Consider the following 261,017-nt stretch of genomic DNA (forward strand, 5'->3'; position numbering starts at 1 on the left):
CTCCAAATATGGCAAATTGCGAGTATGGAAATATTGTTACACCAGACCCACACAGCAGAGTTACAGCTGCCTGTGATTCTGAGTTACCAGATGTGAGAGAGAGGTGTGATATCCAATGGGCCAAGTGGAATTGGTTTATTATTGTCATATGTACCAAGATCAGTGAAAAAAAACTTAGTTTTGCAAGCCATCCATACAGACCATTTCAAAACATAAGTACTTTGAGGTAGTACAAAGGAAAAGCAATAGCAGAATACAGAATATAGTGTTTAACTGTAACTGTAACAGTGCAGGTAGACAATAAGGTGCAAGGACCATGATGAGGTAGATTGTGAGGCCAAGAATTCATCTTTAACGTACAAGAGGTCTGTTCAAGAGTTTTATAACAGTGGGATAAAAGTTGTCCTTGATCCCGGTGGTGTGGATTGTTTGCTCTAATGTGCGACTGCCATTCACCTTGTGCTTGTAAAGTTCAACACTCAGGAGATATTGGTGAACCTGTCAACCCTCCACCTGAGTTCAGCAGGCCGACTTTGCAGTATGTTCCACCTCATTGTCTGGGAAGGCCACGTAACTCAGTTTCACACTCACTAATGTCATGTTCTTTATTTCACAGATGATTGACATGGAAATTATTGTTAATATCTTTAGCCTGTGTCCTTTCTTGAGTGACCTCCACCATCCAATCCCTTTAAAAAAGACATGGCTGACCAATGTCACCATTTGGGAGGAAGCAGAACTTGGAAATAGTTAAACATATTTTGAAACGTATCAGCTATCTTCATGTAATTGCATACTCAGTACTTACTGGTTGGCATTTTGGTCTGACAATCATATGGGAAGATAATATAATGCACTTTCCAAACCCCAGTACCCATACCAAGTCCCAGACTGAGTCAGAGATCTCAGAAATGACCAGGGTTTCAATTAGATAGAGGTTTCTCATCATTCATTTCAATAGTACCAAAAAAACCTTGGTGGAGCTGGATCGCTGAATGGCAAAGGCCGCCAACAGATACCAAGGCTGAGAGCTTCTAGCCCCAGTGGCATGGCAAAGGATTGGCCTCACTGAAGAACAATGGTCGAAAGATGACCAGTTTAGCAATCAATGAACCACTTTGCCAGTCTGGCCACCTTCCAACTAGAAACAAAGGTAAGTAACTGCTGGTAGGCAGGTCAGGCCTTCTAGCCTAATGAGTTTGGGTGATGTGCCTTTCAGAGTTGAACAGACAAAAGTATGTGCAACCAGTGAGAGGAGGGTGTGAAACCAGCAGCAATGCCAAATGTGTGAGCATGCATCCTGTGTATCAGGAAGAGTTTGCCACTGGTTGTGTGAATGAGGGTGTAGTGCATTGAGCAGTATATGAGCCTGATGGTTTATTTGGTAGGAAATGACATTTGAAGATGTGGACACTGATCTTGGTCACATGTGAAGTCACTAAACTTCTTAATGCACTTTATCCAGGCCCTTGTCTCTTGACTACTGGCATTGACTTTCAAAGTAGTTTCTGCAATGCCTTTGCGGAGTCTTGCCAGAGATCATCTCTCTTTCCTCTCCACTCCCTGCACCTTGTTCTCCTGTGTTGTGTTGGAAAACTATGGAGCCTCCCTTCTCCCGTGTTATGCTATTTCTGAATGTGCCCCAGGTCAGACTGATTACCAGAATGCCTGACATCACCTACTCCAACCATAATGTGCATCTTTTTTAAGAGGGGCAGGTGGGCTTCAAAATAATGCAGGCTGGCTTTAAATGGTGCTTGCTACTCACAAAAAAGGGCAAGCTGCTGAGGTCATAAAGTAATGAGCAATGCACTTAGCTCCATTACACATAGCACTTAGTAGATTCTGTGCAATAACTAGTGGGTCAAGAACTGATTGCAGTTAAAACCTACCAACATGCAAAAGACCCATTTATTCCAATTCTTTGTTTTCTATGTTACAAATTTTTAATCCATACAAGCACACTTCTTCTAGTACCATGAGTTCTTAACTTGTGCATCAGCCATCAATGTGGTGCCTGGTCAAATGCTATTTGGAAGTCCAAATAAACTGCTTTGAGCAAATTTTTGTCCAATTTTGCTGATATTTTCAGGAGATCCAAATGAGCAATGGTGCTTTTGGCTGCAAATAATTAGTGCACAAAAAGAAAGTGGAATCTAGTCTCCAAGCATTCATTTGCAAATATGAGATGGATTTGGGGCTTAAGAAGAAGCCTAAAACAAAGAATTTGTCCCTGCAGGTCAGTTGTAATATCTCTTAATGCAGCACTAAGGTCAACTAACTTAGGCCAATTTATGGTTTAACCCACAACTTTATTGTTCAGAAATTACCCACAGCAAGTGTTTATTAATCCTTGAAGTTATCAAGTATGTGCGCACAATACATTAAAAGCATAAAACTCAAGTGTAAGATTCCCCGTGAACAAGGAAATGTAGCTTATAAACTCTAGTCAAGAAAAAAAAACTGAATTCCCTTGTGGTTGAAAAGTTTGTTTAGTCATCTGCACCAGCCAATAGTTCCCCTCAGCTAGAATATGCTCGTAAGTGAACATTTTGAGGTTGACAGAATCAGCACAAGCAAATTTAGGAGAGCTTCTGTTCCCTTCATTTAATCCAAAGGCAAGTGATTTTATATACTTGTTCATTTAAATGTCTTTCCTGTCACAGGGCTTTTCTTTCACGGAATCAGAAAGTCAGGAAATATACAGTACTTTCCTCTAAGATTTCCATCTTATGGTAATATTGAAAAATAGTTACATGATATTAATCTTCAGACTTTGAGAAGTCCTCTTGTAAGTATTGAGTATAAGTAGATTTAACCAGGGAAGGCACTTTTTGAAACTTGAAAATAAATCTGTTGTTAAATATTTAGAAAAGTCAATAGTCAAGTAAGTAATGAGCATTCAGAAGAAAAATTTGACAGCTTAACCTTGGGTAAGTATAAACAGCTTATAATAGCACTGTTCAATTATACACTGGAAGGCAAGATGGTTTACGGAGAGGTTGTATTTCCTTTACTACGAATGGCTAATGGCTAATGGAGTTTAATATAGATATATGTAGACGCAGACATATTTGTAGGTGAGTAGATCAGTAAGGCTTGAAGGTGAGCAAGTCCTCCTTGATTTTCTGGTAATTAATCTATTTAAGAGTTCCTTGAATTTGCATGGTATTTCAGATAATGCTGGAACTGTGGCGGAGAGTTAATGTTTCAAGTTGATGATCTTTCTTCAGATTTTCAGATTTCCAGCACCTACAGTCTTTTGCTTTTCAGCCAACATTTCTATGTGTCTGATCTCCGTGAATCTGCTTAAACCCTCTTTCAGGCAGACATTCTGTTTTCGGCCCCTTGCTTTTCTGATTCCTGTCTTTTTTTAATCCTTCTTCATCCACTCTAGGTGTTACAGATTTTGCAACTGTTAAATCCTCTGAACATGCTTCCTAAAAGTTTTCCACACTGCTCCACACTTTTTGAAAGCCACAAAAACCTTTTTTTTGACATGTCCTTTGGCTTTTCCATCTAAAACATCTCCCAGGCATTTGCTTGGTGTTCAAACCTTACTTAACTTGGTAAATGTAAATTGGTAAATTGATTTATTATTGTCACATGTACCAAGGTACAGTGAAAAACTTGTCTTGCATACTGTTGTTTATACAGATCAATTCATGACACAGTGCATTGAAGTAGTACAAGGTAAAACAATAACAGAATACAGAATAAAGTGTTACAGTTACAGAGAAAGTGCAGTGCGGGTAGACAATAAGGTGCAAGTTCGTAACACGGTAGATTGTGAGTCAAGAGTCCATCTTATCATACTAGGGAACCGTTCAATAGTCTTATAACAGCAGGATAGAAGCTGTCCTTGAGCCTGGTGGTACGTGCTTTCAGGCTTTTGTATCTTCTGCCTGATGGGAGGGGGGAGAAGAGAGAATGACCGGAGTGAGTGAGGTCTTTGATTATGCTGCCTGCTTTACTGAGACAGTGAGAAGTGTAGACAGAGTCCATGGAGGGCAGGCTGGTTTCCGTGATGTGCTGAGCTGTGTCCACAACCCTCTGCAGTTTCTTGCATTCATGGCATTGTCTTGACATTTTCCTCATAATCAGAATACCATACAGTTAAGTTGTTTTTCACTATGAATCTATGCTATAATGCGTAAAGTTAAAGAAGTTTATCTGATTCAAGCTTTCAAAATTTTAGCTGCTTAGTCAATGATGTTTTCAACAGAATCTCTTCAGCTATGTTTTCTTTTCCCCAGAATTTACTTACAATATTTATATTATGCCAACAGGACATCAATTTTTCATTCCCAAACTTTCTGACAGCAATGTGTTTGACAGGTTACTACACAAGGCCAAGCCCCTCAATGCCTACTGGCATGAGGACACTGTGATGTGGTTTTCACAAAGACCTTGCAGCAGTTGCACTGAGATTCAGTGTATCTCTTAGCATTTTCTCCTGCATCCCGGGATATGCCAGACAGCAGCATTCATTTCCAGTTGACTCCTTGCACTGCAAGACTAGCAAGTTTTGGACACATAGAGGCGTGGTAGTGTAGCGGTTAGCGTAACGCCATTTCAGTGCCAGTGGACTGGGTTCAATTCCAGTCACTGTCTGTAAGGAGTTTGTACGTTCTCCCGGTGTCTGCATGGGTTTCCTCTGGGTGGTCCAGTTTCCTCCCACGTTCCAAAAGACGTACAGGTTAGGAAGTTGTGAGCATGTTATGTTGGCGCCGGAAGCATGGTGACACTTGCGGGATGCACTCAGAACACTCAACACAAGAGATGCATTTCATTGTGTGTTTCGATGTACATGTGACTAATGAAGATATCCTATCTTATCTTATATTGACCACGCGCAGGCAGAAGGGATTAGTTTAATTAGGCGTCAGCTTCATTGGTTTGGCGCAACATTGTGGGCCAAAGGGCCTGTTCCTTTGCTGTACTGTTCTATGTTCTATGTTCTGCATCAAAATGCATCTTTCAGCGAATCAATGACCTTCCAGCAGCAGTCGATGTTTGTCAGTGAAAACATGCCTGAGAACAGCCCATGGAGCAGAGTGCTGTGTAAGACAGTTGCTTGGGTGAATCTTGACAAAGACTGCTGTATTCCTTTCCAGACCTCCTCCACAAACATGCACTCCAGAAGGAGATGGATGATGGTCTCAAGAACACAAAAAAAATAGAAGCGGGAGTGGGCCCTCAAACCTGCCCCATCATTCAATATGATCATGACTGATTTACCCCTGGCCTCAACTCCTCCTCTGTGCTCGTTACTCATAGCCCTCAAACCTCGGTCTTCCAAAAATTTATCTGACTCCACTTTAAATCCTTCTAGTGAGCGAGTCTCCACAACTGCTTGGGGCATAGAATTCTAGAGATTCATTGCTCTCAGCAAAGAGAAATGTCTTCGTTATCTCTGTTGTAAATGACCAGCCTCTTATCTTAAAGCTATGTCCCCTCATTTGAGATTCTCCCACTAGTGACAACATGTCAACATCAACCCTGTCATGCCTCCTTAGGATTTATAAGTTTCAATAAGCTCACCCTTATTCTTCTGAACTCCAAGGAATACAGACCCAACCTGTTTAACCTCCCTTGGTAGGACAATCCTCTCATCGAAGGAATTAGCCTGGTGAATCTCCTTTGGACTGCCTGTAATGATACTCTATCCTTTCTAAGCTAAAGGGACCAAAGCTGTGTGCTGTACTCCATGTGTGGCCTCACCAACACCCTGTACAATTGTTACAAAACTTCCCCATTTCTAAACTCCAATTCTTTGCAATAAAAGCCAACATGCTGTTTGTCTCTGAACTATTTGATACAGCTGTCCGCTAACATTTTGTGACTTATGCACTGGATCATCTAGATTGCTCTGCTCTTCATTCATTTGCAGTCTTTCCATTTAAATAACAATCTGCTTTTTGATTCCTCTTAGTGAGGTGCATGACCTTACACTTTTGCACATTAAATTCCATTTGCTAGTTTTTTTGCCCACTCAATCTATCTGTATCCGGTTGCAGACTCACAACATCCTCATCACAACATGCTCTTCAGCCTATTTTTGTGTCATTGGCAAACTTGGATACTTTACCGCGGAATAAAACAAGACTCTACTCGGAGGATTGCCAAACAGAACTGGTTTATTTTCCCGCCTTGTGCGGGCCCTTTTAAGGGAGAATATTCCCGCCCAAAACAACCGGCAATGACGTAAGTCCTACATCATCAGGACTTTCCCGCGCGCGGGTTCTCCCCGTCGCTCGGAAAGACGAGGCCCGCCGCCATCTTGGGCCTCATCGCTCCAACGCCGCGCGACCCGACTGCCGAGCCGGTTCGCCCGACTAGACGGTGAGTCGCCACACAACCCCCCCCCAGAACCGGCGAGACAGTCCCCAAGGTCCGTGGGCTGTGCCAGCTGCCGCTTAGGGGGGTGGCCTCTGCGTCGCAGCGTGGCAACCTCGACAGGCTGTTGCAGATCCAAATGGGCCGGTTTGAGGCGGTCTGCCGTGAAAACCTGTTCCCTGCCTCCAATGTCCAAAATAAAAGTGGACCCGTTATTCCGTATGACTCGGAACGGTCCCTCATATGGTCGTTGCAATGGTGCCCGAGGTGTGCCCCTGCGAACGAAAACAAACTTACAGTCCCGTAGTTCCTTGGGCTGGCAGGATGGGACTTGACCGTGCCGTGAGGTGGGAATTGGGGCCAAGGCGCCAAGCTTCTCGCGCAGTCTTTGTAGGACTGCTGGGGGTTGTTCCCCTTGGTCCCGAAGGGCAGGTATGAAATCCCCGGGGACAACTAGTGGCGCCCCGTATACAAGCTCAGCTGACGAAGTGCGGAGGTCTTCTTTGGGGGCAGTGCATATGCCGAGCAGGACCCAAGGCAGCTCGTCAACCCAGTTAGGACCCTTCAGGCGGGCCATCAAGGCCGATTTCAGATGGCGGTGAAAACGTTCCACCAACCCGTTTGATTGAGGATGGTAGGCCGTGGTGGTGTGCAGCTGCGTCCCTAGCAGGTTCGCTAATGCAGCCCAGAGACTGGAAGTGAATTGGGTGCCTCTGTCTGAAGTGATGTGGGCTGGAACACCAAAACGTGAGACCCAAGTTGTGAGCAGCGCCCGGGCGCAGGAATCAGTTGTGATGTCAGTCAGGGGGGTTGCCTCAGGCCACCTCGTGAACCGGTCCACGATGGTAAGGAGGTACCGGGCTCCTCTTGAAACCGGCAGAGGGCCCACGAGGTCGACGTGTATGTGGTCGAACCTCCTACGGGTAGGCTCGAACTGCTGTGGTGGGACCTTGGTGTGTCGCTGGATTTTTGACGTCTGGCAGTGCGGACAAGTCCTGGCCCACTCACTGACCTGTTTGCGCAGGCCATGCCAGACAAACTTGCTGGCGACCAGTCAGACAGTAGATCTGATGGACGGGTGCGCCAACCCATGTACCGAGTCAAAAACGCGTCTCTGCCAGGCTGTAGGGACTACAGGGCGGGGCTGACCAGTCGCAACGTCGCAAAGTAGGGTCCGCTGACCTGGACCAACCAAGAAATCTCGGAGCTGCAGACCTGAGACTGCGGTTCTGTAGCTGGGCAGTTCGTCGTCGGTTTGCTGTGCGTCAGCTAGGGCCGTGTAGTCGACACCCAAGGATAGGTTGTGGATGGTTGGTCTGCAAAGTGCATCAGCAACGACATTATCCTTTCCGGAGACATGTTGGATGTCAGTTGTGAACTCGGAAATGTAGGATAAATGTCTCTGCTGACGAGCTGACCAGGGATCGGGACTTTGGAGGGCAAAGGACAGAGGCTTATGATCGGTGAAAGTGGTGAAAGGCCTGCCTTCTAGAAAGTATCGGAAATGCCGGACCGCCAGATACAGCGCTAGAAGTTCCCAATCAAAAGCGCTGTACTTCAGTTCGGGCGGTCTAAGGTGCTTGCTGAAAAATGCCAAGGGTTGCCAGCAGCCTTCGAGTAGCTGTTCCAGTACCCCACCCACCGCGGTGTTGGACGCGTCTACCGTGAGGGCAGTCGGGACGTCAGTCCTGGGGTGTACCAGCATCGTGGCGTCTGCCAGGGCGTCTTTGGCCTTAACGAAAGCAGCCGCAGCCTCGTCAGTCCAGGTGATGTCCTTGCCCTTACCAGCCAGCAGCGAGAACAGAGGGCGCATGATACGGGCTGCTGCAGGGATGAAACGATGGTAAAAGTTGACCATCCCAAGGAATTCCTGTAGGCCTTTGACTGTGTCGGGGCAGGCAAAATGGCGGATAGCATCCACCTTGGCGGGTAGGGGTGTTGCCCCGTCGCTGGTGATTTTGTGGCCGAGGAAATCGATAGAGTCAAGTCCGAATTGGCACTTGGACGGGTTGATCGTGAGGCCGAAATCGCGGAGGCGGGAATACAGCTGGCGGAGGTGGGAAAGGTGTTCTTGGCTGTTACGGCTGGCAATCAGTATGTCGTCCAAGTAAATGAACACGAAGTCCAGGTCTCGGCCTACCGCGTCCATCAGCTGCTGGAAGGTCTGCGCGGCATTCTTAAGGCCGAACGGCATCCGAAGGAATTCGAACAGGCCGAATGGGGTGATAATCACAGTTTTGGGGACGTCATCCGGATGGACCGGGATTTGGTGGTATCCCCTAACGAGGTCCACTTTGGAAAAGATGCGGGCCCCGTGTACGTTCGCTGCGAGGTCCTAGATGTGAGGGATGGGATAGCAGTCCGGGGTGGTGGTGTCATTCAGCCTGCGGCAATCGCCACAGGGCCTCCACCCTCCGGTGGCTTTGGGGACCATGTGCAGGGGGGAGGCCCAGGGGCTGTCTGACCTGCGAACAATCCCCAGCTCCTCCATGTGACGGAACTCTTCCTTTGCCAGGCGGAGCTTGTCTGGAGGTAATCGTTGTGCTCGGGCATGAAGGGGTGGCCCTGTGGTAATGATGTGGTGTCGTACCCCATGTGTGGGCCTAGAATTTGTAAACGAAGGTGCCAAAATCGATGGGAATTCGGCTAGGAGCTTGGCAAAATCGTCGCCAGAAAGGGAAATGGAGTCCAGGCGCGGGGCTGGTGGGCTGATTTCTCCCAGGGGATAGGTCCGGAGAGTGCTAGAGTGGACTAACCACTTCCTTCGCAGGTCGACTAACAGGTTGTGGGCCCGAAGGAAATCGGCTCCTAGGAGTGGTCGGGCGACGGTGGCAAGGGTAAAGGTCCAGGTAAAACGGCTGCCACCAAAGTGTAATTGAAGCGTACGGGTGCCGAAAGACCATATCGTTGTACCGTTGGCGGCATTGAGTAGAGGACCTGGTGGCCTGTCATGAGTGTCACGGCCTGTCGGGGGCAAAATACTGACCTCCGCTCCAGTATCAACGAGGAAACGCCGTCCAGATTTCTTGTCCTGAACGAAGAGGAGGCTCTGTCGGCGGCCAGCCGCCGTAGCCATCAGCGGCGGCTGGCCCTGGCATTTCCCTGAAACTTGCAGGGTGGGCGGCATCGACGGGCCTCCGCACCCCACCTCTGATGGTAGGAGCATAGCTGGTCACCCGTGTTGTCGTCTGCGTTCCTGGGGCGTGGCTGCTTCGTTGCTGGGGCCGGGCGAGGCGGGCGTTGGGCTCGCGGCCTGGTGATTTGACTGACGGACGAACCGCTCTCGCGCTTGGCCCTCCACAGGACATCTGCCCGGGCGGCCACCTCACGGGGGTTGCTGAAGTCGGCGTCAGCTAACAACAAGTGGATGTCATCGGGGAGCTGTTCGAGGAAGGCCTGTTTGAACATCAGGCATGGCTTGTGTCCCTCAGCCAATGCCAGCATCTCATTCATTAGGGTGGATGGGGATCTGTCCCCCAGGCCATCCAGATGAAGCAGGCGGGCGGCGCGCTCACGACGGGAGAGGCCGAAGGTCCGGATCAAAAGGTCTTTGAAAGCCGGGTACTTATCTTCCTCCAGAGGTGACTGGATGAAGTCTCCAACCTGGGCGGCTGTCTCCTGGTCCAGAGAGCTAACCACATGGTAGTACTTCGTGGAGTCGGAGGTGATCTGCCGAAGGTGGAATTGCGCTTTGGCCTGGTCAAACCAGACGCTGGGCCGAAGTGTCCAAAAGGTGGGCAGCTTGAGGGCTACTGCGTTGGCTGCTGCGCTGTTGTCCATTTCGCGGGTCCAAAAGCCATTTGGACCGTCGGGGTCACCAATGTAGCGGTTGCTACCGCGGAATAAAACAAGACTCTACTCGGAGGATTGCCAAACAGAACTGGTTTATTTTCCCGCCTTGCGCGGGCCCTTTAGGGGAGAATGTTCCCGCCCAAAACAACCGGCAATGACGTAAGTCCTACATCATCAGGACTTTCCCGCGCGCGGGTTCTCCCCGTCGCTCGGAAAGACGAGGCCCGCCGCCATCTTGGGCCTCGTCGCTCCGACGCTGCGCGACCCGACTGCCGAGCCGGTTCACCCGACTAGACGGTGAGTCGCCACACTGGGATACTTGACCTGTTACATCTTTCCAACCTGTAAAAGAAATATTTATTCCAACTCTCTTTTTTCTATCGGATAGCCAGTTTTCAATTGATACTAAACACTTCTTCCAATATCAAGAGCTCTTGACTATGTATCAGCCTTTTATTCAGCACTTTGTTGAATGCCTTTTGGAAGTCCAAATACACCACACCTACGGTAATAAAAAAAGAAAATGCTGGAAATAGCAGACCAAACTGCATCTATGGGAAGAGAAACAGAGCTAATGTTTCAAATCAAAGACCCTTCATCCCACAGATGCAACCTGACCTGTTAAGCACTTCCAGCATTTACTGTTTTTATTTTAGATTTCCAGCATTTGCAGTTTTTTTGATTTTCACCACATCTGCAGCTTCCCCACTACCTAGTCTGCTTGTTACATCCTCAAAGAACTCAAGCAAATTTGCCAAATTGTGACTGCTTTTCATGAAACCATGTTGATTGGCTTGAGTAGATAAAGCTTTCCAAAATGATTACCTGTTTTTTTCTTTGATTATTAACTCTTGCATCATGTTAACAATTGATGTTAAACTAACTGGTCTGAATCTTCTTGCCTTTTGTCTTCCTCTCTTCTTGAACAAGGGAGTCTCATTTGCTGTCCTGTAACCCATGTACCATTTTGGAATTCAGTGAGATTCCTCACCCGCACCGCAGCCACCCCAAGGGTAGCAGGTAGTGGGATTGAAACTTGGTTGTGCGTGAAGGATCTGATGGTGATGTCTCCTCTCATCACAAGCCAAGTAAGGACTTGGTGCTTGTTTGAGAGTTGTGGAGATGAGGCAGTCTGCCAAATGACTTTGACACATTGCTCGGCAAACCATCCGACAGGATCCACTGGCATCTTCTCCCACAGAGCTTCCAGGGCATTTCATGCAGTCCACAGGCGGATTGACTTGTGGTCAAAGGTGTTTTTCTACACAAACTTTTCTACAAGGACCATTCCACAGCAACATGGCCAGACCTATCCTTTGCCACAGCAGAGAGAAGTAGAACCTTGGTCCGTTGTGGTACTTGCTCAGGATGACAGCCACAGTGGGTGCACTTTTTTCCCTTTGCTCTAGGGAGTTGGACATAGTATCTCTGTGGATATAATCCATTTTTCATCTTGAGTTAAAAAGGAAGATGGTTCAGCTGTCTGCTATAATACAACAGTGGGGCATGGGTCATACCTAGGCCACAAACAGCAACATCAGGATTACCTCATATCTGATGACCAGATTATTTTCCATGATCAAGAGGAATGCCATTCCCATATTCCCATTTTCTGTTTCAATAGACAATAATAGACAATAGACAATAGGAGCAGAAGTAGACCATTCGGCCCTTCGAGTCTGCACCGCTGTTTTGAGATCATGGCTGATCCTCAACAATCAATATCCTGTTCCTGCCTTGTGCTTCGCACTGTCCTTGCCCAGTGTCCTGGTTCCTCTGAACTACATTCCCAGTATCTTTGGCTAATTGGATCTGACAATGAAGGGAACAAGGGATCAGTTGGACCACCAGCCAAAGAATGTGGCCTTACTTTTACTGCGATTGACTTTGACTCCCAAGACCAGTTTAAATAGGTCACAGATGCTTATCAATTCATGGACCAACTGTTGGTCTGAGCAGAAACCAGCAGTCATCCATGTACAGGGAGGCTTTGACTTGAGTATGTTCACTCCCTGAGATTGTCACCCCTCCTAATCCTATGGTCTTTCCTGATGGATTTGGCAAAAGGGACAAATCAACACACAAACATTACAGAGGAGAAACAGTAGCCTTGCCAGACACCAGATGTGGTTGGGAAACTTCCCGTTTCCGATCTTCTATAACACCTTCATTCACTCTCAGCTTGACCACTCCCTCAATAGTTCCTTAATCCCCCCTCTCTTTACTCATGGATACAGACTTCAAAGGAAATTCCAGAAGGTTAGCCATTCATTGTCAGGTGTAGCTGGATCACAGAAAACACTACCAGGCTCAATTCTTGTCTGCATCATTGTCCAGGATTATATTGGACTATAACAATAGCTCCTAACTTTCTTCCACTACAGTAAACCATCTTTTTAACTTCCTCTTCCCTGTCTACTTCACCGTCACCACTTAACAAGGAGCTTATAGCTTCTTTATCACTAACTTCAAAAGCTTATGTTCATATGATCCATGAACACCATCTCATTATCCTTTTCTCTTGCACTATTTATTTTTGTAATTTATAGATTTTTATGTCATTACACTGTACTGCTGCCACAAAACAGCAAATTTCACATCCTATGTCAGTGATAATAAATCTGATTCTGATTCGCCTCCGTCACTTCCCTTCCTTTCCCCAACATAGCAGGTCAAACTTAAAAGGCTCTCCTGACTTTTCCACAAACTCACATCTTTCTCTAGTTTCTCTCCAATTTCCCTGTACATTTTCTCCAAGCTCGGTCTATCCTATCTTTTAAACTTTTGACCAACTAACTCTCCCTTTCTGGCCTCAGTCTTGGTTGTTATTGTTAATTGTTCTCTCTTCTCAGGTCCTATCCCTTATCTTTCATGAGAATCTGCCTTTATCAGCTACCTCATCAAAATACCTAATTCTTAACCCTTTGTCCTTGAAATTTACTGTCCCATGTACAAAGTCCTGAAGTTGTAGTTTTTCTCCTACCTTTCCCAGAACTCCATGTCTGAATTCTTTTGAACAAGTCTCTACCCCTGCCATTGTACCAAAATTGCTCTCATCAAGGTAACCAACAGCATCTCCTTTGAAGGTAATCTATCCCCTCATTCATTTTGACCTGCCTGAAACATTTTACACAGTTGCCTCGTTCATTGTCTTTCTACAGTTGTCTAGTGATTGGAAGGGCACTTGCCTGGGTTGATCCTTCTCTGTCCAGTCATTTTCAGAGAATCGTCTGTAATGGCTTTTCTTCCCACTCCCACTGGTGTCCGCGAAGGATCCACTCTTGGTCCCCTCTTATGTCGCATCTGCACATTGCCCCTCGCCAGTATCATCCAAGAAAACAGCTTCAAGTTTCCACATGTGTGCTGACAACATTCAGCTATCCCTTTTCCCCATCAGTCCTGGTGCCCCCGCTGCCTCTAAATTGGCAAGCTGCTTGCCTGAAATCCAATTCTGGATGAGCAGAAATGAACTCCAACAAAACAGAGGGAAGTCCACAGCAATTATCTTTAATCACTACCAGAAATTTTCCAGCCAGCAGCTCCAAGCCTCTCCTTGGAAGTAACTGACATTGAACTAAAACATTCATAACCTTGTTTTTATAATTGACCCTCCACCGAGTTCTCACCCTCATGGAGCACCTACTTCTAACTCCAAAACATCAGTAATGCTGCCCCAGCCTCACCTCATCAGCTACTGGCATCTTCATCCATACCTTTCCTGCCTCGAGACTTGGATACTCCGATCACTATTGACCCATGAGCCTCATTCTATCCTTCTTAAATCTAAGGTAATCTAAAATTCTGTGGCCTGTGTCCTACCTCAGTGTCCAGTTCATTCTCCTTCTCTATGTCAGCCACTCTACATTTGTTCCCAGTCAAACAGCACCACAATTATAAAATTCTCATCCTTGTTTCCAAAACCCTCTATTGCCTCATTCTTCCCTATCTCTGCAATATCCCTCAGCCCTACAACCCCTTAAAAATCTGCTCACATCCTGGCTTTTGTGATCATCTTGAGTTTTAATCACTCCATCATTGGGTGCCATGCATTTAGCTGCATCTACCTCTCTTTGCTTCTTAAATCCTAGCTCTTCAACAAATCTTTTGGTTTTGACACAATAATATCTAATATGACTTGGTGCCAAATATCATTTGATAGCATTCCTGTGAAGCAACATGGTGTGTTTTATTACATTAAAGGTGCTTCATAGCAATTTGTTGTTGTTGCTCAAAACATTGTTTCATAGAATCATAGAATATTTCATACAGCATTGAAGGAGACAATAATCAGAATCAGAGTCAGGTTTTTTGTTATATGTCATGAAATTTGTTGTTTTATGGCAGCAGTACAGTGCAAGACGTAAAAGTTACCCTAAGTTACAAAAATAAATAAATACTGCAAAAGAGAAATAACGAGGTGGTGTTCATGGGTTCACGGACCGTTCAGAAATCTGATGGCAGAGGGGAAGAAGTTGTTCTTGAAATATTGAGTGTGGGTCTTCAGGCTCCTGTACCTCCTCCCCAATGATTAATATGATCAATTGAGTCTGTGCTGTCTTTTTCAATGGATGATCCAGTTAGTCCCACTCCCTGGTTCTTTTGCCCATAATGACCTGGAGCATAGATTGAGGTAATTTCCTCAAAATGAACAAACTTCAACCAAGACTGGTGAAGAATCCAAATACCAGATCAAAAAAAATTCTGAAAAGGAACAAAATTAAGCTTTTCCTTTTCATGGGATTAGTGATAATGAGCTGGTGAAATGATGGAAAGTTTCATTGATCAATATGGTAGACATGGCCAAGAAAATCGTCAATATTTTCCTCAAGAGATGGAAAGGATTGGGCAGAATCTGTGGTAGATTTGGTGAGGCCTCTCAAGCAGAGGCAGCATTTGGCCAAAATTCAGTAACCACTTATTCCTAATTCACAACATGCCAAGTTTACCAACCCAAAATTGAGCAATGAAAACAGAAATCCTGATAAAATCTCAGAACTTCCCCATGGTATGAGTTTCTTCCAAAGCAAGGGATGCACTAGGCATATACTTGATCAATCAGACCTCTTTAAGTATACTACACATAGTTTTAATCATGTTATGCACCACTTTGATTTATGCATTAGTTGACGTTGCTAGTAAGGCCTCTTATTTTAGGCTCTCTTTATTGCTGCACTTCTTATAGACCACAGATTTTGATGTGAGAAATATTTATTGCAATTGTACTCAAAACGACTACATACTTGGAGGAAATTGTTCATAATCTTACTGTTCTTTATGGTCATGAGCCAAGCTTCTGAGTCTATATTTTCCCTGACACCAAGACAACATCTGCCTACTTCTGAAGTCTTGTGTGCCTCTCCATTTCTTCATTCATCTACTGCTGAAATCCTCAGCCATGCACTTGTTACCTCAAGATTAAATATTCCATTGTCCTTCTACCTTGTAACTCTAAGCCACTGCTACCTATTCTATAATTCCAATTCATCTATCATTTGCTGACCTACATTGCCTGACAATAATGCAATTTTTAAAATTCCCATCCTCCATTTCAAATTCTTCCACTGTTTTGTACTCCACACTTCTGTGACCTCCTCCAGCTCTGCAGACCTCAAAGTTCTCTGAGGTTCTCCAGTTCCAGCCTCTTGTGCATCCCTGATCTTAAACTGGAATTAGATACAAGAAGAATCTAAGGCTCCTGTACAAAAATCTTCGATGTGGCCAAGGCTAACTAATTAGGCTTGCGGCATCCTTTATTTAGAAGTTGTGATATAGAGTGTAAAAACAAGAATATAAGGGTAAACTCTAAGATCAGTAGTTAACCCTTAGCTAAATTCTCAGCACTTTACATCAAGACATTAAAGATTATTTTGAAGTTTGTTCATTTTGAGGAAATTACCTTGAAATGGTACCAAGGGCAAGGAAATTCAGTTATGTGGAGGGAGGGGGGGAGAAGCTGGAATTGTTCTGCTGAGAGGAAAGAAGGTTAAGAAGAGATTTCCTCGTTCTTTTTTGAGGAGGGTTGAGAGGTTAGATGAGAAGAAAGTGTTTCCAAAGGCAGGAAAGTTGGTAATCCGAGGACATAGATTTAAGATTTTAGGTAAAAGACAATCCAGAAGGGGACTGAGAATCTTTTAATTTACTGTATACAAAACTAAGTTTCTTAAGTATATGATAGCCATAAATATATCTAACAAAGCACTAAGAAGAAACCTCCTTACCAGAGGTTGGTGAGAGCATATGATTTGTTCTGCTGTGGTATTACTCAGAATAGCATTGTTGCTTTTATGGGGAAGTAAACAAGGGAGAGAGCAATAGAAGGCCAGGGTTAGATGATGAGTAATGGGAGAAAGTTCATGTATTAGGCTGGATGTTGAATCTATATAATTCTGGCTTTTTGTTTTTTATCTTGGTTGTATGGCCAGAAATAGTGACTCAGTGCTCCACCACTGGACTCAGCGCAGAATCCAAGGTGGACCACAAATGCACTGAGATGAAGGGCTGCATTTAATTTGCATTTGGCCTTTTAGCTTTACAATAGCTGTGGCTGACTTATCTAGCACAGCTCCTTTTACTTTTGAAAGCTTTTTAAGATTTTTTTTACTTTTTAATTGCTTAAGTATTTTGATTATTCAGAGACTTTTAAAAATATATCAAAGGCATTTGATGATAGTGCGCTGTCAATAGGCCATCATGGTGATCCAAGGCTGGGGCCCTATGATCCACCTCCTGAAGCTTGGTTACCACTGCCGTATGAGGAATAGCTGTGGTAATGAAGTCTTGAGTTCAATTGGGTCCAATAATTTCCAGAAGGTATTCACTTATTTACTCAGTAGGGGAAAGAAAGTTGAAGGAGATTGAGGAAATTGCAGGATATTGTGAATAATTGGTAGCTCTATCAGAGAGCTAGCCTGAATAACTTGGGGCAGATGACTTCCTTCTGAGTTGTATGGTTTTATGATCATAAATGTGGTGAACTCCTCACAAGAGAATAGTTCTTTCGCAAGCTAGAAGGAAACATGATTATTTCAAAATTACAAAAGATGAATCTGAGAAAGATAGATTGTCTTCCAAAGCAATTTCTTGCTTATTCGCTTAGACACTGACAGACTGTGGGTGTGAAAATATAAACAAATGCAAACATTTTATGGATACAAATTAAGTTTCTTGGTGTAGAATGTTTTCACGTGAGTGTGAGCAGTTCATACAACTTATACAATCCTTCAACATAAGTAGACCTTCAGAGTAAGAGAAAATCCAATTTCAAAGCAAGGCATAAGGCAATAATTAAAAGTGATCAAAGGCAGTGATATATATTTTCATACAGACATCTATTTTGAAGAGGATTTTGGAAAACTAAACAAGGCATGGGGTTCAGGGAAAAAATTTCAGAGTTCAAAGCTGAGATAACCAAACTCTGTCACCAATGATAGAGCCTGGGGAGGTCAATGCACAGTGGGTCAGAACTGCACAAAGTGTGAACTCAGCAGTGGAAAGGATGTGGAGGTAAAATGGAGTGAAATGTGAAATGGAGTGAGATTTACGTTGAAATGAAGGCACTCAGCGTTAGGAACCCAATAGAGCTTGACAGGTGAGGCCTAAAATGTGAGCAGGTGTTAATTTGTGTTACATTATTTTATTAAGCATAAAATGCAATCAACTTCCCAATCTATGACACTGATATGATAAATAAAATTAACTCATCCATCTCCTGTAAAGTTGAGCCTAGAAGTGACAAATATACTTGAAGACCAATTGATTTCTATCGTAAAATTACAGGAGTATAGCATGCTTAGTATGTAATAAAACTTAAGATTAGGTGTTTCTTTGTGTACGGCGCACCTATCCACAAAGCATGTACAACATACAGATGTAGTATTAATCCACATGTAACACCAAATTGGCATCTCCCTTGTGCAGTTGACACACCATGTATGTGTTACACACAAGATAGCAGATGTGAACGGTAGGCTTGTTAGAGATTGTCTTGAAGGGTTTGTTGCATTCAGCTGAGCTGAAGACTGCAATTAGAATCTCTGGGATGAGTCTGGATTAGAGCTGAGGTACTTTAATTGCTGTGTGTTATGGTGGTCTTAGTATCAACATTGTTGGGCATCCAGTATGGCGAAGAGCAGGAGAAGACTGGCTATGTGCAAAGTCAGATTGCCCGAGAAGGCAGATGAGCAAAGGGTCTCTGGCTTGGAGGACCTATCCTCCATGAGGCTGCCAAGAGCCATGTTCCTAGCCACACCTATCTGAAAGGCAATGAACCTGGAAGCTAAGGCTTTCTAAGACAGTGGTGACAGAGATGTGGTGGAGCTCTTGTGGCACCCTTGTGTGCACCCATGGCTGGTTTGCATCCATATCTGGCGTAAACTGCCTGTGGAGGTGATGGCCATTGTCATCCCAAACTTTTTAGCTTCTAGACTATTCCAGCTGGTGGCCGCTGTTTACAAGTTTACAATTCTTTATTGCTTTCTGGTGTTTCACTGGTGCTGTCTACTTAGTTTGAAGCACAAAAAGGGAAGTGGTCCCTGTCTGAATGATGCAAGAATTGACTCAGAATATTAAGAAGCGGATATCTTTGTGCCATATTAGTGGCTGGCAATGGCCATCTGCATAAAATGGAAGTCACACTGTTTCCCTTTCAAATGTAATAGTATCATTATTTTACATCTGCTATCAAGATATTCTGGGAATCACTAGGGATCAGAAAATGTCCAAAATCAGGCACTTAATTCTGCAGCTGCAGGATCTTAACAAAAGCTGTATTTGAGGCAGTGAAGAGCTCATCTTCTGACTACAAAGCTACTCAAACTCCTGCAATGCTCAAGCAAGGGCTGCAGGAGATATTCTGTGCAGGCCAAAGATTCTGGACCAGACCTCCCCGACCACAGATCCAGAGATTATGAGCAATGCTCTCTATTTGCCTGTGTGAGTGCAGCTTCAAAAACAATATCTGTCTCATTCAGCACAAAACTGTCCAATGCATTGCCAACTGCACGAGCTACCCTACCTTGTGCTACAGTCCACCACTGGCATTATTGTGTGACGTTTTCTACGTGGATGGTAGCACTCCGTGTCACAAGGAGAGACTGGGTGTCAATAAAACCAAGTCTCAGAAGCAGATTACAACACACATCATTGTGATATTGCATATTTTGTACAACAGAACAGGGACTAATTTCTACCCTGAAGTGTTCATTCAACAAAACAGTTCTTGATTGTTCATTGGTATTTCATCTGTATCAATTTTCAAAGGGCCTATATTTCCTTTATCACTTGCTTTTAAAGGCCCAGACTCAATTGGGTTTTGGATTTAATATAAGTGCTAGGAAGTTTCCCGACTTCTGCTTGAACTCTGAAGTACTAAACTTATTGGCAGGCTCTGGTAGCTATCTCTCGGCTGCCTGTCACTGGTGGACTCCACACCCAATGGCAGTGCTGGAGGTTATTGAGCTTCTCAGCACTTCCAGTGGGGAATCTGCTCTTGGATCTTGTGCATAGTTAGATTTGGTGCAGGATCCATGAGCCCATTCATTTGAATGGGGAATGGAGGGCTAAGGATAAGCAAGGTAAGTTACATTTGTTTTAAGTATGTTTGGTTTAATTTCTCCAACTATTGAAAATAATTTTAGTTCATTTTTTTAAATAATTGTAACCATGATCATTTATTATATTCAGAAGTATTGAGAAATTCTGGCAGCTTTGATAGGTGGTGAAACTGAGGATAGTGTTTCATCATCAGCCAGAGGTTTATCTTGGGAAAGGTTTGTTCATACCCCCTAATGTCACGCAAATACATTGCGTGAGGGGCTGCCCCAACTCAGGGGCTCACTGCTCAGGTACAGGAACACCTGAGCCACCAAGGATGTCTTTCCAGGTCCAGGGAAGGTAAATTCAGGGAACCTGGTCAGTGAATGTAGGTGGCAGGCCCCATCCTCAAAATTCCAGGCCATCATACTTACAAAAACTGTCATTCCTAGTTTTGATATCCTTTTGCAAGTTTATTCAGAACCTCTCATTCCTTTCGTACCGTTACTTCATTTCTAACTCCCTGAGCCTGCTGTACTGCCGCTTTCCATTCGATTCTTCCTTTGTTTTCAGCTTGGTACTTCTTATAACTTTATTTTGTTGACCAATTGGCATAAAATCCACTATTGGACGGTTCAGAAATCCCGATAGTTCGGCATCTGGCTCACCGGGTGATGTTTCCCGCATCCCATTAAACAAACCTGGGCCCTGGTTCCCGTACATCCTTTAAACTTATTGGGTTCACTGTAAAAATATAATAATAATAAAAGGTGCATTAAAAGTGTTTGGGGAAATTCTGCGTGTCCGAGCTAGATTAACGGAGTTTTACAGCATAGTGTGCTGAGTCTATCATTGAATAGTTCTATTTTCTCCAGAGGTCTGCCCTTAACCTCCTCGTCTAGTTTACCATGCCAATTTAGTTTCCATCTCTTAAAGGTTTGCCTCTCCCCCTCAAAACTAACAGTAAATAGAATCATGTACAGTCGTTCACTATTCCCAGATTCATAACAAAATGTTGATTTATTAGTCATGAATAAATATAGCAAGATTGATCCTCTTATCAGTTCTGAAGCACAGAGTTCCAGAAAACTGGGTTGAATAAATTAAGATAACTCTTTGTCTTTACAACTTGAACTGTTCTACTTCTCCCGGGACATGAACATTAAACTCCCCTTACAGCCATGTATTTTTCTGGGCTGGTGCTAATGGTTCCAATCATTGCTTGGAGCATCCACATTGAATCGCTTGCTTTCGGCCGCTGAAACTTCATTCAGTCTCGAACTTCCATCCGAAGCTGCCGAAAGCGGAAATCAGAGACTTACTGATGACAGTGGGCGTCGGATCTGTGCTCTATCTCGGGTCTCCAGCCTCCCGCTATTACTGAGTAACATCGGAGACTTCATTGAGTTCAAAGGCTTGAGAATTAGGTGTCAAAGGGAAAAGTTAGCAACTCTTTTAAATCATTTTACTTTAATGTTTTTAATTATTTCTGAGTAGCTTTGCGTGTTTTTGATCGTTTTTACCTTTTTAAAATGTTTGAATCATTTTTAAAGCATAATTAAACTTTTTAATTATGCCTGATCGTCAGAAACTTTAAAAAATGTGCTGGAATCCTTGACTGCATGAACAGAAGGTAAAGTTCTGCCCTATAACTCTGTCTCTCAGGGGCTGTACTGAGACAGGGATTCAACACAATGTCAGCTATGGCCAAGTTGCTGTTAGACTTCACTACCCAATGTGGGGGTATGGAAGGCCAGTGAAATTGGCACTCCACCTGTGGATGAGATGACTGCAGGTGGCCAAGGACTGTGGGAAGAGACTGCAGGCAGTGATTGTAGGGGCTGGCCAGATCTAGCAGAATCTAACATTTCACTTTTGACATTCCCACTTACTGTCAGGAAACTACTGGAAAAATCCATCTGAAGTCTTGTACCCTTTGTTGTTCTTCAGTTTTATTGATTGTGTTTGCGTTTCCAGAAAACTCTCTTTCTACTCCTTGTTCTCACAATATGGGTTTCACAAGAAATACAAATTGCTCTTGCTCATTGGCTGGGCCATTGAGTGCAAGAGTCAGGAAGTCATGTTGGAGCAGTACGAAACTTTGGTTAGGCTGCACTTGGAGTATTGTGGTCGCCTCATTACAGGAAGGATGTGGAGACTTACCGGGATGCTGCCTGGATTAGAGGGTATTAGCTAGAAGGAGAGGTTAGAAAAACTTGTTTTCTCTGGAGTGTCGGAAGCTGAGGAGAGACCTGACAGAAGTTTATAAAATTATGAGAGGCATAGATAGGGTAAATGGTGAGAATCTCCTTCCCAGGGTAGAAATGTCAAATACTAGAGGGCAGAGCTTTAAGGTGAGAGGGGGAGTGTTTAAAGGAGATATGCTGGGTATATTTTTTACACAGATACTGGTAGGTGCTTGGAGCATGCTGACAGGGGAAGTGGTGGAAGCAGTTACGATAGTGGAGTTTAAGAGGCTTGTAGGTAGGCAGGCACGGTAGCGTAGCGGTTAGCGTAATGTTATTACAGCGCCGGGTTCAATTCCAGCCACTGTCTGTAAGGAGTTTGTACGTTCTCCCCACGTCTGCGTGGGTTTCCTCCGGGTGCTCCGGTTTCCTCTCAAATTCCAAAGACATACGGGTTGGGAAGTTGTGGGCATGCTATGTTGGTGCCGGAAGAGTGGCGACACTTGTGGGCTGCCCCCAGAACACTCTATTCAAAGATACATTTCACTGTGTGTTTCGATGTACATGTGACTAATAAAGACATCTTATCTTATCTAATATGCAGAGAATGGAGGGATATGGATCATGAGCAGGCAAGAGCGATTAGTTTAATTTGCTATCATGTTCGGCACAGACCGTGGGCCAAGATGCCTTTTCCTGTGCTGTACTGTTCTATAACAAGTCAGCAGCCCCATTATCCATTGTTGCCTTTGTTGGAAGGGTGGGATGGCTAGTGGGGAGCTATTGTGTTGAATGACTACAACCCATGTGGTGCCTTACAGAGGGGTGAACTTATGGAGGTTTATAAAATCATGAGGAGCATAGATAAAGTGAATAGCCAAAGTCTTTTCCCCAGGGTAGGGGAGTCCAAAACTAGAGGGTATAGGTTTAAAGTGAGAGGGGAAAGATTTAAATGGGACCAGAGGGGTAACTTTTTCAAACAGAGGATGGTGCACATATGGAACAAGCTGTCAAAGGAAGTGTTAGAGATGAGTACCTCTTGCTGCCTTGGTGAAGCAGCCAGCATAATCAAAGACCTCACCCACCCAGGTCATTCCCTCTTCTCTCCTCTCCCATCAGGCAGAAGATACAGGAGCCTAAGGGCACATACCACCAGGCTCAAGGACAGCTTCTATCTCACTGTGATAATACTATTGAACGGTTCCCTTAGACATTGACATGGACCTTTGACCTCACAACGTTATTGTGACCTTGCACCTTATTGTCTACCTACAATGCACTTCCCTGTAGCTGTGACACTTTATTCTGTACTCTGTTATTGTTTTTTTTACCCTGTACTATGTCAAAGCACTCTGTACTAACTCAGTATGAACAGTATGCAAGATAAGTTTTTCACTGTACCTCAGTACAAGTGACAATAATAAATTTACCAACTTACCAATGCTTGCAATTACAACATTTAAAAGGCATAGGAAAGGTTTTGAGGGATATGGGCCAAATGCAGACATTTGGGACTAGCTCAGTTAATCAGCTTGATTGGTATGGACCAGTTGTGCTGAAGGGCTTGTTTCTGTGCTGTATAGATCCATGACTCTATGGTGAAGTTCCTCTTATGGTCCCATGAGATGTGGAGCTCCAGGACTTTTCCCAGCAATACTGAAGGAATGGCAATATGTAGTTTGAGACTCGGAGGTCTGTAGGTAAAGGCATTCCCATTATAGGTTGCAGCACTGCAGCCTATATGCAGTATGTAAAAACAGAAAATGCTGGAAACACTTAGCAAGTCAGGCAGCGTTTATGGCAAAAGCAACTGAGCTGAAGGGTGTTTAAGCTGAAGCATTAACTCTGTTTCTCTCTCCACCAATGCTGTCTGACCTGTTGAATGTTTCCAGCATTTTCTGTTTTCATTTCAAATTTTCACCATCGGCAGTATTTTGAATTTTGTAAAATATGTAAAATGACATCTACATTATAAAACATTTCTCTTCTTGTGTTTCAGGTATCTACCTCAAGAGGTTTAGTTTTCTTTATTTCCTTTGCAGAAAATACAAGTCCCAATCCTACTACTGAACCAGCTACACAACCCATTATGAACAGGACAACAGAAATTATTGTTCTATCAACAGTCATCCCCTTACTGGTGGTGCTTGGTTTAGCTGGATTACTGATCTGGCTTTATCTATGTACTCAATCAAAGCGTGTTAACTTCTCCAGAGCAAGTACCAGAAGGGTGAATACAACACCACCAGATATTCAAAACAAGTATAGTACTCACGTGGTGAATTGTTCTGCCGAGCAGTTTTCTAGTTCGGAAGCTCTGCCAACCTGCCATGTCAATAATGCACTATATGCTCAACAAAATTATGAAAATGTCATGATAGACCCCACTAACCAAGCTGTAGAATGTACAACAAAACCAGCTTGTGAACCATTTGCAGCTTCCGAGCAGAATGAGGTTTTACAGGCCATGGATTTTGATGATCACATTTATGAAAATAATCCATTAGCAAGTAACTCTGCTGTGTACTGTAATTATACAGACCTGGCCGGTTTTGAAGAAGATGATACTTACATTATACCAAGTGAATAGTCAGTTGAAAGTTTGAAGTTCCAGAATATTATTTAATGGAAGATCTTTGACTGTTTCTTTCAGATATTGAACAATTGTTAATGGGATGCTTAAGTAACATATGTTAATTTGCTAAAATTCACTCTCCATGCAGTGCCCAATGTAATCGAACAAGGAAGTGAAATACCTCCTTAAGGCTTCAAAGAAAAAATAAGGCAACGGCTTACCAAGGACAATATCCTGTTATGAGATCAAATGGATAACCGTGAAAAAGCATTGTGCCATGTCTCACTTATTTTCTTTCAAGGTCATCTTTCCAAGCAGAGAAACAGTTAAAATTGATTGGTTCCTCTTCAGAGACTTGGCATTATGGACCAACACTTGCTCCAATTTGGGAGCACAGAGCAAGTTGTGGGCTATTATGTTCTTCTTTTTCAACCAAGGAGAAAGAAGTCAACAAGAAGTTATGTGGACATCAGATAGCAGCTCATATGATCTTTTTTTTCGCTAGCATCCACATCAATAAAAAAGAAATCGCATTCAATATAATATCAAAATTCTGATTAACAAAATATCACCAAACTAGTGTGAATTTTGTCCAATAGCATCTTGACGCCAACAGATCAACAACAGAGCTATATCTTATGGTATGTCACTCCAGGGACCAGAGGAATAGAGAACGAACCCATGGAGTAGCTTTACCAGTCATTCTGCACCAGTTACCAGTAATTTTCGATGGTCCTGATGGTCAGAAATATGTTCCATTTGTGACTTTTTCAAACAATAACGCAATCCCATGCAAAACCATTCACCCGTGGCAAACTGTGCCCCAGGAATTGCCCACTGCTGGAATGGGCAGATGCCGTTATTCTGAATTGACAACAAACTACAGGACGTCACAGTATGATATGATTGGACATTGTCATTATTTTTTAATTATTCATGTGGCAATTTTTAAATATTAAAATTTACATTAATATCTTTTGACCAGAACGTTTCAATGAGAATGATAATGCTAATGACATTTTAATACCTTGAGAGCAACAGTTTGGCACATTGGTGGTTCCTGAGATTTCATGTGAAATTGAAATTCAAGTTCCTTGAATTCCTGGAAGGGAAGTGGTAGTGAATTCAACAGTAATAAACAAAAACAAAAAAAAAAATAAGTTGCAAATTCTGTAAGTACTTAGCAGGTGGGCAATGTCTGTGTCAGGACTGAACAGTTCTGAAGGAAGGTCAGCAACCTATAGCATTTACATAGTTTTTCTCTGCACAGATGTTGCCTGACAACTTTTCCAATGTTTTCTTTCACTTCAGATTGTGCCCTGTATCTCACAGTTCCAGCATTGTTTTATTCTTTTTCTTATTACTATCCTCAGCCATCTCCCTCTACTATCACTTTCTCCAGACAGATTGGTTGCTATTAACAAGCCTTCACCAGTCCCCCTCAGACAACACCAATCAGCTTTGCCCATTTTCTTTTGGTCTCCAGCCTATCAGACATAAAACTACTTTGTTTTCCTTGTCCATTTCCTTGGTCTGAAACCTAAAACATACAAGATTTGTAAACCTTCCAAGTTATGATGAAAGATCATCAACCTGAAATGTTGATTCTCTTTCTTTCTCTACAGATTCTGCTCGATCTGTTGATTCTTTCCAGCATTTTCTGTTTTTATTTCAGATTTACAACATCTGCAGTTTTATCTTCCTTTTCAATTACTTAGGTAGGCCTTTTGTTCTATCATTCCTGTCCTGGTTCTTTGAGAGACTCACCCAATTAATTACACTCCCCTGGCTTTTCCCTATAGCCTAATAAACTTCTTTCTTCCAAGTAGCTTACCAATTCCCTCTGGAAAGTTACTGCTGGATTTGCTTCCACCACATTTTCAAATGCTTAAAAGAAAGTCTCCTCATCTCCCCAATGGTCCATTTGTCAGTCATCTTAAATCTGTGTCCCCTAGCTAATGTGGAAATAAATTCCTATTATTAACAATTCAGAGATTGCATTTTACTCCTCTTATACTGTTCACTCCCAGTAGACATCACCTGCATAAAAAAAGCAATAAGTTTTTCTTAATAAAAACAGAACTATCTGGAAATCTCAGCAGGTCAGGTATCATCTGTAGAAAAACACACAATATTACATTTTTAGGTCAATGACTTATCATCAAATTTTTTGTGGTGGGAACAAGGCTGCTAAAACACTACAAGCAATTAAAAACAAGAAATACTAGAAAAAATCTCAGCTGGTCAGGCAGCATCTGTGGAAAGAGGAACAGTTAATGTTTCCACTATTGGGGAAATCTGGAAACGAATTAGTGAACATGGTATTGAGTATCTCTGAATCAATTTTTAAAATATGCAAGAAGAGGATTTTATGTAAAAAGTATGAAATATGTTATCTTTATTCAGCTAGTCATGCACGTCTTGCCAGTGAAATGCTGATCCCTGTTTTTGGTTTTGCAATCTGACTGCTCACTGCTTGGTGTCACTTTTCTTACCCAATGGTTGAGATGTACAAACCAGAAAGACAGCAGGTACATCTCACTAATTGAAGATGTTTCCCATTGCATGCTCCCATTCTCTTCCTAAAGCCATGAACAACATTTTGTTTGAACTGACAAAGGGTCTTCGACCTGAAGCGTTAACTGTTTCTCTTCCCACAGATGCCGCCTGACCTGCTGAGTGTTTTCCCAGCATTTTCTTCTTTTATTTCAGGTTCCAGCACCTGCAGTTTTTTTTTTGATTTTCATTTTGCTTGAACTCTCTGGTTCCCCACCCATACCCTCCCAATCCCCATGCTATTTGCACAACTGTATCTTCTCTTTGTAGTTCTCCAGCTTGCATTGTCCTGGAAGCCTCATTGCTGCGAACATCCTTGAAGGCAGAGCAGGCTGCAAGTAATGAGTAGGTGTCAGGTGATGGGTCTTGTGGCCCTGCCCTGGACTGCCATGATGGCCTTTTGACATCCCACTGCAGTCTTTAAACTGCTTTGGACCTTTGAGCTGTTTTTAAACATCTCTAAAGAAATCTTTTTAAAAAGTAATGAAAATACTTAAAATACATATATATGTGTGTAAAATACATTAAGATTGCTTAAAATAAAAAAATGAACATTTACATGCACTTGTCTTTTTAAGCAAGACCAGTGACCCTTTTCAAATATATGGGGCTGCACTTTATTTAGGCAACGCTCTATTAAGCTGAGAAGACAGATGTGAATTGCCCTGGCCCCCTTCAGCTCAGGACGTTTCTAGGTTGCTGCTGGCCTTGGGGCTGAGTCCAACAGCTGAGCTTGAGAGGAGATGCATTAGCATCTGCCTTATAATGTACAGGCGTGGAAATTGACTTATGAGAAGCACTTTACCGGTGGTCACTGCTGGAATCATTGGCATAAGGTAAATACATTTAAAGCCAATTTCTGACTGCCTGTAGTTTTCAATGTGGACTGTCCTGTCACCAGTTCTCTTTCTCCATGCACCAGTCTTTTCTTCAAAATACTTTGGTTCCCACCTCATTAAAATCTCATTCTAAAACCACCAACTCCTGCCACTATTCCAATTTACATTTTATTCCAAAATCTGTTACTAGACCACTCCTCCTGCTCCCAGTATATTTTATGGCTGGAACAAGCTGCCAACATCCTATCAACCAGCTGGTTTTGCAGCCTACTGTCCCAGCTTTAGTGTTGGGTGACTGTGCAATACCTTCTGGTCTGCTCACTACTCGAGGATAGTCAATGCAAGGTGCCAGATCTTACCAATGCCAACACATGAGTGATAAATCATTAGAAAGAAATACAAAATTGCACTTGTCAGTAAGTGGTGCTTGATAGTGATCCCACAATTAATTGGTTGTGGGATCTATTAGTTCTGTCTAGAGCCTGCTGTTTAGCTTGCATGTTATCCTGTGTTAGTTGTCATCAAGTTGGTTCCTCATTTTCAGTCTGGTGTGGTTTCTAGTACATGCACACACACACGCACACACACACACACACACACACACACACACACACACACACACACACACACACACACACACACACGTGCACCTACACATGCATACACCCACACACACACCCACACATGTGCGCATACCTGCACGCACACCCACACGCACCCACCCACACCTACACATACACACACACGTGCGCGGGCACACACCCCTGATGGAGCCAAGGCTGCTCTCCTGGCTTGATGGTAATGCCAGGGTGAGTGTTATGTTAGAATGTCAGGCCACATGCCTACTTGTTGTGGTGGAATATAGTTCTGCTGCTGCCACTGGCTTGCAGTGCTGAGTGATGCCCAGATTGCAGCTGATAGATCACTTCCGAATCTATGTCATTTAGCATGCTGATATCACCATACAACATGATGGAAGTTGCCATCTTCACCAATAAATTCAGCTCAACGACTGTTGCATTGTTATCCATCTAATTTTCAGAAATTAAGCCATATATCATACAAACCCTCTGCCAATTCTATGATGACAAACCGAAGCCCGCAGTTTAAGACTTCATCCCACTTGTGCACTCAGACTGAAATTTAAGTTGCCTATTTGATCTTAAACTGTTTGTAAATAGCAACACATGTTATTTCCACCCTTTTGCTAGCAGTTAACTTTGTTCCAATCTCCCTCCCATCATTGTAAAATTCTCTGTGAAATCAATGTGTAAACAATAAATAGAAGATTAAAAACTTGAGGCAAGAAAGGAAATGAGTTCTGCAGATAGATGACAAGGACTACACTGACCTGATGAAATTAAAAGATCCACCAAGATTATTGGTCTGGTAACATTGCCAATGAGTAAATCCAGAAAATTCTGCAAATATACACCAGTTCTGTTGAGATAAGATAAATTAGAATGGTATGTATTCATCAAAGCATTAAAATATCTGCTCTTTTCAGGCTCTAATTACCCTGATGTAAAAAAGAATGGTAGACAGATTTATTTCCTGTGTGTAGGAGGTTTACTACTACTACTACTCTTGTGGATCATTGTGATTGGGGAATATTTGAGATTGAGCCAGAACATCAAACATATCACATTGAAAACACAAATAGTTGTAGCATAATGTGGTTATTCCACAGAGCTTCCTGACATTTTGCAACTTGCATTTTGAATTTGAAATTTTGAATAAATTTGGAGCATTGTAGAGCTTATTCAATGGTAACCCTCAAACTAACACATCTGAGGCATAGAATGTTGCCACATTAATGTAACCTGAGAGCTCCACATGGATTGACAAAATTATGAACAGGCACTGATTTGTCACAGATAATGAGAGAGCCAAATTCAGAATATGAATAAGGCCCAAATGACATCCTGGATGCTCTCATAATTTTGAGAACACATCATACCTATATATTTCTTGAATCTAAAACTTGAATTAAGAAATTGTAAGGTTCACAAATGGCCCAACAAATACCTGGAAACTTGTTTGTTGAACACAGGCTTAGCCTATGTGGGGCAAGTGCTCACAATTCTTATGCATCCATTCCTTTTCCTGGAATAAGTGCCATCAAACTCAAGATTTCCATAATAAGGGCACAAACAGAGAAGTCTTTTATTGAATGTGTTCTGATGTTTAACCTTTCAAGATGTTAATTAAGCTAGAGAGACTCCTTCTTGAATCACCTCTTCTGGTGAGACCACTCCAAGAATGCTGTAGGGTAGGAATGAAGGAAAGGCCATATATTTCCAACTCAGGCCAGTTGCATGGAATAAAATTTGCAAGGGTAGGATTTCACTGCACCTGCTGCCCATTTTCTTCCAGGTGGTAGAAGTCATGGGTTTGGGAGGTGTGGTTGAAGAAACTTGCTGAGTTGCTGAAACACGTTTTGCACATGGTACACATTATGGCCACGTGTGCTGTTGATGGAGGAAACAAAGGCTTTGGTTGATGCTGGAATGCCCATTAAGCTGGACAGCTGACCAGCAGTCTCTGCCTGTACTCCTCATGGATTCTGGCACTAAAGCAATTCCTTACAGCTTGGGGTACTCTCCTGATCAACCTCTTCCATATTAGAGAAGAACCAAAGTAAGGGATTACAACAACTATCAATATTCCTAGATTGTTTTAGCTTGTTTGCAGGTTTTAAATATATTTACGTGCTTTACTTATTGTAAATCTGGCATATACTGTTTGAATACTTTAAATATTTATTTTTTTAAAGATTTGGAACACTTTTGAATGTTTCTGAATTAGAAATATTTAAGGTTTTTGACAGCTTTGACATCCAACTGAGGTGATAGGGTTTACAAGCAGAAGTCCCAAATGCATCACAGAAACTCACTGCAGTACAGCTGACTGACTTCATCCAGCAAGTTCCCTCCAGGAGATGGGAATAAGACAAGTTCAAACTCGATCCAGTCAGCAACAAATGCAGGAGCTCTGTGCTGCCTATTAAATCTAGAATCTTGTGGAAAAGAAAGAAATAAATAATCTCCTTCCTGTAAACAGTGTCTGAATGAGAACCTTCACTCCGTCCGTCTTAACAGCCAGGATCTCCCGATGGCCAGCCATTTTAATTCCAGCTCCCATTCCCACACTGACATGTCTGTCCACGGCCTCCTCTACTGCCATGTTGAGGCTAAACGCAGATTGGAGGAGTGACACCTTGTATTCCATCTTGGGAGTCTCCAACCTGACGGCATCAACATCGATTTTTCTAATTTCCGGTAACCACCCCCCTCTGGTTTCCCACCCCCCCCCCACACCTTTGTTTTATCCCTCTGGCCCATTTACTCATTCTCTTTCCCCTCCCCTGCCCCTCATGACCTGCCCATCACCCTCACCTTCCTCCCTCTGGTTCCCCACCTCCTTCCCTTTATTCCATGGTCAACTGTCCTCTCCTATCAGATTCCTTCTTCTTCAGCCCTTTGACTCTTCAACCTATCACCTCCCAGCTTCTCATATCATTCCCACTTTACCCCCTCCCCCAACTTCCTACCTTCCCCCTCTCACTTGGATCGACCTATCACGTGCTCCTTCCCCTCTCGCCACCCTTTTATTCTGACTTCTGACTTCTTTCTTTCCAGTCCTGATGAAGGGTCTTGGCCCGAAATGTTGACTGTTCATTTTGCTCTATAGATGTTGCCTGACCTGCTGAGTACCTCCAGCATCTTGTGTGTGTTGCTCCAGATTTCCAGCATCTGCAGTCTCTCTTGTGGCTGAATGATTATTGTACATTTTATACAAACAAAGAGTGGTGATTAATTGGAACTGTTGACACACTGTGCAGGATTTATGCTTAACAACAGACAATAAAGTCTGTTCTGTTTAAATAAGAAATTTCTGTTAGTTAATCAGTGTTCCACTTCTCTGTGTACTTTTTTTCTCAATGTCATTGGCAGCTCCAGAGCCAGAGCAGAGATGTAAGCAGTCAGTGCCAGCAATAGGAGCAGCAGCTGGTTTTTATTTCTTTGGCCATTAGATTTGTTTGCACAGGCTAGTAAAGAGGTTTTCATGCAGGAAACATATAATTATTTAGCTATTCTGCCTATGCTTTGCAACCCCCTGCAAGGCAAATGGGAGAGACTCTAGAACACCAGAGGCCAAGGCAAACAGTTCTTCTATTTCAAGTGATTCTGTATAATATGTAGGCACAATCAGACACCCATTCATGCTTGATTTTGGTTTTCAATTGCATAAAAGAGATTTTATTACCTCAGTTAATGTTTCTCTGTACTTCTATTAAAGTCGTTTGTGTCCCAGATAAAAATCACAATCCTTGAACTAGGCCACTGGAAAATGAGTAGCAGTTTTTTTTGATGACTTTGTTGCCTTCCTGACAAATATAAATAGGTAACATTGGACTTCGACTCACTGAAACAGTGAAAGGGAAGAATTATTGCAGTACCCACAGGACATAGATTTAGAATTAGGGGGAAGGGATCTAGAGGGGATGTTAGGGGGATCCCTTCCGCCCAGAGAGTGGCGAGTACCTGGAATGTACTGCCAGAGAGAGCAATGGAAGCAGAGTTGCTCACAGCACTTAAAAAGTGCTAAGACAAGAACTACAGGCCATAGAAGGCTGCGGGCCAAGTGCTGATAGATGGAATTCTTACAGATGGGCGTACACTGGACGTTGTGGGGCAAATGGCCTATTTCCATGTTGTATGACTCTATGACTGCATGAGGTATTATTTATGGAACTCTGGAACTAATTAGAAATCCTCATGCAGAACAATCAGATAGTGAGTGTTTATGTGGGAAATATGCACCAGATGAACTGATCCATTGACATAATCCACTTTATTTTATTCATAAACAGGACGTAGGTGCCTCCAGTGATGCCAGAGTACCCATCCCTTACTACATTTGAGAAGGTGACAGTGAGTCTCCTCCTTGAATTGCAGCTTGTTTCTCTTAAGAAAACTGTCACATAGCTCTTGGCTATAGATAAAGAACAGCAATATACTTCCAAGTCAGTATAGTGTATGACTTAAAGAGAAACTAGTGGGGATGGGATTCCACTGGATCTGATTGGTAGGTTTTGCCATTTCAGGAGGTGGAAGAAGGATTGCTGAATTACAGATGGCACCAGCTTCAGCCACGGTGGCAGAAAGAATTAACGTATAGGGTAGTGAATGGAACGTTAATTAAGGCAGAGGGAACGTGTTGGTAGCTGGCTCGCAGTGACTGTGTACATGCATTAAGACCAAGACAGGGTTTATGGTTGAGCTGATAAGAGACAGTAATGTTTCAGGCACAAATATCTTCAGCAAATTACCAACTTTAACAAGAAAGTTTCCAACCACCTCCTTTTGAAAATTAATGACATTAGCAACACCAAATATACCACCATCAATATCTTGGGCTCACCACTAACTAGAAACTGAAATGGAACAGCAACATCAATACTTTGGCTTCAGGAATAGGTTGAAGACTGGGTATTTTGCTCTAATTAATTCAACTCCTGACCATCCAAAGCCTTTCCATCATTTTCAAGGCAAATTAGAATTGTGATGGAATGTTATCCACTTGATGGTTATAGTCTTAGTGACACTCAGGAAACTCAATACCATCCAGGACAAAGCAGCTCACACAATTCAGAGCCATCAACCACCTTGGGCATTCAACATTCCATCACCAATAACCTGCATCTGCTGTGCAAACGTCCACAAGTTACTGCAATCTACCAGGCTTTCTTAAACAGTACATTCCAACCCTCCTATATCTGTTACTTGTCTATCATGGAGTCATAGAGCAATACAGCACAGTTACAGGCCCTTCAGCCCAATGAGTCCATGCCAACCATGTTGTCCACCCAGCTAGTCCCACTTTCCTGCATTGGGGTCATATCCCCTTAAGCCCCACCATCCATGTACCTATCCAGTTGCTTCTTACATGATACTATTGTAACTGCCTCAACCACTTCCTCTGGCAGCTCATTCCATATACTCACCACTTTCTGCATGAAAAGTTGCCCCTCAGGTCCCTTTTAAATCTTTCCCCTCTCACCCTAAATCTATGCCCCTAGATTTGGATTCCCATACCTTGAGGATAAGACTGCTACCATCCACCTTATCTCAGCCTCTCATAATTTTAAACACTTCTATAATCTCGCCCCTCATTCTCCTACGTTCCAAAGAATAAAGACCTAGCCTGGCCAACCTCTCCCTATAACTCAGGCCCTCTAGTCCTGGCAGCATCCTCATAAATCTTTTCTGCACTCTTTCCAGTTTAGCCATATCTTTCCTATAACAGAGTGACCAAAACTGTACACAGTACTCCAAGTGCAGCCTCACCAATGACTTGTACAACTGCAACATAATGTCCCAACTCCTATACTCAATGCCCTGACTGATGAAGGCCAGCACGCTAAATGCCTTTTTCACCTCCCTGTCTACATGTGCTGCCATTTTCAATGAACTATGCACTTGTACTCCTAGGTCTCTCTGTTATATTACACTCCCTAACACCCTACCTTTCATAATATAAGTCCTACTCTGGTTTGACTTTCCAATATGCATCACCTCACACTTATCTGTATTGAAATCCATCTGCCACTCTGTGATCCACTTCCCTAAATGATCAAGATCCCCCTGTAACCTGCAATAACCTTCTTCACTATCAACAACACCTCCTAATTTCATGTCATCTGCAAACTTACTGATCAAGCCTTGTACATTAAAATCCAAATCATTTATATAAATAACAAATATATATTGTGTTTTAAATTTATATTCGATTATAACCAATATATTCATTATAATCGAATATAAATTTAAAACACAATACAACTGCTGCCAATCCAAATCTGACCTAAACCCAAGTACTTATAATTTTTTTCCATGACCAAGTTGACCCTGGAATCTGTCTACTGCCTCTAAAAATAATGGCAGCAGGCAGATAGCAATCCCACAATCTATAAGTTTCTCTCCAAGACACATACCACCCCAATATGGAAATATATCACTGTTTCTGCATTGGTACTGAGCTAAAATCCCGGAACAGCCTATCTAACAGCAATGTTAGGGATCTTTCATCATATGGACTTTTGTAATTCAAGAAGGCAGCTGATCAGCACCCACACAAGAACGAGGATGAGCAACACTTGTGACACCCACATCTTACCCAAGGATAAATGTTGGCATTCTGAAATTAATCACAAACTGTTGAAACAGTTCAGCAGACCAATCAGTACCTGTAAAGATAAACATTTTTCAATTTTTCTGTTGGTGAACGTTCACCAGAATTGGAAGACGTCAGAGGTGAATCCTATTTAAACAAGTGAAATCTGGAAGAAAGGAGGAAGGAGCAGAGCAGGCCTAAATGTAACGAAAAGATGATCAGTCTGTGATCGAGTGGAGAGCTGCAGTGAATATTTGATTATGACTTCTCTGAGGGTCTTTCAGCCCTGGTATTTCTTCGTGTTATATTCAAAATAGGGAACTCCAGTAGAAAGCAGAGGTGGTTTCATGCATATCCAGAAATAAGAATAAGTTAACTTCAATTGATGATTTGTGTAGTGTGAAAAAATAAACATTTATAAGTACCTGCTTCTGGAATCTAAAATAAGACATCCTGGATAATGCAGCATATTATCTCAATGTATGTATTATATGTTGATTATCCAAAAAGCATGTACATTCCAACTCAATACAGCTCCATCTTCCAGGGAAGCATCATTTTCTCCCTCAGGGGAAAGTCCATGGTAGTTGACTAATATAGTTGAGTTCATATGCTTGTAATGTGTGTTCTTTGAAATGATGAGATTCAGCCAACCAAGCTGTGTTACATTTAAAATGGCATAAATGGTCAGTAAGAACAAAAGTAAACTGAGTGCATGCTTTATGTTTGAATCCCTTTCCTGAACTATTTTTCTGCTGCCTTCTCCACTTAAAAGACCTCCTCTCAGAGCACAACATGGCATGAGTATTTGATAACCTCACCCTGCCGTTTTTTCCCAGACCCACATTCAATCTTCGACAGTGAAGCATTTCGAGCTCCTTTTTACACCAATTGCTATATAAATAGAAGTTGTGGCAGCAGTGCTACTTTGTGTATCAACTTGTACTACTCAGTTTATCATTGTACGGACTGCCTTTATACCATTGTACCATATGTACACTGTTCTCTGAAAAATGCATCAGAAGAAGAGTTTGGAGGTTATTGGGAGGTAAGTGTAGAGAAAGTCTGAGGAACAATTTGAGAAGCTGTATATTTGTTGGATCATCTATTGTTTATCTGTACTGGCTGCTCTTTAAACCCTTGAACTACTTCTTGGCATACAACTCTTGGGTCCTTGAATGTCTGACAGCCTGGATACAGATTGCAGCATTTTGGCTGCTGAAGGGGAGTTTGGCACATTTAACTCTATTGATGGCATTAGTACAGAGGAACAGACATCATGTCCTGGGTAGGCAACATGTGTTGCACTTGTTATGTAGCTGCCAATACTGTCAGGTTGGGTTAAGTTTCTTCCACTTATCTGCTGACGCTGAGTGTTACTTTGAAAGACCCTGTTCACTTGCATCACCAAAGTGGATGTCAGATTCTACATGGGAAACATGTGCTGCCCAAAACAGAGCTCAAGCTTCAGTGCAGAACTTAGACAATAGCTGAACTAGGTCTCCATCAAAGCTGTAGATTCATGTAACACTGACTCCCTGTAAAGGGTCCAGCTGCCACATTCCTGGAGAAAACTATTAGGTATACTGTAGAATGTTAACACCTTGCAAAGTAACTGATGCAAACTCCTCTACACTTACAATCACAATGCTTAATCTCAACAGCAGGTCTTCTGATGCTCTTGGAGAACTGCTTGTGTAGGGCTGGCAAGTCTCTCTTCCTGGTTTGTTTCCTGCTGTCTGCAGCTCCATCCTCCTGAACTAGCTGTTTCCGGAGTGTTTCATTAGGTGCAAGCTCTCTGCATTCTAGGAGCCAGGATTATTATCTGGGTATAAAACTGTTGTTACAAATCAGACACTATTTTGGAATTACCTAATTTTTATTTCCATTGATTTCAATTTGAAAATCTATCCTGTTGTTTCAAAGCCACACAGGCACAGACTTGGAATGAGATAGAAGGCACATTGATGTCAGGCTTGTCAACAGTCACAGAGTATTTCTGTAAATGGAATCTGCAGTCAAACCAAGCCAAGTCCATCCTCAGAGTCTCACCTCAACAAGTACTAAACACATGTTCATCCCAATTTTACCTTTTGCATTGACAAAGTACAACACAGTCCAACACCTACCTACCTAAATGTGACATTTGGCCACAAACTGACTTTTCATAATTGCTTTTGATAAATAACAGCAAAGATCAGGAGTTGGATGAATCTAGTGTGAAAATTCACCAGAACAAGTTGGGAAGCACTCTGCACCTTGACTATGCTGCTGGTCTATTCAATATTATTTACTTAACAGTAGATATTGGATCAAAATGTCATCATTAACAATCTGCATTATTAACCCACAGTTTACCAATTATTCCAAAAGCAGAGAAAGCTATTTGTCTGAAGTTTCTTCCTGGGGTATTACTTTCATGCATTGAAAATCATCCTTTGAATTTTTCTTTCTGTAAGACGTTGTTGCTGGTAGTTGCTTAGGGCTTCTATGAACTGATAACTGCAACTCATAGCTCCCTTGATCTGTGCCAAAACACTGCTGCTGAATGTCAGGGTTTGGGGATATCTGCCACTGATGTGCAGGAATGGTCCCCTCCATGTTGAGGAGTTCTCCAAGATCTATCCAACTGTATTTCACCCCCATATTCCTCACTCCCATCCCTATGGAGAGTGGGTAGCACACAAATGATATTGCAGCAGTCTGTGTAGCAAGCAACAGTATGTGTGAAACATACCGGCCAAATTTGAACATCTGTTAAAATGTGTAAATCTCGATAATGCTTTCATATAGCAAGGGTGGAATTTTGCAATTTTGTACTGGTGACTTTCTATTTGATATTCACACAAACCTTTAGCACATACTTAGTGTATCAATCCACTCTCTGGGCACGGTTTTCTTCCCAGGATAAAGGTGGATGTATATAGACTTCCATTAAAGCATTACTTCGAAATATTGTGGTGTGGGGGTCAAACATAAAGCATGATACTGAAATGATAGCAGAAGTAAGAGGGGACTAGAACTGTTGTGATTGCTTTGATGGGAACCCACATGGACCTGACGAGCTGAGTGGCCTCTTTCTGTATTATATTAAGTAAGTTCATATGAATAGCTTGATGATATCTTGGAAAGATAACTTTAGGGTTGAAGGGAGTACTGACAAAACACTCTCCTTAATTACATAACTATGAACAGAGAAAGAAGGATTAATTCTCTTTTGATATCCAGTAGATTCCTAGAGGCCTTCTGCTCTGGAAGGAGGTTTATGAACATAGAACAAAGAACAATTACAACACAATTCAGGCCCTTGGGCCCACAAAGCTGTGCTGAAATTACTATGCTTTCACTGCAGTGGATTACAAACTGCTTATGGAGTCAAATCATTTTCATTCCATGGGAATCAAATGATCTGCACCAGAGGAACTGCAGAGATGAATTACAATTAGGCCTTCCTAAAATTCATTTAAAACTGAAGTTGCAACATAACAAGAATGCATATTTTTTACAGGAGCTACAAATCACATAAAATAAATGATCCTAGGATTTTTGTTTGCTAATTTTCTTTTCTGTCATCTTAAAGGCACTGATTCATTATTGACATATGGTCTCATATACACCTACTGGAAACACACACAAAGCTTTACAGCAGGATTAAAAGGGCATTTTGGCCATAACAGGTTAAATAGTCAAGCCAACTGTGTCTTCTACTGACAACCATTTCCACCATTTTCGATAGGGGACCTCAATTACTTTAACTTTTTTTCATCCCAAAATATTCAGACAAGCAGCAACATAATTACTAATTTCTTGTTATTTATTTATTGCCTGAACGTGGAGGTTGCTGGCCTAGCTGTTATTGATCATTCATCCTTAAATGCCCCTGAATTAATTTAATGTAGGTGAAAGACAAGCAAAGGATGGCAGATTTCTTCCCCTGAAGTGAACCAGATGGCCTTTTGTGACATTTGGGTAGCTTCATGGTGAGCATTGCTGATACCGACAGTTCATTGCAGATTTGCCTAAATTCCCCGGTTGCTGTAGTGGATCTGGTATACATGGTGCGGCTACTCACTAGATAAACTTACAAAGCTATTGGGGGAAACAGTGTAAATTCTCTAATGATATACTCACCAGATAAGGAACTGTGCAGTCAGTGAAGAGTTCTGAACTCATTTTTGCAGTTCTGGTATCTGGCTCTGAAACTACTTAAAAAAGCATTTTGGTTACATTTGGGCGGATTTAGGATCAAGCGGCCAGCATTTGTGAGATGCTTGCTAATTGTCTTGCGAAAAGCTGCACTGAATAAATGTGGTAAATACAGACTGAATGCCAGTCAGTATTGAATCATTTTCTCAAGTGATTAGTGCCAGTATTTCATTGAAGAATAGCAAGAGCCGTAGACGTGAAACATATGGTAAAGGATGCAATTCAACAAACCTTAGGATGTAGTGACTGATTAGACCTGCACTTACAGTGGTCTTATGATATTAGTTAAACCCATCCAAACAACAACAGAGCAAAGAGCTTAACTGATTTGGACTGGCTAGGTTTAAATTGAGCTAGGCAAATGTTAAGCTACTTTTATAACACAGCTATCAGTTTGACACAGGCAGCACTATCAGTTCCTGCCAAAGATTACAATTTATGTGTCAAACTGCTATTCTCCAGGACAGGAGGGAGCTGTATCTCCTGACATTCACAGAGTTCTTCACATAACAATTCAAACTTATATAGAAATATGTAGCTGTTACAACAAAGAAGCAGGCCTACCAACCCAAACATGTAAGCAAATGTTACAAATCACATTTGTTTATCCTATTTCCATATTCTTTCTTCTCTTTTCCGTTCATGCAGATTAAATGCCCTCGGCTTCTACCTCAGCCACTCTCTTTTATCTCATTTTTCACAATATAAAAGGAGGCTATTTGGCCCATCAAATGCAAGCTGGTTCTCAGAGCAATCCCATCTCCTGCAATCCATTTTCCTTCCTACCACTCTGATCCTCCTTCTGCCCATCTACACCAGGGTTAATTTACAATAGTCAATTAACCTATCGACCAGAAGGTCTTCAGGATGTGAGAGGAAACCAGAACACCCAGGGGAAATCCATTCAGTCGCAGGGAGAATGTTCAAACTCTACACAGAGGTCAGAATCAAACCCAGGTCCCTGGAGTTAAAAAGCAGCAGCTCTGCCTGCTGTGTCAATGTGCCACATTTTTTTATTGTTTCTTTTTTGTTACCCACCTGTTACAAAGCGGTTTCAATTCACTCTTGAAGTGAATTCCACAGTCTTCCTACTCTTTATGTGAACATGTTTCTCTTATTCTGTGCTCTAACAAATAATATGTTAGCAATGGCTTCTTGATGCTACTTCCTCAGGTACAGGTAAAGAACATGTGTCAGACAGCATGCATAGCCATTCTCTACAGATCTGAGTGAACCACCAGAAACCTAACCGGGTCCTGTTCTCATCTACCTAAATGCTCATTTCGGAATAAAAATATAATCTGGGCTTCTTTTCTCCATCGTGAGCTCTCTAAAAACCCTCTCCCCTCCATTGTCACCGCTTATAGACCATTTTGCCACTAATGTTGAGCTATCCATTCAGCTACCCCTGCTACCTTCCTCCCCAGGGCCACAGGGGTTACATCTCTCCAAAAACTCCTTTCTTGTAGAACTTCCTGTAGATTTTCTCCTACCTTCCATCTTGCACTCCTTTGAGTTCAACTTGCTCGTGAGACCCCATTGCTGCTTCCCTCGACATGAGATAATAGGAAACATTGTTTATATATGGTTAGGGTCCAGAATGGACTGCAGAGGGTAGTAGTGGATGCAGATGCAATTGTAATGTTCAAAGGGGAGCTGGATAAATAGCTAAAATAAAAGCAGCTGCAGGGCAATGGGGAGAGGGTGAGGAAGTGGAACTGTCTTGGTTGCTCTTGCATAAAATTGGTATGGTCCCAATAAAGTGAATGGCCTCTTCTGTGCCATCACCATTATGTGAATCTATGATTATTGCTACAATGTTGCTGACCACCAAATTTCCATCCATACCAGTTGATATTGTTAATGGTTCTCCCTTCTCAGATAGTATCCCCTCCCCTTCATCCCACAATCCCATCTTCAACCGTATGTTTCTCTCCTTGTACATTCTGCGACCTCTCAAATCTGTTCTCATCTTCAACATTCTACCTGTACTGCACTTTCTCTGTAACTGTAATGCTATGTTCTGCATTCTGTTTTTTTTTCCCTTCTGTACTCCCTTGAAGTACTTACGATCTGTCTGGATGCCAGGCAAACAAAAGGTTTTCACTGTATCTCAGTACGTGTGACAATAATAAACCAATTACTATTACTGCATGTTTAAATCCCTTCAATCAGATTTCTGACTCTTTCCCAGTTCTGAAGTGTCTTTAAGCAAAGTCATTAATGAAATCAAATGTCATTGAGTCATAGAGCTGTACGTCATAAAAACACGCACTCAGCCCACTGTGTCTATGCTGACCATCAGGTCCATCTATACAAATCCCATCCCTCTATGCCCTTCCCATTCAAGTACCTGTCATGATGCCTCTAAAGTGTTGTACTGTTCCTGCCTCCACCACCTCCTCTGGCAGCTCATCCCATATACCAACTACTCTTTGTGTGAAAACTTAGGACATGCAGGTGCCAGTACTCCCATGAGCCTGCTGCCTTTTCCTTCCTGGTGGTAGAGGCCACTCACATGCTGGCCCCTGCCATCGATCAAGATAAAGGTGTTCCTGGAGCCACTTGCTGACATTGTCCACTAATAGTTGTGACTACATGTGATAGGACTGTAGTCATTTGATCTGATTGTTGTTGTGGGACAGCTTAGCTCTGTTGATTGCATGCTATTTTGATATTTTGCATTTTATCCTGTTTGCAACTTTACCACTTTAGCACCCCATTTTCATGTATACCTGCTGCTTCTCTCTTATCCTGTTAAACCAGGGTTGGATCCTGTCTTGCAGGTACTGGTAGCGTGGGAGAATACATTGGAGCATGAGGTTACATTTATGGTGGAATACAATTCTGGTGTTGTTGATGGCCCACAACACATCAAGGATCTCCAGTTCTGAGTTGACAGATGTATTCTGCATCTTGTCAAAGCAGGCCTTGCCAATGGTCTTCTTGACGTACCTAGAAAACATCATAATAATCCCTATCAAAGAATTCTACGAAACTTGTGAAATACTTCTTGAAGTATGTAATCATTTTTTACTAATTTGCACCAATCATGATGTTAAAAATGGCCATTCTCAGTTGGGTCAATAGGTCTCAGTCATCAGTAAGAAAACTCTAAGATCTTGCTATTCCAGTTCCATTGTCTTATTTAGAGTTTCACATATTTGAAAATTCTGTTACATAATCTAACAATAAAAGGCACAATGGAGCATAAGGGAACTGCTCATTGTATCAATGGAAATAATCTGCAATGCTCATTGCCTGTTAAGTAAGTTAACGTATTAATTTATGTGGCTGAGCTACAATGACAAAAAATAGTACAGAAAAACATTGCCCAACTTGTTCTAATCGTGTCTTCCATTGCAGTACATAATGATCAATATCATGTAAGAAATTGACTTCTGTCTTGAGAAATGGCCAGATGTGAGTTAGTTATGGACTAATATGGCCCATGTTCATTGTTTTGGGATTTAGCAATAGAAACTGAGAAAAATCTTATTGCTAATTCATCAGCAACTCACACGTTCAAAACAAGGCAGCTGTATGAATTGAAATCTACTAGAACACACTTACATAAGATACATCACTAATATAAAGATGGAATCCAATGATTTGGTATGTTTAAAAGTAAACTGCATCTAAACAGTTTAAGGTAATACATTGATAATGAAATTGAACGGATGCGGACATGAAATGCTCGACATTACATCTGCTGCTCATTGTGAATACCTCTGTGACATTCGATTCTGTTGCTGATTTGATACTGTCAGCTTTGCATTGGGTCAAGTCAAATTTCACCCCCCTCATTGTATACCACCCATAGTTTTGGAAAATGTCCCTTGGTGCATTCTAGAGATGCAATCATTGAAGTTGCTGATATGAGAGAGCAAGGTTTTAAGGAAACTCTTGAAGGGCACAAGGGATGAAATTGTAAATGGCCTTAGGGTGAGAATTTCAGAGCAAGCCACTTAGACAGCAGACAGCGATCACTTATAGTACAGAAAGAGGAGGAAGAAAGAAACCAAAGAGTTGCAGAGAGTTGAAGATTGGTAGGAGGTTACAGAGATAGGGAGGGGCAAGGCCAAGCTGAGATTTAAACATTAGGATGTGAAATTTAAATCTTAGACTCTGCGTGTGCAGAAATCAGCATGCCTTGGAATGGGGTGTGTAGGGTAGAACATAAGATAATCTACTTTGGATGCAAGAAAGACAAATTGGGTTATTGTCTTGATGGTGTGAAAGAGCAAAGGGATTTTGATGTCTAGGTAAATAAACCATTAAAAGTTAATGCAAAGTTACAAATAAAGCAATGAATAAACCTAAAGGACAGTTAGCATATATTTCAAGGCAGCTTGGAATATAAAGGGGAGGTAGTTATGTTTTGGAAGTTAGAACGTTAACCAGCCCTATCTGGAGTATTACATACCGATCTGGGCCCAGCACCTTAGGTCATACAGAGCAAAGTTGGTCAAAGATAGGACTTAAATCAATAAATTGTTAGAACAGATTCATAAGCCTGGCTTGTATTTCCTTGGAGTGTTTAAATAAGTTCAATACCACAGGTACAATATTTCCACTACTGGAGACCCCAGAGAAAGAAACACACTCAGTTTGGAGTGAAGTCAGGGAAGGTACTGGGAAAAGAGAAATTGTTCCCCCATTGCGAATGTTGAACCAATCGTAACTTTCAGCAGATTTTTACAAGGGAAGGAAAAAACAGGTGTACGGAGGAACTGGATGGCATGCCACTGTTAACAGGTCAGTCACATTGCCCTCAATTTAATGCAGCCAGTGGAACGTTTTCACCTGACCCACTAGCATCTGAACTAGCCACCCTTTACTTACAAAAACATGAATTTGGGCAGGAAGGACTAACCAGTTGAATTTCAAAAAATGTTCAAAGGCTGGACATTTCAAATTACCTGCAATTTGTCAAGCACCAGGTGCTGAAATTTAAAATTCAGCAAGAAATGTTGACGGCCTAATGAGTTCGCCATTTCCATCAGTGCTCTAGCTCTTTGTCAAAGTGGATTGGAATACTCATAAGTGCTACAGAACATCATTGTACTTCGATGAGCATGGACCCTTTGGGGAAGATGCTTCCTGGGAACAGTCTGCTACTTGCAAATAATGTCCTTTTCATAAAAAGGGCTCTTCTCAAAGACTGGCTCTCCTCTTGCACTTCTTATCTATTTATAGACTGGGGTTTGCACATTCTGACCCAAGTATGCCTTATGAAAATAGGTTGAGGGAACTCGGCCTTTTCTCCTTGGAGAGACGGAGGATGAGGGGGGACCTGATTGAGGTGTATAAGATGATGAGAGGTATTGATAAGGTAGATAGTCAGAGGCTTTTTCCCAGGGCTGATTTGGTGGCCACAAGAGGACATAGATTTAAGGTGCTGGGGAGTAGATATAGAGGAGATGTCAGGGGTAAGTTTTTTACTCAGAGAGTGGTGAGTGCGTGGAATGGGCTGCCGGAAACAGTGGTGGAGGCGGATACGATAGGGTCTTTCAAGAAACTATTAGATAGGTACATGGAGCTGAGTAAAATAATGGGCCATGGGTATGCCTAGTAATTTCTAGGGTAGGGACATGTTTGGCACAGCTTTGTGGGCCGAAGGGCCTGAATTGTGCTGTGATTGTTCTATGTTCTCTGTTCTTGCCAACTATACTCATTTCATAAAATGACACTCACGAACAGTCATAGATTTTTCACAAACTGTTGGGCTTTCTTCATCTTAGAACTGATTACCCCTGTAAAAGAAAACATTACATAATTTAGTATTGTTGATCATTAATTAATAAACTGCTGCTGCACTTATTGAACATCATGGGAGTTTTTCCATTTTAATATTAATTTATTTTTACATTCAACTGTTCACAGCATTTGTCTCTTTTATGTTCCTTAGTCAGAACTTGTGATGTCTGCATCCAGTGAAGGAAAGAGTGGAAAAGAGAACTTTGTTCTGTTGTGGACTTGAATGGGAAGTCTAAGCAATTAACTTGTAGAATATTGATAGCTATGGAGAAAGAGAAAAACATTCAAAGGCAAATTGAAATGAATCTTAGTATGAAATATAATAAACAAACAGGAAATTTTTCAGAAGATTTTTCCCTTTTTTTGCATAAGTGCTACTGATGTGAAAACAAACTATTTGACTATCCATGAACTAATTGGGTTTGCAATAACTTTCTTTTAGGGAGACTATTTAAAGAACACTGTGAGAAATAGAATAATGGCAAATGGACTTCTTTGGCAACCTGGTGAGAGTTCTGGGTGAATTGAATGTGCCCTTGACAAGCACTGTGATGCTGATCATAAACAATACACCTCAGTTTACAGCAAGAAAGCAAGAGTTATGGTAAACCTGCTGGTCTAATCTCAAAATATCAATACAAACTAACTGTTTAATAAACTTCATCTCATTTTGAAAATATTCCATGCTGCCATACTTTGAAAATTAGTCATGTTATGGAAGTGGTTTTAAAATTATGAGAAATAATAGAGGTGTCCAACCATTGCCAATTTAGTTGGTTCTTGCCAGAATGTGAGATCCTCTATGATCCAAATTGCTGCTGTGGTGATATCATGGAATTACGGCAAAGAGAGTTTTTGTAATCCAGTGTCAGGTCCAGCTGTACTTGAACCAGAAGGAGAAATATACTGCCGACTTTTAGGAAAATTAAAGTCTTTTTAGATATTGTTGAGCAATTAAACTTGCTCAAAAGAACATGCCCTCAGTCCTCCAATCACCGACCAGCCCTTGTTTCAACCCTCCCCCTCTCCCTTTATACTGGCTACCTTCCCTCTCCATTCTTAGTCCTGATGCAGGGTCTCGGTCTGAAACATCAACAATTCCTTTCCCCCCACAGATGCTCCTCGATCTGCTGAGTTCCGCCAGCAGTTTGTTTTATGCTCAAAAGAAGAATGCAAGTGCACAGCCAAGATCTTGAGCCTTAAAAGAAAATAGCAAGGATTATTTGTGGACAAAAGGAGTACTCAAGAGAAAGAAGAGGGTATTGAATGTTTGTCATGGTGAATGCATAGGGTGAGGGAGAAACTGGGAGAGCCAGAGAATGATTGGTTTTAATAAAACTAATTGTTGCCTCCTCCAACTTTGCCAATGGTCAAGGCATCCATTGCACCCATTATAGCCCATTATAAAAAAAACCTGAGGTTATTCAATTGGATTTACACAAATTACATTTTAAAAGGTGAGAAACCAGTAAACATTGGTGTATAGAAGAATATTGCTTTGCTGGTTGCTCACCTTGCTGGTTCATTTTATTGCAGGGGAGTTGGCGTCCAAAAATAAGGAAGTCTTGCAGAGTTTGTCCAGGGCTTTGTTGAGAGTTCGTTTGGATGGCTGTGTGCAATTTTGGTCTTCATACGTAAAGAATGATGTACTTGGAGTCAGCCCAATGTAGATTCCCTAGATCCATTCCTGGTAGGGCTACAAAGCTGACTGGACCCCATTAATATTCTGCAGCAGTCTAAAGGGTGCAAGATGCTGAACAAAGCCTGGGCATGCAGAGTGGAGCCACTCTGAGGAAAAGGTACTTTGTGCAATGGTCATAATGTTTAAGCAAGGGGTCATCCATCAGGAAGTATGGTGGGTTTGGTATCAAGCCATTTTTGTATCGAGCATGGAAATCATTCATTAAAGAGTTATATAAGGTTCAGATGAACCTTTTGATGCATTGTTTGGCCCCTCCCAGCTGATTATTGGTGCTTTGTTACTTATAAGTGTGGAGAGGGCTATTAGGCTTGCCTTGTGAAATTCTTTGCAGCCATCTTATGAAATTTATCTCTCTTGAAGAACCTTGCATCAGGACTGAGAGCAGAGCGACGAGACGGCCGGTATAGTGAGAGAAGGGGCATGGTGAGAAAGGATTCTGAGGTGGACTGAGGAGGGGTGTAAGATGATAGGCAGGGAGTGCCACGTTGGGGAGGTGAGCGGAGGTGGAGTTGGGAGACTGTGGCAGGTGAATGATGGATGAAGGCAGACTAAGAGAGAGAGGAAAAGAAAAAATGGGCAGCACGGACTCGTTGGGCCGGAAGGGCCAGTTACCACGCTGTAAATAAAATAAATAAAAAAACAGATGGAGCAAGATGGGCGGAGGGGAGTGTGAAGATGGGAGACGGCTGCTGGAGGGAGATAAACAGAAATATAAAGCACTGCCAGTGCTGGATTCGGATAAGTAAAGGAGGTGAGAATGGGAACCATTAGGGGACAAGTGATTGGCAGATGTAACCAGATGGGGGGGGGGGTTGCGGGGAGAAACGTGTGTGTGATGTAGGTGGATAGAGCCAGGAGGGAGAAGGGGGCAAAGAAGGTTCAATTCCCGTCACTGTCTGTAAGGAGTTTGTATGTTCTCCCAGTGTCTGTGTGGGTTTCCTGTTTCCTCCAGGTGCTCCAGTTTCGTCCCACATTCCAAAGACGTATAGGTTAGGAGCTGTGGGCTGCCCCCAGCACATTCTCAGTAACACAAAAAGATGCATTTCACTGTGTGTTTTGATGTACATGTGACTAATAAATAAATATCTAAGAAAATATGGGTGAAGGGGGCTGGGCCGTGGGAAAGAGGACAAAAATAGGAGGACTGAAGGTTCAGAAGGGGAGGGGGAAGTGGGAGTGAGAGGGGGTAAAAGAAAAGAGTGTAACCTAAAATTGGAAAACTCAATATTCATGTCATCAGGTTGTAGACTACCCGGGCAGAATATAAGGTGCTGCTCCTCCAGTTCGTATTGGGCTTCATCCTAGCAGTAGAGAAGGCCAAGGATGGACAGGTCAGTGTGGGAATGGGAAGGGCAGTTGAAATGGTCTCCAACTGGGAGCTGGGGACAGCCATTGCCGACTGAGTGCAGGTGTTCTGTGAAACGGTCGCCGAGTCTGCGTTTGGTCTCACCGATGTACAGGAGGCCACATCGGGAGCACTGAACGCAGTAAGCAAGGTTGGAAGAGATGCATGTGAACCTTTGCCTCACCTGGAAGGACTGTTCAGGTCGAAACCAGCACTGGCAGTGCTTTGTATTTCTGTTTATCTCCCTCCAGCAGCCGTCTCCCATCATCACACTCCCCTCCCCCCATCTTGCTCCATCTGTTGTTTTTTTCTTTTCCCCTCTCTCTCTCTCTCTCTCTCTCTATCTGCCTCCATCATTGTTCACCTGCTACAGTCTCCCAACTCCACTCCCCAACCCCCTGCTCACCTCCCCAACCCGGCACTACTTGTCTGTCATCTTACACCCCTCCTCAGTCCACCAATCGCCTCAGAATCCTTTCTCACCACTCCCCTTCTCTCTCTGTACCAGTCATCTCACCTCTCCACTCTCAGTCCTGATCGGTATTGGTATTGGTATTGGTTTATTATTGTCACTTGTACCGAGGTACAGTGAAAAGCTTGTCTTACAAACCGATCGTACAGGTCAATTCATTACACAGTGCAGTTACATTGAGTTAGTACAAAGTGCATTGATGCAGTACAGGTAAAAACAGTGACAGTACAAAGTAAAGTGTCACAGCTACAGAGAAAGTGCAGTGCAATAAGGTGCAAGGTCACACACAAGGTAGTCCGTCTTATTGTACAAGGGAACCGTTCAATAGTCTTATCACAGTGGGGTAGAAGCTGTCCTTAAGCCTGGTGGTATGTGCCGTCAGTCTCCTGTATCTTCTACCTGATGGAAGAGGAGAGAAGAGAGAATATCCCGGGTGGGTGGGGTCTTTGTTTATGCTGGCTGCTACACCAAGACAACGAGAGGTAAAGACAGAGTCCAAGGAGGGGAGGCTGGTGTCCGTCACGCGCTGGGCTGTGTCCACAACTCTATGCAGCTTCTTGCGGTCCTGGGCAGAGCAGTTGCCGTACCAAGCCGTGATACATCCAGATAGAATGCTTTCTATGGTGCATCAGTAAAAGTTGGTGAGAGTCAAAGGGGACAAACCAAATTTCTTTAGCCTCCTGAGGAGTAGAGGCGCTGGTGAGTTTTCTTGGCCGTGGCGTCTACGTGATTTGACCAGGACAGGCTGTTGGTGATGTTCACACCCAGGAACTTGAAGCTCTCAACCCTCTCGACCATGCTGCTCAGCCTGCTGAGCTCCTCCAGCACAAAGATATATGCCTCCTATTTTTTCAATTTCCTTTCCCTTCTCTTGCTCCTGCTGTTTCCCTGCCTCCACCTCATTCCCACAGTCTCTAACTCTCCTTGCTCCTCTTCCCCCAGCACCAGCTGCCATCTTTGATCAGCAAGGTTGTGCAGTGTGCAGCAGGCAATGATGAAGCATCCACATCAGCTAGACAGGTATTGCGAGGTGCCCTCAGAATAATGCAAGTAACAAAATCTCCCCTTCAGGAAACCTATGGCATTTTTAATGACAGTCCTTGTACTTGTGGTTCTCATTTCTGAATATTGGTACTGGTTGGTATTGGTTTATTATTGTCACATGTAGGGTCGATATGTCTAATACAAGAGGACATGCATTTAAGGTGAGAGGGGGTAAGTTCAAAGGAGATGTGCGGGGCAAGTTTTTTACGCAGAGACTGGTGGTTGCTGGAATGCGCTGCCGGGGAGGTGGTGGAGGCAGATACGACAGAGGCATTTAAGAAGCTCTTAGTTAGGCACATGAATATGCAAATAATGGAGGGATATGGACCATGTACAGACAGAAGGGATTAGCATAATTAGGCATCATTAGCTTAATGAATTCGGCACAACATCATGGGCCAAAGGGCCTGTTCCTGTGCTGTACTGTTCTATGTTCTATGCAGTGTGATACAGCGAAAAGCTTTTTTTTGCATGCCATCCAGACAAATCATTTCATACATAAGTAATGTTCACCTTTGGAGAGAAGCCCACAGCATCATAACTCTATGTAAAGTTGTATGACAATCGAGGGTGTCCTCGGTAATTACACATCAGATGAAAATACTGCAGGATAGTTCTCCTGCACACTAACCGGTGATAGTTACTTCCTGTCAGGCAGTTAAAATTACAATTTGCTAGGGTTAACACATGTAACTGTGCTGCAGTTCCTGCCATAAATAAAATCATTTATGTTTTTATTTGTATACTCCAAATTACAAGAATTTAGTTTTGGTCATTCAGTAACTGTATTTAATTATTGACTTCCTGCTTGCCTTTATTCCAGCAAGGTGACATTTTTTTACTGCTTGCAGTGCTTGTGAATTTTGCAGCTTCACACATCACTGTGCTTTTTATCAGTTGTTAGCATCTCCAGCTGGTCAGCTTTTATTTTATTTCCACTAAGCCCAGAAAACCACAAGCTATAGCCTTTTGACAATATTTAGTCATTTGGTCAATTCACACTGCTGCTTAAGCAACGCATTCATTTCCAGCACAGGTTGTTTACTCAAGTAAGCTAATTTAGACAATCTGTAAGATATTTTATTGAAAAGTGTGTAATTGAAAATTATTCACAAAATTGCTCTGCATTATTTTCAAATGCTATTTGTTATTTGGTCTTTCTTGATGTAGTCTAATATTAATGCACACTTTACAACACCACTTGCTTCTTGACTTCCTTATTTTGTATATAGCACTGAGACACTGATAACTAACAACAGTAACCATGGCTTCACAGAGTCAGAGGATGTCTGCTATACTTGGGTTTACCCTACCACCTCCTGCAACCATTCAGCAGCACAGTCACGAAACTCCCCCCCAATGGAGAAAGGAGGTGTTGAGTCGTGACATGGAGGTAGTGGATATTAATGCAAAATTAGTTTGGGTTGAAAGCGTAAATAACAGGGGAAAGAAGACATGGATGGGAGTAGTCTATTGGCCCCCAAAATGTGACTTCTTGATAGGGAGAAATATAAAGTGGGAAATATCTAGAGCATGTCTGAATGGAATTGCAATTGCCATGAGAGATTTTAATCTACATATTGATTGGATGAATCAAACTGGCAAGCATGTCACAGAAGAAGAATTTATGTAGCGCATCTGGGATTGCTTCTTAGAACAGAATGTATTAGAACCCAACTGGGAATAGGACATTTTAGTTTTGGTCATGAGTAATGAGGAAGGATGAACAAGAGATCTTGCGGTTAAAGATCCCCAAGGAGGTAGTGACCACAAAATGTTGCCATTTGAGGGTGAACACCCAAGGACCAAAACCACTGTTTTCACCTGAAATAACAGCAATTATGATTGTATGAAAATGAAGTTGTATAAAATGGACTGGGAAAATAAGCTAAGCGACATACCAGTAGATTAACAGTGGCAGATATTGAAACAATTGATCCATAACATTTAGCAGGAATTTATCCTAATTTGAAAGAGGGATTCAATGAGAAAGAGGCACAATATGGGGTTAACAAAGGATAATGTTAAATTAAAAGTGGGGCATACAAATTGGACTGGGCTGGTGGTAGGCCAGACGACTGGATAGCTTTCATTAAATTTGAGAGAAAACTTGTGTGAATTATCAAAATAAGCGGTGAAAATTTTGATGGGTATATAAATAGGAAAAAGTGGCAAAGGCAGGTGTGGGACCTCTAGAGAATGAGGCTGGCGAATTAATAACAGGAAATAAAGAAATGGCAAATATGCTAAATCAATTTTTTGCATCAGTCTTCACATGGAGGACACAGCAAATAAAACCCAAGATAACAGAGAGGTAAATTTCAAATAACAGGAAGGAACTTGTAAAAAATCACAATCACAAGATATTAGAGAAACTTGAGGGAGTTGGGGGTGGGGGAAAACAAAGGCAGGCAAATTGCCAGGATCCAAAGGCCTGCACACAAGTGTCTTAAAGGAAGTCGCTGTAGAGATAGTGGACTCATTGGCTGAAATTTTTCAAAACTCACTCAATTCCAAGAGGATACCCAAAGATTGGCAAATAGCCAGTGTGACTCCCTTGTTCAAAAAAGAAAGGAAGACAGAAGTTTAACATCTAATGCTGGCAAGATTTGAGAGACAATAATCAAAAAGGAAATAACTAGTTTAGGAAAACCGAATATAATCAAACCTAGTTAACATTGTTTTTTGAAAGGTAAAACATGCTTGACAATTTTGCTCAAATTCTTCAAGAATGTGACTGGGAGAGTTGACAGAGGGGAACCTGTAGATGGAGTGTATTTAGATTTCCAAAGGACATTTTATGAAGTGCCAATAAGAAGCTGGTACATTAATTAAGAGCCCAGGATACTGGAAGAAGTGTGGTAGCATTGATTGAAAACTGGCTGTCACAGAAAAACAAAGAGTTGGAATAAATAGGTCATTTTTAGACTGGAGGAGATGTAATTAATGAAGTACCCAAGGGGTTGGTCCTTAGCCCTCCATTGTTAACTATTTATATAAATGACCTCGAGGAGGGAACAAAATGTATGGTTTCCAGGTTTGCCAGTGATACAAAAATAGGTGGAAGGGTATGTTTCAATGAGGACATTGTGATTCTGCAATAGGGTACAGATAGATTGAGTAATTGGGCAAAAACTTGTGAAATGGAGCCCAGTGTGGGAAAGTGTAAGGTCATACACTTTGGTAAGAAGAATCATATGGTGGATTATTATCTAAATGGAGAGAGTCTGCAAATGAGTGAAGTTCAGAGGGATCTAGGTTCTCTAGAGCATAAATCACAAAAAGTCAGTAGTAGTTAAGAAGGCAAACGGCACGTTGGCCTTTATTGTGAAGGGGTTGAAGTTTAAGAATAGGAAGGCTTTGCTACTGTTGTACTATGGTGTTGGTAAGGCCACACCTGGAATACTGTGTACAATTTTAGTCCCCTTACCTAAAAGGGGATATGCTAGCACTGGAGGCGGTCCAAAGGAGATTCACCAGGCTAATTCCTGGGATGACAGGGTTGTGTGATCAAGAGAGGCTAAGCAGTTTGGGTCTATATTCCTTGGATTTCAGGGGAAAGAGGGGTGACTTTAATCAAACATATAAGATCATAAGGGGGCTTGGCAGGGTAGGTGTTGTGATGTTTTAACTAGTGGTCGAGTCACGAACAAGGTTAGACAGCCTCAAAATAAGGGGCCAGTCATTTAAAGCTGAGGTGCATAGAAATTTCTTCTCTTATTGGGTAGTGAATGTCTGGAATTCTCTTATTGGGTAGTGAATGTCTGGAATTCTCTGCCCCCGAGGTTGGTGGAGGACTGACTATCAGATATGTTTAAGGTGGAGATAGAAAAATATTTGGAAGATTGAGGAATTGAGAATTATGGGGAACTGACACAGAAGAGGAGTTGAGGCCAGTGTAGATCAACTATGATCATATTGAATGGTGGGGCAGGTTTCAAGGACCTGCTGGCCTACTCATGCTCCTATTTTCTTGTGTTCTTGTGAGTCATCATGAATTGCATCAGTGTAGGGTTATAATATTAGAACAGAGGAAATGATTAACTCATTTCCTGATCTTGTAATACTTTCCCCATTTACAGCACTTGTGAGGAACATGATGAAAGGGTCTCCATTGTCCTGAATGGCTGCAGCTGCAATGCAAGAGGCTCAACAGCATCCAGGATGAAAAGTTGATTTGACAAGAATCCCAGCCCATAAACTTAGTAGCCTCATCTCCCAGTCTGTAACTGAAGTTCACATTTTCTATAGAAACTCACTGATCTTTCACCATCAACCTCCAATCTCACCTCCACCCCCCTCCCAGACTATTGCTGCTGACCAGCCCTGTGATCTTTACCATCAAGGAGGACAAGAACAGCAAAACTTGACCATCACCTCTTCAAGTTTCATTGCCCTCCATGCACCATGGGTAATTGGAAACACAATGCCATTTCTTTGGCATCCAGGTCAAAATCTTTGAATCCTTCTTATAACATCATGTAGGAGCATTACTATCTAAAGGACCATAGAGGGGCTGGAGAGATGCTTGGGTTGGGAAGTGAATATAGCCCTGTTACTATCACACATATCACAAGGAAGAATAAAACCATACAAACCATACGCACAATCCTAACTGGGATTCCCAAAGCAATAGCTTTGGGCAGGCTCTCCTGGAGTTTAGGGAAATCTAAGGTTTGATTGTGCAGGTCATCATCTCACCTGGCGAATGGTTACAGCAGATCAAAGGCTTATCAAATGATCTCTTGTTGGGGCATATAGGAGGGGTAAATGCTTAAGGTGGATAATAAAACTAAGTGTTCATGTACGTGGTGCTGGGGAAAGGGGAAGGGATGAGGAAAGTTGAAATGCAGTCAGCTGTTGCTTTGATGGACAGTCAAGGGGAATGATGCAAGTGATTATCGTATTATCTATGTTGTGCATACATCCTACAGTTTATTATTCTGAAGTATTACAACATTTTGGTTTAAAATGAAAGACTAGATAAGAAATTCATTTTTCACTGCACCTTATGCATTTATATATCTATGCTAAGCACTTTTAATGCTTTCCTTCTACATAATCCACAGAAGTCAATCATAAAGTAACACGATCCAATGCTTACAAAAGCACCTTCTTCAGAATTCAATGTAAGTTTTGGGTAAATTTGTGGCAAAGGATGCCACTGTCCACATTGATCATGCCCAGACTAGATATAGGTAAATTGATTTATTATTGTCACATGTACCAAGGTACAGTGAAAAACTATTTTTTTGTGTGCCATCCATACAGATCATTTCATCACATCAGTACATTGAGGTCGTAGAAGGGAAATGCAATAACAGAATGTAAAATATAGTGTTACAGTTACGGAGAAAGTGCAGTGCAGGCAGACAATAAGGTGCAAGGCCATGACAAGGTTGATTGTGAGATAAAGAGTCCATCTTATCGTACAAGAGGTCTGTTCAATAATCTAAAACAGTGCAATAGAAGCTGTCCTTGAGCCTGGTGGTACGTGCTTTCAGGCTTTTGTATCTTCTGCCTGATGGGAGGGGGGAGAAAAGAGAATGTCTGGGTTGGGAGAGGTCTTTGATTATGTTGGCTGCTTTACCGAGGCAGCGAGAAGTGTGGACCATGAAGGGGAGGCTAGGAGCACAGTTAGCCTCAGTGGAATGTCTCCTTCTTCCTGCTCCAACAATAAGCAACCTTAGAAACTCATTTCATATTGCGCACATCTGAGTTTTTCAATTCTCACAACCTATCATTATGAAAGATCTCTAAATCAAATCAGGATCATTGTTGAACAAAAAGTTTCACTTTGTGCTTTAAACTTGTATGTCACCAAAACAGAACAAAATTTACTTTGCTTGGAACTTTTAACCCATCAGTCTGAGTTGATTCAGAGGCAGACCTTGGAGGTACCAGCTTAGTCTCTGACTTTAGCAAAGATGTCCACTCTAGTTCTTCAATTGAAACCTTAGAGTCCTCTGGATCTTTTTTCACCTTCACTCTCCTCCAATCGTATCTCCCCCTCCAGTCCCATCCTTTGCTATGTTTTAATTATTCCTTCTGATCATTTCCTCACTGATCTTGAAAGATCAGTCAGCAGAGGGCTCAGCTTCATCCCCCATGTCCCATCTTCAGGAATTTTGAGCCCCACATCATGTTGAGCTCTTCTTCCATCCCTTTGCTTCTGTGCATCTTCAGCAGGAAATACTCACCCCAGAATATGAACCCTGTTAGGGATTCAGAGTTATGGAAGTATGTGAATATAGCAGACATTAATTCAAACAAGATCTAGTTTTCAGTTCTTAATATAAGTTGCAAGCAGCAATCAATTTGAAGTTAAAAGGACAGCTTTGTAAACAAACAGTACTGTCCACAGAGCACAGGCCACTGGCTGCTCAAGAGATATGGTTTGCAAAATGTTATGACCATGAGACGTTCTTGTATGCATCAGCTAAATGTAAGACAATAGGGTTATGTTAATTGGCCTACATCAAACCAGGCAACACCGGCTAAGTTATTTTGCACCATTGTAACTGAGTTCAAGGAAGCTTACAGACCAAACTGATATTGTCACTTAGCACATCAAACATGGTCAAGGCGTATTTGCTGTGTCAATAGTTGGGATATCTGTGTACTCAGAGAGTCAGCCCTCACAACATTAATTTTGGGTGTCTGTGTTCTCTGTCCTCAGAAGCTTTTAGACCATCTGTGTGAATTACTTTCTCCCAGCAAAGGTGTTTGCACATTTAGAGTTGTCCCCCATTGCAGATATGTAACTCAGTGGAAGCACTGTCAGACTCAAAATGTTGAAGTAAACGATGTCATTGGAGCTATTGAAATTGCATTGAATCACCATTGATCTTGAGGGTATAAAACTTTGATGTACTATTGAGTTTGGGAGACTCTACCGCGAGGGTTTCCAGAAGGATGTCTGCTTATCATGAAGAATAAACACTTTTATATCACCAGCTTGTGTCCCTCCAGTGACTCAGTTCACAGTCACAAAAGACCCCATCACATGTCTCCATAATCCCCAATCCAATAGGCCCCTCCTCCTGACCTCTTGTCTTCTGTTAACTTTGCTACCAATTTCCATTTGGCTCTCACTTTCACGTGGTTCATACCTGACATACTTTGCCTTACTTGACAGTTTTACCTCCATCTCAGGGGATAACTAAGTGCTCAATCTTCTTTATAAACCCACAGACTCCCACAGTTATCTTGAATACACCTCCTTCCATTCTGCTTCCTGTAAGGATTCCATTCCTTTCTCCCACTTTCTCTGGCTGTATTGTATCAATTCTGATGATGAGACTTCCCACACCTGGGCCTTTGAGATGTCTACCGTTTTTCTTAACTATGGTTTCTCATCTACTATAGTTCACAAGGCTCCCAACCTTTGGTATTTCCTGAACTTCTGTTCTCACCCCCTCTCCTCCCAGCCAGAACAAAGATATGGTTTTTCCTTTCTTTACCTTCCAGCCCACCAGCCTTTACATTCAATGGATCATCCTCCAGAATTTCTACCACATTCAATATGATTCCACCTCCAGATACATTTTCCTCTTCCCTCCCTATTCAGCACTTTAAAGGGCCTTTTCCCTTTGTCCATTCACCCATCTCTTCAATCACTCCCCTTCTCACAATACTTTCCCATACAACTCCAGGAGATGAAGCACTTGCTCTTTTACCTTTTCCCCTCCCACCTTTTGGGGAGTCAAACAGATGCTTCAGGTGTTTGTACTTTCTTTGATCAAGGGTACTGCATTTGATGTTCATTTTCTGGTCTCCTCCATACTGGAGAAACCAATTGTAAATTGGTTGACCATTTTACAGGTATTGCTATTCAGTTTGCAAGGGTGACAGCCACCTGTCAATCCCATTCTTTGACCTCTATGCCTTTGGCCTCCTTCATTGTTTCAATAGTGCTAAGTGCAAACATGAGGGCAGAACCTCATCTGCACCTGGACAACTTGCAGTCCTTGAGACTCAACGTAAAGGTTGACAACTTCAGATAACCAGCCTCTCTTTTGCTTGGTACTTCAGTTTCAGTTTGTTTTTTGGTTTCTTTTCTGTTCAGTCTTTATCTTGACAACTTTAGCCTTCACCCTATCTCAGACATTCTCTCAATTCTCTCCACTCATTCTCCTTTCTGTACCTTAAACACCATTGGGTTCTCACTTTTTCTGATGAAGGGTCCTTGATCTAAAATATTGACTCTGTTTCTCTCTCCACAGATATTGCCTGACTTGTGAAGGACTTCTGGCATTTTTGTTTCTGTTCCTGATTCAAAATCCAATTTAGTTAACAGCCACGCACCATTGGAGAAATGTTGTGAATTAGCACTGTAAGTGCAGAACTTTGAGTGGAGAGAGCATGTGCTTGAGAGCTGGCACCAGATTTTAACTTCCTGACCTGCAAGGAATGGTGTGGTGGGGGAGAGGACACCAGATCCAGAATTCTTGGCAGTCTATTTCTCAGAGATGTTTTAACATAATCATAGCAGTAATGTTTTATTTCCAGGATGAACAAGTGGAATACTGGAGTGCACAAGGCAATTTCACCTTCAGTATTTAAAAGCGCATTGTTGGATTGACATTTGTTGACCCGTGCTATTGGCTATACAGCTGAACCAATTGACAAAACGACCTGCAGACTGACAATGTCTGCCTCAATATTTATAGTCACCTCACCAGAGCTCCAGATGGGATTTATAAGGTCACCAGGAAATCAGCAACAACTCTCTCAAAGGAGTTCACTCTTTCTGAGAGTACGCCATCACAGACTCATGCTAGCCGCGCACCAGCTCAGATGCTCACACTTCAGGGGGTTCCAGAGCTGGTTTGTCAGTCGCTGAATCACATTTCAGAAGTGAGCTGAGCAGATACCGATCAGGATATAAAATGCAAGCTGTGGGCAATTGGTTGAGGTAAAGACAGAGGTAGTGCGTGGGAGAGGGGGGTTGTGAGGGGGAAAATAACCAAGGTTTTTCTGATTGGTAAGTTGTGCTGAATTCTCCCCGTGGGCTTGGAACTAAGTGCTCAGTTTTTAGGCCATTATAATAAAGATATGCAAGAAGGAATAAGAAAGCATGTGAGAAAATTTGCAACTAACAATAAACTTAAAGATATGGTCCTATAGATGGAAAAATGGTGGTGGAAAATCTGCACTAGAGTAGGGAAGATTGTCAAAGCTTTGCTCAGCTGGACTCAGACACTGCATATTGTTGACTGTTGACCAGCAGGATCATTTTGGAGCAATGAGGAATACTTAAAGCACTAACAAGTGTCCCAGCTGCCATGAAGAGATTGAAGAAGTCCATCTCCATCATGACTGGTGTGACGTCACAGATGTTTGCAAGAATATGCCAACCATGTAGCGAAAGGTCACCTGAATGAGGCATCAGACATAGGGGTGTGACCTGCTCACTGAGGCCATGAGTACAATGATTGTGACTGTCAGTAGGATTACAGTGACATTGGTCTTGGTCAGCACACCCACTAACTCCTGCAATGTGCTCCACAGCTTACTGTGAGCAGGGAAGCATGAAAGGACCAAGAGAAGGGTGATGGAAACAAGAGGACATGGCATTAGGGACTCTGATCAAAGTGTACCCTCTTCTCAACTGCAGTAGAAGTCCAATAATCCACTATCAGATTGTTTGGAAATCCTGATGGTTTGACATCTGGCTCACTGGGTCATGTATCCTGCATTCCTTTAAACTCACCAGGGCCCTGTTCCCAGCATTCCTGGGGCCCTGGTTCCAGCACTCCTTATAAACTCACCGGGGTCCTGTTCTCACTCACCTTATAAACTCACCAAAGCCCTGGTCCCATGCTCCCTTTAAACACTTTGGGGCCCCGTTTCCAGCACCTATTATAAACTCACCAGGACCCTGTTGCTACTCATCTTTTAAACTCATTAAGACTCTGATCCCATGCTCATTTTAAACACATTTGGACCCCATTTCCCACACTCTCTTTAAGTTCACCACAGTCCTGTTTCCCGTGCTCTCTTTAACCTCACCTGGCTCACTGATAAACTTTTGATATGTTACTGTGTAACATATTTTTTAAAAAGTGAGTTAAAAGTGGTTTGGGTATTCAGGGGGGTAAAACTCAATGGTCTGGAAAATCTGCCAGACCAGCAGCACCAAATTCCTGAGGGTGCCAGATAATAGGAATTTTAATGTATTGCCCTGGAAAGATCTTGAAATGCAGAAGTTAAGGGTATTTGTCACTTTCACCTCCACTGGGAGTTTGTATCCAACAAGAAATGGGCTTTGCTCAAAATGCTGCAAAGCTATGTCAGCACTTGCCGTGATACCCTGAGCCTCTTTGGACACTGCTGCTCAGACATATTCAGGAAACACAGCCTCTGTTTGTCAAGCATGAATCCTTTTACCTTGGGCTGCTTTCAGGCTAAATTCAATTCTGTTCTCCCCTCCCCTGGACAGCTGGAGGTGAGTGATGAATAGAATGCTATTGCTCCTGAGGTTCTTGTGGTTTCCCACTGCGGTCCTCCTTTAGTTCTCCCTGTGCGTATGTTGTGACAATGTGGCTGTGGAAAGAGCCACACAGTTCAATGGTCAACATGGGTAGGTCTGCAGTGTTGAAACTGAACAGCAATATTCAATATGACCTTGCTGTGGTTTTATAGTGAGTTCCTGGAAGCAAATGAACTGAGCTTGTTTGGGTTAAATTTTAGGATTGCTCTTTATGAGTGATTAACATATTGCTAACCTGCCCCTCATAAGTGGGTTTTTTGATTGCAACCTAATGTGCATGTGTTAAATCTTTCTTTCTTTCTTATTCAATCTTTTTATTAATTTTCAAATTTATACAGATTCATATATATAACATCAGTGATTATCCATGTGATACAAGGGGATCGGGAGGACAATCATGAGATATATAATCATGTGTTAACTCTAGAAGTTGCCTGGTTTGCACTGGGTCTCTGATGCAGTGCTTACATTTAACCCCTCAACTTCCTCCAAACAATTCTGTTCAAATGAGTTAAAATTTCCTGCCCATGGGTGGAAAGTCAGCACGAGCCACAAGGGCGGCTCATATTCTGCTGAGTGGGTTGAACTGTTCACACTCACACCTGAACTACACGAATATTGTGCACTTGCCATGTCCACCCATACTTGCCAGCCAATCCCGCTGACCAGAAGCCATTCCTGAGCCAAGCGGCAAGGCCCTGAATGCTATGCAATTAAAACACATGGATGGTCCACAACAAATTCCTCTGGACAACCATGCTAGCAGCAAAGTCCCACCCTGGCTTCTCTGTAACTGTCAGTTTCTTAATGATTCTAAATGTTCCTTTTAAATAATTAAAAACACAATTGTGAACACACAATTGTGAACACAATTAATCAAAAAGTTCGTATTTGTAACATGGCATGTAGCAGTAAGTGCATCTGCTGAAGAGCGATATTTACCAGTGAAAACTAAAGAGTTGGTTAGAAATATATCTGAACATGCTTCTTGCCTGTGAAGTACAATTAAATGGTAGAGGATAGACTGTGTTAATTCATAGTTGAAGAGCTAAGGAAGGAGATTGTCAAAGTAGAACATTGGACACATAGGAGGATCATCATCCTGCCAGTCCCTACAGATCCCTGCAGTGCACAGTATCAGTGTTCAGGATGGACAAGTATCTGGTACCCAGTGGACCTGCAGCCTACATCAACATTATCAATAGTACTACTGGTGGAAACTGATTTTGCACTTCCTAAACATCAAACAGGAGCAAATGTCATGGTTATCTGTAAGTTGGTAGACCTCCTGTCTTCTTTCCATCTACCATTTGTTCAAGCTCTCTGTTGGACCTTGGTCTTCTATTTCTTTTCCCTGAAGGCATGGAGGAGTTTCCAATCCTAGAATGGACCAATCCTAGAATAGAGTGGACCTGCAGCCTTCATCAACATTATCAATAGTTCGACTGGTGGAAACTGCTTCAGCATTTCCTGAACATCAAATAGGAGCTTGACTAGAATCACACCAGTTTAATAAAGTCAATGTGGACCACGACAATAAGCACAAACATTGCAAGTTGCCTTTTACCAAATGGTAATAAGCCCCTGTGAAGAGACACTTGGCTTCTCCTCCAGAAAACATTGGAGCTGGTATGCTGAGAATGATCCAAGAGATCCAAGAGCTAATTAACTGCTATGGAAGGCATTCTAGGATTGGAAACTCCTCCATGCCTCCAGGGAAAAGAAATAGAAGACCAAGGTTGAACAGAAAGCTTGAACAGATGGTAAATGGAAAGAACACAGGAGGTCTACCAACTTAGAGATAACCATGACATTTGCAAATTCTTCAATGCTGTCAAGACTACCTACAACCTAAACACCATGGGCCCCTCTGTGTGAGAGTGGAGAACAGAGGTGAAGTTATCAGGCATAGAAAGGCAGTCAGTGCCCTCTGGAAAGATGTGCTGATGTTGGAAAGGGTTCAGAGGAGATTTACGAGGATGATTCCCAGAATGAAAGGGCTTACATATGAAGACCGTTTGTCGGCTCTTGGACTGTACTCACTGGAGTACAGAAGAATGAGAGGGGACCTCATAGAGACATTCAAAATGTTGAAAGGAGTGGACAGAGTAGATGTGGTTAAGCTGTTTCCCCTGATGGGTGAGTCCAGGACCAGAAGGCACAATCTTAGAATTAGAGGGTACAGGTTTAAAACAGAGATGAGGAGAAATTTCTTTAGCCAGAGGGATAGTGAAATTATGGAATTCTTTGCCATGTACAGCAGCGGAGGCCCTATCATTGGAGGTGTTTAAGGAGGAGATAGATAGGTATCTAATTAGTCAAGGTATCAAGGGATTATGGGGATAAGGCCAGAAATTGGGGTTAGAATAGCTTTTTTTTATTTCTCATTTCTTTTTTTCTTTTTCTTTTTCCTTTTCTTTTCTTTTTTCTTTTTTTCTTTTCCTTAGCTCATGGAGCAGACTCGATGGGCCAAGTGGCCTACTTCTGCTTCCTTGTCTTGTGATCTTGTGATGTCCTTGACATGGGAACCCTTGACCTCATCTCATAGTGAACAATCAGGTCCAACTTACCTGCTACCCTAGGCTGACAGAAGTAGAAATGACCATTGAGCACTGTTACGACAAGGGATTACCAGCTGGACTACACCACACCAATACTGTGTACTTGCCTTGTCCATCCCCACTTGCCAGCCAATCCTGCAATGGCATGTGGAAATACCTGCCGCATGACCACTCAGAATGTAGAAGGGGCATTGAGGATCTCATCAAGAACCTTGAGGATATGTGTTGGGAGGCCACAGAAGTCCAGAGTAGATGATAGAAGGACCATACAAATTCTAAAAAATCACCCACCCATCCATCCTGTCAAGTACATCCTGCTCCAATCTATGGCAGAGTCTGTGTGTCCCACATTGGCCTGATCAGCTACCTCATACCACATCAACCCCTCTGCCCCAAGGGAATGCCTCAGAAGCAGAACAGGAAGACTAAATGACCCACTTTCCTGTAATGTAGGGTGCTATCAGCCACATTCACATTTCCATTCATTGCCTTCATATAAACAGAGGGCTTCCATTTTCCCAGAATAGTTTACAATTAGTTCAACATTAGGGCGGCACAGTAGCGTAGCAGTTAGCGCGACGCTATTACAGTGCCAGCAATCGGGGTTCGATTCCCGTCGCTGTCTGTAAGGAGTTTGTACGTTCTCCCGTGTCTGCGTGGGTTTCCTCCGGGTGCTCCAGTTTCCTCCCACATTGCAAAGATGTACGGGTAGGTTAATTTGGGTTTAAAACGGGCTGCGCGGACTCATTGGGCCGGAAGGGCCTGTTACAACGCTGCAAATAATAAATAAATAGATGATTTATTTACATTTTAACTCCAAGAGCTCAAGAACCAGGAATTTTCTGATGGTCAATGAGATCAGCGATAATCCGTCATACTCAAATGCAACAATGTTAAAATTCTATATTACATGTAAAACATTCATCAATGAAGTTTGGGATCAGGATGGAGTGCTGGCACAAAGCTTCTGTTGTACTGAAACCTCAGGTGGAACTGTGCAAAATCCCATGCTCATTGTGTTCAATGCGGGGTAGTAAGAATTGTCAAATCCATTGCAGCCTACTTTCAAACATTGACTATCAGAATGGATGAGATCACGTGAGGCTAGTGTATAAATAAAACACTCTATGGGAATTTTCATTACAACAGGCCAAAATAAGGGATTATTCGGGATCCCTAGGATGGGAGCAGAGACTACAATGAATGATGTATATGCATGAAATGTGGGGATATTGAAGATATTAATCTGCAGAAAAACAACCAAAAGTCTTTGCAGTTTGCTGTATCTTACTAATTTAAATTACTACTGACTTCCTCCTTATTAATGCAGCTAGAGTTGTTGTGAATTTGGGGAAAATACCAAGTCCCTTCTCCAGATAAATACCAACACACTAGTTCAGATTACAGTGACATCAGCTGCTTTATGGATGTGTTATATATATCTTGACTTTTCCTTTTGTTAAAGATAGTCACAGTGCCATCTACAAATGCAACACGTATTGCAAGCAAAAGAGAGCATTTTAAGTGTTTTAAGTAAAATAGATCCTTGTTTACCATAGAAAATTTCCATCTATCTTGTTATGTTTTGAATGAAGCCGGATTTTCTTTTATTAACATATATTAACCTGTAGCAACACACACAAAGTGTTGGAGGAACACAGCAGCTCAGCATCTATGGAGGGAAATAAACAGTTGATGTTTTGGGTCGACACCCTTCATCAGGACTGGAAAGGAAGAGGGCAGAAGTCAGAATAAAAGGTAGGAAGAGGGGGAGGAGCATAAATTGGCAGGTGATAGGTGAGTCCAGGTGAGAGGGGGAAGGTAGGTGGGTGCAGGAGGGGGGATGAAAGGGATTGATTTAAGAAGCTGAGAGGTGATAGGTGGTAGAGGTAAAGAACTGAAGAAGAAGGAATCCGGTAGGAGAGGACAGTAGACCATGGAATAAAGTGAAGGAGGTGGGAATAGGAGGGAGGTGATGGGCAGGTCATGAGTGCAGGGGAGGGGAAAGAGAAGAGGTGAGGGGGCCACAGGAATGAGAGAAAACAAAGGGGGGAAGGGGGAAAAAGGGGGAAAACAGAGGGGATGGTTTACCAGAAGTTAGAGAAATCGATGTTGATGTCGTCAGGTTGGAGACTACCAAGGCGGAATACGAGGTGTTGCTTCTCCAACCTGCATCTGACCTCAATGTGGCAGCAGAGGAGGCCGTGCATATTAACCTGTAACTAATTTCTCTGAATCAGCCATGAAAATCATGTACCAACAAAATCCTGGAAAGCTGGTCCTACTAGGCTCAAGGATCTTAAGCTCATCTTGCTTCTGTATTTTAATTATTTCCAGACGCTTTCTGTGGCTCTGTTGCTGTTCATAACCTTTTCATGTACACTGTCAATTGGTTCTGACAAGACTCATAAACCTGGAAAGTTAGTCATGTCCAGCTCTCCACAAGGACACTGCTGACCTACTGAGGCTTTCCTGTACTGTCTCCTTTCATTTTGGAATTCAGCATTTGCTGTATTTTTCTTTGTTTATTGCAGTGCTTTCCTAGATGTTGAGTGAAAGTCTGAGGAAAGGTCTGACAAAGACTTCAGGAGATGTGTTTGAACAAAAGGTTTTGACTTGAAACATTAGCTCTGTTTCTCTTTCAACAAATGCTGCCTGACCTGATGAGTGTTTCCAGCATTTCCTGTTTTTATTACTGAGGACACATCACAAACTTCACCAGATGGTGTGCACTGCTCTCTCCTTTCAGGTGGAAAGCTTACTTGAAATCCAGCAAATGGTCATAATCTGCAACTCTCATCCAGAGCACTCATTTTAATTGCATGAGAAGATTTGGCAAAATTTCTCTACTGACCTGCTCCCCACCACTTGACAATATCACCACTGGACAATAAAGGTCCATGGTGAGACCTTGGGACATATGGACCACTTTTCATACCTTGGGAGTCACTTCTCAGACAAGGCAAGCATCAGTGATGAAACTAACCATCACTGTGTCAACATACACTTTGGTTGATTAAGGAAAAGATTATTTGAAGATGAATATCTCAGTCCTGGTTGTTTTGTGGCAGATTCATATCTTCAGTATCCCCACAATCACATTTCATATATGTACACCATTCATTGCAGTCTGCTCTTGTCCTAAGGATCTTGAATAATCTCATCAATTTTGGCCTATTGTAATAAAAATTCCCAATGGACTATTTTATGTATACACTTGCGTAGCAAGATCCTATTCAATATGATAGGCACTAAACTCATGGACCACTGGCTAAAATGAACCACTCCCTCTCCCATATGCTTCTGTGACCTGAACTACCAACAGAAGACACCAAAGACATGAGAGATATCACCAACACAAAATCCTCCAAATTCACTGAACAGATAAGTGAACCAGTGTCCTCTTGCAAGTCAACACTTCCAAAACTGAGGGCCTAATTACACTCAGTTGGCTCCTTTGAGCAGAGCACATCATTTACATAAACAATGCCAAAAAATGCCAAACATGCCATACAGACAGTCAAGTCTGAGCTCTAACACAGGAGGAGATTTCCAGAAAGCCATAGATAAAGATTCAGGAATGTTCCCAAAGCTTCCATGAAAATAAGCTCCAGTGACGCAGGTTCAATCCTAATCGCTGGTGTTGTCTGTATGGAGTGTGCGCATCCTCCCTATGATCATGTGGATTTCCTCTGGCTGCTGCAGGTTCCTCCCACATACAAAGATGTACGGGTTAGTAGATTATTTTGCCGCTGTAAATTGTTCCTTTATGTAGCTGAGCAGTAGAATCTGGGAGCAGATAAATGAAATGTGAGGAGAATAAAATGGGATTACTGCTGCATTATGTAAATGAGTGCTTGACTGTCAGAATGGATTTGATGGGCTGAAGAGCCTGTTTACATGTTATATGATTCTATGCAACATCCCCACTGATTCCAGGGTATCTCTAACCCATAACTGCTCACAGTGGATGGCACTAAGAACCTCAAGTTCCTGAGTCAGAAGCACACAAAAGACCAGTGTGAATAGCAGAAAGAGTGCAGTATCTCACAAACTACTCACCCGCTCACCCTATCAGACACTTCCTGTCCTACGGTAGAAATGTCTGCAGTTTCCACACTATCCTCTTCAATTACCTCAGAACTCACAAAATGGCATCTGCGATTCTAAGGGACTACCAAACAAATAAGAGAATGTTTGTATAATCCTTGAGCAACATTTGAAATAAAAACAGAAAATGTAGAAAGCACTCAGCAAGTCAGGTAGCATCAGAAAGAGAAATAAAGTTAACATTTCAGATCAAAGATCTTTCCTCAGACTGTGTTTCTCTCTCCACAGATTCTGCCTCATCTGCTGAATGTTTTCAGTATCATCTGCATTTATTTCAAATGTCCTTTTTTAAAATTTTAATTTGATGAGCATTTGTCTGATAAGCCTTCAAGGACATGCATAACATTACAATACAGGCCTCAGTGATGCCATATTTAGCAAGTTGTATTCACATTGCTAATATAGCATCTGTTGAGCTCTGCACTTTGCTGAATAGTTGTCTGGCACTACACAGCCTCCAGCTACACAATAGTTTCTGCATTCTGTTGTTTTTCTTGAATGCTTAATTGCTGAGCACAATCATGCAATATGCAGAGAACAATGTTAATTCTAAAGGTCTAGTTGTATTCAATGATCTTCCTTGTTGCTTGCATCTCATTGTAGCTGCATTTGCTTCCATCTGGTTTGAAGATTTGGGACAATAAATTTGTTCTCAAAAACATATGGCACTGTGTTGTTGAAAGTTTGGTTTATCCAGAGGAGAGCAATTTTGAACAGATCTCTGGGTGTCTTAACGCCCTTTGGGAAACTTTATCTCCTTATTTATTGGAAGGATTTTTATTCTCCATAACACTACTTTTGCCATAAAGCTTACCAAATTGACCTCAAGGGCAGTGGAACACACAAAAATTCATCTACAGAGTGATTTTTAAAAATAGCAGTTCCTATTTACTCACAGATTTTGCCTACTCTATTTACAATGAAACTGTTCTATTTAAACTATCAACATTAAAATTGCATTCTTTGTCCTCATTGAGTCTCACGTATGTGCCCTGACTGCTTTACCCATCGTGGCAATGACTTTCCCTCTGGTGGACAACAAGGAAATTCCTCTGTTGTTACCACAATGAGACATGTTTCTTGAAACATTCTTGACATCATTCTTGAAGATGGTCACAATTACTGTATGTCTGAGATCCCCTAGAATATCCTTGGAAGTAGGGGGTGAGATTGTGAATTTGCAACTGAAGCTCTTCCCCATCCAGTTTTAGGATTTCAGAAGGGACATCAGCCACATCCTGGGCTTTGCTATTTTTGAGCCAGGATGTGGCATTGACAATTCCTTGTTGGTCAGGAATGGCAACAAGGCTAGCCTGCTATGGGATAGAGTCAAGGGTGCTTATATCAAGGACACAGTTTCAGATGTGTTCCTTCCAGTGGGCATTGACTGCCTCTCTGTCGTTAACGAGTTCAGCCCCATTCTTGGCTCCCAGTGGAATAGGCCCTTGGGTATTTTGGCCTTATATGACTTTTACAGCACCATCTACAGTCCCAACACCCAAAGCCCAACTTCACTGAGAGCCAGGAATGGGGGGGGGGGGGGGGGGGGGGGTGAGGTTACCAGAGATGGAAATGCAATCAACACTCACTGGAAGGAAGACCTTGAAGACCTCCTCAACCATGACTCTCTCCTTGGCTCCTCCCCAATTGTCTCCCTGTGACCAAAGAACTGCTTCTTGAATTACAATATGGATGCTGTCCATCCAGAGGCAGAGTGGACACGTTCCTCACTGCACAACAACTCCAACAGAACTGCAGGGAGGAGCATCAGCTACAATACATCACCTTCTTCAATCTCACTAACATCTTTGACTCCATCAATCGGCAGGGTCTGTGGGTCACCCTCGTCAAATTGGCTATCCAAAGAAATTCATCTCCATCTTATATTTGTTCTATGATAGCATGCAAGCTAGTATATTAACCGATGGGCCTGCAGCAAAATTTCTCAGTGAAGAACAGTGTCAAGCGAGGCTGTGTCATAGCCTCAACACTTCTCTTAACCTTTCTTGTCACAATGTTGCTACTCCTCTCCTGCAAACTTTCTGTGAGAGTGCAGCTAACCTTCAGAACTAATGGGAGGCTGTTCACTCCACAGCCACTACACTCCAGAACCAAAGTTACCCAGACCTTATTGAATGAGCAGCAGTATGCATATGATGCTTGCATTTGCACATGCTCAGAGGCCAAGCTCCAAGCCATTGTCAACGCTTTCACTGGAGCCTGCAAGAGGATGGGTCTTACACTCAACATCTGCAAGACAAAGGTCTTCAATAATTCTGCCTCTGCTGTACCTCATTGCCCTCTGACAATACTTGTTCATGGCAAGACCCTGGAAAATATGGACCACTTCCCATATCTTGGGAGTCAGATCTCAACGAAGACAGACGTTAATGATGAAAGTGACCAATGCACCAGCACAGTCTCTGGACAATTGAGGAAAAGCATAGTTGAAGGTCAGGGACTAAAACCGGGCACAAAACAGTTTACTGGGCAGCAGTGGCTTTGTCCTCCTGTATGATTCTGAGACCTGGAGTACCTTCAGCAAGAATCTCAAAGTACTAGAAAAATACTACCATTGCTGTCTAGGCAAAATCCTCCAAGTTCACTGGAGGGGAAAGCAAATCAATGTCCATGTCCTCTTGCAGGCCAATATTTTCAGCCCTGAGGCCCTTGTTACAGCTAGTCAGCTACATTGAGCAGTCCATATTTTTGACATGCCAACACCAGACTTGGGAAACAGATACTCTGTTCTGAGCCCTGTCATGATAGGAGATTACCACATAGACAAAGGAAAAGATTCAAGGATGTGTCAATGCTTCCTTGAAGAAACGCAACGTCCACTCTAGGGAACCTCTGGCCCCTGATCGCTCAGAGTGAAGAAGAAGCATTTGGAATGGTATTGAGTCCATGCACCAGGAGCCCACAGAAGCCCTATATACATGGCAGAAGGAGCACACCACCTCACAACCTACACACTCACCTGCCCTATCAGCGACCACCTGCCCTATCTTATGAAAAGGTTTGGGGTTCTTATGTTGGCCTCATTCACTAACTCAGAATTTTCAAAAGGGGAGTAAGTCATCATCAACCATGTGGGACTGCCTAAGAAGAAGATCATGGGGAGCAAGGCCCTGGTCACTTTCAGAATCATTCCAGGTTGCTCCATGCCACGGTGTGCTATGAACTGCTGTATTAGGGATGTCATCCATTCTCTTTTTTCTTGGAGAGGAGACTTCACTTAGTTTCTCTTCAGCCCTGCGGAACAGTAGAGTTGGTATAGGCAACTGCTTACATTATAGGCCCTTATCATGCAGGCGTTCACGGACTGTGCTTAAGTCCATACTGAGATCTCCTACCGGGGCACCTAGTTATGGCTTTAAAGGGATTGGGATTCCCACATAAAGAACTTGCCTCTGGGGGCTCAGTTCTTCACCAGCCTATGCAGATTCTTTATAAGATAAGATCTTTATTAGTCACATGTACATCGAAACACACAGTGAAATGCATCTTTTGCATAGAGTTTTTCTGGGGGCAGCCCGCAAGTGTCGCCACGCTTCCGGCGCCAACATAGCATGCCTACAACTTCCTAACTCATACGTCTTTGGAATGTGGAAGGAAACCGGAGCACCCGGAGGAAACTCATGCAGACGCAGGGAGAATGTACAAACTCCTTATAGACAGTGGCCAGAATTGAACCCGGGTTGCTGGAACTGTAATAGTGTTATGCTAACAGCTACACTACCGTGCCTGACCCAAGATCACTTTTCCACTCTCCTCCTATCACTTCAGCACCCATTCATTCTGTAACAGAAGCAGAAGTGTTGCTTATATTGTGCTATGTCCCTTTAAGAGCTGACTGCAAAGATTGAGCTTGCTGTGCTACGCTCTGAGAAGTGCAAGGACTTGCAGCACATCACTTGGGAACGCAGTGCTGGAACTGGCGATAACAGTTTCACCACAGTGTTGCACCAGAACATTCACAACTCTTACTAACAGTGTTTTAACATTAAAAAAAGATGGCATGAAGCAATCCCTAGGCCTTTGTCTCTTTGTGGTCAGCCTTCAATTAAAATGGAAAAAGAAGGCTTTTAACTTTGAAGAACAAACATGGAAGGGCCCAAAGTAGAAACAAGTGCAGTAAATCTAAGATAATCTGCACACTCAGGACTTCAGTGATGCTGGACTGGCAGACGTTCTGGACAAATGGTTGTTACTCCCTATTAATACCTTAACACAGTTTTAATTTGTATCTTTAGATGTTACACAACATTATAATAAATTTACCCCCAGTGAACCAGGTAAGCCTCAAACATTGGGAACCAGGCCTGAGTGAGATTCAGGGGACCACAGGATCTGGGAGCCCTGTGAGTCTCAGGGGAACACAGGAAAGGCCCCGATGTAGGGTCACAACCTGAAAAATCAACCATCCCTTTGCCTCCACAGACGCTGCTTGACCTCCTGAATTTCTCCAACAGTTTACTTTTTGCTCCAGATTCCAGCATCTGCAACTCTTGCGTCTCCCCAAAAGTAAGCCTAATATGATTAAACCATTTATGACAAGAATAATCGCAGCTCTTATGAATCCCACTAGAGGGAGGATCAACTTTTATGGAAACTCTTGATGGTCTCTGCTGGACAAAATTGACTACTGCAGTGCAATATGTGATTGGGTGACAAGCCTTAGTATTTAAATATATGACACACCACATTAAGTATATTTATTTCTATTTGTGGCAATAATTTATCTATCTAGTCATGAAACTGTGTGCATGTATATATTTCATTACTAATTTTGGCATCTTTCTATTTTCTCTATTTTTTAATTTATATCTTAATCAGTAAAGTCTGAGTATCATTGTTCACCTTTGGCCCTTCCTGACAGAATCTGCTTGATTTCACCGAAACTCCTGCTCTGCTCTACAGATCTGAAATTTCGATCTCATTTATCAGCTTAAAGCTCCGCCTCTCACTCCTGTTATTTTGTTTGCCAGGAAACTGGCTCCAACCTGGTTTAAGAGGAGTTTGTGCCAACGGAACAGACCTATCTTTTCTCAGCAATGACGCCAATGCTTCTTGAATTGAAATCACTGCCTTCCACATCATGGGCAGCTTTATCTGCAGAGAGTTGCCAATGGAATTGAACTTCATTCAAAAATGTATCACTTAACAATTTTCTGTACTGAAATTTAATTGGCAACTAGAGAAAGTTATAATCAGCTTTTATTCTCTATTGGATCTAAGCTAGACTACTGGCAAGAGTTATTCCAAATTCACTGGCCCCATGTTTTCCCTGTGTACTTGATATCTTGAGAGATTCTCACAGAGTTAAAATGTGCTGCAATAGAAATATCAAGCCTGTTGTCTTTGGTACTAATGTCTCTACCAGTACCGAAAGAAAAACCTTGTGATCTGAGAACCCAGGATAGATTCTCCTTTGCGTTACAAATGGGGACCATTTTTATAAAATAAATAGTCCAATAGGAACTCATCTTATTTATTCCTCTATTCCGTTAGAAAGGAATATACAGTGGCATGAAAAAGTTTGGGCACCCCTGGTCAAAATTTCTGTTACTGTGAATAGCTAAGTGAGTAAAAGATGACCTGATTTCCAAAAGGCATAAAGTTAAAGATGATACATTTCTTTAATATTTTAAGTAAGACTACTTTTTTATTTCCATCTTTTACAGTTTCAAAATAACAAAAAAGGAAAAGGGCCTGAAGCAAAAGTTTGGACACCCTGCATGGTCTGTAGTTAGTAACAACCCCTTTGGCAAGTATCACAGCTTGTAAACGCTTTCTGTAGCCAGCTAAGAGTTTTTCAATTCTTGTCTGGGGGATTTTCGCCCATTCTTCCTTGCAAAAGGCTTCTAGTTCTGTGAGATTCTTGGGCCGTCTTGCATGCACTGCTCTTTTGAGGTCTATCCAAAGATCTTCAATGTTGTTTAGGTCGGGGGACTGTGAGGGCCATGGCAAAACCTTCAGCTTGTGCCTCTTGAGGTAGTCCATTGTGGATTTTGAGGTGCGTTTAGGATAGTTATCCTGTTGTAGAAGCCATCTTCTTTTCATCTTCAGCTTTTTTACAGACGGTGTGATGTTTGCTTCCAGAATTTGCTGGTATTTAATTGAATTCATTCTTCCCTCTACCAGTGAAACGTTCCCCGTGCCACTGGCTGCAACACAAGCCCAAAGCATGATCGATCCACCCCCATGCTTAACAGTTGGAGAGGTGTTCTTTTCATCAGAAATCTGCAACCTTTTTTCTCCAAACATACCTTTGCTCATTGCGGCCAAAAAGTTCTATTTTAACTTCATCAGTCCATAGGACTTGTTTCCAAAATGCATCAGGCTTATTTAGATGTTCCTTTGCAAACTTCTGACGCTGGATTTTGTGGTGAGGATGCAGGAAAGTTTGGAGAAAAAATGGTGCAGAATTTCATGAAAAGAACACCTCTCCAACTGTTAAGCATGGGGGTGGATCGATCATGCTTTGGGCTTGTGTTGCAGCCAGTGGCACGGGGAACATTTCACTGGTAGAGGGAAGAATGAATTCAATTAAATACCAGCAAATTCTGGAAGCAAACATCACACCGTCTGTAAAAAAGCTGACGATGAAAAGTGGATGGCTTCTACAACAGGATAACTATCCTAAACATACCTCAAAATCCACAATGGACTACCTCAAGAGGCACAAGCTGAAAGTTTTGCCATGGCCCTCACAGTCCCCTGACCTAAACATCATCGGAAATTCGTAGATAGACCTCAAAAGAGTAGTGCATGCAAGATGGCCCAAGAATCTCACAGAACTAGAAGCCTTTTGCAAGGAAGAATGGGCAAAAATCCTCCAAACAAGAATTGAAAGACTCTTAGCTGGCTACAGAAAGCATTTACAAGCTGTGATACTTGCCAAAGGGGTTGTTACTAAGTACTGACCATGCAGGGTGCCCAAACTTTTGCTTCAGGCCCTTTTCCTTTTTTGTTATTTTGAAACTGTAAAAGATGGAAATAAAAAAGTAATCTTGCTTAAAATATTAAAGAAATGTGTCATCTTTAACTTTATGCCTTTTGGAAATCAGGTCATCTTTTACTCGCTTAGCTATTCACAGTAACAGAAATTTTGACCAGGGGTGCCCAAACTTTTGCATGCCTAACAATTTCATTGGGCTATTCTGTTCAGGTTTATGAATATCCAGATATCTGAATCTGGAAATGCGAAACTGTAAAACTATATAAAAAGAATATCACATTACATCTGGTAACCTCCAGTAGCCTTGAACAGTTTGTAATAATGAATCTTCATTCCAATAACAAAGATAATGATAAAATGCAATGTCAAAGATATTTCAATCTTTAGAAATGACAGGCTGGATAGAAACTGGATAATAAATTGATGAACTATTGATGAGTTGAGGTGTGTTGCAGGAACAGACTGAGTTGAGCCTGGATCCACAGAACTTAGCTTTAGGGTAAGGATAGTCTGAATGTGTAAGTGGCATCTCAATCTGGCAAAGTGCTCATGAACTAAATCAAAATACTGTAGCTTCTGGAACACTGGAATAAAAACAAAAATGCTGAAATACTCAGCATATGAAGCACCCTTTGTACCACCATTGCTTGGTATCCATTCATACCCTAGCATTCTACAGAAGTTTAAAGGTTACTTGCCAGCTAATAATCGAAAGGCTTCCAGATGAGAAAAGTGTCTACTAATGTCTTACTGTATACAAATAATTGAAATTTATCATTTTAACGTTGTGTAAAGAACTCCCATGAGTGCCCTTGTGGTTATAGATTCTTCCTCTTTTCACATCTTCTATGTCTTGCAACTACTGTATTTTCAGCAACATAGGGCTGTTTAAGATCTCTGTTCTGATTATCAAGATGCATTTAGCTGAAGTCCTCTATGTTTTGGAGCTGGTGAGGAACCATCATCGGCTGCTCCAACTGCAATCCCTACGCAGAAGCAGGTACAGCACTCAGGACATCAGGTAGTGAGTGAAAGACAGTAGGTGCAATGGATGAGAAGTAAAACTGCTTCAATCAGAGCCCCAGCTTCAGGCCCCATTGTCCCACTCATGGTCCTTTTGTACCACCCTGCCAGCAGTGAACTGTAGAACACTTTGCTGCAGGTAAGACAGCTGCCTGACAGTGAAGGGTAGGAAATCATTTGTTCCACTGAAGGTGTGTGCCTTTGGCTACTGATTTGATGCTCTTTGCATAAGGCCACTCTTTCAATGAACAAAGGCATCGATGCAAAACCCAATGACATCTTTCCACTCTTGATTGCCTCCTCCAAACTGTGAGTGGGCACAGAGCTGATAGGGCGCTACCAGTGCAATGCACTTTCTTCCCTGCTGCTCCAAAAAGCATATTTTTCAACTACACCCCTTGAAGTTCAGCAATCCTGCACTTTCTGACATAGATTTTCCACTGTCATCTTCCCCTGCTCCCTTGTACTGTCTGTGTTACCAGGTGAAAACTCTGTGAAACTTTTACCAGACCCTGGAACTGTATGTATCTGAGATGGTGCAGTCGGCATGAGTTTGTGATGGTGCAACCTTGGCACGAGTCACCTCCTCTGAGAAAAAGTCATTGTCCTTCTACATGCCCCATGGGGCAGATAAATGCCCTGTGAGAAATCAAAGACATGAATAGGAACTATTCTTCTTCTTACTAACATTTAACATATCATATGAAATAGAAACAGGAGCAGACGTATAATATGACAGCTGATCCGTTATACAACATGACAGCCATGACTGTGAGTAATTGTATGTTATTCCATTATTCTCTTAACATCTAAACATCTTTTGATTTCTGTCTTGAACGTATTCAGCGACCAAGCCGCCACAGCCTGATTGGATAGAGAATTCCATAGATTCAGCAACCTCTGGGTAAAGAGATTTCCTCTTACCTCTGTCCTAAATAGTCAATTCCTTATTTTGAGACTGTGACTCCTGGTTCTACAAACCCCAAGCGGGGGAAAAATACACCCTGCAACTGTCAGGTCATAAAAGAATTTTGTATGTTTCAATGCAATTCTCCAAACTATCTTTGCCACGCAGCTTATTCAGTTTGAAGATTCCCAAGATTAGTACACTGCCTTTGCTACATCCTCATCTAATTCACTAACCTATACTCTGCCCATTACTGAAAAGGAGCCACAGAAGTGTTTTGTCTAGCTTTTTTTCAGTTGTATTCATACTGCTTCTACTTCTTATCAAGTCTTAAGCTATTTATTTCCATTGCTTCTGATTTCAAGTTTTAAGGAAATAGCTAAATTAGCCAAAAGTTATTTCAGATTCCTCCTTAGTATGTGCTGTAGTGTGTGTGTAACACAAAATGGTGTCAGCTCGGACTGTGGGAATGTTTTGAGAACTTATGGGAGTACAGATGCACATCCTTGAGATTAGATACTGGTGAAAAACGTCTTCTTCTTTACCGACCTGTTGTCTCTGTTTCTAAGTTGGATGTTTAGGCCGAAGGTCACGAGTGATAAGAAGTTACAGGCTGGTACCACTTAGGAATGGAAAAGTACTCAGTAAAAGTTATGTTAAGTTTTTGGGGATATAAAAGGGGGCACCTTCTTTGTGCAAATCAGGACCTTCCCTTAGGCTGGGTCGCGACCGGTGCTAAGACACAGACAGAAGGCTGCGTGAACGGCTGTCGGACTCCTAAGGTTCCCTCCAGCATTATATAGATTCATTGATTGGTTGATAAGTATTATTTTGTTTCCTTCTGTATTTTAAGTATTCTTCTTCCTTTCTGTATTTTATTCTTTATATAACTCTAATAAAGTAGTTTCTATAACCTTTAACATGTGTACAGTGCCTCCTTTGTTTGCGAATACCTCTTGCTGCTGAATCAGGAAAGAACAAGGAACGAATTTTAAAATATTTTCGTTACACGAGTCTACATAAATAACCATTGTGAGCAATATAGCTAAATTTGAAAAAATCCTGCAACCAACTAGCTAGGCACCCCCCCTTCATGAGTCTGATAGCCATGCATTCTATCACTCTGATTATCCCCTTCAATAGATGTGAGTTGTGAAATGGCTGCAGGGCCATCTCCAGCATTCTACCACTCTCTGGTGTTTTGTGCTCTCCTGCAAGGAGAGATAGAAGAAATCCATGATTGAGGGTAATTGGATGCCTTGAATATTTGTAATGAGAGAGAACTGTGATACTGAATGAAGAAGGGTTTAAATGTCAGTGATGGCATCCGGGCTCTTCATAGTGAGAGACAGTGCATTTAAACGTTTCCTTTAATTACTGTTGTGTACAAAGCCATGAGCCTGGATTCTATAGAACTCACTTATACAACTCTGCTTCTCTGGATTTATTGGCCTCCAGCTTGTATGGGGGAGAGGAGTTGTAATTTGTGTGAATCACCTGCTTTTTATTTGTCAAGACAAACACTGATGAAATTATGGAGAAATCTGTCAATATTGGAACTCTGAAATAGAAGGTGCTGAACACACTCAGCGGTCAAGCAGCATCAATGGAAGGAGAAACAGTATTAATATTATTGGTCAGCCTGGAGGAATTTCCTGTGGCCAGCTCTTCAGGTAGAGACCCATTGTCACCAGGTCCCAAGCCTTCCTCAAAACTGCTGGGCTTCACCTTTTAGGTTCTCAGGAAATTTTGTGTCACACGCACAGCACAAATGGCAAGGAGGCGCACAATGTTATAAATAATATTCTCTTCTCAATTAACACATCCAAAAATAAATTAACTAGTTACCTTGTCACAGTTTGTGTGATGTTGTTAATGCCCAATATCTGTCATTTTTGCATTCATAAGAACAACTTTTGAGGAAAGCAACTGTGTGAAATGCTTTTAGATCTTTTAACACAACATCAGTGGAATCAGTATCATTGTAATGGTTTATTCTGTAAGGGTTGCTCATATTTAAGTTTTCTGAGATTCAATGACTGGGTACTGACAGACCAGATGACATGCTTGGTAGTGAATGGTTTTCCTTCCAACACAATTGCCTTGCAGATGCAGGAAAATTTTGACAATTGCAGGACAATTGCAAGAACACTGTGGGAGGCTAGAGAGGAAATTGAGGGAACCCTGGCTGAGATATTTGCATCATTGTTAGCCATGAGTAAGGTGCCAGTAGTTTGGAGGATAGCGAATGCTGTGCCTTTATTTAAGAAGGGTGGCAAAGAAAAATCTGGGAACTGTAGAGCAGTAAATCTAACATCTGTGGTTGGAGAGGATTCTGAGGGATCAGATATATCTGTATTTGGAAAGACAGGGGTTGATTAGGGATAATTAGCATGGCTTTGTGTGTAGGAGGTCATGTCTTACAAATTTGATTGAGTTTTTTGATGATGTGACCAAGAAAGTCAATGAGGACAGGGCAGTAGACATGGTTTAAATGGAATTCAGTAAGGCCTTTGATAAGGTTCCACTTGGTAGACTGCTCTGGAAGGTTAGATTGCATGGAATCCAGGGAGAGCTGGCTAATTGGATACACAATTGGCTTGATGGTAGAAAGCAGAGGGTGAAGGTGGAAGGTTGTTTCTCAAACTACAGGCCTGTGATTAGTGGTATGTGTCAGGGGTCAGTGCTGGGCCCATTGTCACTTGTCATCTATATCAATGATTTGGATAAGAATGTACAGAGCATGGTTAGTAAGTTTGCAGATGACACTAAAATAGGTGGTATAGTGGACAATGAAGAAGGTTATCAAAGATTACAGGTGGATCTGATCAGCTGAGTAAGTGGGCTGAGGAGTGGCAAATGGAGTTTATCATGGATAAGTGTGAGGTGTTCCATTTTGGAAAGTCAAATCCAGGTAGGACTTTCACAGTGAATGGCAGGGCCCTGGGGAGTGTCGCAGAACAGAGAGACCTTGGAGTACTAGTACATGGTTCCCTGAAAGTGGAGTCACAGGTAAACAGGGTGGTGAAGAAGGCTTTTGGCACACTGGCCTTCATCAGTCAGGGTATTGTGGCCTTCATCAGTCGGGGCATTGAGTATAAAATTTGGGAGGTCATGGTGTGGTCATACAGAACACTGGTGAGGTTGCACTTGGAGTATTGTGTTCAGCTTTGGTCACTATACTATAGAAAAGATGTTATTAAACCAGAAAGAGTGCAGAAAAGATTTACAAGGATGTTGCCAGGATTTGAGGGACTGAGTTATAGGAAGAGGTTTGACAGGCTAGGACTTTATTCCTTGGAGTGCTGGAGACTGAGGGGTGATTTTATAGAGGTATATAAGAACATGAGGGGCATAGATAGGGTGAATGTACTCAGACATTTTCCCAGGTTTGGGGAATCATGAACTGGAGGGCATAGGCTTAAGGTGAGAGGGGAAAGATTTAATAGGAACTTGACCTGCAGGTTTTTTATACAAAGGGTGGTATGTATGTGGAATGAGCTGTCAGAGGAAGTGGTTGAGGCAGGTACAATAACACATTTTAAAAGACAGTTGGGCAGGTACATGGATTGGAAAGGTTTAGAAGGTCATGGACCAAACGCTGACAAATGGGACTAGCTTAGATGGGAATCTTGGCTGGCATGGACCAGTTGGGCTGAAGGGCCTGTTTCCTTGCTGTATAACTCTATCAACTCTGTAATTTGCAGAGGCAGGAATGTGGCCAAATCTTGCAACCTTGCTCATGATGTGCTTGGGATAGTCTGTTATAGGACTAATAATCTTAATCATAGTATATTTCAGTATGAACCATTTGAGGCACCAAATTCTCTCTCTCTTTCTTTCTCTCTCTCTTTCTCTCTCATGTTCACTGTCAAAGGAAGGAAATGCCACAATCATATTATTACATTCAAATCATAATTGGTAGTCACAATTAAGTACTAGTAAGATAACGAAGAGTAAGAAGAAAGCATGACAACATCATAACAGTTATGGTGTTAAACCTTCATGCTTCCAGCCACATCTGCTGGTGATGTGCATCAGAATTTGGTTGCTGGCATCATAAAGCTGAAAGTTAGCCATCTTGCATAAATTGTTTCAAAACAGGAAAGAGTCAAAGAATTTGCTGGAGTTCTCAGTATCGTAATACTGATAAGGACCCATATATTTGCATGTATGTGTATAATGTTTGTTTGTTTAACATACCCTGCCAAAAGCAATCAAATTTAAATTCCTATGCACCACAAATCCCAGGAAATCCCAGGGAGTGGCTGCCTTTCTAACCGTGATATTCCAGCGCTTTCACCAGTCTCCATAACAAGAAAAATGCATGCAAAGTGCTGTAGAATTCCAGGGCCCCATGCTGATCTTGCTTCCAAATCCCAGGCCACTTCACGAACAATGCCACAAGACATTGCTTCCTGATTTTGTTTCGCTTATGAGTCAGGTCCAGAGAAGATTCTCATTGGAGGCACCACATTCTGCCACCTTCTAGTTTCAAATTTATCATCAATTTATGCTTCCCCTACTCTGGTGCATCTTGTTTCCAGTCTAATTTTCAAGCCTTCCTACCAGAGGTAGGAAGTACAGGTTTTAAGTTTCTATCTGGTCATCACCAGGCAGATGATACAGTGAAGGGGGTGGGCAGCAACTACTGGCTGTATGATACACATGCCATTTTAAGGAATTTCAATATGCAAGTATGTGTCATACACTCTCCAGAAGAGAAGTGGTTTCTCCCAGCCCCCAAACTTCCTGCTGGGTGAGATGATCCAATATTCATCAGTCAACCTAACAAGGCACATCATTAATGAAGGGCAGATCAGAATCAGCAACACCTCCTTGATGCCTGTTCCGAGCTTGTTCGTTCAGCACCCTCGTTACTGATTTGACCATTTAAGGCATTTGATTCTTAATGTTTGCATAAATTCAGCATGGCAGTGACATGAAGTATCACTTCAGCTATTGATTTGCATGTTATTCGGTGTGGGGCTTTGAAATATATCACATGATAGCTTGCTCTGTGAAGTAATTGATCAGGAAATGAAATGAAAGGACAATATCATTGGGCATTTCAATAAAAACGACTCAATAATATGCTCTCCAAAATATATAGATGCACAAAACCCATTAGCAGGCATTTCAATCAGGAAATTATTATCTTTCCCAGCACACACTAGCAATGTACAACTATATAACTTATTACAGTTAAGAGCATTTAAAAATATAATTAAGGTGAAATATTGGTTGTCTACAAATTTTATGAAATATTTATCTCAAGACAGATTCTCAAAACATAAAATAGAACATAGAACATAGAACAATTACAGCACAATTCAGGCCCTTCGGCCTACAAAGCTGTGCCGAACATGTCTCTACCCTAGAAATTACTAGGCTTACCCATAGCCCTCTATTTTACTCAGCTCCATACACCAATCTAACAGTCTCTTGAAAGACTCTATCATATCAGCCTCCACCACCATTTCCGGCAGCCCATTTCATGCACTCACCACTCTCTGAATAAAAAACTTACCCCTGACATCTCCTCTATATCTACTCCCCAGCACCTTAAACCTTAAAATGAATAGTTTCAGCATCAGAAACTGAATTTATTTCCCACTTTTTAAAAGATTCCGGCTAGTTAACTTTCCATTGCGATTGTCATCAGAGGAAGTGACATTTCAGGAGTAAAAGCTGTGAAAGGCCTTTGAATTTTGTACTCTCCCTTCCTGCTAGTGAACAGTCTGCACTCATTGAGCACTGGCAGCTTTCCAAATTTAATGTAGGTAAGATCTGGCCTGTTGGGGGTGCCATTGGGTGGTCAGTGTGAATGGTCTGCCCAGCACCTTCCCAGCATATGCTGCACATGCAAATCCACCCCTGAGAGTTTATAACTCAGCATCTATAGAGTCCAGATGAAGAGTCTTGACCTGGAACGTTGTCTCAATTTCCCTCCACAGATGCTGCCTGACCTGCTGAGTTCCTCCAGCAGTTTGTTTTTTGCTCCAAATTCCGGCATCTACAATCTCTTGCGTCTCTAATCCACAGAGTTGTGTTCAGCATTCACTGCACTGTGTGGAAACAACTGTTTTGGTCATGCATCTGCCAAATTTGACAGCATCAGAGGACCTGGGAAGGACTTTCTTGAGCTGCTGTAGTGCAGATCCAGGAAGGAAATCAGGTCAAGTCAAAAGTCATGGAAAGGAAGGCTTAGGAATTTGGGGAAAGGACATATATTGGAATTGGTGGTGAGAGGGCTGCTTATTGGTGGATCAAGGAGGGGTGAAGAATGACAGGCAGATTTTTGATCTGGGTTGTTCTGGTCTGATTGCTAGAGAGGAGGAGTCTGCGATTTCCCCGTTACTGGGGGGAGATCGATGGGCTGGGAGCAGATTGTAAGATTTGTGGGTTGGAAAGGGGTCAACTGATTAATGTGGGGAGGTCATGTTGTGTAATGATTGCAAGCTTGAAGTGGAGAGGTGCCATAAAAGAGAGAAAACAGAGAACTTAATGGGGACCTACCTGAGTTAGGTTTCCATTGCTGGGCTGGGCTATCAGGAAGGTCTCCCTATAAATCATGACTCACAGGTGCTGTGGAGAGTAATGTGGGTGAAAATCCTGGAAATGGTGTCTCGATGTGGGTTGCATGTCATTGGATATCATCGTGCATATCGATGGTCCTCAGTACATTGCACAGCAGATAGACAAAGCAACCCAGATCAAAAATCTGCCTGTCATTCTTCACCCCTCCTTGATCCACCAATCACCTAACTGGCCCATGTCTCACCCCTCCCCCTCTCTTTATGCTGAGTATCTTCCCTCTCCACTCAATCGTGATGCAGTGTCTTGACCTGAAATGTCAACAATTCCTCTCCCCTCAGAGATGATGCTCGACCCACTGAGATCCTCCAGCAGATTGTTTGTTGCTCTAAAATTGTGAAATTTACAATCCATGCTGGGAATCTCTACTGTTTGTCCACATTTAATAGGATGCTATGGGAAATATATGACAGAAAAAGTCATGCATATGGCAATGACATGGAGAGAAAGATGTTAATGGCATAAATAAAGCTGGGCAAATGATTCTGATTATTCAGGGCAATTCTAATGATCAGCCATCACGTGTTTGCTCTCAAAAGAATAACTCTTTCCATTTTCTTAAAAAATATCAGAATTTGGAAGGGAATATCAGAATATCAAAAATATCAGAATTAAACCTTTATTTACAGCACAGTAACAGGCTCTTCAGGCCCAACGAATCCGCACCGCCCATTTAAACCCATGTTAACCTACCCGTATGTCTTTGGAATGTGGGAGGAAACAGGAGCACCTGAAGGAACCCCACACAGGCACGGGGAGAACATACAAACTCCTTACGGACAGTGACGGGAATTGAACACAGGTCGCTGGTGCTGTAATAGTGTCACGCTAATCGCTACGCTACTGTGCCACCCTGAATGGCCATTTCTCCATGAAGGAAAATAGGAGAAGTTAGCCACTGTATCCCACCTCGTGAAGAGGGAGTTTAATCTCTAGTCCCTCAAACACCAGAGGTGGCATGGTAAAAAAACTGAATAATACCACTGACTTCATGGAGGGCCAGGAGACAGAAGAGGGCATCACCTGTTCATGGTGGTAGGAGTGGATGCTGGTATGGAACTAAGAAGACTGGATTCAAAATTAGCTTGGCTATAGAAGACAGAGGGTAGTGGTGGAGGGGAGCTATTCTGACCGGAGATCTGTGACCAATGATGCTCTGCAAGGATCAGTGCTGGGACCACTGTTGTTTGTGATATATATATATATCATGGAGGGCTAGGAGACGGAAGAGGGCATCACCTGTTCATGGTGGTAGGAGTGGATGCTGGTATGGAACTATATATATATGACTTGGATGAAAGTGTAGCAGTTAGCATAATGCTATTACAGCACCAGTGACCCAGGTTCAATCTGGTCACTGTCTGCAAGGAGTTTGTACGTTCACCCCATGTCTGCATGGGTTTCCTCCAGGTGCTCCGGTTTCCTCCCACATTCCAAAGACGTACGGGTTAGGAAGTTGTGGGCGTGCTATGTTGGCGCTGGAAGCGTGGTGACACTTGCGGGCTGCCCCCAGAACACTCTATGCAAAAGATGTATTTCACTGTGTGCTTCGATGTACTTGTGACTAATAAAGATATCTTATCTTATCAAGTATGCAGATGCCAGAAAAATTGGTGGAGTTACGCATAACAAAGAATGCTGTCAGAGGACATAGCCGGATGTAGATCAGCTGGAAATATGAGCAGAGAAAAGGCAGATGGAGTTTAATCCAGACAAGTATGAGGTACTTTTGGAGGTCAAATGTGAGAAAGAACTATACAGTAAATGGTAAGAACCTTAGGAGCATTGATATACAGAGGGATCTGGGGTGCAAATATATAGCTTCCTGAAAGTGGCAACATAAGTTGATTGGGTGAGAAAGAAGGCGTCTGGCATACATGCCTTCATCGGTCAGGGTGTTGAGTATAAAAGTAGGGAAGTCATGTTGCAGCTAGATAAAACTTTGGAATGGACACATTTGGAGTACAGTGTGCAGTTCTGGTCACTGCGCTACAGGAAAAATGTGGAGGCTTTGGAGAGGGTGCAGAAGAGGTTCACTGGGATGTTGCCTAAATTAGAGAGTATCAGCTACAAGGAGAGGTTGGACAAACCTGAATTGTTTTCTCCAGAATGTCAGAGACTGAGAGGTAACCTGATAGATTTACATAAAATTATGAGAGGCATAGATAGGATTGAGAGTCAGGGACTTCTTCCCAGAGTGGAAATGTCAAATACCAGAGGGCATAGCTTTAATGTGAGAGGAGGAAAGTTTGGAGGAGACACAGTATATGAGGCAATTTTTTTACACAGAGAGTAGTAGGTGTTTGGAATATGCTGCTAGTGGAGGTAGTGGAGACAGATACAATATGTTTAAGAGGCACTTAGACAGGCACATGAACAGGCAGGGAATGCAGGGATGTTGACCATGTGCAGTTAGATGGGATTAGTTTACTTTGGCATTATGGTTGGCATAGATATTATGGGCTGAAGGGTCTGTTCCTGTGCTGTATCATTCTATGTTCTATGTTCAAAGTCTGCAGCAGGTAGAATTGTAACCTCATTTATGGAAAATAGTTTACAATAACCCAGAAGTGGGGGGTGCAATGACATTTACCGAAGTTATTAAACCTGGTCTCTACCGCACAACATCCTAACTGAGCTTTACTGAGTCACCTCATGATAATCAGAGCAAAGCAAACTGTTGTTAAACATGTTGCAATATCCTCAACAACAAGGCGATGCAAAAAGCTCAGCCCGTTGACAACAGCTTACAGCAAGTTCATGACCACAGCTGCACCACTTGAAGGGTGGAGGGGAGTTATCCCCCATGATCCCAATAAAATTATGTGGAGCTGTGTCAGGGGACATTGGAAAATTTAGTCAATCTGCCTTCCTTGCTTTGCATCACTCCTTCAGGAATATCCTACCCCTGATCTTCTCCTTCTTTCTCACTGCCTGAAGCAAATGTTGCTGGTGGGAGCTTGGGGAATGTTATGGGAGGGGAAGATTGGTTCCCCTTTTCTGCAGCTAGTTGTCAATGCCTTATGGGACCAACATTTAGCCCCAAGAAGCAACTGTGGACCCAACATTTCCCTCAGTGAAGAGGCCTTTGCAAACTCCAGTTCAGCACCAGATCACATTGCTGGGACACTTCTTCCCTGTTCACGTGCCTCACCATCTGCATCCACTCTCAGTGGTGGAGCCTCTCCTGAGGACCGGCATTGGTAATAAGTCCTAGCCCAGAAACAAGTCAGGACAGGCTGGTTGCAGAGGGGCAAGCAGTATTGTCACTTGGATTCAATTCAAAGAAGTTCACAAAAATCATAAACAGACAAAATTAAAGACTCTGTATCTGACTGCACATAGCCTTTGAGACCAAACAGGTGAAATGAGAATGCAAGCAGAAATAAATATACATGATCTGATAGCCGTTACAGGGACATGGCTGCATTACATCAACCTGATGACAGTGGGACCTTGATGTTGAAGGGTGCATGACATTTAGAAAGGACAGGAATCTAGGAAGAGGTGAAATAGCAGTTATGTTAAGTAATAATGGTCTTAGCACAATAGAAAAGAATGATCTAAGTTCAGGAAACCAGTAAATCAAAATGGTTTGGGTGGCAATAAGAAATAAGAAAAGCAAGAAGTCACTTGCCTTTCTTGAAGGAATAACGTAAAAGTCCCAAATCACATGGTAGGACAGAGTATAAAGGAAGAACTAATGGGATCTTGTCGGAAAATTATGGGGGGGAGGGGTGGAGTTGATATAGTCTGAAAAAATCAAATGGGTCTTGATGAAGAGTTCACAGAGCATCTTTGAAATAGTTCCTGGAACCAGAGAGCTGATCATACTAGAACTGGCAATGTACAACACCAGGATAAATGAATGACTTAATAGTGAAGGCACCCCTAGGGAACAGTGATCATTGTTATGATTCAGTTTGAGGGAGAGAAGAATGGGTCAAAAACTAATATCATTTGACAGTTCACTTTACCAGAGTTGGGTAAAGTGAACTGTCAAATTGGATTAATGGACCAGTCAGTCAGGATGCATTGGCAGATATTTAAGGGGATCTTTCAGAATACACAGGGTAGATGCATTCCAAAAAGAAAGAAAAAATCCAAGAACCCATCATCCATTGTTAAATATAAAAAAAGCAAAGAATGGATAAAAGATTAACACGGAAGGAGAAGTTGGACTATGTGATGAAACTCGGCAGAAATAAAAAGAAACATATCAAAGAGTTTCTATGGATACTTAAAAGAGTGAAGAAAGTGAACATTGGTCCTGTAGGAAGAGAGTTTAGGGAATTAATAATGGGAAAACAAAGAGATAGCAGATCAATTAAACAGATGTTTTACATATGTCTTCATTATAGAGGATGCAAATACTATCCCGGAAACAGTTTAAAACTGGAAATTGGAAGGATGGGAGGAACTTGGGAATATTGTAATCACTAGGAAAGTAGTGCTGAGCAAATTATTGGAACTATGGGCCAACAAGCCTGTGGGTCCTGATGGATTTCGTCTAAGTGCCATAAAAGAAGTGGTGAGAGAGATAGTTGATGTGTTGGTTTATATTTTCCAAAATTCGCTAGCTTCTGGGAAGGTTCCATTCGATTGGAAAATAGCAAATGGAACTCCTTTAGTCAAGAAAAAGGGAGATAAGTAGCAGAAAAGTACTTGCCAGTTAGATTTATAACTATTATGAATAATATGTTATAAGCTATTATTAAGAATATTACAGCAGGGCATTTAGAAAAATTTAAGTCAACCAAGCAAAGTCAATATGCTTTTATGAAAGGAAAATCAAGTTTGACCCATTTATTGGAGTTCTTTTTAGAAGTAATGTGTGATGTGAATAAAGAGGATCTGGTGGGTGGACTTTATTCCAAGAAGACATTTGATAAGGTGCCATATCAAAGGTTATTGTGGAAAATAAAAGGTCATGGGTGGGAGGTAACATTTTGACATGAATAAAAGATTGGCTGGCTAACAGGAAACAGATTAGGTATAAGTGCTTTTTTCAGTTGGTAAGATGTAACAATTAGCATGCTGCACAGATTAGTGCTGGTGTCTCAACTTTTTACAGTTTATACAAATGAGTTGTTAGAAAGCACTGAAGGTATGGTTGCAGAATGTCTGATGACATAAGGCAGGAGAGAAGGTACATTGAGCAGAAGATATATGGAAACTACAAAGTACTATACTTGTGGGGGGCAAAGTTCTGACAAATGGAGTATAATGAGGGAAAATCTGAAATTGTCCATTTTGTCAGGAAAAATTTTTTAAAAAAGCGTATAACTTAAGTGGTGACAGATTGCAGAGCCCTGCGATGCAGAGGGATGGAGTGGCTTGGTGCATGATTTGCATAAGGCTAGGGTGCAGGTACAGCAAGTAATTAGGAAAGATAATAGAATGCCATAATATATTGTTAGGGGAACTGAACATAAAAGTTGGGATATTATTCTTCATTTATATAGGATATTGATGAGGCCAGATTAGAGTGCAATGATTAGTACTGGTCCCCTTAAAGAAGGATATTAATGTGCTGGAAGCAGTTCAGAGAAGGTTCATTAGACTAATACCACGAATGATCAGGTTATCTTATGAGGAAAGGTTGGACAGACTAGGCTTGCATCTTCTGGAGTTTAGAAGAGTAAGAGATCAGCATGTAAGATGCTGATGGATCTTGACAGGGTGGATATGGGAAGATGTTTCCTTGTGTGGGAGAGTCTGGAAGTAGGATTCACTGTTTAAAAATAAATGGTTGCTCATTTAAGATGGAGGTGAATCTTTGGAGCTCTCCTCCTCAAAAGGTGATGGAAGCAGAGTCTTTGAATATTTTTTGAGGTACACGTTGATGGATTTGTAAAGAACAAAGGGATGAAAGGTTACCACAAGTAGACTGGAATGTGGAGTTGAGGTTACAATCAGAATAGTCATGTTCTTATTAAGTGACAGAGCAGGCTTGAGGGGTTGGGTGACCCACTTCCACTATTTATTCATATGTTCCTGTGTATATTCATATCATTCTCTTCCTTGAGATATCTGCTTCCTAGGAGAATATATATGAGCTAAAGGAAAAGGAAAGAAAATGCAGTGATTTTCTTCAGTTTATAAATATTTGAAAACACGAGAACAGACAGGAGTTGCATTGAAGCTCAACCAGCAAATGTGTAAAGGTGACAAAACTGACTGCTGCTGAAGCCTTCTGTTCAAACCATTGCAATGCATTATATTGTTCAATACAATTTTATTTTTATCGTGTGCATGACCAGACCTGCTATTGAATCAGACTCTTGAAGGATTAAATAGACATGAATAGGATGGAAAAAAAACTTCTGTTCTTTATTTGGGCTTCATTGAAATGTTATTTCAGCAGCTATAATTTCCACAGGTGGGGAGAAAAACTTGTACCATTATTATTAGTAATAGTAGCATGATTATTAGCACCTCAACTGTACTAAATTAAAATTTACTCATGGTTGTTAAGACCAAATGATTTTACTTTGCATAGATTCTCCACTGGAACTTACTATTTCTCCCATATTTGAAGCTATCAAGGATCATTTTATGACTTTAAACAACCTGGATAGTCTTGCCAGCCAATAAGACAAGTTGAAAATTTCTCTACTTATTTTGATGATAGAAGAAATTGGTGCAAAATAACGCACAACATACTCTCAATTTTTCTTTCTGTACTGCATGATGCAATAGCAATGTTTAAGAGGCACTCAGACCAGGCACATGAACAGGCAGGGAATGGAGGGATATAGATCACGAGCAGGCAGATGGGATTGGTATCATGTTTGGCACTGACTGTGTGGGTCACAGGCCCTGTTCCTGTGCTGTACCGTTCTATGTTCACTAGGGAGAATCTCCATTGAGTGACCAAAGTTGTAAAATTGATCATACTGTGTCATAATTAGTTAATAAGCAGGATTATTCCAATCGTAGTTGGAGTTTTCCAATTGTGTGACTTCTGCTTTATTGTAGAAGGCAAGGGATAGAGCAGGAAGAAAGGCTTCCTAAAATATTACACTAATCCCCATTCCAATCACCACCCTCTGCACAATATCGAGAATATTATATGTAGTGGAGTTTGTTCCATTTTTGGAAGTTTGGGGAATTGAGGGCGATGGGGAGCTGGCAAAGAAGAGGAGCTGAGGCCTGGGGTAGATCACCCATGATCATACTGAATGGCAGGGCAGGTTTGAGAGCTCAGATAGCCTACTCCTGCTCCCATTTTCTTGTGTTCTTGTGACATGACTGACGAAAGACCATTGACTTCAAACATTAACGCTGTTTGTCTCTCTGCATCTGCTGCCTGACCTGCTCAGTCATTCAATATGATCATGGCTGTTTTAACACAGGCCTCAATTTCTCCTCTCGGCAAGCTCCCCACAACCCTACGTTTCCCAAACTTCCAAAAATTTATCTACTCCACTACTTTAAATATTTACAATATTCTAGCCATTGTGCAAATGATGGTGATTGGAATGGGGATTGATGTAGTATTCTTGGAAGGCTTTCTTTCTGCTCCATCCCTTACCTTCTACAGTAAAGCAAAAATCATGCACTGCAATTGTAAAGCTCTCACTTATTTACTCAGCACTTCTGGTTTTATTTCATCTGTTATTTTGCTTTTCAATATTAATGACATTTATTATGAGATTCAATGACTGTGCTGGGAAGTATGGACAATGTTTAGGTATTTATAGGACATAATTCTTTTACACGTCTCATGAAACAGGAATAGAGCAGTAAGAAACTCAATGCCATCTAGGACAAAGTAGCCCACATAATTGTTACCCACATGAACACCACTGGCATACAGTGGCAGCTGTGTACACCATCTCAAAACTGCACTGCAATTTCTCACCCTGGCTACTCCGATATCAGTTCCCAATGCCATGACCACCATTAAAAAAGAAAAGGGCTTCAGGCACATGAGAATACCACCAGCTGCATTCCCATCCAAGTGGTTCATCATTCTGACATGGAAATATATTGCCATAGGAAGTTGAAGGTTGCTGTAGATTACAACAGGATATTGATGGAATGCAGATCTGGATTGAGAAGTGGCAGATGGAGTTCAACCCGGATAAGTGTAAAGTGATACACTTTGGGAGGTTGAACTTGAAAGCAGAATACAAGGTGAAAGGCAGGACTCTTAGCAATGTGGAGAAACAGAGGGATCTTGGGGTCCACGTACATAGATCTCTCAAAGTTGCCACACGGGTCAATAGGGTTGTTAAGAAGGCGTATGGAGTGTTGGCCTTCATTAGTCGGGTTATTGAGTTCAAGGGCCGCGAGGTGATGTTGCAACTCTATAGAATTCTGGTCAAACCACACTTGGGGTATTGTGTTCCGTTCTGGTTGCCTCATTATAGGAAGGATGTGGAAGCTTTGGAGAGGGTGCAGAGGAGATTTACCAGGATGTTGCCTGGATTGGAGACCATGTCTTATGAGGATAGGTTGAGCGAGCTAGGGCTTTTCTCTTTGGAGAGAAAGAGGATGAGAGGTGAATTGATAGAGGTGTACAAGATGATAAGATGCATAGATTGAGTGGACAGTCAGAGATTTTTTACCAGGGTGACAATGGCTAACACAAGGGGACATAATTTTAAGGTAATTAAAGGAAGGTATAAGGGGGATGTCAGGGGTAAATTTTCTACACAGAGAGTGGCGGGTGTGTGGAACGCACTGCCGGCAGAGGTTGTGGGAGCAGATACATCAGGGACATTTAAGAGACTCTTAGACACATGAATGATAGAAAAATAGGGGGTTACGTGGGAGGGAAGGTTTAGATAGATCTTAGAGCAGGATATAATGTCGGCACAACATTGTGGGCTGAAGGACGTGTACTGTGCTGTAGTGTTCTATGTTCTATGTATTCCTTCATCAACCATTGGTTGAAATCCTGGAAGTCCTGAATGAACATCACAGGACCTTAAACAGAACGACAGCAGAAAGGGCAATAAGGGAGGGGTAATAAATGCTGTGCTCAGACCCTGTAAAATTAATAACTATACAAAAATGAAGTAACCTGAAACCACTCTAAACCTTTTGCTGCTTAATATAAGAATGCTCTGTGCAACCACTTTCCATGCTCCAACCATTTCTGAGAAAAGGCCTACATTATAAACAGCTCACTTCAATCAACAAGACAAAAAATGATGGTGTGTATGGGAAAATCTTCCACTGGTACAATTCCATTAACTTATGACTGTTGTTGGAAGGTACATAATTGGGTAGAGTGAAGGACAGCAGGGACTTTGTCATTTTGACAAACTCAGAAATTAATAGAAGTAAGTAAACAAAACCTGGTTAGACAGAAAGGTTAGATATGATGGCTTTGAGTCGGTAGACTCATCCGTGTTCAAAGGCTCAGCTGCCAGCCTAGATGAGTATGTCACCACCATCATGGACTTTATCAGCAAGTGTGTTGAGGACTGTGTACCAAAGAGGACAATCTGGGTGTTCCCAAACTGGAAACCATGGATGAACCGGAAGATCCACTCCCTTCTGAAGTCTAGTACTGCAGCATTCAAATCAGGTGACCATGACCTTTACAAGAAATTTATATACAACCTCCATAAAGCTATCAGAGATGCCAAGAGACAATCAAGTCCCAGACCAGCCGTTAGTTGTGGCAGGGCTTATATGATTAACAGGTGACAAAATGAAGTCGGGCAGCATCGCTGACAACAGCACGTCCTTTCCTGACGAGGTTAACCCATCCTATGCACGTTTTGAACAGAAAGGGATTGATATGTCACCACCCACCCTGACAGCCTCCAATGAACTTGAACCCATAGTCACCGTTGATGACGTAAGATCAGTGTTCCAGAGACTGAACCCACGGAAAGCACCTGGCTCGGAGAGTGTCCCTCACTGTGTCCTTGGATCCTGCACAGATCAGCTGGTGGGGGTATTTGCAGACATTTTTAACCTCTCCCTGCTTCAATCTGAGGTTCGCACCTGTTTTAAGAAGACCACTGTCATCCCAGTACCTAAGAAAAACAAGGTAATGTGCCTTAATGACTACCACCCGGTGGCTCTGACATCTACCATCATGAAGTGCTCTGAGTGGCTGGTCATGGCACGCATCAACTCCAGCCTCCCAGACAACCTCCACCCACTGCAATTCACCTACCCCTGAAACAGGTCTATGGCAGATGCCATCTCCCAGGCCCTACACTCATTTCCGGAGCATTTGGACAGTAAAGAAACCTATGTTAGACTATTGTTTATTGACTATAATTCTGGCTTCAGTACTATAATTCCAAGCAAACTCATCACCAAACTCCGAGACCTAGGACTCAACACCGCCCTCTGCAAATGCATCCTTGATTTCCCGACCAATAGTTTGCAATCAGTGAGGATAGGCAGCAACACCTCCAGCATGATTATTCTCAACACTGGTGCTCCACAAGGCTGCATCCTCAGCCCTCTACCCTGCTCCCTATACACTCACGATTGCGTGGCCAGATTCTGCTCTAACTCCATCTACAGGTTTGCAGATGATATCACCGTAGTTGGCCGTATCTCAAATAACAATCAGTCGGAGTACAGGAAAGAGATAGAGAGTCTAGTAACATGGTGTCATGACAACAACCTTTCCCTCAATGTCAGCGAAACAAAAGAGCTGGTCATTGACTTCAGGAAATGGGGCAGTGTACATGGTCCTGTATATATGAACAATGCTGAGGTTGAGAGGGTTGAGAGCTTCAAGTTCCTCGGTGTGAACATCACCTGTTTACCCACATAGACGTCACGGCCAAGAAAGCTCACCAGTACCTTTACTTCCTCAGGAGGCTAAAAAAATTTGGTATGTCCCCTTTGACACTTACCAATTTTCCTCGATGCACCATAGAAAACATCCTATCTGGATGCATCACGGCTTGGTATGGCAACTGCTCTGCCCATGACCGCAAGATACTGCAGAGAACTGTGGACGCAGCTCAGCACATCACGGAAACCAGCCTCCCCTCCATGGACTCTGCCTACACTTCTCACTGCCTCAGTAAAGCAGCCAGCATAATCAAAGACCCCACCCACCCTGGACATTCTCTCCTCTCCCCTCTCCCACCAGGCAGAAGATACAAAAGCCTGAAAGCATGTACCACCAGGCTCAAGGTCAGTTTCTATCCTGCTGTTATAAGACTATTGAATGTTTCCCTAGTATGATAAGATGGACTCTTGACCTCACAATCTACCTTGTTATGACCTTGCACTTTATTGTCTACCTGCACTGCACTTTCTCTGTAGCTGTTACACTTTATTCTGCATTATGTTATTGTTTTACCTTGTACCACCTCAATGCACTGTGTAATGAATTGATCTGTATGAACGGTACGCAAGACAAGCTTTTCATTGTACCTTGGTACATGTGACAATAATAAACCAATACCAATTCCAATCCCAAAAGCTCCATGGCCACCCAATTCATGCAGAAGAAATCATTTCTTTTTATGTTATCATTTTTCATCTAGACATGCCCCCTAATGACTGCTGGAATCAATGCCTGAAGAACACAGCCACTCTCACTAAGCTCAACCTGAGAGGAATTGCTGAGCAGCCAATTAGTGGAAGGTTGTTCCACACAGTCAGATATTAGTTTTAAAAAGTAGAGCTCATGGAAGATAATGTAAATTTTCAGTATAGCTGCTTTTCTCCTTTAGCAATGGAAATAAAGGCAAGTGCGAAATTGGACTGCAGAATAACTAATTAACAGAGCAATTCCAAGTTAAGCCAAAAACTCAGTAAAATAAGTTACAGCACTTCCTGTTGAAATCACATATAGGAACCATAAGAAAGTAACCATACATGTTACCCATCTGATGGAAGCATTTCTTACTATCACAAGATTTAGCACCCAAGTTAGAAACCTTCACTTCTCTCGTGTTTCTCTGTTAACTTCAGAATGTTTGGGTAAGACCCAGCAGAATATTACATGTCTCCCAACAGCATTCCCATAGCTTTAAATGACATGACTTATTTTACTCCATACATTTTCATTCCATTCCAATCTTTTTGAAGTGCTTTTAAAGCCTGCATTACTTGTATTTTTCTCAAGGCAAAAATTTATATTATAGTGTAGCGGCTAGCTACACTACTATAGAATAAAGACACGGAGTCTGTTGTTTGGAGTCAGAAGTCGATTGCTTGACAGGGGCGTGGTGCGCCTTTTAATACCGAAACTCTTCCCGCGCTTCAGTTCCCGCGCTGACGTCACACGCGGGTCACCTGACCTTCCTGTGCGCGGGCTTTCCTAGCCCAACGATGGAGAAGGAGGACGGCCCCGCGCCATCTTGGGTCGGGGCCTCCGACGACGCTCGCGATCTCGGGAGCTGGTTCGATACCGGTAAGGTGAGTCGCCAACAATAGTTTGTTTTTTCCCTGCAACTGCTATTTCAGTGAACTTTGGGCATTTTGAATTAGGAAGGATATTCATTGAACAAAACAAACTACTAAATTCATTTCCATTTGAAGGTTTATGGAACTATTATATCAGCATTTCAGACTTACTTTATCTTTGTCATCAATAGGCCCCTTTATCTCTACTTCAGGGCACTGCCGATGACAGAGGTCAACAGGACTGGAAAGAACCATTGTGTTCACCTGCATGACACTTCTCATGATCTTCTATCAGGTATCTTACCATATATTTATCTGACCTTCCCATAAACTTTCTGATACAGTTAAAACTCACTGCTTTCCTTAACTGCTCATTCCACGCATGGCTTTAAGGTAATGGGTGGGAATTTCAAGGGAGATGTCAGAGGGAGGTTTTTCACCCAGAGAGTGGTTGGTGCATGGAATGCGCTGCCTGAGGTGGTGGTGGAGGCTGATACATTGGACAAGTTCAAGAGATTGCTAGATAAGCATATGGAGGAATTTAAGATCGAGGAAGGGGTTAGATAGTCTTAGGTGTGGTTTGAAGGGCGGCACAACACGGTGGGCCGAAGGGCCTATATTGTGCTTTATTGTTCTATGGTTCTATGGTTCAACTAAAGTAGAAAAATCTCCAATGGTTCTTTAACCTCCCACATTTATGTTTAACACTTCGGCATCATGCTGTTGAAAAGTTTACTAATGTAAAAATCCAATCATATTCATACTTCTTTAACAGATTGATGTCCAGAACAATGTTTAAATCATTGCCCTGGAAAGTCTTATTTACCGAAGGAGGATGGACGAGTAGTTAGGGACTTATAAATAGCAGCTCGACCATCTACCTCTAGGCTCAGGGATTGGATTATATCCTGTTTATGGTCTCCAACCCACAAAGAGTGCTCTCACTTAAGTTAGTTTAGGTCATGATGACGAAATTAAGTAGGTTTCTGAAAGTTAATGCTGAGGGCTGACCTGAGTCTGTTTAAACAGTGAGTATCAAATTTACCGTCCAGCACGCACACTGAGTAATGATTTCTTCCTGAAATCAGCAGGAAGTATACGGCATTTATTTAAATTGCAGTGTACAAATTTCCTGGTTCAGAGCATCAGACTAAATGGTGAAAAGTCCAAAGCAGGTCTTGCTGCTGAAATTGGATCAGACTAAATTACTCACTATCACCAAGATATGCCCAAGTGCTTCATCTCTACAAATTGCACGCTATAATAAAAGATCTAATTATAAACCAGTTCAAACAAGTGCCACCTGAGAGGAAGTAAACAGTAAATAGAAAATGCAGTGATGAAATATTTTAGCATCAGCCCTTCAAATTAATTTGTACCTCTTGCTAAAAACAGAAGTTCCCTATGTCTCACACAGATGTGCGCGTACACACACAGATAAATGCACACACACACACACACACGCACACATACACAGCTGTTAGAAGGTACTCTCTACAATTAAGATTCACAAAGATTTCAAAGTTTATTTGAATTCATTGTCATTAAATGTGATTACTTAATGTTTCAGCTTATCAAGTTGAACTTCAATTGCTTATAATACATTCCATAAAGATGGTGATTCTTTCATCTCCTGATGCCAGTTAACTGAAATATTAAACTAAGCAAATATTTGCATGCTTTAGCAGTTGAACATCAGATGCTGATTGTGTAAAGTTTTAATTTATCACTACTGATGTCTCATATAGCCAGGCTAATCAAGATGTCTCCGTTACTACCTCTAATATAAAGCTGGACCTGTCCCTTCTAGAATTAGTTTCCAACCTTCAATGCTCAGTCTGGAGGGATTTCACTGAGACGAACCATGTGATCAATCAGCACTTGGTGGTGAACACTAACCATGTTCTCAGTTCCAGGTCCGATTGCTGGAGCTGTGTTCCAGTTCAAGTTAAACCACCTAATTCCCAACAGTAATCTCTGACTTCATTTAGATGATGTTCCCAGTCTCTCATATATTATTAATCTGCCCCCTTCTTTTAAACACAATATAATGCATAAGAAAGATGCAGGTCTAATTGATCCATGCTTTTTGGCTGCATATCTCAACCACCTTTTCTATTCAGACCCTGTGCAGCTCTGTCCATACTGAAGCTACTAAGCTAATCATCATCATTTTGGTTAGTTATGTTCACCTGGTGATAACTTGCTCCCTAGGTTAACAAAGCCATCCACACATACACAGATAAATGCACATGCACATGCATACAAGTTGAAATTCAATTGCTTGTAATACATTACATAAATATTGTGATTCTTTCAACTCCTGATGGCAGTTACCTGGAATATTAAACTAAGCAAATTACTGCATGCTTTAGCCGTTGGACATCAGATGTTGATGGTATAAAGTTTTAAGTTATCTTTACTGATGTAGCCAAGCTGCATGACTACCTCTAATCTGAAACTGGACTGGTTCTTTCCAGAATTGGCTTCCAACCTTCAATGCTCAGTTTGGGGGATTTCTCCAAGATGGGCCATGCGATACCTCAAAGGTTTTGTCTGTCAACTTAAAACCTTGAATTGTGAAGACTAAGTATAATTGGCTCTTGTCTTTACTTAGAAAATCAGGAGCCCATATGACAATGAGTACTGCCCAATGCATCAATGAGATAACTCAATTCCTCTCAGGCCATTTCCAACTGAGTAAAATGTTGACCTGTTCAGAGATGCAATCTGTCCATTGAACAACAGAATAAGGTCAGAAGATTGGTGCATCTTGTCCACACACCACATCTGGTATAGAACTTCTCAGAACTGTTGTTTAATAGTCAGATCCTTTTGATTGGGCGATCATTTCATGAACAGGTAACCTACAACGGATGTCAATCTTGATGATTTTACAAACTGCAATACCTAATTCTATGGGTCACTTCTGTCAGCAGAATCAATGGCTGTCTCCATCTTCATTTAGCAATTGTTTGTAGATGTCAACCTAAAAAAGTTCTGGTTTTCAGCCCATGACACGAACCAATGTTGTGTACGATGGATCCTACTTCTGTCTCATTTGCCAGGTTTACAAAGTAGACTTTCTTATCTTTTCTTACTGTCTGCTTGCTTTTTGCTTTTGCCTGAATAGTACCATGTTTGTGTTCAGTATAATTGTGGTATCATGTGGTTTTGGAATTCTTTTAATGGATTTGGTAGAGATCACCAGAGAGCAAAAGACATTATTTGGTCCTACAATGATGTCAAATCAGGATCAATTTGATAAGGAAGGCTACTTCCGAGGAGTCTAATTGTAGCATTCATGTGTTCAATTATGTTTCTCATGTGGTGGAATTGAATATGTCACCCCTATCAATTTCATACCAAATTTAGACTGGGGAATTTTAACAGTGGACTCCCCACATTGTCTTTTACTGCTCTCTGTTTATTAGGACATAACATTTTTAATCTTTGACATGTCCACAAAATGTGAATTTCTTCAGTGTTCATTCATCTGAGCTGCCTCTCGAGACTTTGAGTCCAACATTTCCATTGCCATTTTTAACTCTTATTGGTTGTCCACATCTTGGGCCCCTATCTCTATCACTTCTTGTAACTCCCTGTACCACCAGCACACATTGTGTACCATATACAAAATGTACTTCGACAACGCACTGTATATCGCAAGCACGGCAAGGCTGGGGTGGGGACAGGAACACAAACTTGGACTTACTTTAGGAAATGAAGGTGGGTAAGAGGAAGGAATGTTACTGGGAGAGCACTTTTAAACTAGTGATAATAACTCAGATTTACATTGATATGAAAAAGGACAAAGATAAATAGGAATACAGGTTCAAACTTAAGGTAAGATCACTTTTACCAGAGTGATTTAGCAAAATTGGACTTGAAATATCACCTTGAAAGGAAGTTACTGCTGGAGATTCAAAAGATTTGGGATAAACTTGTTCCCACAAAGAAAAGGAGTTGGGTGCCAAATCTAGACCCACCTAGGTGCAGTGAGGAATGGATGAGGCAAAAGGAAAGCTTATGTCAGACACTGAAAGCATAATACAACAGAGTGTAGAAGAGTATAGAAAATGTAGGAGTGAAATTAAGAAGAAAATTTGGAAGGCAAAGAGAAGTTATGAAAATATTGTTGGCAAGTAAAATCAAAGAAATTCCAAAGAAACTTTTTGACATGCATAGAAAGCAACAGGATAACTGAGGAAAATGATGGGCATAATTGGGACCAAAATATTTTTTGACTGTCTTCATAAAATAGGGTGAAGTTGCTGATGTTGTAATTCAGGCAAATGAGGATAAAATATTGAATGAGATAAGACAGTAAAAAAGCGAGTATTAAAGGTTTTTGACCTTTGAAAATAGGTAAATCACCAGGCATGTCAAATATATCCCAGGCTGTTTTAAGAAGCAAGAAAGGAAATTGTGGAGGTTCTGACTGCAATTTTCTCATCCTCTCCAGTGACAAGATTGGTCCCAGGGATTGGAAGAACTGCTAATGTTGTACTATTGGTTAAAAGAGATGAAGAGAAAAACCAAATAATTATGGGTCAGTTTTGTTTATTCTCAGTATTGGGCAAATTAGTGACATCCATTCTAAGAAGCAGTATAAACTTTTTGCTGTCCTAGCAACATCTTCCTAAATTCCCCTCCAGCACAATGACATTTTTCCAATAATGCAGTAACCAGACTGGAACCAATATTCAAGATGTAGTCTACCTGGTGTTGCATAGATTTTTAGCACAACTCCTCTTCAACTATTAGTTTTCTATATCTTGGTAAGGGCACGGGTTAACCATTAGTGTGGATTTGTGATAGGTAAATCATATCTGACCAACAATTGGATTTTTTAAAGAAGTAGCAAGAAGGTTGATGAGGGCAGTTCATTAATTGTAGTTTACACATTTCAGCAAAGCTTTTGTTAAGGTACCACATGGCAAACTGATTAACAAAGTGAAAGCCCACGGATTCCAAAGTAATTGTTTGGTAGATATTTTTGTGAATAAGGCTATTCCAAGTGGGATCCTACAGAGTTTAATTCTCAGTCCCTTGCTTTTCATAATCTAAAGAAAAGAATACTTATACAAGGATAATATTAGTTCCAAAGAGGAGCCATACACAATTGCCAGACAAAATAGTGAACATTAGGATTGGGAGCAGTTTATTGCTAAAGGACAAAGAAATTGATTAAAATTGCAAACAATGAGCTTGAAAATAAACTTGCAAGGAATATTAAAGTGGAATGTAAAAGCTTCTACAAATATGTGAAAAGAAAAAGATTAATGAAGTCAAATGTAGGGCCCCAGAGTCAGAAATCAGAGATTTCATCATGGGAAACAGGGAAGTGGCAGAGGAATTAAACAAATACTTTAGTTCTGTCCTCACGGGACACAAGTAACTTTCTAGAAAGTTAGGGAAACAAAAAAAAAGAAAGAAAATGAGGAACTAAAATAAATTGGTTTGAGTAAGAAAATACTGTGGGAGAAATTAATGGCTCTGAAAGCTAATAAATCCACAAGGCCTGGTATTTTGCATCCCAAAATACTAAACAAAGTAACCATGAAATAGGTATCATTATTTATTAGTTACCATTAGTTGTCATTTTTCAGAATTCTATAGAATGTGAAATAGTTCCCACAGATTGGAAGGTGGCAGATGTAACTCCACTATTTAAAAAGGGAGAGAGAGAAAAGGAAACTGTTGACCAATTAGCCTAAGATCATAGTGAGGGAAATGCTAAAGGCTATTATAAAGAATGAGATAACAAGACATTTGGAAAATATCAACAGGATCAGACAGATTCAATATGGATTTCTGGAAGGGAGATCATGCTTGGCAAACCTACTGAAATTTTTGATGTAGTAACTGCTAGAGTAATTCAGGTTAAAACCAGTACTCATGGTATACTTGGATTTTCAGGAAGCCTTTGATAAAGGTTAGTGTGTAAAATTAAAGCACATGTTTTTGAGATACTGTATTGACATTAATTGAAAATTGGTTTACAGACAGGATACAAAAAGTAGGAATAAATGTGCCATTTTTGGTTGGCAGGTGGTAACTGGTAGACCTCAGCTATTCAAAATATAAAAAACGTATCAATGATTTGGATAAGGGAATAAATGTAATATTTTGAAGTTTGCCAATGACACTGGGTGGGATTGTGAATTGCGAGAGGCTTTAAGGCAATTTAGACATTGAGTGCATGGACAAAAACATGGCAGATGCAATATAATGTAGATAAATGTGAGGTTATCAGCTCTGGTAGGAAAACTGTAAAGGTGGCATATTATTTAAGTGATCTTAGATTGGGAAGTTTTCAGGTATAAAGAGACCTGGGTGTTTTTGTATGCAAGTCATTGAAAGCAAACATGCAGTTGCAGCAAGTATTTAGGAAGACAAATGGTATGTTGGTCTTCATAGCAAGAGGATTAGAGGACAACAGCAAGGATGTCTATCCACATTTACATAGGGCATTGTTAGACCACATTTGTATGCAATTGTGGTTTCTTTTTAAAGAAAGAATATACTTGCCATAGCGTGAGAGCAACAATAGTTCACCAGACTGATTCCTGAGGTGGCTGGAATGTTGTATGAGGACAGATTAGGTCAAAAGGTTTGTTTTCACAAGCTCTGAAGAATAAGAATGGGTCTAATTGAAACTTTCAAAATTCTGACAAGGCCAGACAGACTGGATGCTGGGAGGAAGTGTCCAGAATGAGGACTCACCTTGAATAGCGAGCAGGATCCAAGTGCCAAATGGCCTGCTCCTGCTCCTATTTTCTATATTGCTATGCTTCTATATTAAATAATTTAGAGCTAAGTATAAATAAAAGCATTTGCATATGATACAACAATGTTAAGGTAGAAATGTATGCAACACTATTCAGGCTAAAGTTTGAGAAGTGAGTACAGTTCAGGCCACCACATTATTGGAAAGATGTGATTGTGCTGATGATGATGTAGAGATCTACAGGATTTTGCCAGGACAGAAAAATGAGAAAAAATTGAATAAGCTAGAGATCAAATAGCAAAGAACACAGGTGTTCCACATCTGAAATATAAATGGAAAATGTGGAAATACTCAAAGGGTCAGGCAGCATCTGTGGAGAGAAAAACAGTTAATGTTTCAGATCAAATCTAGGAAACTTGCAGAGAAGTGGGAGGGGCAGAAATAACAATGGGAATATTTATGTTGGGATGGAGACCAACTGAAGACAAGACTGATAGAGGAATAGAGAAATACAGCACGGATACAGGCCTTTTGGCCCAACCAGTGTATGCTGACCATGGTGCCCACCCACTAGTCCCAATTTACTGTATTTGGCTCATATTCCTCTAAGTCCTGCCCCTCCATGTACCTATCCAAGTGCTTATTAAATGATACTGTTGCACCTCCCTCAACTACTTCCTCTGGCAGCCCATTCTATACACTCACCACCTTCTGTGTGAAAAAGTTGCCCCTCAGGTCCCTTCTAAATCTTTCCCCCCTCACCCTAAATCTATGCCCCTAGTTTTGGACTCACCTGCCTGGGGAAAAGACTGTTACCATCCACCTTATCTCTATCTCACATTATTTTAAACACTTCTATAAGCTCGCCCCTCATTCTCCTACGTTCCAAGGAATAAAGACCTAGCCTGGCCAAACTCTCCCTATAATTCAGGTCCTCTAGTCCTGGCAACATCCTCATCAATCTTTTCTGCAGTCTTTCCAGTTTAACCATGTTTTTCCTATAACAGGGTGACCAAAACAGTACACAGTATTCCAAGTGCAGCCTCACCAATAACTTGTACAACTGCAGTATAATGTCCCAACTCCTATACTCAATGCCCTGACTGATAAAGGCCAGTGTGCTAAATGCCTTTTTCACCACCCTGTCTACCTATGATGTCACTTTCAATGAACTATGCACATGTACTCCTAGGTCCCTCTGTTCCATTACACTCCCTAGTGCCCTACCATTCACAGTATAAGTCCTACTCTGGTTTGACTTTCCAAAATGCATCACCTTACACTTGTCTATATTGAAATCCATTTGCCACTCCTCAGCCCACTTCCCTAACTGATCAAGATCCCCCTGTTATCTACAATAACCTTCTTCACTATCAACAACACCTCCTAATTTCATGTCATCCACAAACTTACTGATCAAGCCTTGTGCATTCGCATCCAAATTATTTATATAAATAACAAATACAAAGGTCCTAAACCACTGACCCACGCGGCACACCACTAGTCGCCGGCCTTCATTCCGAGAAACAACCTTCAGCCCACCGCCATTTGATGTTGACTAGGGGAAGGTGCTGAAAGCTTGTTAAAAGCAACTAATTTGTTTGGAGGTGGTGACGATGGAGAGGATGGAGGAGGGAAATAAAAACAAAACATGCTGAATTTCTGAGATACAGAACACAACTGTTGCTGGAACTCTGAACTAAATAAGAATGTTGGGAAGGCCTGTCGGGTCAGGCAACAACTGTGGGGAGAGGTAAACTGTGTCATCAGCACTGGACAGGGATTGAATAAAACAATATAACTGCAGATGCCGGAAATCTGAAATGGAGACAAAAATGCTAGAAACACCCAGCAGATTAGGAAGCATCCATGATGAGAGAGAAAATGAGTTGATGATCCCCTCACTGTGGCATTGACCTGTGTGTTCACCTCCACTGACGCTGCTAACCTGTTGAAAACCCCGAGTATTCTCTGATCTTACACACAGTTCTGATACAAAGCATAAATGCTTGCTGTCTGAAATAGTTGAAATGATCTTTGAATCCCAAAGGCTGAAGGAAGCCTGATCAAAAGATGAGACACTGCTCCTGGAGCTGACGTTGAGCTTTATTGGAATGGGGTAAGAGGCCAAACACAGAGAGGTCAGAGTGGAAGCAGGATGGACAATTGAAGTGATGGGTAACTGGCATGCTCAGTGGAGGTGTTCTCCAAATCTGTCACCCAATTTGAATGTAATTTCACCAGTATAGATGAGGTCACACCTTGGGCACTACTGCATTGGTGTCATGACAACAACCTTTCCCTCAATGTCAACAAAACAAAAGAGCTGGTCATTGACTTCAGGAAAGGGGGCGGTGTACGTGCACATGTCTACATCAATGGAGCTGAGGTCGAGAGAGTTGAGAGCTTCAAGTTCCTGGGAGTGAACATCACCAACAACCTGTCCTGGTCAAATCACAAGAAAGCTCACCAGCATCTCTACTTCCTCAGGAGGCTGAAGAAATTTGAGTTGTCCCCTTTGACTCTCACCAACTTTTACCGATGCACCATAGAAAGCATCCTATCTGGATGTATCACGGCTTGGTACGGCAACTGCTCTGCCCAGGACCGCAAGAAGCTGCAGATGGCCAGTGCATCATGGACACCAACCTCCCCTCCTTGGACTCTGCCTTTACCTCTCGTTGTCTTGGTGAAGCAGCCAGCATAATCAAAGACCCCACCCACCTGCGACATTCTCTCTTCTCTCCTCTTCCATCAGGTAGAAGATACAGGAGCCTGAGTGCACGTACCACCAGACTTAAGGACAGCTTTTACCCCACTGTGATAAGACTATTGAACGGTTCCCTTATACAATGAGATGGACTATGACCTCACGACCTACCTTGTTGTGACCTTGCACCTTATTGCACTGCACTCTCTCTGTAGCTGTGACACTTTACTCTGTACTGTTACTGTTTTTACCTGTACTACCTCAATGCACTTTGTCCTAACTCAATGTAACTGCACTGTGAAATGAATTGACCTGTACGATCGGTTTGTAAGACACGGTAGCGTAGCGGTTAGCGCGACGCTATTACAGCGCCAGCGATCGGGGTTCGATTCCCGTGGCTGTCTGTAAGGAGTTTGTATGTTCTCCCATGTCTGCGTGGGTTTCCTCCAGGTGCTCCGGTTTCCTCCCACGTTCCAAAGACGTACGGGTAGGTTAATATGGGTTTAAAATGGGTGGCACGGACTCGTTGGGCCGGAAGGGCCTGTTACCACGCTGTAAATAAAATTAAAAAAATAAAATAAATAAAGCTTTTCACTGTACCTCGGTACAAGTGACAATAATAAACCAATACCATTGGCAAAAGTGCAAGTGAATTGCTGGATGGAGTGTTTGGGTAGAAGTAAAAGAGCAGGTGTTCGCAACTCTTGTAGTGGCATGGGAAGGTGCTGTGAGAGGGCTGCGGGTTTGTTGGATGGGCTAGGGCCACTTTCTATGGAACAGAGAAGGTTGAGAGAGACATCAGTGAGGTGAATAAAAATATTCTAGGCCAAGACAAGGTAAATAGGTAAGAGCAATTTCCTGTAGAAGAATGGCCAAAAACAGAACAGGAGACAGTGATTTTAAGCAATTAGTGGAAGTATTAGAGAGAAGATGAAGAACTTTATTTTTTCAGCCAGATGTGTGGAAGACCCCTGCCTTAGAAGGTGGACACAAGAGAGACTGCCGATGCTGGAAATCTGGAGCAATGCAAACAAAATGCTGGAGGAACTCAGCAGGTCAGGCAGCAACTATGGAGAAAAGTGAACAGTCGACGTTTCGCGCCAAGACCCTTCATCAGCACTCCCTCCATAAATGCTGCCTGACCTGCTGGGTCCCTCCAGCATCTTGTGTGCGTTGCAGAGGTGGTAGAGGCAGAAAGCCTTATCATACTTGAAGAGTCGTGACGTGCGGGGCTAAGGACCTAGAGCTGGGAAATGGAATTTAGTTGTTAGCTCTTTTCCATCGTGATGGACCAAGTAGCCTACTTCTGCGTTCTGAATGTTCTTTCACTGGCAGGAGACCGGAATCACTTGTAGACCAGCGCAAGTCAGAGAAGCAGTCTTCCTTTTGTACCGTGGGGTATATTAGTGTAGCTGATGTATATTACAACACCCCAATCCAGTGATTTTAAACTAAATGCGAATACTTAAACTGCTTTTTCTAGCATTTGACCCTGGATTACTAGTCGAGGAACAGTAACTGCAGTAACTAGTTTAGGACGTTTAGACCCTTTATATTTTGTCATGGACGCATCGAAATGCACTGAGCCCAATACTGATTGCTACGTTAAAAGCAGGGTTTTATTTTGGCATTCCTCAATAAATAGCGGTCGCCGCTGTTTTACAGTGGAAGAACATCGTTCTATTTAATGCGGGAATACGGAAGAAACACGATAATTACACGAGTGTTTGGACAGCTTGCATATTTGCATTTAGTTGCCATAGCAAAGCAAATTTTCCCCACGATGTTGAAATGTAAACAACTCTATTTGTCTTCCATTTAAATAGCCTTTATCTGACTGTACTCTGGGCGAGCTTAATACTAAACTGATTTAAAATAAATGGATTGCTCATTTTCCGCCGATATATGACGAACTGCTCGACTGGAAAGGGTTAACCTGTCTTTTTTGTTGAATCAACAACCATTACTCTTGCAGTCGCAGTTTATTGCATTTGGTCTTTTGACCACGTTTGACACCAATCGCTGCCTGTGGTTTTGTTCACCGCCGCACAATTTCTCGCTGCTCTGAACCCGCCAGGCCCAAACCTGATCCTGAGACCATGCTCCTTTGATGAAACCTTGCACCCATCGTCGCCTCTTGACCATTTCAAAATTTAGGCACAATGAGAATTTATAATATAGCAACAAGACACCAATAAAACACAAATCATGAAATCACATTTATTTCAATAAGCTTACAACAATCATGAAAAGAAAGATAATCCAAAATATATAAAATTTGTAAATAATTGAACAATGCTTCTCGGAAATAATAACATTTTTAACAAATATGTACACTGTTGAAGCTGAAATACTATTATATACGAGCTGTTTTATGCGTCCAGGAAACCCAATGAATCAAATGGGAATGGTGGGGCTGTTGCTGATTTCCCCCATCCATTGATTGCCTTGACCGATTGGTGACCGATGAAAGTCCCGCCCGTAACAGACCAAACAGCATCGCCTCTGCTGACGGATACAGACGGCTCTTTCTCAAAAGCTGCGGCAGCCGGTAATGCAAATAGGAAGGTAAGGTAAAACTGGAGAAATGGAAACCAAGTTTATTTTAACAACAGTTCATTCCCATTAAGTTTTGACTACACCCAGTAAATTATCCTTCCATGATATCCGTTAATCTATTCTAATAAACAATCGCTCTGTACGTTCAAAGAACAACTTGCACGGCAGAAAATAGTCGATAGGCTTGTGTTTCCATCGCAGTCAGAAGACACGCGGGTCCTGATTTTCCGTTTGCTTTCTCCTGTACTTTCAGCTTCCAGTGCCAGAAGACCGGGGGGTTTACACATCGAAATTGAAATGAAAATCTATGGACAAACCTGTCTGCAAATTGCCAACTAAAACACCAGCGAATTATTTTTCCTGATCTGCATATCCTCTTAGCCACGTTTTTTTTAATTTAACGGATTAAATGGAGCTGTATGGGAAGGTAAGATATTGTTTTTCTTTAACTGTACTACTTACAGACTTCCTCTTTAAAGGCCGAGTTTCCATCAGATCGGAAAAGGCTGTGGCATTCGGATTCTTGGGATTTTCGCGATAAACAATCAGATCACTTGCATTTCTCCTAATTGCATTGTGTTTAAATGGGTACAAAATAAATTTTATTTATGCACAGGTTAACGATATCTCCACACAGTTTATTTCAGCACAGTATTTCCCGAATGATGTAAACAATTTTTAAAATGCATAATAGCTAACATTATGCACAGCAAGTTATTTTTCCAGGTAATGTTTTGCAAAATTTTCTGCTGATTAGTTCCGAATTTCCATCCCACACGATGCAAGGGAAGCATCATTGCTTGAATCCGTGGTTAAAGCCACCGCCGAGCCCTGTCACTACGATTAGGGCCGGATGTTCTGGGAGTTGTAGTCCATCCAGCTCCAAGTCCTTCTCTCCCATTGTCCTGAGGTAGTCCTGAGGCAAATAACTACAGGTTCCAGAGGGCGCAGCGGCGTTCGCGCAGGCGCAGCCCAGCTGCCGGTGCGAATACAAAAGCGGGTGACAGCGGGAGGGAAGCGGCTTGTTCCGCTTGGGTTTCTGCACAGGCTCCGGCGGATCGCCAGCGCTCGGGTTTCTGCACAGGCTCCGGCGGATCGCCAGCGCTCGGGCAGCATGAGGCACGAGGCACCAATGCAGGTCTGTACAACCTTTCATATCACGCAGCAGATGGCAAATGCAAGCGACGTCCAAATAAGTCTTTTTTTTCCATAAAGGCTTTATTACGCAAATGAAAGCTCATTTACCTTGATCCTGATCACAAATGTAGCATTTTAAACATAATTACAATAACTTGTATCATTACACAATTTGCACAATTGTAATTTTGTTAAATAAACCGGTCAATTTCACAGTTGTTCTTGTCAATTGGAGTTATTCAGTTGCAAGGATTTCACGTATAAATGTGCTCAACGAGAGAACTGTTATTTTTGTAAAACGAATATTGTTTAACCGTTTCTTTCCCCTAGACCGATATGTTCATTACTGTTTATGCTCCTCCATTGGTGGGTGTTAAATGTCTTACAGCGCTTAAGGGCTGTTCAGATCGAAGGAAAATGACCTGAAAGTGGATGAAATTGTGATGACAGATGTATTTTTGCATCAGGATTGCAAAATTAACTCGTACTGCTTCATTACTATTTGGACAATCTCTCTCATATTAATCGCATGCATTTTTCTTGCAATTAATTTAGGCTGTACAGTCAGTTACCAAGATGTCTGGGCTGCAGTGTGGGGAGCACATCCATTTGACTTGAACGTACCGACTTTTTCATATATTGGTGTTACCTTTAATGAGATGGTGCACCGATTCGAATTAAAGAATATTCTGCATGTTTTGAAATACACCTGATTTATTCTGATAAAAATATAGTTCAAAATGCTTTCCAAGATACATTCTGAGACTACCATTATAAAGTAGAAAAATAAATGTACATGAAGTCTATTGGAAATTCACAGAACAGTACCACCTGAAATAAAGTTTTGCCAAACTGTAGCATATTTAATTTTTGTATTGGAATCTAATTTCAAAACAAAATAGCTCCGATATTATAAAACTAATCTGTGGACTATTCTCAATATTTTAGTGTGTCATTGATTAAATTATTGCATTGTTGACATTACATAGTTTGGAAATCTGTGTTGCTGAAATGGCCCACAATAGAATTTACTTATGTACTTGCAAACATTAAATAGTTAAAAGGTTTATATTTGGCATTTATAGATGGTCACCTTGACAGGACTAATGGAATTGAAGGTATAGGACTGTAAATGATACCATCTGTCTTACAAGTTGCAGAAATTTTCTAATTCTTGTCTTATAAGTAGTTTACATTATAACTAATTTGAGTGAGGGGACTGATATTATCCCAACTATAAAACAGAAGGTATTTCTGCACAGGAAAAGATTATATCTTCTAGCTAAGCACCTGTACAATGACTGACATTAATTTAACATTATTTCTCCCTACTAGCTGAAGCTATTCTAGGATATATCAAGATATTATTGGTTGCATTCTTTAAGCAAATCATAAAAGTCAGAAAAAGAAACACCAGAAAGGGGCCCGCAGTCTCCCAGGACGGCTGAATTGATGGCACCACCCATTATAGCATTTGATACTACATTCCAGATGGCGCCACTTTGAATATGGATCATGCCTAATTAGCTTCTTTTAGTTAGGTGAGCATTTGGATATTATGTTTAGCGTCATTGACCCTGGGCTGGAAAGGGGTAATAATCACTCAGTCACAAAAAATAGGAGTGGTCCATCCGGCTCCTTCAGTATTCTCCATTCAGTTAGATTATCAAAATGAATTCCATTTTACCACCTTAGTTCCATGTCCCTTAATATTTTCACAGTTCCCTTTCTTATTGCTCTGCAGTATCCCTTCATAGAAGATGGATGCTGTGGATATCAGATGCCAGTCAGTTAAACCTTTGTTGGAAAGCAATTCTGGGATGATGGGAATAATGCACACTTGGGCAGGGTGTTGGAGGAGGTACCTATGGAATTATTGCCAAAAGAGCTCAGTACCTATTTGAAAGATGGGGAAAACACAGTAATTGCTTCTACTGCAGAATAAAATGTTAGAGCCTCTGTGTTACAGTGTTTTTGTCCACAGCTTTTTTACTTGCTTTGCTGCCTTCCTCTGAAAATATTAGATGGTTCAAATGGTGAAAATCATCTAGAAAAATACCCAAATATTATAGGAGAGCAGGATTTTCAGTTGGAATTTGCATGACATTGCCTATCTTGTAACCCTCATTTTATTGCTTCACTATCTTAGCCTTTTTCTTAGTTTTGGCATTTGTCTGTGTGTGTTTCTTTCTTACTGTTATATTTCCATGAGGGCATAGATGGGCTGTATGTTGCTGGAGAACATGCTACAGGGAATGACCATGTTGTACTACTCCATCTACCTTTTCCTCTCAATTTCCTTTCATCTCTCACTCCCATTTGCCATCCCCATCCTTCCCATTTCCTGTCTCTGCTTTTTCTTTTTACAGTCTTGCATAGTTCCCTTGAAGTACCTAGCTCCTCCTTCTTCCCATTTATCCGCAAGATTTTTGTACTGAATAGAACAGTGGGGGAATTATGCTAAAGAAAAATACTATGGAAAATGGACATCAGAAATAAAAAGGAAAAATATTGGAAATACTCAGATCAAGCAGAACCTATGGTGAGAAAAACAGATTTAATGAAATGTTGACTCTGCTACTCACAACTGCTGCCTGACCTATTGAGTATTTCCAGCATTTTCTGTTTGGATTTCACTGAGGAAATTATGCATTATTATATTGAGCCTTGGTCAAACTTCATCTGCGACACATCAATCAAATTTGGGCATCACAGAAAAGATATATTAGTGTTAGAAGGGATGAAATACAGAGAACATCAGAATGATGCTGTGTCTTAACAGGTTAAATGATAAAGACATATTGATTAAACATCATGTTTCCTTGAGTTTGGATGACCAATGAATTGAGTTTCCAAAATGAAGGGATTTGATAGGATTGGAAATGGAGAACTTACTTTCTCTGATGGGTGAATCCAGAACAAGGGAATATTACAGTTGGAGTTTGGCCATTAAGTATATTGGCATGTTCGTTTTTTTTACATAATACATGGTGAAATTTGGAACTATCCCTAGGGGTCCATTGACATTAGGTGGACTGAATTGCCAATGAGTTAACAGGTTGGTGCAACAAGAGACATGAAGAAATGGCAGGTAAAGGGAGTTAAGGTGCACATCACCATTAATCCAAAGGCATGGAACAACAGGCTCGAGGCTAAATGGACAACTCCTTTTCTCCTGTGGTATTTCTGCACAACCTACTGCCTATTTATTGCTTTCTTAGCAATGAACTGGGAAACTGACTGTTTAGTTTTCAAAGTGCTCTTTGTGCATATATTGGATTTACTGACTGTAGTTGGCACATATATAATGAGGAAGCGAATGTGTCAGTTTCCAGTTCACTGCTGTGTACATCTGCTTCACCAAGGTAGTCTCCTCTTCCCCTATCTCTCTGTTCTCTTTTCCACTCTTCCTTTACTCTCCCATTTTCTGTTTTTTCAACTGATGTCCATTCCGCCTATCACTTCCTACTTTATGCTGAAAAATTGTTATCCCTACTTCACTCCTCATTCTCATTTTTTTTTACCTTTTAACCCACCCTTCAACTTGTTATCACTTCCTTCATCTCTATTCCTGTTCCTCAGCCACTGTCACTACGAAGATTTTGAGGAGTAAATGTCGCCCAGAAAACTTAAGACATTATTATATGGGTCCCCAGTGACAACCCAGGATATGAAGATTAGTGAAGCAGCACCTATCATTTGAAGGCTTGAAATCTAACTACTATGGTAAATGTATGTTTTCACTTCTAATCTGTATGGATTACATTTACGGTGTGACACTGCGGCACCTGGATTGCTAACTCTCGCAAAATGCCCAGGAGTTGCTTGATTTTTTTTTAACTCAAGGTTCCCCATGGTAGGCTCATTCAGAAAGTCATGTGGTATGGGATCCATGGAAAATTAGCTATGTGGATTCAAAATTGGCTTGTCCACAGAAGGCAGAGGGTGGTTGTAAAAGAGGAGTATTTGACCTGGAGGTCGTGACTAATGGGATCTGTTCTGGGACCCCTGCTTTTTGTGACTTTTTTTATATATAAATGATTTGGATGAAGAAGTGGAAGGGTGGGTTGGTAAGTTTGCCGATGACACGAAGGTTGGTGGTGTAGTAGATGGTAAAGAAGGTTGTCGTAGGTTGCAACGGGATTTAGACAGGATGCGGAGCTGGGAAGAGAAGCAGCAGATGGAGTTTAATCCGGAGAAGTGTGAAGTGATACACTTTGGAAGAACGAACTTGAAGACAGAGTACATGGTTAATGGCAGGATTCTTAGCAGTGTGGAGGAACAGAGGGATCTTGGGGTCTGAGTACATAGATCCCTCAAAGTTGCCTCACAAGTGGATAGGACAGTTAAGGCGTATGGTGTGATGGCCTTCAATAGCCGGGGGATTAAGTTCAAGAGCCGAGAAGTAATGTTGCAGCTCTATAAATCTCTGGTTGGACCACATTTGGAATATTGTGTTCAGTTCTGGTCACCACATTATTGGAAGGATGTGGAAGTTTTGGAGAGGGTGCAGAGGAGATTTACAAGGATGCTAACTTGGTTGGAGAGCATGTTTTATGAGGAGAGGTTGAGCGAGTTAGGGCTTTTCTCTTTGGAGTGACGGAGGATGAGAGGAGACTTGATATAGGTGTATAAGGTTATGAGAGGCATAGATGGAGTGGACAGCCAGCATATTTTCTCCAGGGTGGCAGTGGACAGTACTAGAGGTCACCCATTTAAGGTGCATGGAGGAAAGTTCAAGGGAGATGTCAGAGGTAGGTATTTTACAGAGAGTGGTGGGTGCCTGGAATGCACTGCTGGGGTGGTGGTAGGGGCTGATACGATAGGGTCATTTAAGAGACTATTAGATAGGCACATGGATGAAAGAAAAAGAGGGTTATGGGAGGTGAAGTAGAGAGGGGGATAGATTGAATAGGGATAAGGTTTATATAGATCAGCACAACCTCATGGGCCAACGGGCCCGTACTGTGCTGTACTGTTCTATGTTCTAAATCTATTTACAGGATGCAGTGGGTGACACTGGTTAGGCCAGCATTTATTACCCATCCCTAATTGCCCTTTAGAAGATGGTGATGAACTGCAGTGCAGCCCATCCAGTCATGGTTCTTCCACCATGTTGCTGGGTTAGAGGCTCTAGGATTTAGACACAGGAATAATAAGACCCAAGGAATAATAAAACATCTCCAAATCAGAGTGGTGTGTGACTTGGACGGAAGACTGCAGATCATTTGTCCTTTGTTGTGGTGCAGGCTACTATTTTGCTTTCACTTTGTGGGTGATGCACACTGCATCCACAGTGCACTGATGATGGAGATGGTGATTGTGTAGAGTGGTGCACAGGGTGCCAGTCAAATGGCTGGTGCTGGAGAGGTAAATGGACAGTTTCCCATCATACTCTTAAACTCTATAAGAGGTGTGTGGGCTTTGGATTCTATGAAAAGAAGTGCAGAATGGAGGACTCTGGATATAGTTAAAAGATGAATTATAGTGGATTATAGAATTAATTATCAGTTACTTGAGAGATTATTTAAAATAATCTATTGTAAATGGAGGCAGTTTAAAAAAAGATAACATTAGTTGCTGGAACAACTCCATATAGAAAAATAAACTCCTAAAATCTAACCATGTAAGTATATTTCCTCTGTAATCATGCAGCACCGAAGGAAGTTTTTTATCTCATTGTATCTTTTCTGGCTTTGAAAGAGCTATTCAAGTTACTCCAAGTCCCCTGGCTATTTCTTGCAACTCTACGAATTTTACTTTTTCAGTAATGCGTTTTGCAAGTTTTTTTTGTGTTGAATCTACATCCTCAATCTTTTCAGCAGTGTATTCCAGATCTTGCCAACTTGATACTTTACAAAAAGTCTTTATCTACTGGTTCTTTTGCCAATTATCTTAAATCTGACAGCAAAGATCTGGCAAATGGAATATACTGTGCAAAAATTTGAAATTTTCCATTTGGCAGGAAAATAAAAGATCATATTATTTAAATTCTGAGAGATTGTGGAGCAATTGCGGATTGAAATGTAGATGAATCTGGTTGTTCTAGAACATGACCATTTAAAGGCTAGAAAGCAGGTACAAGTAAATTGGAAAATTAACAATATTATGATTTATTGCCAAAGGAAGTAGAATTTTTGAAATTGAAAACTATCTTCGATAGCCATGGGTGAGGTATTAGAAGACTGGTAATGTCGTTCCTTTATTAAGAAGGGCTGCAAGGACAAGCCAAGGAACTATGTGCCAATGAGCCTTAAGTTAGTAAGTTTCAGGAAGGGAACCAGAGAGACAGGATTTATTTGCATTTGGAAAGGCAAGGACTGATTAGGGATAGCCAGCTTGGCTTTGTGTGTGGGAAATCATGTTTCACAAATTTTATTGAGTTTTTTTTTTAAAGAGGTGACCAAGAGGATTGATCAAGGCAGCGTGGTAGATGTTGTCTACATGGGCTTTAGCAAGGCCTTTAACAAGGTTTCACTTGGTAGGCTGGTCCTGAAGGTTACAACACATGGGATCCAGGGTGAGCTAGTCAATTGGATATAATATTGGCTTGGTGATGGAAGGCAGAGGGTAGTAGTGGAGGGTTGTTTTTCAGATTGGAGGCCTGTGACCAGTGGTGTGCCACAAGGATCAGTGCTGGGTCCTTTGTTGTTTGTGATGCATATTCATGATCTGGATGAGAATGTAGCTGGCATAATAAGTTTTCAAATGACACTAAAATTGGTAGTACAGTGGACAGTGAAGAAGTTTGTCTGAGGTTACATCAGGATATTCACCAACTCGGAAAGTGGGCAAAGGAAAGAAAGTTGAAATTTAACTCGGATAAGTGTGAAGTGATGCATTTTGGGAAGTTAAGCCAGGCCAGGACATACATAGTAAATTGGGAATGTTGTTGAACAGAGGGATCTAGGGGTGCAAGTACATGGTTCCCTGAAAGTGGCATCGCAGGTAGACAGGGTGGTGAAGAAGGCGTATGCCACGCTTGCCTTCAATAGCTGTGGCATTGAGTACAGGAGATGAGATTTTATGTCACAGCTGTACAAAACTTTGGTTAAACTGCACAGTATTGTGTGCAGTTCTGGTTGCCATCGTATGGGAAGGATATGATTAAGCTAGAGAGGGTGCAGAAAAGATTTACAAGGATGTTACTGGGTCTGGAGGGCTTAAGTTATGCGATTGAATAGGCTGGGACTATATTTCCTGGAGCGAAGGAGAATGAGGGTGACCTTATAGATTATGAGCGGCATAGATTGGGTAGATAGTCTTTTACCCAGGTTAGGGGAGACTAAAACTAGAGCATATAGGTTTAAGATGAGAGGGGAAAGATGTAAAGGGAATCTGAGGGGCAGGTTTTTCCATACAGTGTGGTGGGTATATGGAATGAGCTACCAGAGGAGGTGGTAGAGGCGGGTACAATTACAATGGCTTAAAAAAAGACATTTGGACGGTTACACAGATAGGAAAGGTTTAGAGGGATATGGGCCCAAAGCAGGCAAATGGGAATATCTTAGGTTGCATCTTGGTTAGCATGGACAAGTTGGGCCAAAGGACCTGTTTCTGTGATGTTTAAATCTATGAATCTCTATAAGGGGTTATGCTTCCTTTAAATAGGGCTTTGGTGAGACTACATCTGAAGTACTATGTACAGTATTAGTTTCCTTTTTTAAGGAATGATCTTAATTCTTTGTAAATACCATCATTTTTCACCACTACTCTCTTACCTTATCTCATTGTCTTCAATTCCTCTATGTAAAGGGGGAACTCTTAGAAGAAGATGCAACAGAGACCAAATATTTCATGTCAATATGATGTTCCTCGTATTCTTCTGCCTCTTGTATCCTTCTGTCCCTTCCTCACAGATGCCACAATCAATATTTTAAATGGAAAACAAGCAGGTGATAAGAGTCATGAGATAGTAATCAATTATCAGCAGATTAACATGGCAACCTTAGCAAGTCTAATTATTTAATATATTCTGTTGCAATAAGGTTATTTTTAAGAGGAAAATGTAACTTGTAATCCAGCTATAATCAAGGTTTATCTTGAGCATATTGATATGACATGCAAAGTATTAACTATCTTTCTTGATGGCATGGCAGGGTACACAATAGAACCAGCAGCTACCACAGCAATGTGACTTATCTCTGCACGATGATGCTGTAATCTTTCCTAAGTGAGAACACCATTCAATAGTGGCAGTATCTTGAAAATACTTCTTCAAAAAAAAATCGGGTGGAATAATAAATTAACTAAAATTTGCAAAGTTATACAGACTGGTGCTTTTCCTTTTTCACAACATTGTAGATAGACTTTGATGTCCAAATGCTAGACTGAGTGTCACCTGAGTGGCTGCAGTCTGGTTGCTATAAGTCTGCACCCTTTCCCTTTAGCTTGTGCAGATGTCTTTGGCTCACATGAAGCTTTGCCTTTATGGACCAACTTTTGTCCAGAGCCAACTGAAGGAGCAGTGTGGGATGACTGTCCATGGGGCAAAGGTGAGCATGCTGCTTGAGTGGTCATAATGGGAGCCCTCGTCATTGGGAGGCAACAACAACCTGAACCTGCACTCTATCTGATCGCTCAGGGTATTGGGTAGACAATGGTACAACAATCTGCAGGCACTTAGACCGCATTACTGTTCTTTCAACTTCCAAATCAAGAGTTGACCAGCTGACAGACCCTGGGTGTGAGATCTTTGGCCATTGTTGTCTTCGTTCTTTTTGGACTTGGCAATCTGAGCAGGATTCTGTTAACAATGATGTGTGTTGGCTGAGAGGTGGGGGAAGAATCATGCCTCTGTTCCTGCAGAAGGGTAACCAGTTCCCACATGCCATATCGCTACTCCTTTAGCAAAGGGTTCTTCTCATGCTTGGCATCACTCTCCTCATGCAGGACAGCACAGTGAAGGTGTGCAATTTCTTTCTATTCATGGAAAGCAGCCAATGATTCCCCCCACCCTCCCCCTAGTCTCAACACTCTCCTGTGTGTGTGTGGATTTCTTCCTATTCTTCACTGTCTTAGTCTAAATGAGAGTGATGCAGGATATTGAGTAAACCTTTTAACTTTCAGACCTTTGGCGATTTCACCTGTGTGGTCTGGGTGTGATTGGGGGCAGGGACGCAAGGAGAGGGCTGTGTGTGTAGAGGTGTGCCTGCAGTCTGTGTCTGGATGTGTCAGTATAAGAAAGCAGTATTTTTTAGTGATGTGCAGCTCACAATATATCTTGTGAGATTGTGATTGTGTGGAGTCTTTTACTCCTGGAGGAAGCAACTCTAGCTATCTCCAACCAAGTTCTGCTTAACGTGGCCTTCATAAATCTGCTGCCACTGCACCCATCCACCAACTCCACCTTCAACTAAGCTTGCTCCCTTCAGGAAATGTGCAGATCACATCCTATTATTTCATTTTATGCGTATAAGCTACTCTAATTCTGGTACAAATGCCTCATCACCCATTTTGCAAGGATGCTTTAACGCAGTAAAATTAGGGAAAATCTAATTTCTAGGCAAGAACCTTCTGACTCAGAGGTTGAACTGACACCTTGATTGCTATGTGCTTTATCTCTGTTTTATAAAAAGACATGTAAATCCTATTTTATCTAAGTTGTTATACTATTTAATATGAATTGGATAGACAAAGTTTGTTATTTAAAAAAAAATGATTTGCATGTTGTTTAGATTTTGATTTAATATGGTTCCATGATATTTATATTCATATTTATTAGTCACGTGCATCAAAACACACAGTGAAATCCGTCTTTTTGCATTACTGAGAATGTACTGGGGGCAGCCTGCAAGTGTTGTCACCCTTTCAGCGCCAACATAGCATGCCCATAGCTCCTAACCTGTATGTCTTTGGAACGTGAGAGGAAACCGGAGCACCCAGAGGAAACCCACGCAGACATGCGGGGAGGACGTACAAGCTCCTTATAGACAGCGGTGGGAATTGAACCGGAGTTGCTGGCGCTGTAATAGCATTTATGCTAACTGCTACACTACCATGTATTTTAATTTTTGACAGTGTGCAGTTGATAATGCCAGTGAGATTACTAGTCTCTCTGGAATGATAGTACCAATTCATAGAAAATGGTTTGATACAGAAGAAGCAGGAATAACATTTGCCACCATTTTGTTAAATAATTAAACTTTCAACCACAGTGTTTGGTATAACTTACACAAATAATATGTTGTGTTATTAAATTTAGTTGCATCTTGGTTTTATTATTGATGTATCTTTGACATAATTCTTGATCAGAATATTTATTTGATGTACATGGTTTGAAGTGAAGATGTAATTTGAAGATACTCTGTAAATCTGTATTCCAGATGGCATCTACACAGGATTCCCGATATGTTCAGAAGGACACAGCTGACCAGAACTTTGACTACATGTTCAAACTACTGATCATTGGCAACAGCAGCGTTGGGAAAACTTCATTTCTCTTCCGCTATGCTGATGATTCTTTTACATCTGCCTTTGTAAGCACCGTAGGTATTGACTTCAAGGTAAAGACAGTCTTCAGGAATGAAAAAAGGATTAAGTTGCAAATTTGGGTAAGTTTATGCATATGATTTCTAGGCTTCTTCAGTTGTCAAAGTATCTATTGGCTCAGTAAGAAACATAAATAGTTAAATCAGTTAAAAATTCACTTTAAAATTGAATGGATGCTTTAATTTTGTGGCTGTAAAGGTTATGTTGTTTTCTGTCATGTACAAATAAATTGGGTAAATTTATTTGGTTGCTGAAAGGAGAGGTGTCTACTGTTTGTTGCCTACCCTCCCTTTCTCTGCATTGATCTAATGAATAAAATCACAGGTAGCTCTGCTTCACTGAACAGCTAGGACATGTTTGTAACTCAAACCCTGAATGATTTAGCATTATAAACGCTAAATGATGATTCTGTGCTGAATGGCATTAACTAAAACTGGTTTGAAGAGATCATGTAGAAAGTGTGACATGGAATACATTTGAAATAGAACAGGAATCCAAAGGATATTTTCTTTCAAAAATGTAGTAACTATTAGTTTTGGACAAGTTGCCCTTTTTTTTCAGGTGTCCCAGATATCAGGTTCTCTTAAGACTGAAAAATGTATCTTTGATTATGTTACAGCACTCTTGTTTTCTTCAGTCTGTATTTAAAGAAGCACTTTAGGGAGTGGTATACAAATAAAATGATTGAAATATGCAGTTTAAAGATTCCAGTTGTTCATTTTATGCATTTTGTTTTCTTTTTTGGCCGTTGTTGGTATTGGAAAAGCAACCAAACTGGTCTCCACTCCGCATTGCAATAAATGACTTGTTTATAACAAAACAGGAAGTTAAAGGATACATTCTGTCATGAAGAAATATCTTGTATTTTGAGCAATGATAACTTGATATATATAATTATTGAGAGTGCGTATGACTTTACTGATAGGATAGGATGTTGGATGTTGTTTTTAAAAAAAATGATTGTGAAGGAATATGCAAGAGCAGCATTTTTCCTTGAACCAAAAAGAAACACATACAATATTTTCAGTAACAGTGATTAAAAATATCTGCTCAGACAGTCTGTTTCTGCTCAGCATCAATGTTCAGATGACGCCAGTGGTAATTCCATTATAAAAGTGCAAAGACCAATAGATAATTTTCCTTTATAGACAATTGTTTCCTTTCAGTTCTGTTCAGAGTTTTGATTACATGTACTGTCTGGTTTTGAGCAAAATCAGATTATTACAATGTCTGCTTTATCAGGTCATACTGCTACTTAGATACCTGTAGCATCAGTAAGCAACCCAGAATATTTGCTTAATGATACCATAACCTCAAATATAACATTTATGCTGAAAATTGTTTGGTATTTGAAATAAAACCTCTGAGTAACAGATTCATACATTAGATCAGTTTGATTTAATAGCCAGTTTAGTCAGCATTCTATTCAGTCATATAATAATTGGTTGTCAGAATTTCAAAGTCACATTTTTATCTCCCTTTAATTGCATGTTTTATATGGATACCCTTTTGACTTTTGTTGCTACAACAGATATCCAGTAACATGATATCCAGAAGCTGACAATGAACTGTGTTTGCATGAGATTCCTCTCGCTTGTTTTAGTTTATTCAGAGTAATAGGTTTCCAAATGCATTAAAACTGCATATAGAAGACATAAGTGTGCTACTGAGTCCAATTTAATTTCTTTTATATAATTTGGGTGTACATTAAAAGAAATGATCTGTAAATCCCTGTTAATGTAACATTTTCTTACCCAGTAAAATTATTGCATTAGTTGTGCAGTAGATATGAATGAATTGTTGTCCTGGACTCACTTCAGTTTCTTCCTCCCATTGAATTGATGTTCAATGAAATAAATATGTTAATTATTAGGGATGAATAATGGTAAATTGGAACAGATATCCTAAATCTATGATGTTGTCAGTTCATTCTGTAATCTCATTTATCCAATATTCAGGGAAGGAAATTCATGAAATGACATGAAGTCCACTGTTGGAGAAGGCAACATGTGCTGATAGCTTACGGCATTCAAGATTCAAAACTGTGACTCTGTAGTTAATTTCTCAATCATTGAAACAATATGCATCATTGATAAACTAAACATTGGTACCTAGTATCTGCAAAATCGTGTCATGATGCATTTCAAGGCACATTCACATTCTGTCACTGAACATCTAAGCAAAGCTTAAATCTTTACACAGATGAGAGACATGGAGTGTAAATTGGGTGCCAAGGACTGAAATGATTAAAGTGAAATCAACTAAGGAGAACTTATGAATTCCAAACATTTGAATTAGGGGCAGGAGCAAGCCACTTGGTCCCTTGAGACTGTTCCCAATCAGCCTGCTCTGTTGTCAGATTGGGCTCCAGTTCTCCACTTACGCTTAATTTAACTGTAACTGCAACATAGGGTGAAAGTAGGTCTCTGTAGCTCAACATAAATAGAAACCATGCTGAATTATAGTACCCATTTATAATTGGCATTTATAATTCATATGAGTGATACTCAATTAAGATGTATTGTGACTGATGTGATCGGGTTTCCTGGTCAACGTTTTTATTTTGCCTTCATCAGGTGGAATTGATTTAATTGTGTTAAAAGCTGAAAACCAGAGTACTAATAAGAAAGAGTAGTCCAACTGTCTCCTGCAGTGGTTAAACTGGATGTCATTAAATTGGTGGTTTGACTGCCTAATTTGATGGTGTGGGTTTTCATTACTTAAGTGCACTGTACCTCTTGATACCATGTGAGTAAATTGCTGGGAAAAGGTATTATGTGAAGAAATACATTTTCTGCTGTTAGTTATTCTGTTGTGGGTTGTATAGGTTAGATTTGATAGAGAATTGTTTACAAGCATTTGGAAATCTTCAATGATAGTGGCTCAGATTGTTAACATTTTTACATAGTGGTGAGATAAACACGTGAGTGTTGATCAGTTATTCCATCATGCCTTGTATTTCATTCTGGGTTTTAAACATGCAGTGTTTGTGTGACACTGCATAAGCTTGCCATCTTTTAAAAAAGGCAAATGATCAGAAAAGGCAAAATTTTATAACCTTGATGTAATATCTGGTGGACAGACCATGGCATTTAAAGATAATATGGGCCCAGCCTTTTAGTTTTACAAAGCCTAGCATGATTGGGCAATGCTGAGTTAAAATGGAGAGCAAATTGCAAATTTGCCATAATATGTTTTTAATAAACCCTGCTTAATAAATGATGTACATGTTTGTGAGGATGTAATCCAATTAATTACTGCCTTAGAAGTAATATTCTAATTTTTAGATAATTATTCATTTTCCTTGTGCCAATAAATAAGCAGCAAAGGAACAGTTTTTGTTCTCCACACAATTAATCCAGTGATGAAGAAGAGAAATTTCATATTTTTCCTTTTACATTTGAGATTTATCATTACATTGGAACTTAAAGCACCTTAACTGGTCATTTGGCCTAACTGATTCATGCTGGTGTTTTATGAACCCCTGATTTATTTACCTCTGCTCCTCTGTGTCTAGGTTACTCTATTCTCTTTTCTCTCATTTTTAGCCTCGCAATAAACACATCAGTAATACCTGCTTCAGTCATTCTGATGTTACATCACACTCTTCATTTTCATTATTGTTTAAAGTTGGTTCTCTTCAATTCTCTTCAATGCAAGTTGTTAGGGGATACCTTGGGTCAAAAGCTGTTAGACTAAAATTCTAAACTCCGTCACAAATGGAAATGTTTCCTCCACATCCACCCAAATAAACTCTGCTGTAATTTTAAATACCTCCATCAATCAGCCACTTCAATATTCCTTTTCTAACTGAAAGATCTCCCAGCCTGCTTAATACTTCCTCAAAAGTTACATTGTCTCAATTGGTCACATGCTTGAAATTCTTTTCAATTGCACTTGCACTTCAGAAAGAAGTCTGAGTAGTGGTCTATCAGAGGATTTGGATCATGAAAGGGTTTAATGTGATAGTTTCCACTTGTCTACACATTAGGCACAATAAATATGAAAAGAGAAAATATTCCACAAGTAAGCTGGTATCTGTGGAGACAGATCTTAACTGGCCTGCAGAATAGCTTCCCCATTTTCCATTGTATTTCACAGTATCAGGACTCAAGGCCATTAGCCGTGAATATAATAAGCTGTAGTATATCTAATAAAACATTCAAGAGAAACGGGTTTATACAGGGAATAGTTTAAATGTGGAACTTGCAATTTAATGGAATGAGTAAGTGGAATAAATAGAATGAATAACATAAATGCATTTAACAGGAAGCTTGATAAGTGTATGATGGAAAAAGAAATTGGGGTATATGTCGATAGGCTAAATGAAGTAAGATGAGAAGATCATGAGCAGCATAAGCACTGGTATAGATCAGGTGGGCCAATGATTGTGTTCCGTTCTGTAAATTTAATAGAATTGACTTTATTTTTCTGTAGATTATTTTGGAAGCTTCTTCAATGAAAACTGAGACAAATTTCAGTTGCATCTGCTGTGAGTTTATCTGAAGTGCTATCTGCACAGAAGCTCTGAATAAATCAGAAGGGACATTCCTATTCCATGGACCGTTTTGATAGCAAGTGACAAAATGTAAGCAGGAAAAAGTAAAACATAAAGGATGATCCTTTTACAATGCATACCAGACTAGAAGGATTAAGAGTCTGACTGAAAAGGAACTGATTTGGAGTAAAATGAAAGATAAATGTGTGCATTAAATTGCTGTGTGAGATTCAGCAGCAGTTTTCTCCATTAATTGTAACCCACTCTCTCCTGATGTTTTGAATTCTCATTAGAAAATGGATCAAAATACTTAGAGAACCCTCTGATACATTGTCTAAGTGATCATTCTAATATGAACTCTATTGATTTGCAGGCAGCTCGCTTGAGCATTTTAGCATTATGTGCGCATATATTTGGACATCAGATGAGAATGGCACTTATTGATAAGGTTCACTGGACAGAATCAAAATGTGAACTATGACAGTGTTCTACATTTGCTAATCCATGTAGCCAGTTGTAAGGTTCCTAAAGCTGCAATGGCAAAGATTAACTAAACCAGCACAGAGAGGTTACACCAGTACAGTTGAACTACACTAAACATGATGATGCATGTTAAAATACCACCATTCAGCATGGTTGACAAGCTGTTAGCCTTGACAGATTATTCATCTCCTTTAGGTTATCTTCTCTGAGAGCAATGACACTTTAAACAATCAGTCATTTAGAACAAGTAATTAATCTCTATATTTGCGGTGGTGAATTGGATAGAATTTTTAGACTAAGGGTAGAGAATCCACAATAAGTCTGTGTAATTGAATGAAAAAGGTCATTCATCTGACAACACGGTAGTAATTAACTTGATGTACCTTCCGCAGGTGGTTATGGATATTTTAAATCTTCCACCACGATATTCCAGCATTAAGAAACAGAGTGGTGTCAACATGTATTGTAATCTATACGTGGTACTTACTGAATTTTGCCTCTACCACTAGCCTATTGCAAGTGCATCATTCTCAGATTGCTAAATGAATACTTCAAGTGCTGGGTGTCATTATCAAGACTACCTGAAGTGAGACATTTTACACATGGCTGTCCTGTGAGCACTGTCAGTTAAAATATTGGCCGACTGACCAAACCTGTTCCCATTCACTTGCTGCATAATTACAATTTTCAGTAAGGTGTGATACATTGACAAGTTGATTATTGCAAAGTGATTTCAACTAATTTAGATGGTTCCACTGGGATTAGGCTTTAATGTACAATATTTTAAAAGCAAACATTAATCTTTATGTCCACCACAATGGGACATGCTTCACAGGGTCATGTAGGTTTCTTTGCCATACGTTAATCATAGAATCACAGAATGGGAGGGCACAGGAGGAGGCCATTTGGCCCAACAGGACAATGAAGGATGTATTTATGATCAGTCCAGCCAGTTCCTCTCTTCAAAGCCCTGCAAATTCTATCTTTCAGATATTTATTCACCTCACATTTGAATGCTACAATTGAACCTGCTTTCACTATTACCACTAACAATGTATTACGTATGCTAACCAATCTTTCCTTGTTTTACTTGTGGTTGTTTTGTCAATCATCTTAATCCAATGGAATTAAGAGGAAATAGTGATAGACTCTTCTGCCAAGGGAAACTTTTTCTCCCTATCTACTTTACCCATACCCTTCATGATTTTAAATATCCCTTTCAAATCCTTTGGCAATCTTCAGAGCTTCTCCAGTCTATCCATTTAACTAAAGTCCCTAACCCTGGGATCATTTTAGTAAATCCTTTCTACACTCTGTCCAAAAGTTGGTGCCCAGAACAGGACACAATATTCTAGTTGTGTTTGGTGAAGGTTGAACATGATTTCCTTTCTCTTTATACTCTGTGCCTTCACATATAAAGTCAGGATCCCATATCTTTTTAAACAATTTTCACTTTCAGTGAATCATTCTCATATTATCCAAGGTTCTTACACCACTTTTAGAATTGTGACCCTTCATTTATAATGCCTCGTCCCATTCTCCTTCCAAAAGGTAACACTGTATATCTACCCATTCCACCAACATGTCTCAATCTGCTTGAAATCCTTTACCATCCTCGCAGTTAACCATACTTCCAAGTTCTGTGTCAGTTGCAGATTTGGAAACCCAAGCCCAAATCATTAATAGATAGAAAAAGAAGCAGTAGGTTTAGTACTGTAAGCTAGAACTCCACTGTATATTCCCACCAGTCTGATAAACAACCTTTCACTATTTCCTCTTAATAAGGTACTTTTCTATCCATGCTGTCACAGATTCTTTTATTACATGTTTGGTCTTTGAAAACTTTATCAAATGTCTTTTGAAAGCTCGTTCATATATCACCAACTGTATCCCCATTGACTGTCTCTGTTACTTCATCAAAATTCTATCAATTTGCCTTTGACAAATCCATGCTGACCTTCTCAAATCAACCCACACTTGCCCATGTTCTGTCCATGATTATTGTCTCTAAAGCTTTCTTGCACATCAAGGTTAAATGGACTGCTCTGCAACTACTGGGTTTATCCACACACCCTTTCACCCTTCTTTTGAACAAGGATGTAGCATTTGCAATCTACCAGTCTTTAGGCACCACCCATAAATCTCTGACCTTCCAAATATCTGGTCATAGCCAGAGCCTCAGCAATCTCATCCCTCCCATCGGCAAGCTAGGATGCATTCCATCTGAATTAGATGACTTGTGCACCTAAAGTGCAGCTAGCCTTTCTGGTACCTCCACCTCACCAATCTCATCCTCCTTTGAGACTTCAGCAGCATCTTCTTCCTTAGTGAAGATTGCTGTTAGTAATTGTTTGGTACCACTGCATGCCCTCTGGCTCCTTCAGCCTCCTCTCTCCTGTTGTGTCTCTAACTGTTCATATGCCTTTAGGCTATTTTTGATTTCCTTATGTTTTCTGCCAGACATTTCTCATGCTCTTTCTTTGCCTCTTTCACTCCCTTTCTAACTTTTCTCTGAACTTTCTTTAACAACCTTGTTCTCACTTGTGTTAACAAGCTGGGATCAGTAATGTGCTTTCTTTTTCTGCTCTCTAACTTTGTCTTTTTGGTTGTCTGGGGAGTTTTGGTTTTAATTTCCTTATCCTTCTCTCTCATGGGAATGTACCTGGACTATAGTTGAAATGTCTTCACTTTGTTCAATTGCAGTTTTGTCAGTCAAACTGATTCCATCTAAGTGAGTGAAATAAACTATTGCAGCTAACTGATTGTCCTACAGCCAAAGGTTATTTTCTTGCATTCACTCTGAATAGCTATTAACTTTTGAATGAACTGCCCTTACGTGAACATTTGATTTTTTTTCCCCCAATAATTGTTATTTGCATATTTGGTTTAATTTAGTAATATTTCTGAAAAAGATTCACTGATCAGTTTCTGCAGTGAAAGTCAGTGCAATGTTGTTTACTTTAAGGTCTAACAGTTTGTTTTGTGTCTAGATTTTTGAAATCTAAGGATATGGAGTTTGGTCAGAAAAGTGGAGTTGAGGTAGGAGTTCAGCCATGATCTCATTGAATGTTTAAGGGACCACATTTCCTGGCCCTAATCATATTTCTTATATACCTGTTGAATGGATTTATACCAAGTTTAAATAAGAGGCAGTAAATATTCTGCCTGATGTATGTTGTGTTGCTTGAACAATCCTTCACTTCTATGAATTTTTGAAGCAAGATGTAGAAATTTGCACATGACACTTGAATTTTGATAGTGTATGACAGAAAAAATGTGCTCTTGAGACTATTTTCTTAATGTTATTAGTGAATCTCTTAAGGGTAAGAAAATAATCAATTGTTCTTGCCCATAAGTAATTGGGACTCACAGCTACTGTCTTTACTATTTTGAAGAAAAGGATTGTTTACAGTATTTTTGCTATGACATTACCTTGTATAATTTAAGGCTTGCTTTCTCCACTTCTGGAGGTTTGTTCTGTCACAGACAGATGGGTACTAGTTATGCTTCCTTAGATTACACTTCAACTAGGGACCAAGATAATTGGTCATTGAACTCCAACAACAGGAGTGCTGTTCACAGACCCATCAGTACAAATAATGGAGAGTACCAGCATAGATAAGTGCAGCTGACAGGAGGCACTACTCAGGAAGGAGTATTTATAGGCGGTGGATCAGTTATCAGAACAAATCCAAACATCACCAGTGTCTTAAAGTCATAGTCATTGAATGGAAGCATGGAACCAGACCCTTCGGCCCAAAAATCTGTGCTGACCATCAAGTACCATTTTATTTTTTCTGCATTCTCATCAACTCCTCACCAATTCTACCACTCAACTACACATTGGGGCAATATATAGTGGCAAATTAAACTACTGAACTGCACATCTTTGTGAAGTGGGAAGAAATCAGAGTACCTGAAGGAAACCCACAGGGATTACATGCGAACTCCATAAATATCAGGTGATTGCAACTCCTAAAGGACAACTATCTGCTTTCAATTAAAGAATGCACACTTAATGAAACATTTGTCAGAGACTTGTATAGATAACACTTTTGACCAATAAAGTGCTTCTTGTCCATTTTGTGTTAACTCCACATGGCAAATTCCCTGTGGATCCAGCAGGAAAAAGCAGGATCCTCAGATCTTACTCCCTGACATTTGCATTGTGATGCCTACAAGGCCACCAAAGACAACCCCACTTGCAGTTGTCCCTACTAAAGATGGTATCGTACTCTACTTTCTCAGGAATGGAAACTGGACAGGTGGTGGAAGTGTTGGTGGGGGAGCACTTTAAGAACAGTGATCATAATTCTGTAAATTTCTAGATAATTATGAGAAGGGTTAGGGTTGGTCCTCAAGTTAAGGTCTTGAATTGGGGGAAGGCTGATTTCAATAGCATAAGAGGTCCTGGCAAAAGTAGATTAAGAGCAGATGCTTGCAGGTAAACTGACAGCTGACAAGTGGTAGTCTTTTAAAAGAGAGACTAAGAGTTCAGAGCTAGTATGTTCTGATAAGGGTGTAAGACCCTGAAGGAGCAGTGTATTCACATCCAAAGACCATTATAATTTCCTTAAAGGGTGCAGAATGAATTCACATAATTCATTACAGGGACAAAGAGATTGTATCATATTTGTTGGTTTTAGAAGAACATTGTAGCATCAGAGGCTGTTTCCTCAGGCTGGAGAGTCTAGAATTGAGGGAGCTCAGACTCGAGATAAGGGCTGACCATGTTGGAAATTAGAGGAGGAGGAATTTTTTTACCCAGTGGGTTGTAAATCTTTGGAATTCTCTGCTTCAGAGGGCTGTGGATAATCAGTCAACGAGTATGTTCAAGGTTGAGATCTGTTGATTTTTGGACACATGGGAAATCAAGGGGAATGGGGATCAGGTGGTAAAGTGAGCCAGGGAATAAGGTCAGCCATATTCTTATTGAAGGATGAAGCAGGCTCAGGAATGCTTTTCAATTCTTTCTCTTTAGGAAAAGGTGAATGTTTTGTTTCCTTCAATAGCTATTATTCTGCATTGCTACTTTCAGTGCTCTGTGCATCTGTACCCATAGATCTTTTGCTGCTCTATCACACTTAAATTGTACTTGAGCAATTTTGTTTTGTTTTTCCTACTAAATGTACCACCCTACACTTATCTACTTCAAAATCAATTTACCAATTGCTCTGCTGGTTAATGATGTATTGTCTCACTGTCTTTATTTTTTTACTGTTCACCTCAATTTAATGTATGCAAATTTTAAAATTCTACCTCTGATTTCTACGTCCAAATCCAATTCAATTTTGTGCATTGTGAACATAAATTCCAGTATTGATCTTCATGGAATGCCATTCTACCTTTTCCCATTCAGAATATTATCCTTAATCCCAATTGTTTGTGAAAATAAAACAAAACTGCAGATGCTGGAAATCTAAAACAATAACAGAAAATGCTATAAATACTCAGTAGGTCTGGCCACATCTGTGGGAAGAGAAACAATGTTTTAGGTCAGAGACCCTTTGAGCTTTTCTATTTTGGACTGACCGTGCTATGCATTTTACTGCTTGTCCGTGACTAGTCATGGGTCTACTGTATTATATATAATGAAAGGCCTTTCGAAACCTACATTCCCTTGAATTCCTCACTGATTCTACCACTCAGCTGCACACTAGGGCAATATACAGAGGCAAATTTAACTTAGTAAACCTACTTTGTTAAACTTGGTTAGTTTTTAAGTTATTACTCAATTTGAGGTGACTGTATGATTTTTCTGGTTTCTAGATGTTTTTGATTACACGTTTGTGTAAAGATTCCATTAATTTTCCTATCACTAATGTTAGGCTAATGAATGAATAGTTCCCTGGACCTAGTCTTCATTTCCTTTTAAATTACTGGAATAGCATTATTAGCTGTATGATAGTCTAATGGTATTATTTGGTTTTTGAATGAAATTTGATAACAGGTTTTGGGATTTAATTTGCATAAATAAAATCTTTGTTCTTCAGTTTGACTAGTTTATCAATTGTTTTCCCTTATTTTACCCTGGTGGTTAGTAGGTAGTGTGGGCAGTCAGGAAGATGCAGAGGCTTGAGAGAGAAATGTACAGGTTAAGGGAATGGGCAAGGACATAGTTGATGAAAGGCAATGTGGAAAATGTAAGATAATTGACTTTGGTAGAAAAAAATAAAGGCAATAGTTTTTCTAAATTGAAATATGTTAGTGTTCAGAGGAATCTGAGTTTCCTTGTACATGAATTACTGAAAGCTAACATGCAAATTTTAAAATTTGCATACGTCAAATCGAGGGGTACAATAAAAGCTGAGGAAGACGGTGACACAACATATTAATTACTTGCAGAGTATGTAGACAAACATCAAGTGATCAATTTGAAGGAAAAATAAAGATGTCACCAATTGCTTTGATAATCAACTTTAAATGTGATAGATGAGCAAATGACTTAAGGGTATAGGTTAACAAGCGGTTAAAACAAACCAAGCACTTGTTTTATCCTACAAAGATGGAACTTAAAATGCCTCCAAGTCTTCATCACATTTCAATTCAAGGACATCTGATCCTATTTCCCAGTTCACTTTAACACTGGATCCTAGATTTGCCATATGTCCAAACATCTACTGATCTCAGCCTTGAACAGACTTGATGACTGAATATTCACGGCCTCTAGAGTAGAGAATTCTAAAGATTTGCAACCGTCTGAATAAAGAAATCTCTCCTTCTTCCAAGCCTAAATGGTGAAGAGGGACACTGAGGCTGAAACTACCTCGAGCCAGTGCAATCCACAATCTGCCAGGTGTATTCACAATGTTCCTTCATTATAATGACTACATCCCCTTTAGTTTGATCAACTAATCAAGTAAGCAATAGTAAAAGCAGATAATAAACAAGGATGTTATATGGTAAAGATCATGAAGCAAAATAATAATTACGAAAATGCTAATGTTGAGAAGAGGGAAATGGAGCTAGAAAAGCTAAATTAGAAGCAAATCTGGCAGATATCAGCAGATATGTCATATAATTAAAACAATGATAAATAAAGTTCATAGGAAAAAAATAAGAATATACTAGCCAATGGTAAATTCTGTAGATGAAAATCCTCCCTCATAATCCTCATTATCTTTGTCTGAGTAAAGATGATAAAGGACATTGAACACCTTTTTCATAATTGTCCTATGGCTGGCTTGGGGATGTAGGGAATAGAATGAGTGGGTTTAAGATGTGGTTAGTGGGATTTGTGAAAGGAAACTTGTGTGTGTTTCTATGTCTGTGAGTGTGACTGTGTGTGTGTGTGTCTGAGAGTATGAAGGAGCAAAATTTCTGTTTGTCTAGTTTACTTTGACATATTGAGTCGTGGCATGAGATTTCTTGTGGCATCGTTTAGGGATTCTCACCACAGGCTGTTGCTTTTCCAGGTACCTTCTGCTAGATTCTAATCATCGTCAAAGGTCTCCTGGCTGTAGCACCCCTACCCCAGTCCACAGACCATCCCTACTTGCTCATATCTCCTTTACCCTTTGAAGTCCGTGCCCTTTCCCTCTTTCTTTCCCATGCAGCCTCTCTGTCCTTTGTGGTAACTATTGTTAGTGCTGTTTGGCTGCTAAAGGCTAATGCCCTTCCGTCGTTGCAGTGCAACCAAAGTGTGTGTATCTGAGAAAAATTGAGTGTAGTCCTGTGCATGTCACATTTTAGCACGTTTGGGGATAAGCCATCCTAATGTCTTATTAGCCAACTTCAGTTTTCTTTGGGGTGTTAGCATTATACACAACACTAAATTAGTGTCCTGATAAAAGGGATATAATCTGATTCTGAAGCAATTGTTGCTGCTCCGCTTCAACAATAAGATACCATTTGTGTACGTTATCTGTTTTACACACAAGCTGATTCTGGAGTTTCACTCAACATTGGAGAGATATCTTAGAACATCATGCTGCAAATTTACATTTTAATTTGCTTGGGATTAATCAATAAACAGAATCCATGATGTTGTAACATGTACAGAATATTTCAGAATAAAATAATTTTAATGAAGACTTAGAGCCCGAGGAGCTGATTGACCTTTTCTCTTTCCATATTTTCCTTGACTATGGGGATAGTGTGAAGAATAGTAACTATTTTGTCCCGATAGAGCTCCATTCTTACAGTTGGTGAAATTAATAACTTGATGATCTGACTGGCCAGAGAAATAATAATTTTCTGTTATTAAAAGATTTGCCTTCAGCAAAACTTAACCAGAATATTATTTCATTCTTGCATTATAGAATAATTTGTATTATTGTTAATGGGAAAGAGTATCCGAATTGTGTATATTTAAAGCTCTGCAAATAACTGAACCATTGAATAATGGAGGGTGGGAGGGATATGCCAGCTAATTATAGGCCAGTGAGGCTAATGTCAGTGGTAGGGTAGTTATTCGGGTAAAAATTGAGGGACGGGAATAAAAAGGCAGAGATTAATCAAAGATAGCATGGCTTTGTTAGGGGGAAATTCCTGTCTGACCAATTTGATTGAATTTTCAAAGTAATGAAATATATTGAGAGCAATGCATTTGATGTAGCAACACACACAAAATACTGGAGGAACTCAGCAGGTCAGACAGCATCTATGGAGAGAAATGAACAGTCGACGTTTCGGGCTGGGACCCTTCATCAGGAAGGGGGCAGAAGCCAGAATAAAAGGGTAGGAGGAGCATGAGCTGGCAGGTGATAGGTGAGTCCGGGTGAGAGGGGGAAGGTAGGTGGGTGGGGGAGTCTACATGGATTTCAGTAAGGCCTATGACAAGGTCCCGCATAGGAGACTGGTCCAAAAGATCAGAGCCCATGGCATCCAAGGCAGGTGGGCAAATTGAACCCAAAATTAGCTTGATAATAGGAGGCAAAGAGTGATGGTGGAGGATTGCTGTTGTGACTCAAAGGCATTGACCAGTAGTGTACCGTGGGGATCAATGATGGGACACTTACTGGTTGTTATATACACTTCTGATATTGATGTAAATATAGGATGTAAATTTGCAGATGACATGAAAATCAGTGGTGTAATTGATAGTGAGAAGGATGGTTCTGCACTACTGCATGATTTTGATCAATTGGTAAAATAGGTAGAGCAATTGCAGATAAATTTTAATCCTGATAAGTGCAAGCTATATTGAAAGAATGCAGAGTTGGGCTGAGAAGTGGCAGATGGAGTTCAACCCGGATAAGTGTGAAGTGATACACTTTGGGAGATCGAATTTGAAGGCAGAATACAAGGTTAATGGCAGGACTCTTAGCAGTGCAGAGGAACAGAGGGATCTTGGGGTCCACGTCCATAGATCTCTCAAGGTTGCCATGCAGGTCGATAGGGTTGTTAAGAAAGCATATGGAGTATTGGCTTTCATTAGTCGACGTATTGAGTTCAAGAGCTGCGAGGTGATGTTGCAGCTCCATAGAACTCTGGTCAGACCACAGTTGGAGTATTGTGTTCAGTTCTGGTCGCCTCATTATAGAAAGGATGTGGAAGCTTTAGAGAAGATGCAGAGGATATTTACCAGGATGTTGCCTGGATTGGAGAGCATATCTTATGAGGATAGGTTGAGTGATTAGGGCTTTTCTCTTTGGAGAGAAGGAGGATGAGAGGTGACTTGATAGAGGTGTACAAGATGATAAGAGGCACAGATCGAGTGGACAGTCAGACTTTTTAGCAGGGTGACAATGGCTAACACAAGGGGACATAATTTTAAGGTGATTGGAGGAAGGTATAAGGGGGATGTCAGGAGTAAGTTTTTTTTACAGAGTGGTGGGTGCGTGGAACGCACTGCCTGCAGAGGGTGTGGGGGCAGATACATTAGGGACATCTAAGACTCTTAGTTAGACACATGAATGATAGAAAAATAGGGGGCTATGTAGGAAAGAAGGGTTAGATAGATCCTAGAGCAGGATAAAACGTCGGCACAACATTGTGGGCCGAAAGGCCTGTACTGTGCTGTAATGTTCTGTTCTATGTATATTAATGGAGATCCCAGCAGGGACATAAAATATAAGAACAAGGAGGTTATGGTAAAACTTTGGTTAGGCTACAGCTGGAGAACTGTGTATAATTCTGGTCATCACACTGAGGACATGATTGAAATGGAGAAAGTGCAATGGAGATTTACCAGGACTTTGCTTCCCAAGAAAACAAATTCTTCCATCTCAGGCAAAGGAGGCTGATAGGGAAGGTGGAGAACTTGATAGAGGTATACAAAATTATGAGGAGCATAGATAGGATAAATGGTAGGAAACATTTCTCCACAGCAAAAGGCATAGGTTTAAGGTAAGGGATCAGACTTTTAGAAAGAATCAGAGCAAGTATTTTTTTTACCCAGAGGGCGGTTGGAATCTGGAGTGCACTGTCTGAGTGGGTGGTGGAGTCAAAGATTCGCACAGCATTTAAGAAGTATCTAGATGAGCATGAAAGCTTCGGTGCAGATGCTGGTATATAGGATTAGTACAGATAGGTATTTGACAGTCAGCATGGACATGATGTGGTGAAGGTCCTGTTTCTCAACTATGTTTCTCAACTGCATATCTCCCCATGTGTCTGCCTGGGTTTCCTCCAGGTGCTCCGGTTTCGTCCCACATTCCAAAGCCGTACAGGTTAGGATCTGTGGGCATGCTATCTTGGCACCAGAAGAGTGGCGGCACTTGCAGGCTGCCCCCAGCACATTCTCAGTAATGCAAAAAAAGATGCATTTCACTGTGTTTCGATGTACATGTGACTAATAAATAAATATCTGTGGCTCTACAACCAATAACCTGGCTGTCTTTTTGGATATTGATCTTTAATTATTTTTAAAGGATGCAGAATAATCCAGCAAAATGAAATAAATTTTGCATATGAACATAGCAATCTCAGAGGAAACCCCATACTTAATTTAGTTTTCTTAATTTCAGAATATGAATACATGATTAAATGTAAGAAATTTAGGATGGAGTTCATTTTTTTTCTTAGAGGGATGCAAAATTGTGTAAAGTAACACCAGAATTAGTGATTCCACACAAAGCTAACCAAGCTGCAGTGGAACTTGAGCCACTGGTCGTCTGGAGCTGCAACATGGTTGGCTGCTAAAATAGAGGCACTCACCATGTTATGGTGGAAAAGATGGTTTTCAGAAGATTGGATGATCCTTGAGTTTCCAGGGAGGCAGACACCCACCGGAATCATTTTATAGTGGTGACACTGATTTCTGAGGTCTGTAACTTATCCATGAAGCAGGAACTTGAGGATAATCTTGCCCTAATGAAAGGCTGTCGACCTGAAATGTTAACTCTTTTTCTATTCACATACATTCTGCTGACCTGCTGAGTCCTTCCATGTATATTTCAAACCTTTTCCATGTATATTTCAAATTTCCATCATCTGGAATGTTTTCTTCTGCGTATTTTGTTTTTACGATATCGACCGTGTTCTTTATCACAGAGATTATCAAAAATAATCATTATTTGTAGCAAACACAATTTCTAATCCATAGTTTCTCTACATTTGTGGGGCTTCCAAGGAAAATGTAAAAGAAACAATAAATGAATGTGTTAGGCTTTATAATGCTGTGATTACAGCATCCTCAAACAGTTAATCTGAAATGGATCACATTGGTATGTTCACTGATGCTTGAGGCAAATGTGTGTCAGTTTATGTGTATGTGTTTGCCATTTGTTCAACCTTTTGCTTTACTTTTCCTTTAATAAAGAATGCAGTGAGAAATAATATCATTTCAACTTCCTTGATATCCAGTAAAGTAAGTTGATGGTGTAAATTAATATAGTTTTTAAACTTATCAAAAGAAAATACCATGGCTACTGGAAATCTGAAAACTGAAATAAAAATAGAAAGCACTGGAAATGCTCAGCAGTCAGGCAGTACTTTGTAGGCAGGGAAACAGTGGCGATGTGTCAGATCAATGACCTTCAACAGAACACTTTTCTAATGATAAGGGGAAACTGGTCAGTGTTTACTAAAGTGAAATCACTGAATAAAATGTTGACCTAATGGGCAGCAGCACATGAGAGTATTCTGATTTTAGTTCTATAATGGCATATAGTTCCAAGGCTGTCAATACATGAGGATAGTTCTGTATATAAAAAAATCTGAAGATAATAAAGTGGAAACACAGGAATAATGTGGTTGGGAATAAATCAAGATGAAGTCGGTTTAAATACTGAATTACAGAAGGCCTTTAAAATGATTCATATTTGTAACATTTACTTTAGAATGTTTTGTGGCTGATCCATGTTATCATTGGTCATATGGTTAATGTTGACCCATCAGCAATACTGCATGCTCACTGCAATACTGCATGCTCACTACAATACTACCTTACAGAACCAAAGTCAAGAGAACTTCGAACATTGAAAGTTTAGTGATCATGGCAAAAATTTGGTAAACTCTCACCCTTTGGGTGAAGTAATCCTCCTCGTAGAATTATATCATGCAGAAGGAGCCTAATCGATCATTATGCCTGCACCAACACTTCAAAAAATATATCCTCCTTGTCCATTCCCTGCTCTTCCTCTATAACACTGTCAATGTGGGCAAACAGACTTACTGGCAAGTAATTGTGTTGTTTGGAACACATCAACCCTTTCTGTGTCACAAAGGAACAGTTCATGCATGTCTATTACTTGAAGTGTTTGACAAAAGAGCAAAAGATTGTAGAAAAAGTTGTACTCAGGTGTTTGGGAAATGCAGAGGATCCCTATAAGTACAATTTATTTCATGATTAACAAGGGGGAGAAATAATCTGTTAAACTCAGTATTTCAGTAATTTTCACTGGGAATATGGAGAGCTCTAAATGATGTGTTCAGTTTCATTAACATTCTTCTCAGACTGCACATAATGATGCACATATGATTCAATGTGCCCAAAAACTCTTGGAAATTATTAATCCCAAATTTGATTGCCAGTGCCTCATTTTCAACCTAAGCATTGCCTCTTGCTTTATGTCGGTGTACATGACACAAAGACAATGGGATTTTTGAAGTCATTGGTTATAATGTTGCTTTTAACTGTGTCAACTCCATCACTGGGGGCATCACAAGCTAGCTTGAAGGTGTACATAGTATCATACAGAGCTCATACATTGTCTGCTGTTTGTTTCCACACTGCCATGGAAATCCTTATTCAGCAGTTGATGGAGTGGTGCCTGGACTATTGTGATGTCTGGAGATTGCTGGCATAATATTGGACCATACCCAGGAGAAAGCAAGGTACTTCATTCGGTACTTCTAGCACTGACAGTGACCTCAACCTTCCTGACTGGTTGCAGATGGTTTGCATCCACCCTCAGGCCCAAATAAACTATTTTGTCCTGCACATGGGCACATTAATTGTTCTGGAACTTAATGATTAGCTCATGAAGCCTCCTGAATACTAAAAGTATCTGGAGATTTTCCTCCACGTGTAATTGAGATAAAAACATCAATTTAGTTGTACAGATAGGATTGGATTTTCTTTAACATCTTGTCCATGGGTGGCCCAAAAATATTTTGGGTGATGACTACACCTTGTAAGGCAGCTTGATATATAAATAAATCTATTCATGGATGCTGATTGTTATATAATGTTGACTTTCCTTTTCCATCTTCAATTGTGTTAGGTCCAACATGATAAAGACCTTGGTTCCTGCCACTTTTTAGCGATCCTATGCTGTTTTCGAAAATCATCCACAGTTTTTTTTTGAGGGTTACCTTATTGTGCCCACAGAACCAGTCTTTGCTTTGGGCACCACAACAGAGGATGATATGCAATCACTGTGCAGTTTTGACCAGCAGTCCATATCATTTAATTTCGTTCAACTCTATTTGAGCCTTCAGTACATATGGCACCAGCCCAGGCTTGCTTAAATTGACTAACCATTCAGTTTTGATGTATATGGAGTTTGTTCCTCTTAATATTGGCGTATAGTCCTTAAAATAAAAATCTACATATTGCTCTAGCAGCTTATCTAGACATGTTGGCAAGAGCTTACACTGAATGTTCTTCAAATCCATTTTTAATCCTTTGAGCTATCTATTCCTAATAAAATCTATTTGTACAGATAGTTTGATGATTGGTAGCACCAATTTTGACTGTCAAGAGAATTTAAACATCACATTTGACTTAATGTTCTCAGTGTCTTGTTGGAATATATCTTTAGATTCAGCAAGCTTTTTATTTATGGCACTTTGCTGAACTTTGCGATATGTAAGTCTCTATCCATAATGAAGCAGTCAGCAGTTGTAGTAATGTTCATCTCAATACACTGATCATTAATTTTAACTTTTTTAAAAATCATTTTATTATCCATTCTTGCTGTGCTGTTTAAACTACACTGCATTATACAGGCCTTTCCTTCATGGCTTTCTATTACTATTGTTGCTCTGCCATTATTTGAGCTTGCTATTCTGGGGTAGCCTTGAGCAGTGAGGCTTTTTGCCCTTTTATTTTGTGGTTCCATTGTTTTGATATGGCATCTCCATTACATCCCACCCATCTCGTCTTTTGTGCCAGACTCATTCATGTGACTCTGACTTAGTCTTGGATTTTCTACCTTTGCTATTGCCATTTGCATTAAGGCTGACATAGTGCATTGGTCAAAATTCTTCAGTGTTTTTAGAAGCCATCCATCCCCATTGTCGGGGTAATATATCTGCTCAATGTGATCTGCAGTGAGAAAACATGCAGAGTGTGCAGAGTATCGTTTTGGAAAAGTGGGGAGTTCTGAGAGGTTTATTCCAAGTTTATCTGGGACTGAAGATGTGCACACAACAATACCCATGTGATTATATGCATGATGCAGCGATGCTTCACTTATTTATTTGTTCTCTCCTTAAACCTCAACACCTCTCTATCCCTTTCCTCCTTTTAGAAAGCTTCCTAAAAACTTAGCTCTTTGAGCAACATTTGGCACTACCAAGTAATAGAGTGAGCTGTATTACTGGAGATCATTAGAATGGTACAAGAGATTGCGAAGCAGCTGTCCTGCTAATCTAGTAACTGAGAGATTTGTACATTTGCTTGGTCTCTCCTGAGGGCTATTACTTGTGTTGGAGTATTGTTTCACGGGTTCATCATCGGTCATCAGAAAGTATCCGACCATGAGGCACAAGGAATATCACAGCTGAGTCCAGATTTGGCTTTGCCAGATAATCACACAGGAACACTCTCCAGATGAGACCAAGAGACCATGAATAGTAATCAGGGTTCTGTTTTTCCCTCCTACTCCTCCAATAAAAGGGTTCTAAGGTTACTGCAATTGTGATCACGTAATTTAATGTAGAGTGAGGAATTAATCCTTCAAGTGAGTTAATTTTTGTGGAACTAGAAACATTTCTCAAAATATACTTGTTTGTTTAAATTCATTAAATTGTGACAAAGTGTTTTGAGGTGATATGTGGCTTGAAATATGGCCACTAATTCTGGGTAGAAGTATATAAAATAAGTTGCTCACTACAGGGAAAAGTGGTGGTAGGAGGGAAGTGATGGCTTATGAAACACATTTATGTCATGGTGCAGTAAGTTAAGGGAATTTGCTGATGAAATTTAGAACCAGAACAATCAAGTGAGTTGTTCTTTGTCTGCTGGAGAATATTAGCACAAGCAGTCAAAGATAGATTTCCACCCGTAAAATCATGAGTAGACCTACACAATTTATTCTGTCATGGAATTTTGGAATTGCACATTTAGAATACTCAGCCTATTTTTTCTCACTCGTATTCAGAGAGATATCATGGCATTGAAGTTCCAGAGGTAGCTATCAGAAGGTTATGTAGCCTCGGGGATCTTAGTTATCAGGACAGGTTTATGGTACCAGGACTTTGTTTAACTGGAGGAACAGAATTATAGAGTCTTAGAGTCATACAGCAGAGAAACCCGCCCTTTAGTCCATCTTGTCCATATGGAGCTTCAAATGTTTATCTGTACTAATTCCATTTACCAGCTCTTAAACTGTAGCCTTCTTTGCTTTGGTGATTCAAATGCTCATCTGGATACTTATTAAATGTGAGAGTACCTGCCTCCACCACCCACTCAGGCAGTACATTCCATATTCCAATCTTACGTTGTGAAAATACCTTAAATCCCCTCAAAACCGTCTAGTTTTAGATATCTCTGCTAATGGGGAGACATTTCCTACTGCCTACCCTATCTATGCCCTTCATAATTTTATGTATGTCTCTCAGGTTTACCCCTTAGCCTCCTCAGCTCCAAGGAAGACCAACCTGGCCCATCCAGTCTCTCCTCATAACTGAAAAACTCCATCCCAGACAACATCCTGGTGAATCTCTTCTGCACTCTCTCCAGTGCAATCACATCCTTCATATAGTGTGACAACCAGAACAACACAAAATACTCCAGCTGTGCCCCAATCAATGTTTTATAAAGTTGTACCATAACCTCTCTGCTCTTGTATTCTATTCCCCTGCTAGTGAAGGCAAATATCCTATATGTTTTCTTCACCAACTTACCTACCTGTGTTCCACCCTTCATGGATCTGTGGACTTGAGATCTTTTTGTTCCTACATACTCCCTCGGGCCCTGCCGTTCTTTATGTACAGTATATCCTACCCTTATTAGTCATCACAAAGTGCATCACCTGGCAGTTGTCAGGTTTAAGTTCCATTTGCTTTTGTTCTGCCTTCTTACCAACGATCAATCTCATCCTGTAGCCTATGACTATCCTTCTCACTTTCAACTACACCACCTATTTTTGCTTCTCTGCAAACTTGCTGATCCTACAGTCATATCCAAATTGTTAAAATACATAACAAATAGAAAAGGTCCCAGCACCAATCCCAGTGGCACACCATTGTTCACAGGCTTCCAATCACAAAATAAACCTCCATCGTCACCCTCAGCCTCCTATTACCAAGCCAATTTGCCAATCAGCCTTGGATCCCGTCGGGTCTGCCCTTTAGGACCACTCTTCCATGTAGTACTATGTCACAGACCTTATTGATGTTCATGTAGATTACATTAATTGCATTGCCCTCATCAAAATGTTTTGTTATCTCTTCAAAAAATGTAATCAAATTGGTCAGGAGGATCTCCCCTCACAAAACTATGCTGACTTTGATTAATCTCTACCTTTCCAAATGCACTTAATCCTGTCGCTTAGAAAATGTTTCTAATAACTTCCGTACCACTGACATTATACTCTTAGGCCTGTAATTATCTGATTCATCCCTGGTGCCCTCCAGTCACTTTCCTGTACCACATTTGCAGTCCTCTAGTCATCTGACACCTTACCTGTGGCCAGCAAAGAAATAAAAAAATCTCTGTCAAGGCTCGGCAATCACCTTCCTCGTCTCCCATAGTAGCCTGGGATACACTTATCTACCTTTAAGCCTGTTAAGACGTCTAATACCTCCGTTTTGATGATAACACATCTAATACCCCCTTTTGAATGATAACAGATTTCCCGGAGTACGTTCTCAAGAATTTCACCAAGTTCATGGTCTGCTGTTGGGCTGCACACAGTGAAGAATAATGATAAATTTGCTAGCTGCAATCTGTTGCAATTTTGGCAGTTCTACGTTTGAATGTGCACCTAGCTGGTCTGAACTTGCTAGCTTTCATGGAGGTAAATGTTGGCAGTTTGCTATGAAGAGGTTGGCATTTACCGACAAGGTTTGGCTCATTAATGTCCTGAAGGTAGAGAACTGTGGAATTGATATTGATGGAGACATTCACAGGTCTGGGGCCTGATGAGGTGAGAAAAGTATATTGACTAATTGGTCACATTCTATCAAGTTGCCCGTATTAAGTGATTATATTACATGGTCCAGCTATTTGAGTGCAAGGTGAAAGAAAGTTTAATACACAGGGCAATAGATCAACAGTAAGGCACAATAAATGAGACTGTTACTTTGTACTATTTTTACTATTCAAAAGGAAAATAAGATTCAGAATTTCAGGCATAAATCATTTAGAAATGAACTAAAGTTGATGAGTTTTGCAGATGGTGTCAATAAGTATGATTAATAAAAATCGGAATTGCAAGGAAGGAAGAAGCAAATCAGGAGAAGGGAGTATGAAGAGGAAATCAGCAAAAAGGTCACCAGTTCTGATTCTGGTCACCTCACCATAGGAAGGACATGATTAAGCTAGAAAGGATACAGGAAAAATTCACAAGGATGTTGCCTAGATTGGAGGGCTTCAGTTATCAGCAGAGATCGGATAGGCTGGGACTGTTCCTCCTGGAGCAAAGAAAGCTGAGAGGTGACATAATAGAGGCATATAAAATAGGGTAGACAGCCAGAGGCTGTTTCCCATTGTAAGGGTGTCTAAAACTAGAGGGCATAGGTTTAAGGTGAGAGGGAAGAGGTTTAGAGGGGATCTGAGGGGTAAATTTTTCCACACAGAGTAGTTGTTATCTGGAAAGATCTGCCAGAGGAGGTGATGGAGGCAGGAACAGAATTACATTTAAAAGGCATCTTGACAGGTACTTGAATGAGCAAGGCATTGAGGGACATGGAATTAATGCAGGCAAGTGGGATAAGTATAGATGGGCATGATGATCGGCGTGGGCCAAAGGGCCTGTTTCTATGCTGTACAACTCTGTGACTCTTCAAAGAAAAGTTGAACATGGTATTTGACAAGTATATCATTAAAAAGAGAATGTAGAAAACAAGCAGAAAAGCATAGAGATATTTAACTATAGAAGGATAGTGTAGAGAAAGGTAATCCTGAAATGATAAAAACTAAGTGGAAAAATATTGCAAGAAATAACAATTAGAGAAAATACTTGGGTATAAGAGGGCCCTATGATATATATCAAAAACTCCCAACCAATGCCAATCCTGAAGCTAAAAAGCCAAATAGCCAGATTCCCTAAAAGTAACACAGATGTGTTTTCTGTGACGAAGGCTTGTTTGGTCTAAATTTCTTGAGGGTCATGAACCAATTTCAAGTACTGTCCGTGGATATTCACAAGCTGATTTTCTTTTTGGAGCACCAATGTGTGTAGGAGAGCACTTAGATTGGGCACAAGGGGCTTGCCCTTGGGGGTTTATTTAGTTTCTGGGTGTGGTAATGGTAATTTTCAATTAACCTTTTATGAACTACTTTTTCTTCTTGATGAAACTTTTTGGAAAAATGAGCTTTGCTCTTTCTCATTCGTCTATTTCTTCCAGTATTTCTTGTTCCTTGGCAAGAAATTCAATGGGTTTGCCAGAATGCATGGCAAGATTAGTAAGACTGCAGCACACATTGGTGGTTCAGCTGTACTGCTGAATGTCTCAGAACAACCCAAGCTGAAGCATTAGTCGACAATACCAGTAATTCCCTGTATCGATGCTCTGGTTGTCATTGATCTCAGCATCAGTGTCATTACACAGATCTGCAGGAGGTTGCATTTATCTGCAAGCTGATAGCCTCAGAGCCCATTGTTTGAATGAAGAAGAAGGGATATTGAAGACTTTTTAACAGGATGAAGGCATCACAATAGTAGTGAGTAGATGCCCTTCTTTTTCATGAATGCTCTGTTTACTGTTATTATGTAGGGCTTACTGAATTGCACAGAGCCTTGGTGACTCTGCCTGGAGTATTGTGTATAGTTCTGGTCTCTTTACTTAGTCCTGGTACTTGCTATCTAGTGAAGATTCACTGGATTGGTTCCCATCTGAGGAGAGGTTGAGTAGACCACACCTGTATTCTCTAGGGTACGGAATGTGATTAGATCTCCTTCAAAATTGTTACAGGACTCGACAGGCTGCATGTAGGGAGGATGTTTCCCCTGTCTGAGGAGTCAAGAACTAAGATTCACAGTCTCAGAGTAAGGTGTACGCTGTTTAGAGCTGAAATGGGGAAAGATTTCTTCACTCTGTGGGTGGTGAACCTCCCTACTCTGGACGGCTGTGGAGGCTCACTCATGCTGTGTATTCAGGGATTGATGGATTCCTGAATAAGGAAATCAAATGATATGGGGATAGGGGAGGAAAATGGCACAAAGGTAGAAGATCAGCTTAGTGTGAGTGGTCAGCTGACCCATTCACTGGCATCCAGGCCCTCATTTTGTTTAATATTTGCTCTTGCACATTCTCCTCATAATGTGTGAGCTGCCTCATGAAGGTTAGCAGTGCAGATTGATAATGGTATTGGCATTGGTTTATTATTGTCACTTGTACCGAGGTACAGTGGAAAAACTTGTCTTGCATACTGTTCGTACAGATCAATTCATTATACAGTGCATTGAGGTAGTACAGAGTAAAAACAATAACAGAATACAGAGTAAAGTGTCACAGCTACAGGAAAGTGCATTGCTGGTGGACAATAAGGTGCAAGGTCAAACAAGGTAGATTGTGAGGTCAAGAGTCCATCTCATCATATAAGGGAACCGTTCTATAGTATATCAGACTGATATTGCCAGTTAGAAATCTATGTTACATCTGTGAAGTCGATTTCTTTTACATTATTTCTTGACTGACTTTAGTTAATATTTTTATGTTTTGCCAGGATATGATACGGATTTTCATAGTAGACAAATTCATGTCTTGTAGGACATCTGCTGTTCATGAGATTTTCTGAATGCCTTGAAAGATGCAGAATCTTTCCTGCCTTCCCAAATGGGAAGTCAGGACAGAGACAGGGGTCTGGAATTCCTGAGTCAGGAATTCTCATCAGTCTTAACGTAACTCGGGGACAACAGCAGTGAATAAAGGGACATTTTCTTAAAAAGGAAAATCCAGACCAAGGTGTAAGAGTTGATAGGAGGTGAAGAAAAAATCTAGGTAGAAACTAAATGGATAGGTTAATCAGAGACTTGTTTAGGGTTTTTTTTGTGAAAGCATATTAGCAAGCAAGTTACTATTGGACCCAGACTGATCAGTAGAGTTAAAAATGACCCATCCAACATTAGCAATAGCAGCTTGTTTTCAAGACAATGTGTATGACCTCGCTGCCTCTTAGAAGGAAATGAATCATTTGAAATGAGATTTACAGGAAAAAGGAAGACAGATGCTTTATCTGAATTTGAGAAACCACCTATGTGTGCTCTTCCTCAAAGCAATGCAGACTGTGGCAACCAGGCCTCAAGTGGAAGAACCAAAGGCCCCGTTCCTTACTACTGCCATGACAATCCTTGACAGCAGAGGGCAGATGGGCATCAGTTTCCCCAAAGGAATGACAGCTCGCATTGAAGCATGATCTGCCCCATTAGTTCTAACCTGAGTTACCTCTGCTGAAGGTATTTTGAATTACACAGGATTGAGAAAGAGTCCTAGTAGTCACTGAGAGTGTAGTGATGACTATGTAAGTTAGGTAACAAATTGAGTGTAATAATTAAATTTGCTTATATTATTTTATTGGTACCATGGGGCAGCATGGTAGCATAGCGGTTAGCGTGATGTTATTTCAGTGTCAGCAACCTGGGTTCAATTCCTGCTGCTGCCTGTGAGGAGTTTGTACGTTTTCCCCGTGTCTGCATGGGTTTCCTCCCACATTCCAAAGACATACAGGTTAGGAGTTTTGGGCATGCTATGTTGGCACTGGAAGAGTGGCGACACTTGCGGGCTGCCCCCAGCACATTCTTAGCAATGCAAAAAGACTTATTTCATTGTGTGTTTTGATGCACATGTGACTAATAAATAACTATCTTATATCTTATGTGATTTTCATTTAAAAACCAAATGACCAAATCATTTAGAAACCAAATGTTGGTATGTAAGCAAAACTAAGCTAAGAAAATATTTACCTTTCTGCTGACATCAAAACTTGATGCTTTTGAACTGAATAAAAATTTAGCTCTCTAAGGCTTAGCTCAAGGTTACCCCATGTTATATGGTCAGACAGCTGTAACAAATATGACCTACATATTAAGTGTTTCCACTGGTTAGAGTTTTGAGCACATTGTGATTTCTAAGCCCAGTTATGTTTCTGTACTCTGCACACCTTTTGACAGATCTGATCTTGACAGTTAATGAAAGATATTTTCTAGCCATTTTTATTTTAAAAATTGTGTTTACCGATAAAAGCCATTATACGCTACTTATACAAGGAACAACCTAAATAGGTAGTAGATATTGACATCCATATTGTGTAATCATTATTAAGTTCTGCAAGTTTTAATTAGTTACAGATTGAAAGAATCTTTCAAATATCCTTGGGATCCAGTCATTGTTTTGGTCAGAATAATGACAGAGAATTATGTTGAGACAGTGTACATAGCGTTCTGATTTCCATTTCAGTTACTGCAGGGACAAGTCAGTGGTGATAGATTCCAGTAAGTATATTTCCTTGTATATGCTTACTCAGGGTTGATTTTCTTTGAAAATATTACACATTTTGACCACTTCTTAAGGGAGCAGTAGGAGAATTAAATGTAAACAATCTGCATCATCTGCAGTGTGATCAAATCCATTTGCTAAAAATTAACTAGCCATGAGCAAGATTAGAGGAGAGAATAATTCCATTCCTCATTCTCTCTGCACCACTCCTTAACGCCCCTCTTGCCCAGCCCCCACCTCTGTACCCTTAAGAGAGCTGTGGAAATAAAATATGAAACAGGGCTGCTGCAGAAGGCAGTTAATGCATTGTTGATTAACTTAAAAAAGGACAACTGAATACATTTTGGATTACAAATTAGATTAAAGGTCACAGGTATAAGTATGGTTAGAGATAATCAAATATGGTACGGAGCATAATAGCTTCTGTCCTGCTGTAGTCATGGAAATGTCATCCATGAAAAACAATCAATCAGAGATGAATATTAAAGATTTAGGAACTGATAGTTTACCAGAAATTTATTTGATTACCTTTGAGGCCTGACAAGAATTTTCTTTAGAATTTACCAAAAGGCATTTCTCCACATTATTTATCTCAGATTTCACGATTGCCACATATACTGGCTGGCTTGTTAACCTTTTTGCTTACCTAATTTGGATAAAATCCATTTTACCCTCACTGATATCTTCCTTTTCCTAGTAAAGCATCATTATCCCTCACTCTTCATTATTGTTCGGATGTGAACCTTGTAATGCTCTGGCTATTACTTCCCGGTTACTGACCTGGCCTCACTTCAGTTATTTGTCTCTCTTCATTTTCCAGAACTAAACAAAGTAATGTTTCTGTTCTTGCTGGAGTAGCAACATATTTAGAAAGTGTGCATTTGAAAAAAAAAATTCCATTTTATTTCCTGCACAGGAATCCAACAAAAAGGTTACTTTCTTGGAAAACTTTGTTAATGAAATTTTGTAAATTGATAAGATTGGGTGAAATGCATTATTGGTATCTTGGTACAGTGCATCCCTATGGGTAGAAGGTGGGTCACCTTTCATTATAGCAAAAAATAGATTTATATTTTATTCCTAAAAATACATTTGTAAATCAAGGATACATATCTTAAAGAGATAAGTGTTACAGTCCGTTCCCCGCTAACAAATGGGTTCCATTTGTCACGCAGATGCGTGACGTCGGCAGGTAAGGAGTGGGCAGTTTAAAAAGCGGGTAGAAAAAAAACTTCGGAGACTTCGTGGGTTTCACTTCGGAAGACGTCGGGACTTCCAAGCAGATGATAAGTTTTTTTTCTTTTTTTTAATAGGGTTTTTATTATAAGGGTTAGATTTCATAAGATTTTTAAGTTGTTTTATAAGGTTTTAATTGGGAATAGTGGGGGCTGGACTGCGCAGACGCGTGACGTGGGCAGTTTAAAAAGCAAACCGCCATATCCAGCGGGCAGCGTTGGAGCAGGCAGTGGAGTGAGAGGGAGCGGAGTGGTCGGGCTTTGGCTTAGGGGCTTCGGCATAAAGGGGCAAGGCAGGTGAGTAGCTGGTAGGTGGGTAAAGGTAAGGTTTACCTGTTATCTCTTATAAATTTTTAAGTAGAAAAACTAGGGGGAGAAAGAATTAGTTCAGGTGGAGGACATGGTGGTGTGCTGCAGCTGCTTGACGTGGGAGCTAGTGGACCTTGCTGCGGTCCACGATGGCCACATCTGCAGTAAGTGCTTGAGGCTGGAGAAACTTTGGCTCACAATCGATGAGCTGGAGTTGCAGCTTCAAACACTGCGCAGCATCAGGGAGGGGGAGAGTTTTGTAGATACTGTACATAAGGAGATGGTTCCCCCCCCCCACCCTTAGAGCAGGTACTAGTGGAGTCCAGGAAGTAGATAGAATGGTGACTGTCAGGGGAGGGAAAAGGAAAAAGAAAACAAACAGACAGATAGTACAGAGGACCCCGGAGGCTGCTCCCCTCAGTAACAGGTTTTCCGCTTTGGAGGCTGTTGAGGGAGATGACCTGCCGGGGCCTAGCAGCAGTAGCCAGGTCTATGGCACTGGGACCAGTCCTGCTGCTCAGAAGGGAACGGAGGAGAAGAGGAAGGCAGTAGTGATAGGGGACTCGATAGTCAGGGAAACAGATAGGAGGTTGTGTGGCAGTGAGCATGAATACCGGATGGTATGTTGCCTCCCAGGTGCCAGGGTCCGGGATGTCACTGATCAGGTCCACAGGATTCTAGAGCGGGAGGGAGAACAGCCAGAAGTCGTGGTTCTTGTTGGTACCAACGACATAGGTAGGAAGAGGGATGAGGTCCTGAAAAGTGAGTTTAGCGAGCTAGGCAGAAGGCTGAAGAACAGGACCTCGAGGGTAGCGATCTCGGGATTGCTGCCAGGGCCACACGATAGTGAAGGTAGGAATAGGAGGAGATGGCAAATAAATGCGTGGCTGAGAAGTTGGTGCAGGAGGGAGAGTTTTAGATTTTTGGATCATTGGGATCTCTTCTGGGGAAGGTGGGACCTGTACAGAGAGGATGGGTTACACCCAAACCTGAGGGGGGCCAATATCCTTGCGGCCAGGTTTAGGAGGGTTTAAACTAGATTGTGAGGGGGAAGGGAACCAGAGGAGTAGGTCAGAGGAAGAAGGGGATGGGGAAAAGTCAGATATGACAGGTAGAGAGGCTTTGAGGAAGGAGAAACAGAATATAGGGTATAAAAATAGTAAGGTGGATGGGCTAAAGTACATTTACTTAAATGCGAGAAGCATCAGGAATAAGGGAGATGAACTGAGAGCTTGGATAAGTACATGGGACTATGATATTGTGGCTATTACAGAGACATGGCTGACATCAGGGCAAGAATGGATATTGAATATTCCTGGTTTTCAGTGTTTTAAAAGGGATAGGGAGATGGGGAGAAGAGGAGGAGAGGTGGCGGTACTGGTCAGGGACACTGTTACAGCTGCAGAAAGGGTAGATGATGTAGAAGGATCCTCTCTAGAATCAATATAGGTGAAAGTTAGGAACAAGAAAGGGGTAGTTACCCTCCTGGGAGTATTCTATAGGACCCCCAGTAGCAGCAGGGATACTGAGGAGCAGATTGGGAGGCAGTTTTTGGAAAGATGCAAAAATAACAGGGTTATTGTAATGGGAGACTTCAACTTTCCAAATATTGATTGGCACCTACTTAGTGCCAAGGCTTTAGACGGGGCGCAGTTTAAGTGTGTCCAGGGCGGATTCCTGACACAGTATGTTGACAGAGGGAATGCCATATTAGATCTAGTTTTAGGTAATGAACCGGGACAGGTGACAGATCTATCGGTGGGTGAGCCTTTGGGGGACAGTGACCATTGCTCCATAACCTTTAGAATTGTCATGGACAGGGATAGGAACAAAGAGGACGGGAAGATATTTAATTGGGGAAAGACGGATTATGAGGCTATAAGGCGAGAACTTGGGAGTGTAAATTGGGATGACATTTTTGAAGGGAAATGTACTATGGAGATGTGGTTGATGTTCAGGGATCCTTTGCAGGATGTTAGGGATAAATTTGTCCCGGTGAGGCAGAGAAGGAATGGTAGGGTGAAGGAACCGTGGGTGACGAGAGAGGTGGAACAACTAGTTAGGAAGAAGAAGGCAGCATACATAAGGTGTAAGCAGCAAGGATCGGACAGGGCTTGTGAGGAATATAGAGTAGCAAGGAAGGAACTTAAGAAAGGGCTGAGGAAAGTGAGAAGGGGGCATGAAAAGGCTTTGGCGAGTAGGGTTAAGGAGAATCCCAAGGCTTTTTTCTCGTACGTAAAGAGCAGAAGATGGCTAGAGTAAAGGTAGGTCTGATTAAAGACAAAGGTGGGAGGATGTACCTGGAAGCTGTGGAAGTGGGTGAGGTTCTCAATGAATACTTCTCTTCAGTATTCACCAAGGAGAGGGGTCTTGATGATGCTGAGAACAGTGTTGGTGAGGGTAATGTTCTAGAGTATGTAGATATTAAGAGAGAGGATGTGTTGGAGTTGTTAGAAAATATTAGGACAGATAAGTCCCCGGGGCCTGATGGAATATTCCCCAGACTGCTTGGTGAGGTGAGGGAAGAGATTGCTGAACCATTGGTTAGGATCTTTGAGTCTTCGTTGTCCACGGGGATGGTACTGGAGGATTGGAGGGTGGCGAATGTTGTTCCCTTATTCAAAAAAGGTAGTAGGGATAGTCCAGGGAATTACAGGCCGGTGAGCCTTACGTCTGTGGTGGGTAAACTGTTAGAAAGGATTCTAAGAGATAGGATCTATGAGCATTTAGAGAATCATGGACTGATTAGGGACAGCCAGCATGGCTTTGTGAAGGGAAGATCTTGTCTCACAAGCCTGATAGGGTTCTTTGAGGAAGTGACCAGGAAGATTGATGAGGGTAGTGCAGTGGATGTGGTCTACAATGCGTTTGACAAGGTTCTGCATGGTAGGCTTCTTCAGAAGGTCAGAGGCCAAGGGATGCAGGGAGGCTTGACCGTGTGGATTCAGAATTGGCTTGCCTGTAGAAAGCAGAGGGTTGTGGTGGAGGGAGTGCATTTGGATTGGAGGGCTGTGACTAGTGGTGTCCCACAGGGATCGGTTCTGGGACCTCTACTTTTTGTGATATTTATTAATGACTTAGATGAGGGGGTGGAAGGGTGGGTTAGCAAGTTTGCAGATGACACAAAGATTGGTGGTGTTGTGGATAGTGTGGAGAGCTGTCAAAGCTTGTAGAGGGATATTGATAGGATGCAGAGCTGGGCTGAGAAGTGGCAGATGGAGTTCAATCCAGAGAAGTGTGAGGTAGTACACTTTGGAAGGACAAACTCCAAGGCAGAGTACAAGGTAAATGGCAGGATTCTGGGGAGTGTGGAGGAGCAGAGGGATCTGGGGGTTCATATCCACAGATCACTGAAAGTCGCCTCACAGGTAGATAGGGTAGTTAAGAAAGCTTATGGGATGTTAGCTTTCATAAATCGGGGGATTGAGTTTAAGAGCCGCGAAGTGATGATGCAGCTCTACAAAACTCTGGTTAGGCCACACTTACTGTGTCCAGTTCTGGTCACCTCATTATAGGAAGGATGTGGAAGCGTTGGAAAGGGTGCAGAGGAGATTTACCAGGATGCTGCCTGAATTAGAGAGTATGGATTATCAGGAGAGACTAAAGGATCTAGGGCTGTTCTCATTGGAGAGAAGGAGGATGAGGGGAGACATGATAGAGGTATACAAGATATTGAGAGGAATAGATAGAGTGGATAGCCTGTGCCTCTTTCCCAGGGCACCAATGCTCAAAACAAGAGGACATGGCTTTAAGTTAATGGGTGGGAAGTTCACGGGAGATGTCAGAGGGAGGTTTTTCACCCAGAGAGTGGTTGGTGCATGGAATGCACTGCTTGGGGTGGTGGTGGAGGCTGATACAAGTTCAGGAGATTGTTAGATAAGCATATGGAGGAATTTAAGATGGAGGTATACGTGGGAGGAAGGGGTTAGATAGTCTTAGGTGTGGTTTGAAGGGCGGCACAACATGGTGGGCCGAAGGGCCTGTTATTGTGCTATATTCTATGGTTTTTACAGATGTCCTTAAGTCGATTTTGTCCATAAGTTGGAAAATACACAAAAATCATTCGACATGGTAACCAGACCTCCACAATGTTGTAAAGAATGGCATCAAAAACACAAGATTGACAAGAGAATAATTAATAAAGGTGGAGGAAAAGAGGAAACTAGTTCTGCTGTTCATAAGAATGAACATATGTACATATGTCAGACTTGTGAATTTAATAATATTATGGGAGCTCACCCATACCTAATGGGTGTCCATAAGTAGGACATTCATAACCTGGGAGGAGCCTGTATAGTGTAAATTTGTAAACAAAGTGTTCACAAATCTAGGTATAACTAAATGTTATCTTTCCAGTCTAAAATTGACCAGTAATTGAAAAGGAACCCATTTGAAGAGCTTGTGGAAAACCCTGGGCAGAGATTAAATGGATGGTTTATCCACAACCCTCCACCTCAATATCCACAAGACAAAGGATCACAAGATAAAGGGATGTTTGAGAGGCTGTTACACACATGAATATGTAGGAAATGGAGGGATATGAGTCATGTATAGGCAGAAGAGATTTAGTTTAATTTGGCATCATGTTTGGTGGAGACATTGTGGGCCAATGGCCTATTCCTGTGCTGTACTGTTCTGTTCTATCATGATGAGATACTGGAAAATGTGGACCTCTTATCATTTCTCAGGATCCACCTCCTATTGAAGGCAGACATCCAATGATGGAATCCATCACTGCTCTCAATGCACCAGCAAAGCTTTTGGTTGACTTAGGAAAAGACGATTTGAAGATCAAGACCTCAGGTCTTGCACAAAATTCTAGGTCTTTTGTGATCCCTGCCCTCCTACATGTTTCTAAGACCTAGTTTACCTACAGCAGCCATCTCAAGGCACTCCCAACACTGTCTCAAATCCTCTAAATTCACTGAATAAGTGAACAACTTCAGCATCATCTCTCAGGCCATTATCCCCATTGATGAGGCCCCAATTACACTAAGGCCATTTGGACAGGCACCGGAGTCCCAAAACAGATAGTCAATTGCAAGCACTGTCATGGGAAGAGATCAACAGCAGAACAAATGCAAAGTTTCAAGGATGTTCTCAAAGCCTCATTGAGAAAATGCAACATCCCTACCGTCTCCTAGGAGTCCTTGGCTCATGAACATGCAAAGTGGAAAATGAAAATTTGGGGTGGTATTGTGAACCCCAAGTTCATGCATTGGGAGCACCCAGAAGCCCTGCATAAATGGTGGAAGGAGCATACCATCTCACAAATTGCCCACCCGTCCATTTCCCCAAGTATCCCCTGCCTCCTCTGTTGGAGTTTTCACATTGGTCTCATCAGTAACCCCAGAACCAACAAACTTGACTTGGAAGTCAGGCATCCATGATCCCAAGGAACTGCCTAAGAAAAAAACAGGTGGAAAGCAGAGAGTAGGAACAAATGGGCTATTTTCAGGATAATGGGCTGTGTTTAATGAGGTGCTGCAGAGATTGTTATTGGGATCCCATTTGTGCACAATCTATATAAATGATTTGGATGAAGAGGTCAAGTGTAATATATCTAAGTCTGTTGATGATACAAAAGTAGCTGGCAGCATGAACTGTGTGCAGAGAGATTTCAGCAGGATATAGACTAAGCAAAAACATGAAAGGTGGAATATACTGTCGAAAAATGTTAGGTGATCCACTATTTTAAATAATGAGTGATTGAAAAGTGCATTCAGAGGGACCTGTGTGTTCTTGTACATGAATCGCTGAGACTTAGGATCTGGGTACAGCAAGCAATTAGGAAGGCAAATGGTATATTAACCATTATTGTCAGATGATTTAAGTGTAAGAGTAGAAATGCCCTGCTCCAATTATACAGAGACTTACTGAGACCACAGGAATATTGTGCACAGATCTGATCTCATGACACAAGGAAAGATGGAGTGCAGCAGAGGTTCACCCGAATGATGGGTTTGTCACATGAGGAGCGATTAAACAGGATAAGCTGATATTCTCAAGAGTTTAGAGGAATGAAGCATGCAAAATTCTTATGGGCAGAGGTGGAATTAATATTTTCCCTGGCTGTCGTGTCTAGAATCAAAGGCTAGAGTCTCAAAATGAAGGTCGTTCATTCAGGACAATGCTGAGAAGAATGAGAATGGTGAATCTTTGGACCTTTGCATCCTGGAGGGATGTGGAGGCTCAGTTGCTGAATTGATTCAAGACGTGAATGACTGGATTTTTAGATGTTAAAGGAGTTAAGGGATATATGTTTAGTGCAGGACAGCAGAACTAAGATAAAAGATCTGACATGATCTAAATGAATAATGGAACAAGCACAACTGGCTGACTCTCCCACTCCTGCCTCTACATCTTATGTTTTTAAGTTCATTTCTATTCTATCTCATAGTTTTGTAGGAAGCACTAATTCCTTAGATCTCTGTGTTCTCTTCCTCCAATCATAAAAAGTCCAAGTTTTATGTTCCCTCTGCATAATTTTTCTCCCTTTTACTCTGTTACAGTTTTCAGTCTCATTGGCAGAGTCCATCAGAGTCAGTCTGGCCTCAAAATGCACAGTTTGATCTCTGTATTCCTCATTTAATTAAACTTACCAAATTTTGCTTTAATTCCTTTATGGGATATGGAGGTCATTGCTAAGGCCTGTATTTATTATCTAAGTCTAATTACTCTCCAACCCATTTCAGAGTTAACCATATTGGTGGGTCTCAAGTCAGATATATGATGAACAGATTTCTTTCCTTGAAGAACATTAATTAAATGGTAGATTGATGGTCACCATCACTAATGCTAGCATTTTATTCCAGATTTATTAAATTACTTAAATTTAAATTCCCCAGCTGCTGTGGTGGGATTCAAATTTATGTCTCTGGATCAATAGTGCAGCCTCTGGATACTGATCTTGTAATGTAATCGCTATGCTACCCCATCCAATAAGCTTCTGCTCTGTCGTAAAATTTCTAATGTTATCAACCTTGGTTGAATCCCCAGGCAAAATAATTACATCTGATCTGCACATTGTTTCTTCAGAACATCATCCTGATCTCCTTCATCGTTATTCATGTAGTCATGTAAATCGATTCTTGGGGTTCAGTGTTTCAGTGGCGTTAAGAACCTTGATTTTTTTTAAAGATCTCTCAGTTATCTCTAGTGTTTAAACATTAACATTAGACAGCTATAAGCTGTACCAATAATGATCGTTTCAAATTGTAAGACATTCCTGAATTTAACCCAGTGCCATATAATTTCCTTCCTTTCTGTTGTATAATAACCAGAATTGCAGGAAATACTTCTGATTAAAGATTTGAACAGGATTAGTATCACATCCAGTAATTCCTCAGGAAAATGATTCCCAATCCTTACCTAAGCTGATGGAGGGGAGTGGGATGTGGTCATAATTTTATTATGAAATTGAATAACAGCAAAACACCAGAGTGTTGGGTCATTTTGCTTTTCCTCATACATTTACAAAGACTAATATAACATTTAAAATGGACATGATCTGTTCTGTTAGGAAACTTGTTGGGCTGGAATTTTTAATTTTCCAATCCTGCTTAAAAACTGCCGACAGAATCACACCTCAGGAATAATTAAAAACAGGATCAATTCATCTATTTCCAGAGAAATTCATTGGGTATGATTTGTTCTGCACCTCCTAAAGGTCTGTTAGATGAGTGACACATTGGGGTGGACTAAGTGGTGGAGAGGGGCTAATATGTTTCTTTGTATATGTCTGTCTGCATTAATATTCCATTGCTCAGAAGGCTCAAGAGTTGGGTCAAGTAGACTTGGCCTTGCACCCTTTCCTCCAGTGTTTCAAATTGTGGCCATGGGGACTCAAGGTTGTGGGAGAGAAAATATCTGAGCTTCATTTAGGGGTGGAGGAAAATTGGAACAGCAGATTGGATTGGACATTGGCTGTGCATCAGGCGGATGTTGGTGAAGCTGTTGCAATTAGCTTAAAGTAGAGTTTTAGATTGGCTGTGGGTGAAAGGATTGGGTCAGAGATGTGATCATGCTGGGTTGTAGTGGTGGAAGGCTCAAAGGAAACCCAAAATGAGTAGTGTGGGGAGTGGGCCTAATTGCAAGGAATAAATTAAAAACTTAAAATGGACTCGCCTACATTGACCTGAAATGCCATCAATGGTAACTCTGTTTCTCTCTTCACAGATGCTGCCCGACTTGCTGAGTATTTCCATTCTCTACTTTTAATTCAGATATCCAGCAGCTGTATTTCTTTTGCTTTCCAATAATGTGCAAAAGGGTCCAAGTGTCAAACTCCATGACAGGTATTCTTTAACTTATGCAGAAACAAGCCTTGCATAAAGTGTAAAAACTTGCTTCTGCATGAGTGGTGTTTCATGTTCCAGTCACAAGCCATATGTGCATAAAATAATTTTAAGTGAGTAACATTCAGGTGTGTGTTGAACTGAGTTAGATGCCTCTGATCCTGTTTGGGTGCCTCTGGATGTAAGCACGTCAAATGCAAAAAGGACTAGGAACCAATTTAAAATCTTTCAAGAACTGTAAGTACTTAATTACATTTAGAGATCAGCATTTTAATAAATTTCTTCAGATAACACAAAATTTCACTATGCAAAAGCATTTTGAAAACCTTTGTTGTTATGGAACCATTGTATAACCATACAATAGTCAGAATATCCAAATTATCAATGAAAGTGAATGTGATTCTGTGTATAACCAGATGAATATGCATGCTAAACAAGCAGGAACTTTGATTCCCATGAAGTTGTTAGCACAGAAACTGTTCAAATTGACCTGTGGTGGGGGGGGGGGGGGGGTGGTGGTGGGGGGTGGCAGTCTATATTCACAGCAAGTATTGAACCTAAGTTTTATATAATGTTTCACTCGCTTTCAAAGGGTCTTTGACCTGAGACATTACCTCTGTTTTTCTTTCCATGGATGCTACCTGACTTCCTGAATGTTACCCTCCCCTTGGCTGTCTTACTGAAGTTGCAAGGCTACAGTTGCAGCTATGTTACTGATAACGATTGATTATATGTTATAATTAAGTAAAAGGTAGCAAGTGACTTTGTAAAGGCACATGAGCCTTCAAGTGTCAATTACAATTATTTTAAAAGAGAATTTACTAAATTCAAATTCAGTTTCAAGGACCAATGATGAATTCCATCTCCTTCAGTACTCACTGAAAGCTGGTAGTCTGTATTTCAGCCAAGTGGCTATTGTCCAGAGACAACTGATAATATGACTACACTGAGGGACTTCTTCAAATACATACTTGTTCTCAATCAATCCAATCCTGTTCACCAATAACACATATAACCATGCAGGTGTCAGTTTGCAAGATTGGAATTGTGACTGGCTTGCATTCTCCCTGGCCCATAAAAGCTGAAGCCTATTGAAGCATTTGTGTTGTGAGAGAAGGGGCAGGATTCCAGCTAAGGATTTTAAAATGATGACCTGTTTTGTAAAATAATTAATGGCCTTGTAGAGATATTCTGTGAAGTTTACTATTGAAGTCATTTTTTGGTTATGTGTTCATTACTCATTTATCTTTTCAATGTCTATACTTTTAAAAATTTGTCTTTAAAGAATCTGATTTTGATGGATCCAAATCCAGTAATAAAGAATTGTAGAATTTAGTACATGTTGCAGTATATTGAAAGAGGAGGCTTGATAAACCAAAGAAGTTTCTTCAAACATTATTTATGATGTAAAGGCAATTCTTTTCTGCCACATATTTTAGATTATCCATTAATGATATAACCCCAATTTTCTTCTGCCTATAGGGTAAAGCTGCTAAATGTGTGGGAAGGCTGAATTTCTGCTCACCCAAGAATTCTTACCAAATATACCTATCAGCTTTGTGATCAACTTCTTATTAGCGGGTTCACAATAGCTTTTTTACTTCTGCTGGGGAAGCCGGCATGGTGTGACGATATTGGGGCTGGGGCATTATTTCCATTGTCAGGTGGTGGTGGCTGTAGCAGATTAAAAGTCATGCTGCCGCCAGGCAGTTAGTGACAAAATCTGGTTTGAGGTAAAGAGTACATTGGTCATCTAATGATTAATTACATTCATGAGGGTGGGCCCTTTAAAGTTTAAATCCCATCCACTGCCTTGAACAGCAGTGAATTGTAGTAAAATGCTGGTGTGACTGGTGATGCAAAATGAACCACACATCAATCTGTCTTTATTACTGTTATGTCTACTTTTGAGAGCGTAGGGTGCATCCGGTGTAAGTGAAATTGTATGATTGTAACAGGTATGAGAAATATTGACTAATACTTTTAGACCAACTGTTAAACTGACTAATATTTGGACCTGCTCTTAAAGACTATTGAATGGTCCCCTAGTATGATAAGATAGACTCATGCCTCACAATCTGCCTCATTATGGCCTTGCACCTTATTGTCTGCCTGCACTGCATGTTCTCTGTAACTGTCACACTTTATTCTGCATTCTGTTATAGTTTTCCCTTCTACTACTTCAATGCACTGTGTAATGAATTGATCATATGAGTGGTATACAAGACAAAGTTTTTCACTGTGCCTTGGTACATGTGACAATAATAAACCAATAAGTAGCAAGGATATGGTCATATTGCAGGCAAATGGGATGTGTAGATGGGAAAAAAAGTCAGCATGGATGTGGTGGGCCAAAGGGCCTATTTCTGTGCTGTGCAACTCTTTAGCTATGAAATTGCCTGCCACCTGACTTTTCATTACTACCTCTTCTTGTCCACGAGGAAATGAGGTGGAAAATCTTAGAAACATAGAGAAACATAGAAACATAGAAAAACTACAGCACAATTCAAGCCCTTCGGCCCACAAAGCTGTGCCGAACATGTCCCTACTCTAGAAATTACTAGGCTTACCCATAACCCTTTATTTTATTCAGCTCCATGTACCTATCTAACAGTCTCTTGAAAGACCCTATCGTATCCGCCTCCAGCACCGTTTCTGGCAGCCCATTCCACACATTCACCACTCTCTGAGTAAAAAAACTTACCCCTGACATCTCCTCTATATCTACTCCCCAGCACCTTAAACCTATGTCCTCTTGTGGCCACCAATTCAGCCCTGGGGAAAAGCCTCTAACTATCTACCCGATCAATACCTCTCATCATCTTATACACCTTTATTAGGTCTCCCCTCATCCTCTGTCTCTCCAAGGAGAAAAGGCCGAGTTCCCTCAGCCTGCTTTCATAAGGCATGCTCCACATTCCAGGCAGCATCCTTGTAAATCTCCTCTGTACCCTCTCTATGGCTTCCACGTCTTTCCTCTAGTGAGGCGACCAGAACTGAGCACAATACTCCAAGTGGGGTCTGACCAGGGACCTATATAACTGCAACAATACCTCTCGGCTCCTAAATTCAATTCCCCGATTGATGAAGGACAATACACCATACGCCTTCTTAATCACAGAGTCAACCTGCGCAGCCGCTTTGAGCATCCTATGGACTCAGACCCCAAGATCCCTCTGATCCTCCACACTGCCAAGAGTCCTAACATTAATACTATATTCCGCCAACATGTTTGACCTACCAAAATGAACCACTTCACACTTATCTGGGTTGAACTGCATCTGCCACTTCTCAGTCCAACTTTGCATCCTATCTATGTCCCTCTGTAACCTCTGACAGCCCTCCAAACTATCCACAACACCCCCAACCTTCGTGTCATCCGCAAACTTACTAACCCACCCCTCCACTTCCTCATCCAGGTCGTTTATAAAAATCACAAAGAGTAAGGGTCCCAGTACAGACCCCTGAGGTACACCACTTGTCACTGACCTCCACTCAGAATACGACCCTTCAACAACCACTCTTTGCCTTCTGTGGGCCAGCCAGTTCTGGATCCACACTGCAATGTCCCCTTGGATCCTATGTCTCCTCACCTTCTCCATAAGCCTTGCATGGGGTACCTTATCAAACACCTTGCTGAAATCCATATACACTACATCTACTGCTCTCCCTTCATCAATGTGCTTAGTCACATCCTCAAAAGATTCAATCAGGCTCGTAAGGCAGGACCAGCCCTTGACAAAGCCATGCTGACTATTCCTAATCATATTATACCTCTCCAAATGTTCATAAGTCCTGCCTCTCAGGATCTTCTCCATCAGCTTACCAACCACTGAGGTAAGACTCACCGGTCTATAATTCCCTGGGCTATCCCTACTTCCCTTCTTGAATAAGGGGACAACATCTGCAACCCTCCAATCTTCTGGAACCTCTCCCGTCTCCATCGACGACGCAAAGATCGTCAGAGGCTCCGCAATCTCCTCCCTCACCTCCCACAGCAACCTGGGGTACATCTCATCCAGTCCCGGCGTCTTATCTAACTTGATGCTTTCCAAAAGTTTCAGCACCACCTCTTTTCTAATATCAACATGCTCAAGATTTTCAGGCCACTGTCCCCACTACAATCCCCTAGATCCTTTTCCGTAGTGAATACTGACGTAAAGTATTCATTAAGTACCTCCGCTACTTTCCCACTGCTGCACTTGATAGGCCCTATCCTTTCACATCTCATCTTCTTACTCTTCACATACTTGTAGAACGCCTTGGGGTTTTCCTTAATCCTGCCCGCCAAGGCCTTCTCATGTCTCCTTCTGGCTCTCCTAATCTCTTTCTTAAGTTCCTTCCTTTTAGCCTTGTACTCTTCCAGATCTCTAACATTACCTAGCTCTCTGTACCTTTTGTATGCTTTTCTTTTCCTTTTGACTAGATTTATTATAGCCTTCATACACCACGGTTCCTGTATCCTCTCATGACTCCCCTGTCTCCTCTGAATATGTCTATGCAGAACGCCACATAAATACCCCCTGAATATTTGCCACATATCTTCCGTACTTTTCCCAGAGAACATCTGTTCCCAATTTAATCTTCCAATTTCCTGCCTGAGAGCCTCATAATTCTCTTTACTCCAAGTAAATGCCTTTCTAGTCTGTCTGTTCCTATCTCTCTCCAGCACTAACGTAAAGGAGATAGAATTATGATCACTATCGCCAAAATGTTCACCCACTGAGAGATCTGACACCTGACCAGGTTCATTTCCCAATATCAAATCAAGCACAACCTCTCCTCTTGTAGTTCTATCTACATACTGTGTCAAGAACCCTTCCTGAACACACCTAACAAACTCCACCCCATCTAAACCCCTCACTGTTTGGAGATGCCAGTTGATGTTAGGGAAATGAAAATCCCCCATCACAACAACTCTGTTATTCTCACACCTTTCTACGATCTGCTTCCCTATCTGCTCCTCAATAACCCTGTCACTATTGGGTGGCCTATAAAAAAACACCCAGTAAAGTTATCGACCCCTTCCTGTTCCTAACCTCCACCCACAGAGACTCCGTAGACAATCCCTCCACAACGTCCACCTTTTCTGCAGCCGTGACACTATCTCTGATCAACAGTGCCACTCCCCCACCTCTTTTGCCTCCCTCCCTGTCCTTCCTGAAACATCTAAAACCCGGCACTTGAATCAACCATTCCAGCCCCAGAGCCATCCAAGTCTCCATAATGGCCACGCCATCATAGCTCCAAGTATCGATCCAAGCTCTAAGCTCATCCGCCTTGTTCACAATACTCCTTGCATTCAAATAGACACATCTCAAGCCTGTCTTCTCTATCACCTACCTATGGTACTTACCCCTAGCTTCCTCTATTTGAGAGCCAAACACCTCTTCCCCAGTCTCTCCAGTACAGATCCCACCCCACAACAATTCTAGTTTAAACTCTCCCCAGTAGCCTTAGCAAACCTCCCTGCCAGTATGTTGGTCCCCCTAGGATTCAAGTGCAACCTGTCCTCTTTGAACAGGTCATACCTGCCCCAAAAGAGGCCCCAATGATCCAGAAAACTGAATCCCTGCTCCTTACTCCAATCCCTCAACCACGCATTTAACCTTCTCCTCATTGTGTTCCTATACCCACTGTCGCTTAGCACAGGCAGTAATCCGGAAATTACTACCTTTGAGGTCCTGCTTCTCAACTTCCTTCCTAATTCTCTATAGTGTCTTTTCAGGACCTCATTCCTTTCCCTACCTATGTCGTTGGTACCAATATGTACCACGACCTCTGGCTGTTCTCCCTCCCCCTTCAGGATATCTTGGATGCGATCTGAAACATCCCGGACCCTGGCACCTGGGTGGCAAACTACCTTCCGAGTTTCTTTCCTGCGTCCACAGAATTGCTTGTCTGCCCACCTAACTATAGAGTCCCCTATCACTAGTGCCCTCCTCACTCCTTCCCTACCCATCTGAGCCACAGGGCTGGGCTCTGTGCCAGAGACATTGCCACCGTTGCTTCCCCCAGGTAGGCTGTCTCCCCCAACATTACTCAAACAGGAGTACTTATTGTCAAGGGGTACAGCCACAGGGGTACTCTCTAGTACCTGACTCCTCCCCTTCCCCTTCCCCTTCCCCCTCCTGACTGTGACCCAATTGCCTGATTCCGATGGTTGCGGTGTGACCACCTGCCTATAACTTCTCTCTATCACCTCTTCGCTCTCCCTGACCAGACGATCTTGAAAGAATCTTGTTTAGTGTTTTTCATTATGATGTCTCAATTTTTTGTCAGTCAGGATGCTATTTGTGCTGATAATTCTGCCAGATAATTCTTAAAAGCAAATTTGCAATGTGCCAGTCATTTGTTTGTGTTCTCAGCAGTACTTAACCCTACCATTTCAGAAGAATTAACTGCAGGAGGTTCAGGACAAAGATGTAAAGCATCTTTGCAAAAAAATATAAATTGGTAACTTGGTTTAAGATTAAGATTTAAGATATCTTTATTAGTCACATGTACATCGAAACACACAGTGAAATACATCTTTTGCGTAGAGTGTTCTGGGGGCAGCCCACAAGTGTTGCTACACTTCCGGTGCCAATATAGCATGCCCACATTTCACATGTACCGAAGTACAGTGAAAAACTTGTTCTGCATGCCATCCATACAGATCATTTCATCACATCAGTACATTAAGGTAGCACAAGGGAAAACAATAACAGAATGCACAGTAAAGTGTTACAGTTACAGAGAAAGTGCAGTGCAGGCAGACAATCAGGTGCAAGGTTGTAATGAGGTAAAGTGTGAGGTCATGAGTCCATCTTGTTGTACTAGGGGACCGTTCAATAGTCTTATAACAGCAGGATAGAAGCTGCCCTTGAGCCTGATGATACGTGCTTTCAGGCTTTTGTATCTTCTGCCTGATGGGAGGGGGGAGAAGAGAGAATGTCCGGGGTGGGTGGGATCTTTGATTAATGTTGGCTGCTTTACCGAGAAGTGTAGACAGAATCCATGGAGGGGTGGCTGATTTTCATGATGTGCAGAGCTGTGCCTACAACACTCTGCGGTTTCTTGTGGTCATGGGCAGACCAGTTGCCATACCGAGCCATGATGCATCCGGCTAGAATGCTTTCTATGGTGCATCGATAAAAATTGGTGAGGATCAAAATTAATATATCTTCTATTCAAAATAAAAACATTTAAAGATGGTTATAAATAATAACTGATTTGAGTGACATTGAACTTTTGTTCTTAATTGTTCTTTTAATGAGTAGAGTCAGTGGTTATTTCATTGTGTTTGGGCCAAAGGTTGCATTGGGTTTTTGCTGTTAAATTACGTTTTTCTCTCACATAGGTCAGTAGTACTATTCAACTAAATTAAGCAGTAACTCAGTAAAATTACTAGTAAGCTTAATTAAAGAGTCAGACTTTGAAAGCTTTGTGTTAATAGCTATTTTCTGGTTATGATGGCTGTCAGGTCTCCATGGAACTCTTGGACTTCATCGTCAACATGAGTTTCTTCTTCACTGTAAACTCACTATAAGTGGCTGCCAGCCAGTTGGGATGAAATCTGATTCAGCGAACTATCTTGGGACTCCTTTGTAATGTTCACAAAAAAGCCTGCAGTCACTGTTATGTCATTCAGCTTCAGTAAAATACAGGACTTAAAATAGTTGAGGGATGAAATGAAAGTCAGGAGCTATTAACTAAAAATAACTTTATTGACTTTCTGCAAATGATAAATCCTTCAATGTCTCAGGATTTCTGGTGCAAAATATAAATCTAAAATATAAATGTGAGGGACTGACAGTGGCAAATTGGTTATGATATTGGACTAGTAATCCAGAATCCAAGACAAAGGATCCAGATCCACAAGTTGAAATCCATAAATGAAACTGGCAAATTTAAAATCAGTTAACTGAATAAAATTGATTAGAAAATAAGCTGATGATAATGAAACCACTGGATTGTAATAAAAGTCCATCTTGTTTATTAATCATATTTAGGATATGTCTCCTCTATATAAATGATAGCAGAGATCACCTGCATTGATCCAAGCTGCACATTTCTGGACAAAGACACACCCAGCCCAGATGATCCTGTCAATCTACCTTAAAAATATCCAAGGACATCAGCTTAAGGACATCTCCCAGGCTAGACAAACTGCCTGGCATAATGTTGCTTCTGAAACATATCTTTCAGCTGTCAGCCATGCATAATTGGTTGTCCCATCTGACTTGTAGAACACTCCCATCAGCAAAGGTGACACAGTTCTTAGGAAGTGGCCCCAGGAGTTGAACATTGAATCTGGATGAGGCAAATTTTCATGCCCTTGGATCAAACACTGGCAAGAAAACCACCTATTATTTCTCTAGTCCTATTTCACAACTGATGAATCATTATTGCTCCAGCTTGAACATGACTTGGAAGAAGCATGAGCAGCAAGGACAGAATGTATTCCAATGGGAGACTTCATTGTCCGTCAGGAAGAGCAGCTTGTTAGCACCAACACTAGTAGAGGTGCTGAGTCCTGAAGGGCATTTGCACAAATAGGATAAAACTGGACAGATCAGCTGGCATTCACCTCTGCATCCAATTGGGACATGGCATACTTGCCCCCACCCCAGTCAGCCTTGCCGATTCCTCATCACAAATACCTGGAGACTAATACTTGAATTGGGAGAATAATGCCACAGATTAGACACTGCGTGACAAAGCCACATTCATAGAATCATAACTTACAGACTACGAATCAGAATCCAAATTAGAATCAGATTTATTATCACTGATTTGTTGTTTTGTGACAGCTCTACAGTGCAAGGACATAAAATTACTATAAATGACATAAACAAATAAATTGTGCAAAAAAAAGGAATAACGGAGTAGTGTTCATAGGTTCATGGACTGTTTTCTGTTGGCGGAGTGGAAGAAGCTGTTTCTGAATCATTGAGTGTGGGTCTTCAGGCTCCTGTACCTCCTCCCCAATGGGAGTAATGAGAAGAGGACATGTCCTGGACAGTGAGGGTCCTTAATGATGGATGCCGCCTTCTTGATGCACCACCTCTTAAAGATGTCCTCGATAGTGGGAAGGGTTGTGCCTGTGATGGAGCTGGCTGAGTCTACAATCCGCTGCAGCCTGCTGTGATCCTGTGCATTGGAGCCTCCATGGCAGGCTGTGATGCAACCAGTCAGAATGCTCTCCACCGTACATCTGTAGAAATTTGTCTTTGGTGATGTACCAAATCTCCTCAAACTCCTAATGAAGTAGAGCCATTGGTGTGCCTTCTTCGTGATTGCATTAATGTGTTGGGCCCAGCATAGATCCTCTGAGATGCTGGCGCCCAGGAACTTGAAGCTGCTCACTCTTTCCATCACTGACCCCTCAATGAGGACTGGTGTGTTTTCTCCCAACTTCCTCTTCCTGAAGTCCACAATCAATTCCTTGGTCTTTCTGCAATTGAGCGCGAGGCTGTTGTTGCGACACCACTCAACCAACCAATCTACCTCACCCCTGTACACCTTCACATAGCCATCTGAGATTCTACCAGCAACATTGGTGTCATATGTGAATTTATAGGTGGTGAATTTATGGATAACGAGCCAGATTCCTCCATCACAATCCCTTTGTAAACCCTCTCTCACCAGTTGAACAGACCTAATGGGCTGGGGTGGGGAGGCACAGTGAAGTACAGGTGGGAAAGACTAGCCCTCAAAATCTTTAACTTTGATTCCAGATCCCATGAAGTTTCATGGCATCAGATCAAATATGGAGAACAAAACCTGCTCCTGATTACCACGTGCTATCTTCCCTCAGCTGGTGAATCAGTTCTCCTCTCTGTTGAACAACACCTGAAAGAAGCAGGGACACAGAATGTACACTGGGTGCGGATCTTCAGCATCCATCACTAAGTGGTTTTGTATCATTACCAGTAAAAAGCTGGCTGAGCCTTGAAGGACATAGCTAACATAATGGGTCTGTAGGAGGTAGTGAAGGAACCAATACAAGGGATAAACCTTCTTGACCTCATCCTCATTAGTTTACCTGTGGCTGCTGCATGTGTCCATGATAGCATAGGTAGAAGTGATCACCACATGTTTCTTGTGGAGACTAAGTTCTGTCTTCACACTCAGGGACACTTTATCATGTGGCACTCCGATCAATCTCAATGGCACAGACCAGAACAGATCCAGCAGCTCTAAACTGGGTACTTATGAGGCCCTGTGGATCATTAACAGCAGCAGAACTGTACACAACCACAATCTGTTGCCTAATGTTCACTATACATGAGGACCAAGTCAGGAATATGATGAAATACTCTTCAATTGCTTAGACGAATGCAGCATCAATAATAAGAACAACACAAGTGATGACAAAGAGACTTACTTGTTACGTAACCAGTCCTCCACCCAGAATATTTAGTACCAGTGCACCATGACTGCAGTGTGTACCATCTAAAATATGCCCACCAGCCACTCAATATGGCTTCCTTCACAATGCTACTGAAACCCAGGGCCACCACCACTGACAAATGTTAACACATGCAAGTTCTCTTAGGCCCTCATGGTCCTGACTTGGATATTCAGTGTCATTTCTTCATCATACCTGGGTCAAAATGGCAGGAGCTCAACAGCATTGTGAGAGTACGTGAACCACAGCAACTGTTGCAGTCTACCACCACTTTCTCAAGGGCAATTAGAGATGGGTACAAAATGCGAGCCATGCAAGCAATAGCTGCGCCTTCTATATTAAAAGCTAACATATTTCAAATGACTGCTTAATTATTTCATTTTCTTGATCTTAATGACAGGACCTCATTTATTTTACTGCTGATTCCCACCCAGTAGATGGTCAGATTAATTACAGGGCCTGTGGACATGAAGTAGCAATTACAGCAGATGCACAGCTGGAGGCCACAGCATTGCTCTTGGCAATCTACTGGTGGGGTGGGAGTCACAGTTATCGTGGTAATAAGGAGAGTATAAAGCAGAGTTTGGGAGGGGGTAGGCTACTGATGGTAACAGCCGAAGCACTGGATGATCCGAGAAGGAGATACCAGTAACCTTCTTGCACTAACCAATAAATAAATGCTTTGCTGTTTAGGCTAGCAAGGAGAATTGGTACTTGAACAGGAGGTTTGGTAACAGTAGTCATTTGGTTTTCTGCCTGCCTACTGTTGCATAGTGAGCAGCAGAAAGCTTCCATTGGCATACTGTCCTTTTATTAGGCTGCACTTACAGTGGCCTAACAATATAATATAAATTCAACAGTACTCTTGAATAGTAAGCTCCTATTAACCTTAAATGATGGAAGTGATTGGAAATTTGCAGATAAAATTAATGTGAAAGAGCATTAAATTTCATAGATTTCCTTAAATAAAACACTTTCACTATGAATTACTATAATTTGATTAAGCTTTGCCATTATCTGAGTCACTATTACAGTTTTGCTGTTAAGGTAAATAAACAGCATAAATGATGCATTTAAGAGAAAATTGGGTAAACACTTGAGAGAAAAAGGAACAAAAGAGTAGGGTTAATGAACTATGTTAGGAGGAGGGTGTGTAGAGTATGAATATCACCATGAACCTCTTGCTCTAAGTGGCTTGTTTCTGTCAGTAAAACATTCTGTGTAATAAATTTATGGAGTTGGCAGTACTGCAGATGTTTGGTTAAATTGATTTATCCAACTCAAACTGTATCTATGTTGGATATGTCTTATCTTGATCGAGTTATCATTTTAGTGATATGATAAACTTGGATTAATTTTCAAGTGGAAAATGAGGGTAGAAATGAGCTTTTCTAATCTGTTTCCATTTTGTAATGAATATATACATATGGGCATGACAAAATGAGATACTTCAATAAGTTAGTTGTTAGATAGATTTCAAAGGTTGTTCTTGCTTTATGACCTAAGGATTTGCCAAATTACATTAGTTTCCAAAAATCACTGACAAAACATTTTTGATTGGGAGCAAATAGATTGCAATGCAAATAAAATCCAATCAGGAAAAATTGGTGTTCTTACAAGCTGCTCTCACCAATTTGCATAATGGTTGCTGTAGTGAATTAGCACTTAACTTAATTGGACATTGTAGCTGCAGTGAATCTGCTTAGGAGGATAAATTTTATTGCAGAACATTTCATCCCTAAAGCGCAAATTCTAATTTTTATTTTGGGCTATATTTGAAGTAGCCCACTATTTTATCATGAGAAAACCTTCAAGCAGAATGTACCATAACCATTTGGTGGTGGTTATGGTACTTAGCTGGTGTTTGAGAAGCTTTTCTGGAAGCACAAGGGCAAGGGGACCTAATTTTAACTGTTCCCTGGGTAATCAAAAAAAAATGAAGACAGAGTAAGCAGAAGGACAGACAAAGCTGGATTAATTGCACAGAGGCAATATCCAGAAAAATGACAAAGTTCATTAGAAGAAACAGTGCTGATGTTAAGGACATAAAAGGAAAAAAATGTAAAGTTAAATTTGAGACAAGTAATCAAAAGTAAAGAAAATTGCCTCTAGAAGAGAATAAGTAATGTACAGATATGTAATTCTTTAATTCTTAAAGACCAAAATGTGATATTTACTGAAAAGTGGGATTGATATTTCCAGGTCATTTCACACCACTCGGGAATTTCAACCAGGTATTCAATAGCATATCTCATGCTTGTGAGTTTAGTTCAATTTTAGCATCAGGTACATATAAAATTATGGGAAATTATGACTGGTTGTTTTGGAAGTGAGTATTGTTAGGCACTCCCAGGATAACCGTACCATTACAGCGCGCTGTAAAGACATGGTTAGTCCATACTTTTAATACTTTGAGCTCATGGTATTAGGGTAATATATCAGCATGGACTGAGGGTCGGTTAACTAAATAAAAATCTTGTTACAGATGCAGTATGCTATGATAGGCAGAGTCCAGAGTCACCCACAGTTGTAAAAGATTACATTGGGTAACCAGCAAAGGTAAACAAAGATTGGCGAATGAGGCCAGAAGGTGGTGAAAATCAAATAAACTGTAGATGCTTACTTAAGAAGCTTATTTAAGGTTCAGGAAGCAAGGATCAGACATGGCTCTAGAGAATTACAAGGTAGGTAGGAAGGAGCTTAATAATGGACTTAGGAGAGCTAGAGTAGGATTAAGGAAAACCCCAAGGTGTTCTACTTGTTTGTGAAGAACAGGGAGAACACTAGAGTGAAGGTAGGACCGACTAGGGATAGAGGAGGAAACGTGTGCCTGGAGTCAGAAGTAGGGGAGGTCCTTATGAACACCTTGCTTCAGTATTCACCTGTGAGAGAGACCTTGATGCTTATGAGGACAGTGTAAAACAGGCTGATAAGCTAGGGCATGTCGATGTTAAGGAGGATGTGCTGGAACTTTTGAAAAACATTATGAGAGAGAAGCTGCTGGGGCAGGATGGGATATATCCGAGGATACTTCGGGAAGCGAGGGAAGAGATTTCTGAGCCCTTGGCGATCATCTTTGAGTTCTCACTGGCCGCAGGAGTAGTGCCAGATGATTGGAGGGTGGCAAATGTTATTCCTTTGTTCAAGAAAGGGAGTAGGGATAACCCTGGGAATTATAGACCAGTGAGTCTTGTGGTGGGGAAATTATTGGAAAAGATTCTTAGGGACAGGATTTATGAGCACTTCGAGAAGCATAGTCTGATTAGGGATAGTCAGCATGGCTTTGTGAGGGACAGGTCATGCCTCACGAGCCTGATTGAATCCTTTGAGGATGTGAGAAAACATATTGAGGGTACAGCAGTGGATGTGGTGTGTATAGACTTTAGCAAGGCATTTGATAAGGTTACCTATGATAGCCTCATTCAGAAGGTCAGGAGGCATAGGATCCAGGGAAACTTGGCTGTGTGGATTCTGAATTGGCTTGCCCATAGAAGGCAGAGGGTGGTTGTAAATGGAGCATATTCTGCCTGGAGGTTGGTGACTAGTGGTGTTCACAGGGATCTGTTCTGGGACCCCTGCTCTTTGTGATTTTTTTATAAATGACTTAGATGAGGAGGTGGAAGGATGGGTTAGTAAGTTTGCAGATGACACGAATGTTGGTGGTGTTGTGGGTAGTGTAGAAGGTTGTTGAGGGTTAACACTGGGCTGAGAAGTGGCAGATGGAGTTCAACCCGGAAAAGTGTGAAGTGATTCACTTTGGAAGGTCGAATTTGAAGGCAGAATACAAGGTTAATGGCAGGATTCTTAGCAGTGTGGAGGAACAAAGGGATCTTGGGGTTCAAGTCCATAGATCCCTCAAAGTTGCTGCGCAAGTTGATAGGGTTGTTAAGAAGCGTATGGCGTATTGGCCTTCATTAGTCGGGAGATTGAGTTCAAGTGCTGCAAGGTAATGTTGCAGCTCTATAAAACCCTGATTAGACCACACTGAGAATATTGTGTTCAGTTTTGGTCACCTCACTATAGGAAGGATGTGGAAGCTTTAGAAAGGGTGCAGAGGACATTTACCAGGCTGCTACCTGGATTGGAGAGCATGTCTTATGAGGATAGGTTGAGCGAGCTAGGGCTTTTCTCTTTGGAGCGAAGGAGGATGAGAGGTGACCTGATAGAGGTGTACAGGATCACAAGAGGCATAGATCGAGTGGACAGCCAGAGACTTTTTCCCAGGGTGGAAATGGCTAACATAAGGGGGCATAATTTTAAGGTGAGTGGAGGAAAGTACAGGGGAGATATCAGAGGTAAGTTTTTTTTACATAGTGGTTGGTGCCTGGAATGCACTGCTAGGGGTGCTGGTAGAGGCAGATACATTAGGGACATTTAAGAGACTCTTAGATAGACACATGGATGATAGAAAAATGGAGGGGTATGTCGGCGGGAATGGTTAGATTGATCTTAGAGTAGGCTAAAAAGTCGGCACAACATCGTGGGCCAAAGCATCTGTACTGTGCTCTTATGTTCTATGCTTGAAATCTAAAATCAAAACTGAAGATGCTGGAAATACTCAGCAGGTCAGACTGTATCAATGGAAAGATAAGACCAGAAGTTGATTAGTTAGATATGCTTGCTGCTAAAGCTAATGCTTTGTCAATTACTGCATGAATTATCTGATATTGTTGGTGAAAGTTTAGTTTTCATTCTGCAACTTGGAAAGAAAGATTTCCCAGTAATTTTGAAAGCCCCGGGCAAGTGCCCAAATAAAACTTTACAACCAATCTCTAAATGCTGCTTTAAATGATCAAGGATATTGTCTGGAAAAGGATTGCAGATGATTCCATTGGTGTCATCAATAAGAAGGCTACTGCTGGATGTTTTGTTCATTGACCAAACATTAGTTGGAGGAAGTTGTGTCCATGTATACAATTTGTCTACAATATGGAACAATGTCACTTAAGACATCATTAGACTATGAAAGTGGCCAATATAACCTTTTCAGTAAGCCTTTGTCAGAAGGGCATGAATCATTTCCTCGTGTACATGGACATGGAGTTAAGATGTAATCAGACATGTAAGTTCTTGTACAAATGCACCATTGAAGAGTTGAGCCGGATCATTCCTTATAAAGATGGAATGCTGGCAGAATTAGTGCCTGGCGATAGATTGTAGTTTAATTCACATTCATTTCAGAGGTTTACGCAATATACTGATATCAGACATCAATTAATTTCTCTGTTTAAACCTGCTTCCAATGGAGCAGCGGAGAGATCTGTACGAATGCTAAAAGAAACCAAATATTCCAAGGTCATTCTAGTTTCATGATGAATCATTAAAAGGTTGACTTCTTGTCTAAATTCTGTACAACTCCACACTTTACTCTGGCAGAGAGGTTAATGCAGAGTTGTCTACACATGTGATTGAGCTTGGTTCAGCCCAACTTAGAAGGCAGAGTAGAGAGGCAGCAATAGAAACAAAAGGTGATGACTCAAGAAAAAAAACTATTTTGACTGTGTATGAGTTAAAATTATAATACTAGTGACCAAGCAATGGGACTTTGGTGAAGACGTCTGTAACTACGTTATGAAAAGGCAATATTGTCAATGTACCACACAAAAATTATGTCAGATGGTCACAATAAGAAATCCACCTGTAGACACCGAAGTAATGTGTGATGATAAATCTACTATTTTTGTTGATACACTGTTAAACTATCATAGGATAGTAGTAAATCAAGGCGAGAGGTTATAAGTTGCTCAGTCCCAAGAACAAATACATCAGACACAGGTTCACAACTGAGGAGGTCAAAGTAACTGAGGAAGTGAATCAATGGATGGAATCTACAAAAGCATTTATAATTCTGAAAAGTGATTACACACATTTTCTTCAAAGAGGGAAAGCAGTGTGGCGTATTTGTTTATATATACCCACATATAGGAAACACCATAGATAAAGACTTCTTTACAGTTAGAATAAGTTATCTTTATTTAAACACTGCAGTTATTACAGTACATAGAACTTACCAGAATTCCAGCAATATACAAAGTCCATTTTAGGATGTATTATACTTGCCAAACTGAGAACATTCCTTTCATCTTAGCTCAAGGTTATCAGACAACAAATCAATTAGAGGTCGCACCCGATCTCATTCACTTTACCTTCTGGTTGGTAATTTCTTGTGGGAATCTTACTTCCTGAAAATCTATGTATATCAATTTCATTCATCCCTCCGTCCAACATTGCAGTAACGAGGTGAAAAGAAAAACCTTGAGGTGAGGAAGTCATGACCTATCCTTTCAAAACCACACAGACCCTGTAATTAGTTCATGCTTTCATGTTTATTTTGCTCTCACTCTAATGATAGATTATTACCATTCAGATGGTTCATTAATTTATAATAACCTTATTAAAATAACTTCTTAAAAATAATTAATCTATTGTCTCTTTTATCATGGTGTAACATTCACTACCTTCATCATATTTGCTAATACACTAGGCTTTGGCAGACTGAAAGTGTAGATGTAACTTTTGTATGTTCACGTAAGTACATAAGATGGAATGTCAGCTTCTACTTCTAATTCTTTTGAGCTCACTCTGCTACTCATCAAGGACATGGCTAATCTTGAATCCCTGTGTCATTTTTCTGCACTATACTTAAATCAGTCGATTCCCTTGATGTCGAGAAATATATCAGTTTCTGTTTTGGATGAACTCAATGACTCAACTTCCACAGCTCTCAGGGGTAGAGAATTCCAGGGACTGACAGTTCTCTTTGGGAAGAAGATCATCCTCATCAGTCATAAATGGCTAACCTCTGAGATTTGATCTAGGCTCTTAATCCGGGGGATCATCCTCCCTGCATCCACTGTAAGAATTCTGCGAGTTTTAATGAGATTACCACTCTTTCTTCTAAATTTTAGAGAATACAGGCCTTGTCTATTCAATCTCTGCATACATGACAAACCTGCCATTCCAGAAACCAGTCCAGGGAAGTTTCATTGCACTCCCTCAATGGCAAGTACAGACATCCCCTGCGATACAGCCATTCGGATTATGGGAATTCGCCTTTACAGAATTCACAATTCACTACCCAAAAATTTGAGGTACAAAATAAAATTCGCTCTCACAAATTTATGAGAAATAAAAGTAAATAAATAAACATTTTTTTCAACTTGCATTTTTGACACACATGCACCGTTTTGTATTACGGAAAATCCAATACGGGCTGTTTTCTAGGATCGCAGCCCTGCTCCCCTCAAAACACAGGGGTCGCTTGTACATCCTTTTCTAGATAAGGAGACCAAAATTGTACACGGTACCTCAGATGCAGTCTCACCAAGACTCTACATAGAGCTTTGATCTACACTCAAATCCACTTGTAATAAAGGCCAACTTCCATTTGACTTTATAATCACTTATTGCAGCTGCTTTCATCGACTTGTGTACCAGGATACAAAGAACACTATGAAGTCCAAGGTTTTCCAATCTGTCACTATTTAAAAAAATTCTCTGCTTTTCTGTTTTGTGTCCCAAGGTGGATGACCTCACATTTTTCCACATTGTATTCAATCTACCCTATTCTCACCCATTCATTTAGCTTGTCTATATGGCATTGAAGTCTCCCTGCTCATGCCAAGTTTTTATTCATCAGTAAATTGGTTTATTAATGTCACATGTACCGAGGTACAGTGGAAAATCTTGTCTTGCATACCATCCATACAGATCAATTCGTTACAACAGTGGATTGAGGTAATACAAGGGTAAACAATAACAGAATGCAGAATAAAGTGTTACAGTTACAGAGAAAGTGCAGTGCAGGTAGACAATAAGGTACAAAGCCATAATGAGGTAGATTGTGAGGTCAAGAGTCCACCTTATCGTACTAGAGGACCGTTCAATAGTCTTATAACAGCAGGATAGAAGCTGTCCTTGAGCCTGCTGGTACGTGCTTTCAGGCTTTTGTATCCTCTGCCCGATGGGAGGGGGGGAGAAGAGAGAATGTCCGGGATTGGTGGAGTCTTTGATTATGTTGGCTGCTTTACCGAGGCAGCGAGAAGTGTAGACAGAGTCCGTGGAGGGGAGGCTGTTTTCCGTGATGTGCTGAGCTGTGTCCACAACTCTGCATTTTCCTGTGGTCACGGGCAGAGCAGTTGCCATACCAAGCCATGATGCATCTAGATAGGATGCTTTCTATGGTGTATCGATTAAAAATTGATGAGGGTCAAAGGGGACATGCCAAATTTCTTTAGCCTCCTGAGGAAGTAGAGGCATTGGTGAGCTTTCTTGGCTGTGGCGTCAATGTAGTTGGACGAGGACAGGCTATTGATAATGTTCACTCCTCGGAAGTTGAAGCTCTCAACAGTCTTGACCTCAGCACCGTTAATGTAAAGAGGATCATGTGCACCGCCCTCCTCCCTGAAGTCAATGACCAGCTCTTTTGCTTTCCTGACATTGAGGGAAAGGTTGTTGTCATGACACCATGTTACTAAGCTCTCTATCTTCTTCCTGTACTCCGACTCATCGTTATTTGAGATACGGCCCACTACAGTGGTATCATCTGCGAACTTGTAGATGGAGTTGGAGCAGAATCTGGCCACGCAGTCGTGAGTGTACAGGGAGTAGAGTAGGGCTCTGAGGATGCAGTCTTGTGGGAGAATAATTGTGTGAGAGGTGTTGCTGCCTCTCCTTACTGATTGTAATCTGTTGGTCAGGAAGTCAAGGATCCAGTTGCAAAGGGAGGTGTTGAGTTCCAGGTCTAGGATTTTGGAGATGTGTAAATATAGAAAGATGACATTTGGTTCCCTCAGCTAAATTGTTGATGTAGATTGTGTACACGAACATCAGTTAGGAGCAGGAGTAGGCCATTCAGGTCTACTCACCTTCTAATAAGATCATGGTTGACCTGATTGTAACCTCAACTCTGCATTCCCATCAACCATTTCATCCCCAGCTTTATAAGCATCCATGTAGTCTGCCTTAATAATATTCAAACACTCAACTTCCACTACCTTTTTCAGAAGAGAATTTCAAAGACTCACGATCTTCAGAGAGAAAAAATTCTGCCTTATCCCTATCTTAAATTAACATGGAAATTTGTGCTATTTCTAGCCCTTTCATTTTTTACATACTAATCCCAGTAAGTATTTCCTCCTCACCAATTTCTAGATGTCTGGTGTACCTGAGGCATTGCATTTTCCTGTAGCGATAGTGTGATTAAGCCTGTGAGACAGAAATAACAGGCTGCCGCTTCTTCAATTCTGCCTTGGAAGTGCAGTTAGGCTGCAGGTGGGTAAACAATTACAGCTGCACTCTGATTGCCCAGTCATATTCAACATAGCAATGTTAGCAGGGAAGCTGACGTACTGCTCTGCTTGACATTAATTGCATATGTATATTTTTTTTAAATGGAAGTTCTGTGGTTTTAATTGGCAGTGTTCATAGTGGAATCATAAAATTAGTAATTCTACTTCCAACTGTGCCAAATGATGCATATGCTGTGTTCCATGGTGTGAAACTGTTGCTTAAAACTGACTGTTACAGAGGTTTAGCCTCGTGTTTCTCTGTTGGAAATCTCCCAATCCTTTGATAATATATGCACTTACTCTCCAAAGTGCAACTTTTAATTGTTTTGTTTCCCTTTTAATCTTCTGTGTAGAAATGGCTCACATTGCTGTTGTCATTACATTATATTAGTTTCAAAATCCTTAATCAGCAATAAGTAATGTTAAGTAGTTAATTATTTAGTTAATGTACAATCCAGATGTTGAAAATAATGCATTCTCATTGTATTTATAGTTCCTTTTTTAGCTTCTGTAGTTAAATATTTTATTTTTTTGAGTTTCTCCCTCTTCGCTGATTCCAGCACCTTATCAAGAATTAAGGCAAGCTACTGGCTTTTCTGTAACTATGTGCTAAAGACCCCCTGTGATACTTAGCTGTTCTCCTTCTTTGTGAGCCTACCGCTGCATTAAATACTTAAGGACCAAAACTAACAGGGCCAAAGGCGTTGAAATATTCTACCCCTTGAACAGATTCTGAATTTGCTGAACCTGGTCTTTGTTTTACCAGTGCTCCTTGCTAACTCCATCCTGTTGAAAAGTCAACTTCTTCACAATATTGGATCTTGGACTTCACTAATATCTTCTCCCTGTTTGCTGATAAAAACTAGAACATGTATCCACAACCTAAACTCCTTCAGCATCTCCTTACAAGTGAATTTCAGCTTCAACCCCAGGGACTTTATGGAGAGAATGAATGTTTAGAGTGGTGCCATCATTGACCTGAATGGTGTTGAACCTCTTGAGAGTTATTGGAGCTATGTGCATCCAGGCAAGTGGAGAATATCGCATCTTGCTCCTGACTTGTCTATTCACATTGGAAAGGATAACTTTGCAAGTAGTAATTTATAGAAAGGTACCTAGAGATTAGATTCTATAGCATTGTTTATATCAGCAGTACATGATTGAAAATGCACTTGCCAGAAGTGAAAAATGATAATGACCACATCCAGGAAGGTTTGTATCGCACTGGAAAACAACTGGGCACTTACCAACATGTATCACACTTCTACATCTCATATGATTCCTGTGTCAGACACGCATCAAATTACATCTTTTTCTGTTCCTTTTGGAAATCATAACACATTGTACTGGGAGCAACCATCATTGGGCACTTCTGGGACTACTAAGTTTTAATAGTACAGAGCAAAGTTGGGAGCTGGCTGAGGAGAACCTCATTCTTACCTATATCCTTTGAAGCCCCCTCTTCCCTCACAAAAGCACTAAATCCTCCCCACCCTCACTCTAAACCTCTGATCTGCTAATACCTTGACCTCTGCCCAATCCTCCAGTCTCCTCTGATTGACGCAGAATCTTTCCCCTCCTTCCTCTACCTACTGATTTCTACCCCAACCTAATGCTTTTCCCAAGGCCTTCACCATTACCCATCACCCAGCTACTCAGAACACCCTGGCATTTCCCTGATTACCAACTGTATCCCAGGCTCTACCTCAGGCTTTGATTGGCCCTACAACCTCCGATTCCCCTGTCCTCCACCAACACCTGGGAGGCGGCCCATGTTCAGTGTGGCAGTTTCATTCCCAAAAAGGTATGGCCACCATTGACCTGGGCCTTGGTCCCCACTGATTACAGAGTGACTTTTACGTCATAATATCTCAAATAGGATGCACTAAATATCTAGGCCTGAGCTTCTCCAGCTTGCACTGAAGAATGAGAGGTTCATGCCATGTTATCAATCAGCAAATTATCTAAAATAAATTGAAGAAGAATGCCATTTCAGAAAAGTGTGTTTAGATAGAGGGAGCTATTTAATTTGAGACAAATTGAGAGAGCACATCTGAACATGGAGTACTTTAATGAGCAGGGATTCATAGGATACAGTCAAGCCTGTTGTCTGAATTAATACGTAATGAGCTCTATACATCAGCTTCTCAGTAATGAACAAGTAAAGCAGCACAATAGGAAAAACAATGGTGAGCAATCATCACATAATTATCTTTTGAAATAAAATGTGGATAAGATAAAGGGAGAAGAATGTAGATTGATTGAAAAGAACAAAACAGTGAGAGTTGAAAGAACAGTTTGCCTTGGCAGTCATCTTCTGTGCTGTTAGAGGGAAAAATAGAACCACATTGGGCAATACTTAATTGTCTCTTTTTTTCCCCTTCTAAAGAGGGGGAAAAAAGAGACAATACCTAGAGCTATAGTTCCATTGGTCTAATTCTTGAAAGATTTTGGGTGTTATAAACTCAAATGTCCACGGTCGATTGGTGTGCATCAGAGAATCTGATGAATCTTCAACATAAAGACAAAATTTAGACTGGGCGTGGCATTAAAGATTACAAACGATATATGGGACAGGAACAGGCCATTTATCCCAACCAATCCAAGCTTGTGTTCATGACTGCTCAGTCCAACTTCTGATTTTTATTAGGCAAATCTATTAGTATAACTCTCTATTTCCTTCTCCTTCATTTGGTTCTCCACTCTCTTTAATGTATTGACTTAATGTACGTACTTCAGCTCCTCCCTGTTGGACCACATTCTACATTCACATTACTCTTTTGGTAAAGAAGTTATGTCTGAATTCTCTATTGGATTTCTTTGTGGCTGTCTTACAATAATGATCCCTAGTGATGCTCTTCTCTGCAAGTGGAAGCATTCCTTCTGGATCCACTATATCAAAAGCTTTCATTATTTTAAAGATCTCGGCATTCCTATCCCAGGAAAGGCTATTAGTAAAACTGAAGTCTGTGGGAATCAAGGAGAAAAAACTCCACTGATTGGAGTTTGGCCTTATACGAAGGAAGCTAGTTGTATTTGTTGGAGGTTAATCATCCAAGACCCAGCAGGAAATCCTGAAGGCCATGTCCTGGGTCCCTCCATCTTCAACTGCTTCATCAATAATCTTCCTTTTGCCATAAGGTCAGAAGTGAGAGTGTTGCTCATTGCGGCCAAAAAGTTCTTTTTTAACTTCATCAGTCCACAGGACTTGTTTCCAAAATGCATCAGGCTTGTTTAGATGTTCCTTTGCAAACCTCTGACGCTGAATTTTGTGGTAAGGATGCAGGAAAGTTTGGAGAAAAAAGGGTGCAAAATTTCATGTAAAGAACACCTCTCCAACTGTTAAGCACGGGGGTGGATCGATCATGCTTTGGGCTTGTGTTGCAGCCAGTGACACAGGGAACATTTCACTGGTAGAGGGAAGAATGAATTCAATTAAATACCAGCAAATTCTGGGAGAAAACATCACACCATCTGTAAAAAAAAAGCTGAAGGTGAGAAGTGGATGGCTTCTACAACAGGATAACAATCCTAAACACACCTCAAAATCCACAATGGACGACCTCAAGAGGCACAAGCTGAAGGTTTTGCCATGGCCCTCATTGTCCCCCGACCTAAACATCATTGAAAATGTGTGGATAGACCTCAAAAGAACAGTGCATGCAAGATGGCTGAAGAATCTCACAGAACTAGAAGCCTTTTGCAAGGAAGAATGGGTGAAAATCCCCCAAACAAGAATTGAAAGACTCTTAGCTGGCTACAGTAAGCGTTTACAAGCTGTGATACTTGCGAAAGGGGGTGTTACTAAGTACTGACCATGCAGGGTGCCCAAACTTTTGCTTCGGGCCCTTTACCTTTTTTGTTATTTTGAAACTGTAAAAGATGGAAATAAAGAAGTAATCTTGCTTAAGATATTAAAGAAATGTGTCATCTTTAACTTTATGCCTTTTGGAAATCAGGTCATCTTTTACTCGCTTAGCTATTCACAGTAACAGAAATTTTGACCGGGGTGCCCAAACTTTTGCATGCCACTGTAAGTGCCATGAAAATTAGCTTTTTACAGCAGCAGCACAGTATATTACAAACATGACAAACATAAATAAAGCAGTCCATACATACAACAAAGTCAGACATAGGCTGATAAGCAGTAATAACAATCATGCCTCCTAGGTGCCAGGAAATGACTAGCTCCAACAAAAGAGAGCCTAGCCACTACCCTTGACATTCATTGGCACTTACCTTGCTAAGCCCTCCATCAATATCCTGAGGGTTACAAGTGACCAAAAACTTAACCGGATTAACTACATGTGAACTGTGGCTATAAAGCTCCATTCAGGGATGTGATGGAACACTCTCCACTTGTCTGGATGAGTGCAACTCCAGCATACTCAAGAAGCTCAGTAGCGTCCAGGACAAAGCATCCTTCTTCATTGGCATCCCATTCACAACCCTGAACATTTACATCGTCCAGCACTGGTACACCACAGCTGCTGTTTGCTCCATTTACCAAATACTCTGCAGTTACTCGGAGAAAAAACTCTCTAAAATACCCACAAAAAAAGGTCAAGGGCAGCAAGTGATTGGGAACACCACCACCTGTAGGTTCTCATTCAAGTTACACCATCCTGACTTGGAAGCCTTTCACTATTCTCCCATTGTTGCTGGATTTAAATCCATGGAACACCCTCCCAAGAATATTGGGAACAGCTTCACTAGAGGTACTGCAGAAATTCATGTATGCAGCTCGTTCTCAAGAGTTAGAAGTGAGTGGGGCAATGAACACTGGCTTTGTCAGTGATGCCCCTTTCAGACAAGTGAGTGCATATTTTGATTGATAGATTTTCAATGAATGACCTATTTAATGCCCTGCATTGCCTTGAATTGAGCAGAGATCAGCCTGATGCCACTGTTTGTATTTATTTCAACTGAGACAGAAAAATATTTATGCTGAGTAGATGCTGTCTTCAATTTCTTTTCCTAATGATTCACCAAGGCATTTTCAGAAATCAAAGTAGACCAAAATTACTAGCAAACTGAAGGGAACTAACCTATATTAGAGGAAACATCATTTTTCTGTCCTTTGAAAGAAATTATTAGAATATTTAAGAAAGCTTTTTTGCATCTTTGTTTTGAGAAGCAAATTGCATTATTTTATTAATTTTATTTACAACCTAAAATTCAAAACAATAATCCATAAGTATTTTCTTTTAGGTAGATTGTACAGAGCTAATTTGTACTCAAAATATTTCCATTTTCTTATTTTTCCCTTTAGAATATTAAGATATGTTCCCATTCTAAACAGCCACCAAAAACCTGATAAAATAATGCTTAAGATTTGGTAGAACAGCAAAAATAACAAGCAAAATACATTCATTTTCCATCATTTCCTTTTGGGAAAAGAATCATGAACATAAGAAAAAGCATTTATCTTGGTAACTATCAATTTATCCACTTAATCTTTAATGGAAACAACCTGAAACTAATACACTGGAAGCTAAAGTAGATGAACATCGTAGCCTATAATGATAGGAAATCAATGTAATTCACAGAGCAATTTCTGTTCAAGTTGAGTGGAGCTGACTTGTCTATACTCTGAATGTAGTGCATCAGCAGCTTGTTCTTAATTTAGTTAATTGGAGAAACCAATTCAGTCTCAGCATACAATCAACCAAATATGTTTGCTTTCTCTATCCAATGTACTGACAGGCCTTTTAAAACATATTTAAAATAATTCTTCTCCTGTTAAGGTTGCAAGTAGCTGAGCTGAACAGACTTGAAAGGCTTTGTGTTTAATACACATTGCATTGATCTCAGCCAAGGAGCCTCAGTCATCTTGGGTTAGGGAGAAGAAATAACCGGTCAGCACTAGTTACTGCTGAAGGGTTGTCAACCTGAAATGCTAACTCAGTTTCTTTCTCCATAGATGCTGCCTGTCCTGTTGATTTTTTCCAGCATTCCTTGTTTGTATTTCAGATTTCCAGCCTCTGCTGTTTAGTGCCCTGGAGAGGGGTATAGAACTGCAATGCAGTTTGACTTCCCATCCCAGTTTCTTTCTTGCTTTCTGCTCCACCTCCTAACCAATGGCTTCCATTTGGCAACCTCAAAGTGAACCACCTCCCTATGAGGAGATAACTGCAGTTATTATGAACATCAGCTGCATTCTGTGTAAGGGCTTGTTCTCTCTTCTAATCCCTTCCACAACTCCAACCCGTACCTACACTATGATGCATTGGTTCCCCACTGAGGAATCCACACATCTACAAACAGCAGCAAACAAGGGTCGCTTACCACTGAGCAGGAAAGGCAGACACGTTTTTAAAATTATTTTCTTGAAGTGTAAAATTTGCACATTGTCAAATAAACATATTCATTTCCCTTCCCATTAATCACATGAATTAACTGCAATTTATTGATAACCCTAATAGTACGTAAAGCACTGGTTAAGGAGGATTTATAAGGTCAGGTATCTTTTACATCATCACACGTACATCGAAACACACAGTGAAATACATCTTTTGCATAGAGCGTTCTGGGGGCAGCCCCCAAGTGTTGCCACGCTGGTACTTAAGAAATACAGAGGAGTGGTAGTTTCATAATTATTGGACACTAGATTATGTAACCAACTGTAATTGTAACTATTCTTATTCCTAGAATTTCTGCTATACCATAAACGTGGATACAGTTTGGAGGTGTGAAAGATTTGAAATTGTTGGATGAATAACATATTTTGAAAACATAATCATAGTTGTATTTTGTAAACTAAAATGCAAATGAATATAATTAAAACATTAGGTTTCAGCAATCAGTAGAATGGAATCTTTTAATATTTTAGTTTCTTTCAATTTAAGATGGTTGACAAATAGATAGGCAACTAAGAAATCATTCCTGAAATTCCCAAATTCCAGTAACATGGCAAGAATTTGATGACGCTGTGAAGATCTCTCTCTCTCCCTCTCTCGCTCTCTCTCTCTATGCTGATAACCTGTGCAGAGGAACTCTAGAAACAACAAGGACATTTAAGTACTGTAATGCCCAACCCCTAGACGTTGGAGGTGCCAGTGCAAATCCAGCAGGTAAGCAGAAGCTCGACTCTGCCACACATCCACCACCCAGAGGCTAGCAAAAAACGTCCAAGCCTATAATTGGCAGTGCTGCCTGTTTAGTAGGGAAAAAGAAAGCAGTGTCTGCAGGGACTTCAGGAACCTCATGACCAAATCCTACAAAAATAATTTATGGCACTGTGTGTTCAGCGAAGTAGAATCTGCTGTTTAATCAATCAGGTGGAAAACCACGTGTTCTAATGCTCTTCACTTTGTTATGTGTACTTGAGTATTGTAGAAGGAAGAGAATTGTTCGTACAGCTATGCAGATGATAACATTAAAAATCCTTTGAGAGATGGTACACCAGCCAATGTACAATACACATTACATTTGTTTTTCTTATAACCTGCTCTGTAACTTTTCTGAAACAGAAAAATAATTTGAAAGAATGAATGTTGCAACTTCACAAGCCTTTTTGAAGACCTTTAATTTGCCAGTCTGTGGGCTTAATATCTGTAGGTAGGAGCAAACAACGTGGCAAATATAAGTAAGTTAAAATAACTTCATAGATCCCAAACAGGAGCTGCGGTCAAAGGAAGATTTAATGAGATGCAATGTCACAAGATTGTAAAGGCAAATCTTGAACATACCTTCCATCTGAATACAGTTCCTTATCTCTTCCATAAAAATAAAGATATTGAAGCCTACCTAGAAGTATTTAGTCAGAGGCTACTCAGCTTATTCTGTCCCCGTCGGGTGAAAAAGACCTATACGGTCTAACTCCACTTCTAAGCTTTTGGTCTGTATTATTGAACATTCAGGCAAATCTTGTGCTCATCCATGTACTTTTAATGTCATATGTTTTATTCCTCCACTACCATTTCAGGTAGAGAGTTCTAGACCCTCACCTTCCTCTGAGTGATTTCTGTTTTGCATTCATCCTTTAATTCTTATACCAATTTCTTATATATTTTCTCTATTATTGCCCTGACTCTATAAGCTTCCTAACTAGGGTTCTCATACCTTTATAATAATGTTGAAAGCATTCATAAGAATCAAATGCACAGCACTACAAACCAGACTTCAGTAGATAAGGGAAGTCTTCGTATGTGACTCCAAACTCCTTGATAGTGAAAGATACTAGAAGCAACTTTTTTATTTTCTTTCTGTATCTGGACCATGTAAATTAAGAAAAAAATATGAATTCCTTCTGGAACTCAATTTCAGCTGGATTAAAAAGCTGAATAAATTGTACAAACCAACACATCAAAAGTAGTTGGGGAGAAAGCAGAGAAACAACACTATTGGAAATACAGGCCCAAGCCTTGTGATTTCCCTCCATTGACAGATACACAAGTATGTGAGCCATCATTTTCTGGATGAAGTTCCAGTAAGTGCTGCTCTTTCATTTAAAACACCAGATTGTGAGATCGCCCCCTAATTTGCCCTGAAATTCCAATCGTAGGGCCAACTATTTTTGATTTCTTGGTTTATATCTTTATTAAGCTTTTTAGTTGAGCTGAAATTTGGAGTCTACTGGAGGTGCTTCACTATCCGTGATAAGAAATAACATTGTTGAGACTTGCTCCTTAATTTGCAAGACACTAAGTTGGATTTCTTTTAACACTGAAAATTTTCAGACGATTTTCTCTCAGAGGGTGTGTGATCAGCAGCTCTAGACCCTACCTCCTTTCAGTGCCCATATCATTTTCCCATTCATTTTGGAAACACTGAATTAAAAATGGATTATACATACATCAGGCAGGAGTGCATCATGATTCCTGCTATCTCCTTAATGTGCTATGAGTGTGTCTGTTTTTCTATTCATTAACAGGATGCAGCAAGTTCCAGCATATATTGCCCATCCCTCACTTAAGAAGGTGGCAAAGGGAAGATGGAAGTAAATTTTAAAGATCTGGCAATCATTAAAAAGGAATTCATAGAGACTCTATCTATCAACCAATTTAGAGAATTTTTTCTCTCTGTTGTAAAGCTTTATCTTTGTTACTTTGTAGAGGTTTTTCCTTTTAGCAAGTCTGGCCACCGCACTACAGGAAGGATGTGGTAGGAAGAGAGATAGTGCAGAAGAGATTCACCAGGACATTGTGTGGAATGGAAGGCTGTAGCTATAAGGAAAAATTGGAGGGGCTGGGTTTATTCTCACTGAAGTGCAGGAGACTGAGGGGTGACGTTATAAAGGTTTTTAAAATTAAGAGAGGCATAGATAGAATAGATGGTCAGAGTCTTTATTGCAGGGCAAGGGAGTCTAGGACTGGAGGGCACAGGTTTAAGGTGAGGGGAGAAATTTTAAAAGAGATCTAAGTTTTTCATATAGTTATCTGGAAATGAGCTGCTGCAGGAGGTGATGGAGGCAGATACAATTACAATGTTTAAAAGGCATTTGGATAGGTACATGGATAGGAAAGGCATGGAGGGATAGGGGCCTAATATGGACAAATGGGATAAGTGTAGAAAGGCATCACCATCAGAATAGATGAGGTGGGCCAAATGGTCTCGTTTTTTGCTTTACGTTTCTATGATTCGATGATTCTATCCTCCAACTGGAATTTTCATGTCTTTGTCTTTTGGAGAAAGAAGGAAAATGATAAAGAACTAACAGACTAATTGGGTATAGGCATGCAAACACTTGTTAATATAATCACTCCAGAATACTCTTACAGCCAGCTGCCATAGGAAATGATTTTGGGGCTGTGTTTTATAAAGGAATCCCATCAGTGATATTTAATAACTGCTAAAACCTGACTTACAGTCCCCTTCCTTTAAAGCCACTGTCCATGGAATTAAGAGATGAACGATCTTATTCTTGCTGTATTATCTGTGTATAAATTTATAAACCTTTTTTTTGCCAGAGTATGCTAGTTTAGCCATTTTATCACAGACAAGAAATGACTGTAATTTTACAAGGTAACTGTATTCTCCAAAGGCTATTGGTATTTATGTACCTACATAGCTGTGCAAGTTCTGTGATTGATATACATGAGTAAAATACTAATCCAAATAACAGGAAGATTTTCAAATAGCCCAGCAGGGTATTAGGTTACAGACCAGATATGGCCCCATAAAGAAGTAAAAGGATTGGATTTTAATTGTCTTAAGGATATAAAGCAGTGGTGACATTAGGGGTGTTAGGGTGAGTACAAGTGCTGACAGAAGTGTCCTAGTGATTGATGCTGCTTTTAGTTTATATCAATGAGTAGCATTTGGAAACTAAAAGTATTTAGTCAAGGTCACGAAGATCCCACACTTGAATAAGTAATTGAAGAAAACAGAAACAACCGAAGACCTATAAAAAGGGTAAAAATTTCAAATAATTGTAAAAGCTAATACAGAAAATAGATTAGGATACCAACTGAAAAACAGGCTTGGTTGTGCACCAGCTAATCCTTTGTTTGAAAAAATCCAATAAATTGGTCATAAATTTTTGGAGGTCTTTCCCTCATTATTTCACTTAAAAGGAATTCAGGTCCGAAGTGCTGGATACAATGCTTAGAATGGTTTATTCAAGACTTTTCCAGAACAAATTGAATGCACAGATCTAATTTCCTGAACTGCAACTCAAAGATGCAACCTTTCACATTAGGTAATCTGGAGTTCTGTTAAATTGAAAAGAATGTTGAGTTATGTTGTCAAATAGCCAATGTTTATATCAGAGGGTATTATGCTAACATCCGTTAATCCAGACCATAACCAGAGTACCATATCCAATTTTCTTATGAAAAATATTCATGTTCTGTAAGCATGGTACAAGTGAGAGCTACGAGACTGATCTGTTACATCAGCTGTGAGAAGGAACACTTGACTTGAAGTAAACCTAGTGAATGGGTCCTTGAAAAGGAAAAATAATATTAAACCCCCCACAAAAACATGAATCTGGTAAATCATATTTGCTAAAAGCAAATTTTCATATCAACAAGAATTAATTCATAGAGAAAACTAATAATATTTGAAATAGGCTTTGTGTTGGAGCCAGTTGGATGATACTTTGTTGGGGATTCCTCCGATACAGGGAGTTAAAATGAGCCAGCTGATCTTCATTTTTGTAATCTCATGAACATGTATGAAATAAAAAGAGACAGATGTTATTTGCCTTGATGAAATGGAGCATAAATTAGTTGTGCTGTCATTTGCCTAATACAGAGTGCAGCACTGAATCCATAACACTGGGATTTGGCCTTCATTTGTATTTGCACATGTGAGATATATTCATTCCTGTTTGAGAAGAAATCATTTGTATGCTGTTGAGATTTACATCGAAGTGGGTTTGACCACCTGACTGCATGCTTACGTGAGCATCCATGTAAACTGAGAAGGTCACATTAATCTGCGGGCTTTAAAAGCCCTTTGCGATGTTCGGTGTCAAAACTTGCAAGCACATCTTTAGATTTCTCTTTATGCTTTTGCCAAATTTGGAATTTGCCCCAGGTGCGTGAAGATGGCATAAAGCTTTATGCCATTTATGCCATTAACAAAATACTTTTTGTTAAAAACATATACCTGTTTTACAAAGTAATTTTTTGCTATAACATATTCATTTTTAAATGTTGTACTGCATATAAAAAGTACAACAAACTAGTTCCTCGAAGTTTTTCAAATCCACAAAAAAGCAAAAATACAAACGAACCCAAAAAACAAATATTAATATAAACAAAAAGGAAAAAAAATAGGAATATTCTGCAGCTCAGGCAAATCAGAGGAGAGAAAAAGAGTTAAAGTTTTAAATCAATGGCTTTTCATCAAAACTGCAATAAATTAGGAATTTAACAGTTTATAAACAAGTACATTGTTTGTCATTTATATAAACGATTTGGATGAGAATGCACAAGGCATGGTTAGTAAGTTTGTGGATGCTACTATATTGATTTTTCAGGATCTTGGCATCAGGATCTTGTAGACAATTGATCAGTCTCTGTTTTCTGTGAAAATAGGAGCAGGGGTTTTACTCTCAATTTGTTGAATGCAGTGCTGAGTCTGTAAAGTTCCCAAAGTAATGAAACACAGTGAAATTATTTTTGTCAAAATCCAGACATTGCACACTGTGTGCATTCATACATGATCTTAAAATCATATATAATTCTGTAATACATTTATTAGACTTAGATAAAGTTAATGGAAAACATATAGAAATGAATTAATTAATGAATATTTTGTCATTGAATATGGGTGTAGGTGAGAAATTTTCTGCACGTTGGGAATGACCCTGCAGTACAGTTTGGATAAATTGAGGCCTCTCCCTCCATCTCAATGGGAGGAATTTAGTGAACTTCATTCCAAGCTACTTAAACAGGAGAAAGCCATGTCTTGGGATCTGAGTCACAAATAAGAGGAGGATCCTCTTCCATCTGTGAACCTAGTTACCAGAGGAAACTAAGATTTTTACATTTAGAATCTAGGACTATGTCTTATGTTGGCAATTTGCATTCTGTCGTAGAACAATACAACACAGGAACAAGGCCTTCAACCCACGATGTTGTGACAAACGAATTAAGCTAATAATGCCCAATTAAACTAATCCCTTCTGCCTGCACATGGTCCATATCCCTCCATTTTCTGCATATTCATGTGCCTATCTAAAAGCCTCTTAAATGCCTCTATCATATATGTCTCCACTACCACCGCTGGCAGCATATTCCAGGTACCCACCACTCCAGGTGTAAAAAAACTTGCCTCGCAAGTCTCCCTTGAACTTAACTTCTCTCACCTTAAATGCATGCCCTCTAGTATTAGACATTTTGCCCCTGGGAAAAAAAGATACCAGCTGTCTTTTCTATCTATGCCTCGCATAATTTTATAAACTTCCCTTAGTCTCCGCTGCTCCAGAGAGCAAACCCCAAGTTTGTCCAACCTCTTCTTATAGTACATGCCCTCTAATCCAGGCAGCATCCTGGTAAACCTCTTCTGAACCCTCTCCACAGCCTCCACATCCTTCCAATATTGCGGTGACCAGAAATGAATGCAATACTCCAGATACAACCTAACCAGAGTTTTACCAAGCTGCAACATTACTTCCTGACTCTTGAACTCAATGCCTCAACGAAGGCAAGCATACCATACACCTTCTTTAGTACCCTGCCAACTTGTGTGACCACTTTCAGGGAGCTATGGACTCGGACCCCAAGATCCCTCTGTATATCAATGCTGTTAAGGATCCTGCCATTAACCATATACTTTTGCTTTACATTTGATCTCCCAAAGTGCAACACCTCACACTTGCCCGGATTAAACTCATTGTTCTTTTGTAGCTGAGAGTGTGCCTCATTTCACCACATGGAAATAGACAGTCTTAACAAAATGGACATCTGTGGTAAAGCGACAGCTAAGTGGATATTTTCTGTGGGCATTGAAGATGCTTATAGCATCCGAGCTGTATATCAATCATCTAGTAATTCCAGGAAGTGAGAGATTCTTACAATGAATCAGAAGAAACATGATGGGCCAGATGTTGGTGGACCCACCCCAGCGGCTACCACCCATGGCTGCTTGTGTTCAGAAGCACCTGGTCGAGATGTGAAGGGCTAATCTCACTGGCCCATGTGAAGTCCACACGATGACTAGGTCTCAGGCAGCGTATTAACTGAGGACCTGACCCTGGAGCACCTTTGATAGGCTGTGATGGAAGGCAAAGATGGACAAAGTGTATTCTCTTATCAAAACTGTGAGGCATGTTAATAAGTTTTAAATGTCTGTAACATTAAAAACCATTTAAAAGCAGGTCTAGAATCCCCATTGAATTCAATAAGGTTACAGCAACTGCATCAGGTTCGGCATGGCACAGGATCAGAGAGGCAATTCTCCAGCAAAATGCTGGGTTATGCCAACAAGTCATGGCCCCAGCAAATCTAGCAGTGGACAGTCTCCATCTGTCACAGATTAAGTCTTGGCCTTCTGTGTCTGGCAGTCCACGCACAGATGTCTATAACTTATTGAAGTTTCAGCAGCTCAGAACAACTAACTTCAGCCAACAAGGCCCTGATTTTTTTTCTATTATTAACAATTTCAGATTCTTTAAACCTACAAAAGTAAATGCCTTAGTGAATATTTTCTGATAACACATTGGTGGTAAGGAACCACAGCACAGAGAGAGCACATCAGAAATAAATTTCCAACCATTACTCTCTGTATTGTATAAATTTTGTTTCCCTGTCAGCAATTACTAGTGTGAATTAGTCTGGCATTGTAATAAACTCTTTCTTTCACTAACAAGGAAAAACATACTCAATTGCAAACTGTTTTTGCTGCATTTTTAAGCAAAGTCAAGTGCATCATTTTAACCCCAGACTTCTGCATACGTGCAACCTCCTTGTAACCAGTGCAAACATTTCAATTTGAAGCTTTGGCTACAGCAACTTTAGCAGATGTATAATAACTCCCTATGCACTGCTGGCTGGGGATCAAATTTGCACCCTTGCTGGTCTGCAGATCTCAGTATTGCGTGATCCAAGATATTAACTACTCATGTTTTGGAATGATTCCAATAATATTCTTTTAGACACCCTCTGCTTTTATTCTAAAACCCTGCTCTGAGTAACGAAGCAGTTAGCACAATTTGAAAATAAAAATTGAAATGAATGTGCAATGATATAGAATAAAACTCAAAATTATGTGAAAACCCAGTGTTTAACCTATTATGCCTGTGATTAGTTAACAGTATGTTTAGTGAGGATCCACAAACACTGCTAGTGATAACTGCAGTACACAATGAAAATGACTGATGTAGGATTTACACTTAATTCAGGTTTTGACTGATAATACCTTTCTCGTTATCCTTGAAATTTATTGGGCTGGGTGACTGCATCCCAATCGATGGCCTGGAATCAAATCCCTCAGTCTTCCCACACCTACACTCAGTCCAGATGAGGTAGGCCATTGTCATTGACTTTCCATGCCATGGAGCCAGGAACAGGATCTGGATGGTGATGGACTTTGGGCATTACCATTGCCAAGGCCTGCGCCTGAAAGACCCTCGCAAGATTTGACAGCTAACAAATTCAAGGGTGGAACTTTGCCAAATGTGCAAGCTCTGTGATTTTGAGAGCTTTTAAACATTTAAACACTATTAAAATTGAGGTAAACAATTTTTTTAAAATTAAGAAATATTAAAATAAAAGAATAAAGTTAACTAAGACATAATATATTAAGGTAAAGTGATTTTAATAAAGTTAGAATTAGAATCAGAATCAGATTTATTACCACTGACTTATGTGATGTGAAATTTGTTGTTTTGCAGCAGCAGTACAGTGCAAAGATGTAATTACTATGAATTACAAAAATAAATTAATAGTGGAAAAGGAAGAATAACGAGGTAGTGTTCGTGGATTCATGGACTGTTCAGAAATCTTATGGCAGAGGGGAAGAAGTTGTTCCTGAATCGTTGAGTGTGAGTTTTCAGGCTCCTGTACCTCCTCCCCGATGGTAGTAACAAGAAGAGGGCATGTCTCGGATGGTGAGGGGCCTTAGTGATGAAGGCTGTCTTTTTGAGGCACTTCAAGATGTCCTCGATAGTAGGGAGGGTTGTGCCAATGATGGAGCTGGCTGAGTTTATAACTTTCTGTAACCTCTTGTGATCCTGTACATTGGAGCCTCCATACCAGGCTGGGATGCAACCAGTCAGAATGCTCTCCACATCTATAGAAATTTGTAAGAGTCTTTGATGACATACCAAATCTTCTCAAAAAGTAGAGGTGTGCCTTCTTCATGATTTCATCAATGTGTTGGGCACAGGATAGATCTTCTGAGATGTTGACGCCAGGAACTTGAAGCTGCTCATTCTTCCACCACTGACCCCTCAATGAGGACTGGTGTGTGTTCCCTCGATTTCTCCTTCCTGAAGTCCATAATCAATTCCTTGGTCTTGCTGATGTTGAGTGGAAGGTTGTTGTTGCAACACCACTCAACCAGCTGATCTATCTCACTCCTGTACGCCTCCTCTTTGCCATCTGAAATTCTGCCAACAACCTTCCTTTACCTTCCCTTCTAAATCTTGCCCTACAATTCCCCTTGAATCAAAGGGGTCTCAGATGCTGGTGCAGGATGTGAATGGCTGGTGAGCCCTCTTGTTAATCACCTTCCACCAGCTTGGTTGACAGTAACAGGGGACGGGTGTAGAAGACTTGGACACTTGCCTTGAGAAATAATTTATTCCCTTAACTCCTTGATGTTCATTCTGTTCACTTACTGTTCACTACAGAGGACAACCATGGGACCTTTCAAATTATTATCAGGTTAAGCCAGAGCTGCCCAATAGCCTTTTTCGGGTGCTCCGGTTTCTTCCTGCATTCCAAAAGATGTACGGGTTAGGAAGTTGTGGGCCTGCTATGTTGGCACCAGAAGCATGACGACACTTGCGGGCTGCCCCCAGAATATTCTACACAAAAGATGCATTTCACTGTGTGTTTCGATGTACATGTGACTAATAAAGATGTTTTATGTTGTGTCAGGCCATGTGAGAGGGCCTTATTCTGAAAAGACACTACTCTCCATTTTCAAATTCCAAATAACTGAAATGACATTGTACAAGTAAGCAAGCTGTGAGTATGTATAAATCTCTCAACACAAAGAAGATGTATATTTAATTAATTCTTTGAATTACCATAATCAGTTAATATGGAAAAGATAAATATGCTTTGCTCTTCCCTATACTGATCTATTTGCTTGTTAATTTTCTGTTCTGTTGTTGGTTGGTACTGTGCGAAGGGTGTAGCTTTCAATGTTGCTGTGCAGTCCACAGAAGAATAAGCTTCCTTATGTAAGTAAACATGAAGATACAACTGAAAATTACAGCATACTCCTTTGAAAATTGTATTTAATGCACCCATAGGATGTTTCGGTGGAAATTAAATGGGCATTGTTGAATATACAGATTTTACTCCTGAATATTTTGAAGATGAGCCCAACTGGGTTGGAAAGAAATTATTATAAACATCTGCAGTTTGTTAAACACCAAATAAATTTTTCAGTGGCACATATTGCAGATGGTTTATGAGAAAAGTGGCTTCATTCAGTCAAACAGTTTTCTATTCTGTATTGTTATGTCTAAAAATACTCTCAGTATTCAACAGCTGACATGCATTTTGCCTGATTTTACCTGGTTGCTCATTCACTATCACCCGTGCAATACTACCCAAAAACAATTTCACTCCAAGTGAATTTGATTCTAACCAGTTACATTGCTGTGCTTGTAAAATTTTAGGATATTTCAGTCCTACTTATCTATATGAAACTGCATGGCTTGTCACAATTATTTTTAATAGACAGACAATGTTCATACTCAGCTCTACAGAATGTGATCTTATCTGCATTCTTGCTGGTATAAGGAAATAAGAGATTTAATGAAATTTTCTGCTTTAATTGGATCTTGCCTATTTACTTGTCTTATTGCATTTGTTACTGGAATTACAACTTCTTTATATATCTTGTTTTTCAGCAATGAACCCTCCTTTAAGTTGAAAATTTGTTGTAATTTGTTTGCTTGCTATAACGCAGTAGTCTGTGGGCAGGTTACACTTGTATTTTTCTTCGTCTCTATATGCTAAACATAGAATCTCAGGGACTGTGCTACCAGCAAACATTGAAATCCTGTGAGGTATTTTTAGTTTACTAATTACTTATTTTTACTTTAACAATAATACTTAACATGCATTGTTGAAACCTCCTCTCCATCCCCTTTACCAGTGAGGTATTTATAGCTTTTTGTATGTGTTCTAGAAAGTAAATGTTCCCATTTTCCACCTTCAAATTTCTCTCCTTTTACCTAAAATCAAGGATTTTCTGGGCTGGATGATTGGTTAATATCATACTTATTCATGTTAATATCTGGAAACTTAAGTAATCGCTCTTTTCTCTTACAAAACCAATTTACCACAGTTACTAGACATCTGAAGTAAAAACTGAAAGCACTGGAAATACTCAGGAGGTCAGGCAGTTTCTATTGTGAGAGCAACAGTGTTAACAGTTCAGATCAATGACCATTCATCAGAACTTTACATCCAATATTACTCTAGGATCCTCTGAGTTCACCGTATATCTTATAGCAGCAAGTCTTCAGTTGCTAGCCTTGATTTGGACATATGTAAATGATATGTTCACTGAACTGAGGAGCAATAAATTGCTTTTGGGAAACATCCATGCATTGCTTTTCTTTTTACAAAAGTAATTTCTGCTGCTATATCAAAGGGATGAATATGATATTCTGTTCTAGTACATGTAAGATTCTAAAAATATCATTGCCAATTATTATCAAAAATTTTAAAATAATTCCTTATTTCCTTATATCTTCCACCCTAAAAGTCATACATTTTAAAACATAAGCTCAATGTCATCTGTCCGATTTTCTACTTTATTTTGTATCACACTCTTTTCTGCATATAATCTCTCCAAATTACAACGCTTAAATTTTAATGAAAGGTGAAAGATGAAATCACACAATGAAAAAGATAACAAATTGCTGCTTTTCAGCTGGAATTTTTGATTTTGCTTATAAAATTCTCACAGTTAAAGATGAGTACAGTAGATTTTACCAGGCTTTCTTGGCATCAAAACATGATTTATTTAGTTTCCCTTACTCCCAAGTGAACAAACGCAAAAATTGTTTGAAAGTGCAAATTGGGCACAAAGTTAATTTCATCTTCTCTGCTTTTTATTTGAATAATTACTGTGTCCTATATAGATGCTTGTTTTAGCTCAATTAGCTAAAACTATGATCGAATGTAAGAACTCTTTTTGAACTGTACTCAGTTTGTGCCCAAATGCACATTTTAACATTATTTTCATGACAGTTCTTAGATTTTTTTTTCAATCTGTATGAAAGACAGTAACACATAAAATGATGTTTTTAAAGTTCCCAATAGTGCAGGGAATCATGTTGGCTCACTATAACTTCAGAACACTTCAAGTTTAATTTTCTTTGTCAAAAACAATGAATAAGTGAAACTAATTTACTGGGGTTGTTATTAATCAAATATAACTGGTGGAATACAGTATTAAAGGATGGGTTTTAAAATCTTAAATTCTCTAAAACAAGCCAGTTATGCAACCACTGCCATTATCACACCAACAGGTTGCGTGGTATGACTCCAATATTTTATGGAGGCCAGATATTTCATTATAATATTTAAATTAATCTCCTGCAGTGCAGGCTGAAGACTGAATTAAAGGCTTAAGAAACTCAGGAGCCAAATGAAGGCACGAAAAACTGGATCAAGCAGGTTAATTCTATTTCTAGTTCTGCTTGTTAATTAGGAGGATCGGGACTGCTTCCCCGGGCCTCAGAAGCAAACCTGTCAATCACACTCTCTCCCTCCTGCACCAATTGACTGTGATACACATACCCAGAGACCCCCTCCACCTGCCTCAATCTCACTATGCCCCAATCTTTGCTTCTCTTCATCTGCCCCATTCTCTGAGCCCAATAAGCCCTGATCGTTAACAGTTGCGGCTTTCTACTGTTGGTTTTTCTACATGGAGCCAATCAGCTTGTCAGTCTAGTCCAAAGAGAAATGAGTCATCTTGCTATTCAATTCATAAGGAGTAGAAGCAGAAGTTGGCTGAACAGGCTCTTGAGTCAGTTCTACATTTAATACAAGCATGGCTGATCCTGTCTCATCCACTCTCCCACCTGATCAAAAAAACCCTTTGTTCTATTAATCTCGGCATTGAATGCCCTTGTTGCCTGAGCCTACATAGCCTTCTGAGGTAAAGATTTCCAAATATTTACAACTCTCTGCATCAAGAAATATCTACCGATCTCATCCTAAATAGTTGACTCCTGATCATGTGACTATGATCCCGACCTAGAAAGAGCAGCCTGCTGGCATTAAGGAATTTAGTTACATGGTGGTTAAGTTGCCAGATCAATGCCCCAACATCTGGGCTATTGGTCCATAGGCATGAGTTTGAATCCACCTTGGCAACAGTGAAGTTCAATCTAAGTAATTTCAAAAAAAAATCTGGAATATGTGTCACTGAGATTACTTTTCATTCTTCTAAACTGCTGTGAGTAAAAGAAATCTCTCTTCATAGGACAACCCTCAGACGAAAATTGATCGAGTGAATCTGTGCTGCACTGAGTGCATTTGCATACATTCTTCTTTAGGTACAGAGGCCAAAATTATACATGGTACTCCCAATGAACTCCATACAATCTCAGTAGAAATTCTTTCCTGTTATACTCCAACCACATTGACTGGAGGTCTCCATGCAATTTGTCTTTATAATTGTCCCTGAGCCTAGATGCTTATTTTCTGTGTCTCAAGAACATTTGCCATTTTCAAAAAGTATTCTGTTTTTCTATTTTTTCTACTACTGTGAGTAACCTCACAATTTCGCTTCATTTCCTTCCTTCGTGCTCATTCCCCTACATACTTCGTAGCCTTTTGCAGACTATTTTGGGCAATCTTTGGCTTAAAAGTCAGCAAATTTGCTGGCACTCCTAAAATAGCCCTGACTACCAGCTGAAATGCAGGCTTTCATTCCATTTATATGAAGGCCCTGGGGCATCTTCATTGCAGTAGTTGACTCTTCACAGAGTCGAACTGGACAGTACAAACTTCCCATTTCATGACTGAAGTCCCATTGAAATTAATGGGAGAGAAAGTAGATCTTTTTATTTCATGTAATTTGGATAATTTAGATGTATTTAATTGTTTTAAATTTTGTGTTTTTAGTAGTTTAATATTTTAAAACATTTAATTTTTTTTATTACTTCACAGTTGTTTTTTGAATGTTTGAGAATGTCAAAGCCAGGCTTGATGGCAGAGCTTATTAGCTGGGCCTCACTGACCATCAAAGCCTTTCTGTGAGTGCAGCTGGCTACTTGCACTCTGAGAGGAGGTAGGTACTTGGGGCCAAGGCTTAAGAAAGAGGAAAGTACTGGTGAGCTCAGGAGTTGTGTTGGTCGGGGAATATTCAAACAGTTTTGACCTCCTTACAACCTACTTCCACTTGACTTGGAGCATGGAAACCTCTGCATTCACTAATTTTCCCTTCCCTAACACAATAACCATGCTTCTCTGCCTCTTTCTCGACTTCCCATAAATAGCAGAACCCCAACTGCATTGGTATCTTGTTTGTACCAGAGCAAATTGGCAGGCACAGTAGTGTAGCAGTTAGCTTAACGCTATTACAGCGCCAACGACCCGGGTTCGATTCCAGCCGCTGTCTATAAGGAGTTTGTACGTTCTCCCCATGACTGCGTGGGTTTCCTCTGGGTGCTCCAGTTTCCTCCCACATTCCAAAGACATAGGGGTTAGGAGTTGTGGGCATGCTATGTTGACGCTGGAAGCCTGGTGACACCTGTAGGCTGCCCCCAGAAAATTCTACACAAAGGTGTATTTCACTGTGTGTTTTGATGTACTGTACATGTGACTGATAAAGAAATCTTAAGGCTATAAAATATAACATGTGCAAGAAAGCAATCAAGTCTACCCATACAACAAAATTTCCTGTGCTTAAACTATTTGTAAAAATATTTTCTATCGGAGACTGATGCTTAAGATGAGTAGCTTAAGCCTTGAAGTAATGCATGTACCCAGACTCGCCACACTGGAGAGCTGGAAGCAGCACATTAAAACAAATGAGTTGAATTCATTTTATGGTGTACGGTCAGATGTGGAGGAACACATACACATGTATTGCCTGAGGAGCAATTATCCACCTTGTAGGCATCATCAATTTCCATTGTTTACATGGTTTGAAAGTAAGAATCTCAAACATTTCTGACTATGCTTTGCTAATTCAAAGGTTTGATTTCTTTACTGCCAGTGCACTCATTCAGATTTTTTTTACTGCTCATCTAGGCTAATGGCAGCTTATAATGATAAACAGATGAATGTCATAATTTGCAGGTACAGTTGTTCTATATGAAATAGATATTTCATTTCAAATGAAGGGAACAAGACTTGTCTGCCAAATTAGATTGTTTTATATCTATCTTCTGTATAATTATTTCCTAGTCTTGCTCTCAAGGCAAGAGCAGTGTTAGTTCTGAAGGCATTTGTAAACTATACTCTTGTAAACCATTATCTTTTGAGAACATAAAGTTAACTTTCATCAGTTGAATTATTTTGCCTTTTGTTATTACAGATTAGTTGAACATTTTAAGATTCTGAAAATTAAATAGAAAAAAACTTGGAAATGGTGCAACGATGCATAACTTAAGAATATGGAAAAATAATTGATTTATTGCATTCAATATTTCCTCTTCAAAATAATATTTTGAATATTATGTGACTCTACTAATCTATAGAGTGCTTTCTGACTGCAAGCAGCCTGTTTATTACAGAAATTGAATATACAGACAGAGAGGAGAGAAGCAATCAAGCTATTTCATTGTTATCCGTAACCCACTAAATGCAATTTTCAGTGGCTCTGCAAGCAAATAATAATGTTCTCCTGCTTGCAGTGCAAAACTACTTAAAAATGTAAATTGCAGTTCTAGGCTGGTAGTAGAAACTTGTTAGAAATGATCTTGTACAGATGAATAGAGCATATGCCCCATACATTATTCCCATTTGGTTATGCAGTTCTGAAAAGAACTATTCAAGAATAACAAGTATAAATTATTACACCAAATCAGGCAGAGCCGCATGATTTCAAGTCCTTCCACAAGGTTGAACTACAAGGGATGATGTGTGCTATTTGTTGATGGTATTTAAATAAGGATATAACCTTTTAATGATTCAGACCCAAGAAGGTGAATTGCCCAGCCAGTGTTGACATGTTTTTGAATATGAACCATAGAACCATAGAAAAATACAGCACAATACAGGCCCTTTGGCCCACCATGTTGTGCTGACCTTTAAACCACGCCTAAGTCTATCTAAACCCTTCCTCCCACATATCGCCCTATTTTAAATTCCTCCATATGCTTATCTAACAATCTTTTGAACTTGACCAACGTATCTGCCTCCACCACTACCCCAGGCAGCACATTCCATGCACCAACCACTCTCTGGGTGAAAAACCTCCCTCTGACATCTCCCTTGAACTTCCCCCCTATTACCTTAAAGCCATGCCCTCTTGTATTGAGCATTGGTGCCCTTGGAAAGAGGCGCCAGCTGTCTATCTATTCCTGTTAATATTTTGTATACGTCTAACAAGTCTCCTCTCATCCTCCTTCTCTCCAAAGAGTAAAGCCCGAGCTCCCTTAGTCTCTCCTCATAATGCATACTCTCCAATCCAGGCAGCATCCTGGTAAATCTCCTCTGCACCCTCTCCAACACTTCCACATCCTTCCTATAATGAGGCGACCAGAACTGGACACAGTACTCTAAGTGTGGTCTAACCAGAGTTTTGTAGAGCTGCATCATTACCTCGCGGCTCTTAAACTCGATCCCATGACTTATGAAAGCCAACATCCCATGAGCTTTCTTAACTACCCTATCCACCTGTGAGGCAACTTTCAGTGATCTCTGGATATGAACCCTCAGATCCCTCTGCTCATCCACACTACCCAGTATCCTGCCATTAACCTTGTACTCTGCCTTGGAGTCTGTCCTTCCAAAGTGTACCACCTCACACTTCTCTGGATTGAACTCCATCTGCCACTTCTCAGCCCAGCTCTGCATCCTATCAATATCCCTCTGCAAGCTTCGACTGTCCTCCACACTGCCCACAACACCACTGACCTTTGTGTTGTCTGCAAACTTGCTAACCCACCCTTCCACCCCCTCATCCAATTCATTAATAAATATCATGAAAAGTAGAGGTCCCAGAACCGATCCTTGTGGGACACCACTAGTCACAGCCCTCCAATCTGAATGCACTCCCTCCACCACAACCCTCTGCTTTCTACAGGCAAGCCAACTCTGAATCCACACGGCCAAGCTCCCCTGGATCCCAGGCTCTCTGACCTTCTGAAGAAACCTACCATGTGGAACCTTGTCAAATGCCTTACTAAAATCCATGTAGACTACATCTACTACACTACCCTCATCAATCTTCCTGGTCACCTCCTCAAAGAACCCTATCAGGCTTGTGAGACATGATCTTCCCTTCACAAAGCCATGCTGGCTGACCCTAATCAGTCCATGATTCTCCAAATGTTCATAGATCCTATCTCTTAAAATCCTGTCCAACAGCTTGCCCACCACAGACATAAGGGTCACTGATCTGTAATTCCCTGGACTATCCCTGCTACCTTTTTTGAATAAGGGGACAACATTTGCCACCCTCCAATCCTCTGGTACCATTCCCGTGGACAACGAGGACTCAAAGATCCTAGCCAACAGCTCAGCAATCTCCTCCCTCGCTTTGCGGAGCAGCCTGGGGAATGTTCCGTCAGGACCCGGGGACTTATCTGTCCTAATATTTTCTAACAACTCCAACACATCTTCTCTCTTGATATCTACATGCCCCAGAACATTAACCTTACCAACACTGTCCTCAGCGTCATCAAGGCCCCTCTCTTTGGTGAATACTGAAGAGAAGTATTCATTGAGAACCTTACCTACTTGCACAGCTTCCAGGCACATCTTCCCACCTTTGTCTCTAATTGGTCCTACCTTTACTCTCGTCATCCTTCTGCTCTTCACATACATGAAAAAAGCCTTGGGTTTCTCCTTAACCCTACTCACCAAAGCCTTTTCATGTCCCCTTCTTGCTCTCCTCAGCCCATTCTTAAGTTCCCTCCTTGCTACCCTATATTCCTCATGAGCCCTATCTGATCCTTGCTGCTTACACCTTATGTATGCTGCCGCCTTCTTCCTAACTAGTTGTTCCACCTCTCTTGTCATCCATGGTTCCTTCACCCTGTCATTCTTTCTTTGCCTCACCAGGACAAATTTATCCCTAACACCCTGCAAGAGATCCCTGAACAACGACCACATCTACATAGTACATTTCCCTTCAAGAATGTCATCCCAATATGAAATGAAATATACCACTTAACTCTTCTTGTCCACACCAGGAATAAAAATAGATGATTTATTGTAATTGTTTGCAGGATGCAATAAATGTGACTTAAATGAATAATGTTTTGCCTGAGCAGCCTACAGTAATGTACTGTATATGGACAATCTGATTACTGCATCTGAAGAAAATGCTACAGTGCACCAGGGAGAACTGTGAAGTACAAATTGGGCCAATGTAAAAAAAACTCTATAAATCAGCTCAGCAGTAAATGGATCCTGTGCTGATTATTTCCTGAGGTTGCATTCTAAGGTAGTTAATCAAAGCATTGTAGCTGTCCTTTGATAGGTGGATTTCTGCTGAACTGATAATATTGTAACACAATTTTGAATCTCAAAGACACAGCACATATTTAAACATTTGATTAAATTGTTCATGAGGTACTGCAGTAACTGGTAATAATATTTTCCAAGCTAAATAAATTAAAGTCTTTTTATAGCACCTTGCACAACTGCAGGACATCCCAACTTGCTATACAACTGATACAATACTTTCTGAAGTGCTGTAATGTGGAAAAGAAATAAATTGATTAATGCATGTTCCCATGAACAGCAGAATGTTAATGATCAGATAATCTGTGCTTCAGTGACATTGATTGAGGGATACATTTTAGTGCTGTCATTGCATGCCAGGAGTGCAGTTCTGAAAATTGGAGGTGACCACTGTTATGACTTTCAGTTCACTTATATATCTGTACTCATGGCTTCCAAAATTTGCATTAGATACACATAAGTGAAAAATCAAACATGTAGTTTCATTCTGAGACAGAGAGACACTAGTGGAGAAATTTGCTTTGTCTCATGTGCTGAACACGTGTGGGAATGTTGACTGCCAATTGTGTTCACATCTCATATGATCAATTCCACTTAAGACAGTGGAACCAAATATGCAGTGATGAGTCCAACTTGCAGCTAAAGCGTTTGTTGCATTTTGCATAGGTGAATCTCTTCTACTTTCCTTTTCAATGGTCATAATTCCACATGGCTCTGTGATATATGTCAAATGATCACTAAAGTTTTCTTTTGTTATCCCTCATTGTAAGTATTGACATGGAATCCAGATCCTTGTACACTGCCCAAAAATGAATGTTGAAACTTGACCTTAAGCTCACAGATGTATCACTGTGACTTTTTCCCATGAAGAAGCCTTGTAAGATGGCTATGTGAATTAAGTACTGATTAATGGTAGCTTTGCAACATGGCTCCATGATTGCTCAGAAATACGGGCAAATAAAGTGAGATCAACTCATTTAAATCTGTATTGAGCCTGTTGGAAATTATGTGCTAGGAGCATAGGATTCTTCTTGGTCATAGATGGGGAAGATTAAGCTGAAGCATGGAAGAAACAAAGTGCAGCAATCAAACAGATCAATTCCAAGATACGGCTATTGTTTTGCATGGGCTGGATATTTTCAAAACATTTTCCGTTCAAGGATATTATCAAGGGAGTCAGTAAAGAAACTTCAAAGAGAATTAGTCCTATTTCACAAGTGGCCTGGAGTTGAGATAGAGTATAAAATAAATAAGAAAGAAAAAAGTAGTTGTGATAAAAATTTGGCAGAATTTATGAATTTTCTTGTATTATTGGATCAATGAAACTCCTACTTTATTTGGCAGTGGGATTGGGTGTGTGCACCTGACAGTTGTGCACTGGTTTCTCCATTTTGTTTAACTGTAATAGTATTTAATGGAACTCGCCTGAAGTCTAATTTCTTGTGTTAAGAGGTCTTCTGTTTCCTGGCTCAGGGCCAGATGCTCTCTATTATTCCATTTTTCTCTCTTCTGTTCCATCACACAATCAGACTGCAGTTAAGATTGTTCAATATCCATCAATCAGCTATTATTTTGGAAACCTTTACTGCCTGTGCTATAACAGTCTTTTGATTAACGGAGCCTTATGAACCTTCATTAAAAGAAAACCCCAAGGTACCAGTGGAGCAGCACCAAGCATATCCAAAAACATGCAGCCAAACTGGTGAATGGGCATCTCAGGACTGCGTGCATGTTGAATGGTAAAAGCAGCATTCAGTAGACAGAGCTAAGCTAAACCCAGTGGAGCAGATCAAATTGGTATTGGTTTATTATTGTCACTTGTACCGAAGTACAGTGAAAAACTTGTCTTGCATACTGATCATACAGGTCAATTCATTACACAGTGCAGTTACATTGAATTAGTACATCTCTACAGTCCTGTCATATCTGATCCTGAACAGTGGTGGACAGTTAAGTTCCAAGAACCTCCTCTTTCTTAGTGTTGGCAGAACCAGCTTGTGAGTGGCAAAAGTTGAAGCGTTTACAATCAATTTCCTGTAGCTGGGTCAAACTCTTTGAACCTCCCCCCACCAAAGAGAATGGTGGGAGTACCCATATCAGAAGGACCTTAGTAGTTCTAGAAAGCAGCTTGCCACCACCTTCTTAAAAGTGGTGGGGTGGAGGGAAGACAATAAATACCAGCCTTGTCAGCCAGGACTGCATTCTTTCAATGAATAAAACATTAACAGTATTCTAAAAATGGTGTTAGCAGTTAGACTAAATCTGTCACCAAAATTGCCATTAGTTTGCTGGGATATGGGAAAAGAGCAGAGGAAGAGAAATGAATAAATTGTTCAAGAAGGAGTTGGCATGGGTTCAGTGGGCCTCATGTCCTCCTGATCCTTACCGATTCTATGAGTGGAGTAGGGAATTGGAAAAAAGAAATTTCATCTAAAATTGAAGAGAGGAATATAACAGTTGTAAATGAGAATAGAAAATACTGTCATTTCAGATTTCCAGCAGTTGTGGCATTTTGCTTTTGTATAAAAGAGTTTGGATCCAATTTTCTTACATATATATTGTTAATCTTGTGTTTATGATATTGGTAAATTACCATGTTTATGCTATAATTGGCCTTTCTGATAATGCAGTGTACAATTAAAAATACTGAGGTAGAAAAGCTAAATACATAATACGTAATTGGCGACAAAACATGACTGTCATTTTGCAAATGTTATCTACAAAAATTATTTATTTGTTCCCTTGTTAGACATCAGCTAATATGGTGTTGGAGGTATTGCTTGTATTGTAATTAAATGTTTTGCTATTTATAGCAATTGTGGCTTTTGAAGAAAATTTGCCTAATGTGAGACTAAATACTTTGCAAACTGAGTTAATTACTGGAGCAATAACCAGACCAATGGGAAATCTTGCTATCGACTTCTGTTAGTCAGACAAATACAGTACCTTCTGACGACTTCAATATATGTGTATACAAAGCTGTAGAAATGCTTTGAAATTTAAGGAAGGAAGATTTTTCTTTCATCACTAGTGTAAAGTACATTGAGGAGTATAGTTGCTCATCTCTGCACTTCAATTCCATTTAAAGTAATTTGTGGGTAGGATTTGTTAAAGGTAAATCATCCTTGACTAGATTGTGTTTATTGGTGAAGTAAAGAATAATGAGTGAGGACAATGCCATTAATGTTGTGCATTTGGACATTAAAAAGCCATTTGATGTAGTACCACAAAATTAGCTTATGAATAGCTGAGCCTGTGGGATAAAAAGGTAGTGGCAGAAATAGATACAAAGTTGACAGGAATAGACAATAGGCAGTCTTGCTGAGCAGTTCTTTTTGAGAGTTGGACTGGACCCACTGCTTTTCTTGATATGTTTTAATGACTTGAGCTTGATTATACAGGGGAACACTGAAAAATCTGCAATCTGGCTCAGGACAGAGTGGTAAACAGTCTGAAAATAGTGATAGACTTCAAGAGATAGAGACTGGTGAAATGGGCAGACAGATAACAGATGAAATTGGATGTAGAGAAAGGCAAAGTGATACCAATTGAAAGGAAACATGCTAAAAGACAACATGTCCTAAGGAATGCAATTGTGACAGGGACCCAGGAATAGGAAAAGCTTGGGCACACAAGAAATTCTGCAGAACAGAAAAACTTGGCTGTGTATGTGCACAGATATTTAAAGATGAGAACATGACTTAAAAAAGCAGCATCCTGGGTTTTAAAAATTGAGCTAGGTAATAACAAGGTAGGAGATTATAGTGAACTTGTACAAACTTCTGTTTCAGCAGCATCCTGTTTTGGTCATTGCACTGGAGGAAGATTACAAAGGGTACAGAAAAGACTTTGGAGAATGTTCCCAGGAATAAGAGATGACACTAGAAAAGAAAAAAAATAACTGGGATTATTTTCCTTAGAGGAAGGAAGGTTAAGTGACAAAAGAGAAGCTTACCCCATTGGAGGAAGGACCTCAAATTAGTGGATGCAGATTTAAGGCAATTGGCACAATAATCTGGGGTGACGTGAGGAAGACCTTTCATGCAATCACTCATGATATTCTGGAGCTAATTGTCTGAAATGATATTGGTAGCAAGTTAATTCAATTCCTTCAAAAGTGAATTCAATTGATACTAGAGGGAGTAAAATGTCACAGCTGGGAAACGGGACTGGTGGGATTGGTGTTGCAGAGTTCTGGTGTGGACTAAGAATGAATGCTCCCGCATTAGTTCTGTGTTTCTGTAAATGTGTGGGAAGTGAGAACATCCATCTGTTTTGCACAATATCGACAATAAGACAGATACTTCCTTCTACTCTTTATAATTTAGAACAATAAAGGAAGATGATGCAGGCCTTCTTTGGTGGAATAGTGTCCTATGGAGCAGTGTCGGCTGTTCTAATAGCTCTCCAGAATGCCCATATTCCTTGCACAGATTTGGATAATGAGTGGTAGTAGTTGTTACATTAAAGCCCCACAGAGTATTGTCATTGGAATGTGAAATTATTCCATTACTCAGACTCAGGCCCTAACATTACAGTAATATTTTATTAATTGTACCACATTTTGCAAGATGTTGAGGTCACGAAATGTACTTCAGTAGTGCAAGTTTATGTTCCTATTAGGGTGATTGAAGCTTTAGTCCTTTTGAAATCATTGACACTTTATTGTACAACATACTCATGCCTACATTTTTTGTTGAATAATTATGTATTTGGGAACAAAATCTTATTTTACAGTTGTGCTTCATTATGGTGATTGTTTTAACCCCAGAGACCCTCAGCACAATTTTGTCATTGTTATATTTTAAATGCATAGTGATCATGATTTGTCATAGAATCAGATGTGAAGGGTACCTGCATCAGGTTATTGCTTTCCTGCATTTGATTCTTCTGCAACCTGCTATAGTTTCACAAATATCTAGTTGGGAACTTAATTGAGGGCTATATGAGTAAGTGCAGATGGATATTAAGTACTGTGTGAAACATGTTGATTCATAAATTGGCTAGATTTGTAAGTAGATATCATGCCATGGATTAATAACAAATAAAGTTAAGATAATTGAGGATTCTGGAGGGATCGGATCAGTGAAAAATTGCAGAGATTTTCTGCAAATAATGAAATTGAGCAGAGTGAACTGTACATGATACATGGAAAGAGGTTTGGTTAGCTTATTATCATTACATGCTTCTTATGCTATCAGTGAGGAAAATTGTAATTTTATAATCTCAAGAATATCTTTTTGGCTGGCTTCTCACTTTTGCAACGAGTGACTTATAGGTCAGCCAAGCTGCAGGGTACAGCAATGATTATAGTGGTAAATCTTTCGTTTTGGAAAATTAAGAGGGGTGAGTATGGGGAGTGCAGAGAAAATATCTACAATAAGTCATTAGTTTCATGAAAGTAATTGATTAAAGCAGATTTCCTTTGTTTTGACATGGAGCCATTTGTTTCTGCTATCTTACAAACTACGATTGAATGCTGCCAAGCATTTGTCAAATCAATGTGTTTGAATGAGACCAATTCCAGATTAAAACTTACTAAACTAGAATCCCAACCACCAAGAAATCCGATTGAATTTGGTCAATTGAGAGATGCTGCACATTCGGACTATGGAGACCTACTCATGCTCCAAGCTGGTTTCAGAAAATGTTATTATTTCTTCTTCTGCAACAACATATCAGATACTACAGCAGGGCTTTCAACAATTCTGTACAGAAAATCATAAATCTGGGCAATACCTGATTCGAATCAATTAATGCTTTTGGATCATTGTTTAAATTAGATTGCCCAGCCTACTGGTACAATTATGGAGAAACATCAATACTGGCACAGAAGGATTCCATTCAGCCTATTGGCTATGCCACTCCAAGTCAATCCCAGTGCCAAGCTCTTTCCCCAAAGCCTTCCAAATTACTTGCTTTCAAGAGCATATCCAATTCCCTTTGAAAGCTATTATTGGCTCCCTTTCCATTATGCATGCAGGTAATAAATTCCTATCTTAATCACTCTCTGCACAAGAAAATTTCTCCTCACATTCCGCCTGTATCTTTTTTCCTTCATTTTTAACCAGATCCTCAAATCATCTGCTAATGGGGACAAATTCTACTTAACCTATCTAATTCTGTTAAATGCATCTCTGGCCAACATCCTCTCTAGGACTTCCACATCCTTCCTAACACATGGTATCAGGATCCACAATTGAGTGCAAATTTCACTGTGAGCCAACCAATCCTTCTTGGGTCCAACATACCCTCTCTGCTTTTGTATCCTTTCCCTGTTTATGAAGCTCAAGACCCCATATTTGTTACTAACTACCCTCTAAATATTTTCTGCCACTTTCAAAGATTTATGCACAAATACACCAGGTCCCTCTGATCCTACACACCCTTTTGCAGTGTGCCATTTAGTCTATGTTGTCACTCCTTGTTCTTTCTGCCAAAATTATAACTTCACACTTCATACTGTAAATGCCATTTGCCTCTTGTCTACACATTCTGCCAGCCTATCCCTGTTTCTTGACAGTCTATTACCGTCTTCCTCATTATTTATCATAGCTATAATTATTGGATCAGCTGCAAGCTTTGAACCTTTATCCTGATCACCCACATTCAAGTCATTAATATGTATCAAAAAACCTGTAGGGGTAAGCTCTGGCTGCCAATCTGCAGTATGAAACACAACCATTTACCACAATGCTTTGCTTTCTTTCCTGAAGCAAACCTCTTATCTATGCTGTCACTGATCCTTTTATACTACTGTTCATATATACTCATGCTTCTTAATTGGATTCTGACCTTGGCTTCTCAAGTGCATCCAAACCATTAACTTCCTGTGAGGACTTTGATCCCAGTCCTGCTGATGTGCAGCAGATACATTGTGCCTCAAAACTGATCCCAATGCCCCAAGAATCCCTCCCTCTAGCCCTCCATAGCCATGCAATGATCTATATCTACTCTTGCTGCTCTGTGGCACAAGGAGCAATTCAGAGATTAGCAACTACTTTTTAACTTCTTCCCTAACTGTTGAATGTCTGTAGGAGCTCAACACCTGCTTGCCCCCTCCTAATGGTACTGACGTGTATCGCTACCTCCCCCCGTTCGACACCCCAGAGTGCTCTGCACCCTCATCTTGATGTCCTTTACTCTCATACCAGGAAGGCAACTACAAAATGGGATGCATATTGACAATTACAGCTCCCCCTCTCCCACACCCTTACCACAAGCATGATAACTGCATTTCTACACTTTGCTGTTGCCTCCTGTTCTTTGTCTCGCAATGCCAAGTTCTGGAGTGGAACCCTTCAAGGTATCATCACCCCCCACCTTGCCCACAATTGCTAATGCTGAATGCCTCCTTGTGAGTGGCACATGTCCTGGCCTCTCAGATGACCACCACTTAATAGGCAGCATGCCTTCCATTATTATTCAATTCTACAATATAGCAATCACATGGGAAAATTTCACTGGAAGGATCAAGGTGGAAAATTCATACCATAGTTCTACTTTTTCAACTCCTTGAAGTAAAAGTTATGGAAGAGAAAAAATTGCAGAAGGGAAATAAAAACTAGAAACAATTCTGGAAATTGCATTGATGATTGTGGAATAAGAAAATGAATTTATATCAGGATTTTCCAATATAAATATCCTTCACAGAACCTAGAAAGGCAAAAGCATGATGGAAAACCAATGATAAACTTGATGAGCAGGAAAGATTATTATCAAATGTTTGATGGCAATTTCCATGTGAAATCAAGAAAACCCTATTTACTCTGGGAATATAAATATATAATCTCTCTAAAGACATTCCTGTTCACAAAGCAAATTAGTGTAACACTGGTATGTTGTCAGCACTTTTTGATCTGTGGGTTAATGTGTGCAGCCCACAAACAGAATCATAGAAATCTATAGGGAGAAGGAGTCACTGTAAACTGGACTTCAGGACTGAAAATGTAGATTTTTCATCTTTTATCCTTTCAGGTATGCAGTATTTTATCCTTTACCCTTTAGCATCCAGTATTCTCAGGTCAAAATTAGACACTTGCATTTCCTACACCTGGTATCCTTGTAATCAAGATTGTAGAGCTAAAAGCAGCATTTTTGTCTTGGCTGACATTCACCATGAACTTGTTCAAAACTGTCAGATACATTTCCTGTAGGAGTATGATTGATAGTGGCTGCCAGTCTGGGCTAGATTCCAGTTCAGGTGAAAAGATGATGCCAGTGGCCTGTGGTTTGGGGATTCCTAAACACATGCCTGGTTGTTGTAATTGAGCTGCATCGTTATTTTCAAAAACAATGATCACACAAATTCACTGGAGCAACATTTACCTTTTATTATTTGGAAGTTAGGATCTTTTGCACAAAGACCAACAGTATCCATGTGTAACTAGATTTGGTTTATTTCCAATAATATCTTTTACTGAGTTACTGTGAAGAAAAAAATCCAATTTGCAAGCTATGCCAGTATAGTAATACATTTCAATATATCCTGAATACATCTAAAAAAATGTACAGATCCCTGTGGTTATACAGCAGTTATGTTTGAATCACAGCAACAAAAAATGATTTAAAGTAAGCATTAAAGCCTTCATATTGATTGAGTTTTGTTTTTTGTAGGACACAGCAGGACAGGAACGTTACAGGACCATCACCACAGCCTATTATCGTGGTGCAATGGGCTTTATCCTAATGTACGACATCACAAATGAAGAATCTTTCAATGCAGTACAGGACTGGTGAGTAGGAAGGTTTTCATGCTACAATATTTTAACAGCAACATGTCAGGAATGACATTTCAGCTTGATCAAACAATTGTTGATGTCAGTTTTCTCCATTTAATAAATACTAATAGATCCCTGTAGCATTGTGCATGGTAACTGTGATCTCTTGGTTTCTCTCTCTCGTCTCCATTGTCTTTGAAATAATATTTTCTCCCTTTCTCAGTTCTGAACCTTGCTGGGTTTTTTTGCTTCATTTTAACTCTGTTTGCTTCTCCTACTGTCTTTTTCTCCTTTCTCTATGGGTGGGAGAAGGCAAATTGTGGTAAGGAAAGGAACCACTATTGTTGCAGGCTAAATTTTTTTAATGCAGTTTGTGGTGAAAGGACTGAATTTTTTCACGATCTCTCAGCATGTTTTAAGCAGCTGCACTGCTGGAATATTCAACTTCATTTTCCAGCAGTTTCTGTTCAGTTGCCTTTTAAAATTGTTGAAAACATGCTAAAGGACAAACATAATTGTCTTTTCTGATTACATTACTATTGTATTTCATTGTGAGATTAAGAGGAACATAGGTGAAGATTTAAGCCTCACTGAAGCCTGGAGTGGCTCTCTTCTTATCCCTCCCAACCCACACTCTTCTATTGCTTCACTTCTCTCTTTCTTTATGACTACCTATTCCTTGTCATACCACCTCTTAATCCCTATTACAATCATTGCAATAGGAATTATCACCTCTGCTCTGCCCTCAAATATATGTGTTCAATTCCTCCTTCTCCATCCTCTTCATTCTACATTTGTTCACCTCAGGCTTAGCTCTTCAGCAGTAGTAATGTAATCAGCAAAGTCAATTATATTTGTCCTTTAAGACATTCTTTTAACAATTTTGAAATGCAGCAGAACAGAAACTCCTAGAAAATGAGGCTAAATATTACAGCAGTGCGGCTGCTTATATTGAGCTGAGAGATCGGGGGCAATTCAATCCTTAATATAAATGGACGATCCACTCTGCATTTATTCAACTTAGCCATGTTTCTGACATTGATTTTGATGGTAGGAGATCTGTTTGTGAAGACACTCTGGAAAATTCCACTGGTTAGAAATTCAAATGTGCAAATAAACATGAGCTAAAGTGTGGAGGACAGCACCAATTTATTGCAGGGCCAAAGGGAAGCAATTCTCTTGTGTAGACCTAATGCAAGTCACCTTGTGTACACCTGTTGTTGATAGTGTGGTAAATCATTAGCATCCAGCACCACTTGAAGTAGTGGCTCTTAATGGAAATGGCCATATACAGGGAGTGGTGGGTCAGGGGGCACCACACATCAGTCTTGGATGATTGGGCATCATGGCATGCGAGATGGATGTCCAGGAAAAGCAACTGAACTGACTGGGCTCTTCCCCACAAAAGAAAGACAGCTTATGTAGTAGATCTGTAGAGAAGATTTTACAGATGCTCTCAATGGCAGAGCCAACTCCCAGCAGCAACTTAGGTTAAACCTGCCCTATTGGTTTCTCCAGCATGCATAACTTCAGTGTTGGAGCAGCAGTGTCAATATAAATTGCATGGTGATCAATGTCACTATTGCCAGTCCAGTACTGGCTCAAAGAAAACTGCAATAGAATTTTCATCACGGATTGTACACAGTTGACTTTCTGCTTCAAGTCTATTTTATAGTATGTGAAAAACATGTCTGTCGAGTTGAATTTCTAGGCCTACTGCACATGTTCAAGCCTAGACCTTTAGAATCTGTTCAAAAATATTAATATTTCTATGTGGTCATTTCAATAACATATTATACCTGAATCGTTATTGGAGAATGCTCTGGGCATAGAAAGTAGCATCAATCATGTTGGCAGAGGTGAAACCTCTCAAATCATTTATAAAACAACTGGATACTGAAATTAGTGGACGAGGATATTTCTGAACTTCAGAAATAGGTTGGGCCAAATGGCACCTGATCCTAACAATTTTTTGAAGAGACTTAATTGTCCCAAGTGCTTTTTGTTCCTTTCTTTCTTGGTTGTCTTCATGCCTTTTTTGCAATTATTACTTATCCTGTAACTATTCAGTTCTTTAGAGAGGAGAAAGTTATATTTGATTGAAAGAAAATAAAATTATGCTGGCATGAAAAAGACAGTTTCAGCAGCAGCCAGGGTGAAGCCATAGATTTACTAAGTGCCAGCAAATGATAAATCAGCTATTGATTGAGAAAGGAGGTAATTAAAGCTACCCTACGTCATAAAGATATGTCCATACATAACATCTGAAAATAATGAATTGGGAGCAGCATAGACCACTTGGCTCCTTAAACCTGCTCCACTATTCAACAAGATCATGGCTGATCTAATTGTAACCTCAGCTCTTCATTCCCATCTACCCTTGGTAACCTTTCACCATTTCCTTTTTGGGTGTCTATTTATCCCTGTCTCATAATACTAATACTCTGCTTCTGCCCTTCCTGGGAGGAAGGGAGTTCCAAAGAAATGAGAAACTTTTCCTCACATCATTCCATTCCATCCACAACTATTTTGTATTCTCACTAGAGTCATGTACGAGAATTTTTTTTTAGAAGAGGTTTAAATATTTCTCCATTCCCTAGCCTAAATGATTTCCAAGAAAAAAATGAATGGCAAAGAAACACCAAGCACAAAAGGAGAATGTCCCAAGAATATTTTCAAATACTTCCCAGAAAAAAAAATAGGAATACAGTTTGAAGGTGGGGAGAAGAATATATAAATGTCAGTGAAAGTAGTTCTGATCTTTTTATAATTTTAGATATACAGTCGTTGAATAGTTCAGATATCTCTTGCACAATCCAACATTATGCCAGTTTTGCATGAGAAAAGTATTCAATTGCATAGCACAAAATGATGCTATTCAGACCAACATCCTGTGCTGCTCTTTAAAAGTGCTATTCTCGCTCCATTCCCACTCTCCCGTTTCAGTCTTGCATGGGTTTCTCTTTTACAAGTACATGTTTAATTCCCACTGGGAAATTACTGTTGAATTTGTTTCCACAACGCTTAGAAGCAAACACATTTCAGATGTTTAAAAACCTCCCATGTAAAATATGTTCCCTTCCTAGATCTTCTGGCTCTGTTGCCAGGTTACTTAAATTGGCATCCAATTGTCTTAACTGATGACATTGCCTCCAGGATATCCCTTTGGGTTTGTTTATAACATTTAATCAGCAAGAAGGATTATCCTCCAGTTTGAAATTGTTAGTGCACTCCAGAAAAGAAGCTGATGAAGGAAACTATCTTCACCCACAAATCTCTCAGTGTCTTGGAGACAGGGAAGTTCAAATCTAATCCCCAAATATGACAAAAATGATCCATTTCTCAATGTTACCATGGCTGGGTCTCATAATAAAGATGAATGGTTAATGTTGTTTTCAGTTTTATCAGACTGATATGGATAAATCATGGTCTCCAGACAGACAGTGGATTCAGAAATTCACTAATTTTAATGTCTCCAAGTAAGTGAACACGGCATAAGTGTTAGAGCTCTTTTGGCTTTTACCTAATTAAGCGGATGCTGTAGAAATAATATACAATTAACTTATTTATAGGTGCAGATGGGAAAACCAGTAAGATCAACAAATTATTCCAGACCCTTTTCCAGCAGATATTGTAAACAAAAGCCATTTTTAAGATGCACAAAATAAGATTAAAGATGTAGTTTACTGTTTTAACTACTTTTATTTTCCTCCTTTACCTCTCTGAATCTGTTTAATTGGGCCTAATTTTTCCCCTGCCTTTTCCCAAATCAGAAAGATAGTGGCAGAAATAACGGGAACAGAAATTTAATTAACTGGACCTCTCAGCACTTCACTTTCCCAAGTTATCATTTTCTCCCTTCACCTATCATGTACTGCTTGACCTTCCTCTGTACTCCTCCACTGTCACTCAGGTGAGATGTCACACAGTGTCCCCACATTCCCCCCCCCCCCATTTAGCTATTTAAATATGTAGCAATATAATGGGCCTATTCAAAAAAGAGCAAGGGAGAGATAGAACATAGAACACTACAGCATAGTACAGGCACTTCGGCCCACAATGTTGTGCCGACATTTTATCCTTCTCTAAGATCTATCTAACCCTTCCCTCCCACATAGCCCCCTATTTTTCTATCATTCATGTGTCTATCTAAGAGTCTCTTAAATGTCCCTAATATATCTGCCCCCACAACCTCTGCAGGCAGTGAGTTCCACGCACCCACCCCTCTCTATGTAAAAAAAACTTAACACTGACATCCCTCTTATACCTTCCTCCAACTTCCAATAAATGCAAAATCTTTCTTTTACCAGATTGCAGCAATGGTTAAAGCAGCGCAGTCCTGCTTGAGGGCCATTGGCAGTCTGAGAAACAATGATACAATGACATACAAACATGCATATGAATTAGGAGCAGGAGTAGGCCATGTCCCCCAAGACTGCTCTACTACTTAATAAGTTCCTGGCTGATCTGATTGTAAACTCAACTCATTTTCATTCACCCCCATGCTTCTCAAGTCTCTACCCACTTCTTTCTTAAAACTGTTCAGCAAAGAGAAGTGGAAAATCTGCTTCCACTGCTCTTTGAGATATAGAGTTCCAAATACTCACAAAATGCCTCATCTGTCTTAAATAGGCAACCCCTTGCTTTTAAACAGTGTTCCCTACTTCTAAATTCTCCCATAAGAGGAAGCGTCCTCCTCACATCCACCCTGTCAAGACCTATCAGGGTCTTAAACACTTCAGTCAAGTCCCCTCTCATTCTTCGAATCTCCAGTGGATTAAAGCCTAATTTGTCCAACCTTTTAACATGAGATAATCTGCTAATTCCAGGTATAGTCTTCAAGTAAACTTTCTCTGAACTACTTCCAACAGATTATCATCCTTTCTTGTGAGGAGACCAAAGCATAGTACTCCAGATTTGTCTTAGTTTGTAGCACACTCACCTTTGTTGGCACTACTTGCTGAGGGACTGCTACAGTCTGTATAATATGTACACGTGGTATTCTTTGTCCATTCAGTTTAATCAATTTTGAGGCAAACCTTATTTCGACATGTACAGTGAACTACAGAGCCTAAGGGGGAGGGGGGAGAAGAGAAGAGCGGTAGTGATAGGGGATTCCATAGTAAGGGGGGGCAGACAGGAGATTCTATGGACATGAAAGAGACTCCCGGATGGTATGTTGCCTCCCAGGTGCCAGGGTCAGGGATTTATTTGACCAGGTCCACAGCATTCTGAAGGGGGAGGGCAAGCAGCCAGAGGTCATGGTACGTATTGGTACCAATGACATAGGTAGGAAGAGAGATGAAGTCCTGAAGAGGGGATATAGGGAGCTAGGTAGGAAGCTGAAAGGCAGGACCTCAAGGGTAGTAACCTCTGGATTGCTGCCTGTGCCACATGCCAGTGATAGTAAGAATAGGTTGATTTGGCAGATGAATGCGTGGCTGAGGAATTGGTGCAGGGAGTATGGTTTCAGATTTGTCGATCATTGGGATCTCCTCTGAGGAAGGTATGACCTGTACAAAAAGAACGGGTTATACCTGAGCTGCAGGGGGACCAATATTCTTGAGGGCAGGTTTGCTAGAACTGTTGGGGAGGTTTTAAACTAATTTGGCAGGGGGATAGGAACTAGAGTGATGTCAGAGGTTGGTGCATTTAGTGACAAGTAGATGCAGAGTATAGAAAGACTATGAGGAAGGATAGGCAGTTGAAAGGGCAAAATTGCAGTCAGTTGGATGGGCTGAAGTGTGTCTACTTTAATGCACGAAGTTTGAGGAACAAGAGTGATGAACTTAGAGCATGGGTAAGTACATGGAACTATGACATGGTGGCCATTACAGAGACTTGGCTGTCACAAGGGCAGGAATGGCTGCTGGATATTCCGCGGTTTAGATGTTTTAAAAGGGACAGGGACGGAGGTAAAAGAGGTGGGGGAATGGGTTTGCTGATCAGAGACAGTGTCACAACTGTAGAAAGGGAGGATATCCTGGAGGGATCGTCGACTGAGTCAGTGTGGGTGGAAGTCAGAAGCAAAAAGGGAGCGTCACTCTATTGGGAGTATTCTACAGACCCCCCCCCCCCCCCAATAGCAGTAGAGACACTAAGGAGCAGATCGGGAAGCAGATTTTGAAGGGGTGCAAATATAACAAGGTTGTTGTCATGAGTGATTTCAACTTCCCTAATATTGATTGGCACCTCCTTAGTGTAAAGGGGATAGATGGGACAGAGTTTGTTAAGTGTGTCCAGGAAGGATTCCTGACACAGTATGTGGACAGGTCGACTAGAGGAGAGGCCATACTGGACCTGGTACTAGGCAATGAGCCTGATCAGGTTTCAGATCTCTCGATGGGAGAGCATTTTGGAGATAGTGACCATAACTCCATGACCTTTACCATAGCCTTGGAGAGGGATAGGAACAGACGATATGGCAAAGTATTTAATTGGGGGAGGGGGAATTATGATGCTATTAGCAGGAACTTGGGCGCATAAATTGGGCACAGATATTCTTGGGGAAGTGCACAGCTGAAATGTGGATGTTGTTTAGGGAGTACTTGCATGGCGTTCTGGATAGGTTTGTCCCATTGAGGCAGGGTAAGGATGGTAGAGTGAAGGAGCCATAGTTGACAAGAGATGTAGAATATCTTGTCAAGAGGAAGAGAGAAACTTACCTAAGGTTTAGAAAGCATGAATTAGACAGGGCTCTGGAGAGTTACAAGGCAGCCAGGAGGGAGCTTAAGAATGGACTTAGGAGAGCTAGAAGGGGGCATTAGAAGGCCTTGGTGAGTAGGATTAAGGAAAACTCCAAGGCATTCTATACCTATGTGAAGAATAGGAAGATGACTAGAGTGAGGGTAGGACCGATCAGGGATAAAAGAGAAAACATGTGCCTGGAGTCGGAAGAGGTAGGGGAGGTCCTTAATGAATACTTTGCTTCAGTATTCACCAGTGAGAGAGACCTTGGTGTTTGTGAGGATGGATTACAACAGGCTGATACAGTAGGGCATATCAATGTGAGGAAAGAGGATGTGCTGGAACTTTTGAAAAACATTAGGATAGATAAGTCAACAGGGCCAAACGGGATTTATCCAAGGTTATTACGAGAAGCAAGGGAAGAGATTGCTACGCCTTTGGCGATGATCTTTGCGTCCTCACTGGCAACAGGAGTAGTGCCAGATGATTGGAGGGTGGCAAATGTTGTTCCTTTGTTTAAGAAAGGGAGTAGGGATGACCCCGGGAATTACAGACCAGTGAGTCTTACTTCAGTGGTTGGCAAATTACTGGAGAAGATTCTTAGAGACAGGATTTATGAGCAGTTGGAGAAGCATTGGCTGATTAGGGACAGTCAGCATGGCTTTGTGAGGGGCAGGTCGTGCCTCACGAGTCTGATTGAATTCTTTGAGGATGTGACAAAGCACCTTGATGAAAGTAGAGCAGTGGATGTAGTCTACATGGATTTTATTAAGGCATTTGATAAGGATCCTCATGTAAGGCTCATTCAGAAAGTCAGGAGGCATGGGATCCAGGGAAACTTGGCTGTGTGGATTCAGAATTGGCTTGCCCATAGAAGACAGAGGGTGGTGGTAGATGGAGCATATTCTGCTAGGAGGTCAGTGACCAGTGGGGTTCCGCAGGAGTCTGTTCTGGGACCCCTGCTCTTTGTGATTTTTATAAATGACTTGGATGAGGATGTGAAAGGGTGGGTTAGTAAGTTTGCTGATGACATGAAGGTTGGTGGTGTTTTGGAAAGTGTGGAATGTTGCTGTAGATTACAACTGGACATTGATAGGATGTAGAGCTGGGCTGAGATGTGGCAGATGGAGTTCAACCCGGAAAAGTGTAAAGTGATAGATTTTGGAAGATTGAATTTGAAGGCAGAATACAAGGTTAAAGGCAGGGCTTTTAGCAGTGTGGAGGAACAGAGGGATCTTGGGGTCCATGTCCATAGATCCTACAAGGTTGCCCCACAGGTTGATAGGGTTGTTAAGAAGGTGTATGGTGTGTTGGCCTTCTATAGTCGGAGTATTGAGTTCAAGAGCCATGAGGTAATGTTGCAGTTCCATAGAACTCTGGTTAGACCACACTTGGAGTATTGTGTTCACTTCTGGTCACCTCATTATAGGAAGGATGTGGAAGCTTTAGAGAGGGTGCAGAGGACATTTACCAGGATGCTGCCTGGATTGGAGAGCATGTCTTATGAGGATAGGTTGAGCGAGCTAGGGCTTTTCTCTTTGGAGCAAAGGAGGATGAGAAGTGACTTGATAGAGGTGTATAAGATTATAAGAGGCATTGACCGAGTGGAGAGTCAGAGACCTTTCCCAAGGCGAAAATGGCTGACACGAGGGGGCATAATTTTAAAGTGATTGGGGGAAGATTTGGAGGGATGTCAAAGGTAAGTTTTTTACATAGAGAGTGGTGGGTATGTGGAATGCAGTGCTGGCATAAGTTGTGGGTGCAGATACATTAGGGACATTTAAGAGACTTTTAGATAGCGACATGAATGATAGAAAAATGGAGGACTATGTGGGAGGGAATGGTTAGATAGATCTTAGAGCAGGATAAAAGGTCAGCACAACATCGTGGGCCAAAGGGCCTGTACTGTGCTGTAATGTTCTATGTTCTTTGTAATGTGGGCACACTGTGACAGCTGATCAGTTGCTCAATGTCAAGTGGTGCAGAGGATGGCTGCTAAACTCAGGATTCATATACTTGATTATCCACTCAATAACCAAGCAGGCTCCAGCATCAACGACCAAACTAATACTTAGTCCTGGCTAAAACAAAATCATTAGGAGGATATGCAAAACTGTCTAGTTGGGGAGAAAAATAGAGAGACTGAGGCAGAGGATAATGAAAGAAAGTTCTTCAACTGCATCTTTGACAGTATCGCACAGTCCATAACCATAAGAACAAGGATAACTAACAATGCCACATGCAAGTTCTCCTCCAAGTCACCCACTATCCTGATTTTGAAGAATATCACTGTCCCTTAATTGTCATGGGATAAAAATACAGGAACTTCCTATCCAACAACCATGTGGGAATACCTTAAGCAAAAGGACTGCAGTAACTTGGGAAGGCAGTCATCACCAAGGGTAATTAAGAGTGGTTAATAAATACTGGTTTGCTGACATCACATGAATGAATAGCAAGAAACAGAAATGACTCACAGTAGAAAGAGCTATATTACTGAAACTGTCATAGCCTAATAAATCCGCCATGAACCCTGAAAGAATGTGGACAGAGAACTGAAAAAGGTACTCAGAGACATGCTATTTTCAAATTTTAGATTTTTGCATTGGCCAATCAGCATTCTTTGCAACATTTGGACCATTGTATGTAGTCAGAAGCAAACTTTATATTGAAGGCAGGGCATTGAGCTTGTTTGCTGGTTCATATGCCGAAGTTTTAAGTTGAATATTTCATATCTTTGCTAGATGTTGTACGCATATCTAATTAAAAAATATACTAGTACCATTTCTTAAATAATCTAATGAGAAAACTATGCTTACAATCATTATTTAGTAATCCAAAAATCAGAAAATCAGTAGTTGTAAATCATAATTATTATTAGTGCTGTAATCAGAAACCTGAAACTTGTATGATCACATAATAATCATCAGGGCTATTTAAATAGCAAAAGCTTTAGCTACTTTCATTGATACCAGTAAGTATATTTGGAAATTGCTAATGCAGCCTCAATTGAGAATATGCCAAAACAAATTAAAGTCTTTTCAATAGTGAGAGATTCAGTAATGTTGATGTTAAAAATTCCTCCAGTGCTAATACACTAAGTCACTACAGGCCAACATGCAGGTGAAACAAGCAATTTGGAGGGCAAATTGTATGTTAGCCTTTATTATGAGAGGGTTTGACTACAGGAATAGGTCTTACTACAATTGTTTCATGCCTTAGCGAGAATGCACCTGAAGTATTGGGCACAGTTTTGTCTCCTTACCTGCAGAAAATATTTACTGTTTTGGGGAGGCACGGTAGCAAAGCAGTTAGCGTGACGCTATTACAGCGCCAGCGATCAGGGTTCAGTTCCGGCCGCTGTCTGTAAGGAGTTTGTATGTTCTCCCCATGACTGCGTGGGATTCCTCCTGGTTTCCTCCCACATTCCAAAAGACATATGGGTAGGTTAACATGGGTTTAAATGGGCAGTGCGGACTCATTGGGCAAGAAGGGCCTGTTACCGTGCTGTAAATAAAATTTTTTAAGTTTTACGAGACTGCTTCCAGGGATGGTGGGTTTACCATTTGAGGAGAGATTGAGTGGACTAGGTCTGTATCCTCTAGAGTTTGGAAGAAAGAGTGGAGATCTCATTGAAACACACAAGATCTTTACAGGAGCAACACACAAAATGCTGGAGGAACTCAGCAGGTCAGGCAGCATCTATGGAGGGAAATGAACAGGCAACATTTCGGGTCGAGACCCTTCACCAGTCCTGATGAAAGGTCTCGACCCAAAACGTTGACTGTCCACTTTCCCTCCATAGATGCTGCCTGACCCGCTGTTCCTCCAGCATTTTGTGTGTTGCTCCAGATTTCCAGCATATGGAGTTTCTCTTATGTCTCAAAAATCTTTACAGGGCTTGACAGGCTAAATGCAGGGAGAATGATTCCCCTGACTGAGGAGTCTAGAGCTAGGGATCCCAGTCTTAGAATAAGGGGTAGGCTGTTTAGGACTGAGATGAGGAACAATTTCTTCACTTAGTGGGTGGTGAATCTTTGGGCTGTGGAGGTTCAGTTGTTTAGTTTATTCAGAACAGAAATTGACAGATTTCTGGATACTACGGGAATCTGGGAATATGGGGATAGTGTTAGGAAAGGGTGCTGAGGTAGGTCAGCTATGACCTTGGTGAATGGTGGAGCAGGCTTGAAGGGTTAGATGACCTCCTCTTGCTTCTGAGGAGAGGAACTGGGGCAATCAGTCAGAAGAAAGTGGTAACAGAGTACAGAGAGGGCTGGGGAATCACCATGAATCCACTTAACATCCACAAATTAATTCATATGAAATAAAATCCCACAAGGAAGTACCCAGATATTTATCAAATTGTTATTTTTTTTCACAAATACCCATTGTAGCTTTTTATCGCAACTTCACTATTGGTCTATTATTGGTCATATTTATGGGTTTGTAAGCACAGGGTTGGAAGAAAAATCTCTTCTGGCAAATCTAATATAGAATGAAATCCTTAATTAAATTAGTGTGAAGGAGATATAAAGTAAAGAAAGGCTGCCCAAAACACTGTAAATTAATGGTGAGAGTCACATTTGTCAAGTGACTGAGGCTGCTATAATGGAAGGATTAAGATTAAGATTATATTAAGACCTTTATTAGTTACATGTACATCGAAACACACAGTGAAATGCCTCTTTTGCGTAGAGTGTTCTGGGGGCAGCCCGCAATTGTCACCACACTCCCGGTGCCAACATAGCACGCCCACAACTTCCTAACCCGTATGTCTTTTTTCGGAATGTGGGAGGGAGCCAGAGCACCCGGAGGAAACCCACGCAGTCACGGAGAGAACATACAGACTCCTTACAGAGAGTGGCGGGAATTGATCCTGGGTCACTGGCGCTGTAATAGCGTTATGCTAACCATTACACTATCGTGCCTGCCCCTTCAGGAAACCTTCAGAAGTGATTCCAATTCACCATGAGCTGAAAGAAGAGGGAGATCACTGAAGAAGCATTAGAATGGTTCTACCAGTACTGTCTCTGCAAAGCCCTCCAAATTCATTGGCAGCATAGACAAATCAATGTCAAAGCATTGTCTTCTCCCCAGCCAACATCCCCTGCATCAAGGCTCTAGTCACACTCCACCAACTCTGAAAGGCAGGCCACATTGTCCAAATGAGTGGGCACCTGAAAAGAAAGCTCCAATCTGACCTCCATCATGATCAGAGATCTCCAGGTGAGCACAAAAACTGTAACATCCTGTCCAACGCAACAGAATCTCTGACTTGTTTCCACTCAAAGGATAAGGGGAAGGCACACTGATCTCCTCAAGAATCTACGACAGGAGCTTGCGGAGGTCCAGGACAAATAAAGAAAGAAGCACACACAATCCCAAATCGCCTGCCCGCCTGCCCTGTCCCACCTTCCTGCATTGGACTTTTCAGTCACCTCAGGTCTCCCAGAACTGGAGTGGAAGCAAATCATCATCAACTCTGAGGCGAAGAAGGAAGAAGACAACCTTTATGTATGTTCACACACAAATATAACAAATAGAGTGTGCCAGTCACTGGACACTAGTGCCAACAGGAGGACATTTCAGAATCAGATCTATTGTCACTGACCTATGTGACATGAAATTTGTTGTTTTGCAGCAGCAGTACAGTGCAAAGACTTAAAATTACTATAAATTACAAACATAAATAAATAGTGCAAAACAAAAAGGAATAACGAGGTAATGTTCATGGGTTCATGAACCATTCAGAAATCTGATAGTAGATGGGAACAAGCTGTTTCTGAATCATTGAATGTAGATCTTCAGGCCTCCTCTTGCGTACCTCCTCCCTGATGGTAGTAACGAGAAGAGGGCATGTCCCGGATGTTGAGGATTTTCAGCGATGGATGCCGCCTTCTTGAGGCACCGCCTCTTGAAGATGTTCTCGATGGTGGGGAGGGTTGTGCCACGATGGAGCTGGTTGAGCTTACAACTTTCTGCAGCCTCTTGTGATCCTGTGCATTGGAGCGTCAGGGCCATGTTCATAGGACCAGTAACCATATGGTTCCTTGACTCCAGGGGATAAACTGGGAGCAATGCAGCAGTTGCTCACCAATTCCAAGCCAGCTTTGATTGGCATGGATAATTTAAGAGTTGTTGATATTCTTGTTCCCACTGGCTATGAAAAAGTAATTAAGAGCCTCCTTTTATGCCAGAGTACTGCACACAGTGTTGATCTCAATTATTAAGGAATGATGTATTATCACTGGAGATGATTCAGAGAAAGTTCACTGAAATAACCCTAGATATGGAGGGTTTGTCTTATGAGAACTGATTTAACAGTTTAGGTGTATACTTATTGGGGTTTGAAAGATTGGGAATTAAACTCATTGAATATCGATGACATTTCCAGTTTTCTCAAGTTCCTTTGTTAAGACAAAAGAGAAAATAATTTCTGTCAGTAGTTCATGAAGTGTGGTTATTAATCTTGAAGGTTTGGTAATGACAACTCCTTCAGTTCGTTGACATTTGGTTGAATAGTCCCCTGACAGTTTAATAATAGTTTATATCAGAAAATTTGCCAGTAATGTGGAAGCAGCAGCAACAGATTTTCTGTGTTCACATACGAGCAATATTTTCTTTGGTTTTTAATATAATAAAAAGCATTTTGTTTGGGGTGGGGGTGTGAGAAGATAGTCTAATCTAAAGCTATATCAATTCAATTGCCTGCTTAATAAGAGGAAAATACTGTACTGCTGATTTTTATTTGTATTTCCCACTCCCCCTTCTCTTTCTTTCCCCTGTTCCATTGTTTATCTAAACTACTGGGTGGTGGAGAGAAATGGACTGTCGACGTGTCAGGCCGAGACCCTTCTGGACTAGATGAAGGGTCTCAACCTGAAACATCGACTGTCCATTTCCCTGCACAGATGCTGCCTGATCCACTGAGTTCCTCCAGCAGTTAGTTTGTTGCATCTAGCATCTGCAGACTCTTGTGCCTCCCGTGGTGGAAGCTGGATCATCAGAAGTATTTAAAATGGAGATGGATAAATATTTAGTAGATCAAGGAATAGAGGAGGATGGAGAAATGGCACAGAAGAGGAGTTGAGGCCAGCATGGATCAGCTACATTCACATTAAATGGTGGGGCAGGCTTGAAGGGCCTGATGGTCTTTTCCAGTGTTCTAGTGCATAGAAATTTGAGTTCCCCCAAAGGGTGCATAAGGTGGGACTCCAAAGTTTTAGTCATTTATCCTACAATGAAAATTTGACAAGGTCTTGGGCAAAAGGGACTACAAGTTGCATATTTTGCAATCTAAAATGTGCGATATGATACCCTTTCCTGAGGTCGGGCTCAGAGAGTTTGGCCACAAGCCCAGCTGGGCCTTTACTGTTGCCAGGGTGACGTTGAATCCTGATATTTGGGAAGCAAGAGGCTAATCGGGAGCCAGCATTTGTTATGTAGTTATTGGGAGCAGAATCAGGACTGACGCTAGGCGTGTTGTTGGAAGGGGTATTGGGTGGTGGTGAGGGATGATAGCAGCATCAATATCAGGACCAGCAGAATCAATGATCGGGGGCAATACATTAAAGCCTGGAACTTTACATTGCAGGGTTGGGTGTGGTAGATCAGGGCCAGAGTCAGGGGGCTGAAATAAGAATTAAAGGGCAGTGGGTGTTTGAGGGTGGGGGAGTGAAGGATGAGGGTAGGTCTTCATCTGTCACTGTGCTTTGCCAGCTGTCAGAGGAGTAAAGATTTTTCAATGATTCCATATGTCCCCCTTTTATTTTGTATAAATAGGAGTTTAGTGAGATAGAACAGAGGTTGTTCCAAAGAATATCTCTTTATCAATCAGTCTGGAGCATATATAAGTTATTGACATGCAAAACATATCTGCTTTTTGCAAATATCAGCTTAGAAAATGATAGGATCTGCCAAGACTTCAATGACTTTTAAATGGGTGTGGCATGTATTGCAGTTGTATCAAGAGCAGCTGTCCTAAAGGCCTGCTTTTACATCATTTGATTCATTGGAAATTGATAGGGCCGTATTTAATTAATTAATTAATCTAATATTTGATGTTGCCTGATTGAAAATTCTTGCAGAGAATTCAAACCAGTTTCGTGTGGCATCATGGGGTAGCCTTGGGTATGCAAAATTGGCTTTCAACATAATTATTAACACATTAGCTGTAGGTTGCACAGGTAACACAAAATGTATAGCTCTTAAAGCAGAGTTCCCATTTAAGCAGTAGGACCATTTTGATTGGCTCTGTCTTCCTGTGGTGGCTAGGTGGATGATAGGATCAGGCTCCATTGCATCTTTGATTGCTAATAGTACAATGTGCCAAAGGAGGTGGGCTCTTTTGGCAGCGTTTATTAAATCTAGGCCACACGTCCTTTCTTCCTAATGAAAGGAAGGACTTAACTGTCAGCTGAAGGATTGGGATCATCTGAAGCAATTCCAGTAATTGTTTTGGTGTGGTTAAGCAAGGCCCTGTGAAGGCTTGCTCTTGCTTTTGAAGCCCACACCATTTCTGAAGCAAATACTTAATGCTACTCTATTATGACAGTGAAGTACACGATGCACATAAATGATGTCACTGTTGTGTGCCTAGGGGCCACTCTGTAGACGCATCTATACAGAGAAGACCATCTAAACCTACCAAAGTGCACTTGAGTGAAAGCCATCAATTTTGAAATTCATAACAAATAAACTCAGTGCACCTACTGCACAATATTCTTTAAAGTTAAATTCTCTGTTAGTTCATTTTACTAGTTTGTGGGTTGTGAGGGGTCAAAACAATATTCTAACTGGAGAGGGTTATCAGTATATATAGTATTGGTATATTGTCACTTGCACCGAGGTACAGTGAAAAACTTGTCTTACAAACTGGTCAATTCATTACACAGTGCAGTTACATTGAGTTAGTACAGAGAGCATTGATGTAGTACAGGTAAAAAAAAACAATAACAGTACAGAATAGTCACAGCTACAGAGAAAGTGCAGTGCAATAAGGTGCAAGATAACAACAAGGTAGGTCATGAGGTCATAGTCCATCTCATTGTATAAGGGAACTGTTCTTATCACTGTGGGGTAGAAGCTGCCCTTAAGTCTAGTGGTACGTGCCCTCAGGCACCTGTATCTTCTACCCGATGGAAGAGGAGAGAAGAGAGAATGTCCCGGGTGGGTGGGGTCTTTGATTATGCTGGCTGCTTCACCAAGACAACGAGAGGTAAAGACAGAGTCCAAGGAGGGGAGACTGGTGTCCGTGATGCGCTGGGCTGTGTCCACAACTCTCTGCAGCTTCTTGCGATCTTGGGCAGAGCAGTTGCCATACCAAGCTGTGATACATCCTGTTAGGATGCTTTCTATGGTGCATCAATAAAAGCTGGTGAGAGTCAAAGGGGACAAACTAAATTTCTTTAGCCTCCTGAGGAAGTAGAGGTGCTGGTGAGCTTTCTTGGCCATGGCATCCACGTGGTTTGTCCAGGACAGGTTGTTGGTGATGTTCACTCCCAGGAACTTGAAGCTGTCAACACTCTCGACCTCAGCACCATTGATATAGACAGGTGTATGTACACCGCCCCCTTTCCTGAAGTCAACGACCAGCTCTTTAGTTTTGTTGACATTGAGGGAAAGGTTGTTGTCATGACACCATTCCACTAAGCTCTCTATCTCCTTCCTGTACCCCGATTCATCACTGTTTGACATACGGCCTACAACACTAGTATCATCTGCAAACTTGTAGATGGAGTTAGAGCAGAATCTGGCCAGGAGTAGAGTAGAGGGCTGAGGATGCAGCCTTGAGGAGCACCAGTGTTGAGAATAATCGTGCCCGAGGAATTGCTGCCTATCCTCACTGATTGCAGTCTGTTTGTTAGAAAGTCAAGGATCCAGTTACAGAGGGAGGTGTTGAGTCCTAGGTCTTGGAGTTTGGTGACAAGCTTGCTTGGTATTATTGTATTGAAGGCAGAGCTGTAGTCAATAAACAATAGTCTAACGTAAGTGTCCTTACTGTCCAGATGCTCCAGAGCTGAGTGAAGGGCCAGGGAGATTGTGAGCTGGTCCCCACAGTGCTGTGGTCTACAAAATTTAATCACATCTAAGATTATGCCAATGCAATCTGTGCTCAGGAAACAATTTGACCTTACATTCTCCAAATGACACGAGGCAACTTGATATGTTATACAAAAAATATCAAAGCCCAGCAAAATGGCTTGAATTCTGCTCCTCATGCTTTTTAATGTAAATGGTAAAGTTGATTAACAACATGCTTGCCTCCAATTTGAGCATCACTGCAATAATTTTGTATGTTAACTTTGGCCGAATGGGGTTTACTAGAACGGAAGGATCCATTTTATCACCTTCAAGAACCCAAGTAAAAGAGACCTAACAAATTGGGTAGATTATCAACTTGCCATGTGTGTATACATCAATGGAAGTTAAATTCAGATGGGTTCTATGACATGCATCAGTTTTAATTACTGTGGGCAAATATTATTGGAAGTTATTTTTTCCTTCGTCCTTTTTGATTCTGTATAATTATTAGCTTCAGCCTGAATGATAGAAACTAACACCTTTTTAGAAGCAACAACAGCATGAATGCACACAGGGTAACCTGTCCTCTCACCAGTGCAAAACAACCCAGTAAAACAATAACTGTTAATCCCATGACAGTTTTTGCCCAGAAACAATGTACACTGAAGGTTGCAGATCACCCAGGATATGAGACTTTCAAAGCTGTATTTGTCTTTAGATAGAATTGGGAACTATAATACTTGCTTTATTTCCCATAACAAGAAAAAAAACAACTAAAAATTATTGATTAAAGTTTCTTAGAATAAATGCAACTTCTATGATTTCATAATTTAATAAGACTGCACCATAGGATTCCCTTCTAAACAATAAAGGACAATAATACCAAACTGAACAAATCTTGTGAACAGCCTATTAAGACACATTAGTACACTGCATTCAGTGGATTCATTTTAAAATGACATTGAACAAGGAAACAACTGAATTTAAGTAAATGTTTGAATTATTTCTTCCACTTAATATAAAGCAAAATCTATGTCAACATTTCTGAGGTGAATAATTCATCCAGATGAGCTTTGCTCATAAGCATCCGTTCTCCTTATGAAAACATAATTTTATAAATCCTTAATGAAGATTGTTAATGATTTAATAGTAAGGAATCTGAACCTGCTTTCTGAAACAGCTTGAAAGAACCATTTTAATTTCATCTTATTCAAATACTGTTTTATAAAATATCTCTACTTGTAAAGCCTGAATAACCACTTGTCTAATAATGTTTTCCTACTCACCCCCTTTGCCCTTTTGGCAATATTCTTAAATTATACCCCTAGTTACTGACTCACTGTCCATCAGAAGCAGATTTTTTGTCATGCTCCCAGCAGAAGTGTTCCATGAGAACTCCAACGTCACAGCACAGGAGCTTCACTTTTATAAGTTGTTCAAAAATTCCTGCACATCAAGGACATTCAGGAGCATGGGAAAATCTTGGCTGCCTTAACAAACAGCAATGGTGGGCCTGGACTTTGCCATCTGTCAAAGCTTTTCAGAGGAAGTTTGCGGACAGGCCTTGTTCTGGCCAGTGAACATGTTCCAATTATGTCATGCAAGATGCTGCCACTGATCAGAGCTTTCCCACTTGGTTCCAGGATGGTTTTGTCCAGCCAGGTTATCTTCACAATCCCAAAAATTTAAATGCACATTATTGGTGTAAATCATCAGTAAATGTGGGAGGTACACCTCACTAAGCAAACATCTCCATTTTTTCTGCACTTCATCTACTTAAAAACATGATCAAATAACAGTTTTTGACTAAGCTTTTGGTGAAGTTCACACTCTTGCAAACTCTCTTCTCAAACAAGTTGGTTCTAATGCTTTAAATATTTCTTGACATAGCTATTCCCACATCATTCCAATCGATTCACTTTGCATGTTTTACTGCAGTATTTCAGCTAAAATGGTGTTCTCTAACTGTGGGCCAATCAGCGTCCTTATCAGTGTTTTATCTAGCAAATATACATGACAAATTTGACAAATGCTTGCACATAAATTGTGTATTTATAGGCTGCTAACAAATCCAGTCGATTTTTTTAAAAAGGCATTGTGACCTTGAAAGACTTTCCCAGATTTGAAAATTCAGCAGTAACTCATTTGCAATTTAATAAAGTTCAGTATGGATGGGAAACCTTTGAAAAGGACAGTGGTTGAGAAACTAATGCAAATTGCAAATACTAATTCCATCCATTAATCTATCCTGGGTTTAAAGTAACTGAGGCTGAACAACAGAATATCACAACCTTAATCCATAACCATTTTCCCTTTTGTCTTGAGGACACAAGAGATTTTGCAGATGCTGGAATCTGGAGCAACACACACAAAATGGTGGAGGAACTCAGCAGGTCAGGCAGCATCTATGGAGGGAAATAAACGATCGACATTTCAGGTCAAGACCCTTCATCAGGACTCGACCCGAAACGTCAGCCATTTATTTCCCTCCATAGATGCTGCCTGACCTGATGAGTTCCTCAAGTGCCTTTTGTGTGTGTTTCTCTTTTGTCTTTTTCTCTTTTGGCTGCTCTGGTTTCCTCCCATATTTCAAAGGTCTGGTGGGTAGGTTAATTGACAGCTATAAATTGCCAGTAAGGAGTGGTAGAATCTGGGGGACGTTGATGAGAATATAGGGAGAATAAAATGTAAGTGGGTGCTTGATGATCCAAGCAGACTCAGTGAGCTGAAGGGCCTGTTCCCATGCTATATGACTGTATTATAGTATCTCCAAACCCATTTCTTGATCTACTATTAATTGCACTTAATGGAAGTGGATTTATACTGTGTAATATCAGCAGGCTAAGATGTTAATGGCTTTCATCAATGGATAAACATTTCATACAACTACATATGGGGCTGCTTTAAAATGGAAGGTTTTAGTCATTCTCCAGCTCAAGGGACTGCCTAAGAGGAGCTGGTACACCAAGAGGAGCTGTGGTTGGAATGATCACATGGCCTACCAGCTTGAAATTGCAATTGTTTTCTACCTTTTGTTAAAATCTGTTTGGAGAGCTGCAAACAGTCATCATGCCTTTAAGAAAGGCATGATGCTGAATCCAGTGACACCTCCCAAAGGTACTGGGCTCTTTAGCAACAAGTAGTGGATGGGAAGATTTAATTTAGACTGGAGAGAAGACTTATGTATTTCTTGTCACATATAAATGAGTGATATTGAAGCAATTAATTTGTTATATCTGGTACCGTTACGTAAAAAATGCATATCACGTATTCTACACATTTGATCTAAGACTTTTGCCTACTTTACTCAAGATCCAGTTACAAATAAAATCAGGCTGTTTCACTCATCAAATGGTGAATTATAAATCATTTTCCTCCACAGTTTATAAATTGTTTCTCAATATAAATGGGGTTATACTCAGATGAAAATTTTCACCTGTGTCCCCTCAACACCAAGCTACATGAATCCTTTATGAATCCTCTACAACTTCAACTTGACAAATATATGCCTTAGGTTTAAACATTTTTGACTACTACTGCTTAAATGCAGTTTACAATTCCACTTCTCTAATACTGTTCTGGTGACTTTTGGTGTGCATTGCTATATTTGTTATTATACAGGTTTTGAAAACCTTTAAGGAATTTTTTATATTTTTAAATGGATAAACTGCATATTATTTTTATCTAGCAATACATTGTCCACTGCAGATACTTTAAAATTATTTTCAGTCTTGCTTTATCTTTATGATGTCCATTCCCATAATCTTAAAAGCCTAAACAGTGCATTTCTAGCTCAGTCTCCTTCACTTTCATTTTATGCTTGAATTTTCAGGCAGACTTAGTTCCAGAAAGAGGCTGCTGTGAGAAATCAGCTGTGAAACCAACTCACTGAACAGCAAGGATGTGTTGACTCTATATGCTGATGAACTACAGCTGCTGCAGGAACAACATTTGAGAGTGGCTGACCTATTATTTTCATTATTAGCCAAATTAATAATGTCTTTGCAGCCAAACAGAATTGGGTGTGTGATGCTCTCACTGGAATGTCATACAAGAAAATAGGATTGGGCCATCAGGATCCTCAAGCCTGTCCTAACATTCAAATATGATCATGGCCAATCAACTCCTCTTTTATGCTAGTTCCCCATAGTCCTTACTTCCTCGATCTTTCAAATATTTATCTATTTCCACCTTAAGTATATCTAATGATGTGGCCTCCAGAGATTCACTATCTTCTGAGAAATTTCGATGACCTTAGTTTTAGATGACCACCCCCTCATATAATTGCACCAACTGTATGTGGTCACTTAGTAAAATGTCAACATTATCTAGTTAAGCAGGTAGTTTTTTTAAAGGTCTGGTGCCTAATCTGACTTGAGTGAACCTACAATATCTCTTGTTTCCAGGGCAACCTCTGTCGTCTCTGAGTAAAACGACCCGTGTAAATCTCAAACATTTCCTTCATTTACTGCCTGACATTCTGCTCTGTGAGTCACATCAGACACATTGAAAGCAATTTATGAAATGCAGACTCTGGAAATAAATGCATTGATATCACTGTTAATTTGATCAGCTGCTCCTATTAAGCATATCTGTAATAATACTGAAACAAATGTCTGTAAGGGACATGCATCGTTAAGTTCAATATGGAAACTCTCAGCACAGTGTAATTACTGATACTTCTAAATGAGGTTATAAACACATAAGAGTGATAGAACTCCATCTCAGCTTTTAATTTTCAGCACAGCTTTTAATTTCTCACCTTTGCAAAGTGTGAATAGTTAATCTAGAACATACCGCACAGCAAAGTTCACAATAGTATGCACAAAAATTGGTTTCACACTGCTGTTTTTTTAAAATATTTATTTAGGTCATTGAACATAGACAAGAGTAGTGTTACAATAACACTTATGTAGCAACTTTAAAGTACTAAAGTTCTTTGCAAGTTAAAGACAGAAATTTAGGAAGAAGAAGTAAGAAGGATGATTGAAAACCAGATCAAAAGTAGCAAGGTAACAAGACCTTAAAGATTCCTGATTAAACTTCCTGTACACCAGATATTAGTCTGTGAAATGTATCACTGTCAGGATTCATTCTATTATTCACTTCCATATCAATAATGATGTGTTTACTTGTACGTATTCAAATAATTTTTCTAAGCCTTTATATTACTTACAACTTCAAGCCACTTTTTCTACTCTCCTTGCTTTATTTTATCAGATGCCTTCGTGGATGCAAAACTTTGGAAGTAGTGTGAAATAGAATTTTCTCAAAACAATTCTTAGTCACATCATGACCAAAGTTACTTGAAAAGTAGATCACCAGATATTTGACAATTTGAATTTTCTTCTCTTAAAGGTCACTAACGCTTGAAAATTAATTGATCTTTCAAGATTATGTTCTGCTTTATTAGTCTGCATTTGAAATTATCTGCAGGAAGAGCATAGTAAACTATATCAATAGTTTATGCTAAATATTTTATTAAGGGAAATTTTCCATGAAGTCACCTAGCAACTATATTCCATAGTCCTATCTGATGGAAAATTAAACAAAAGAAGTGCTGTGTGGAAATATAGCAGCATATTTTAAGTGGATTTGCTTGCTTGGAAAGGATTTAGAGGATTTTCAATGGTCTTAAATTTGTTACTAAAGGATGCAAAATGTTATGGTGTATATTATTATGCACAAGTATCATACAGATCTTTTATTCAGCCATGTTCATTATAAGATACGTGTTTAGCCTCACTCCTTCTGTGGGCGACCCCCACATTGCATCAGTTCAGGTAACAGAAGTTTGCCCTTACAGAATTCATAAATCAATACCAAACAATGCAGAGTAAAAATTTGCTCTCACAAAATTTATGTGAAAAAGGTAAATACTATCTCAATGCACTCTGTACTAACTCACTGTATCTGCACTGTGTAATGAATTGATCTGTACGAATGGTATACAAGACAAGTTTTTCCACTGTACCTTGGTACAAGTGACAATAATAAACCAATACCAAGAAATAAAAAGACACTTTTGTTTCCAACTCGCGTTTCCTGACGCATGCGCAGATGACGCAGCTTCATATTATGGAAAATCGCAAAACAAACAGTTTTCTAGGAATGTAGCCCCCTGCAATGCCCCCATAACACAGGGGTTGCATATACTGGTCATGGGTTCTACTTCTTCCTACTCACACCCAGGTCTGGTGGGCCAGTTCTTATCACAAGATTTGTGCAAACATTATCACTGGGTGGGATACTGGATCCAGCCCACTGCCCGATCTTGTCATCCATGGTGGCTGCCTACCCCTATTAACCTGATCCAGATGTCGAAGGCCATGTGCACCAGTGCGGCCTCTGGTGAAGTGTCACAGACTCCAACCAGTGACTAAGCCTTGGACAGCGGCTCCTCAGGACCTGCTCTTAGATCATCTTGATGACTGTCAGACAGCTCATTGCTCTCAATGGCCTTAAAGTCTTGCTTAACAAAACAAGACCTTAAATTCCAAGGGATACATTAAAAACATCAGGTTAAAGTAAAGAGACACAACTGAACTGCTGACCTGCAAACTTGCCTTTTACTCAGAGCTGAGTCAAGTGCTGGAGCTGAATGTCAGATGTGGCAACACCTGGGGGTTGGGTAGGTGAGACGTCGGGGGTCTGTACCTTAAGGCAGAGGGGAGCAGGATCGCAGCAAGGCTCAGGATGAGGATGGGATGTGGGGAACAGGGCATCAGGGGAGTGGGCGTGGTGGTCATCCATCAAGAGCCTCGGTTATGCCCAGAGATTGGACCTGGGGCGTTGGCATTGATTGGGTGGTGGTGGGCAGTGGGCCTTATGGATGAAGAGTAGATAGGAGAATTACCTGATGAGGAGGGCTCAGTCCAGCAGCGTGCTGAGAGGACCAGATTGTCCAGTCCTGGCAGCTCCTGGGACAGTACGGTCCATGGAGCATTGCACTGTCCGTGATGTCATCCTGTGCACCCTAATGTGGAAATTGTGCAAAGTTGATTCACCTTGAAGTAACTGGTCAAATTTTCTGAGTGACATGAAACAACCTGTAAAAAGTCACCACCATGTTTCACCCATGAAAAACACTCCATGTACAATCAATGGAGTTATTGAAGAACAGTGGAGTTATACGATTTGCTTTCCAGCAGCATCCTTCTAAACATGTTTGTGAGTGTGAGTTACTGTAATTTACATAATATTTATAGTTTGATTTTTACAACTGTAGGAAATCTCTATGTAATGGTTGTCTGAGATGGTAATATTTTTCAATTTTCTTTCAGGTCAACCCAAATCAAGACATATTCCTGGGACAATGCACAGGTTATACTGGTTGGCAATAAATGTGACATGGAAGATGAAAGAATAGTATCGATGGAGAGAGGAAAGCAGCTGGCAGACCAACTTGGTATGCTTGAGCACAGTGAATGGTTTTGTTCAGCTCTGATTTTGGCTGGTCCTTGACACATTTTGATGATGATGTAGTTTATATACTCAGCTCCTCTTGAGATACCCTCTTGGTACAGTCATCCCTATAAGTGTTCTGAGCATCTTTTATCGAAGTTGATTCCCAGAGCTCTTTACCCATTTGTATGACATTGAATCATCTGGCAATCTGAACTGGATATTCGTGCCTTTCACATTTATATAACTTCATTCTTGCTTAAGGCAGACTGAACAAACACTCGATGAAATGAGGCAATATTAATTCTAAAAATGTCTTACAATAAGGTGACTTTAGAGGATTGCTATTACATTATGCCTTAATCTATGCAATTCTATTACATTAAGCCTTTTAGCGTAATGCTATTACAGTGCCAGCGACCCGGGTTCAATTCCGGCCAGTGTCTGTAAGGAGTTTGTACGTTCTCCCCGGGTCTGCGTGGGTTTCCTCCGGGTGCTCTGGTTTCCTCCCACATTCCAAAGACGTACGGGTTAGGAAGTTGTGGGCATGCTATGTTGGCGCCGGAAGCGTGGCGACACTGCGGGCTGTCCCCCAAATCACTACACAAAAAGATGTATTTCACTGTGTGTTTTGATGTACATGTGACTAATAAAGATATCTGTCTTAATTTAATCTATACAATTTATTATATTTAAAATTTAAAAAAATTAGCCGTGGAGTAATATTTTTAAACTCTTCTAAACATTACTGACCCTTCCTTCCTCAGAATAAGTTCTCACAGTTTGCATTTCTCTCATAAATATCCCACACTCTGCTTGTATCTTAGACTATTATGGCCTCAAAGTTTTAAGAAAGCAATGTTAAATAAAATACACTGTAAATTCCAAGAAATTAATTAAAAGCATCAAGATAAAGTAAAGGGGAACAAGTGAACCGTGTTCATGGGCAGACAGGGATCAGTAGTTACTGGAGTTACAAGTGTTAAATAATCTTTTTCCAAATGATATTAGGCAGCGCAATGGCACAGCTAGTAGAGCTGCTGCCTCATAGCACCAGAGACTGAGTTCAATCCTGACCTCGGGTGCTCTCTGTGTGGAGTTTGCAAGTTCTCTGTGGGACTACATGGGTTTCCTCTGGGTGCTCCAGTTTCTTCCCACATCACAAAGATATGCAAGTTGGTAGGTTAATTAGCCACTGTAAATTGTCCCAAATGTGTAGATGAGTGGTAGAATCTTGGGAAAGTTGAAGAGAATGTAGGGAGAATAAAAAATGGGATTAATATTGGGTTAGTGTAAATGGGTGGTTGATGGTTGGTGTGGACTCGATGGGCCGAAGAGCCTTTTTCCCTGCTGTGTCTCTCAACGACTCGATGACCCCACAAACATTTATTGTTGAGTCACTAGTGGAAATGATCATCCATTCAGTATGTCAGCTCTGCTTCAAAGAAAGCTCCACTCAGAGAATTATCTAATGTGGCTTTTCTTTCAAATTCTTGTGTAAATGAAAAAAATAAATGCTAATATGAAACACCCAAACTTTTGACCATCAAATGTACCACATGGTAGCTGATCAATTAGTAAAGCACAGGAAGTGAACTTTTGACATTCAATTCTCAGATTTTCTGGTGCTATATTATGGTTTCTGTTAATCAGGTAATGCTTCCTGTTCTTTAGTGGATCTGATCATTTCAAGACCATAAACAGCTAGATGGCTTCAGTGCCTGAGTACTGGAGTCAGTTATGGTAGTGGAAGAACGCATACTTTGCTTTGGATGTTTATCCACCTTTGCCACATCTGACATAAGTCTGGACTTACTTAGCCCATGCAGCTAGAAAATGCCTTTCGAAGTAGAGGTCCACCTTCAAGAGGAATTCGGTATTGTTTTAGTTCTCTTTGATCCTGTCTCAATGATAGAAAGCCCCCTGGCATCCTGTAATTTCCATTTCAAGTAGCCCCATAGTACGCACCAGTGTAGACACCTAATACTGCAATAAAATAAAAAGAGAATGTTGGAACCTCTCAGCAGCATCTGAGGAGAAAGGAACTGAGTTATCATAAAGCAGTCATCTTTTAACAGGACTTTTCTAATGAAAGATCATCAACCTGAAATGTTAACTCTGCTTCTCTTTCCACAGATGCTGGCTGACCTGCTGAGTGTTTCTATTATTTTCTGTTTTTATTTCAGATCTCCAGCATCAGCAGATTTTTCACTTTTCTGATTTATAGTCGTACAGCACAGAAACAGGCCCTTCGGCCCAACTGGTCCATGCTGACCAAGATTCTCATCTAAGTTAGTCCCATTTGCCTGCGTTTTACCTATACCCCTCGAAATCTTTCCTATCCAAGTACCTTTTAAATGTTGTTAATGTACCTGCTTCAACCACTTCTTCTGGCAGCTCATTCCATATACCAACCACCCTCTGGGGAAAAGGTTGCCCCTAAGGTTCCGATTAAATCTTTCCCCTCTCACCCTAAACCTATGTACTTTTGTTCTTGATTCCCCAACCCTGGGAAAAAGATTGTGTGCAATCACCTTACCTATGCCCCTACTGATTTTATACACCTCTGTAAGATCACCTCTCATTCTCCTACGCTCCAGTGAATAAAGTCTCAGCCTGCTCAACCTCTCTTCATAACTCAGTCCCTCGAGTCCCAGCAACATCCTCGTAAATCTCCTCTGCACTCTTTCCAGCTTAATGGCTTCTTTCCTTTATCTGAGTGACCAATACTGAACACGATATTCCAAATGCAATGCTCCTGTCCCCTGGGTTAGAAATGGCAGTGTGGTAGGGACCAAATACTGAGCCTCATGAGCACGGTTCCAGCAGAAATGCAATCCCCATTTCTTTCAAAAGGTATTAAAATTTAAACAGTGAATTTGGATATTGAGAATATTACACACCAAGATGAAAATGTCAATTATAATTGATGATTCGGGCATCCATTCTTACAGCAAATTATACAATCGATAGTCAATACCTCTTACTAATCGAACGCTAAGCAGATCTGGAAAGTACTAGAGTAAGATTAAATGAGCATCTTTAACTAACAATCTTTTGAGGAATTTCAGTCATTGTAAAGACTGCAGTAGAAATCACAGGCCTCAGGTAATTTAAGGCTGGCAGGCAGCGCAAACCACTTCTGCAGGGGTGCAGTTATGCCAGAGGATGGGAAAGAAGAAAACATGACAGCCAGGAGAACTGTGTGGAAAGGTCCCTACACGGAGACTTGGTACAGTGGGTTACCAAACCTCCTTCTGCTTTGAGGGACGATGTAGCACGAAGCAGGGCTCAGACCTTGGGTGGGGGGGGGGGGGGGGGGGGGGGTGGGGGAAGGCAAATGTTTCTGAATTAAACCTGGATAGTCTGCTAACTAAAATACAGAGTGAAGTGGGCACTGTCCTTGAAGTCGTGGCAGGAACCTCCTATAATCTGTGATGTGCACTTTTTGGAGGGAAGTGGCATTGGTGATGTTTACTACCTCCTTGGTATCTGGAATTCCTCAGGAAGGCAGTTAAGGTAAGCACTTTGATGCACTTTATGTTTACCACACTCCATCATACTTAACCCTAACCCTGCTTCTTGGGCTGTAATCTGCATCAATGATCCTTACTCCCATCATTACATGCAACCTGCTAGTGCACTTGTCTCACAGTCTGCATGTATGAGAAGCCATTCCTTATGTGTGCTTGCTGCTACTGTCATTACCTTATGCCTAACTCTTAGAACAAAATAGTTTTTCTCTACGCCATACTTACGTCTTTTTTCTTTTGCAGAAGAACATTGCCTGTAACACCTTCAAATTTTAAGCCACATGACTACTCAGCCTCAATACAAGACAACTCAGCCCAAAAACCCTACAAGTGGCACGGCTGAGAGTGGACACATATTAGGGCAAGTGCTGCATCAAAAGCTCATTTCTCAGCAGTAAAGAAACAGTTGCAACAGATGTCATTGTGTTTCTTCAAGTGTTACACAGAGCAGCTCGAGTTTGCTGCGTGATAATCCAAGTTCTTTTCCTTTCCTTTCAGATAAAATATCATAAGAAGTAACAACGGAGGAAAAGGAGAGCACAAGGCCTTTCATTACTGCAAACTACACCACCTTCTCACCTGCCACATCAAACAGTGTTTCTTTCACTCTCTCCATTCTGCACTTAAAAGCATATAACTACTGGCAATATGGAATTAAGAACATGTGATTTAGAGTAAGATGCCATGCGGAGGAATCAGGAGTACAAGTGGATCACTGAGAAGAGACTCGGTGGACATCAGCCCCAGTTAGAAAAGCCCATTTGCTATTTATAAGAGGTTTCCACTCAGCACTCTTGGGCACCTGCTCTTGAAGCTGAAAGGAGATAACTCCAGGCTGCCCTTACACCAGCAGTAACAAAGCTGTTTTCAGAGGCCCCCAAGATTGCAGTTGTCCCAAGATGCCCATATTCCATGACTGTTGCCAAAATCCTCCAGACATATTTGCCTCAGGTAGCACTAGCCAACTAGAAGAGGCTTTAGGACAATGCACCGGCTCACCAAGTGGAAGTCCCAAGTTCAGAAGACGGATGATGTAAAATGCTGGTACAGATCAGAAATCTGTTGTGTTCCAGTGTCTTATGAAAACAGTTGCACATTTCAAAAGGCAGATTTCAGAAAGCAGTTTAAATGAGCGAAGACTGGCACTGAGGGACTGCTCAGAAATGGGTGCAGTATCAGTATTTACAATCAACGAAAGGGAATTGTCAAACTGAGGAGAGAGGTTAGTGAGCAAGAAGAAACTATCTTGCCAGCACTACTTAAAAAAAACTTCAAATCAATAGCAACAGTGGCTATAGATTGTGTTAGTCACAAGCAGAGCATGAGATTTAATAGATTGGATCATGCTGGAGACTACCTGCTCCTGACTGTCAGCCCAGCCCATGCTAGCCCTGCGGCCTTACCCACTTCCCCACCCCAGGGTCCCTGTTGTGACCATCCCATGGATCAGAGCACAGGTGGTAATGAGGCTGCAGGTGGTGGGAACTAAAGCCCTTCCCAGGAACAGAAAACTGGTTGTGCCTGTCATTCCAATACAGTGGGAAATAATTCTCAAAAATGGCCCCACTGAGAGTTTTTAAGCCAAAATCAGTCATATTTGCAAAATGTAAAGGCCCAGTTATTCCAGATGACACTTGCTTGCTTCTGAGTATTGTCCAGCTTGGATTCTGCAATTACAGACAAAAAAAACCCAGGAGAGACGCTGAGTATAGTCTGTTATTTCTAGCTTTGTGCTTAACATTTGTTAATTAAGAAACTAATATTTTTTTCTTCTTTCTGCAAGGCTTTGAATTTTTTGAAACCAGTGCCAAGGATAACGTCAATGTCAAGCAAACGTTTGAGCGCCTTGTTGACATCATCTGTGAGAAGATGTTGGAGAGTTTGGATACAGATCCTACTGTTGCTGCAGGAAAACAAAACACAAAACTCACAGAGAACCCACCCCCACAGCAACAAAACTGCGGCTGTTAGTGACTTGTCCATAGACATATGGAGGCAATCAAATTGTGTCTATATCGCAAAAATTAGTTCTTAGTTATTAGTACATGAAAATGTAACTGTTTGGCATCTATATAATATTAAACAAACCAATCTATATTTATTTTTTGCTAGTCTGTGCTCAGTACTGTTTCCCAAGACCTCTTGCATTAATACTGACACTTAGTCAACCTTTACTTATATTGGTATTGGTTCTGCATTTTTTCTGTAGATTCAAGGTTTGTGTGACTGTTAACAGGAACAGTGGGTTCCTAGGAACAAAAGCTTCCTAGGCTCAGTGTACTACATTTATAAATTACTTAAGATTTCCCTGTTTACTAGATTTATGTGGCCTTTCAAGTATTCTCTGGATGATAAATCGAAGATTAAAAGCCTATCCTCAGTCTGCACAAAATTGAATTCAGCAATGGAAATGAATGCATTTAAATTAGTGAGTTAACTCAGTTGGGTGGCTTGAATGTGTATCCCTCGTCTAGTAATAAGTATTCATGTGCCATTTAAGGTGGCAATTCCAATTAACAGAGTTCCTTGATGAATAATGAGTTATAGTAAAAATGTTTTCAATATATAAGTCAGCAGTCTCAGATCTCACATTACTTGACATATGTTAATGTTGTGAATAAACTATTGACGTGTGCTGACAAAAAAATGCCAGTTCAATTATAGAGTGATGCCCTGCTCCGATACTCAAATGCACTGAACCAAGTGTTTTAAGATCACTTCCAGAAAATCCACCTCACATCACTTGAATTTCACCAAGAGGGAGCTACAATTCCACTTGTTCAGACTAACTGTTGAATCATTGGGACAACTTGCATATTAAAATTGATTTCTTCAAACATTACTAGAAAGCAGAGCCAAGCCCTCTATCATTAAATATTACCTATTATAGAGCATCTCCAATGATCTGTCCTGTGAGATACAGTGAAAATTGTCAGCAGTTCTTAGTTATTCTTTTGTGTGTGTCATTTATTGCCGTTGGAAAATGTAGTGGGAATAATTCTTCTGTGACCACTAGTACTAAATATGTGCAAGAGTATCAGCCATTGGTTGTACAGAAAGCTGGTGTCTGAGCCAAATTGATCCTAGACCATGCCGCAGATCATCAAATATGTTGGAAAACAGTTGTAAAAAATAAGAATTACTAAAAACTTTAAAACGTTAAATTCTTTTCAAACACATGAAACTGCCCTTAATTAAAAACATGAATGCACATTGAAGTAAATAATGAATAGAAAAAAGCTAACCTATTAGAATGGCTGTGGAAGTGTCAGCTGCTCCAGCTGTGGCTGGTGTAAAGCTGAGGGGCCAGGTACACAGTGTATCTAATTCTTTAGTTCAACAACTTACGGGGCATCCTAGAAGTGGGCAGGGTCATATGCTCCTGCATCTGACCTCCAATGCATTCCCAACATCCATGTGGTTGTGTGCATGTCCGCCTGTCCAGAATGCACTGCTACATAAATAAAAGCTAATTAATGGCTCTCCACAGAGAGACTGGTGCTCCAGCCCATTATTATTCTTAGGGCTGGCAACCAAATATTCTCCCCCTAATTCTGGAGCTGGAGACTGCATTGTAATTTTAGCAATGCTGGCTGCACTTTCTAATCTAGGGCAATCTGTTACAGCCTCAGTTATAATTGTTTGTAATATATTAGCATAGAGAGAAGATTGAATGTAAAACTCTTTAAAATGTCATGCCCTTTAGCAATCTTAAAGAAAAATTATTTCCACTGAGAATTTACATCATCCTTCACATAATTTTAATGCTAGTTTGACAATTTTCAAAGTCGCTCAGAAACCTCAGAGGAGTGTTTTGCCAGCATTTAAACTACATAAGTAAAACAAATCAAGAAGGTAAGTATTTTTGTGCAAATAAATAATGTATTGTGAATGTGTAATATTAAATGTAGTTAGGGTTATCTTTCTGATGTCTGAATTTTTTTACCTGAACGGAGCAAATGTAAAATGATGCATCGGTGCTGAAGTAATCTGCGTTTTATACTTTTGTGTAGCCTCTGTATTGAGGGACAATAGGCCACTAAGTGCAATATTTCAGAATATATAGTGCATTTCTAATTCAATGCAGATAACTGTGCAAGGTTGTATACAACAGGGCTTGAAGTTAACAAACTTTAGTAATAATTTTTGTTTTTAACTTGCCCGGTCAGTTTTTTAGCTATTTGCGAGCTATTGGTTGGTCAGGTAACATTGGGCATAAAATTTTGCCTTCTTTTCTTAAACATTGTTCCAAATTTTCTCTGTTGACTGTAGGATGAATTTATGCTATTTTCACAGTTCTGGCAAATAAGAACTGATGAAATTGAAAACTTCACAATATTCACTCTTGATGTCTACTGTAACAAGTAACAGTGAACTTGCTTCAAATTGAATAGTTGTAAAGATGACTAAGTATTTAGTTAGTAATAATATTTTACACATGTGTAACAGTTAAATCTATTCATTAATCTAGAGAAACATTTAGTCTTACCCACCATTATGAGCAAATGTCTCTCAAATGACTACAAAGATTTGCTACCCACCTCATACATTGAATACTCTTGAACAGTTACAACCTGTTCTCAAAATATCATAGTGCACCTTGATGTAGTGCTTTTTTACATTTTATATTCTCCTTGAAACTTACATAGGATTCACTTCACACACTTTCTTTCAGGATTGAAGAGTTTTTCCTCATAACTCAGTCATCTGATACTGGGATTTTATTTCATAACTGTTCAGTACCTCCAGAAATTGAATATTTTCCTTGTGTCTTAAAATCGATGCCAGTTCAAGCCCTGGTAATGATACATTAGAGCCAGTATCTGCTAGCATGGTGTGTGATTTGCGAATTCTCAGAGATATTTGTGGGTCTTATGTAATTGTACGTGGGCATAATGTAAATCAGTTTTTAAAAATGATATTTGTACTGAAGTTACTGAATTTCTGTGTCACTCTCAGTAACTACTTTTTGTTGGAATGACTGCGAACTTTTATCTGTGTATAAATGTAAAACTCTTCACTAGACTATTGCATGTATGTTTGATTGTGTGAGAATGGTTTCATTGATGTAACTTTCAACATTGTTCCTTAAGTCTTAGAGTTCGTTATGTTGTTGACTAACAATGAGGAATGAGTATGTTGTACAGTAGTAATTCATTTTTTTATTTTCCGGGATTGGGAAAATACTGGAATTCATTGCTGGGACCTGAGATGAAATCTAGCCAATATTAATGAGTTACTAATGACATTCTTACTTCCTGACTTTAAGCATCCACATGAAATAAGTTTTGGCCATATTAACATAGTTTCTAATGGGTGGATAGTTCAATTCTGACACTAATGGGTGACCTCAAATTGAAAGGTTGACAGAATAAAATCAACAAAAGCTGGTGATTTTTATGAGGATAGAACTCAGCCACATTACTATTTGACATGGGATGATGCTGACACTAGACATTGGGTACCCAAAATAACAGAAAAAATTTCTCTCGTGAATTTCATTCACCTCCCTTTACACAAAATTGTTTATGTTTATTTGAAAAAATCTCACAATTTTTCATGAATTGAACAAGAAGTCTGCACATTATGGTTGAACTGATCCTGTAGTTGAAACAAGACAATATGGTACAGGTAATAATCAAGAAGTGTAATGGGAATGGTCCACTTGAATGTAGTTTACAAAATAAAAGTTAACAAATCAAAAGACAAACTGCTTGAAGAACTAACCCTTCAAGCAGCATCATGAAATATGGACCATCCCTTTCTCTCCACAGATGCTGCTTGACCCGCTGACTTCTTCCACCAGTTTGTTTTTTTTCTCCAGATTCTAGCATCTGCAGTCTCTTGTGCCTCTGTCAAAGGTTAACGGATATTGTGCAGACTGAAGATAAACAGGCTATTATTTACTGAGGCCTTTCTGACAGATAAACTTGAAATGAAGTACAACTGACTTATTTCTGTATATTCTACAAAATCTACTACTGCCTTTTTAAAATATTGTTTCAAGCTTGCAGGTGTTATTAGAAATGTAGTTACCATGATTACCGTTAAATAATTAAAACTCCTTGACTCCCTTGTCCCCTGCAACACCCGTTTGACCAGAATAATACTGCCTGTGAAAGCTTAGTGAGGTGGTGCCATATAGACCTATTGAAAACAGCTATTTGATCAATGTTGTATTCCTTTGTATAAACATAAACATTAAAATTACCTTGTTACCTAAATCTGAAAGTTATGTATGTGCACAATATATTTTACCTCTCTTGTTGGAATTTAGACTGTACAGTAGACCAGCTATTTTGTGTTTGTCTGTGAAATATGTAAATTAATGTGTGTGTTTGAAAGGAAAATAAACTTGCGGAGACGATATCAGTCGTATTGATATTTTAATGTTGCTCCCTGTTTCTTTCAATGTATTAGTTTATAATTTGGGAATTACTGTTACATTTAGCAGTGGAAGCCATTTACACATGTAGCCCAGGTTTTGAAGCCTGATTATGGCACTTGATGTCAGCCATGTGCCTGGAGACGTTATCTTTACTGATAATAGCAGACAAATCTTTTGACATTTTCTATTTACTCAGTATATTCATGCTCAAATAAGCCAGTAGCTGTGCTTAATCATAGAACAGTACAGCACAGGAACAGGCCCTTTGGCCCACGACATCTGTACCAAACATGATACCGAATTAAACTAAATATCTTTTGCCTCTTCATGATACATATCCCTTCATTCCCCACATATTCATGTGTCTTTCTAACAGCCAGTGGCCAGAGATGGTCACATGTGCTTTTCCTCAAATATCACCATCAGTTAACACAATTGACAGCAATTTCATTCCTCTGAAGATTCAGTAGTAATTATTGCACATATGTTCAGTAATACCTGATATTTCAGTGCCAAAAAATGGACATTTAATTTGTGGAAAACAAGCATAGAATTTACTTACAGAAAACTCCTATTGCGGTATGCAATAGGAGTTCTGTCAAGTGGGATTTCCTTCCACCTGTAATTCTAACACCCAACTCAATCCTAAACCATTTACTCGCGTTTGGGCTCATCAGAAACACATGGCCAGCTATTGGTGGAACTTCCAGTGCCACTAAGCAGTGAGAATTTGATTGTGTTCCATTGGGGATACCAGCAAGCAAACAATGAACAATAAAAGCTCAAAAGACCTCTGAATGCCAAATGTAAATCCCAGTTGCCTTCAGCGGATAGGTTTTAAGGGCATGGCAGGAGACCCTCCCCCCCCCCCCCAACATCTGTATGGGTACCTTGGAAAGACACCACAGGCTGTTAGGGCTCTGGGGAGCTGCAGATCAAAGTTCCACATTTATTTTACATATCCTGGGAATTTTGCAGGCATGGATTCCATGTTGAGCCACAGTTGAAAAGGCTTGATCTTCCATGTCTGCAGGATGCCCTAATACATATCAATAATGTTGAATGGTATTGAAATAGCTAAAATTGAAGTTACAATAGACATTGAACTCAATGTCGAATATCTTCAACAAAATGCAAAGCAGTAATCGACGAAACAAATAAGATATTTAATTAAATATCCAAAGTTACAGAATTAAGATCAAGGGATAATGATTTTGTGGTTATCTGATTAGACTGCATCTTAAAAATTGCCATATGTTTTCCTCATCAAAAAACAAGACAAACTTTCAAAGACTGGAGATCGTGCAAAGGAAGGTTATGAAGCTGATTCATAATTTAAAAAGTCTTGAGTTCCAAGAAAAGACACTCACCAAGATGTGCACAACGACATGTGAAGGCAATGTCTTAGCTACCAGCCAAGGCTGCAGATAACTGTCATTCACATAGTCTAAGTCAGAGTTTTACTGAGTCTTTCAGATACTTTGTCTTCTGACCCTTAAATTTCCCCATCTGACATTTCTGGCAAAATTAAGCTGATCAAGAGTGAATGTGAAACTCATACATTGCCATATAACCAGATGCAATCATCACAATAATAATTAATAATAACTTTCAGAGTTTCCCTGTGGGCAGATAGAATATCATGCCTGCACCTTAGCTCTGAGCCAAACAAGGCAGTAATAGCTTACAGTTGACTAGCATGAACATTTAAACATGGAGCAGTTTGGAGTGATCTACTGGGGAGTAGAGATGGTGGCAGGATACCTTTGGTGTTCTGACATATATTTAAGAAATTCTGGCTCTCACAATCCTAAATTTACAGCACAGGGATGGCTGTGAGATCAAGAGAGGCATTAGAGAGTGAATGTATGGAAACTAATCCGATGCCTATGGGTGATATTAATAAGGGTTGCAAGATATGTGGCTTATATAATCTACCTTCTCTGAAGGTGCTTTTGTTTTATAAAGCATAGTGTTAATTTAATTTACCAGATATCTTCAGGTAACTTTCAGAGTGATACTGATACATGGCATCAGAAGTAACGGTTAGATAAAATAATGATATTTAGATAGCATACCTGAATCCAAATACAAAATGCCAGGCAGGATCTCTGCTAATGCAATTAATACAGGGATGCACATTGAGAGTCAGTGAGCCCAGTAATTCAGGGGAGATACTACACCAGGAAACAAATAAAGATGTCTGGGTCACTGGATCTCCAGCCAAGTAAATTCACTGAAGAATGAAGGCAATGGAGGAAGAGTTTCAGAATCAGGATCAGGTTTATTATCACTGACACATGACATGAAGTCTGTTGTTTTGCGGCAGCAGTACAGTGCAAAGATATAATAATCTATAAATTACAAAAATGGTATGCATGGTACTGTTCTTTGCCCACATGATCAATGTGATAAAAGAATACCTTAATTTTAACCTGTTCTGGTTTACCTGCCATTACCTGATAAACACGTTGATGCAATCTTGAAGAAGGCACACCAGTGTCTTTACTTTGTTAGAAGTTTGAGGAGATTTGGTATGTCACCAAAGACTCTTACAAATTTCTATAGATGTACAGCGGAGAGCATCACAGCCTGGTATGGAGGCTCCAATGCACGGGATTGCAAGAGACTTAGCCAGCTCCAGCACAGGAACAACCCTCTACACCATCGAGGACATCTTCAACAGGTTAAAATTAAGGTATTCTTTTATCACACTGATCATGTGGGCAAAGAACAGTACCATGCATACCATACATGAAGTTTTCAGATGAAAACCTGGAGAGTATATCAGATGAATTACATGCATACAGCAAGCTAGAAATAAAACAATTGTCTGTAGGTCCAAATCATTAACATTTATTGCAAAAAGGAGCCAGATAGTGTGCCCTCTGGAACTTCACTATCCACAGTGCTCAATTGCAGTCACTAAAGCACTTGTCAACCATTACACTTTGCTTTCTGCACTGAAGCAACATTAGATCCATTTGTAACTCTCCACTGCATTCCAAGGGTTTTAACTTATTGGCCAACACTGTCAAAAATGCTGCTAAAAACTATGTGGACTATATCAAATGCACTGCCCTCATCAAAGCTACTTATCACCTCCTCAAAAAATGATTTGTCAGGCATGAACTTGCTTTAATATATCCACACTGACTGTCCTTGATTAATCTAAATGGCAATTTATATTGCCCCTTAGAAATGATTCCAATGATTTCTCCATCACCCAAGTTAAATTAGCTGGTCTGTAAAGAATGGTTTATCCCTTCATCTCATTTTTAACTACTGTACAATGTTAGCATTCCTCCATTTCTCTGGCAATTTTACTGTGGAAGCACTTGTCCGTGATGTTTGTACCAAGAGTGACCATTACACAATCTTTGCGGCAATGAAGTCACATTGAAAAGACATTGTGAGGCACCATGCTAAATGGGACAGGTTCAGAACAGGTCACTGTTGGGGTACCCCTGTGGTGCTGTGGTCCGACATCCATGGTGCTGGCCTGATAACTCTGGAATTTGGAACAATGGCATTAACTATATAATGTTCTGGAAGAGATTGACAGGATAGCTGCTGACAGATTGTTCCCTCAGGTTGGAAAGTCTAGAAACACAGGGATATTGTCTCAGGATAAGGACTCATCCATCGAGATGAGGATAAATTTCTTTACTCAGAGGGACATAAATATTTAGAAATTTCTACCCCAAAGGGACATGGGTGATCAGTTATTGAGTACATTCAAAATTGAGATCAATAGATTTTTGAACACTAAGAGAATCAAGAGATTTGGGGATCAGGTATGAGAGTGGACTTGATGTACAAGAACAGCTATTGAATGGTAGAGCAGGCTCGAGAGACACTGTGACCTAATCCTGCACATATTTCTTATGCTTTGACTTTCTTGCTGGAACAATAGGTTTCTACGGTTTTCACTCGTTATTCCTTCAGGGATCAGACTGCTGCAGTGCATCCTGGTACTGAAAATCACCTTCGTTGTCTTGGTGACCAATTCATGGCCCAGTGCTCTAAGTACAGTGTGACCACAATGAGGAAACAGTGTGGCATCACAAATTCCAATTTACTTGATTGGTTAAGTAATTCAATGTTCTATACATAAGCAAATGCTCTTACCAGATTTAACACAAAAGGACACCCTGTGCACAGGGTATTCTGCATCAGTATGACTTCACTACAATCTTTGCACCATTCTGCTGTTTTGTGCACATTGTTGTATTTCTTGTTGTATTTATTATTACCATGTATACCGCATACTCTGTGAGTGTCATGCGAGCAAGGAACTTCATTGCACCCTGGTGTATATGACCATAAACTAATCTGAATCTGAGAAACAATACCTGTTTTTTCAATACATTGCAATTGTTGTAATCAGCAGTCTAAACACTAGAGGGTGCAATTGACCTGGAAACTGCAGAAGAGCAGGTCAAACCACAGAGATGCCTCATCAACAGTGAAAATGCTGGTTGCAAGTCCTCTCCACAGAAACGCTAATTGCCCCCAGGACGGAGATGTGATATGCCAATTAAAGGGAAATCAAAGACAAATCAACACAGCTCTGACATGTTCTTGGTTAGTAAGTAATGTGTTCATCAAGATGACAAGTGAAAAGTTTGGATCTGTAATATGTATTTGATTTTGTTCAACATCACTGATTCCCCCCTCCCCCACTGACCTAATATTTAGTCACATGAGCTGATGACGCAGAAGTGATAACAATGTGAACAATGCTGACACCTTGAGTGTTCTTCTTCTCATCCTACACATGCTTTTCTGGTAGAGTCATACTAAAACAGGACCTTTCTCCCACACAGTCAACGCCTATCATCAAACAACTATTTACGTTAATCCCATTTCATGCTCCTCACATTCCCATCAACTCCCCCCAGATTCTACCACTCAGCTACACACTATGGGCAATTTACATTTTTCAGAGCACTCAGAGGAAACCCACACAGCTGCATGCAGACTGCACACAGACTTTGTCAGGATTGAACCAGGGTCACTGGAACTGTGAGGCAGCGGCACTACTAGCTGTGCCATTTCGGAAGGTGGACTGATTATCTGAGAGTTCATTCATGCATTGATCTTGAGAACTTCCAATCTGCAAGTTCCAATTGTTCAAAACCAAGCAAGACCAGGGACACCAGAAAGACAGGACTACTTGTAATCCAATTGATTGACTTCATACAATAGCAAACTGAATAAAATTTACAGAAAAATTAAAATTGCTTCGTAACGTATCTCATAATAGGCAAAATAATAAAGCACATTGTGTTCATGTATTCAGTTAATTTCAGGTGCTACTTATGGATTTAAAATAAATGAGCCAATAACTTGAATCAATTTCCTGTCTTTTAGATGCTTTTCAAGAAAAATTCAATTCTACCTGGAGAAGAACATGCTAACAGTCAGTACCAGGTGAAATTACATCAATCAAAAAACCTCTCTGTATGATCCACTTTAACTCAACACATGTCTCCACCACTTCGATTCAGATTCAGATTAGTTTATTGTCATATACACTAGGTTGATAGGAAATCCTTGCTCATGTATAGTTATGCAAACTGAAGTAGTGCAAAAAGGAAAGCTAAAGTGTTAATAACAGAAGAGGTGGAATTAAAGGTTCGAGAATGTGGCAGCCTTACTGGAAAGAGAATGTGAAAGAGGTGATTTGTTCAGAAGTCTGAGAGCAGCGAGGAAGAAGCTGTTCTTGAGTCTGGTTTATAGGGAAGCAGGGTGGTGAACACAACCCTGTCCTCATCAATGGAGCTGCTGTAGAGGAGGTCAACAGCTTCAAGTTCCTAGACATGCATACCACCAACATACTCCATACTGATGCGATGATCAAGAAAGCACATTAATGTATATACTTTCTTAGGCTTGTCTACGAGGATTCTCTTGAACTGCTATAGAAGTTTTATAGAAAGTATCCTGACTCCCAATGCAAGTTAGAGCTCAAAATTCCACACAACAACTGGCATAGATCATCATCAGTAGAAGCAGAAGCATACTGTCCTACTTCATTGCTTTTGTTACCTAAAGAAGTACTCCGCTGTCATCGGAAAGCCTGACCGGCCGGCTTTAAAACTCACTGCAGCCTGGTCAGACACCTTGTAAAGTCCATGGAGTATGCTTAAATTAACAGGGTGTGCATTCTCTAGTGTTGGGTTTCTCATTCCACAGGTCCATGAGAAGTATTTCTTCATGGTGAATGCTGGCAAGTAAGATAAGATAAGATATTAGTCACATGTACATCAAAACACACAGTAAAATACATCTTTTGCGTAGAGTGTTCTGGGGGAGCCCACAAGTGTCACCACACTTCCGGTGCCAACATAGCATGCCCACAACTTCCTAACCCGTACGTCCTTGGAATGTGGGAGGAAACCAGAGCACCCGGAGGAAACCCACACAGACACGGGGAGAACATACAAGCTCCTTACAGAATTGAACCTGGGTCGCTGGCGCTGTAATAGCATTATGCTAACCGCTACACTACCGTGCCTGCCCTGATATAAGTACAGATGACTCCTTCATCCCTGGACTGACATTTTCAGTGGCCAGCCCTGTTCAAAGTGATAGATCCTAAATACCTCCCTGGCTCCACACACCTGCATGCTCTCTGACCACAGCAACTGAGTGCAGAAGTAACAAGATCCCACAAGTACCAGGACAGTAGTAGGAAATTCTGCTGGTATCCTGAAGATGAGATTCAGTTCCTGCATCATCTAGGAGTTTCCTGCACTGTACGCCCAGCACATAAAAAGACTTCTCCATTGTGTGTTGCTACTGATCAACCACAACCAAACACAGAGACCAGCTGGTGCCAGAGGGCAAGCGGCAAGGACAGCTGGAGCCTCAGGACCATGAGGCAGTGCTTGGGAAATTGCAGGAGGATAGGAGGAGGAGTATGACTCCTTCATCCCTGGACTGTGTTGCCGGACAATATGAGGAAGGCCTCCTGAACAACAACAACACCTGCACCTTCCAGCAGAGCAGAGGAGGGTAACATTGACTGTACAGTACACAAAGGACTCTCATAGAGAAATACATTTCATAAAGAGCCTGATAAATAATTGAACCAACGCAAACTAAGTGATCGTCTCCAAACTCCAATCCTTAACACAAACTTGGAAAGCCCAAATGACATTCAAAATCCCTTCATATCCTGCCTTCAGGTTCAACTGCATTCAATATAGTGCTTCTGAATGAATGAATCCCTACCCTATCAAAATGTAATAATAAAATTTATTTTGTTCCTGAAGAGCTTCACATGGCTTAAAGGAATCTTATGTACACACATTCCTCTGAGCAGCTCCACTCTGCAATTCCAAACATTGGTCGAAACCTTGAACCATTTGGATTGTTGCTGAATACTACTTGTAGCTGCTGTGTTTTCCCATGTCATGTAACCCTTGAATCAATCTGTTCATCCCTAGTGTGTTCCCAGGTATGCAACTTGCCCCATGCTCTCTGTCAATCTCCCCAAAGATAGACTGGATGCAGCCAGAAGACAGCTGATCAGAATTGTTCAGCTTTATTTTATGTATAGCAAGCATAGATGTGGGGTAAAGAGGAAATTAAGTCTCACCTTAATTAAACAAATTACAGAACACTCTCTCTGAACAAAAAATTGGTATTGGTATTGGTATTGGTTTATTATTGTCACTTGTATCGAGGTACAGTGAAAAGCTTGTCTTACAAACTGATCGTACAGGTCAATTCATTACACAGTGCAGTTACATTGAGTTAGTACAGAGTGCATTGATGTAGTACAGGTAAAAACAATAACAGTACAGAGTAAAGTGTCACAGCTACAGAGAAAGTGCAGTGCAATAAAGTGCGAGGTCTCAACAAGGTAGATCATGAGATCATAGTCCATCTCATTGTATAAGGGAACCATTATATAAGGGAATCATTACACAGTGCATTGAGGTAGTACAGGGTAAAAACAATAACAGAATACAGAGTAAAGTGTCACAGCTACAGGGAAGTGCTTTTCAGGTAGACAATCAAGTGCAAGGTCATAACAAGGTAGATTGTGAGGTCAAGAGTCCATCTCATCGTATAAGGGAACCGTTCAATAGTCTTATCACAGTGGGGTAGAAGCTGTCCTTAAGTCTGATGGTAAGTGCCCTCAGGCTCCTGTATCTTCTACCCGATGGAAGAGGAGAGAAGAGAGAATGTCCTGGGTGGGTGGGGTCTTTGATTATGTTGGCTGCTTCACCAAGACAACGAGAGGTAAAGACAGAGTCCAAGGAGGGGAGGCTGGTGTCCGTGATGCGCTGGGCTGTGTCCACAACTCTCTGCAGCTTCTTGCAGTCCTGGGCAGAGCAGTTGCCGTACCAAGCCATGATACATCCAGATAGGATGCTTTCTATGGTGCATCGGTAAAAGTTGGTGAGAATCAAAGGGGACAAACCAAATTTCTTTAGCCTCCTGAGGAAGTAGAGGTGCTGGTGAGCTTTCTTGGCCGTGGCATTTATGTGATTTCACCAGGACAGGCTGTTGGTGATGTTCACTCCCAGGAACTTGAAGCTCTCAACCCTCTCGACCTCAGCACCATTGATGTAGACAGGTGCATGTACACTGCCCATTTTCCTGAAGTCAATGACCAGCTCTTTTGTTTTGTTGACATTAAGGGCAATGTTGTTGTCATGACACCATTCCACTATCTCCTTCCTGTACTCCAACTCTTCTCTGTTTAAGATACGGCCTACAACGGTGGTATCATCTGCAAACTTGTAGATGGAGTTAGAGCAGAATTTGGCCAGAGACATTTAAGCACATTATCCCTGTCACTAAAGTTGGAACGTTTACTGCTTGGCCTTTGATCCTGACTGGCTCTGCTCTTGAATAGAGATTTCTTGCATAAGGTTTGGAGTGTTGCTCCAAGCAACCTGTCTTGTCTTTTGCTCCCTTGTTTCTGAATGTTTAGAGGTAGAGTTAAAAACTTGGACATTTATTTTTAATTGGTATCATTTTGTTTTTGCCAACTTCTTATTTGCCCTTCATCTCTGACCCTGAGATTGCGACATTTCTGTAGAATTTCCTACCTCAATGTCTTATTTGCATTTTAATTGTAGTTTGAGAAAGTTCAACTTAAAAATGTTGTTTCCTCCAGCATCTGTAGCTTCAGCCATATAAATTACTCTTTTGATGCCTGCATAATAATGTGGAAGCAGTAGTGATGCATGACTGATTGCTTTACAGAAGGAAACAGACCCACCAAAATCAGATTTCATTGGGAAATTTCCTAAACAGAATTTTTCAAATACTTGTCCCATGCCCTAAGTTTGTGTTCCCAGTACAGACCATCCCCAGGTTACAAATGCCCAATTGATGGACACCCCTACATACAGACTCGCTCCCATAATATTATTAAATTCAGAAGTCTGACGTATGTACATAGGTTCATTCCTACAAATAGCAGAAGTAGTTTCATCTCTCTCTCCACTTTTAGTAATTGTTCTTTCTTATGAGTCATGTGTTTTTGATGCCATTCATTACAATACAGTAGAGGTATGGTTACCATATCAAGAGAATTTTGTGTATTTTCTAGCTTATGGACTAAATGGACTTCAAGACGTCTGTTAAATCAGAATCTGTTTGTTACCCAGGGACAGACAGTATTTCATTGTTCTGCATGGATGAATAATCAATTGATTCTTCAATTATCTGATCCAGTAAATCAGCTGCTATCACTAAAGGGAAAGGGGACAAAAGCTTTCGAAACTGGTGGGAAGTGAATTTGTTTATAATCAGATTAGACCAGATCTTATTAAGTAGCAGAGCAGATTTGAGGAGACAAGTGGCCAACTCCTGCTCCTTACTCATATGTTCGTATGTCTGTTCATATGATGTGCTGCTACGTTGGGTGATGACCAGTCATTTTTTCTGAAACTAATAACCAGCTGCCGCCATGAAATTTTTGACATCTGTGGCAAACAGGAAAGTTAATATACTGTGATGCTGTGAAGCTAATAAATGGTAAAACAAAGACTTGCATTAATGTAGTACCTTGCAGATTCCTTTCAGGACATCTCTGAGCCCTTTATAAACCGCATCACTTTTGTATTGTAGTCATCATTGAAATATAGGAAATGCAGCCTCCAAGTTATGTAAAGCAAGCTACCACACACCAGTGTGATAAAGAATTTGATTGTTTGACCCACAGGCTGGTAATCAATGGAGTAATTTCTAAGACTTACTTTTTTTCCAAGCCAGTCACCTTTCAAATGCTTGTTGATTAAGCTGGTTTTTCACTTCAGTGCTGGCAATGGAATCTCCTGTCCTTTAGGTCATTGGGCAGCCCCTGTCATTCAGTGATCCAGCTCCACCAACACTTCTGGACTGAATGGTGAGTGCCCTGTAGCTGAAGGAGGCCCCGACTTTTCCCAGGATCTCTGGCTATGTTTAGGCTTCTGGAATATGGGTGGGAGAAGTGAATCTGATGAACATTGACCAATTTTTGACCAAAATACCAGCCAAGAAGATAGAGTTATTTTGGGCAAATTCTCTCTTCTCCCCTCTCACATTGGGCAAAAGGTACAAAAGCCTGAAAGCACATGCCACCAGGCTCAAGAACAGCTTCTGCCCCACTGTTATAAGAATATTGATAAGATAAGATATCTTTATTAGTCACATGTACATCAAAACACACAGTGAAATGCTTCTTTTGCATACAGTGTTCTGGGGGCAGCCTGCAAGTGTCGTCACACTTCCAGCGCCAACATAGCATGCCCACTACTTCCTAACCTGTACGTCTTTGGAATGTGGGAGGAAATCGGAGCACCCAGAGGAAACCCACACAGAAACAGGGAGAACATACAAACTCCTTACAGACAGCGGCCGGAATTGAACCCGGGTCACTGGCGCTGTAAAGTGTTACGCTAACTGCTACGCTATCGTGCCTGCCCAGTACGATAAGGTGGACTCTTGACATCACAATCTATCTCGTCATGGCCTTGCACCTTATCGTCTGCCTGCACTTCACTTTCTCTATAACTGTAACACTTTGTTCTATACTCTGTTGTTGTTTTCCCTTGTAATACCTCAATGCACTGATGTGATGAAATCATCTGTATGGATGGCATGCAAAACAAAGTTTTTCACTGTACCCTGGTACATGTGACAATAATAAATGAATTTACCAGTTTAAGTAAAGGTTGCAGCTGGTCCTAACTTCTTGGTTTTTTATGTACTTAGATTTTTCACACCTCAATTCCTCTCTGATGATTAAAATCACAACACGGTGACATTTTTCAGACTAGTCCTTTTTTAGAGTTGGGGGGAAGTGTGGATGAGACTAGACACAACCTCAAAAAGGGATTAGGGCAAGAAACATTCGTAAAGGTTTCCATGTTAATCACCATTGAAATGGAGGAAATGATGCCATCAGTGTACACATAAAGCTAGTCATCCGACATCCTGATGATATCCAGTAATGCAGAATACACTTCTGTGTTGTCTTGCCTAACTCAATTTAGCATGCTTGTTGTTGAACACTAAAGGGCACATGTTGTGGCTGCAACTTGCCAGAAAGTAGTAGGCAGATGTTTGGTTGAATGATCTGGCCCAAAGACCAGATCAGCTATCTTAATTATGTGGTGATAAGAATTAAACCCGTGCTCTTCTTCAGTGTAGTGTCATGGTACTTTTTATGTCCATCTGAGAGAACAAACAGGACTTCAGTTTACAATTTCATATGAGCAACATAACCCTCAGACCTTTGTGTCTAACTGATGTAAGATATGTGTCTTGTACTCTGCTCCCAGAATTTGTTTTCATTGGCAACGAAAGATGGTTTCAAAGAAATCACTTTACATCTCTGGTTGTTGACTGCTTTGCAAAGCAAGGGTGGAACCTAAAACCATTGTGTCTTTCAAAATGAAGTTAGGTAAAGGTACAGAATAGAGAAAACTACAGGATAATAGAGAAGGGAACAGAGCACTGAGATTAGTTGTTGTTTTTAATGTCCATGTTTTAGATTTCTTTTCCATCCTTTCTGGTGCAAAACTAATCTGCCTTCTGATGTTGTTATCAATGCAGATTTCTTTTAAATTGTTATTATTTGTGTCAGGGCATGAACTCTTTGTGTGCACTGCTAACAATGTGCCTTAATCCCAACCTTTCTCCTTCGCTAGCACCATGTCCCAAACACATTTCCTTTTCAGTTCAAAGATGCCAGTTAAATGTCAATTAGTGAAAACAAGGGCAGGTCTGTGCTGTGGGCTGGCATCCACTAGGAGCTGGTTTGAATCAGCCACACAGCTGGTGTTGAGACAACTGAGTGAGTTTGCCATAGAAACTGTCAGCCACATTGTCTCTTGGCCCATCCACCTCGTCTTCCTTATCTCTGCTTTCCTTCTTGAGCCATCTGGCTGTAAATATCAGGTTGGGCAAATAATCTGAATAAGCAAAAACTTAGATAGGTTATCAGACAGCACAAAACTCGAATAAAAAAACTGGGAACGTTTCAAAAAGAATGAAAAATTATTTTTCAGAATACAGCCTTTGGCTCTTCTTATTGTTTCTTGGAATGTAGTGTTTTTTTCTGATCAACCAGATGTTTTTTAGACAAGATAAGATATCTTTATTAGTCACATGTACATCGAAACACACAGTGAAATGCATCTTTTGCGTAGAGTGTTCTGGGAGCAGCCCACAGGTGTCACCACGCTTCCGGCGCCAACATAGCACACCCACAACTTCCTAACCCGTACATTTTTGGAATGTGGGAGGAAACCACAGCACCTGGAGGAAACCCAACTCAGACACGGGAAGAACATACAAACTCCTTACAGACAGTGGCTGGGATTGAACCCGTGTCGCTGACACTGTAATAGCATTATGCTAACCACTACACTACCGTGCCTGCAGCATGAGATGGTTTGATATGCAGCAAACCATCTCAAGTTGCACCTTTCAAGCTGAAATTGTCAGGCTGCAACTGCCACTGTGCATTCTGCTGGAACTCTGGAATGCTTGAGATTTAAGCATTTTGTTTTCCTTTGACATTCAGTCAGGGAGGAAGTTTAAATTAAATTTTAAATTAAATTTTATTTACAGCGTGGTAACAGGCCCTTCTGGCCCAACGAGTCCACACCGCCCATTTTAAACCCAAATTAACCTACCCATGCGGCTTTGCAATGTTGGAGGAAACCGGAGCACCTGAAGGAAACCCACGCAGACATGGGAGAACGTCCAAACTCCTTACAGTCAGCGACGGGAATGGAACCCCGATCGCTGGCGCTGTAATAGCCTCGCGCTAACCGCTACGCTACCGTGCCATTAAGTTGGAGAAGTCTATCCTGATAAATCGAGGTCAAAATATGTGGTCAAACAACAGGAATAGGGCAGTTTGTGCTACAGATCAGGGAAAAACAGCGGTGAGTGATATGAGAGTTAAAGAAACAACTTAGGGTTGAAGAAAGCAGTGTGCATGTTGAGACAGAAGTTAACTTAGGAGGCAAAACTTAGAGGAGGAGATTAGTAACAGGTTCAAGGCCCATGATATTAGAGGACAGATAAAGGATAAGATTGATAGATGGAAGGCAAGAAGACCCAAGTTCTCGGTTGGCAACCAAGTTATTTATATACAATGGGAATGGAGCAAACCCTATTAGGGGAGGGTGACATAGTGGTCAGAATATTTGACTCGTATCCAGAGGTTTGGACTATTGATATACAGCAGCTGCATATTGTAAATGAAAGGAATTAAATGAATCTGGAATTTAAAAAAAAACTTTTGTCAGAAATAGTGGCCATATAACTACTGGATTGTTATTCAAATCCATCTGGTTCACTATTGTCCAAAAGGAAGGAAATATCACTTCCTTATCTGGTCTGCCCACAGCAATGTAGTTGTCTTTCAGCTGCCTTCTGAAATAGTCCAGCAAGTCACACAGTTCATAAAATCATAGAATCCTTGAATTGTACAGCACAGAAATGGGCCCTTTCAGCCTACCTCATCTATGCCAATTGAGATGCTCATCTACGCAAATCCTATTTACTCACATTAGTGTGGGCACAGTAGTGTAGCAGTTAGCATAACGCTATTACAGCGTCAGCGACCCGGGTTCAATTCCGGCCAATGTCTGTAAGGAGTTTGTACGTTCTCCTCGTGTCTGCATGGGTTTCCTCCGGGTGCTCCGGTTTCCTCCCACATTCCAAAGACGTACAGGTTAGGAAGTTGTGAGCATGCTATGTTGGCACCGGAAGTGTGGCGGCACTTGCGGGCTACCCCAGAACACTCTACACAAAAGATGCATTTCACTGTGTGTTTCAATGTACATGTGACTAATAAAGAAATCTTATCTTAGGTCCATATCCCTCTACACTTTTCCTATCCAAGTTCCTGACCTTTAAATATTGTAACTATATCTGCTTCCACAGACACCTGGCAGCTCATTCCAGATATTCACCAATAAATGCTGGCTTCCCTACAATATCCACATCCTATGAGTAAATAACTAATAACAAGAATCCACCTAGAGACACTAAAGAGTCTGTTGCTGGCTTGTGGAAGTGCACACTTTCTCACAAACAGGAGAACAAGTCCTCAGCAAGTTTCAGCCACACTACTTAACATTTTCAGGTTTTTTAAGTGGTTGCTGTTGGACCAATTAGAAAGCAAGGAGAAATGAATCATAAAAAAATGTTCCAGAACTTCCAAAATTGCTCGCATTTATACCAGCCTGCTCTTGTTGATTTTGTTTAACTATTAATTTGCAGGTATTACTGGCAAACCAGCATTTGCTTCCCATCCCTAAACACCATGGTGAAGGTCATGGTGATCACCAGCTTGAACTGCTGTTGGTCTTGTGGTAAAGACACCCCTATAATGCAGTTACATTGTGCACTGTTGTTAACTTGGTGACAATGAAGTTGATGAAGTACACTTCCAAGTTAGAATTATGTGTGAATTGACAGGCAACTTGTTCCCATACACCTGCTGCCCATGTTGTAGGTGGAAGAGACTACACATTTAAGAAGACTTCTAGGTGAATAAATGAATCTTGTACATGGCACACACAACTGCAGTAGTATACTGGTGGTGAAGGGAGTTCAGGATGGTAGAATTTGCTGATCAAATGAGCTACTTTGTTGTGGATGGTACTGTTCTGAGCAGTATTAGAACTTGCAGGTAGGTAGAGTTTTCTTGTTGGGAGATTAAAATATTGGATATTTTAATGAACAAGAATAAGAGACATGAGGAAAACCTTTTTAATGCAGTGAGTGGTCAGGCTCTAGAATGCTCTGCCAGGGATAGAAGTGGAGGCAATTTCAGTCGAGAGTTTAAAAGTGTGCTGGATTAGTAAACAAAAGGAGTATTGCAGGGCTGTGCAGAAAATGATGGGGGAATGGAACTGGCTGGATTTCTCTTGCAGAGAGTGGGTAAGGAGTTGTCAAGCTAAATAGCCTCCTTCAGTACAATAAATATTCTGTGATTTTGCCATTAATTTTTAAAGAAAACCTTTGAAGGGAGAAGGGATTAAACCCATTCTATGAATAATGTTAAGAATTATGGTCCATCTTATAATCCAATGTCACTTTAGGAAATCTAAGTCATCGTTTGTTTTGTTAAAGAACTGCTGACTTTTATAATGTAGTTACATGAAGCACGGCCATTGATTTGTTAAATACTGTATATATATTGGGTTGTAAAAATAAATTACTTTCAACAATAAAGGGAAGGGTAATTAATTTTACATTTGACATAAGGCCGAGCTGTGTATCCAACAGATACTTGTCTCTGACAAGCTGTAGGTCACCTTGCAGTCACAGTCCGCTGATGATGATGGAACTGGTACAGTTGCACGTTACCTCTGATGGGGTGAACACACAGCTGTTTTCATCTTTCAGATTTTATTGCTCCTGCCATTGCACTTATACATTGTTATGAACTCCCTGTTGGCAGTTCATATCTATTTTTTAACGTACTTTATGACTGGATTTCATTTTCTAAATTCCTGATTTCTAACATTCTTCCTTTAATAGACTGAACCCAAGTTCAATAATCGGGATTTTAACCTTCAGTAGTCTCACCACAAGAGGGAGTGGTTGATACATTAAGACAAAAAACTTGGAATTTGGTCATGTTCCCAAACACCATGATCAATATTTCTATCCGGTAATTTTAATGGATGGAAGATCTGCAGCATTCCCAAATCATTCCCAGTGAGAGAATGTCTGTGCTGGCAACAAGATCTGAAATTCACACAATATTTCTTTATGTGGATGCGCATACTGTTTAGGGGTAGGTAACTTCTTTGCATAGTGCAGAGTAAGGGGACATAATTTCACTAAAGCCAGCAGTGCAGCTAGCAATTTTCCCTCCTGCCTGGATTTCCCTATGTTCCTTTCGAAGACATAAACAGGGGTTGAATTAATTTCCCATTATAGATTGAACTTGGCCCATTGATGAAAGCTGACCTTCAAAATTTTAACTACTTCATTTTCTTAATAACTAAGCACATATCAAACTTCTGAATATATTGGTGAATCTCTTATATATGTCTTTATCATCTTCAGATTTAAGAACAATATTCTCATTCTTCTGCCCTTTATTGTGAACTTTAGTTCATCTTATCCCATACTTGGCCACCCACTGTCCCTTCCCTTCTGACCAGCCTTGGCTGAATGTTACCAGCAATTTCTGCTTTGTTGGATGATTCAGGATCTTGATGAGGATGAGGATGAAGGTCAGATGGTCACAGCACCAGAGTTGGTGAGTACATAAGCTGTGACATTTTGGATGAGTTGAATTCCAAACTCTGAATGTTGAAATTTTAGCCTTCAAGAAGAAAGACAGCTGGAGATGGATGATTAAAAAAAATCTTTGGCAGCAACATCATATCCAGAGAAAAAAACTAATCAAAAAGAACTAGCAATTGATTAGCTTTAAAAATATATTTTATTTCTTTTTTATTTTAATTTTCGATTTCCTCAGAAAAATAAAGATCTTATAAGCATTTCTCATCTTCTCTTTAAACTGGATGAAATATCAGGAATAAAATTGTGCATTTAATGTTGAACCACAATGATCAAGTTTACTTATTTATGGCAATGAATTGGAGCTGAAATTAAAATGGATTTATCTTCATTCTTTCTCTATTTTCAAAATTCAATGGACTGAGGCAGAAGATTTTACAAATTAAAAGGTGATTGAAAACTTCACAGAAATTCATTAGTGAGACATTGGAACGAGTAATAGAGCACTCATCACAATTTACTGCAACTGACTTGGAAGTTCCTTATCTATCAGCTTTCCAGTCCATCTCACCTTTTTGGGTGCCCACTGCGTAATTGGCACATTGAGGTAATTTTGCAGCTGGTTGGATTGTGTAATCCAATAATAAAATGCCAAACTGAATAAAAAGCTGAATTTCCTGATCTTTGAACATCGCACTTGTTCTGAATATCTTACACCATTTATCTCATATGACACAGGAAAACCTCAGTGACGTTGCTTGTTTATTTCTAACACATCTAGTATATAATACCAAAATACCTCTTTGAGAGATAACATCCCTATTGCGTCAACAAAGTTTGTAGTAACCTTAGTCCCTTAAATTATCTGTTCAGTAATTTAGAAAACTGTTATACCGGTAATGTCATGGGCAAAGTCTGCAACCATCTTTCACGTAGACCCCAAGTGTCAAAGAAAAGTTTTATATTACCGAAATTGATTATTGTTTCATTGCCGTGAAAACAGTTTTATCAACTATTCCATTAAGCTTTTTATTCCAGATTATTATTTTATTCCAGTGATCATGACAACGAGCATTTCTGCTGATGGACTTTCTGTGATTTTTCCATCCATTGAGATTTACTTCAATTCCTTAAGTTGCACTATCTAAATACAGCAATAATTACTGAGTCTGAAAGGTCGACTGTTAATTTCCCTCCATAGATGCTGCCTGATTTGTTGAGTTCCTCCAGCATTTTTTGTGTGTTGCTCCAGATTTCCAGTATCTGCAGTCTCTCTTGTGTCTTAATAATTACTGAGGGTATACTTTGTTGGATTATTGCTTTTCTTAATCGTCCAACAGCATGGGACTGCGGAGAACCAGGAAATGTCATTGTCTTTTGGATAACAGTGGACTGGAAAGTTCCACTTT

At 40.7% G+C, this 261,017-nt stretch overlaps 2 protein-coding genes across 3 annotated transcripts; both read left to right on the plus strand.

Moving 5' to 3' along the window:
• The first annotated feature begins 19,593 nt into the window (after positions 1-19,593).
• LOC127587330 (uncharacterized) lies at positions 19,594-25,613 on the plus strand. Its single transcript, XM_052045585.1, has 2 exons — positions 19,594-19,703; positions 23,848-25,613. The coding sequence occupies exons 1-2, from the start codon at positions 19,674-19,676 to the stop codon at positions 24,436-24,438; spliced, it is 621 nt and encodes a 206-aa protein (XP_051901545.1). The 5' UTR covers positions 19,594-19,673; the 3' UTR covers positions 24,439-25,613.
• An 81,094-nt stretch (positions 25,614-106,707) lies between these two features.
• Positions 106,708-242,870, plus strand: rab3c (RAB3C, member RAS oncogene family). 2 transcript variants are annotated; one of them, XM_052010236.1, is made up of 5 exons: positions 106,708-106,960; positions 117,996-118,223; positions 208,736-208,854; positions 232,833-232,957; positions 238,270-242,870. In XM_052010236.1, the coding sequence occupies exons 1-5, from the start codon at positions 106,943-106,945 to the stop codon at positions 238,455-238,457; spliced, it is 678 nt and encodes a 225-aa protein (XP_051866196.1). In that variant the 5' UTR covers positions 106,708-106,942; the 3' UTR covers positions 238,458-242,870. The 2 variants fall into 2 exon arrangements, with proteins under 2 accessions (XP_051866196.1, XP_051866195.1); XM_052010235.1 differs by lacking the exon at positions 106,708-106,960 and adding an exon at positions 107,524-107,671.
• Positions 242,871-261,017: the final 18,147 nt, after the last annotated feature.

This window comes from Pristis pectinata, chromosome 2 (assembly GCF_009764475.1).
Source record: "Pristis pectinata isolate sPriPec2 chromosome 2, sPriPec2.1.pri, whole genome shotgun sequence".
In the NCBI taxonomy this organism is placed as follows: Eukaryota; Metazoa; Chordata; class Chondrichthyes; order Rhinopristiformes; family Pristidae; genus Pristis; species Pristis pectinata.

What these genes read in the sequence shown, in the direction of transcription:
- rab3c (XM_052010235.1), top strand. Translation starts at nt 107,648, where the DNA reads ATGAGGCACGAGGCACCAATGCAG. An exon ending in GGATTAAGTTGCAAATTTGG is followed by an intron (nt 118,224 to 208,735) that starts GTAAGTTTATGC and finishes TGTTTTTTGTAG; the next exon opens with GACACAGCAGGACAGGAACG. An exon ending in TTCAATGCAGTACAGGACTG is followed by an intron (nt 208,855 to 232,832) that starts GTGAGTAGGAAG and finishes ATTTTCTTTCAG; the next exon opens with GTCAACCCAAATCAAGACAT.
- LOC127587330 (XM_052045585.1), top strand. Translation starts at nt 19,674, where the DNA reads ATGGGGAATGGAGGGCTAAGGATAAGCAAG. An exon ending in GAGGGCTAAGGATAAGCAAG is followed by an intron (nt 19,704 to 23,847) that starts GTAAGTTACATT and finishes CTTGTGTTTCAG; the next exon opens with GTATCTACCTCAAGAGGTTT.